Source organism: Tachypleus tridentatus, chromosome 2, assembly GCF_004210375.1.
Source record: "Tachypleus tridentatus isolate NWPU-2018 chromosome 2, ASM421037v1, whole genome shotgun sequence".
NCBI classification, from domain to species: domain Eukaryota; kingdom Metazoa; phylum Arthropoda; class Merostomata; order Xiphosura; family Limulidae; genus Tachypleus; species Tachypleus tridentatus.
Genome location: NC_134826.1, coordinates 111,655,344 through 111,899,333, shown reverse-complemented (window position 1 = coordinate 111,899,333; position 243,990 = coordinate 111,655,344). Strand labels below are relative to the sequence as shown.

Sequence of the window (243,990 nt, the reverse complement as noted above, 5' to 3'; positions counted from 1 at the left end):
CTATTCTTTTCTGGCCGAATAGTGAGATTTGACTGTCACTGTGGGGAACCATTTTTATGTCAGCAGTACGTAAGCATGGGATACCAAGTCTGGACATAATAATCATTAAGCCACGCCTATCCCAGTTTATAAACAACACTGTTTTTTATGCTAATATGCTAGAGTTATAACAAAAAGTGCATTCGTCTAAACGAAAAAAACAACGTTTTTCTCATTAATATTTTTAAAGAATAAATATATATATATATATGTTTATAAAATAATGACAAATGTTTGTAGTCAAGTTCAAATCTACACAATCGGCTAGCTCTGCTGTGCCAACCACGGTCGTAGAAACCCAATTTTGAGCGTTATAAGTCCACAAAACTATTGCTAAGCTACTTGGATGACGATATATATATAAAAGATATAGAAAAATCATTATATATTGAGTGAGCGAAGATTTGACTGGCGAGTAAGAATTGGGAGTTTAATAGAACAAGAGGAACAAGTCATAATTGTTTGTTTGTTCTTTGAATTTCGCGCAAAGCTACTCAAGGGCTATCTGCGCTACCCGTCCCTAATTTAGCCGTGTAAGACTAAAGGGAAAGCAGCTAGTCACCACCACCCATCACCAATTCGTGTGCTACTTTTTTACCAAAGAATACTGGGATTGATAATCACATTATAACGCCCACACGGCTAAAAGGGTAAGCATGTTTGGTGCGACCGAGATTGGAATCCGCGACCCTCAGATCACGAGTCGAACACCTTAACACCCTTGGCCATGCGGGGCCCAAACAAGTTATAAACCAAGACTGACTGTTAAAAACTAAAATTAATACTGATATACAAAATGATTTAGAAAATTTTCATCCAAGCACAGAGGAAATATATATTACGAATTTTATTTCCAAATAACGTCAAAATCAAACTATTTAAAACTTTTCTGTTTAATAAACAATAACTGAGAACCACTTTTCAGTTCAGGAAAAGAAATGTTAAGTAATACTGATTTTCGGTGTTTCTGTTCTACTGCATGCGGTTAATGTAAAATAAAATATCATTTTAAGCTGTTTAAGAAACTGAAAACACTTAAATTATTTTTTTACTTAATTTTATTTTTGAAAATCTTCGGTCCTTATCCAGGGCCTAAACTGTCTTTTTCACTCACTCAATGTCTTATATTTTCAAAGTATATTTTCTAAGTAGCTTTCAGATTTAATAACATTTCCAAAAATTGAACCGGACATGGTATAATACAGGGGTGGGCAACTTATTTTTCATCGTGGCCACAACTGTGGCTAATGAAAACAACGTTGGTCACACTATTAAAAAAAATCGAAAAATATTAGTTTACTCAAAATAATTACATTTCAACTAACCTTCAGTGTAAAAATTATGGGGGTTTTCATCAACAAGTTTTGTGAAATTTGGCTTGATATCGATGCTCAACGATTATCTTAGTTCTGCCTCTAAATGTATGTCAGTAAGCCGAGATCTGTATTTAGACTTGAGAAAATCTGGCGTAGAAAATGTTGACTCACACACCCATGTGGATTCAAACATGGAAAATAATTTTGAAATTGTTATCTTTAAATTTGGAAAACTCTCATTTATTAGAATAGTGAGCCACATCTCTCTTATAGAACATTTTTGTTTACCTTTTATGTGTCTCGTCTTCAAATCCACACTTATCCAAAGGCAAAAAAGATGTACTTTCCTTACTGATTGTTCGCCTTATTATTTTACCTTTTTCCTGAAGCTTCATATTCAAATTATTCAAGTGAGCCATCATGTCACACAAAAAGTGCAAATCACACTGCCATGACAAAGTTTAAATTTTATGGAAATTTTCAATCTTACCTTTTTCAACAAGATGCTCTTTTATTGGCCCCCCATGGCCAAGCGTGTTAAGGCGTTAATCCGAGGGTCGCCGGTTCGAATCCCAGTTGCACCAGATATGCTTGCCTTTTCAGCCGTGGGGGTGTTATAATGTGCGATCAATCCCCTTATTCGTTGGTAAAAAAGTAACCCCAGAGTTAGCGGTGGGTGGTGATGTCTAGCTTCCTTCTCTCTTGTCTTACACTGCTAAATTTGGGACGGCTAGCCAGAGAGTCCACGAGTAGCTTTGCGCGAAATTTAAAAACAACAACAAAATACTCTTTTATTTGAGGAAATAAGGAAGTAAATCGTTCTAAGACTTTTCCTCTACTTAACCATCTCACATTTGCATGTATATTTTGTTATTCCTAAAAACTATGTTACATAAAAAAAACACATTCGCTTATTATTAGCTTTAATCACTGCAAATTTCAACTCCCAACTTATACTAAATTCTCGTTTCACGTTTTTCCAGCCACGCGCTATTCTTTTTTTCGGCAGTAATGCCAGAATCAATTAAATTGTTTATTTTCTGAGTGTTTACAATCATCTGGATTCTTTCATTTTCGAATTATTCACTTATCCATATTATGAGATTAAAAACAAAATATATTTAAACAAATGAAAGTTGAACAATAAAAATATGTTTGCAAGCGCATGCAAAATAACTCACACTGGATAACAAACATCTAAACCAGAGTGACGTTACAAAATGGGCGGAGTCTGTGGCGGTGATGAAGCGCGCGACATTAACGATGGCAGGAGACAGTGCAATTCCTGATTACCAAATTTGCGATAAAAAATAAATGATGAAAAAGTTGATTCCTAAACTCGAGCTGCCCACAATTGTGCTATCCACTGGCCATATGTAGCCAGTGGTCATGGAGTTGCCCATCTCTGATCTAATTTTAGTGTGCCGGACTGCAGATGTCCCTAAACATTCTCCAAACTTTTATATAAGAGTGACAGTCATTTTTTGTTATTTACTTCAAAGAGCCTGACAAAGTAGCAAGATTCGTACCTCTCTGGTCATTAGCTCAAAATTAAGAACTGCTACACCCTAACTCTGATATATCGAACATGGCATTGTTCAGACTAAAATTTCCACTTCCTTATCAGAAACATTTATAAACAAATTTTGTAACGTTGTTGATATCACAGTAATATGTTGATAAGATATATAACTGTAAAAAATGACTTTTCCTCAAGTTTGATGACATTATACTTTGTTGATGCTATATAAGTTTAGTGACTGATATTTTGACACAACAAAACTTTAATTGTAAATTATGTCATAAGTTATAAGAAATATATTGAATAAATAAACAGACACATACACAAAGATTTGAATTTAAAATTAAGCTTTAATATGTGTTCTTTTATTCCCTTTAATTGTGTTGCTTTGCACTAAAACAATCAAACAAACCGGCAACGCCAAAAGCCTATATCGTTTAAGACTTACTGCTCACCCACAAGCGATTTATCGTTCAGCAAAGTGTTAACACATAAAAGGACACTGATTAGAAAGTTTAAATTTTGTATGTTACATGTCTATCTGAACTCGTTTACCCTAAAAAGGGTAGGCATCATTTTTAGTTAAAACAGCATGGTTGTTTTTTGGAACGGATTGTCTTCCGATGTAGTGAAAAGCCCTGGATTAACCATTAAGGAAAATACGAGAGCTGTTCAAAAAATACGCGGACTGACGTCATAAAACAAAATGTACTTTATTTAGAAGTTACAGGTCTGGGACCCCTTCAAAGTTTTCTCCTCCCCAACGCACACACTTATCCCAACGGTGTTTCCACTTGTTGAAACAGTCCTGGTACGCTTCTTTTGTAATGTCCTCCAGCTCCTTAGTCGCATTTGCCTTAATCTCGGGAATCGTCTCAAATTTTCTTCCTTTCAAGGGTCTTTTTGAGTTTGGGGAACAAGAAAAAATAGCAAGGAGCAAGGTCAGGTGAGTAGGGGGTGGGGAAGAACAGTGATCGAGTGTTTGGCCACAAACTCACGAGTTCTGAGGCACAAATTTCGCAGCAACGCGGTGCATCTTCAATCTTTCGGTCAAAATCTCGTAACAAGATCCAACTGATATCCCACACTCTTCAGCAAGCTCCCTGACAGTCAGACGTCGATTTGCCGCACCAGGGTGTTGATTTTGTCGACGTGTGGGTCGTCAGTTGACGTGGAAGGACGTCCAGGACGCTCATTATCTTCAATGGACTGTCGACCATCCTTAAAACGTTCATGCCATTTGAAACATGCCGTACGCTTCATAGCAAAATCACCGTAAGCCGTGTTAAGCATAGCAAAAGTTTCAGTCGCAGATTTTCCAAGTTTAACACAAAATTTCACAGCAAGTCATTGCTCCTTCAGGTCATTCATTCTGAAATCCGCCAAACGAAAAAATCGCACTTCACTCAAAAGCGCGTAGCTAATACATACATGAAAATATCTGCAATCGATAAATGGCGTCGTAATCAGCTGATCTGTGCGAACCTAGCGACACCAAGCGGATTCCCCTGGAACCAACTGTAGCCGCGCAATTCAAACAGTCCGCGTATTTTTTGAACAGACCTCGTAAGCACGTGGGGGCACTACAGAATTTTTACTCTAACTATCAAGCCCTTAACTCTTTCACTGCCACCTTTAACTTTAGTCGATTGTTTTGTAACTGTCCTTTTCTGCCGTGTTCGACTTTACTCTGCATTGTTAAAAAAACGTTTTCTTTGGCTCGATGAGTAACTAAAGTTTCGAGAAACTACTAAACTATGTATCTGAAAAAAGAAGTCATTGATTTGCGAAAGATTATTGTAAAGAGCAGTACAAAATGTCGATAAAACTTCAAGTAAAAGACGATCTATGTTATGATGTCTGACCTTGAAGATGAAATATTTTTCTCAATCATTCCTTCTGTTGTGGCTATTTATAAGAAATTATAGGGAATAAAACTGTTTTGTTTTACCTTTTACTGCTTTATTCAGTCACATCTATAGAAAAATAAGAGCATAATACAACGTAAACATAAGTCAAACGAAATGATGGCAGATGTGTGAAGAAACGTGGCTAGTTTTATGTATTTTCGCCTTCTGGTTTCGTACGTTATATTTGGGTTATTGTCTCATTTGTTTTAGTTTCATTTGCGTTAGTACTGTATTATTCCTGTGTGTTTTATAATATTTTTATAAGTACGTTTCTCACTGAAGCTTTTCTGAGCTGTAATTTTTTTGGCTTCAAACAACTTGTTGTAAAATAACCAAAAATTTCCTTTGTGTGTGAGTACATGTTTTGAAATTTATTATACCAAGAAAAAATTTAGAAAGGAATGCTACTGTAGAAATGCCACAATTCATAAATTACATGTAACCTATAAGAGTAGTTGGGCATATATGTATTCCCTTGTGATTATGCAATAATATACACAGATCTGAAGCTGTGATTTACTTAGGGGATAAATAGTCAAGAAAATTTTGTCAAATATGCCATTTTTAGACTCAAAAATGGAGATCACAATTATATTCTACTTACTTGTTCCTTGACCCTATCCTGACGTCATAATGCCCCGACCTGGCCCGGCCCTCTGGTGATATTTTTTATGAGACGAACGAACAATCCGAGAGAGAAACACTGAGACAACGACGGCAAACTTTTAGGAGTATATCAACTATTTTGTGATTATAAATTCAGATCAGTATGTATTCTATTACATTTCTGAAAAGCTGGGAAGACAAACTGCGTAAGACTTCGACATGTACAACAACGTGCGTCTTAACGTTGTTATGCATACACAATACTACTAGTAGTAGTACAGTACTGAGGCACTGTGGTCATACAAAGATACTGTAAAGAACCGACAAAATAACAAAATTAATTTAGGGTTATCTGAAAACATGCATGAGTTGAACGAGTTCATATGAGCAAGGTTACCAATTACTACTAGGCTTAACGTTAGTGGCCTCAGTTGCAATGTATTAGCATTACGCTTAACGTTGGTGTTATCTGAGAACTGAGTGACAATAACGTTAAGCTTAAATACTGGAACTAGTTTATTGCAAGCCCTCTGTAAACGCTACAGTAGCTTGAAATAATAAAGTGGACTATTCCCAATTTAAGGCTGTCGTTTTGAATTTACCTTCACATGCAGGTAAAAGTTTCAGACATATGCCTATTTTGTTGATCTATGAGGTGTTGGCTCATTTAAAGTCCCCAGGTAAAAACTGGGCTCAAAGTTAAGGTTACAACTCATTCTTCAAATATTTGATTAGGATTAAGGTACTCTAGCCTAGGCTTAACCCAATATTTAGTAGTTTAATATGCAGTACAGTTTACAATTGATTATATGTATGTGTGCCAGTACAGAATGGTCACTGTATGTATAGACTACTATAGTATGTGTTGTTGCCCACAAATTGTTTTGTAATAATCTCTGGCTCACAATGGATTTGCATATTACCATTGATTGACATTGCTTCTTGTATACAGCTACGGTAACAACAACCTTAATGAAACTTTTGCAATGACTGAAAACTAATTCTCCTAAAATGGATTGAAGAAGTGTCAATGGTAACATGCAAATCCATTGTGGGACAAAAAGTATTCCAAAACAATTTGTGATCAACAAGACATACTGTAGTGGCCTAAACACACATTGATCATTCTATACTGGTACACATACGTATAATCAATTGTAAATTGTACTGCACATTGAACTGGGTTAGGCCTAGGCTAGAATACCTTAATCCTAATCAGTCGCATCGATTTGAGACTGGTCTCGAATGGTTTTCAACCAGTCAGAATGCAGCAATTCAATAAAGGTATTTATGATTTCATGTTTATGTGCTGATGGCCCTAGGATAACTTTCTGACAATCTTTGTCTAAATGTAGATCTAGAATTTGGTATGTTTGACTGTCTTACCAACGTTTTTCTTTATGAATTTCAGTGTTTTTCTAATCATTATAACTATATATGATCCATATTCTTTTGTGTGTTTTTTGTATTTTTCAGACCAAAAGATGAAACGTGTTCAGTTAAGTGGTGCACAAAAGAGAAAAGTGACAAAAAAGAACCAACAAAAGGCTTTGGATTTAGTGACCAAGACTGGAAAGTTAACTAATTTTTTCACTCAACTTACACAACATGTTCTTCCAAATCAAAATCCATCTCCCGTCATCAGAAGTCACTTGAACCAAGCTCCACACCTACAAGTACCACTTTGTCCACTTCAAAATCAGAACATCATGATGACGTTGAAGTGTTACAGGCTGGCTCAACTGGCACAAGTGTCACAACTGATCTCACTTTGCCTGTAAATTCTCCTGATATCTCATGTGTTAATGCTAATGCAAGTCGCTCTACAAGACAGTCTGAAGTTGAAATAATTGCTGAAAATGAAAATCTACTGGACTATGGTAAAATGCTTCAGTCCACAAAAGATGAAGAAACTACAGAAACGATCCAGGGTTGTGGCTCGATTTCTCTGCTGATGATGTGGCTTATTGGATTGCTTGTGGGCCCACTGACTGACAACACCTCAATGAACCATTTGGCAAATCTTACCGCACTTTCAATAGTTGCAAACCAACGAGATACTGTTCGCAAAAACTTTTATTTGGGGTAAAAACCAATGATAAGCAATACAAGGGAGAGTGGGTATTGTATTCACCATCAACAGGGTCAGTTTACTGCTTTGTTTGTAAACTTTTTGCCCCTAAAGTTTCCTCGGGTTTTGTTGAAAAAAAAGGGTTCAATGACTGGTGAAGTACTATTGTAATTGATCATCGTGAAAGAAACACTACTCACCGATACTGTATGCTAACATACTTAACTCGCAGACAAGGTTTATGCTTGCGACAAGAGTTGGAAAAACAAATTAAAGAAGACTGCAATTACTGAGAACATGTCTTGGAGCGTGTAATAGTTATTATTTGTACGTTAGCTGAACGTGATCTGGCTTTACGAGGAACAGTTGAAAATTTTGATTCACTGCAGAATGGAAATTTTTTAAAGCTGCTTGAGCTCATGAGTCACTTTGATCCATTTTTAGCAGGGCACATCTTGAAATATGAAAATTCTGGAAAAGTAAGTCCTTCTTACTTGTCCCAAAACCACCTGTGAAGAACCCATTAAACCAATGGCTCAGAAGATCTACGCGTTCATTGTTGATGAAGTAAATTCTTCTGATTATTTCAGCTTGTCAGTTGACTCAACGCCAGATCTATCACATATAGATCAGTTTAGTGTTGTACTTTGATACTTAAAAGATGGGCAACCTATTGAATGCTTTTTAACCTTCCTGAAAGTGAAAAGCTATACCAGTGAGGAATTGGCAAACCAGGTATTCCATTACTTACATGAAGTTTGCAAACTTAATTTTTCGAAATGTAGGGTCAGTCTTACGACAATGCTGTTAACATGTCTGGGCGTTATAAGGGAATGCAGCAAAAGATTTTAGAAGAAAATAAGTTTGTCATATATATGACCTCTGCAGCCCATTCACTAAATGTGGTAAGCCGAAGTGCTATTGACTGCTGTCATGTGGCAGATAATTTTTTCTCTACAATGCATTTGCTTTATACATTTTTTCAGCCTCAACTAGCCGGTGGAAAATTATTAAACTTGTCTTGGAAATGAAAGTGTGTTAAAATATCTCTCTGATACTAGATGGAAGGCACATGCTATGGCAACAACAGCAATTTTGAAGTGTTTTTTTAAGGTATTGGAAGTTTTAGAATGTCTAGTTGAAGACCAGTCATAAAAGGGAGACACTATAAGAAAAGCAGACAAGATAAGTAATTAGCTGTTCAGTGTTCCAACAATTCACCCTACAAACGATTTCGAACTAAGCCTAATATGCCTTACACAATACCTTTCGATCATAGCTTACTGGTTTTTCAATTGGGCTAAATTCTGTAATCTGATTTGGTAGTGTCGTGGCTGGAATAGTCCAGAAAGGCCCTGCATTCGCAGATAGTACAGTGATAGTAGTAACAGGTGTTGATTAAATAAATACTCTTTTCTCTACAGTTAATGGTAAATGGTATGTTAGGTTGTAGTTCTTGGATGTATGAAGAAAGATTTGATAGGCTTGATATTTTCATTTATAGAGTAATTTTTCATTTGTTTTATTTTCTCATTCATTTCTTTTTGTGTTTCTTCAGGTTTGTTATTACAGCTTTTCTCTACTTCTTTAATATATTTTTGTTTGTCTTAAACTTTGTCATAACAGATTTTCCGTATTTCTTCTTTTTTGTTAGTGTAATCCATTTACACATCTGCAGTAGCTTGATCTCTTTCTGTTTCTTCTTCTTCTTCTTTTAGTATTCTGTGTCTTCTTCTTGCTCTTCTTTTAATTGTTTCTTCAATTCTAACAAAGGTTCGACTTCGCTGGTTCTCAGTGTTGTAATTATTCAGAAATTGACGTTCACTCAATGATCTACTTTATTTTTACTAAGTGATAGCATATCTGGCAGTAATGTTGTTACGTGTTCTATCGTTGTGTGGGTTCTTTTAACAATGCAAAGTCAACCATACGATAACATATGAACGAATATTTTTTCTTAACGTTTCCTATAGAATATGCTAACTTACAGGACTAACTTCACAAACAGTGTTTGAATAGAAATTCCGAGATTAATGGTATACTTAACTTTTGACATTATTTGTAGAATAATTTCAATTAAAGCTAAACCTTCTTGTGGAACAATTACAAAAGAATGATTTGACACATTTTATAAAGTTGAATAGTTTTCTAGAAAAGAAGAAGGACTGTAATTTCTCTGATGCTAAAGATGATCTCTATGTAAACTGGATCAAAAATATATCTCAAAAATTTAAATCACGTTTCTCCGAATTAAAAAAAAATGAAATTGATATTTGAATTTTTCATGATCATTTCAGTTTGACTTACGAAATTTCAGTAAGGAAATTACATTTTTTTTGTCTTTGGATAAGTGTGGATTTGAAGATGAGATGCTTACTCTGCAAAGTGTAGAACACATAAAAGGTAAACAAAATTGTTCCATCAGAGATATGTGGCTCACTATTCTGATAAATGAGAGTCTTCCAAATTTAAAGACAGCAATTTCGAAATTATTTTCCATGTTTGGATCCACATGGGTGTGTGAGGCAACATTTTTTACGCTAGATTTTCTCAAGTCTAGATACAGATGTCGGGTTACTGACATAAATTTAGAAGCAGAGCTAAAATGTTCATTGAGCATAGATATTAAGCCAAATTTCACAAAACTTGTTGATGAAAACCTCCATAATTTTCACACTGAAGGTTAGTTGAAATGCAATTATTTTGATTAAACTAATATTTTTCGATTTTTTTTAATAGTGTGGCCAACGTTATTTTCATTAGCCACAGTTGTAGCCACTATGAAAAATAAGTTTGCCCACCCCTCATGTATAGTGTTATTAAATTGGGTTAATACAGAGTTAAGATATGTAAAATAGTTTTTAGCATAGTTAAATTTAGATATTGATCGTACGTGGAAGTACTGTCACAGGATATTTATGAAAATCCTATGGTCAGTTGTTAAAATAATAGTAATTGAATATATACATATGTGAAATTCCACCTTTGTAAAACATGAGATAAAGGTAACATGTAAATTATTTTATTGAATAAACTTTAATTAGTAAAAGTGTTATTGCATAATAAACGTTTTGTTCATGATGTAAATTCTTGTATGAAGTCAAATTAGTAAAAGTATAAGTTTTAATTAATACATGATATTACCCTTTCAAAGTGATTTAAATCTATTGTTTTCAGTTGCATGCATCGAAATGAGAAAGATATAGTCCATTTAGAATAGAAAAAGTATAATTTAGAACTGAAAATTTTTAATCATTTGATTGAGTAAACTTTAATTAATACATTGTTCTTTTAAGGATTATTTAAATGTTAAGGATATGTGATTAAATTAATGATAAGCATTCTTTTATGACAAATTAATTATAAATGTATTAATGTATTAGTGTTAAGAGTTCTTTTCAAGATAAATTAATTATAAATTATTTAATTAATTAACCTTAAATGTCCCTTTTGAGGATGAATCATTTATAAAATATTTACTAAATTAATTATAAAGGATTTAATTAGGTATCAGTAAATGACCTATTATAGAACAAATTAGTTATAAAATAATTAGTGTTAAGTGTCCTTTATATTACAACTTAATTAGCTAATGAATTAAGAATAAGCGTCTTTTTTAGGATCATTTATTTAATAAGTTTTTCTAATGACATGTATTCCTTCATTATGGTCGTCTGTTTGGTATCAAGCAATAAATTCAACTCTGACATTATGGCTGCCTTTTATGGTGGCCAAGTAACGCGTACCAAATGACTCTTCTCTGGTGTCAAAAATTAGTACTATGACCTTGTCATCTTCTGTGATGACATCGCTCCCTTTCCTTTAACTCCCCCCAAATGTGGTAACATCTTTTGACGCTATAGTGCAAGGTTTACTGCTCATAGAATTTACAAGACCCAGAATAAAACTTCTGAAGAATACACCATATACAAATGTAAGAGCCATACCACTGATATCACTGGATTCTAAGAAAACTCTTTCCAACTTCATAAACAATTTAGTAGAATCTTCACCGAAAACAAAACACATAGCAACTTTTAGAGTCAACAAAAATATCGTAGCCACAAAACAGAGTAACATAACCAATTTATCTTCACCTTACAATATGAAAAGTTCAACATAGATAAAGTATCTTAAACACACAACATGCTGATAACCTATTCTAATCCCAGCATACTTCAATAGGTTATTGCATATAACATAGTTAGAATACTTGAATTAAATAAAGCATTAAGAAAGATAATTGAAATGAGAATTATAAACTAAGTTGTCACTAAATATAAAACATGACATAAAAAGGCAGACTTGATGATATAGCAAAATAACGTGTTGCTTTTCTAAAAAATATCATTAATTAAAAGTGTTCAATCATATCAAATTCAAAAATTAAAATAAATGTTTGGATAACAAAAAGACCATAGTTATCTATTCGGATCCTTTCATGAAAATCAAGTAGACAATTATTAATATAAATTTGAAATAATTATAACTTCGTCATTAAATTTAAAAAAAAATTATTTTACGAAGCTATTCTTGTTTAATAAATAAAAATTATCAAATCCTAGACACAAAACCTTCACGTAAGGGTAAATGAATGTCAGCTACAACTATCTAACAAAATTTTTAATATAACATTTTAGAATGATTACACTGTGTAACAAAATTTTACTTTTTCTTGTTCCTGGGCAGAAAATGTTATTTCCCAATTGCTTATGCCTAAAGTAAATGGAAAAGACCAATTTTTATCTTCAAACTTTGCTTTTGTGACCTGGGTAATGAAAGTTTCAAATCTACCCATTTTCCATAACATTCCAGGTAGATTCAGTACTGAGTAGCTGATATAGAATTTTCTCGAACTTACAACAATTTTCAAGAATGTTGTAGAACTTACAACAATTTTCAAGAATGTTGTAGAACTTACAACAATTTTCAAGAATGTTGTAGAACTTACAACAATTTTCAAGAACCTTTCATAATTTTCTAGAACTTTTCATATTAATATATATATATAGGCTCTCACCACTTCAGTTTAGTTTTAGCTGCCTAAGTGAAAACATAGACCTATCAGATTTTATCAGAGATTGCATCAAGAAGCTGCAAGCATTATCCAGACGCATTTTATATATATATATATATATATGTGGCCAGTTTATCGAGACAAGACCGAAAAAGTACTCTGTGATAACATCTGCTAAAATGTGTGAAGCCTACAAGGCATATTTCGGTATGCCTATCGGGGATCAAGACAAACCCTGGGCACATAATTTTACCTGCGAGCAATGCAAAAAACTCTAGAAAGTAAGACGGACAATTTTTGTTTCCTTGAATGGTAAGATTTTATATTATACAAATTTTAGACCTTTTAAAATTTAAATATATTTTTATTTTTTAATTTCCAATAATACAGAAAAAATAACAAATTATTTGGCATCTACCTCTTACACATTAGTTGTGGATGAACTAAATTTATTCGTCATAGTAACAATTTTGTTTTGCTCTTTTGCAGGATGGTACAGAGAGGAAAAGAGAGCCAAGAAGTTCAATATTCCAAGAATTTGGCGTGAAACCCACTGACCACTCAAGCAATTGCTACTTTTGCATTGTGAACCCTTCTAAATATCGGGCTGGCAAGAATGCATCTACTATCATGTATCCGAGCCTTTTATCATCCATCTCCCCAGTACCACACTGCCTTGAGCTCCCTGTACCCACTACGCGAGAAAGAAAGCAGCCATCTCGAAAAACTACTCACTTCTAAACATTTTTATCACTTTTGTATAACTTTAGTATCAATAGATGATAGATGTAAATCTTGATTTATGTTGTTTTATTCAGACATTATGTTAATTGAAAAGGTACAAATTTGCCCGTTTTTACATAGAAAATAGGTTAATATCTATATTTCATTATTCAGGTCACAAAAGCAAAGTTTGAAAAGAATAATAGACATTTTCTGTACTTTTATAACCCAAGCAATCAAGAAATAACACATACTATCCAAGAACAAAATTTGTGTTACATGGTGTAAACAAAAAAGCCGTAAAATATTACTACAACATTCGAATTGTTTATCTCCTTTGACTTTGTTATATCAATTCACATCACTGCAAACTGACGAAATGCTTATTTTGTCATCTCATATTGTTGCATATTGATGAAGTGCTTGTTTCTTCATGAGCTACAGTTGATAAACAGGCTATAATTAGTAATATACAAAACCGTGGCTTACACATAAAAACAACAACGAAAAAAGACCGGTCAAAATGAATCTGATATATAGTATTACATTTCAGGTCCAGGTAAATTTGTGCGTTACAATAAAACAGAGTGGGAACACCTAACAGCCTTAACTTTAATTACAGTTTTACATCTAAATGTATATTAGTTTATCAGATGTTCTATGAACGTTTAGTTTTGATTGCGAAAACTGAAGTTACTTTTACTTGCTACTATCACTTTTTATTGACAAAAAATGCAAATTCTCTGTTATAGAAAATCTTAAATATTTCTCTAAAAAACAATAAAAAATTGGATCTTCGAAAAGTACGGATTAATATTGAAAATACGGTTTTAAGTATTAATTATACTGAGCTTTTGATAATGATTTGTATAAATACAATATGAATTTAACTTATTTTTCCTTTTGTAACTTTTTTAAAACTTTTCATTAACGAGTATCTTTATTTGAGCGTGTTATTTATTTAGGAGACAAAACTGCCAGGGCAGTTTGTCAAATGACAAATCTACTTTACGTTTATTATATTTATTTCTTTAGTAAACCTTTTTCAAAGGAGGTTTATATTCTCTTTTTAGAATTGTCTCACACTACAGTATGAAAATGTATTCTCCATGCAACAGCATTTTACACTTCTCAGCTGATACAATGGTTCAGTACATTATACTAAAATTATTTTAGAGACTCACCATCAATTCGTTACATGTCAAAAAGATCCCCTCTCTTCTGTGAGTTTCTATAACCCATCTACTTTCATAGGTTTTAACACACCAATTGACTAGAAGTATACAGGCCGTTTTATATTCCAGCTCCTTGAGTATGCGACGGCTGAAGGGAAACAGTTTGTTTACAAGTAAGTTGTATCGCTTTTTCATACGAAAATTATGGTTGATTATATTGCGTAATGTTATCTGGAGCAAGTGGACAACTTTGCCAATAACCTTTCCTGGATAGTCTTGTCTCAAAAAGTTGATTCATATTCCTATGTTTTCCAGTCATTAGGCAAAAATGAATACCTCCGTATTAGAAATAATCAATTTCTAATTTTAACCAATTTTTATTACCTGAGTGTAAGAATATTTTCTTTAGCATCATACTGTCCATACAATTTCAAAAAATGTCAAAATCTATTTCTAATACGTATTATACCATCGTCGTTTCATATCAGTAGTGACTGTTATGTAACTTTCATATTTGTATACTCAAACTGATTTTAAAATAACATACTCAACGTATATATATAGACAGAGACTTTATAGAGCTTCAAAAATTAAACTGTATATTTAATATAATTTATTGTACATACAAAAACCTCCAGTGAATCAGCAAAAATAATTATTACAAATATGTCAACCGATTTTTCAGTGTAGTGTTACATTGAATACGAAACCTTGCATTTCTTGTTTTTATACTATACATCTTCACCTACATCCTTCTACATAAAACAAAAAGAGTTTTCAAATACATTAACGGACTAACTTGGAATAAGAGACGTACGTAACATAAATAACTAGAAAAACATACAACTTAAATAGAAACATAATTTAGACTTTTTAATTATGTCAACAAACAATGAGCTGTAGAAGTTACACGAATGTTTCTAGTTTCTCTTACATTACTTCACGAATGTTTTTCACATAACTACAGAAGCATCTAATTACGTTTTCTTACCCTGAATCTAAAATTAATATAATCAAATTTGTATGTGAATTTTGATCTGAGCAACTACTTATGTCAATAAACGTATGATTAAAAGTAATGCATAGTAAACTACTAAATTTCAAAATTGCAGTTTCTCCTAGAATTGTGTAAAAGTTATCTTATTCAAAAGATAATATCCAAATTAAAAAACAACAACAAAGGAACTGGATCATCGGCATTTCAATTGCCAGGTTCGCTGATTTATTGTTCATTCATCTGTCATTTACTTCGTAATAGAAGTTTGTGAATATTTATGTTCTAAAAGATTTAAAACTTTGGTTTAATGACCTGGTGTGACCTAGTTGAAATTAGCTTTTGTCACATGTTTTGTCTTTCCTTTATCTTTGTGGGCGGAAATGCTGAAATGTTTTACTCAATACACTCGTCTGAAAGTGACTTTAAGTTGGTAAAGTTAATCTGTACTATTTGATGTATCTGGCATTAAAATCTTGACAAGATAGTTCTTTTGTATCATCTTACTAGATTTCTTAGACTCATTTGAAAGGTCCGTTCTTCATTGACTTACTTCTTATTGTTTTGTTTTTTTAAGGTGTACATCAAATGCTTTTATATATGAAAAAAATCGTGCTCCTAACTGAATCTAAAAGAGTTTAACTAGCCTTACATATATAAAATATGTATATATTGTTAGTATTAATTAAGTCATGTCATGAATCAATAAAAATAAAGTTTTCTAGTGATAAATAAATCTATTCATTGCCTGAGCACAATAGCACAACATACTATGAAGTTCTTACTCATAGTTAAAATATTTTATAGGTGAAAGGAATCTGACGTCTCGTACTGTTGGATATCTCAGCTAGTAGAACATTAGTTCTGTTAGCCAAAGATCCTGGGTGAAAACTCAGCCCTGCAGTTTCTTTTTCCACCTACCATTTTTTTCAGGAAGTTTACTTTCGTTGATTCATGACATGACTTAACATCACATAACACAAAGACGAATAAACACAAAGAATTATCATATAAATACAAAATGAAACCAGAAGTGGTTGTCTAAATTAAGTATTGGAAACTGAGGTAGATGAATGTAATGTTGTCATTTAAAAGAACAAACTATCACAACATATAAAATGATCTCACTTGTTACAAGAGCGGAAAAAAAAGAAATTTAGGAAAAGTCCTAAATTCAAGGCTCGGAATACTGTAAAAGCGAAAACAAATGCTAAGGCTACTCCAACAAAAATCTGAAGTTTTAAAAAAATGCTCTTCACCTTTACTGAAATATGTTGATAACGAAAGTAGATCTTTGTGGTAATTATTGGAAAGCAATATTTGCGTAATGACACTGTACAGGGTTGTAACTATTCATACGGAAATGGTAATCATTAAAATAATCTCCTCTGTTAGTACACCTTCTAGTAATCTTGACACGTCAATCTGTAAAGACACTTACACATATATTTTAAGATTTATAAAAGAGCTTTGGATTTAGCATGAAATTGTTATTTTTTATTTTCTCTTTACGGTATCAGATACTTTCTTTTTTACTATCACTTATTAATTTCTTAGTTATTATCACCTTGTGATATCAGGTAAAGTAATTCCTTTTTATTATCACTTCGTGATACTAAATAATCTCTTTTATTAAACAAGGACGTATAAATAAATAACATTTAATAAACTGAACGTTTCATTTTTTTATTTTAGTGAAGAATAAAAGACAAGTTTGACTCAATCCTTCGAATCAGAACCAGTATTTATTGTTGCTATATTCCTTCACTGATATATGTTACATGACACCCACCAAAGAAGACATCTCACTAGTGCAAGAAAGTAAAAGAAATACTCTCTGATAAAACTGAAGAACTCAGCAACAAACCAGAGAGAAACACTGTATAACGCCTTGGACTGAACTAGACATAAAATAACATACACCAAATATTCTAGTCAGTTCTAAAAACCACGGGTAAAGAAAATCTTAAACATTGTGATATTTTGGTGGTATTTTCTCGTTGATTTTAAAGTACAAGGTAGTTAATAATAATATTCTTATACTGTCTGTGAGCTGACGAATGATAACGATGTTCATAACGCATTTGCACATAATTCAAACTTCACATCACTTGCTGAAAACAGTTACTTTTGTATGCTGTCTTTTATTAGATATAAAAGATGTTCTAAATAAATTTAGCTGGTGAAAACATGAATCAATAGTTACACAGTGTGCTCGCTTTAAATAAACGCTTTTGATATAAAAATGTAAAAACTTTACTGTGAGAAGTTTGTGTAATAAAAAGAGTCTCAGTTTGAAGTGAAGTGATATCAGTCGCGTCCGATGTGTCAATGACAGACAAATGCATATATTTGTTTGTTTGTTTTGGAATTTCGCACAAAGCTACTCGAGGGCTATCTGTGCTAGCCGTCCCTAATTTAGCAGTGTAAGACTAGAGGGAAGGCAGCTAGTCATCACCACCCACCGCCAACTCTTGGGCTCCTCTTTTATCAACGAATAGTGGGATTGACCGTAAAATTATAACGCCCCCACGCCTGGGAGGGCGAGCATGATTGGCGCGATGCGGGCGCGAACCCGCGACCCTCGGATTGCGAGTCGCACGCCTTACGCTCTAGGCCATGCCAGGCCCCAAATACATATAAAAGTGAAGCTCATAAAAACTTAACTGTGTTGCAAATTCAAAATCTTACCGCTCTTCCACCGGGAAACGTATAATTATAGTGAACATTATATTCATTAATTATTTGTGCTAAAGTATAGAAAGACACACAAATAGAGTTTTTGTATTGAAAATTAGATAGATTGAAAGTAAATAAAATTAAAAAGCAGTTAAGTAGCTAAGAAAAGTAAAATTATATGGAAAGGTTTTACATATACGTACATAGCTCAGAATGGTGATCTATTGTATATTATATATCTTTGAAGCTATAGTACATTATAACTTGTAAATAATATTAAGATAAAGACACTAATAACAATCATGTGTATGTGTGTGTGTGTGTGTGTGTGTGTATATATATACACACACACACATACACATGATAAAACTTCCATGAAATTGAAGGTGAAAAATGCAGAAAAAAAAAGAAACATTTTCGTCCAAGATTTGAAGAGATTAGCAACTTTTGAACCAGTTCTGTTATATATATTACTTGGATCCCTGAGTAGGCTATTTTTACATATATGCAGGTGGGGAAAAATGGATTGTTTTTTTTACTATTTTTTTTAGTTGAAGAACATAAAAGAAATAAACCTCTTGAAAAGTACATAGAAATAAAAACTCTTTAAGTTTCGAGTTGAATAAAAATGAATAAAGAGGAATAGAAAGTTAAGCAAATTTTCGTGTTTGTTGTTTAAAAAAAGTTTTCGGATAATGTGCCAAGCCTTTGAAATTAATGAACGTCTAGTCAGATTTGAAGAGACTAAAATACTACACAGCATGCATAATGGAAACCGAAAATTTCTCATATGTCCCGAAGATGAATTACACGGGCGTGAAAGAGGGTTATTTTAGTAACAAAATACTAATTTGCTTTCGGTATCAGTTTTTTTAATCAAGTAGTTGGGAAGTCCTGCTTTTATTGTTAGCGAGATGATAAGAATTAATATTATGTTTGCAAAGAAACACAGATCCTGAAAATTGGTTTGGTTTTTATATTCTTCAGAGAAATATCTCGTATCAGAGTTTGTCTCTAGTCTTCTTGAGGTTATTCGATGCAATGCTCCTAAGAAATGAAGCATTAGAGGGTTCTCAAGTGACGAAATGCACTATGAAAGTCACAATTGTGTATTTTCCTCATCAATCTTCCGAAAACAGTACGTTACAGTGAAAAGTAAACCTGTGCCCGCATAAGCTTCTAGCTGTCAGGACAGCAGGATGGGATACTGACACTCTATACATTTTCAATTTTGTTTTGTGACAAATTTCAGTTTCTTAAACACTTAACGGTATGTTAGCTCTAGCTCTGAGTCAATAAATTGTTGTGTGTGTACGGCATGTGGCGGATCTCTAACTCTGAAAGATGCCTTGTTTCAGGCAGTGTAATTTGTTGCATTCACAGCCACACGTGGGGCGTCACTATCAGCATACTTGCCATATTTCGTCTCTTACTACGTGGCATTACTTGCTCTAACGCAATCCACACATGTTTAGTTTTTAAAAGCGACCATTCTATGCGCTAGGGTGCAGATGCAATTAATAACTTGCCCGTGAAATTCAGGAAAGACACTAAACAAGATAAGAAGCTCACTATAGAATATTTCGGTTTAGCGTGTCAGCTCATTAGGCAGCTAAGCGGAAAGCCACAAATAGTGTTAGTTGTATGATTTTTATCAGAGCCTGGTTGTGCATGGTTGCGGTGTTTGTGATTTCATCACTGATTATGAATTAGTCAGTGATAATCTTGAGAGAGAAAGAGGTAAGACGCGTGTTATTTAGACCTAGTTGAAGTAAGAATTTTGACACTTTTCTCCAAAGGGCTTTCGTTGCTCGTAGCTCTACAAATTTGAACTCAGGTTTAGTCAAGATCTCGCTTGTTTATAACAATGTGATTTCTAGCAGATATCTTGCTTCTCCAAGAATTAGAGAAACAAAGCCTCTTAATATGAAGTCTGTGTTTTCATTTCTTGGAACCAATAGTAAATACTCAATTGTAATCTAAGTTAACTCCTGTATGGGTCAACTCATTATACCAAACAGAAAGCTTATAAAAAAGTCAACAGCAAAGCTATAAAGATATAATTGTAAAGTTTCAGTAAATATTATGATGTGAACGACTGTCGCTGGCGAATTGTCATCGTAATCAATAACATAAGTAGTTTGATGAGCTATGATACTAAAAGAATATCATGCTTCTTTATTATACAATATCATGCTTCTTTATTATACAATATCATGCTTCTTTATTATACAATATCATGCTTCTTTATTATACAATATCATGCTTCTTTATTATACAATATCATGCTTCTTTATTATACAATATCATGCTTCTTTATTATACAATATCATGCTTCTTTATTATACAATATCATGCTTCTTTATTATACAATATCATGCTTCTTTATTATTAAATAGGTTTCATTCTATTCCTTATAAAAATATAATTTTCAATAAATTGTATGTTATATATGTGCATCCAAGAAATGAAGTACAGGTCTAGCTTAAATACATCATATTAATTATGTTTCTAATCCTCAGATCTTGCAAATCAAGTATTTCTAAATTAAGATTAGTCATAGCTTGCTAACAGCCAATGTAAAAACAACTTTAATCACCAGACAACCTCAAGTTATATGTCAACCTTTTAATCTAGATCGCTAAGGCAATCCTAAATGATCTAACGTCAACATTTTAACTTATAACCTCAAGTTAACAGATATGAATTTGCTATCTTTGATTGCCAGACAAACACAAATCCAAACATGCCAAGGTGCTAGTCTTCCTTCCTGAACAACAAAACATTCATGCATGCTAGCTCTTGTTTACAAGATAATCTCAGGTCAATGCATACCGAATGTTTATTATTGTATATTAAGTAATCAAAAGCTAAACGTCAGCTTGCATAACCTTGTCTACCAGCCAATCTAAAAGTAACAAATAGTTAACCTTCTAACTCTTTATTCCATGTAGTTATAAGGTAAAATTAATTCCTCCCATCTCAACCTGCTATCCTTTTTTACTTCATCCAAATTAATATGGTTGGGTCTACTAATCTCCTCTGACAATAATATCCAAAGTTAAGATTTATCAAAATACTAAAGTTGTTTTCTAGATTCTTCAATAATCACAAAAAACAAAAATTGCTGTCACTTCTTAACAGACAATCTCGAAGGTTTCCAGAGAAATTGCCTCTACAGGAGGCTTTTTCATTTCATTTTTTGTAGTATAAGTGTAACTGAAAAACACTTCTTATTCGATGATTCACCGTTAAACTTATACAAGATCATTAACGGACTCTTGGCTAAAAATTGCATTGTTAAGAGATTATCTTACTAATGTAATACTTCTCGTAATTATTCAGTATTAAACATCACTCAAACTACTTTACTCCTCTTACAAATAACATTAGGATAGTGTTGATAGAGCAGAGTGTACGGGGGAAACAGGAGCGGAATCACAACCACGTGTACGTTTCTCAGCACATCAGTTGTATGCTGACCCCACTAGACAGCGTGGCTACAGCGAGGAATGAAAGACAAGAGGACATCTGGCCGATCATTTCTACTGAAGCGAGAGGAGAGACTGGTCAACACGAGGTTGGTATATCTAGTTGATGGGTGGTCGTCATGTGATCAACGTTATTAAAAGGATCGTTGTTTCTGTAAATTGAAGCAATTGTTTAATATTTTTATATTTACTTTTGATATTATAGTCAGCTTTTATTTCATTCCTCCTTTTTTTTCGCGGTTTTAATTATTTTTGATCATAAAGTGAGATAAGTAACGTTCCACGATAGTTTAGGAAATATTTTTTAATTATTCTGTCTATTTCGTGCCATAAGTCATAGAAATTGTATCATTGAAAATATTATAACTTATGATAATAATGAAATATGAAAATGCAATATATAAACGATAATAATATAAAGCTAAATGTGTTTTATACAGGAAAATGTATAACAGAACTCGTGTATTAAATTTAACAATATTAAACATAGATGAAATATGAAAAAGGTAAGAAACATTTTATATTGTGTATAAAACAGTAAAAATTGACATTTTTAACGCCAGATCATAGTTTTAAAAATAAAACAGAGGTATTAATTATTAAAATGTGTCATGAACACATTGAAGCAAAGAAAACAAATATCTTGCTCATAACGTCTACGTAGCTTGAAAATGTTAGAAATGTTTATTGTAATATGTTTTCACCATTTTCAAAACAAATAAATAAAGTTTAAGAAATATAACACTAATACTATACAGCAACAAGTATCTATCCTTTTCTTTATAGCAAAAATTACTTTCAAGAATACTACAGTCGTGAGAGAAACTGCATTTGGTAATATCTAGAATTTTACAAAAGCATTCAAAAATGTCTCTAGATTCTTTACAGTTACTGAAACTGAAATATAACTCAACACTTGCAGCGTGAATCCTCGAAAATACGAATGCGAAAACATTGGGTGTAAATAAACAGTATATGATTTTCTGATATTGCATTATCGTCATTAATGGATACGTTTTCCCACACACACTTTTCCATAGTCAGCTCTATAAAATCTGGTAACTGATAAACCTAAATTGAAATATGTTAAAGCATTCTGCATATTTACAAAAAAACAAAACTTGTCTTACATTCAAATTTTGTTAGAATTAAGAATGTGTCCTGGGTGGCCAGATTTGTTATAGCTTCCTGCAAATTAAGGATAAGATGAAAATATTAAATCAATTTCACCTTATTATTTATTTTTATGGTAAATTTTGGTAATATAAATACAAATGAATGTAGAGAAATAATGTAAAATTCGCTAAAACTTAAGTTTTAAGATTTTTTATTTTTGTACAGCTTTGAATACTTTCAAAATTTCTTTCTTTCATCTTAAACATTAAAATACTAATTTCACATCTTTTTGAAAATCTAACTTCTTTTACGTAGCACATGAAACCTATTCACCCACAAACATACGGCAATCATTAATCAACAACGTTCAATAAACAACTAATTAATTATTTTTTTTAATACAAATGGACTAATTAAAAACGTTCCATCTTTTAATCCCTTACATATTTTTGCCAAGTCAATATTTAACAATAGTCACCCTTAAAATATATTTGGAACTTGTCGATGTTTTTAAAAATGAACGTGCTTTAGCCATCAGACACACCCCTTCAGTCATATTGCCCGCCCTTGCCCAACCTAATTTAGCTTTGTTATAATTTACTTAGCTTAGACAAAAGTAGGCAGGATTTTTTTAGATTGTAATCTCAGCTTCCTATGAGGCGCTGGTATCGTTTTGAAATTTAATATTGTTGCACGACGGGGCTAGTTTGTTTGTCACAGAAGTACAGCTCTGTGAAGGAACTTGTTCTTCACCCTGTGAACACGTTTTCGAGGCCAAGACACTTAGAACTATTTCAGACTATCATTTTTCATGACATTTTCGCCAAACTGTCCGGGTTCACTGAAATTCAGGTCAGACCTTGTTTGCTTTCACAGCTGCAGAAAGCATAAGCGGCTAGCTTTGAAATGAATTTGATTTCCCGATGTTTAGTTGGTTCTTTGGACCACCTCCTGTTGAAGTTTGGTATAACTTTGACTAATAACTGTAGGTCCAAGTCGAAGAACCCACAGTCAAAGCACAGTACTGCATTTACTGTGAAATGAATGTAGAATAAATGTTTTACTTTCCCAGTTCTTCATTAACATATTAATGTAACAGGCAAAATTATCTTAATATTATTTTCAAACCATGAAACGTTTTCCTCCTGTTTTTTTTTTATTAAATACATAACGCATGGTACAAATCTGAAATGTAATAATAACATAAGTGATCAAAATATTATTCTTTGAAGTGACGTTTTCCCAATAAGTGTTTGAGGTTTTACACAAAACAAATAAAATAAACAAAGTCTCCCTAATTGAAGATATTGTTTATTTAGCACAAAATTACACAATAACCGTTTTGCGCTCTATCCACCGCATTGAATCAAACACTGGATTTTTAACTTTAACATAGTAATCTTAGAACTCAAAGCTGACCCACATTAGAGAATGCCTGATTCAATAAAAATGTTACTTATTCGTTTAATAAAACACAACTGAAAAACTTAATAAGTAAGAGTACTCAACTTTGTGACTTGAAATAACTCTATATCTGCGAAACTTTTAGAGCTTTGAAATTTTATACAATAGCTTTTAATCATTTTAATGAGAAAGTTTTATGCGAAATGTATATTTTACAACTCATGGAAGCTAGACAAATTGTTAATTTTAGCTATAAATAATACTAGTGTTTCTCTGATGTCTATGTTATGTTCAACTATTTTAAAACATGTTTTGTTAAACTTTAAGCAACAATATATTTAAAATTTTCAGTTGTGTAATTTAATCGTAAAAGAATAAACAAAGATTTATGTATATACGCCATCAAATCATAAAATTTTGACCTTTTTGAAATTTATGTGTGTATGTTATAATTGTCTTCAGCCGTTTTGTTTATTGGTTTAAGAATTTCACGCGAAGCTGCAAAAAGCTATCGTCACTCAGCTATCCCTAGTTTTGAACTGGCATACAAGAGAGAAGACAGATAATTTTTAACACTCACTTCCAACTTTTAGGCCACTCTCACGAATTGTGGAATTTGACCTTTACTCTTACATAGGCATCAGAGCTTTGGGTGCTGTAGCGTATCAACTTTTACATATTTCATTAATGTAGCAATGTAAATTATATGTTTATATTAATTTTCTGGGATGGCATGCCTCCAGACCCCCTAAATTAAGTTCCTTTTAAGAACTCCTTATACTTTCAATCTATCATTGTAAAATTTTTATGTCTTGCGAAGTACTCCACTTTGCATCTCTTTCCTTTACCACTGCTGCTATTCAGTTCTCATGATCCAACAGAATAAGGCGCATTTTTTTTTTGTGGGAAAGGGTTGTGTGCAATGAATCTTCAGTTTCATAAATCGGCAATTCTAATCTCTTCTTTAGCTACACAATATTGCAAAAAACTTATTGTGGATCATGAAACAAATAAACGTATTTAATAATTAGTCAGAGAAACGTTTATTTACTTTTCTGAAGCTGGAAAGCTAAAACCAGTGACAAGATTTAGGAAATCCAAAGATAATGAGTCTTCGCTAAAAGCCGACAAGCAGTTAGTTTCATGAGTTACATATGCATAGCTAAAATTCCATCATAGACAGACGATCCAGTGACCCAGCATGCCCAGGTGGGTTAAGGCGTTCGACTCGTAATCTAAGGATCGCGGATTCGAATCCCCGTCGCACCAAACATGCTGGCTCTTTCAGCTGTGGGGGCATTATAATGTGAGGGTCAATCCCACTATTCGCTGGCAAAAGAGTAGTCCAAGAGTTGGCGGTGATGACTAGCTGCCTTCCCTCTAGCCTTACACTGCTAGATTAGGAACGGCTAGCGCAGATAGCCCTCGAATAGCTTTGCGCGAAATTCAAAAACAAACAAACAGACGAGCCATGTTTCTCACTCACGACTTTGCGTAACTTTACCAAACAGCTTTTATATTGTTTTGTTAGCAACTGTATCTGTTTTCTACTCTCGCTCGTATAAGTAGACATAAAGTGGCACATAGCGTTAAGACTGGTTTGAAAACGTAAGAAAATAGCGTTTTGGAGGTCTTGCGTCATTCTCACAAAAAAAAAGAAAACGTCTGTCTTCATATCTTTGCACATTAAGGTTATTTGTTTGTTTGTTTATTTATTGAATTTATTGAATTATTGAAAACTACACAAGGGCTATATGCGCTAGCCGTCCGTAATTTAGCAGTGTATGATTAAAAGGAAAGCAGCTAGCCATCACCATCCATCGCCAATTCTTGGGCTACTCTTTTACTAAAGAACGGTGGGATTCACTTTCATATTATAATGTCTCCATGGCTGAAAGGGCGAACATGTTCGGTGTGACGGGAATTCGAACGCACGACCCTCAGATTGCAAGTCGAGTGCCTTAAACCACCTGGCCATGCCGGGCCATGGGATATTATGATTATACGCAAGGCCTTATTAATTATTGTCGCTTAATTATTGTCGCGAAACTTTAAATAACTTATTCTCAAGATTAAGCATAATTCACTTTCTTGTTCGCTTTACCACAACTACTTGAAGGAAATAGTTCTGGCAACTATAAAACACGATTTTGATCTTTGTTTTATAATTATATCCTTTGATTTATTACATTTTTAAAGCAGTTGAGAAATAAGTCATCGTTTAAAAATGAGTTATTCAACTTCATGTCTATAAAAATAACAGTATTGTTTTAAAACGTCCCATCCAAAATATTCTATAAATCTGACATATAGACCGGCAAATTTCGTTAATCAAGTATACTAGTAATATATGAAGCTAAATTCTCCGATTGCTCGAGCATATTTTGTACATGTCACGAAGAATTCTGTTTTTTTTTCGGAAACAGAGGAGGAAGCTTTACTATTGTAAAATTAAAATATGTAAAAGAAACAATCTAAAATAGCAATGATAATCTTGAATATAACTTAAAGAATCACCTAAAACATGAAAATTGGCGAATTAGTGGACCTATGGCTGATATTTACATGACTGATGCAATGTATATTTAATACTTTAACTAATATTTGGCATTTTTCAGTTTAATTGTCGTTGCCACTATAAGTTTTATTTCTTTAACTAAGTTATGAACAGTAATTAGTAGGCTTATTTATTTGTGTGCTCTCATATACATGTGAATCAATGCCAAAGTTAGGGTCCGCTTTCGGAGAATCCCCGTAAAAATATTTTTGCAAATTACACTGATTACCTACGGGATTTGGTCAAAAGTTCTATCTTTGTGTAAAACATGGGGCTGAGAAAATTCCTTTGGCTCCATTTTGAAATTAATAAATCCAACAGTTTATAAGAACCGGTTTTCGGGAATTCACAGAGTTCGCCAAGGGGTGAGGTACAAAATATAACCTTTATGCAAACGAGTCAATTTGTTTGGCACCATTTAGAAGTCGGTGCGACCAGAGGTTGAAGTTACACACGGAGACACTGAATCTTACCATATAGATTATGATGCCAATCTTTCAAATTAACTTGCATGCTACTTTAAGAACGTTTAAACATGGTTTATGAAAACATAAAGCTGTGGTGTATGTAAATGGTCAAGCACATATTGGTATTATTTCATTCGTGAAAGCTGGCATTTTTCTTTTTATGAAGGTTTGTATTAATAACTAATTGAAATAAATGTGAAGAAACATCAAATGAAGATAACGACCAACATTTAATAGCAGCTAAAGTAAAGTGATCTTAGTTCAATAATTATAGTTTTGAACAAATTATTGTGTATTTAAACAAAGAAAACTTTACACTGTTCGAAAACAAAATATTAGTAAAACAGTTCTTACATTTAACACTCTAAGGAGCAGGTTAAAGTTTAATATTGGTAAACAGAAGTTGATTAATGCCTGACATCAGATATATATATATATATTATAGGTAGTTATATCGTAGGTAGGTATAATGACACATTTTAAATTCATCGAACACTTAACATTTGTTTACTATTTGTGCCAATTACCATGTCAACTAATTCCGGATGGTGGTGACATTGAACAAAACATTCGACACTTGGTTATTTATCGAAAATGAATTTGTCTTCACCAAAAAAATCATGATATAAATTTTGGAAAATCCTATATCAATACACTGTATACCTGCACGGCGAGTATGCGAATACACATGCCACTTACCATGAGTTTTGAAAATGGTTTATAATTTAATATCATAGTAATTATTGTAAAAATCAAACATTATTTAATGTTTATCGTTTGGAGTGTAACCTTTATTCTCTAACATAATTTGCCACTAGTAAGTACCATCTGAAATTCGCCCCTGAGATAGTATTAAGCTAATTATAAAATGTACCTACACGCTCAAACGACTCTTCCGATGGCAGGAAAAATAAACAAACAGTCGAAATGTATTGCTTACACTTATAGCATTAAACTACACCACTATATTAATAAATTAACTTTGAAACAAAAACTACTATTACACGTTGTTTGATTTGTTACTATTTAATAATTACGAATACGGCTTGAGTGGTACGTTGTCTTACAGCTTTATAACTGCAAATCATAATTTTAATTTTACTGTCTTGCACAATAAAGAAATGTCTTCCAAAAGACTGACATTACATACATATCTACATTAGAAGGGTAGTCCAACCATATTAATTAAACACTTTTAGTTAGTGTTGGTACAAATATTTTATTTATTTTAACAAAAGGTATAAATACGTAAGATTCGTAAAGCATCATTGAAAGTAAGTGAGTGAGTGAGTGAGTGAGTGAGTGTGTGTGTGTGTGTGTGTGTGTGTGTGTGTGTAATTAAAGGATCTAAACAGTTTTTTTAAGGTAAGGTGGTATTATCGATATGTTGAATGTGTTCTACTCACTGTTTGATCTTGAAACTGCAAAAATATCATATTCCATGTTGAATTTGATAAACAACTAAAATTCCAAAAATAAAATCTAAAATCCAAGAAAAAAGAAATAGAATTTTATAAAATACACTCAATATACATACATAATCATTTGCCGCTTCATTCTTGTTAAGCCTGTATAAAGTAAACAACCAAGAATTAATAGAAGTTTTGTTTGTTATAAAGCGCAAAGTTATACAATTGGTTATCTGTGCTCTGCCCTCCACGGGTATTCTAGTGTTATGAACACTCATATTTACTGCTAAGCCACTGGGAGGTTAATGAAAAAAATAACTTGTTCGTTCGCAGGATGAGCAGAAGAAAGTTAGCGTGACAAATGAAATTTAATTACTCGAATGCTTTCAGAAGATTAACTTTCCTTCATCAGAAGTAAATGGTGATCAACCATTTAAGTTTATTGGTCATTTATATCATTGTTGTACCGGAAATACGGGGTCACACGTTTCTAAAGAACTTTAGAAAATACACAGTATTTTTAAAACTGTTGAAGGCACCAGGCCTCAGTGCAAATAGTAACTTGTCTTGAATCTGTTTGTTTTGTTATTGTTTGTTTTAATTTCGCACAAAAGTACACGAGAGCTATCTTCGCTAGCCGTCCGTAATTTAGCAGAGTAAAACTAGAGGGAAGGCAGACAGTCATCATCACCCACCGCCAACTCTTGGGCTACTCTTTTACCAACGAATAGTGGGATTGGACTTATAATGTTTGGTGTGATGAGGATTCAAACCCGCGAGCCGCAGATTACGAGTCGAATGCCCTAACCACTTGGCCATGCCAGGCCTACAAGTCTTGAGATTTTTTAGAGAAAAAAATTAAACCTCATGCCATAAAAAAAAAGAAAGTCATTAAAACAGACCAAAAAACAATAACATCTGAATCTCAGTTCTATCACAAATAAAGAAACAGCCCGTATTTCGAATTCATCATCATTCAAAATAACACACATGTTTTTTACTCTGAAATTAATAGTACAAATTATAATCCCTTTAGTACTATCTTGCTAATAAAACTAATGAATTCGAGATTATAATCAGTACCCCAAAGGGCACCCCTAAATATTCCAATATTGTTAATCTCTCAAGCAAGACTTTCCCTGATGTCAACATCAGCCTTCTCAATATATGGCTAAATGTTTGTCAAACCAATAGCTTTGTTAATAAAGCCGAAATATGTTTTGACCTACATGAATTCTCTCGAAAACTGAGAAAAGAATGCACAGTTTTAAAGATAAGTCCACCTAGATATCTTTAATCAATAGAAAATCATATTTAGAAACCCACATTAAAGCTATTAGGAAAATCTAATTCATTTATTGTAATATTCTAATCAGATTTATAATAATTTCAATCTTAAAGTGAGGTAATTGTTTCTAAGGCCTTGATAAGTAATAATAACATTATTAGAACATCTTAAGTCTACCTTAGAGGTATTTCATAATCTTAAATTAAATAAAGTACTTGATTGTTTGGACTCAAGTCCAAAACTACACAATGGGCTATTTATGCTCCGCCCACCCAGGGTATCAAAACCAGACTTAGCGTTGTAAGTCTGTGGATATTAAGCTGTGCCATTGGTGGGCAAAGTATTTAATAGCCACATTTGTTCTAACTTTAAACAATGTGGGATTCAACAGTTAATATTACATTCAAATTAATGGTACTGCTATGACTACTAAAATGGTCGTTAACTTTGCAAATGTTTTACGGGTGCAATGTCAAACTCATTTTGGAAAATGGTGTATTGATGGTATTTTTCATCTGGAAAGCTGAAATGTAATCTCTCAAATATTTTGTTTCATAATCGAACTCTCTACATCAATCAATGAAATTCAATTTTAGTTCTCTGATACAAATACATTTTCTGATATCAATATATACCTAAAAAAATTATTTTACGTATATACTGACTTATACAAACAAAACTCTCAGACAAGCCACAATATCTCCTCAACCAAAGCTGCTATTCCTCTCACAACACATTACTTACGGTCAAGCCCTTCGCATGAAAAAGATCTCTACGAATGTTACTAATTACAAAAAACGTTGAAGTGCTAAAAATATCCGCAGAAAAAGAGGTTACAAAGTCTCTGAAATAAAAAATAAAATTTTAAAAAACTGGCAAAATTTCGCTTTCTATTGCCTTAAATCAGTCGAAATCCAAGCAATGTAAGAGAATTTTTCCAGTTATCACACATGCTCCAAAACTTAGTAATGTTTCACAAGTGCTTTAAAACCATTGTAATTAAAGTAAATCTTCCCCGATATTCTTGTTTTTCTCTCTAAAAAAATCAAAACCTTAGATATAGCTTTGTTTACTTAAAAGTCAATTGTTTTGAGCTGTTCCTTTTGTGTTAAAGTTCGATATCAGATTTTTAAGCTTATAAAAACTGCTACTACTTTTCTAAAACATTTAAAACAACAAAAACTTCAGTAGAGCAAAAGCAATACCTTGTTAATCTGAAAACACAATATATCTTATTCAATGCAGAAAATAAAAATGCACCCATTAGAATGCTGTACATACTGAGACAACTTTTAGAGAAAGGTTTACAAACTATAAGTCTTCTTTAACCAGTTTGACAACCCCATCTATGACATGTTTTTATTGGTTTTGGTACCAGCTGTTAGAGAAGTAGAGATGGTTTGATTTGGTATGAATATTTCTCAAACTACACGAGGACTATCTGCTCTGGCCGTTCCTAATTTAGTAGTGAAAGGCTAGAGGGGAGGCAACTGATCATCACCATCTACAGCTAATTATTGGGCTACACAAATTATATGCAAAAATGAAAGCGGAGAAACTAATGATGGTGTACTAGATGACCCCTTAATCAACTGTGAGACAAACAATAAGGGGTCATCTAATACATCATCATTAGTTTCTCCGCTGTTACTTAGTGGTTAAAGGTATGTTTTCATCTTTATCCCAATGTTATGATAATGATCATTATCATTAATGACTCATTAGAGAAATCATTACTTTCCTTATATAACTGTACATGTTCGTTGTGGTTAAACCAACCCCACGTTTTCTACTTCTGTTTGTTTATTGTTAAGTGCAAAGCTACACAAGGGGCTATCTATGTATTGCCCACCGAGGGTATCAAAGTCCAATTTTTAGTATTATAAGCCCCCAGACTTATCGCGGAGCCAAAGAGGGTTTGTTCTATAGTGCTGAAGAAACGCAAAAATACCTATAAAGCAAGGAACCAACTGATTTTATTTGTTTGTAATTGAGTACAAAGCTACACCATGGACTAGCTGTGCTGTGCCCATTACAAGTATCAAGACGCAGTGTTTTAGCGGTGTGAGACTTCAAATTCGCCGCTAAGATATTGGCAGGCGGATCTCACTCACCAAGTTTATGAAGACTAATAAACAACAGTGGTAACATATCTTAATATCCAATTTATTAACGACGTTTTGACCAGTAAGAGTATATTTTCAACAGATTGTACTCCTTATAGTTGTTTAATTTTTACATGTTTCAAATTACAACAATACACTACAATACAAGAAAATACACAAGCAGTTCTAAATGATGACATTTGATTGATTTTTTATGGTTACATAATAAAGAAAATTATGATGAAATTGCCTTTTAATGGTAGTTAAATTAGTAAAAGTAAAGAGGATTACCCGCCATTCCACCAACTTGTATTAGACAGCCAAAACAGAGTCAAATACCTCCACGTGATATTCTCCCTTGTTTTAGGTTTCTAGAAGAACAAGAAATGGTAAAATCCAAGCTATAGGTGTGTTTTCTTATAGCAAAGCCACAACGGGCTATCTGCTGAGCCATCCGAGGGAAATCGAACCCCTGATTTTAGCGTTGTAAATCCGGCGGACATACTGCTGTACCAGCGGAGGGCCCAACCTATAAGACAAACAATTTTATATCACTAATAACTAATTGTCTACATATTGTTCCCCCCCCCCATGTGCCCAGGGTTACCTTATTTGTATTGTAGATAAGCAACTTTCGGCATATTTGTTTACTGAAATATTACAGCCTTTTCATGTGTTCGTTTTGCGACATAGTTAGAAATATTTGATTGTTGACTCCTTTTGTGAAGAATTGGTCACTTTGGGCACTGCCTTTTGTTTTTTACAAATATACTTAATGGTTTTCACAATCGGTCAGTAACCAACAATTTGTAAAAACATCTGTATTTAAAATGGGTTAAACAGTTACCTATTACATCTCTCACGACCAGTCTACACTGTAAATAATTATATTTTACTTAATAAAAAAATATATTCCATTAAGCAGAGAGTTTGTGTATAACTTTGTAGTAGAGCGAGTTTTTGAAGATAAACTTATCTGAAAGGATGTCTGTCTGATAACTATCACACACTAAAAACTTAGAGACATAAATGTTAAACAAGAACGCATCACTCGGAGTCAATTACTAAATTTTCAAAGTAAAAGTTAAAACGACAACTTCAGCGCCTTTTCCCCCTTCGAACATTATAAGACGACGTGTGAACATCCGCTCTGCTTTGTAGCATCTCTATTATGTTTCTGATAAATTTACTTGACGAGATATATTTAATTTTCTGTGCAAGTTATTTACACGTACAATTGTAATCCAAAAATAGTTTGATTCCTCTCTTCTTCTAAATACTTTATACTTATTTACCTTAAAGTAAAAAAAAAAGACAAAAAAAAGATGAGATTAGATTCAAATTGTACTGTAACTTATGCAGGTTAACGTAGACTCAGAATTTACTGTTATGGTATAATTGGAGATATCAAACCTGACCAACGTTTGAAGTAATTGGTCAGGTTAGGAACTACCTGACTGTTTTACACTTTCAAAACATAATTATTAATATTTACCATTGACATCTGCCTATACATTAGTGAAAATATTCAAAGATTTTCTAATGGTAGACTTTTTCTTTCGGATGCCACTGTTGATAGACTTTAAGCACAGATATCTTTGAATGGCCAGTCAAAAAAATCATATTTGACAAAAATTCTGTTGTCAGACACTATTAATTCCTTTGAGATTCAGAGAACTGACATTAGATACAAACTGCACTGGTACTTATAATGAGCAATATCAGAAAAAATAACCAGTTATAACTTAATACGCATAATTTTAGAATTTTCTACTGTTATTTAAAACAGATAACGTGAAATAAAGAATATACTCTTATTAAAGATAATTAAGATAACTACACTATACTATTCTAGCTGTAGGGTGTAGTTAGTACAAAAATCGAGAACAACGATGGTGATACGTAAATAGGAATTACACGACATACAACATTTGAACAAAAAAGCATTTTTAGCACTAAAATTCAGTTTAAATAACACTTCAAAACCTTTACTATTGACAGCTAAAACTGAGTAGATATAAAAATGTATAAAAGCACGCACGTTAGATTACAAGGAAAATAAAATCCACTGAAAATGGTTTATTTATAATTTGTCTTCTAATTATTATTATTCTCTTGCTAACCTACAATAACAACGGTTTGCCATATTGCGCTTAAACCTCTTATAAGATACTAAATAGGTATTGCGATGGTCGCAGAGTTATTGATAAGTCGATATGATTTTTCTATAATTTATATACAGTCATGTGAAAACGTTAGGACACCCTATAAAAACCTGTTTATTTTTATAACATTTTTGGATATATAGATATTTACTCTCAATTTCAACAATACCGAGAGATTATAGGAATAAAACGAAACAATTAAAACTGAAGAAAAGACTTTAAGATCTTCTGTACATGTAATTCTACAAAAATGCATATTCTAACTGAGGAAAAGTTAAGACACCCTACCCCTAATAGCTAGTGTTACCTCCTTTGGCTAAAATAACTGCAGTGAGACGCTTTTTGTAGCTATCTACCAGTTTCTGACATCGGTCTGAAGAAAGTTTGCCCTCACTCCTCAATGCAGAATTCTTTCAGCTGTGAAATGTTTGAGGAGTTTCTTGCACGTACAGCCCGTTTCAAGTCACCCAACAGCATCTCAATGGAATTAAGATCTGGGCTTTGACTCGGCCATTCCAGGACTCTCCATTTCTTAGTTTACAGCCAGTCTTTGGTGGATTTACTGGTATGTTTTGGGTCATTGTCGTGTTGCAGGGTCCAGGTCCGCTTCAGCTTTACTTTTCTTACAGATGTCTCGCATGATCCTCAAGCACCCTTTGATACACAGTAGAATTCATGGCGGATTCTATGATTTTGAGCTGTCCAGATCCTGCTGCAGCAAAGCAGCTTCAAACCATCATACTTCCACTCCATGTTTTACAGTTGTTATAAGGTTCTTTTCCTGGAATGCTGTATTTGGTTTACGTCAAACATGTCCTCTGTTCTGGTGTCCAAAGAACATTATTCCATAAGTCCTGGTCTTTGTCTACATTCTCTCTGGCAAACTTCAGTCTGGCCTTGATATTTCTCTTAGAGAGCAAAGGTTTCCTCCTTGCACACCTCCAATGCAAGTTAAACTTGTGCAGTCTCTTTCTGATTGCAGAGGCATGCACTTTCACATCAACAGTAGCCAGAGCCTGCTGTAGGTCCAGTGATGACATGTTAGGGTGTTTGGAGACCTCCTTTAGTATCTTGCAATCTTCTCTATGGGTTAACTTGCTTGGACGACCAGACCTGGGCATGTTGGCAGTTGTTTTGAAAGCCCTTTACTTGTTAACTATTTTCCAGAGAGTGAAATGGCTGATTTCAAAATATTTTGGGACCTTTTTACATCCCTTACCAGATTCATAAGCTGCTACAATTTTCTTTCCGAAGATCTCAAACAGCTCTTTTGCTCTCATCATGGTGTTCACTCTCACTTCAACAGTCAGGAGCACACCAAACTAAATGTCTGAGGTTTAAATAGGGCAAGCCTCATTCAAAATGCTGAGTAACAATCTTCTAATCATGTGCACCTGGTGTGTGAGTTGAACCATTTTAAGTGGGAATAAATGTGAGGGGTGTCCTAACTTTTTTCCTATTTTCCTTTTAAATATTGAGATTAAATATTTATATATCCAAAAATGTTACAAAAATACACAGGCTTTCACAGGGTGTCTTAATTTTTTCACACAACTGTAGCTAAAAAAACGTCGTAATTCTAGTGTAAACAATGTTGTCATTACCCCTAGAATTTAAGTACTTTACAAACTTACAAACTTATTCATTTTTATTTCTTACATTCATTTTATTTTGTAAGTACCGAAGAAAATAAATATTAGAATAGAAAATATCTTCTTATTTATTTATTTTGCTGCTACTAAAACCTGGAATATCGGATTTTTAATAAAATAACCATTTCATTTAGTTTGTCATTAACTTCTGTAGTATGTAATTCACGATATTTTCATACTTTCATATTTTTGTGCTTTATATTACTTTTGGCACAGTTAGGTCTTAAGTGGCATCATTAGCTCTAGTATTACAAATACGTAATTTCACATTTGATAATTTTAGCTTTAGTTAGGAAATAAAACAAATGGTATTTTTTTAAAATCTTTAATGATTACTATAGTATGTTAATATATACTATATTAAGGCAGGAAAAGGCAGGAATCTCGGTTTCACAAATTTCTATCGTGTTTAATTCCGAATAAACAAAATAGTCAGCAGCACCCGTTGGTCACAGTTGCAATTGGAAAGAAATGTCATGGTATAGTTAATAATAACTGTTAAGGTCGGTCATGTACACAAACTAAAACAATTAAAACATAATAAATAAAACAATTATTAGAGGGTGAAATATAGATGAGTCACTTTTACTATTAGAAACAAATATTAGTGTTGAAAGTATAATTATGATTCCATTATAACAACTTTCATATTTGGTCACAAGCCGTAAATTGTACAGTTTCATTTAAACAAATAGTGAATTTATAAATAATTTTAAAACTCAAAAACTGATTTGCTAGAATTACGTGTCACCGCCTATTATATGCACAACAGTTACGTCAAACAAATCAAAAGCGTTATTGAAGTTCAAGATGTCCTTCAGATTTTCAACAAAAAATACCCAAATGAATTGAACGAATAACATTTATGTGTGCTAGAAATTTAAATTATCAGACCATATATGGTTAAGTTATTTTGGATTTTTATATCCTCAACTATTGCATTTCTTCGTTTTTTGTTACTTACAGTATTTGAAATTCGGTGAAAAGATTTGAACCCACGACCTGCAGGTTGAAGGTTCTAATCACCATACCAAGTCCTAAAATTTTACTTAAACTACTTACTCTGAAATATTTTAACTTTGGATAAGAACTGGTGTCTACAGAACCTATCTTGAATCATATTTAGGGTATCAACCCATGGCAAACATAGGCTTTACGCTAATATAATTAAGTGATACTAAACTATTTAATACACCTTTATATACACTAGTGTTTCATTGCATACTTATTGCATCAGTTTTTATTTTCCTGATGTGCTCTAACATGCCACTTAATACAAGGTAAAATATTTTCTGTTTATGCCTCCTTTTTCTTATTTGTGAACATGTTTGGTGATGAGGATTCTAACTCACAACCTGCATATTATGAGTAGATCGCCCTACCTTGCACTAAATAAAGTATATACATTCGTTTCAAAAAGATATTCCTTATAAATAACTCATTCTCCATGTTATTCACAAAGTGTGTTCAAAGACACGCTATCAATTTGAACTCTGAACTGAACCAGTGATAAACTATCATGCATTTGCCTTAGAACTGAAGTAGTGATAATTGTAAAATCTCTTTTGTGTTAGCCGAATAAGTGTAACGTAAACATACACTGATGAAATGGCGAGATAATTGAAAGTTAAAAACCTATCGAAGCACTATTAACATTTTATGGTTGTACAATTGTATTGAAGATTTTACTTGATATACAGAGAAGTGAAACAATTAATCGTATTTTGATATGAAAGAATTTCATGCACTAATGCAGCAGTGTGTCGCCGCTAACATTAGCCGTGACATTACAGGCGAAGTGTTTAGTACCTATATATTTGATTCATGTGGAATTCCTGATCATGAAACAAGTTCAATGCCGCAACAAGTAAGCTTATGGCTGGAAGTACGTTGCAGTCTTGCAGGGGAAAGGTATTTGTAAGCCAAAATCTTTAAACGATGTAGAGGAAAAGATAAATCATTTCTAAGAGATACTCCAAAGTTTTCCACGCAAGTGGAAAAACTCGCACAACACAGTATTTAGGACAACAACTGGCCTCAAGATCATAACCGAAGCAAGGTTGGAACAATGGTTCCATCTGTAAAGTGAGGTTATGTTTACGAAGTAAAATCTTTCAAACCGAAACGTCATTATGATAAAACTATGAGAATACTTAGTAAGGTTAATACAAGGGTCTAAAGCTCTCATCCAATACTTTCAATTTTCCAGCAACACATCGAAACTAACAGCTGCTCGTGTGAAAAGTGTCCGACAAAGCTAGAATCCTATTAATTCACCCCGACAGGCCAGTTGTCATGCAAATACTCGATACAGCTCCTTTGGTATCTTTGGTCTGCTTAAATATGGTCTTAGTAACAAACGTTACATACAGTGAATGGTTTGTGGAAAGCTTGTCAATAGAGTGATCTGAGGTTTGATTCCGCTGTCCTTCGCAAAAGCTTGTGTTGATGAAACTTTCAGTACTGAGCAATAATGCGTAGTCACGGTTATCAGAGTGAAAGCGATCAAAGGTACCTATAACATCGTTCTTAGATACTACTATTGACTTCATAATGAGATCTTACTGAAACATAATGTTTTTTTAATTTTATAGCTCATGTAATGCATAACTTTAAAAAAAAGAACTTTGTTCTTTTTTGTCTTAGACTACTATTCAATTACAAAAACAAATGTGTAGGATTCATTATAATAAGTGCTACTTATGTTTTCGTAAAGCAACTACAATAATATAATAGATGTGTTTAGATAAAATAACAATAATTTATTGTATTTGTGTAAAATATTACTTTTAAGATCTTGGAATAAATATAATCGAGATGCGGAACCTTGAAGATATGAGGAGATATAAGTTTAGACTATCCTACACGTATGTTAATGGTCGATAGGTAACTTCACGTTAAATGGTTTTTCAAAGACTTTGTTCATCTGGTGCCCTTATACACAAAGTTTCAAGCTTCTGCTCTACATATTCACTGAACTTATAAGGCACTTAATAAGCTATTCATATTACTTAGGTAACGACAAACGTTTAGGAGGTGATGCAAGTAGTCGACACAGACACAAAAGTGTTGACATAACTGCCATGTAACTTTATGTATGTTAATGCAATCTAAACTTTTATTCATGTGTAGTTCCACTAGTTGACATAAGTGCCATGTAGCTTTACGTATGTTAATATAATCTAAACCTCGCTTCATATGTAGTTCCACTAGTTGACATATTACAAAGTGCCATGTAGCTCTAAATGTATTAATGTAATCAAAAAGTCAATTCACGTGCAGTTCCCCTAGTGTTGACGTATTACTGAGAGTCATGTAACTCTTTATACATTAATGTCATCAAGAAGTTGATTTTTAACGAAAGGCAAGTGCTAGAGATGTTTTTAGTCTCAGCTTATAAAAATATGAAAAAAAAATTAAGTCTTTCGATTGTTTGAGTTTCAATGTCGTGTGTTAGAGATGATAACCAAATGTGTCGTAAAAATGACGAAATTATTAACGTTCGTTTAGCTGCAAATGCTCACGTATATAATGAGCAAAAACATTTCTTTTTATAGTTCGCAATAATTGTAATGAACCATATTTGCAATGCTCACAGTGGCTCAGTAGTAAATCTGAAGTCTTATAACGCTAAAACCCTGGTTTATATACCTGTACACAGTAAAAATAACCCATTGTGTAGTTTTGCGGTTGACAACAAACAAACAATCTGTAAAGCATGAAACTTCGGATCACGAACCTACTGTGTTTAAACAGCTTAATATTTACGTATTATAAGTTTTGTTACTCAGCCTGTTAAGTTGATCTGAGCTTCTAAAATCAAATATCGATCATGATCGATGTTTGATAACGCTGACGTATTGAAATAAACGTAACACTTCATAATGAAATGTATTACTCTCAGAGAATGGGTAACTTTATTACAGCACATATCGTTAACATCATTTTAATTAACTCTGACGGAAAGATTAAGAGCTTAGCATCATCTCTATTGTAGTGGAAATGTTTAAGACGCTAAATTCTACATAGGCATAAAAGAGATATTAAGTTGTTAAGATATACTTGATTATATAAGATTTATTGTGGTAGCGAGATTCTAGATAGTTCAGATGCATCTGCTTCGGGTTAAAAATTAAATTATTAGGGTATACCTTATTCCGTTAATAAGGTTATAGAGTGTTGATATATATACGTATATTTGATAACAGAGACGTATTAAGCAGTTAAGATATAGTTGGTTCTTTTTGACAGATTAAATGATTGTGGTTAAAGGATAAGTTAGACGTATTTGCTGTTAATAAAATTATAAATGTTTGAGTTACTCTATCCTATCTTTCCTTTTGTCAGAAGGATGAAAGAAAACTAGAATGATGATTATACATAAATACTACACCAAATCATAGTTGTGAATAAGATCAAATCGACGTGATTTTTTTCCCGAACCACCTTGTATAGATAACCCTGATTTTTGTTTATTTGTTGAATTCTGTGCTAAGCTACCAGGCGACTATCAGTCCTACCCATCCCTAATTTTAAAGTGATAAAACAGAAAGATGACAGCTAATTAACATCACCCACAGCCAACTTTGGTCTACTCTTTACTGATGAATAGTGAAACTGGCCGTCACATTATAACGCATCCTCCACTGACAGGGTGAGCAATGTTTAGTAACGAGATTCGAACTCACGACCACAAATTATGATACAAGTGTCTCAACAACCAGGCCATGCCAGACCCGATCCCAACAAACTTCTTAAAATCTCTAATGGCCCTACATGGCCAGGTGGTTAAGGCACTCGACTCGTAATCCAACGGTCGCGGGTTTGAATCCTCATCACACCAAACATGCTCGCTCTTTCAGCCGTGGGGGCGTTATAATGTCACGGCCAATCCCACTATTCATTGATAAAAGAGTAGCCCAAGAGCTGGCGGTGGAAGGTGATGACTAGTTGTTTTCCCTCTACTTTTACATTGCTAAATTAGGGACGGCTAGCGCAGATAGCCCTCGTGTAGCTTTACGCGAAATTCAAAACGAACCAAACCAAACATTTCTAATATTATTACCAGTTTTGTTATTTTTACTCACTTTTATTTCGGTTTTCCTGGTCTTGATCTAGACGTGTTAATTACATTGCTTTACTTAACAAAATAAATGGAAAATGCATGTTATATACCATATTGAAACTGAAGCATCTTAATGAAAATATACTGTTTACACTTGTATTCAATTTGCATTACTGTTTGCTGATATAAACGAGTGAGAAAATTAAAGTATCACTTTCTGCGAGCTAGAACGGTGATTTAAATAATTGTTAATAAGTAAAATTCCTAATGAAAGTTTATATGTCAGAAAGGAAAAAGATAACCGAGAGTAGATATCAACAACTACTACATTAAAATCTTTCTACGTCAAAGTAAAGCAGCACTAAAGCAATTTAATGTGTCAAAGCTAAAATAAATAGTAAACTGAGATCGATTTTTTGGCCCACCAAAAACAAGAGTCTCAATCAGAAAGGATATAACAAATAAAGATATATTTAATTTGAAGTACATTCTGAACTGCATAAATATACTAGTCATCAAGAAGACGCTTAATATTTATCTCAGGACTTGAAAAATGAACCCATTCGAAAAACGAAAAGAATAAGAAAATAAATAACCTCAAAAATGAATTTGAAATCTGAAAAAGAATACATGGATAAGGAAAGTCATTTTCCAATAACAAACATTACTTCAAAATACAGTTAAAAAATAAATAAACTAGTGGATAAACGGTGCAACAACATTGTGACTATGGTAATGCATTCTAGAAATTGGACAAAATTATTAATAAGGATACATCATCAGATTTAGTCGGAAAACCATCTACTTATAAGCAGATGTCAGTTGTTCAGCCGACAATGTCCTACAACCAATTTACCCTCTGCCATCAGTTAGGAAAACACAGGTTTACCTAATAAAACGGAATAAAAGAAATTACTCAGTCAGAATAAGGTTTGAAAGAATATTTAAAAAGTCATTAAATGCAGATTGATAAGATTTATAAGAAAAGATTACATCCTGGAGTTGATATTTCAGTCTACTGAATATATAAGTTATACAATTAACAAAGAAACAACAACTGAATCATAATTCGTAAGCAGGATAGATTAAGCCAAGAGTACTAATTACAAACACTGGATAAGTGTAACTGGGTAAAACATAACTATACATAAACATGGGAGAAAATACAATGCGCTGCAGATATAGAGGACACTTGGAAGAACTTTAAATGTTATAATTGATGTTACTAAACCAAATTTTGCTCATAAAGTGGACAAACCTTATAGGCGTAGGAATAAGTAAATTGTAGTTACGTTATTGGACATACTTATATAGAAATTAGGAAATAATCCAAAAATCTTCAGAATTTATAACAAAATATTAGTTATTATTTAAGAACAGTGTCTGTGGAAATGAAACTTGAAATAACTTTAAATGTTATAATTGATGTTACTAAACCGAATTTTGATTATATAATAAATTGATCTTATATACAATTTCCATTACGAACTCTTCATTAAATCTAATAAATCAATAGATAGATAAAAACTTTTCACTTGCCATTACAGTTAATATAATTACTATTTTGGCTCCGTTTTACTGCAGAATAAAGTTTAAGAACTTTAAATAATTACTTACCTGTAATGGAGACTTTGTTTGTGACTGGGATTATATAGAAATCAAAACAACATCAGTTCTGTTGTGGCGAAGTTGGAACCATAGGATATGTAAGTAGGCGGGGCTAATAAAAGAGCTTCAATGCTCTCCCAGCCCCTCGCTTTCACGTGACACTTTGGTAGCCTTATTGGTTGATGAAATAATATATCCTGTTCAGTTGACTTTAATGTGAACAGGACAGTTCCTAATTGGTGACTGTGTCCAGTGCTAAACAGGGAACATCTTTTGTAAACAGGTTTACTCTAAAAACAGGCGTACGAGGTTTTGCTTCTGTTTAAATTTCTAGTTTAGCTCTTGTCAGTGTTTAATTCTATAATATATATTAGGCTATTACCCAGCTAGTTATGTGACGAAGGGTGGGTCTCAGTGTTTGGCCTGTGATATGCAACAACACAACATAATGGATACTTTGCACCGCACTACTACTTTCATGACGCAAACAACTGGCCACTTATTGACTGACAAAGACAACGGTGAAGGTACCGATTACGAAGATGACCTGTCGGTTCACGTCGATTCGGACGATCCTGAATTGGTCGTCAGCACAAACTACCACATGAGTCGTCAACTACAAGAAAATTGCATGGATATGATAAATTCCAATGACAAAGTAAAAAGTCCTAAATCGTACAGTAGTGAGGAAATGACTCTAAAACAAGAGACGAGCAACCAGGAAAGGTCGAAATCCTGCTTGGTTAAGCCACCATATTCATACATCGCACTCATCACGATGGCTATCCTACAATCGCCCGAAAAGAAACTGACTCTCAGCGGAATCTGTGAGTTTATCAAAAACAAGTTTCCGTTTTATCGCGAAAAGTACCCACTGTGGCAGAACAGTATTCGCCACAATTTATCTTTAAATGACTGTTTTATAAAAATTCCTCGAGAACCGGGTAATCCAGGAAAGGGAAATTACTGGACACTGGATCCTGCCAGTAAAGACATGTTCGATAATGGAAGCTTCCTCCGTCGACGGAAAAGGTACAAGCGCTACCAGCCCGATTTTCTCAAGGACCCGTGTGCATTTATGTCCTCAGTGGAACCGTTTCGGCATCATCCGAACATCATCCATCCTACCATAACTCCGGCGACCCTCACTAGTCAGTATCCATATCTTTCGCCTCTGCAGCAGGCTGTGCCTCTCCTAACGGCACGGGATTACTCTCTGGAGTCCCTAAATCCGATTAGCTTGAGTTTACTGCCCAACCTGAGAGCCCCTACTGTGATTTCAGCCTCCTTCCCTCTAAAAGTTCCAACAACTTCATCTAGTGCCATCATTGCAAATGATGTAACTGGCTGCTTCTCTAACAACGGAAAGATCAACAACTTCACCATAGAAAGCATTATTGGACCCAAACAAAATATCCTAAAATGGAATGAACCGCCAATAAGGTCAATAGATAATTTATTTATTCCACGATTGAGTAGTTCTTGCCATTGCCCCTCAGCCAGGCTGGATTTAACTAAAATTCGTCATATGCCTTCTTGTGTAAACTCGCACGTTTTTTCAACACTGTCGTTATGGCCTCGGTGACTCGAGTTGATTTTCTTTATTTTCTAATTTCATATATATAAATTTTGTTATCATGCAGATATATTTGTAGGTAACAGTTATTACATATACTAAAAGTGATTTCTGGTTTATCCCCTCGTTCGTCTCAAACTACGTACTAAGGATATATATGCAAGTTCATATATTAAAGCCATGATTGTTATTCTATCAATAATCTACGACTACAGAATTTCATCAAACTGTTGTTGTTGTATTAATCACCGTGACTACACCTGGTCATCTCCCAAGACGTCATTTACTGAGAACATACTTTTATGTAGACGGGTCGTAGACGTCGTGAATACAAACTAACACTACTACATACGTACCATTGAGATGTGCCTCTTTTACATTATTTTATCAGAATATTCAAGTTCCTATTCCTAAAAATTGGCTATAAGACAGGCAAGTGATCTTGGTTTTATAGGGCAGTTTATATTATGTTTTGAAAGTTAGTTATACATGAACTATAGTCTGCTAGCTAGTTGTAAAAGTAATGTATAATATATACGTACGTTATGTGTAGTTTAAAGAAACGTTATTTGTGAATGTTGTCTCTTACCGGTTGTGTCAGTCTGTGTAAGAAATGAATATGATAGCGTAAAATGTAAAGTACAAAGTATTCGCCTATAACACAATTATGTAAGTATCTCGGTCTGAAATTTGTTTTTTTCTTTTAATTATGTGTTGTCTAGCCAATCTAAATTAAACGTTCGACTGTTAACTGAAAATTGTTGTGGTAAGAGCCTCGCAGCAAAAATATACTTGGTATATCTTGAATCTGTAATGTACTTTATACATCTTGGACCTGTAACACACTTTAAATATCTTGTACCTGTAATACACTTTCTTTATCTTAGACCTGTAATATGCTTTATTTATCTTGGACCAGTGATATATTTTATTTATCTTGGACCTGTAACACATCTTATACACCTTGGACCTGCAAAACAATTCATGTATCTCTGACTTGTAAACACACTTTATGTATCTTAGACGTGATACATTCTGTATACCTTAGATTTGCAATATGCTTTATATATCATAGACCTGTAATATACTTTATATATCTTATACCTGTGACACACTTTGAGTATCTTGGACCTGTAATATACTTTATGTATCTCAGATATGTAATTTACTTTATATTTTTAGACTTCTAATACAAATTACATATCTTGGACCTATATACATACATTGGATCTGTTTATAATTCATAAATGAAATCACCAACACGTCCGAAATGTTCTGTTGAATCAAATAAGTACATATTCACGCAACTTCCCTTATTATTTTCTTACAACATATCTATATTGTAAATAATATTTTATTAGAAATAAGTTCAACGACTTTTGTAATTATTTTGACAATCTACTTTTAAGTATCATTGCTTACGACTAAACGTATAGAAATCGCTAGGTGTAGTTTTTCCGATGTAAACAGTATGATTTAGTAAAAATCAAGACACACAGTGTGAGATAACAACATCAAACGTATAATATTCATCATGAAATTAATAATTTTGGAACACCCTTTAGTTCAATAAGATAAATGGTAAATCGTTCACGTAACTTGGAACATAAAATAGGTTGAGTCTTTAAAACATGTGTAAAGTTTATTGACTAATTACATTAAAAAGGAAAGTGGAAAGACGGTATCAAGTTTAGCACAGAAAAAGAAATAGCCCTGCGAAGTGTGTTTCAATATAAATTATGCAAGGATTTTCAAAGGTAATACATAACTCAACAAACGCTTAGTCTCTTGTTTGAACGTAAACGTAGCAAAAAATGTATTTAACAAGCAAGAGACAAGGACTTTATTTCACTTTTTAGTTTAAAAAGAAACGAGCAAAAACGCTTGCTTGGATTTCAACATAATCAAGAAAATGTCTTACATGTGTAAACATAAACTATGAATCATCTTATTGCATTTATAACTTCCCAGACAAAGGTGTTTCATTACAAACTCTACTAATATTCAAACAAACGTGTTAGTTTCGAAAGAAAATCCAGATAAAAACTTCAGGTATAAAATGTGTGTGGTATTGAAACAAATGCTAGAAACACTCAATCAACTTTGCCGCTTTCAACAACACTAAGTACAAACTATTTTATTTATAGATTTTAATATTATAAACGTAATAGACTTTCACTTGTACCTAAGTACAAACATAAACTGGATAGAAACCCTACCTGAAATGTACATTTTACTAGAAACTGCATAGACACTGTCTCAGGTACAATTTTAATATACTTTATCATATGAGAAAATTGTGAAACAAATAGCGAAGTAATTTGAATCTAATGTGTAAAATTTCAGTACACATTGCACAAAGAATCGATTGGAAAATATGATTTTAATACACATGTGGAAGTTTCGAAATAATCAAGTGAGGTTGCGAGTGAAACATGTCAAGCTCGCTGCTTTTGGTCTTTATAGATGCCAAAGAGCTGGACAAAAATACCAGTTATAATAATTATTTTTCAATTATTAAAAAAATGTAAAACTAACTCAAAATATTAGTTTTAAAGGTTTAGAGTTTGTTTCAATACAAAACAACTTATATACTTGTAAAACAACCTAATGATCGAAAACAGTTATAAATAGTTGATTTATAGGGATGGTCATAACATAAATACGTTTTTGACCATAGTTTTCCAGTATTTGTAGTAATTAAAATCGAATTAGGTATTCAATGCTGTTACAGGAAGTTTGTGTTTAATTGCAGCGTAATTTGAGTTGACAAATAATATAAAATCAGAATTGAAATAACCAGGTGAAGATTTTTTACTTATACATGAATATATCCTATTTATCGAAGTAATTGTTCACTGCTAGTGAAATTGAGAGCAATAAAAATTATGGTTTTAAATATCTGATATAACGCTTATAAATTCCTTTTATCAACGAAGATATTATTGTGGGTATTACGACGTCACTTAAATATCGTGACTGTATATATCGCTTTCTTGACAGATCAGCTTCGGAAACTCTTTCGGTGATTTTATTTCACAGATAAAGTATACACACACATACATATATATATATAAACAAATCAATTTCTTTATCCGTTATTTGGAGGGTTTCCATTCATACTAAGTGCTATTTGATAAGTAAAACGTTACACATTACATTTGTAAACAAAAAAAAAACTTCTTTTGATCTCCCGTTTTTCCATTTGTGCGGGAGTAAAAAGCAGCAATCAATTTATGTGTAACAATAATTACGTAGCCCTAAGAAAATCAGCAACCTTTAGCAACATAAAATATACCTATAAAAAGACAAAGCTTTTATTTTCTTCTAGACTTGTTTATTCATGTAAATATTACTTATATGATATGTGTTAATACAGATTTTATTCCTTCAGGCAACAGTGTTACAATTCTACAATTCCTATATATAATACATTTTATTCTCAATGAAGTTTTATTCTGAATTTCTGGTAAAGCTACTAAGGCTGTGTACCACCGTCCTTTAATTCTGAGCTACTGAACAGAAGGAATGTAATCAATCAACAACACCATATCACCCCAATCTATGCTAAGTGATTGACTGTCACTTTCATAACGCTAGTATTTCTTAAAGTGCAGGCAATATTTTGTGCTGGCTCTGCATGGCCAGATTGTTGATGCGCTCGACTTGTAAGTTGAAGGTCGCGGGTTCGAAACACGGTCGCACCAAACATGCTCGCCCTTTCAGCCGTGGTGGCTTTATAATGTGATGGTCAATCTCACTATTCTTTGGTAAAATAGTAGCCCATATACTCTAGTTGGCGGTGGGTGGTGATGACTAGCTGCCTTCCTTCAAGTCTTACACTGCTAAATTATGGACGGCTAGCGGAGATAGCCCTCGTGTAGCTTTGCGCGAAATTCAAAAATAAGCAAAATATTTTATGCCAAAGCATGAATTCGAATCCAGCCAGATTTACAATCCTTTTGAAGAATGGTTTCTATATACCCTTGGGTGTGTCTTGTTTTGCAAAATTATTTCAGCTATAATTATCGACATTTGGTGTTTCACCAAAGATTATACGTTTTATAATAATTTCAAGTTCGTTTAGGACTACAAATGTGTAGAAACATTTCTTGTTGTTATTTTTTAAAATCCTTTAAGTTAACCCATTTTGGCGTATCATAGCCCTGCAGCGTAGATTTCATTGCAAAAAAGATTTCTCATAAGGTTCTCATTACATGTTTCAATAGTCTAATCACAAACAGCTTAATAAGTGCTGCGTATGTTGAACCGCCGTCTGTGACTTCGTATGGAACAGTATTAATACCTATTTCATTTTCTAGCTACTTGTGGTGCACGACGGTTGATTGAAAATTTGTTGTGGAAGAAACCTTTATATACATGAATTTTGTTGCTTTTGCAGACTTAAATCCTTCTTGATTGTGTTACATACTGTTAACTGAAGCAGGTAGACGATTACTTTTGTGTTTGTGAATCTTTACCTGTTACTAAGGTTGGAGTACAACTTACCGGATAATCGTGATGCTACAATTTGATTAACAGCTATTTGTTTTCCAAAGTCATTGGTTAAGTCTCTATTTAAAATTCTAAATCCTCAATCTGAACACAGCTTTATGATCTAAAATTCCAGATGTATTAATATTTTCTGTCGGAAAGGGTTGTTACGTACCCTTCTCAAACGCAATAAATTTTCCATGAAATCATACTATCTACGAAACATTAAACAACGTCAAAATGTAGTTCTGATAGATTCAATCTCAATGCGACTTTATAACACATGTATTTAGCCCGTAGCTTGCTAATTTGTTTATTAAAATAATTTTAATATAACGCACTGTAAGATAGAAGGGTTCTACATTTAGAACAAAAAGAAAGACGTTCATTGAAATCGTACTCCAATCACACTCTTTCTTCTCACAGTAATATATACATTCACTGAACGTGTGGCTATGCCTTTTTAATTAGGCCTTAAAACTGTACAGGTTTGGCTCTGTGACTCCAGGATATCATCCTCAAATTTCAGCTATTCTCAAGAAAAATATACAGTGATTGTGATATACAATAAACGTTAACTCTGACATACATTTAACACCTTAATGTTTAACAAAGCATTTGTTGATAACACCATGACACACCAAACGAGTTAATTCTCAATAGAACAAGATAAAAGTTGGAGCTAGAAATAAGATACCGAATAAGAGTTAATCGTGGTACGTTTCGTTAATTAATGAGATGGTATTTTTCGCCTCCACTAACCATATATATATATATATATGTTATAAAGATATAGTATTAGTTTACTTAACTGTTTTCGGAAACCAATATCCGGAAAATATTATATTAAAAGGCCACAGCTAAACATTTGAGTCAGTAACAAGAAATTAAACATCTCGTTAATTATATGCTCATGTCCATCAAACAGTAAGAATTTGTTAAAACGCAATAAGATGAAAAAGAGCTAAGAAAAAACTGTTATCACATATCGTTCTATATACTGTACAAGACAATTAAAAACTATTAGCTTAAAAAGAGAACAGGGATCGTCAAAAAAGTAAAGAAACAAAGTTGAACCAAAACTACAACAAGAATTGTAAAATAAAAGCAAGCAAACTAGGTTGGAAATAACGTGCATATTATTTTTTTAAGCTACAAGTCTCTATTTTGACTCTAAACCTAGAGTACTTATGAACTGTGGTGGGATCAAAATAAGGAATTGTAACTTGAGAATATAATGGAGACACTTTTTACAGCCTAGTTTGTTTACATTTTTGTTTATTTATTCTTGTTTCTAAGCTAAGAATAAAAAAACAGCAGAATAGTTTTAAATTAATCAATAAAAACTGACAGTTGTGGAAGTGGCAGCAAAAGGCTGATAAACAGAAACGAAAATTTAAAACTGTTGTTTCAGTGTTCAACAGTTTTAATTAGATATAGCGTCGTCTCTGAGTTAACAAACAAATATTGATGCTTATTATACATTTACAGTTCAACTCACAGAAATGTACTTTACAAGCAAGCAAAACAGGTAGCTAGCTATAAGATTAAGGTTTCAAAATTAACCAAAAGAGAAATCATCACTTAACGCATTTGCGATTCCAAGCTTAACATAAAAACAACAGAAACCAGTAATTATGACAGCCTGGCATTTCAATTGACCAAAAGAAACCAGCAATTACAAAAGTAGTATTCAAACTTACTTATTATAAATGGTCACAACATACTGTTCATAGTACCCTGCCCGTCGATAAAGGACGTTTTAGGGTTTTGTAAAAATCACCAGACGAATGTATTCGTCTAATTACGTCAAATGACCAAATATTTGACTTTAAACGCCGAGAGGAGATGAAGCACTCGAAACCAAAAAGCTTAAGGACTTTGATAAAAAAATTCTATCCCAAAGTTTAAACCTAAAAATAATTTCAAGTATCATCACTGTTTAAGACTAATGGCATTATGTTTGAGAGAAAGAAATAAAAAGTTAAAAGATATTTCGTCCAAAAAAGCAACAATAAAACTGAAAATTTCACAAAAACCTAATATAACATAAGAATTATAATCAATAACTTTAATTTAGATATTTTTGAAATTTGATAAAAACTTCGAAATGTCTATGTTAAACTAGGTATATGCACAAAATAAAAGTTAAAGTGATTTAGGAAATGGAATTCAAGCTGGCAGTCGTGAACACGCAAAGTATCATACGACAACAATATCGGATCACTTACAGACGACGGGACCATTACCTAAAGACAACTGTTTTTTTTTAATCTATATTAGATATATAGTTTAACCAAGATAAATGAACAGTTAATTGGCTTTTGTGTATATTATATTTACAGATTAACTTACATCAATCAACAGTTATAACAACGCTTATATTTTACTTTAGTGGTTCTAAAAGTGCTATTTCTAGACTTTACTTATACACTAAAGTATATATGATAGTGTCGTTATCAGGCTAAGCTGCAGGACGCAACAACTTTGTTTCTAATCTCATCTGGAGAAGCCTCTCCGACGATCAGAACTGAACTTGGCTTATAACACTGAAACCCAGGGCTCAAACTTATAGTGGACACAGATACTCCTATGTGCAGCTTTGTTCAAAAAACAAAAGAACAAAACATTAATCTAAAGGAAACAAAGCTTATAAAAAAGCTTCAAAAAAAAATAGCAACAGCTGTCTTATATTTATTAACATATCAAAAAAGTGGGAATATTCTTTTAAGTTAATTATTCTACAAAATACTACTTGTTTATCTGTACACATCTGAGAAGAAGTAAAAGGTATTTCTAACAAACTAATTCTAGGGGGAGATTATATTGTTTCCGCTAATGCTTCAAAGAGCTAAAAAATGCTTTAAGTAATTCTACAGACATTGTTTTTTGTCCGTTAATATTTTTAACAATCATTTTTGGAAAAAAAACGTATTAGACAAGTACAATTTGCTTTAAACAAACTTGGCGCAGACGTTATTCCTACATTTCTAGCACTTCAAGTCAAAAAGTGTTTGAGGCTACCTAGCTCTGGAATTACAGTATTTAACATTCTGATTTAGTTCATTTTGGAATCACTCTAATATGAAACACTGAAGACGATATGGTATATATTATTCATTATAGGTCAATTTGTTTTATCTTGTAGTCTGTGATTCTAGTCCAATTATTCTTGGTACAGTTAAAAAGCACGCAACTTTAATCAAAGTAATACTAGTTAATTCTGATTCACGCTCGAACAGACTGACATTACTTAATGTGACTATCTATGACGCACACAACGTATTATCATTCACGATAGTAAAAAACAAACAAACTATAATACTTTTATATTACAGCATTATCGTACAGGTTTGTAATATGCCGTTCGTAGTGATTGTCATTTAATATATACAGATTAATTTTAGTTAAAAGATGAAAACATCGTGTATAATTGTTTCAGGGGCTACGAAACATCTATATTATAGCAATATCTCAGAGGTATATAAATATTAGACCATAGTTTCCTTTAGGATGTAAGTTATGTACAGATAAGCTTTACCCATTAAGGTATAAAACATCTAAAGAGAGGATTTATACCTGGAGGTTTGTTTGTTTTGGAATTTCGCACAAAGCTACTCGAGGGCTATCTGTGCTAGCCGTCCCTAATTTAGCAGTGTAAGACTAGAGGGAAAGCAGCTAGTCATCACCACCCACCGCCAACTCTTGGGCTTCTCTTTTACCAACGAATAGTGGGATTGACCGTCACATTATAACGCCCCCACGGCTGAAAGGGCGAGCGTGTTTGGTGCGACGGGGATGCGAACTCGCGACCCTCAGATTACGAGTCGCACGCCTTAACAAGCTTGGCCATGCCGGGCCAACCTGGAGGTATATGGCAATTAGATCGTATTCTTTTGTAAGAGGCGTATAACGTTTAGATCATAGACTTCTCCTGGATGTAAAAACAAACTCTAGATCCAACTCTTATCCAAGAGGAGAACCTATAATATTTTTTTTTGTTTGTTTAATATGGCTCATATCATAACAGTCTTTTCTGTTCATTAAAAGTGATGGTGTGTGTATATACATATATAGAAACAGAGATAGAGCATGTAGACCACTTTATGTCTGTTGTATTCCAGCCCTCGTACTGGCCGAAAAAATTCATAGATCCTGTATATGGCAGACGTAGTGTGAGTAACGTTATAACGTATTCTTCTTTATTTTCGCTTATAGGATTTAGAATGTGTAACTTATAGATCATACTTTTTCCTGGAACTATGAGATATCTACATTATAACCTTGCTTCCAGATATTATATAGCGTTTCTAGCATAGTCTTGACCAAGGACCTTAAAATTATTACATCAGCTCTTGTCCCTAAAGTATAAAATGTCCACATTATGGTATTACTCCGGAGGTATATGTAACCATTATATTATAGTCTTACTTAATCTTATCTTGGAGGTACATAACGTATAAACCGGGTTTCTTTGCAGTCTTTTTTTTTAATTTGAAAGTTCCAATGAAATCTCAAATTTTACACAAGCTATTTCAAAACTAAAGACCAACTTGTCTGAAAAAGTAACTTAAATAGAAAGTTTAAAGAATTAAGCGTTCTAATAGCTACCGTTGCCTCCTCTTTGTTTGTTTTTAATTTCGAGCAAAGCTACATGATGGCTATCTGCGCTACTCCTCCCTAATTTAGCAGTGTAAGACTAGGGGGAAGGCAGCTAGTCATGACCACTCACCGTCAACTCTTGAGCAATTCTTTTACTAAAGAATAGTGGGTTTGACCGTCACGCTTAACGGTCGCCCCACGGCTGAAAGAGGCAAACATATTTAGTGTTACTTGGATTCTAGCCCACGACCCTCAGATTACGAGTCGATCGCCCTAACTACCTGGCCACGCTGAGCCATCCGTTGCCTCCTAAAGAGAGTAAGAGTGATGATACCTGTAAAACTTGTTACTAGTTGTTATATTTCAAAACATAAGAGTAGAATAAAGGAGGACAATTATTTTGTATGAATGTGAACACTAGGTTCAAGATTCGCTGTTTTTCGAGGCAAGAGTTTCACAATAAATACGTTTGTGTGTGTTTCCTTAGAGCAAAGCCACATCAGGGTATCTGCTGAGCCCACCGAGGGGAATCGAACCCCTGATTTTAGCGTTTTAAATCCGGAGACATACCGCTGTACTAGCGGGGGGCACCACAATAAATGCAAGACAAAATTTATTTTCGTGTTTAAAAACAGTACATTGTTTCTCCAGTCAGATATGTGAATTTGAGTTATTAATTGGAACAATGTGTGTGTGTATGTTTTTTTATAGCAAAGCTAAGTCAGGCTATCTGCTGAACTTAACGAGGGGAATCGAACCCTTGATTTTAGCGTTGTAATTTGAACAATATGCAGATGTTTTGTAAAAATTGTCAGTTAGATCATAGTTAATACCACTTATATGTTTATAGATGTGAAAATCTATATGGATTTCAACACGAAACACCTTTATTGAAATTGGATAATAATAAATGTATCTTTCAGGCTACTACCAAACCTAGGAAATTTGAACACTGTTGTATCTTTTAAGTAACTACCCAATACAAGAAGTTTTTAACATTGTTGTATCTTTCAGGTTACTACCCAATCCAAGAAGTTTTTAAAACTGTTGTATCTTTCAGGTTATTATTCAGTCCAAGAAATGTGTTGGGCATTTCATGTAACAGCGATTTACAATGCCTAGACCTGAATCAATTCTTTGAAATTTAAACATTTAGCTCACAGCTAATTTTTAGAGGTATAACGCTTACATTATACTCATATGCTCTTGTAAATCATAACCATTTTATAAAAATATGTAACACCTACACGATAGATATATAGCTTAATTATAATCCAGTTTAAGAAGATTAAACATTTATATCACATTATTTATTGTACTGGTGGTTAATCGAAGAGTTCTAGGTTCGTGCTGCTAAGACGATGAACACGTTCTGGACTTTCACGTTCGAGTGCCATACAAAAGTGACAGACAACTACTTTATTTGGTTCAAAGCCAGACAAAGTCCTGTGGTGGTAGATAGTGCTGCCTAACTGTATTTACAGTGGTGATTAGCTTAAAATTATGGGGGTTCATTTGCGTATGATGCTGAAAATCCCGATACCAATACCTAGAAAAGCATAATGTTTTATCTAAAGATGAGTCATTCATATTTTTAATTTTCAGTTACTTGAGTTCACAATAACTCTTAAGTACTTAAGTGCCATTGAAGAAAATATATAAACCAAGCAGAACCAAAGTAGCATAAATCTTGTCCCTCTGTCTAGCAAATGAAACGTTTTTACACAATTTGTCTTTGAATGAGGAATTCAGAATTGATATAATTAAAGCTATGGCATCATCTTTAGGTAACTTCATAAATTCGCATATTGCTGTTGTTGTGATCTAAAATATCTGTGATCTATTTAAATATAGCTACAACAGTTGTTTTAAAAAAAACCATTGTTCTTTGTCTTCAGACCATAATACTAAAACTAGCATTATCATCAGCATTAGGTGAGCAGTCTGTATTAGCTAAGTGCTCTGTATTAATTAATACTAGACAGAGTATTAAATTTGTTTCTAAAGGAAAGCTCAGCAATGTAAAAAATAAGCTGCCGTTACTAGTGCGACCTAATGTATATGGTCAACTAACATTTGCCTTCAAACCAAGTTGACAGTATGTTAAGAAGTGTCATTAAATAGTTATCGACTGAAATATGAAACAATTGCAACAACAGGTAAAAGGGTAGTGAAAAAAGTTACATCGATAAATCATCCTTATAATTATTTAAGATTTTCCTAATCCTCCTTTATCTTATTTATTTCTTTATTCAGAGCATCTTTTACCAGCTACAATCATTAGTTCATTTCATTATTGAAGTTAATATACTATTTGTCATGAGATTATGATAAAAATCCTGCTATATTATAACTATGAGCAACCACTCATCAATCTTTTGTTTATATATTAAAGATCATGACAAACCTTATCCTATTAGCTCATATTTAAGATCAAGTCAAACCTCAATAATTCAGGATTATTGTTGTTGTTGTTGGTTTTCAGGATTTTAGCACAGAGCTAAACAGAGGATAACACACCTTGCTGAGGAAAGTTTAGATATCATGTACAGTGCTTCAAAATCGTCGTCACAGAAAGTTTTCAAGATGTTTTCCGTCATTCTAAAACAGCACATCAAGCTAACCATTGAATAAGCTCTAGAAGTAATTACTGATGAGGAGAAACCCACTTGAAATAAAAATGTATCTCAGAACGGTTGGTATGGGTATTAACGCTTTTATTGATAAACTTTAGAAGTACCATCTATTCTAGACAGTTTTTATTAATCCTCGCAATAATAAAAAGACACATGTATTTTAATCAAATCACCTGTTTTCTTTTGTTGAAATAGAAACAAAACAATTTACATTGGTGTTATACTGCGAGAAGAATTACTTGCACATTTAACCCTATCGCCACGGGTATCCTTAATAACACATGACCCGATGTTTTAATGTCTTACAATCAATATTTTATTAAACTTCTTTTCGTTTACGTTACACCAATTAGTATAGCATAAAATCTTAGCTAATAATCTATATTTTAATAATATATAAGTTTTGATTTGATAAGGCAATATTTAAAGAATTTCGGGTCACATCACATTTCGCCATAGAAAACTTTTATAGCTCGCAAATATATTACACTGTTTTCTTATTCAAACAGTGGCATTTAGTAATATTTCTAATAACTTTCATCTTATTTGCATAAGGTAAAAATTTTAATTTTACATTGTTCATAAAAGCCAAACATTGGGTAATTTTTAAAAAAACTTCTACTTAAAAAAGTTATATTTTAAAATTATTTTTCCTCAGTTTCATTGAGAATCATTGAGTTCATTCAAGAAAGACTGGATGTGGTACAGAATGTTTAGAATAAAATCATATTAAATACTTATTTGATAAACTGTACTAGTTTGGCTTAAATGCTATTTATCTTGAAGTGTTGAGTACAATAAGAGTGGTGTACACGTCACCAATAATTCGATTCAAGTTTAAGGAAAATTTGGATAGTGGTTATACTTTAATTGTTCGGCTTCTTGGTAACAGAGAAGTACATATTTAAGTAGCGAGCAGTTAGACTGTATGGATTGAAAGATAGCCGGCGTAAAGTTTAGAAAATAATACAGTTGTCTGTGTGTGAGCAGAACAGTTATAGAAAAATCATCTCGTTGATAGCAAATAAAGATAACTAAATATACAAATAAAAAATTGTACTACAATTTGCAGATTTGTCGCTATTATAGACAAAAGTTTCAAAAATACGTTGATAAATTATACGATAACTGAATAATGATAAAACTTTAACTCATTGCAGGTAAAATTAAACAACGAATAGTTGAGAGACAAGCATATGATTAAAACGAAACGAGAAATTAAATGAAAACACCACGAACAGAGGGGGAAAAAAGGTCTCGCATACATCCAACAGAGTTTAATTTAAATAATGAATACGTGGTAATAGTATAAATATTGCTAAAAAAAGCGAGTTTGTTCAAATTTCACGCAAAGCTACTCGAAGATTATCTGCGCTAGCTGTCACTAATTTAGCACTAAAGGGAGGCAGCTAGTCATCATCACTGACCGCCAACTCTGGGATTACTCTTTTACCAACTAATAGTGAGATTGACCTTCATTTTATAACCCGATACACACACATACACAAATGAAAGAGCGAGCATGTTCGGTGGCGGACATTCGAGCCTGTGGCCCGTATATAACGACTCGAGCGCCCTTACCATCAAGCCATGCTGGGCTCCAGATAAAGTCAGAAAACAGTCACAATGCTCTCCTGTCCGGTTTTCTGCGCAACGCCAAATAACTTCTCGCCTGCTTATTTAGTACTTCAGACCACATACGTATGTAACTTATTTAGGACAAGTTTGTTCATTCAAACTAAATCAAAAATAACTCTAACAAGAATTGGAATTTTACTTGATTTTATCCAATGATTTATGAAATAATAAAATAATAATGCAGGCGAATTTAATCTTGCAACAGTGATCAAATAAGAAAGATAATTTTGAATGAAGATATGATGCAATGTTATTTTTTAATAGTTTTTAAGATGCTGTGTTAAAACCTCTCAAGTCGCAGTCTTACTCACCAAAAGTCTGACCAGAATAATGTCATTTAAAAGAGACCAAACTTTTCAAATATATCGTACAAGTAAACAATTGTAATTTATAATACAGGGTGCATAGGCTTCTGTCCAAATAGGAACAAAGTGATACACAGACTAAGCTAGGTTTTCACAAAAATAATGTGAGAAAATTCTCAACATCCCGATATTTTACGAGCGCCAGTCATTTAGTACCGCACAAACGCAACGAAATGTGGGAGTTGCTAACCCTAAAAGCGCCGTGTTTGAATGAAACTAAGAAATTATTTAGATGTTTCAACTTCTTTTCTCTCAACGTGTATATTGTATACTAAGATATACCTCTGCTTAAAGCTTTCTTGTGTCCAAAAACCAAAATGAAAATAAAATAAAGTGAACATGTGTAAAACAATTTAATTTCAAGTAAGAAACAATGTGAAGTATCCACGTAAAAACCATTAAACAACTTTATTTACTTGAAACTGGCAACGTAAAAAATGTCACTAATTATGCAGCTCCGAAATTATTTGATTGTACTGGTGATTTTCGCGAACGGTTTATCAATGCATAGTGCATCATACACTGAAATATAGTTATTATTTCAGTAGCGCGTGTACGACACCTTTATAAAATTGTAATAGAAATATTTAAGTTTATTGTGTATTTTAGGTGGCAAACTCAATATACTGTTTTTCTTTAATGAAGAAAATTCCAAAAATGCTTTAAAAGTGGTGGTAGAAAGAGTGATTTCATAATGTCGTTTATAATATGGTTAAAATTGGAGGAATATCTAAAGAAAAGACACCTAAAGTATAGAAATACACTTAAATGCTTGAATAATATAAAATTGAAGGTACTTAAGGTTCGATATGGTGTTCAAAATATCATGCACGTAACTAAAAGGTTCGGTCTGTATTCGGCTAATTCACGTACGTCGGAATTTATGACAAAACCTCCTTAGAAATATGAACACTGACTGACCATTGTATTAGGATCCCTTATTACTGTTGATTTGCGAATTATTTGACCTTTAGCTGCAATAACAGAATTTCTTCTACATTGCATAAATGTCACAAAATACTTCAAGATACCCTATTTTGTTGTAGCCTATTTGTCAAAGATTGTGGTCAGCAATTAGTTCACAAATATTAGAAGATACAATGTTCAAGTTTAAGCTTAATTTACTCAAACACATTAAGGTGTGGTGAGTTTACTGGATAAAGAAGATGATGAAATTTAATGATGTACTCATTAAATCATTTTTAGTCGCATAAAAACATTTAAACAGCAAAGAAAAGAAAGTAAAGTATAACATAGTTCAAGACACGGGAATCATGTGTTGTTCGAAAAACAATAAAAATATTTCTGAATAAAAAAGCAACAAAAACAAATGAATATAGACAGACAGGTAGAATATGTAAAAATATTTAAAGGAAAGAAATTTCACGAAGATCAATACAATTTTTCGTCGAAAGAAATTAAATAAAAGTTTTTATTTTATCGGAAAATACGGCAAAGTCGATACGGATTCAAAACTGAAAATAAGAGAAATGATAAATAAAACATAAATTGAATACTTTCACAATTAGTCCCCTGCTAGTATAGCAATAAACCTACGAACTTACAACGCTAAAATCAGGGATTCAGTTCCCCTCGGTGGACTCAGCAGATAGCCCGATGTGGCTTTATTATAAGAAAACACACATACACATTCACGATTAAATTAAGAGAAATGATTCGAAAATCTCAATAAAAAACATAAGTAAATGAAAAAGGCTGAACACGAATCTCAGTACAAGATCAACAAAAACTCGAAATACAAACGCGGATCGCAACTGAAGAGAAGTTGCTGTAAAAAAAATAACGGTGGTTTTGAGGTAACAAATGGCTGTTATCGTTTTCATTAGACCTTGTAGATGAGTATATGGTTTGATATTCATCGTGCACTAAAGAAAACGTTATAACCTTAAACACATTCTTTCTCGAGTGGTAAACATCAGTGCTATTGACAGAAAAAAGATACATTGCGTAAATATAAGTGGAATAATGAAGCAAACAATGTTAACCTAATTTGTTTGCCAAAGTAACTTCAATATTTCGAAGTATATCGACTTACAAAACTGTGTTCCGTTTGATACTAGATAACCAAGAGAAGCGTCAATACGTGTATGGTCATCATTTACCAAAATCATAAATTTAATCTCGCTGTTCTACCATTTATCAAATGTCATTGAAAGAGTTACACCCTGTACCGAAATTTACTACTGTTATCCTACTTTAATTCAGTTTATAAGTTTTATGGACGTATTTATATTCTGTTATTTTATTCTCTCTCATACTTCTGGACCAAACTCTAAAGGCAGACTCTTAGTGGTCCGGAGGAGGTGTCTTTATCTATATGACGTACCCTTCTTTCTAATGAGAGAATTATTTTCAAACGTTCCCGAAAAAGAAATCGGGCATGGTAGTGTCTAAGAGTAAGGTTTTAGGATCGCGAATCTAATTATAGTATTGGAGTTTGAGTTTATGATTTCCTTTGCGATCCCGCGGACGTCATGTTTTGTTTTTACACCCATTCACAAACTAACGGGCCCGGCATGGCCAGGTGGATTAAGGCGTTCGACTCGTAATCTGAAGGTCGCGGGTTCGATTCCCCGTCGCACCAAACATGCTCGCCCTTTCAGTTGTGGCGTTATAATGTGACAGTCAATCCCACTAGAAAGAGTAGCCCAAGAGTTGGCGGTAAGTGGTGATGACAAGCTACCTTCCCTCTAGTCTTACACAGCTAAATTAGGGACGGCTAGCGCCGAAAGCCCTTGAGTAGCTTTGCGTGAAATTCAAAACAAAACAAAAAACAAACTAACAAGATGGTACTTGACACATGGTCTCAGACACTACACAGGAGTGCCCTAACAGGTTTTGGGGGATTTTTATTTTTATTAATATTTTTGATTAGGAACACCTTTAAAGTAATTATGGAAATAACTGGGCATAATGGAGAAGTTTGATCGATACATTGGAAGTTCTATGAATTATAAAGGGACCTTTGAACCCCACAGCGGAGCGTGAATGTCAGAAGCCCTGTAACTCCAAGACCCGCCATAAATATAAATAAATTGATTGTTGTTCCGTTAATATAACTTTGCACTCCATCCTTTGTTGCCGTGAATGTGTTGTAAGAGAAACTTCAAATCTCACTTTTGATTGTAATATCCCAAATGTTAGCGATGGTTGCTATTGACTGATTACCTTTCCTCTAATTTACCAATTCAAAATTTGAGATGACAAACAATAACACATATAGACCTCCTGTAGCTTAGCGAGAACATTCGAAACAAACAATCGCAAGAATATTGTTTTGTGAATAAAATATGTCGAATAGCTTACTGCGTTTGTTCTCTTTGAATATTCGTGCCAAACTACACTAAACAAGTATAAAATAAGATCACCTAATGTTAGACTTCTAACTCATTAGTTTTAGTTATTTCGATGACATTAAAATGAGCATTTATGTAAAATGCTTTCCAGGGAATTTAAATACACTAAAAATATAGACATTGCATCTTGAACTGTTCACGACGTGTAGATCCTTGCACTACCGAATGAATATACAATGTATTCAACACGTTAATATTGCTATAATTACCTACACGGACATGGCCATAAAAGGGGCCTGAGTAAGTGCACAGACTAAAGTCTGATTCCTTTGTAGTAAATAAATCAGTGTTATTCTGAAATCATCTACTATGCAACAAAAGGGAGGAAGAAGTCAAATGTATCTGATCGTCCCAGGCCAACAAAAACCTAAATCCCTACGCTGCTCAAAGAAAAAGAAAGATTCCACATAATCTGTGATGATGAGAAAACCCACTTGTAGAGAAAAATATATATGTAAAAACGGCTGGTATGGGTTGAGAAATTTTTTTTATGTAGAGAAGCGAACAACGTTTAGACCTTTTTCGGTCATTGTCAGGTTCACAAAGAAAGAAAGAGGTAATTTACCGATAGCTGACTACATGTTTGAAGGGAGTTGTGTAACTGAGTGCAGGAATGTAAACGTTTGTGAATAAAGTTATTGTACTGTTTATGCTATATCTATTAGAATAAGAACAAATATAGACATTCAATATAAGTACACAAAATCTTAATCAAATTTATTTGAAGAAAGTGTGTGTTTTTTTTAACGAGCATTCTGCAGTTAAAAGAGAACACCAATTCCACGGCCTCTTCATAAAGTTCATATTCCTCCTTCATTTTTGCATACAATTTGATAGCGTTAATATAGCTTAACACTTGCGATGAAGTAGGAATTTTTATTTCCTCACTATCTTTTCCATTTTGTTCATCTTCTGAATCTCTCACACTGTTACCACTTTGCGATTCTATTATAGATTTTAAATAAACTTCATCAGTCTCTGTTAAAACATTTTTGTCAACGTTCGCAACACTTTCCGCGTTCACAGAATCATCTGCATCAATCTCTCAATCAGAGTTTGGATTTCGCTAGAATCGTCGTAACAAACAACTTCTCTACAATATCCACCATTTTCAAGAACAAATCCACAGTTTCGAAAGCACTTTATTATGCATTCGTCTTTTACGCATTTGATTGAATGACTTAAAATTCAATTGTATCTAACACGTCAATTTTCATGATCATTTCAGATGCTCTTTTACAGTCGTCTGTGTTTGCAATAATATTCTGAAGCATCAATTTTCTGTATTTCAGTTTTATACACTGGTATAATTCCATCATCTAGTAGCTGTAGAACTGATGTACATGGAGGTGGAAAGACTAAACGAACATTTAAAAATTGGACTTTTGGGTGACAAATTACATTATCCAGGAAAAGTAGAATATTCCTATTTTCCTGTTCCATTCTTTTGTTTAATTCAACTGCAAAAATATTGACGACAGAAAAAAGAACAGAATATATTTAACCAATGCTTACTGTAACAAAATGTCCGATAATTTATTAATATTTAAAGAAATGATTAATTAAGTAAGAAATTAATATTTCATCAAAAACATTTTAACGCCTTAATCAGGTTCTAATCTTACTTGTTGATAGAAGAGTTAGATTTGTTTGTTTTTTGAATTTCGCGCTAAGCTACACGAGGGCTAGCTGTGCTAGCCGTCCATAACTTAGCAGTGTAAGACTAGAGGGAAGGCAGCTAGTCGTCACCATTCACTCTTGAGCCAAACTTTTTCCAACAAATAGTAGGATTGATCGCCCTTTATAACGCCCCCACAGCTGGAAGGGGCAAGGATGTTTGGTGTGACGGGGATTTGAACCCGCGACATTCGGATTGCGAGTCGAGTGCTTTAACTACCTGGCCGGGGTACATTTTATAAGAGAAATCTTAAGATAATGCTGCAAAATTTTGATATTTCCGGTTTTAGAGGTTTTCGCCCTTTGCAGTTTCCGGCTTAGACAACTTTTATTGAATATAGATAAACGTAGAATACAATTTTGAATGTCTTAAAAGAAGAAAGTGTTCTGGTGGTTAACGTGCATATACTATGAATTTGATGATTCGTGGTTCACCACTTGGTGCTACAATTACATGAGGCCGTAGGTGCGCTGTAAGAATTGTAATCAATGCTACTATTCAATTTAAGTAACCCGAGAGTTGGCATTGAGTACTGTTGACTGACTGATCAGTAGTTAAAAATTATGTACTGTGACAGCTTGCTTCAGTAGCTTTGCCATAAATACATATAAAATACAATAAAATAAGATTAAAATTAAGGACGGCTATTTGTAGAGAGCCCTTGTGTACCTTTATGTGAAACCATCAAACATATGAAGAAAACACACGTGAAAGAAAATGTTTGGCGGTAAGTCTTTAAATTGTCTTAATTTTTTCCCAAAATGTAAAAATAATTATAGTGTATGTGTGTGTATCTATATGTATTTATATTACTTAAAAAGCAGACAGTACTTAATTACCATAGTTGTGTTTTGTCACAATCCAAACATTTCGACACACCCTAATGGATTTTAAACATATGTGTTTCGGCTTTTATTAATTCACACTCTGCTCAAGTTTAGTTAAAAATGGCTGAGTTTAAGTAAACTAAACATTTGACTCTATGTCTATCATAACCAGTAGAATCAATGATTGCAATTTTCTTATCACTTATGTTCCACACAATAAAATCAGAGATAAGGTTCACTCTCGCAACTCTTAGAAGCTTCCGATTCCACTAATATACTTTCGTCTCCGCCTTCATAAATTCTTCTTTTACAACATAATTATATCTGTGGTCTTGCCGCTAGGGTAAATATTATGAGATTATTGTTTGCAAGTGTAAGGTACACAGTATGTGTGATTATGAACGTTTTAAAATTATAGGTGGCGCTAGTGATTTGTCGCACCAAAGTTTGAAATCGGTGTGGATACAACAAACAGTACTTTAGCATTATACTATTTGTCGGAACTTTTAATACTTTGTGATAATATTTTGTTTGGATAAAAGTAAAATAACAACTAACTAACTATACAAATATATAACTTCTAAGACTAAATGTTTTGAGAGGAGTTGGAGATGAATGCACCATGTCGTATACTGTCTTCTAACTTTAAATTTACTGGTATCCCTTAAAGTGTAAAAACACCGTTCAGTATAATGTTACCAACTTACTCATAGCTTTGCTGGTGTACTATAAATTCACTTTCAATTTTGATGGTACCAGTGCTTAACTGTTTGTTTGTTTTTGAATTTAGCACAAAGCTACTCGAGGGCTATCTGTGCTAGCCGTCCCTAATTTAGCAGTGTAAGGCTAGAGGGAAGGCAGCTAGTCATCACCACCCACCGCCAACTCTTAGGCTACTCTTTTATCAACGAATAGTGGGATTGACCGTCACATTATAACGCCCCCACGGCTGAAAGGGCGAGCATGTTTGGCGCGACGGGGATGCGAACCCGCGACCTTCAGATTACGAGTCGCACGCCTTAACACGTTTGGCCATGCCGGGCCTGTGCTTAACTGTGACAAGTTTGGTAATCCAATAACTGATTACTTCTGACAATTTTTAAAATTGTTATCTAATTCGACTACTGCCAGTTTTAATGGCACTATTGAAAATTTTGATGATATATTACCTGAATTTTCACAATTTCTTCGGTGTGTTCTTAGCATTTTTCTATTAATTTTGGTGAAACTTTATCCGATTGTTAATTCTCTAAATGCTGCTATAAGGTAATTGCTGACAGTTTTGTTGGTGCTATCAGCAGATGACTAGCAGCTGCAGTGGTGATATTAAATGATTATTTACAGCTTCTTTCAAGTTACTGTTTGGTCTCTGATAGTTCTGATGTCTGTACTTCACCAATACTAACAACGTAATTTGTGCTGTTACTTAACTACTGGCAGTTTTGATTATGTTACTACAGACTTTTAACTTCTATGCTACTACCTAGCTATTAGCAATTTAGAATACGTTATCACATAGTTTTAATGCTGCTGTTTGCTGATTAAGGTTAAATTTAACGGTTTGCGAATGGCGAATACATATAACAGTTCTTCAACTGTTCTTGGTGAAAGTTTGTTTGTTTGTTTGTTGAATTTCACGCAAAGCTACTCGAAAGCTATCTGCGCTAATTTAGCAGTGTAAAACTAGAGGGAAGGCAGCTAGTCATCACCACCCACCGCCAACTCTTGGGCTACTCTTTTATCAACGAATAGTGAGGATTGAACGTCACATTATAACGCCCCTATGCTTGAATTGGCGAGCACGTTTGGTGCGACGGGGATGCGAACCCGCGACTCTCAGATTACAAGTCGCACGCCATAACCAACCTGGCCATTCCGAGCCACTTGGTGAAAGCAAAGCTTGATTGTATTATATATCATATTTTATGCTTTTGTTTAACACTACACCTAGTAATATGTTGTTAAATCTTTAAAATACTTCTTTTGCTGGTATAAAAAGAGTAATAACAATAATTATGATTAAAGTCATGTGAGTCTGAAAATAAAATAGCTGGACTATTTATTGAACTTACTTAAAGAAGTAGCTTTAGTATAACTAAAATATCCTAAATGTTTGAATAGAGCAGAGTCGTCGCTAGGTACTTAAAAGATCCGAGGCTCCAGCCCATAGACACAAGAACTTTCGGCAATTCAGTTTCATATCGATCTTGGTTTACTATTCCAAATTTTCAGTATATCAACTAGAGATTCAGGACATTGTCAAATAAAATCAGGACATGGGCTGTCTGTGTTCAACGTTAACCACCGTAAACTTTTGAACTACTCTTTTGCCAGCTAATAGTAGGATTGAGCATCACATGATAAAACCCCTGCACGACTACCTTTAGGTTGAGAGTTGAGCGCCCTAACTACTAGGCCATGTCAATAAATAGAACAATAACAAACACGATACATATTGTCATGATTAATAGCCTACATGATCATTTAAGTCTTATTATTAACTAGTAACGAATTCCTTTTCAGTGATCGGGCTAAAAACATATAGTCAGAACAGCAATCAGAAACCACAAAACAATTCGATTGCAATTATCAGTGGATTCAAAGATTCAGTGGAGTAACAAAAACTCCATTTATAGCATCCCCTATAACATGGATTCTATTAGATTATAGAAACAAAACAAGATCTAGAAAATTTATAATTCATAAGCTTGATAGAAACAGAAGATTCAGTAATACAACTTTACCTACCAGAAACAAATACCATGCGATAAATTAGAATAATACTAAAATAACAGGATATGAACCACACAAGAGAAAAAGAAAGATAAAAGAAGCCTTTTTTATCCACCTAACCGATAATTACACTTAGTTAAACTAACACAGAAATATAAAAACCTGGACACTCCTTTCAAAAGTATTCAAAACGTTAGATGCCTAACTATCTAATGGGGAGACCCAGTCGAGTGGATAACGCATCAGATTTCCACCATAGAGACACAGAATTTAATTCCTGCTACTACTAGCACAGGAAAAGTCTTCCTCAGAACTTTCCTTGAGGACAGCTGAAGACTGATAACCGAGAGAAGTTAGTAATTAGCAATTACTAATTAAAAAATTAGTTACTAATCAAAAAGTACGGCCCGGCATGGCCAAGTGTGTTAAGGCGTGCGACTCGTAATCTGAGGGTCGCGAGTTCGCATCCCCGTCGCACCTAACATGCTCGCCCTTTCAGCCGTGGAAGCGTTATAATGTGACGGTCAATCCCACTATTCGTTGGTAAAAGAGTAGCCCAAGAGTTGTCGGTGGGTGATGATGACTAGCTGCCTTCCCTCTAGTCTTACACTGCTAAATTAGGGACGGCTAGCACAGATAGCCCTCGAGTAGCTTTGTGCGAAATTCAAAAAACAAGCTAAAGGAAGCAAAGGAGACATAAATAGAATGTTTTTTTCTTTGAATACCCGCACAAAACTACACAAGGATTATTGCACTAAACGTCCCTAATTTTTAATTTGTAGTTTACAAGGTAGTTAATTGCACTCATGGCTAACTCTTTAGCAACTAGTTTTATTTAAATAGCTGAATTTCACGATCACTCTTATAACGCTCCTTCTATTACAAAATACTTAGTGTAATATTTTATTTTTAAATAACGGAACACGAATGCCCAACCAAGCACTTCAACCACTAACCGCTAAAGAATGTGAAAAATATATATTTACATAGTGTTGCACATAATAAATTTTGGGACTTTTTATTTGTTTTTTTAATCAAGCACAAAGCTACACATTGGGCTATCTGTGCTCTGCCAACCACAGGTATCTAAACCCGGATTCTAGCATTGAAAGTCCGCAGACATACCGCTATGCCATTGGGAACCACTTTGGGTGTAATTCATTGGGGCTAGCCACATAGTATATTTTGTTAAGTATTAGGTTTAGAGTAGTTTAACTTATTTGAATAATCTTAAAACATATACGCATATATAAAGATAATCAGCTTCAGGCATAACAACATTACGAAAATCGGGTTCACAAAATCAAAAAACAAAACAATGCATCAATGGCATTAAGCAACAACAACAATAAAATTAACCAGAAGTATTATTGACTGTCTGAAAGTAATATCAAAAGAGGAGAGGACATAAAAGTAAAAGCATTTCATTTTTTAACCCTTCAACTGCAGTTAGTGTCATATGATACAAGCATTTTGCGTACAACATTTTCAATGACCCGCTGCAAAAATTTGCAAATCTTTGCACGCGGGGTGGTAGGCAGATTTACACACGCCACAAACAGAGAGTTAGATAGACATTACATTTATATAATTGTCAAATAGAGGATTATTTTATCAAAACTTTTGCTTTAAAAACACGTGTATCAGATTATTGTGTTATATTTAAAATAGGGGAGATTTACTTTATGGATTAACTTCTTTTCATCGACAGTTCAAGACAGAATCAACATTAGAATGAATGTTGAATCCTGAATGGGTTGTTGGTAGTCAATTTTCATACTTTTGGTTCATTGAATTGGATGGGCTTATAAAGATGTTACCTGACCTAATGATATCTTAATGTGTTCGTTGGTTCCACAAAAAATGCAGTCTAGTTTCCCCGATTTATGTAGCCTTCCAGTCACCACGCTTATATTTACAAACAGTACAAGATTGACGAAGGATAGGTTGTTTGTTTTAATTTCGCGCAAAACTGCACGAGGATTATCTGCGCTAGTCATCCCAAGAATAGCAGTGTAAGATTAGAGGAAAAGCAGATAGTCATCACTACCCACCGCCAACTTTTGGACTACTCTTTTAACAACGAATAATGGGATTGACGCACCCACTGCTGAAAGAGCGAACATATTTGGTGTGCTAGAGATTCGAACCCGATACCCGCATATAGCGAATCGAGTGCCATAACCACTTGGACGAGAGATAGGTAGACAATACTTTCTTTCTAAGAAATATTTTAATCTAAAGAAAGGTATGAAATTTTGATAATTTTGAGCTGGAGATAGAACTTTCTTATTATTAAGTTGTATAGAAACTATCATACTTTGTTATCCGAAGTAGAGGATGGTTAATGAAACTGGTCATTTACCAGTTGTGAACATTTTAAAGTAAGTTTTAAATATGTTTAAATATGGTTAAGCTTTCAATCACGCTATTAGGGATCCTCAATATTTCAATGCAGTTATCTAATATAATATTTCAACTGTAATAAGAAACACTTCCACAGTTGATATCTCATCCTCTAGAGGGTTCAATGAACAAAACGACAAATCATAAAAACGATCTCACCTCATATGTTGAAACCCGGCATGGCCAGGTGATAAAGCCGCTCGACTCGTAAGTCCTCGCGGATTCGAATCCCCGTCAAACTAAACATGTTCGCCCTTTCAGCCGTGGAGGCGTTATAATGTGACGGTTAATCCCACAGTTCGTAGGTATAAGAGTAGCCCAAGAGTCGGCGGTGGGTAGTGATGACTAGCTGCATTTCCTCTAGTCTTACACTGCTAAATTAAGGACGGCTAGCGCAGATAGTCCTCAAGTAGCTTTGCGCGAAACTCAAAGCAAACTCATATGTTGAAATTAATTTTTTTTACACAGCAAAATATATGAATGAAACTTTAATGTCAAAATTTAATCTTTGTAACTGAAATATATAATTTGAACATTTTATATCAAATTGAATGTTGAAAATTATATAGAAACGCTACAAAACCAATGGTTGAAAGCATGGTATTTCAAAATAACATATCCAGATTTTTCTCCACTATAGTGGCATCTGTATATATTCGTCAATGAAGGCCATAAAAATACAGGACAAAAATATCAAGACTAAACCTAATAATAAACATTCAAATTTATAAAGAAGTAAATATCAGTTAAGAAGTTACTATTTCGGAGTTTAAACAGTTTGGTGATATTTATAGTTTCACATAACATTTTAAACTATATTGAATCCATTCGTATTTCAGGTTTTCATATCGGTCTTAAAAGCAATGTAAAGAACATCTGTCCTTATTAGGCTTAACATAGTGTAGACTATTGAAACGTATCATTACTGGATACATTTACTGATGGGCTATGGACTGTTGGAATTTAACTCTCAAATTCCCGACTTTTTACATACCGTTCATTGCGACTGAGGTCCACATATTGCGTCATATTCAATTACTTTATGCTTCTGCCAGTCATAGTACTCAGTGGGAAGCACTTCCAAAAACGAAGTACGTAATCATCAATTTTACATGTGAAATATGTTAGAAACCCTAGTAGAAAATAATATAATTAATGCCAGTGTTGATGGCATTTTGTGTGTTTTTTTAACTTACATATTATGAGTGATTCTGACGGTGACCAACAAATTCGTGGACCCACAAACAAGTTGGTACATAAAAAGTTTAGAAGTTTTTTAAATATTCTGAGGTTAAACATCAAAGTTTTATAAACTATTTGTAATGTATTATTGGTGAATCTGAAGGATATGTTCTCTATCAAAATAACGTTTGATAACTCGTAAGAAACCGATAGGAATTTCAAAAATAACAACTAAACTGGTATGTAACTAATTAGTTTAGAGTATTATAATAACATACTTTACATTCCGCTATTTGCAAAATCACGAAAAGGTATGAATCATTTAATAAAGAGTAATAAATTGGTTTGAATCTCGCACAATGTTACTCGAGGGCTGTCTGCGCTAGACGTTCCTAATTTAGCAGTGTAAGACTAGAAAAAAGGCAGCTAGTCATTACTATTCATAGCCAACCCTTGGGCTACCTTTTACCAACAAATAGTGGTATGGAACGTCACATTATAGCGCCCCCACGGCTGAAAGGGCGAGCATATATAGTGCGATAGGGATTTAAACCCGCTACCCTCGGATTACAAGTCGAACGCTTTAACCCACCTGGCCATGCCGAGCCTTCGGCATACTGCTTTTGTTACTAATGAATTTCATTTTATTTCGTGAAGAATATTTATACTCAACTCATTAGTTTGTACTTCTATTGTTACCTAAATTTGTTTTGGCCATGTACTTAAACTCATCACAGATACTGTAGCTTTACCCACATGCTAGATATATTTTTGTTTATGAAATTAGATGTGATCGTGCACTACTTTAGTCTTCTAGCTCAGTTAAGTTAGTTACTTTTTAAGGTATTTTTAATATGTGTATTGTTATATTCGTCTTTTTTTCATATCTTGATTTTCGGTCATTTACAGGACCTGATTATTATAGCACTCAACTTGCAGTCTGCAGGTCGTGCGTTCTAATTCCATCAGTGAACATGCTGATCATTTCAGCTGTAAGAATGTTATAATGTTACAGTCAATTCCACTATTTACTGGTAAAGAATAGTTCAAGAGTTGACACCGGGAGGTTTGAATGATTGCTTTCCCTCTGATTTATCATTTATAAATTAGGGACAGATGGCACAGGCAGCTGTTGAGTAGCTTTACTCAAAATTCAGCTGAATAAATAATTTATTATAATTTATAATAACTATTGTAAATTTTACAAAAGTGAAGATAAAACATCTGTATTACATAAAATAATTAAATTCGGAACTTCACCGTTCAGAAAATAATACTACCTTGTGATATATGGCAAAATATGTAGTATAAGCGTTGGCGGTGAGCGTCATTGGCTAACTACCTTCCCTTTAGTCTATCACTTGGAACTTAAAGACTGCCAGAACAGATATCATTTGAGTAGTTTTGAGCAAAATTAAAAAAAAAAGATACTTACAGCAAAATCGTTCAGTGTGGAAAAGGAGAAACATGTCATACATGAACATTATAGATTCATCCAGTATCTGCGGTATTTAAGATACGTTGATCTATTACTATTATTGTTCTTTACTATTTAAAATTTATTTAGAAGCGCATTATTGTTCGTTGGTAATTTATCAAATTATTTAGTAACTCATGTGTTTTCATTTGTGAAAAAAAATACATGAATAAATTTTGATATGTTTTTGAAAGAATTTATACTTAATATAAGTGATTAATTTGACATATCTGTACGTTATTATAATCAAAAAGAGTTACTTTGAGCAAAATTATTTCGCGAGCAATCATTTCAAAATTTCGTGTTTTCAAGATGTGAATCGGCATAAAGTAATTTTAGTATCCCATTGTTTAGTGTTACATTAACAATGAAAGTCTGTAAGTTCGGAAACTTTGGGGTTATACTTTGTGAATGGCAGTGTATTAAATATGGTTATCAAATTATTTTCATTTTTTCGTAGGTTACTAAATTTATTAATGAAGAAAATGAAAGAGTATTGGAACATAGAAGCGTTGTTCGTCACAAACTGGCTGGTTTCTTGCTTTTGATTTCTATCTTATTAAAATATAACTCGATTTAAAAAGTTGCAACATGATAACATTACATGAATATGGGTCTTTGATTATTATCTTATTGCAACAATTTCTGTTTGTATATGGCATAGATCCTTTAACAATTCATCCTGGATGATATCAATGTATCATTTTTACATGGTAGCATATCATAAGTGTGCTTATTTCATTATTATTATTTTATAATAATCACAAATGCATGTATGACATAGGTCATTTAGTTGTTGAACATAGCTAATTAATTTATCGCTTTAAATTAAAAATAAAACACACAAGTTAGTTTTAAGATATTTTTTTATATTAACAATCCAAACCTTCAATGAAAAAAATCGAATGCACTAGTTTCAACCGCTTAATGCAATTAAAATAATAAAATTTATAGATAATTTCTATGCTTTTAAAATCGCATTACCATACAATGTGCATTTGAATGAATATTTTAGATTAATTACTCACTAAGATTAAACATTTAAAGTGTATGGTTAAAGTTTATTTGTTTGTTTTGGAATTTCGCACAAAGCTACTCGAGGGCTATCTGTGCTAGCCGTCCCTAATTTAGCAGTGTAAGGCTAGAGGGAAGGCAGCTAGTCATCATCACCTACCGCCAACTCTTAGGCTACTCTTTTATCAACGAATAGTGGGATTGACCGTCACATTATAACGCTCCCACGGCTGAGAGGGCGAGCATATTTAGCGCGACGCGGGCGCGAACCCGCGACCCTCAGATTACGAGTCGCACGCCTTACGCGCTTGGCCATGCCAGGCCATTTTTAAAGTTTATAAAACTGTGATCGAGCATACAGTGAGAAGGACGTTGATCACTCTGTCCAAGAGCTGAGAATTTCTTTATTCTGGGTAACCTTGTAGCCAAGAGATTTCTGTTAAAAACCACGACATAAAGTTAAGGTATAGGAACTTTCTGGGACAGTATGCACTCTTTTGGTGACGGAAGTAACTAGTTACATAGTACCTCTAAATTATAATCGTAAATTGTGGACAGCTTTCTGTTTGTAGAACAGAGAGACTTATTATTATATGTTTGATAAACAAACATAAAATTCCTATCGGCTTTTATTATAACCCCTTTTAGCAAACAATAGTTTTGTAACTTATATTTTATTAGTTTCATCTTTAGAAAGGAGCAATGCACACAGCTGTTTAACTATAGATAACATTCTAAGATTAATTAATAAAATAGTTTTTAAATAGCGAGGGTTCCATCAAAAACAGAAAACACCTTGTCCGTCGGTCGATTCCTAATTTTGAAATATTTTGTTTTTAAATTGAGAAATCATTTATTTATTTCACTGTTAAGCACAAAGCTACATAATGTGTTGTCTGTGTTGTGTCTTCAGTGGGTATCGAAACCAAATTGCTCCCCGTGGCACAACCTTGTGTCTGCGGACTCACACCGCAAGAAACCTGGTTTCGCTATCCATGGTGGACAAAATTCTAGTAGCCTATTGTGTACCTTTGTGCTTAATTTCAAACAACCCAAATTGAAACAAAATTTTTAGAAAAGTTATAGTTATCCTATCTAAATTCGAACATCTTTTCTCGTTATGGACACTCACTCATAATTCACGTGAAAACATGAGTTATTGTGCGATTGCAAGCGTTAGACAACCATATTCACGATGTCATGCGTCTCTTAATTAGATTACTGAAATTTATTCAAAAATTCAACTGGTATATTTAAATGCGACACATAAAACATCATTAAAATGTCACCAGTTAACTTCATATCGCTATGAAGAATATTAGCGCTAAATATTCCTTAATACAGAAATCATTGTAGCTTTCAGCTAGTATATCGGAATCTTTCAAAATTACATACAATTATAAATATTCCAACCATACTGTGTTTATTGTTACTGTGACGATTGCGACGCCGATTATGAATGTGACGAACAGTGTGATTAAAATACTATTATTATACACTTCTAATTCTTGAAATCTCTTTAAGGGATTAGATCAATGTTTCTTAAACTGAGGATCGCAAAGCTAATGTAGGGGATTGCAAGATCATAAAAAACTTTGCAATAATGGATACTTTAGAGCATGTACAGTAATTTACTATCATTTTGTGTGTGGTGGAGGGTGGTCGTCACAGTCTGAAATATATACAAGGGGAGGCACAAAAAAAAACTTTTGAGAATCCCAAGAACAAATAAAGAGCGAAGTTTTAAAAGATATAATAAACTATACAAATAATACGTAATTTGATGACATTTTTTCAGTAAACATTGTACTGACATTAAAATAATAATAAGCTAAAGTTCAATAAAATTAATCATTGAACATTAACAAGCAAACTAAGAGTTGAAAAATAAAGTTCCCTTCTAAAACCTTACTTCCAATTAATTCTAAACAACCAAGTTTTAAAATTACGATGATAAGGAAATAATGATAACGAAAGCACTAACTAGCTGAGGACATGAAACCTTCAACAACGAGAAAACTACTAAACATCATCGTTTCCCAACTTATTATTATATTAACACAATGTACTTCCTTACACATGTATTACTACCTCAATAAGAAGAAAAACACTAATAGCTGAGAAAAATAACAAACCTATTAACCAATTAAATTTCCTGGTCAAGATAAATTACTTTTTTGATGACTGACACTGGGTACCAAGCAACATGAAATACTTCATTTGTTATTCGAGCAACCTTTCTACAGTTCTAGTGCAGCCGTTTTCAGATTTAAAGTGAACATACATACGATACATTTAAATAAGAAATCGCATCCTAAAAGTAGGTAAATACACAAAGCAGTGTAAAGTCAATAAAATTAATTTTTAAGCCACAACAACGGAACAATGCCAAATGTATACGGATACAGCCTTTGACATTTTACCGTATCAACTTCGAACAGAAACGGACACGCAAAAGTGTCAAACGTTATGTTCTCATAAGTTTTTTATTGTTAGTTATGTAGTTCTGAGCTTTACTTAAGGAATTGCATATTCCGTGATTGAATTTATATCTGTATTCACAATACTATATTACGTATATACATATGCAGCATAGTGTCTATTACGATATTATGATTGGCTCACAGTATAATTTGAAGAGTTATATTAAATATTAAAAAGAGTATGCCCAGACTGCAATATAAAATATTTCAACAGGACCTGGTTTTTGACTCTCTTTCGAAATCTTCTTCAGGCTAAAGAACAATGGTATACATAGTCTTCGCCAAAATAGTTTAATATTTTGTAACAAATAAGATAATTATTATTAAGATTAAATACAAATATACTTAGGGTTGTTAAACTGAGAAATGCCTGATATGTTAAAAACCTACATATGTAATTTGTAAAATGAGACAGGTTCTGTGAACAGTTTATTAAAACAGCAAACCTTTTTATTAGAAATCCGTAGAAGAATTTCACTTATCACAATAAAACATGTATGATGACAAAATATAGTATTATAATTATTATAAATAACGCCTGTAACCCTATATTAATTCATATTAAACATATTAAACCAGCTCTTCGCTGGTCCTACTCACACTAATAATCTCTGCAAGGTTACGTGGCATGCCGTCGATAAAATTATTGATGTAATCCACTCTTATTTCAACCCAACCTGTCACTAGAAGGTACTGCAGCTCAGTTATAACAGATGGCTTAAGGGTCATGATTAGCAATTTTCTAACTCACGTCTGCTCAATGTTTCTCAATGGGATCACAATCTGGAGACTTTGTTAGCCATGGAAATCTTGTAACATCCTTCTGGTTGAGATAATCCTGTACAATATGTTCACTTTGGGCAGTGGCATTGCTATCCCGGAACGTGAAAACATTGCCAAACATTGCCTTAACATATGCCAAAAATATCATCTCCATGTGATGCCTGTAACAGGCACCATTAACGTTTCGATGGAGGATATGAAGAGCAGTATTTTCATCATGATGAGTAGTTGCCCAAACATGTGTACTGCATCACCTCTTGTGTGTTTTATCTGGGAAGGATAGTCTTCCCTCATCTGTTTTCTAGGCAAACAACGAACACGAATCCTACCATCAACTTTAACAAGTCAGTTACTGGACTCATCTGAAAAGACGACATGCCATCGCTGTCTTAACTGTATATTGGCATACTGTCTTACCCAAGTAACACGGTAAAACAGTGAATTCTGATTAATATTAACTTGCAGGTAGCTCTTCTTGCGAAATTATCTTGTTTGGTCAGTCTTTTTTTTTTCCACTGTTCTTCTGGATACTCTTGGATTAATATGTTCATGCCATTCCTGTCATAAGGTGTTGTTACACTGTTCGACCTGGGCGTATTAACCTGATTAAAAGATGGCCATCTTGGGCAAAAGTTTCTCGGCGTCTACCAGTATACTTTTCTGGAATAAAGTTTCCTGTTGTCCGATGATGTTTTAGGATTTTGTATACACTACTTTTCTGATAACTTTCGGTCGCTTGATACCATTTCTGAGCAGTCGAACAATTTGATCCCTAATAACTTTTGGCACATAACGAGGCATGACTTTACACCAAGTAATTGTCTGAACAAAGGATCGACCTACTTCGAAAATGATTATACCAAATATACATTCTCTTGTACAAAACGGTTGTGTATGCGTGTTTTGATGAACAAATGCTCAAACAGCTTATACAGACCATAATAACAATTTGTATGTGTTTTTCTGATCGTAAGCTTCCTTTTATGTTATTTCTCGGGCATTTACTCAATTAAGTATTCCATCGATGTAGACAATAACATCAACATAGAATAGTATGCAAACACTTTGGCCCTGACCGAATAAATTCCAAATTACAAGGTGAAACCAATAATATTCAAACATGTCTAGAATCTGCGTATCTATAACATCTTAGATATTGTTGTTGAGACAAAGTCAGAGGAATGGAAACACGATAAAATAATAAACAGAAAAAAATTAAAATGGTAAAAGTAACTTAAATTAAATTATAATAATAAAAGTGAATTTTAATGGTATAAAACTGGAAACTTTAATAAGATTTTATTTAAGTGATGATAATAATCTGTGTTATAATATCACTTTATAATAGCAATGAAATAAAAAGAACGTATTTCTGAAATAATTTTAAAGTGTTATTCTACACACTATTTATATCCATCCTGTATGTTGGAATTTTTTTATATATAACGTTTGAAAGCAGTGTCTATTCCCTTTTTTATTTTATGTATCAATATTCATGTTAAACAGGGTGATATTTCAAAATTACAATATTCGTCTTAAAGGACGAGCAACTTTCACATCCTAATAGGCAAACTGTGGAACATTATAGAAAAAAAACACCAAAAAACCATTATGTGTTTCTCTGTGAATGTTGCGAAAATAATGTATTTCCCAATAAACTAAAAGCGAAAACTATAATTTACACCAACTACTTCAAAAGATTACTCGCACAACAAAAAAGGTATTGCTTTTGCTATCACGGATATATGTGTGTAGAAATAGTTAAAAATCTAAGAAATTCCTCAAAATAAAATTGAAACAATAAAGTTGAATATCTGTGTAAATTAGTCTCTACCATGCAAACAAAAAATAAGATTCTTGAACTTTTGAATAGCCATACTACTCAACATGAACACACTACAACCAAAAGCAATAACTGTTTAACAACGATAATTATCCTTGCCGATATTTAATATTTCATTGTCAAAATCTTAAGCTAATGTTCTCTCAAATGATTAAATTTGTTTCCAACCCTTCAAATGGTCCCTAATATATACTTCTTATATTCTGGTCAGAACATTACACGTCATATGACTTTTCAAAAAGCTGCCCAACATATACGATTTACTTTAAACAAGATATTCTTCAGAAAACGAAAGTTCTTGCTTTGAACATAACCACAGTTAAAAATCAGGCAACCAAAAACTTAAGGAAGAATTCCACTATCATAATTCTGCCAACCGATAAAAATTACGCAAAACTTATAATGAATAAATATTATTCTATTGTAAAGGTGAAACCAGTATTAAATGGTGACTTTGCAGAGTTTCTAACAAGGATTTTACTAGCACTCTAGATAGAAAGATAAATCATAAACTTCTCCAAGTAAATACAGAGAGTCAAATAACATCTTAAATATATTTTAATCTGAAGCTCACATCTTTAGAGTCTTATAATGTAAAGACTACCAAAAATACATAAACAAGAAGTGCTATTAAGATCTAACGCATCTTTCATTAACTGACCACTTAGAAGTTTTAAAAAACACTTAAGTAAAATATTGAAGCTGATTAGTGGAGAAAAAAAGCCTTATAGTATCATATTACATAACAATCAAGAGTGTCTTTATGTGTCAAAAATAGCTAAATTAATAGATGGCGCCAAAATGCACAATTACACTAAACAATTTTTTTTTCAAACGTTTTGCTTCTTGAAAAGTTTTTGCTGATTGTGACAGATACCTGGTGGGTATGAACAAATATACTTTTGGTTTTGCTTCATCACATTGCAGACAGTTAACTGTTTACCGGCAATAACGTACTTAATTACATTTATGTTTCTAATACGCTATTAAGTTCAACGGGCCTGGAATGGCCAAGTGTGTTAAGGTGTTCGACTCGCAATCCGAGGGTCGCGGGTTCAAATCCTAGTCGCACCAAACATGCTCGCCGTTTTGGCTGTGGGGGGCGTTATAATGTTACGGTCAATCCCACAATTCATTAGTAAAAGAGTAGCCCAAGAGTTGATGATGGGTGATGAAGATTAGCTGCCTTCCCTCTAGTCTTACACTGCTAAATTAGGGACGGCGAGCGCAGATATCCCTGGAGTAGCTTTGCGCGAAATACAAAAAACAAAATGAAAACAATTAAGTTCAACATAATTAAAAATGTTTTGCTCCTGATTTTCGTTTGTATTCAATGTCCGGTGCATCACTTTGCAATATCCAACAATAGTCAGCAAGCATTGACGGATTTCAGTTGCCCTGATATCGTTTTTCCATTGTAGCAATGTCCTGGTGAAACCTTTCACCGTGTTCGTCGCTGACAGCACCGAGATTTGCAAGGAAGAAGTCCAAGTGTGAGTGGAGGAAATTAATATTGAGTGACATGTTGCACTTCATTGTTTTGTATGCTTTCAGAAGTTTGTCTACCAGCTAAATGTAATTTGGGGCTTTGTAATTGCCAAGAAAATTGTCAACAACGTCTTTGAAGGCTTTCCAGGCAATCTTTTCCGGTCCAACTAACAGATCTTCAAACCATTTGTCACTCATAACATGTCTGATCTGAGGGCCAACAAAAATGCTCTCTTTGATCTTGGGTTCAGTTATTCTTGGGAATATCTGTCTTAAATAACGAAAACCTTCGCCTTCTTCCCCTTCTTTGTTCATTGCTTTAACGAAATTCTTCATAAGTCCCAATTTTATGTGAAGAGGAAGCAAAAAAATCTTTGCCGGGTCGACAAGCAGTTCATGCGCCACATTTTTCTGTGCTGGAACTAACTTTTTACGGAGTGGCCAGTTCTGTTAGAATAATGTGACTTTTTGGCTCGAATGTCCCATTCACAGATGAAACAACAGTACTTTGTATAGCCGAGCTGCAGTCTCAGTAACAGAGCAACGACTTTAACATCTCCATAGATATTCCAGTTGTACTTCCTATACTGGATGTGCTTCAGCAACATTTCCACGTTCTTGTAGGTTTCTTACATGTGTGCTGTATAGCCAACAGGTATTGAAGGGTGAACGTTGTCATTGTGTAACAAAACAGCCATGAAGCTTAACACTGATGAATCAATAAAGAGACGCCACTCTTGCGGGTCATGGTCACAACGGAAAGCAGAGAACAATCCTTCATTGTCAACACAGAAACAGAGACTGTCAACTTGTGCAAAGAATTTGGTTATATCATCTTGGCGACTTCGGTAAACAGAAATTTTCGTACCTGGTGAGAGCAAACACCATTCCTGCAGTCTCGAACCCAGCAATTCGGCTTTTGCTCTTGACAGACAAAAATTTCTGACTAGATCGTTTAATTCTGACTGTGTTATGAGATGTGGATCGCCTGAGAAGCACGGTTCATAATCCGGATCAATGTCACTGCCAGTTCCCTGTATTACAGTTTCTTCATTTGGTTCGTCTAAAGTCCATTCCTCTGGTGGTTTCGGAATTGGAAGACTGTCGTCATGTGGCACGGGTCTCATTGCTGAAGGCAGATTAGGGTATTCAATTGACTTCTTGTTTTTGGCAGAGAAACCAGACACATTAATCAAACAGAAGTAACAGTCCGTCACACGGTCTTTCTGTTCTCGTCATATTAATGGGGCAGCAAAACGGCATTGTCTTTCGAGTGCCTCTGAGCCAAGTTCTCAGACAGACAGCACATGTCGCACAACAAATATGACTGGTTTTGATCACCAATTTTACAGCCGAAGTACAGATGAGATGCTTTCTTCACAAGAGCAGTCGTTGAGCGTCTCTGATGAACAAGCGTATACTCGCCACAAATATAGCAGAATGTATCGCGGCTGTTATGACATTGACGAGACATAATGACCGACACAAATCGTCCTGTAAAACGTCTACAATCTCTAACTTGTTACAGTGCTACTGAGGTCAATGCAAGCCACTTTTATAGCCTGCTGAGACAGTGTCAAGCTGGCTCCGGCCTGTCCAGGCATGCCAGGGCTGCATACTTCCACAAAACAGCTTCCAACCTGGCCTGATTTCGTGCCTGAACATGTCCAGATTGTACAAAACATTTTTCATAGTTCTCTTACAGAAACGAAAATTTTTGGATACAAGTATAAGAAGAAAAAACATGACAAAACTGAAGATTTCGATGAAACGATACGTTATGGGCAAATTTGGATGTGATTTTCGTGATCAGCAGCCACAAGGTGACACCAAACAGTGTTCAAGAAGCAAAAACTTTGTTGTGCAGTGTTATTGATGTTTTCCATCTTAGGGGATTTTTAATAAAATAATTCTGTTATTTTTTATTAAGCACAAAGCTGCACAAAGGGCTATATGTTCTCTACCCACCATAAGTATCGAAACCTGGTTTCTAGCAGTATAGGAGTGACATTAATATGTTGGCCTCAAGCAGTGGGGAGACGATAACGTCATAGTTTCACAAAGTAGCACTAGAGAGCGCTGTCACAAAACGATGATGTCATCAGAGGCGATGACGCCAAGGGTGTGTTGCTGGACCAACATGACAGGCGAACACGCGGCCGGAACCAAGGACATCCTGGAAGTGGGCGCGACAATCGTAGTGAAGTCACTACAGATGTCTCAACATATAATTCAGTTTCTTTGTTTTGTTATAAAGCAGAAAGCCACACAAACGGCTGTCTGTGTTCTGCCCATTACGGGTATCAAAACTAGTTTTTAGCAGTACAAGTCCACTGTGACACTGGGAGGACAACATATAATCAATGGCTATATTTAATTAAGTCATAAAACTAATACAGTTGTTTTATGTATAAAATATTTCACTAATCCGGTAACGTTATCATCAACATCATACTTTTTTACAATTTTCGTCCTCAAAAAGATGCTTATTTCTCCCTAGTTTGTCTTTATGCTGTCCATATAACTATATTACTGAGAAAACATTTAAATTTACTATTTCTTATGGTAAAGGACAGGAAAATGCACAGCCAGTTTTAATTTATCATACTGATTACAGCTTTAGTTTCTATATTTAAGCATACTTTTCAGTTATTATCCTGAAAAGGACTCAAAATATTTTATTTCAATTAAACAACTATTACAACATACGTGTTATACATTATTAAATGAGACAATTATTATACCCGATAATTTACTTTACATACTTTTATTATCCTGAAAAATGCTTATTTTGCTTCAGCTAAATATAGTAAATGAATAACTTACCGCTTATCTTTACCTTTTTGTATAGAACATTCATTTGAAGATAAATATTCTTTCTTCAATAGACTTGAAATAATAGGATATCAAGATCGCTGTTTGTTAGGAGATCGTCACATGGTCACTCATATAAATGGGTTGGACCCCGCCTTTGAGCCAGCTGTTTGTTGGGATCTACAAAGGTCGTCACGTATTACAAGATTGACCTTCTGTTTGTCTAAACTAACAAGCCAGAAATTCTATTTCAGTATCTTTCATTCAGATTTATTAGTTTTCAAACGCACATAGGGATTTAAATTATAAATCAAGCAATTATTTGAAAGATGTTCAGTAAAATTAATTATATACTTCAGTGCTCTTATATAAAACTAATGTTTCATCATGGACTAGTATACTCTCATTTACACTTATCAAAACTTTATGTACTAGTAGCACAAAACTATATAATTTTATTTGATTGATTTTCATACAAATTATGCTTATTCCAACTCAGCATATACGATTTTATGTAGTTTATAAACAATATCGAGCAACAAAGTTTAATTAGCTCATCTTATATACTTCATAGCCTCAGAAAGTGTAATTAACGGTTACAAAACAGTGTTATGGTAACAACTAGAACCAGTGCTGCTATATATCACATGATACGCGGCATAGCGATAACATGAGTCAATGACATGCACACTATTGCCCAGCCCTGAATCGGGTCGTTTTACGTTGATATCTGCTTGTCGGGCTCTGGCCTGGCTCACTTCTCTGGTGCCACCTTTGTTTCGCTCCCCGCTTTCTTACCCGTCAATTTTATAATGCCCCACCGTACTTTATCACCTTAAACAAGTAAAAATTAAATGCAGGCAAAATTCCAAGCACAGTAAAATAATCTTTCACGTGAGAGGACGATGGAGAACCACAACGTTCCTGATCACCCCTGTTGGGGAGAGAATTCTTCAGACTTCTCTCTCTCTCTAAACTAATCCCCTGCCAAGTTCGTTTGCGTTTGCATAACAAAGGTTAAGTCTGAGCTGACCAATAGTGGGTCGCTCGAGGATATATGTAAGGCAGTCAAATCAGTGTACATTGAGTCTGAATTCCATATTCATATAATTACTGTATCTTATAGTTCTACTAGTGATAATCACGGACAACTCATCGGATGCAAATATGATTTTTGAATATATTTCTGAAATAAATGAAACCAATAATGTTACAGATCTATTTCAATATTGATAACTTGCACTTCTATTTATGCAGAATATAGTCCCATTACCCATCAACTGTGATATGATAAATAATTTAAAGAAAAATGCGTGTCTGCAATTAGGCGGAATTTACTTCCTTCAATGACCTCTAACTGTTAAAAAGACAGAAAACTAGATGTCATCAAAGGCGATGACACCCAGGGCGTGTTGCTAGGTCACCAAGACATGAGATAAGAACCGATAACATCCACGAAGTAGGAACCACAATCGTAATGAGATCGCTAGAGATGTCTCAATTTATCTCAACATATAATTTAGTTTCTTTGTTTTGTTATTATGTACAAATGCTTGCTGACTACTGTTGGATACTGCAACGTGATGCACCGGACATTGAATACAAACGAAAATCAGGAGCAAAACACTTTTAATTATGTTGAACTTAATAGCGTATTACAGACATAAACGCTATTAAATACGTTATTGCCGTTAAACAGTTAACTGTTTATTTCTCAGAGTTCCTACGTAATGAAGCAAAACCAAAACTCAGTTATGTCGAGAAAACCCACTTGTAGAGAAATATATATGCAAAAACTGCTCGTTTGGGTTGAGAAAATTGTATGTAAAATATTTTCTCAACCCAAACGAGTCGTTTTTGCATATATAAAACCAAAACTATATTTGTGCATACCCACAAGGTACCTGTCACAATCACCAAAAACTTTTCAGGAAGCAAAAAAATTGTTGTGCAGTGTAATCATTCGTTGTGTAGTTCAATAGTTATAAATTGGTGATTGTTTTTTATATTATACGTCATGTTAGTATAACCTTCTGAGGTTTTCTCGTTGTTTTTATTGAGTATTATTGCACGATAACATCTTGCGGTGTGTGGAGCATTCTAGACTTTTGTCGGGATATAACTACGCAGGGTATAAATTTCAACAGTAAGATACATCTAGACTACATGATTGTAAGTTTAGCTATAAGATCCTACAGTAACGATTTTTAAAGTACAACGTAGGGTACAACGGAATTCAATGTTGGATGCATTCATTCGTATAGAGAGTATAATAATGAAGACAGTTGGTTCAGTCAGTAATGTGAGTGTGATGAGCTGGCTATCGTTTTTTTCAATTTTTCAGATACAAATTTCATAAAAAAAACAACAAACCATCATAATGTGACCTGTAACACGCGCACTAAATTTACTTCAAAGTGCTCATGATTTCAACAGATTTGGATTAGCTCGAACGTTAGGAAAGTAACTGAAGAAAGAGACGATGAGAAATGGCTGTGATTAATGTTCAGCAAATGTTAATTTAAATAATTTTTCGTCTTTTTCTAACACCAGGGAAGATGACAAAGAAGGCTTATTCACATGCTTTAAACAACAAATAAAATATGCTAGTAATGCGTCCCAAAGTAGCTACAATCAAATAACATTGTTCCTGAGAAGAAAAAAACATATACTTGAAATATATAAAGTCAAGTTTGTTCCCTTCACCAGCTTTTAACTCTTTCTTCATTCACTTCAATACGTACATTCCATCGAGAGCAGCTGTAGTGTGTATTTTCTCAACAGGTAGATATTTTGAAGCCACACAGAGCAGGATTGACAGATAACAGTTTCAATAAGTTGATGCTGCTGAAATTAAATAAGAGTAAAACGGTAATAAAACTGAATAAGGGATGTAAAATATCTTCAAATATTAGGGACATATTATTTTGTATTAGCTTATTTATTGTTATTACTGTCATGATATTCATATATGTTTGACTTTGTGTTCTCTGAGTATGATCACCGAATGTGAAAAAGCTATATGGAATGATTGTTAGCTGCTTTCCTTTCATCATTCACAAATTTAGACAGGCTGTTTTGAGAAGTCTGTATTATGTGATTGTAGAAATAAAGCATTATCATTTGCGATTTTCGTTCTTATTCTCCATTGACAAAAAAAAAACTTTTCATGAAAAATATCAGTTTTTTTTAAAGTAGCAGTAGCAATAACGCCGTTATATTTATAAATATCTAACGACAAGAGTAGCGCCACTGTATTTTCTTGCTGAAGCGACAGTGGTACTTTATTGAAGAGTTTGCGCCCACAGTTATGTTAAAAATCCTTTACCTAGAAAACATATTTTTCATTTGAGTTTTGTGTTTTCATATATAGGATTTCTTCACCAGATTCTGGTGAAACTGTTCTAAAACCACTTACCGATAAAAATTAGACTTAGTTAACCAAAATCCAGCCATTTCATCGTCCAGTAGTTTTACAAGAAACTTCTATCGCTTTCTCTGCACTTGTAAAAGCGAGCGAAAATCGAATAAATTTAAAGTAACTGAATATTTCAATATTCTTTTATAAATACATTACAGAAAATAAACACGCGGCGTTAAATTGTACAGTAGTAGAATAGAAAGGTTCTACAAGTGTTTCATTTCCTATATTACACCCTCTATTCACTCACATTGCTCATTATTCACATTACACTTAGATAAATTTCAATATTTGACCGATGAAACGGCTGATTTTGATTAATAAAAGCTAAGCTTTAGCGTATGTGTAATCACATGTTCACATTCAAATGCATAAAACTCAGACACTCACACACACATAAACGTTGCAGCCGAAACTTGTAAAATCTTTTATTCAAAGCTTAATTTTACAAGATGGTTTAAAATCAGTTATTGATTCTGAATATTGATATCATCTTCTTATCTTAAAGTAACTATTAAATAAAAATACAACTCAATAGTACAGGAAGCGATACAACTAAATAAATGAATCATGTATGATACACCAAAGTTAAATATTCATGTCTTCTTTATTTCATAAATAAATATCACACGACAGTAAACATGCTCCAAACAAACATGCTCGCTGTTTCAGCGTTGGGGGTGTTATAAGGCGATGGCCAATGAAACCAATAATTGGTAAGTTATGTCTGAAAATTTAATACAGAAAGTGCATCATCTTTTCTGTCTTTGTAGAAGGCCTTAATGACTAAAATATGTAGTAGGACGTGTATAAAAATGTTCAGACAGATAAAAGAAACTAACCCAACTCCACTTTTTCAGATCACTAATCAAATAAACTCTTATGAATATGGATGTGTCTGAGAAGTACATTAGGCATATAATGCTTTATGAGTTAAAAAAGGCAATAGTGCAGCAGAAACTACACGAAACATTCAAGGTGTTTATGGTGTGGAGTCTCCCAATGAAAGAAAATGTCGAAGGTGGTTTCAGAAGTTCAGCTCAGGTGACTATAACAGCTTAAGTAATGCGCCACCTTCAGGTCGTCTTGTTGAGTTTAATAATGATTTGCTAATGGCTGCACTTGATAAAGATTGTGTTGTAACAGTTGAAGAACTAATACAGAATCTTAATCCAACCCATTCAACAGTTCACCGTCATCTGCAACAGCTTGGAAAGGTATCAAGACATGGAAAATGGGTCCCCCATGACTTGACAGAAGCCAACCTTAGAGCAAGAGTGGACATTTGCACTTCTCTGCACTCTCTTGGGCAGGTGTGTGACTGGAGATGAAAAATGGATATATTATAAAAATAGTTTAGTGTAGATAAGCTGGCTAAAGCACAGCCCAAAATGGACGTCCATCCTAGGAAAGTCTTGTTAAACGTTTGGTGGGATATTTTTGGTGTGATCCACTTTGAGTTGCTGCCGTTCAATGTAACGATTACATCAGACTTCTACTGTCAACAGTTAGAGTGTTTGAATGTTGCACTGAAAGAAAAGAGGCCTGCTTTGATCAGTCGTAAAAGTATTGTGTTACACCAAAATAATGCACGGCACCATGCAGCAAGGACCACAACTGCGAAGGTTGAAAAGCTAGAATGGGAAAAACCTACACATCCTCCTTGTTCTTCAAACCATGCTCCATCTGATTATCATTTATTCCGTAGTTTGCAGAACTATTTTGATGGAAAAGAGTTTAGAACACATGAAGATGTTAAAACTACCCTCTATACATTCTTTACCTCCAAACCCGATAAATTTTATAGAAGTGGCATTCAGAAGCTTGTAAATCGTTGCAAAAAATAATTAATGATAAATGATCATACGTTATTGATTAAATAATATTAAAAGCGTTTGAAATTCTTTCTCTTTTTAATGAACCTGAAATCGGACATTACTTAAAGGATGATCTGATAGCAGCCCAAGAGTTGATGATGGAAAGTTATGAGTAACTGCCTTCACTCTAGTTTTTCACTGTTAAATAAAGGACGGCTAGTACACATAGCCTTTGTATAACTTTGCGCAACATTCAAACAATTTCATCAGTGATAACATATTTTACTTTAACCCCTCTGTTAGTGCTTTCTCTACCTATACCAGCCGTTTTTAAATATATAATTTTCTCTATAAGTAGGTCTTCTTGTCATCACGAATTATTATCATTAATCGATTGATTTTTATTAACCACTGTATTAAGTGAATCCCCTGTTTCATGTTTTAAAAATATGCAAATTGACAATTTAAAAAGTTTGTATTGAATCTAAATTTTTATTCTTTTTTAAACTGATAATAGAGCAGTTCGTCTCTAATAATTTAAATTATGTTTATTTCCTTGTTTTAATTTGGTATAATTGTAACTTTTTTAAAGCCAGCTCACTTTTACTTCTTATTACTTTTCCATTTTTCTGATTGTCTGACTAGAATTTTTCCTTCTTTAATTCAAATATACTTATAATTTTTATTTTTGGCAGCTTTTTTGATATTGGAAACGTATTTTTAATTCAAGTATCAATGTTCATTTATAAACACGAGACCTATCTTATGAGTTAAAGTGTTCATTTATATCATTCGTTTTTGATATCTTTTTCACTCCTTGTAGAAAATGTTTATTTCTAAGCTGTCTATTTAAAAATTGTACGATAATAGTCCTAGTTTCTTTTTCATGTTTCCTAATGTTACTCAATGGACTATTTGGTTATCTTCATCTTTTACAATTATATTAGTTACATTTGTAACTACTTGAACAATTTCGCCAATATTCTCTTCCTGTATTTCTGGTATTTCTTGAACTTCGATATTCATATTTCATAAATACTGTTGAAACATTCATTTCCTGTTTTTGTTGTTTAATTTATTTTATACTAACTATTATTTCTCACCTGGTTGTTATAAATTTATTAATTTTGTTCAAACAAAAATCTACTTATATTTTAAAATTGTTCATTTCAACTTATCCCAATGGCACACCTGTATGTCTGCGGCCTTACAATACTAGAAACAAGATTTCCATACCCGTGGTGAGCAGAGCACAGACCGCCCATGGTGTAGATTTGTGCTTAACTTCAAACAAACAAAGCATTTTAACTTTACACATGGAAATTTCCTGTCTAAATTCATACGCATTCTGTATATTTATTTCAAATATCTCAGTTTTTATTTTACGAAAGAATTCAAACATTTTACCTTCACAAGTATCATGAATTTGTCCTACATTTTTATCTGCTTATTGGTTAACTTGACTGGCTTCAGCACATTCGAATCACGTAACATTGTTATTTCCACCTGCTTAGAACTGTTGTGTTTAATTTGAATTATATTAGTTTGTTTCATATGAAATAACCGATTGTATAGGTAAAAATTAATACGCCATATTTTAACAAACGCCAATTTTATTAATCAAAATATACTCTACTTGCTGAAATAGTTTATTTCCAACAGGATACTAATGAAAATATCACGTTTCTATAAAACTCAGTTGTTTTGGAGACAATAAACTCTTCAAAGGCTTTAATAATAGTATCCTGATTCCTAGACATTTTGTTCAGGAAAAACAGCTCCAAGTGTTGGGAAAAATGATAATTGGTTGGAGATAGGTCAGGTGAGTATAGTGCATGCTTCAAAATTTTATATTTCAATTCTCTCAATGTTGTAATGGTGATTTGTGAGGTTTGTGGTCTGGCGTTATCTTGGAGCAAAATTGGTCCTTGTCTGTTCACTAATGATGGTTTTTGGTGGTTAATTTTGGATGTATTTTACCAATTTGTTGGCAGTAAGATCATGTTGTAATCGTTTCACCTTGTTGCAGAAAGGAGTAATGGATAATTCCATATGCAGACAACAATACTATCACTATAATCTTTTGTTGTTGTTGTTGCAAAGGCGGTTGCACATGTCTTGGAGATTCACCTGCATCTAACCATTGTCTTGATCTCTTCCGGTAGTCGTTTAGGATCCAATTCTCGTCGCAGATGACGATTTACTTCAAAAATGACTCTCTCTTATTCCTAAACAATTTCTGCATTCCGTCAATTCGTGCAGTACTCATTTGTCCAATTCTTAACCTTTCCGACTGTAGCCAGGTGACGAGAAACAGTTGCACTGGAAACCTCTAAGTCTGCTACAAGTGCTCGAACTCTTGTTTGTAAGTTAGCTTCTACGATAGTTCTTAATCTTTCTTCATTCACAACAGGTTAAGGCCTTTGTCTGGGTTAATTTTCGAGGTTCATATCACCAGAACAAAATTTCTGGAACCAATGCCGAATAGTCGATTGAAAAGTAGTCCCTTATCCAATCGCTGAATTGATGTTTTTAGCGGCCTCAGCTGCGTTTTTTCCTCAGTTTGAACACATATAAAAAACGATAATCTCAATTCGGTTGAAGACATGATCTTGAATAGGGTTCCAAAAAAACACAAAAACAATTATTATACAACTTGGCATAACAGACAAATGAAAAGCACAGCACTCTTGTCAATATTGAATAGCATATAGTGAAATTATTGTATCTAACTTATCCTAATCACAGTTGCTTTTTAACTAAGTGAATGTCGGTCATTTCATATGAAACAACCTAATGAAATCCTGTAAAGACGGCTGGTATGGGTATTAAAACTTTTATTAAAATAAAGTTAAGAACAACGTTTCGACCTTCTTAGGTCATTTTCAGGTTAACAAAGAGAGAACTTTCAACTACTCGTTGCCAGATACATGTATAAGGAACGAGAGTGTAAACGTGTACAGGACTGTAGATGGCATTGCAATTAAATGTCAGTTAATTAATTAGTATAGGTATAAGGGTGTTCCTTTATATTGATTTAATTTTGGTTTTAGTTGTTGTATAAGTAGGGCTTCTTTGATTTTGCGTTTGCTTGTATTTGTTTTTTTACATAGTATCTGTGTGTTTTCTATAGTTATGTTCTGTTTATTTCATCTCTAATGTTCAAAAATGTGTGAAGGTGTTGTTTGTGCTCTTTGAATCTATTTTCCATTTTTTTGCTTGTTTCTCGAACATAGAAGTCGAGGCAGTGTTTTATAAATAATGTTGGTGTTGTGTTTGTCTGTGTAGTTTTTAGTTTGTACCTGGTTTTTCAATAAATTTGGTTTTAACTGAAATGTTTTGTTTTATTATAAGTTTCTTCAACTGTTGGTTATATTTTTTGCTGATGTCAGGAATATATGGTATACAGTAGTGTAAAGTTTTGTAGTTTGTTGTATCTTGGGATTTATTGTTGTTTGTTTGTTGTTGATGTAGGTGTGTGTATAATTTTTGTTCAAAGGTTTTTGGAGGAAATTTGTTGATGTTGATGAAGTGTTAGTTTATTTTGTTGATTTCATCGTTAATTTTATTGGGTGAGCGTAGTTTTGTGGCCTGGTATATTTGGTTCATTAATATGTTGAGTTTTTGTTTTGTTTCCCAGAGAATGTACAGTTCAGTATGGGTGATTTTTCTGTAGATTTCTATTTTAAGTTGTGTATCAGTTCTAATGATCTTGAGATTAAGAAGTGCTATTTGGTTAGTTTATTCCTGTTCACAGATGAATTTAATTTTGGGATGTATAGAGTTAAATTAATTGAAAAAAACTGTATTCTGTAGATGTGAAATCAGCAATTGTATCGTCAACATATTTGTATCAATATAGTGGAAAGTGTAAGGCTGAATGGTTCGCTTGAAATTAAATCTTTGTCATAAAAATGTTAGCTACAACTGATAACTCTGGATCACCAATTCTTAGGCCATTTATTTGTAAGTACTTTTGGTCATTGAACTTAATGTCAGTTTCTGACGTAGTGAATTATATAAGGGTTGATAATTGGTTGCTGGGGATGTGTATCAATGGGTTGGGCTATTAAATAAAAAATTCTATAGCTATCTTGCAGACTTCAGGGTTGGGACTTCTGTAAAGAGAGAGATTACATCAAAACTAGCCATTAAGGCTTTATGATTTATAATACAATTTTACTACAAGTGAGTTTCTCGTCATTACTAATGGAATCCTGTTATTATTTTTTTTATATATAATTTGGACTTTTGTAATTCTTTTTCTTTTCTTTACTTAATTTTTATAAGTTGCTTCTTTCACTTGTACACAATAATAATGATGATATATTTTAAAATCACTCAAACATTGTATGCAATCGTTTGAATCACTTATCTCTTCTTCACACGTACTGCAGTGCATGTCAGTGACAAATTAACAAAACACTTGTTAATCATGATGATTTAATAACGTTATATCTTTATATTAAATATTGCTGGTGAGAGTAGCTTGGTACACTAATGAGAGTATGATGCAAGGTTAGATATCATATATATAAATTTATATCTATGTTTGATACAATGAAATTTTTTTTTTTTCTACAGTTAAACCTGACGCACATTCTTTATTTGGATTTTGTCTAAAACTCTAAAATGTATAAAGTATTGTAAGACTGTTGTGTAATAAATAATATGCTTTATAGTTTACATTTATGTTACTGGTTTTGTATGTTTTTTTTCATATTTTTCGTGGCTTACAGTGTATTCAGCTTTGTAAATGTTTTTTAGGTAATTTTAATAAGAAACTTGCGTTAGAACAATATTTTAAAAATAACTACCGCGGATTCAGTCACTAGAGGGCAACAATGAATTTGAAATGTGGTTGTTTGATTGGTTAGTTCTTAAATCGGCTATTCTATTGGTTAAAAGTTTAAAAAACCATATTTAATTTTGCCCTGACCCTCCTGGGTATTTAACAACATCAATACCCAAATACCGACACAGTGAAACTGGCATGTGGATGTTGTTATTAATTCTGTGTTATCTATTGGTGTGGTTAGTTTTTCAGTTTTATTATTATAATTATTTTATTTAAGGTTTGTTGAAGTTTAACGATTTTGTTTCTAAATTTGATGATAACGAACCCGCTTTTCAGAAAATATAAGTTTGGAGAGAGCTTCAATACGTAATAAAGAAAATTTTATTATTCATAAAGATTATGCCATCGAAATGTTGTACATTGAAAAAATAGTTTTCTTCTTAACCATTCAAGCCATCTCTTAAACTATTTGATGAGTACTAGTTTTGTACTCATTTTAAAGTCCTTTTGTTTCTTATTTACATATTATTAATTTTTTGTAATAAACTAAACTCGTTTGTGTTGTCTGAATTAGTTTATTGCTATTTATTTTTCTTTTAATTCTGTTTATAGTTGATATTAATTAAATCAGTATTAATATATGAGAAAAATTTCGTTGCTAATAATAATAAAACTAATGGTTGTAAATATTTAGTACTAGTACTTGCAGTTGTGCTAGATTTTAAAGTGAGACTTTGAGCTATTTTAAGGTTTGTTTAATTTTACGTTAGACTTGGATAATGTTAATGAATTGTATGTCGTGGCCTATGTGTAATTGGCAGGCATCTATACCATTTTAACTTGAAGATTGAATAAAGTTAGGTCATTTTCATTTCCAGTTTCATATACATAACATGTGTAGGAAGACAGTTTTGGATTTAAACAATACTAGTAAAAAAAAAAGCAGCAACACTTTTAATTTAAGTCACAAGTTTAAAATGTGCATTAGAAATTTAAAAAAACACAATTGAACGTCCAACAGCATTTGCATCGACGTTAGGTTGCAATTGAGTATAAAATAATTTAAATGAATTTCAATATTTGGTGGTAGTTGATGTAAGTTTTATTACAATATGATATGCAGTGTGGAAGGTAACTTTCAAATCAATCATATATTTTAGCTGTCTATACTTTTATTATTGAACATAGTGCACTGGTTAAACCTACTATTTATATGCTTGTATACATTTTCTTGTGTTTTGGTATTGAACCTTCTGTTGACATGTCAGTATTATAATATGTGTAGCTTTAGTTGACCAAGTTCTAGTTAAATTTGATCTGTTTCAAATGTTTTATTTGGATTTTTGTATTAACCTATTTAAGTTGATTTTCTGTATTCATCCAGTATTTATTGAGAGATTAAACTATGCAAATTTCATGTCTAGTAATTTTTTAAATACTTATTTAAAATTGTAAATATCTTTTTCTACATTAAAAATGCTAAAATGTTATGACAACATTATTGCCAGTTTTAATACTGTTGCAAATTATATGAACATGTATCAGTTTGCTGTGTTTAGATATACATGCTCTTAATAATTAAATGTTAGTTGCATAAGATTTTAGCATTCAAAGATAACAAAGAATTTTTTGGCCCATCCACTGAGCTAAACTAGTAAAAAATAAAAGCCAATTATTATCATTCAAATATCTATCAAAACTTACTTTAAACTCCCTTGAAGTTACTGTTTTTACCACATCTTATGCTGTTGGTACTTCATTCTTGAAGATAACTATTCTGTTAAAAAAAAAATTGTCCTAGCTGAAGATAATTGCTACCCTGCCAAAATTTAAATTTGTCTCCTAGTCTTATCCTTCTCACTAAGTAAAGGAAATGATATATCAACATTATCAATTCCCTTATTCTAAATACTCAAATCTCTCTTCTTTTTTTTTTTAAGAAAAAAAGTTTCAAAAATTGTAACCTGTCTTTTTATTGCAACCTTTTCACCCCAGGTATTATCTTAGCAGTCCTCTTCTGAACTTTTTCCAAAAAATTCAATGCCCTTCTTAAGGAAAGGAAATGAAGACTTAAAATAACACTCCAAATTCAGTCTAGCCAATGGCCTATACCGTAGAATTGTGATCTCACTAGACTTTTGTTCAACATTTCAATAGATACAACTTAAAATATTTTATTTTCTGTACCATTAACAAGAGCATGCTGCTTGAGTGTTGTAAGAGACTGAACACAAATATCCTTTGTTTTTTTCCATGACACTTAAGTTTATTCCCATTCAAATTATGATAATCTACATGCAGTACCATGAATTTATTATAATTAAAATTATTTTTCATTTTTCCAATTTATCAAGTGATCTAAATTATTTTATATAGCAGCAGCATGCTGTTGCTTTATTTAGATAAATTTCAGTGGTAGGTGATTGTTGCTCTTAGTCTGAGAAATTGAACTGCATGAATATTTGGAATGCAATTTGCATACAAGTCATGCCTTGTCTATAATTTGGATTATCCATCATAATTCATTGATCAAAACCTTCCTTGACATGTCAGTCTGTTATATATATGCATTAAGTTTCTAAAACAGACATTTTTAATTTATTATGCTCTTTTTTATAGCTATGATTTTTGTTTTATTTTTCATTAGCATTAGTTGTTTTCAGTTTAGTGAAGAACTTCAGAATGGTATTTTCTGTAGTGAATTCTGAGAGTCCAGAATTGACTTGTACAGTTGTGATCGAAGTCATTGGTCAGACAGGATCAACAGGAAAGCGAAATGTTTATCAAAATGCTTTCCTTTCACTTTATAGAAATGAATTCAGGGATATTCTGATTAAGATTGACATTGGAAACTCAGTTTTCAAGTATATCGTGGATGACATGACCATACATAAACGTTTTGTGAAGGATGGGAAAGCAACTATATATCTGAAAAACTACCAGGTGCAGTTGATGTTATCCAACTGCCCACCTAGTAAACTTTCATATTTTCTCAAAATCCTTTCAGCTAAACTGAAGTGTTTAAACAATGAAGTTAAAGTGAAAGTTCAGCAGAGACTGCTTTCTGATAAACCAAAATGTTTGGAACAGATTAGTCCACTGACTTCTAAAGATGTCAATATTCTACAGAATATTTCAAAGCTGAAAGAGAACATTCCACTTGGTCTTGAAACTCCAAAAGGAACTAGAAAAAGAAAAAGAGAACAAATCACCTATGAAGAAGAATATCCAAAAGTATGTATTTGTAATTAAATGTTATCTTTCATTGAAAAAGGTAGAGATATGCTAAAATACTTTTAAGCTTACAAGGTACATAAACTTACTATTTAAAAAAAAAAAGTTCATTATTTCAATAAATGAAAAAAGGTAACCTGGGAAAGTTTTTCTTGTCTGTATGTACTGTCCTTCCTGTAAAAATAAACACAAATTTTATAAATATTTGAAAGTAATACAAGTCTTAAGTATTTGTAAGAATAGTATATTATGTAACACTTGATGTAATACATTTTTTTCTTAAAAGGTAAAAGAAAATATTTAGGCATCTTTTAAAAATGTTTTTGTATTCCAGTAGTTAAAAAACAATTATGCTTAATTTTGAAACGTGTATTAAGTTTGTAAAGAATATCTTTATACAATATAATTCAAATATTTCATGAAATATCTTAATGTTGTATATTTCAATATATTTAGAAGATTGAATATTCATTTGATTTCAAACTGTAAAAAAACTTCAAGAGTTATGAATTATCAGAAAATCTGAGCTGCTTAACTAATACCATTCTAAATAAATGCTGCTCATAAGTATCACGTGAAATAATTAAAATTATGATTATATCAATTAATCCAAATTGATTATTTTGGCAATCATTCAAAGTTATGATTTAATTTAGTGTCATGAAAATAGTCATTTAATAAATATTAGTTTCCAATTTTTACTGTTTTAAATTATTGCAACTATTCAAGTTGCCAAATTTACTTCACCCTGTTTTTGTCATGGCTTTCTCACTAAAGTTTAACTGCCAACAACGTTTTTGCTTGAACATAAAATAGTTAAAACACTACCAATTTGTAATTGACAAATGAGGCCATCAGTTAGCAAATACTACAAATTGCCAACCACTAATCATCAGTTTAATATAATTTTGTTTAAATACTGTGTTATCTTTATTTTTTTATTTTGTCTATAGGTAACTTTAATAGCATAGATTTTACTAACTTGTAGATAAATTTACAATAGTATAAAACTAAACTTCTAAAATAATAGACTTAAAATATTGTATTGTTAAGTAGGAGAGAAAAATGTACATCTGTATGTAGCTGAGATAGCTTTGCCTTCCATTACTTGTACGAGCAGTTGTACTGAGGAATAGGCTGAACATTGCTTAGTTTGTGCTACATACCAAGGCCCCAACAAAAGCCAAAGCTTATAAAGCAATATTCTGAATAAGTTACTAGAATATACAGTAAATGTAGTTGTGTCAGTACACTTTTATAATACCTTCTATGAAGTATTTGTAGTCTTAAGTTTTACTAATTAGGTTTGAACTAGGGCAAGTATGAGTGACAGTAACTGGGTTCCCATAGCTATTTGCATTAGTCTACATAAGTAATTATCCAACCCATTTTAACAGTTTTATGTAATAAATGTTAATGCTTGAGTTTAAGGTAATTAAATAGTTAAACTTTATTAATATCTGAAAGATTTCCCTCTTTCTTCTTTAGAAACATGTCATTGTACAAAAGTACTTGAATGTAGTTCAGCTAACAACTGAACAGAAGCATGTACTGAATGCTGTGGTGAGTGGAAAAAATCTGTTTTTCACAGGCAGTGCAGGTACAGGTAAATCCTACCTGCTAAAACAAATCATTAATGCTCTTCCCCCCAACCATACAGTTGCTACAGCCAGCACTGGGATAGCAGCTTGTCAGATTGGAGGAATAACTTTACATTCTTTTGCTGGTAAGTGACTTACATTTCATTAACAGAAGTTTCTTATAATGGCAGTAAATACCCAAGATAGAAGTAATAAATAGCTAAGTTGCTTGATCAACATTCAGGAACAGCAGTTGTAAAATATGCAAATCAGCAAATCACATGACATCCACAGTTGGTATAGTCACAGTGGGGCTAGATGCATCAGAACTGCATTGTAACATTTCTTTGTGTTGTAGATATGCCACCAAAAATTAATTGTTTTAGGACAGGTATGTAAAAATTGGCACAATGTATTCACATAGTTAGGTCATAAACATAGTTTTAGACTGAGGATTTTATATTTTCAAGATTGAAACATCCTTTGTACTTAATTGCATTGGGGAAAAAAAAAATATATGGATAACTACAAAATACTAAAACCACCCAAAAAAAAAAGATTTGCTACAGATGATACTCTAACTGTGGCATTAAGAAAAGTATGACATCTTGTAATAAGCAAGAATTCATGAACACTAAAAGGTCAATGGCAGGGACTATCCACTTGCACCAGGCAACAATATACAACATACTGGAAGAAGGATCTGTCTGAAAAACTGGCACAAATCACAGGTAACAAGTTGCTCTCATGATATACCTCTTTGATCATTGTATACCTTAAGTAGTGTGAGAGTGAAATGAGGCATACCAGTCAATTTGCCAAAAAAACCTTGTATTTCTGTGTAATCATATTATTGAAACTGGTCTTGAGAAACTGCTATCTTACCACAATTTCTGCAATTCTGGAAATCAATTGAAATGTTTACATTTAAATTCTATTTATGGGGATGAAAATATTATGGAAACTTCTTAAAGGTTTTGAAAAGAGAGATTTAGATGAGTTGATCAAAAATTTGAAGTTTAAAGGTAAGTAAATAGTTTGAAAACATTAGTTGTTAACTGAATGGGCTGATTTGACCTGTTCATGTTATTGTATGATATCCGTCCAAGAATGAGTGCCATATTTTATGATCAGTTGATACTATGTTTTAACTGAGTAAGTAGCTGTTTTTTAATATTTTGTTAACATTTTAAATTTGACTAAGGTAATAATGACACTAATTTCTGTTAAGAGGTTATAGATTTTATAGTACTTCTTAGGAATGTATACTTAGGCTAGTCCTCAAATCCTTCCTATGAATCAGACACTAATGTGACTAACAGAGACTCTAACAATGCTAATATAAGTATACTTAAACTTTATCACAGCTTTCATATGCATATCAATGTTTGTGAGGCTTAAGTTTAATTTGTACTAATACTGTCTCATTTTACATCTCATAATTTTTCTATATCATTATGCCAGTTAAGGAAAAGAAATAATAAAATCTGCATCCAATGTGTTTTTGTGAACAAGTGCATGTCTGGAACAAACAGCTTTATAGACAGAAATGTATACAAATGTCTCTGTTTGCATTGCTACATTAAGAACTGCTATTAATGAAAAATTTTCAAAATAATGCAATGTCTAACTATATATTGAACATCCAGCTCTACCAAACCAAACATGAGCCATCATTTACGGCATCAGTCTAAAGGAAGTTTTATTTGTGGGCTATTTGATTGTAGCAAAGAATTTTCTAACATTCTAGGAACCTTGTTAAAATAGGCTTCACATATGGAAATAATAACTGTGTATACTAATGTGCATATATTGTAATAAAGTAATTATTAACTAATAAATAATACCTAAAACAAATCTCAGTAGAAATCTCATGATAAATATGTGATAAATTGTATAAAACTTTAAAAATTAACAGTATTATGTAATAACGTAATACATTTATTTATTTAGGTTTAAAATGTAATGTTTAAAGAATAATATAATAAAATTAACATTGCATTGTGAATTTAATTGCTATTTCACTAGGAAATTCTAGTAGGTAAACTCTTTAGATAAGTGTTTAGGGTACATGCTCTAAGTGCAGCTGGTTTTGGATTAGTCTCACAAGGTAAAGATGCAAAATTTTTTATGATTTAAATAATTTTGTCGCTTTGTTAATGCACTTCTGTATTGTCTGTTTAAGTTTAATTTTGAATTCCCTATTAGTACTTCAATTCATATCAGACAAAATGTTTTTTTCAGGAATTGGATCTGGAAGTTGTTCTTTAGAACAATGCATTAAACAAGCTCAACGTAAAGAAGTTGCCCAGCAGTGGCGAAGATGTCGGCATCTTGTTGTTGATGAAATTTCTATGGTGGATGGAAGATACTTTCAAAAACTTGAGAAAGTTGCTAGAGTAGTTCGTAATAATGACAAACCGTTTGGAGGGATTCAACTAATCTTTTGTGGAGATTTCTTGCAACTTCCACCAGTCTCCAAAAGCAATGAGAATCGATTGTTTTGTTTTCAGGTACATAACCAAGCAAAGTTTTAAATTTTTTTATTGTTATTCAAATCCACTCTTTTAAACTTGGATTAAATTAATGTACACTTGATGCAACTGCATGCAAACAGGAACCAAAAGGCATGATTAATATTAAGAATCAACTAGTTAATGCATTTAATATTTACTGTTTGATATTTTTTTATTTTGAAATTATACAAAATATAATGAGCACCCAATTTTAAAAGATTAAATTGGAGGGATCTTATTTTACACATCAGTTATACACATTTATTGAGTATACTTTCCAAATACAGCAGATAACTATCATTGTATTAAATAGTTTTGGATATGTTTCATATAAATATTCTTGTGTGAACTTCATAAGATGTATTAAAGTTTATACATGATAATAAAAAGAAATCTTTGTCATCTCAAGAATTGTAGCTACCATTGGATTTGCTTCATCCTCTTCTGATTCTGACTGCAATTTCCCCTTATATTGCACTGGATATGCAACATTTTTTGAAACCTTTAATGATGCATTCTTCTGAGATTGACTTCCAATCTTCCATGACCCAGGTGCACAACAATAGTCCAGGGTTTGTTTATATTTCCAGAATGAGCAAGTGCAAGACAAACAACAGCCACTCATTGTATCTTTCTTAAATGATCCTTACAAAGCTTTATCACATTTTTTGTACACCTTTGTCAAATGACTTCTATATGCATAAAGAACAAGCATGCTTGGTTTATTGAAAAGAGCTTTTTCCTTTTTCCCCCAAACACTTAAGCCAGTTTTGAACTAAATTTGCATCTAGCTATTTCTTAACTTGTGCACAACTGATTACATCTGAAGGAAAATTTTTTCTTTGAAAGATTTTTCCTCTTTAAAACAATATACAGAGAAATGTGTGAATTTGCTAAAATAGTGAGCATAAATGTGACCTTTGTCTTTTTTTCTGGTTGATCTGATAAGGAAGGATTTGCTTCCTTTTGTGTTAACTGTTGTATTAGAAGGCATGTTGAAGTATTTAGGTGTCTGGTTCATGTTACCAATGTGCATCATAGAATGGGTTTTTCAAAGTATGATAATATGATGCTGAAAAGCTAACAGTTCCTTCAAATTCTTTGGGAAGACAGTATGACAAAGTAGTACATCTTAAGACCAAACCATTTAGACACATCATTCTTCTATCTTAGCTTATGCTGCAACTTTGTTTCTTCAAAATATTCTTTTGATCCAAAAATCCTTTCCTAGTGGAGGATTAATTTTGCAGCTCCATTTGTTAGACTTGTCAACATTGTAGTTTTTCACTGCATCAGAGTTACTGATTGTTTCAGCTACATTTATTACTATAACTTTAGTTAAGGTGTAGCTTTGCCATATCCTTTTATTTGTTTAAGAAGTTGTTTTTTTTGCACTATCTCTTCTATGATTTGATATTTCCATATTTCAATTTCAACATCAATGAAGCTATTGTACAATGGTAGAAAATTTCGTCATTGTTGAGTAAATATTGTTAAGTTAAAGGATAAGTTTCATTCAGACTTTCTAATTGCAGTTAGATATTTCATTGTTGTCTCAACATAAAGTGAATAAACTACTTTCAATAAATAATACTTTTGGTGGTAGCTTCTAGTAACATACCTAACAAAACTCAGTGTGTGCAAATATAATGCGCAGTCAATATTTCAGGAGGTAACTGAAGGGAAAAAATGTGCACAATTTTTTGGTCAAATACAGTAATGACATTTTTTATATAGGAAGGTTTCTTCAAAATTCGACTTAAGATTTGTTGTAGATGATCCTATTCTTTAATTCCTTATAAATCTCCAACCTTCTCCAGAAAAAAGAAATTTGTCCCATGTAGAGCCCCTCAGTGTGGATTCCTGTACATGATGAGGGGACCCTCCAAGGAAGGTTCTGTTCTTTTAGTTTACCTCCTCTGGGATCTAAACATCCACCAGGATCCTCTCTTCCCCTTCACAGGTCACCATGCATGGCAAACACATGGGTGGATGTTTGCCCAAGTGGGCCAGGGTCAACCAAGTACCAGTGTTAGATGTTCTCAACAGGTGTTGTGGACATTGTACCTAATGCTGGTGTTTGGGTATAGTGCTCATAAAAACCTGGCATTGCTGCAGTGTACTTATTTGGCATTGTAGTGAGTCCCCTCGTAGGACTCCATGGTGGGTGGGGTCAGTGGGCACCGAAATATTTTTTCATTATGGATCCTCCAAATAAAAACTTTAAAATAGTAAAAACAGTCCACAGGTAAACAACCATATCTTGAACATTCTGAGCAGCAATCTTCAACATCTGTAACACCTGTACTTCGTTTTCTTATACTACATTCTATTTCAGACAAACCTTTAGAGCAGATGTCTTCCTTTTTCATTCAGAAGGGACTAGAGGATCTAGTTGGCTCTCCAAAGTCAGTGAAGAAGCTATGCTCTGGTGACATATTGATGGAAACATCCACATCTCAACACAGTGAACTCTTCTTGCATTCAAAGGTGATTGGGGATATACCTATTGAGATTACACTTCGTACTACTTTGAATTCATCACAAGAAGTTATTGTTGAGAGGGATTTGAAGAACATCCCCAAGTCAGAGATTCTTGCTGGTTTCTCCGTCCGACCTGCAGTAAGGCATATTTCCACTTGCAAAGATGGAATTATGATGCCGACCAATGTCCTCATTCTGACATTCATATCACCACACCCACCTGCCACCAGGCAAGTTATCTTAATTGTAGGGTATGGCCATACATTCCAAACCCTCTCAGATGTTTCCAGTGTCAGTGGTTAGGTCACTTAAAGATGTCAGGTTGTGGTTCCTTGACTTGTGATCGTTGAGGTGGCAAAGACCACGATGCCTATAAATGTGAAATGGACCCTCAATGCATCAACTGCAATTGCTCTCGCCCATCCTACTTTCGTTTTTGCTCTAAATGGTTAGAAGAAATAGTTGCAGCATTTGCAAATGATTGAAAACATTACTTACCCTGAGGTTTGGAAATTTCTGTCCACCACTTCATCTCAGACATATGCTGCTGCACTACCTTTTATTACTACAGTGGGAGTGTAGATGGATCTCTCTGTGCCTCCAAAAGAATCATTCTCAAACCAAATGGAAAGTCTTGACCTCCATGGTTAAAAAAGTTGATGAATCAACTTCAACACCCATCTCTGTCCCTAACATACATTCCAGCAAATCCCAAGATCCACTTTCTTTGGTTCAGGGTATGGACATTTTCTTGGGGACATCTTATTCTCCCACCCCAAGAAGGAAAACGATCATTCATTCACGTACTCGGTCACTGAAATCCTCTTCCTATAGCAAAGACCTGCCCAATTGACTCAGGGTAGGATCCATGAAAGCTGATAGACCTCCCTTGAATAAAGACAGTAAAGATAAAAGGTGTGGTCTTAAGCAGAGAAGGGTTCTCCACCCAATTTGCATGCATGTAAATAAAAATGGCCACCTTGATACAATGGAACTGTAGAGGTTTATGTTCTAATCTGAATGACATCAAAACATTGATTTGCTTCCTTCCATCCTGTATGTCTTTCCTTACAGGAAACATTTCTTAAACCTGCAAATTCTGTATTCACTGGTCAGCCCATCCCACCATGGCTTCTTACAGTCTCCAAATGTGACTTATCTTGAAGTAGTCTGAGAAAAGCAGACACTCCCAATTGGAAATACTGTCTGTTTGCTGAACATCTTTCGAACCATCCTTCCATTCCTATTTATACAGATGGTTCGAAATTAGGTGACTGTGTGAGCTCTGCCATAGTTTGTTGTGGTTTGGTGGTTGCTTACAGAATCCCCTCTACAGGTTCTGTGTTCACTGCTGAACTGCATGCCATTTTTCTTGCTCTGGATCACATAGAAGCTAAGCAGTACTCATATTCCACTATTTATACTGACTTGCTTAGTTCTCTACTGGCCCTGGAATTGCTTCACATTAGTTCACTCCCTGTTCTTGCCGATATTCAAAACTGACTGGCCCATGTCTCTTTAACATCTAATTCTCTCTAGTTTTTCTGGGTACCGGCCCACATTAGTATTCATGGGAACAAGCCTGCCAAGACCACAGCTAAACCTATCTGCTCTAGCACTATCACTGCTTTGCCTGTTCCATACATGGACTATGGTCCTATATTCAAGGCTCAGTAGATTTTTTCTTACTGCTGTAGACTAGATGTAAAAATTGGTTTTAATGCTAGTTGTTATTTTTTTAATTACAAATTAAACATTGTTTTGTTTTACCTTAATTTCCTTTCATGAATTTTACTAAATTTACTTTAATTTTTAACCAGATGTTTGGCACCAATAGCCTAGCCCTAGATGCTTTGTGCCATAAAACACCAAACCAACCAGCCAACCCATGTAGCATATATGTGTTTGATCAAAGCACATACCACATTTATTATACATTGATCTTTAACAAATAAAGTTGAGTCCTCAGACAGTAATATGTTTGTAAATTTTGTATAAATATTTGTCTATTGTCTTTGTATAGACTTCAGCATGGAAGAAATGTATCCAAATTAATATGGAATTGACAGAAGTGAAAAGACAAAAGGATCTGAGGTTTATTAACATTCTAAACAATATTCGACTGGGAAGGTTAGTTGCAAATTTGATGTAAAAGTGAAATTATGCTGAAAGGTTAGTTTAACTGTAAGTGATAAGATTAACAGATCAGGCTGAAAATGTGTATATAAGTAACATTTTCATGTAGAATAACTCTGCCCATTAATATTGTTTTAAGAAAATAAGTCTAATGTGGTTACTGAAATTCTATTCTTGATCTACTTTACAAATGTATGTTAGTTATTTTGAGTTTAATGGTATTAAAAATCTTACAATGTACCTGTAAAATGATGTTAGTAACCTAGAGGCTGATTTTGTTAGCTCAGTAGATAACACTAATAAACATTCTAGCAATCATACAGAAGTTGTGCTGCTAGACAGTAAACCAAACCTTATATTGTTGTATCACATTTTAATTTTATCAATTTACCCTAACCAACATTTATGAATATTTGTACAAAAATTTCCCTTTTATTCATTACAAATATTCCAACCATGTTTGTCAAAATAAAACTGAATTTGAGTCTGAAGATTGTAGTATATCAAAGGTTTTGAATTTATCAGTTATCTCTTCTCTTTTTTGAAATATCAGGTATACCATTTATGCCACTGAACCTTTTTGTATTTTCTTATTTATTGTCAGCAATAAACACTATGCTTTAAAATAATAAGCATTGTAGGCCTAAAATTTTCTTCATTTGTTGGAAATCTTTTGTCACATTTTTATTTCAAATTTGTCAATGAATGTAAAATAAAGGGTGTTTTCTTTAAGAATTTAATTTTTTCAAATCTAAAAAAGAGCTCCTTTGTCTGTCATGATGCCCAAGTTTTAAGTGTTAAATATAAAGTAAAACATAGAAGAATAATCACAGATGCTGTGGGATAGATCCTCTTATTTAAAGAATATAATCAGTAGTGATGATGAATGGAAATAATAAGTTAAATATCATTTATTAAATACTTAATTGGCTACTCAAAGCAGTGATATTTTTTCAACTGCAAGTTCAAGTTTTACTTTATTTTAGAGCACATATCTATATTTTTAATTAAAAACTTAATTTGTTTTAAATCACTTCCCATTATTTATTATTAAAAAGTTAGAAAATAATGTTGTAACTGTCTTGCATATTACTGCTGACAAAAATTAGAGTACTCTCAAGTAGGTTAGTTGTGCATACTTGATATCCTTGTTATCTATTTACTTTAACAAGAATAAGGTTGTAATTGTTTATGTATGTATGTATAGTTATACGTATAATCATTATCTATTGAGATAGTTGTATATGTAATTAATGTAGTAACAGAATAATGTTTTGTAAAATTAATATATATTTCTGCTACCTTTTCATGTAGTTGTCCTGATACCATTGCCAACATTTTAGCATCTTCCTCTGACCACCAAATTGAAAAAAATGGTATTAAAGCAACAAGACTCTGTACTCATAAAGAAGATGTAGATTATATTAATAGATCTCAGCTTCAGGAACTTCCAGGTAAAAAACATTGTAAATTTAAAGTTCTAAATTTTATAAATATAGAACTGCTGCATTAATTCATTAAATTAAGGCTTACCTCATGTCTGTTTTAATCTTACAGCTACTTGAAGGGTAATGAACTCCCACATCTTTTTGAGATATATTTTATGAACTATTTGTGCACTAAACTGCTTATGGATTTATGACTTTGGATAATATAGGTTATCTAGTGATAAATAACATGCAAGTTATGTGAAAAATGTCAAATATCATCAGCATAGCTATTATTGTTGGGGTTTCCTATGTATTTTGCACAGAAAATGAATGATTTTGCCTATTTCTTTTATCAGTTCTTTATATTAAGCCTTGTGAGAGACCAAAACATAAAATTGCTACATGTGAACCCTACCAATAACAAAGAATATAAAAACAGTTTAAAATTTGAAGGCATCAAGTGTTAAATTTCAAAACTTAAGTGAAAATAATAATTCTAATTATTTTAATAATTTTACAAAATATTTCAAAAACTGGTTTATTTTCTAATATTCATAGTGTAATTCACAAATAAAAATGTTCAAACTTGCATGTGTGTACAACATTAAAAAAATTCTTGCCTGTAAATAATGCAATTGTTTGCTTTTTAGAATTTTCCCTCCATTCTAAGCTGTTTTTAGTCACAAAGAAACTACCATCGCTTATATCAATTGAGCAATTCTTGTTTTTATTTTATTTTTCTATTTCTGTGAAAATATATTACAGGCAATCTGTTCTATTTTATGCTGTTATGAAGACATAAACATAGTGAAAATTACTACTTTAGCTCTGAAGATATTAACTAGTGAAGTTTAAGTTATTTTTGATAGAGCATAATAAATTAAGATTTATATAAACATGAATAAAATGGTATCAGCAGTAATTTAAGATTTATTTGGGAAATTTATTAGGCGTAGCTCCTGTATAGAAGAATTAGCAGTTAGTGTTTAGTTAAAGAGCTTAGGAACAATATTTATCTGGATTTTAAAGTGGAAAATCTGTAAGTGAAAGAAAGCTATAGGTATTATGATGGTGCAAATTAGCAGTCCCAGGAAGTTGCTAATGAAGAATTAATGTTTGCTCAAGAAATGTTAATTACTGTCACCGTTATTTGTTGTATGTCTGAATATATATTGTATGAATATGTATATATATACATAGACACAGAAAAGACCCTTGGTGTTGCGAGAGAAATGTTAATTACACTTTGTTTTTGAGTGTACTGTCACCTTTATTTGTTATCTATTTCTGAACACGAAAACACACACACCTTTGGTATTGTGACAGAAAATGAAAAACTTGCAAAATATTGTGTACAGAGGAATAAACGTTAAGTGAAAACAAAACTTCAAGTTATGAATACTTGTAGAACGAGAAAATTTTGAGATATTTATTGAAAAGCCAAGACTGAAACAGGTGGCAGTGTTCAAGTATCTGAGAGTCAATTTTAATGAAGAAAATGTACAATTAACAGAAACAAATAAATGAATAAATATTAATGTAGGGCTTTTGTGTCCTTTGTTTAAGGATAAGAGTGCCAACAAACAGCAAAATCATTATATAACTATTCTAGCATGTGGTTCAGGTTCTAAAAAAAAGCTTAATTTCAAGTGTAACAAATAAATGTACTTAGTATGAGAATTACAAAATTTAGAGAATAATTAAATATAACATTAATACTAGAAATTGTTGAAAGAAATTAGTTTATGTTCATATGAAACAAAGAATTTCACAGATACCCAAAGAAGTTTATGATTTGGGAACCACAAGACCTTGACTGAGATTGATAAAAAGATTAAAATACGCTCTTGAAAAGAGGAATGTCTATGAAAGGAGTTGAAGAGCATGCTACATTTGAAAATAGAATAGTGGAAAAGGTTGATAGGCACAGTGACATTACTTAGTCCTATATGTTGGTGGTGATGAACAAACTGATCTGAAGATTTTTCTGTAATTTCTTTATTCACTCTTCTATACTTTTGAAATTGTTTTTGCATTAAATTAATTAACTTTTGTATGAAAGACAAAACATCAATGGCAAAATATTCTAGTGACTCAAATATGACTAAAAGCCTTATTCATTGAATATTTCAAAATTTATTGTTTTCAAGCAATGTATATGTATATATAAAATAACTTGAATATACTTTTACAATATATTATATATTGATTTTGATTAACAAAACAAATTTGCTTGTTCTCTCACTTAAAAGTGAAATTTACCAAAGTTGTGTACTTTCATTGAGTATTATGCAAAGTTAAAGTTAAATAGTATTGAATGTTATAAATTGTTTAATATGCTTTTTTCTATTAAGGGTAACTTATAGTTGTTAAATCTTAACTGATAATTGGGTAATATTTTGATCTATAACAGTTTTTATGGATTGTTACTGATAGTCAGCCACTGAAATGCATATATAGTTTGTTTTACTCAGTATGCCTGTATATTGTATTTGGTATTTACTCTTCTTTACTGTAAACTGTAACTAAATTAGCAGTATATGGTAAAATGAATAGTTTAACTTTTGGTATGAAATGTATAATACCATGTTGAATGGCACTCTGTAAAAGGTCATGGCATGTGCAATATGACCCCCACCTGTGCTCATTTGAAAAGAAAAGACTGTACTTTTATTTTGCAAAATATTTAATAAGAATATTTTACAATTATCCAAAATATACATTATTGCCAAGTGTCCAAGTGCCAAAATCTACTGCAATGTTAGTAATTAATCTGTGCATCTAACCAACGTTTTTTGAACCTAGTGTAACATCCCAATATCCATAGTATACATTCAAGCCCTTAAATGACAGAGTAGAAGCACCTGTGAATTAAATATTTATTTTGTTAAATGCAACTTTAAATTTTTTTTTTTCTGAAGGAAAGCCCAAGGTCTTCAAAGCTGCAGATAGTGATCCCTCTCTTTCACAGTTAATGGACAAACACTGTCCAGTGTCAATCTCAATAGAACTGAAACAAGACACCCAAATAATGCTTACAAAAAATGTGGATGTTCAACATGGGCTTGTGAATGGAGCAAGAGGAGTCGTTGTTGGATTTGAAAACAATATAGAAGGTAATTAGGCTAAAGCATTGCTTTCCAAAAGAATTTTGAAGGAAGTTACAGTAAAATTATCTTGATTTTAAAAGCAATAAGAAATTAAGATAAAATTTTTTTTAAAGCAATGCTAAAGGTATTTAAGCAAAAATATTTTGATGTAAGTTTATAATCCAAGTGATGCATGGATGTGTTAGGATCTGAAAAACAAGCTCTTCCTTTCCACATTGTTTTTTTTTTCTAATTTATTCATATACTTTTGTATTAGCAACTATTTCTAGTTATTTCTATATTTTGGAATTAAATATGAAACACATTTTTTCTGTTACTACTTAACATACAATGCATTTGAAAGCTGTTCAGAAAGTAATTAAGCTAGAATATTGAATACTAAGAGTAATTTGATTTCAATTTGGGAATAGTTCAGAATGTAATAAAGTTAAAATATAAGCTTTTGAAGCAGTGAAAGGTGTGTTTAGTAATGAAACAAACCATGAACTTTATATACATGCTTGGTTGAATCACTTTTTTTAAACAATTTGCATTTTTTTGCTTTTTAAATAATAATTTTACTATCATTGGCTCATACTTTTTATTAAATGATTATACCATAATTAAAATAGATACATTGTACACAAAATTTGATACCTGTTTTTTATGGTCCATAATGCATACTGGGGGATAACAGATAATACAATAAATGATAACTGATCACCTAAAACATACTTTATCCCCAGTGTTTCACACTATCATCTGTATTAAAAAGTAATTATTCTAAGATAAGCATTAAGTTTAAGATTTTGTGGTTTAGTCATATTTATTCTACAGTCATGTGAAAACGTTAAGACACCCTATGAAAGCTAGTGTATTTTTGTAACATATTTGAATACATAGATATTTATTCTCAATTTTAACAATACTGAGAGATTATAGGAATATAACTAAACAATTAAAAATGAAAAAAAGACTTTTCAAGATCTTCTGTAAATGTAATTCTACAAAAATGCATATTCTAATTGAGGAAAAAGTTTACATTTATTACATTTATTTATTAATAAATTACATTTATTCCTTCTTAAATTGGCTCAACTCACACATAGGTGTATCACACCAGGTGCACATGATCAGAAGATCGTTACTCAGCATTTTGAATGAGGCTTGCCCTATATAAACCTCGGACATTTAGTTTGGTGTACTCCTGACTGTTGAAGTGAGAGTGAGCACCATGGTGAGAGCAAAAGAGCTGTCTGAGACCTTCAGAAAGAAATTGTAGCAGCTTATGAGTCTGGTAAGGGATTTAAAAATCCCAAAAGATTTTGAAATCAGCCATTCTACTGTCCAGAAAATAGTCAACAAGTAGAGGGCTTTCAAAACAACTGCCAACATGCCCCGGTCTGGTCGTCCAAGCAAGTTCACTCCAAGAGCAGACCTCAAGATGCTAAAAGAGGTCTCCAAACACCCTAACATGTCATCACAGGACCTACAGTAGGCTCTGGCTACTGTTAATGTGAAAGTGCATGCCTCTACAATCAGAAAGAGACTGCACAAGTTTAACTTGCATGGGAGATGTGCAAGGAGGAAACCTTTGCTCTCTAAGGGAAGTATCAAGGCCAGACTGAAGTTTGCCAGAGGTTTGGGGCTGCTTTGCTGCAGTAGGATCTGGACAGCTCACAATCATAGAATCCACCATGAATTCTACTGTATATCAGAGGGTGCTTGAGGATCATGTGAGACCATCTGTATGGAAATTAAAGCTGAAGTGGAACTGGACCCTGCAACACAGCAATGACCCAAAACATACCAGTAAATCCACCAAGGACTGGCTAAAAACTAAGAAATGGAGAGTCCTGGAATGGCCAAGGCAAAGCCCAGATCTTAATCCCATTGAGATGCTGTGGGGTGACTTGAAATGGGCTGTACATGCAAGAAACCCCTCAAACACCTCACAGCTGAAAGAATTCTGCATTGAGGAGCAGGGTAAACTTTCTTCAGACTGATGTCAGAGACTGGTAGATGGCTACAAGAAGCATCTCACTGCAGTTATTTCAGCCAAAGGTGGTAACAATAGCTATTAGGGGGTAGGGTGTCCTAACTTTTTCCTCAGTTAGAATATGCATTTTTGTAGAATTACATTTACAGAAGATCTTAGTCTTTTTTTCAGTTGTAATTGTTTAGTTATATTCCTATAATCTCTCAGTACTGTTGAAATTGAGATTAAATATCTATATATCCAAAAATGTTACAAAAATACACAGGCTTTCATAGGGCATTCTAACTTTTTCACATGACTATATATCTCGTTTCCTTTTAATTGATTGCATGAACTATTTTTTTCTGGGGCTTATGATATCTATATATGATGACGTATTACTTTAAGAGCAACAACTTGTTGCTTTGAAATTATATTGGTTAAACTGTGTATTATATGTAATATAGGCCTTCCAATTGTTAAATTTATGAGTGGAGCAAAGGAAACTATCCATTATGAAAAATGGACTATTAAGGCTGGAAGTGGAATCTCTATATCCCGTCGACAGTTGCCAATAAAACTTGCTTGGGCTATGTCCATTCACAAATCTCAGGTAACTGTTGTTTTAAAATACTTTTGCTTTTAATTTTTTCTCAACTGTTCTTTTTTGATTAATAACAACATACTATTACTTTTATAATTGCAAAACCAGTTAATTGCCATCAAGCAAGCTTAAATGGAGAAATAAATTCTTAACTTTTCAAAAAAAAGTCTTCCAACTGAATATTCATCTCTACAAAACCATTAATAAAACTAAAACTAAAGCATTTCTACATTTTAGACATAAGTGTTTAAAAAAACTGTTGATATTTTACATCAATGTGTATTTTTTTTACTATGGGTGTATTAACTATGTAGCATATAAAATCTTTACATTTTGATAAAAATTGACTGTCTTAAAAAATTTAGACTAAATTGAGATACCAAACAAGTCTCAACTAACTAGACTATTTTATCTTTTTATTGGAAAGGACATTAACATGTTTTACTGTCATAAAAGTCATTTTATGTATATACATATTTCTTTAATTTCAGGGTATGACATTGGACTGTGTAGAGATATCTCTGTCTCGTGTTTTTGAATGTGGACAAGCATATGTAGCTCTTTCTCGTGCTCAAAGGTTAGATGGACTTCGAATTATTGACTTTGATTCTAAATGTGTGCGTGCAGATCCTGATGTCTTGAAATTTTATTCCCAATTACAAAAAAATTACATGTTAGTACAGTCACATTTAGATAATCACTTAAGACTTTGAAAATACATACACATAATGAGCTTTGAACCAAGTTTGTGTCTGAAAAATAATTTAGTTAACTAATTGTGTTTGAACCACTTACTAAAAATTCATTAACATTTTAGCAAATTTAACTTAATTTATAATATTGAATTAAATTTGGCTTTTAATATCTGAACAAATTGTACTTAAACATTTTTAGTAGGGTTGTTTTGATATGAAATAAGTTATCTGCAAAGTATTGTGCAATCTAGTTTAATGCTATAATGGTACTGTAAGTTGTTTTTTTTATTTTACCTATATGTTCAATGTATGCTGTCATTGACCATACATTTTGTAAACTTTCTAAAATTATACAGTTAGTGAAACACAGCATAAAGTAAGATATTTTATACAGCTTATAATGTTTTTGTAGGCTGTAAAATATACTCTTCAAAAAAAGAAATGCAAAAGGCAAAATATGAGACAAATTGTTAACAAGTTTATTCCGGATAGTTCTGTATGACGTGTGTGAAACTTTGCACATTCACTGCTGAACATCCAAAGTTTGCAAAGGCAAAGTCCACGCTCACTAGGTGAAGTTTAACGTCACTCAACATCAATAACGAGTATGCCCCCGTGAGCATCAATAACTGCTTGGTATCTCCTGCCCATGAAAGCGATCAGATGACGAATCGCATCCTGTGGAATGGTTGTCCACTCAGCCTGCAAAGCTGCTGCAAGCTGAGGTAGAGTCTGCGGTTGAGGTTGTCGCCGACGCAGACGTTGGTCCAACTCGTCCAAAGATGTTCGATGGGGTTTAAATCTGGTGATCTGGAGGGCCAGGGAAGAACGTTGATGTTGTGGTGTCTCAAGAAGAGAGTGGTGAGTCGGGCTGTGTGAGGACGGGCGTTGTCATGTTGAAAAACGTTGTTGACGTTCACCATGATGGGTTACACATGGGGCCTAAGAATCTCGTCGACGGTTGCGTACGGTCTGATCGGAAATCCTACGTAGCCCTGGTATGGTTGAGGCAGTAGACGTCGCAGTGGTGGTCCTATCTCGAAGGTGACATAACCGGATGTTGCGATCTTGTGCGGGTGTGGTCACACGAGGTCTGCCAGATCGTGGATGGTCACGAGTTGATCCATGTTGTTGGTGACGATTCCATAGCCTTGTGATGGTGCTTGGGTGGACATTCACAGCTCTGGCAACATCTGATCGAGATTTGCCTGCTTCCAAGCGACCAATGGCGTTGTTGCGTTGTGCTTCAGTTAGTCTTGGCGTAACTGTATTGCGTGTCGGTGGCTTAACACTGAGCTATGGAAACCGAGAACCCGTCACTTTTATAGGAATTTTGCACATGTTGCACTTGCAGAACATGCAGATCTCTCAAACAAATGTATTGGCCACGCATGCATTTTGGTGAAAAATCTGTTTTCCTCCGTTTTCAAAGTGCACAACTTTTATTGTCATTTTGGTTTGACAATCAGTGCCTTAACACGTGTAACATCACATACTCTGAGCTTGTAACGTTATTACATATATTTCTCTTTAAAATAACAAAAATATCCCTTTTGCGTTTCTTGTTTTGAAGAGTATATGTCTTATAACAAGCAGTTTGTATAACTCAGGTTTATCACTCAATGGATTTTATTATGTAATATATATACAATTAAAGTAACATTTTTATAGATATCATATCACTGTTCATTTGTTTTATACCCTACAATGAATCATATTGATTATAAGTAATAATTTATTTATATTAGTTAAATCAGTCAAATCGTTTTTGGTAATAATTTGTTGAACATTTTTGTTCATATTTCTCAAGTCATTTTTTCAGTGTGAGGTTTGACATTTTACTAGTTAGATTGTTTGCATTTGTTTTTTTTAATTATTGGTTCATTTAACAATAGCATTTTGTTTAAATATTTTTACAACATTGTAGAAAAAAGTACAAAGCATTGTAATAAATACTAACACAATATTGTCTTCCTCTATTTTGAACATTTATTTCTTACTACACATTGAAATTTAGAAAGTGTCTCTGGACAAAGTTTTTAGAAATTTGTATTTGAACCATTTAGTAATAGCTTACATAATTAGTCATATAAATATTTGATACAGTAAACCAGAAATTACAAAATAGGTAGAACTATTTATTTTGCACTTAACTCACACTGCAATGAACTTCAGGAGTTTAGAATCTTGTATCACCATTAACAAATGGTATTCTCCTCAAAGTTCTGAAATTTGTCTTGCCTGTTTCTATTGTACATCTCTAAACAAAACTGACACTGGGAGAGTTTCTCTCTATAAATGAGTAAGTGAAAGAGTTAATGTGATGACTGTGTGCAAAATTTAGTTGTTTTTTGGCAAAATGTTTTTCCTCTGAAGCAAACTTGATAGACTTCTGATGTTTATAATATAAATTTATTTCATACAGAACTTGTTAACTACAGAATGTCAATGGAGCTTTGTTTTCAATGAAAAAAAAAACCTATGTAACTAAGTATGATCAGTTGCACATACTTTTGATCTAAACTAGCATATGTAATGAGAAAATATAGAAATCTAGTGGTTTTGCACTTTTATATGTGAATTTAAGAACCTTTTGTAACCATAATAAACAGTCTGCAAAATTTACATGTTCTATATTTTCAGATACAAGTTGACAAAAAAAATGTGCATAATGTATTTTAGTTGTATGCAATCCATTTCCTGTATAATGTCTTAAACAGATACACATCTTGTTGATTGTATAGGTTACATAGTGAATATCTCATTATATAGACAATAAGAGAATATTTTTTATTCAAGGCTGTCCTGTTCATAAATTTGTTGGCTCCCTATTCACCTTTTAAACTGTTGTAAAATGCTAACATCCACTAATGCCAATGACTATTCATTTCATAAATCAGTTGCTCTATTAGAAATATGAAACTGTTTTAAATGGAGACTAACATGTTCTCTCCAGGTCCTAAAGTTGTGTCCTATTATCTTCAGAGTACAACAAAAGGTAAATATGTTTGTATCCAAATGATCCTTCAGATAATACACTCCAGTATAGTAATCTCTGAAAAGAAAAACTTAAAATATTGTAATCTATCACTAAGATAACTCCTGAAATCTCAGTAGCCTTTCTCTGAACCTTTGCTAGATAAGAAGAGTAAAACTGTACACAGTATTCCAATTGAAGCCTTACTAGAGGTTTCTGACATATAATTAGTATACCTCTAAATACACCCACAAAATTCTGTTAGCTAACAACACAACACTGCTTTGCAAGCTTGAGTGATCTAATCACCATTTTACTAAGACATACATTATTCAAATTGTGGTAACCCATATGTATTGCACTTATTATAATTAAAGGGCATTTCTCAAATGTATGAGCAGTTTACCAATTGATACATGGTTATTTTCTTATACTTCAGTGTACTCAATACAGCTAGAAATAACCATCAAAACTTTGCCACTGTCAGTATCATTATGTAAATAAGTAAAAACAAAGGCTGATAAACTGACCCTTGATCCATAGGGTCCAGTTTGACTGAGCCTTATTAACAACTTTTCCTCTTTCTCCTATTCAGTCACCCTACAGTCTAATTAACTACTCTTTCCCAAACACTTGGTGTGTTATTTATAGTTCATCTTTTTAGTTGTGACACCTTACAAAATGTTTTTGAAAATTTAATGCAACAAAGCTGCAATCTTTTCATCATCCAAATAACAAGTAATAGATAAGTTACTAAGGCAAAACTTCCCTTTGGTGAACCCATGGTGGCTTTCTTATCTTATTTCATGAAATTGATTTTTGATAAAAGCTTTACAAAATCGAGATTTTCAAACTTAACATTAACTGATTTATGATTTTCAGAGTAAGTGTTGTCATTATTTAATAACAGAAGTAACATTAGCATCATTCCATTACCGAACTGTAGCTTTATAATAAATTTTTATTATGCATTGCCTGAAATGTTAGTTTTCAATTGGTTTATAAAAATATTTCCATATTAAAGTTTATCACGATAATAAGTTTAATCATCTGGTGTGGAATTCTCATGTCTTAATACTCAAAATTAATTTAGGTCTTTGAAAGTGTCACAAAAGGAGAATGTAAATTACAACGAAAATCAAAGTTTATTTCATAACTTTGGCTGATGTTACAATGAATCTGTATTACATAATTGTTTTCATGTGAAAAAATGTTCCAAGTACAGAATTTTTAGAAAGCTGCATTCACAGTTAAGGTAATGCTGTTTTAGGAAATATAATTACAAAAGAGTATATTAATAAAAACTGATAATAAAGGTAAATAAATATTGTGCAATTCAAAATTTCTGTGAATTTCATTCCTAACTGTGAAGTAAAAGATATATTACATTACAAACAAGAACGTATAAGAACTAGATAATTATTTCGCGTCCATCAGTTACCACTTTGATAAAACACAGAAGAAAGCATACTCGATACTATTTAAATATGTAATTAATAAATAAATGTTAATAATAAAATATATTGTCACTAACAAAAAGTGGGATATTCAAGGCAGTTACGAAGTTAATATACCATTAAGATTAGTAACAAAACAAATTCATTATGCTGGAGCATAATTTTAACGAAAAATTAAAACATAAGACGAAAGTAATGTGTCATAGGTAAATAACTTAAATATTATGTTTGTTGAAACCTATCAAAAGCTAGGATGTGATACAGATAAAAATTAAATACTGCCCCTACTAAGTTTAAATTATATGAATATAAAACTTTAATATACATCAGTCAACTCAGTGACTGATGTGTATAGGTTAATACAATGTACGTTCAATAAAATATAAGCCATTCGCATAAAAGCACCAATAACTTTATTTTTGCAACAACAACCGATAACACCACCAGTAAAATTGAGTTGTATGAACAGCACGTGATTAAACAAATATTTTAATCCGTAGAAAATTAGGACTGCATTCGTTCTCATGGATACGGCTTATAATAAACATACTAATATGAGTTGTCGTTTAATAAAATACACGGGACAAATATAACAGATCAATTAAGTGGCTAACATGAAAGTAAAGCTAGTAACACATTTCAGAAAAGGAACAAAAATGATAAAAGAATAGCTCAATAACTGACTTAAAACGAACGAAAATGTAGGGAATCATACATATTCATTAGTCTATATAAGTTATACTAACTAAAAAAAAAAATGTTGATTAATTGTAACTGCTATATCGTTCGCATATCAGTAAAAATGGATCACTAAAACATAGAAACAATACGAATGCAAGTTAAACAAGTATACAAAAACGCAAACAAGATGTTAAAATCAATGCCAAAATACACAAGATGAAAGGGCAAGGGTGGGCAACTTATTTTTCATAGTGGCCACAACTGGTTAATAAAAACAACGTTGGCCAAACTGTTCAAAACGCAAATTGAAAGATGTTAGTTTAATCAAAATAATTGCATTTCAACTAACCTTCAATATGAAAATTGATGGAGGTTTTCATCAACAAGTTTCGTGAAATTTGGCTCAATATCGAACCTTAACGAGCATTTTAGCTCTGCCTCTAAATTTATGCCAGTAAGCCAAGATCTGTATCTAGACTTGAGAAAATCTAGCGTAGAAAATGTTGACTCGCACACACACATGTGGATCCAAATATGGAAAATAATTTTGAAATTGCTATTTTTAAATCTGAAATACTCTCATTTATGAGAATAGTGGGCCATATTTCTCTGATAGAACATTTTTTTATTCGTAAAAGTGTTATACACTTTGCAAGATAAGCATATCATCTTCAGATCCACACTTATCCAATGACAAAACAAGATGCAGTTTCCTTACTGAAATTTCCTACGCTAAACTGAAATGGGTCATGCAAAAATTCAAATTTTTAAATTCAGAGAAATGTAATTCAAATTTTTGAGAGATTTTTCAACCAGTTTAAAAAGAGATCATCTTTAGCATCAGAGAAATCATAGTCCTTATTGTCTCCCGCTAGTACAGCGATATGTCTATGGATTTACAACGCTAAAATCAGGGGTGCGATTCCCCTCGGTGGGCTCAGCAGACAGCCCGATGTGGCTTTGCTATAAGAAAAAAAAAAGTCATTATTTTCGAGAAAACTTCAACTTTGCAAAATGTTTTAAATCATTCTTTTATAATTGTTCCGCCAGGAGGTTTAGCTTTAATCAAAATTCATGAATAGACTGTGATCGCTCGCTTATTATTTTACTTCTTCCCTGAAGCTTCCTGTTCAAATTATTCTAGTGAGCCATCATGTCGCATAGACAGTGCAAATCACATTGCCACGACAAAGTTTAAATTTCAAAAAAATTTTCAATCTTAAGTTTTTAAACAATATACTCTTTTATTTGAGGAACTAAGGAAGTAAATCGTCCCAAGACGTTCCCTCTACTTAGCCATCTTACATATGCAAAATCAGTAAGATCATCAAAAGTACAGTCACTGCTTTTCTTCAAAGACTCAACAAACCGCCGATGGATGAGAGAGCTTCCACTTCCAATATACTTCACAATTTTTACAACAATGAACATCAAATATTTCAATTCATCATTTTTAGACATCTGAGTACATAACTTTTCCCGATGCAAAATGCAATGGAAAGATGGCAGCGTGGACAATTTCACATTATTTTCAAATAAATGCTGCTTCAAAAGAGAAACAAATCCTACTTTAGCCTTAGTCATGGCGGGAGCACCGTCTGTTGTAAAGAAACCAGTTTTTTTTTAAATCCAGAATGAATTTTTTGACATTTCAAGAAATTTTTCAAAGATGTTTATTCACATGTTTGATCTCGTAATTCACAAAAGCTAAACATTTCTTACCTCATTTGAAGATCTGAAGTTACATATCGAACCTGAAATATCAACCGTACAGTATCACTATGGGCCCGGCATGGTCAAGTGTATTAAGGCGTTCGACTCGTAATCCGAGAATTGCGGGTTCGAATCCCAGTCGCACCAAACATGCTCACCCTCCCAGCTGTGGGGGCGTTAAAATGTGACGGTCAATTTCACTATTCGTTGGTAAAAGAGTTGGCAGTGGATGGTGATGACTAGCTGCCTTCCCTCTAGTCTTACACTGCTAAATTAGGGACGGCTAGCGCAGATAAACCTCGAGTAGCTTTGCGTGAAATTCAAAAACAGATAGTATCACTAACATTTTTTGACTCATCTAATGCTAAAGAAAAATACAAACAGTCTTTTAGTTGTTCAAGAAACTGATTTTCTATGCCTTTCGCTAACTCTAGCTTTCTGCAACAAATTGTTCTTCGACTTAATTGCAAATTATTTATTAAAAAATATCTTTTACTTTTGAATCATACTTCTCCATCAGAGTTTCAATGACCCCCAATCAATATCTCTTTTCCTAATTTAGCATCAGAAAACAACTTCTTTTTGAGCTAGAATCCAGGCTACTTTATAGCTATCTGACGTAAGTAGTACTATCGATCATAAAAAAAAAAAAAAAAATTAGCCTCATTTTTTTTTATGAAGTTGTGCTTTCAGACAGCTAATTTCATTTATAAGATTTTTGCTATCAACTGGAAATTTTGCATCAAATTCATTGTGAAAATTCTTAAAGTGTTGCTTTAAGTTGTATATTTTATTATTCCTAAAATATTTGTTACACAAAAGACCCACTGTCTTATTATTTGCTTCAAACACTGCAAATTTGAACTCCCAACTTTCAGTAAATTCTCGTTTCAAGTTTTTCATTCACGCGCCATTTTCTTTTCTATAGTAATGCCGGAATCACTTAAATTGTCTTTATTTTCTGGGTGTTCAGTATCATCTGGATTCTTTCGTTTTCACATTATCCACTTATCTATATTATGAAATTAAAAACAAAATATAGTTAAACACTTGAAAGTTGCACAATAAAATTATGTTTGCAAACGCATGCAAAACAACGCACACTCGATAACAAAAATCTAAACCAGTCTGGCGTTACTAAATAGGCGGAGTCTGTAGCAGTGATGAAGCGCGCGACATTAGCAATGACTTGAGGCATTGCAGTTGCTTATTACCAAATTTGCGATAAAAATAAATGATGGAAAAAGTTGATTCCTAAACTCGAGCTGGCCCCAATTGTTGCCTACCCCTGTGATAGGGTATTACATATAGTACGATAATAAACATAGTAGGGTCTACTTGTGCTATAAACTAATGACTTGAATTAGCTTCATATCTAAATTCCCTCCTGGTGGTTCGGCGACAAGTGTAAAGATTTATAACGCTAAAACTCTGGCTTTAATACCTGCACTAAGCTGAGCATAAATTACCTATTATAAAACTGTGCTTAACAACATATTAATCTAAATTATTGTAGAACTTTCTGGAAAACAGAAATATAAATATTTTTAATGCAAGGTGGAAGAGAAGTTGAAAGTAAATAAGCATTCTTAAAAGTAGTTAGTTAATAAGTTTGATATTTTGTGAGATATAATAAACTAATTATGTCTTATTATAAGGGATACTAACTTTTTGAAACAACATATTTTTTGCAAATATGAGCTATCTGTCTTTGTGAAATTGGTGCTGTTATTTCTATGCATGCATATGAACGATAAATTATTTACTTGTTATTTGAAAACAGTTTTATTTTTATAAAACCCAATGGATCAGTCTTAATAATAAACACTATTTAGTTAAGTTTTTACTATAAAGGCAGGCGTGCGTTTGTTTTCTGATGGCAAAGCCATATCGGGCTCTCTGATGAGCCTACCGAGGTGAATCGAACCTCTGATTTTAGCATTGTAAATTTGTAGACACACCGCTGTACTAGCGGTGGACTGTTTCAAAGGCATTACTTGGGTAACTTATTAGAAGTGATCTATTGATAAATTAATCTAAGTAGTATTAATACATATTGTATTAGTTCACAAAACATATTGAACATTTTAAGCCCAAGTATTTGATTGTATTAAAAAGGAGAGAGAATAGGAACTTGATCGAGTGCCCTAATTGTCATTTGATATCCTTTTAAAGAAAAGCAAAAATAAAAAATATTCCATAATCATGAGATAATAGTGGGTAACGGTTTTCTGGCACTTCGCGAATGGATTTTGTGTTATGTTAAGAACAATTGTTTCCTAAAACAAATTTTTGACAGGAGTGGATGCCTCCCCTCCTCAACCTCGCAATGAGTCTCAAATGTGTATATTTTTTTTTCTAGCAAAGCTACACGAGAGCTGTCTATGCTAGTCGCTCCTAATTCATCTACAGGACTAAGACTACAGGAAAGGCAACTAGTCCTTGTCACCGACCGCTGACTCTTGACTACTTTTTTACCAACGAATATTGGGACTGACCGTCACTTTATAAAGCCCCATGGTTGAACATATATGCAAATTGCTCCATATCGTAGGGCACGCAAATTAATTTGGGAAGAGTTTGTGAAATTACCCTTTTGATTTCCGCAATGAATAGGTTACGAACTTAGAATTCATTATGCAATAAAGCAATAAAGTTCTGCAGTGAAAACATGTTTACAGAGTGTTTTTGTTTTTTGTTTTTTCCATTTGGTTGAGACATTAGTTATTCAAATGTTTTATATTAATCATAATCACAATATTTTAACTATCTCGTATTTACACTTATACGAATTAAAGTAAAAGAATGGCATTTATTGAATAAATAAATATAATACGAAAAATGTAAAGAGGGAATATTTGTGTGTCATCATTAACACGATCATAAAAATAGTTTGCTTTCAATATTTACTACGGAAAGTGAATCAAAATAATTTATACCAGGTTTGACACTCGATATAAATGAAATGAAAGACGTTGTATGTGATATAACTAAGAAAATATTATACGCAAACACATGCTTATGTATTAGAAAAGTATTTTCCCATATTTCATTTTGGTTATTAGTAATAAATTCTACCATCTGATGGCGCTATTTAATGATGTGTTACAAAGTTTAGAAGAGTGAGTGGTACATAAGTAGTGGTTCATGAGAGTTGATACGTGCGAAGGATAAGATGGGTTTCGGTTACGTATTGGCAACGTAAGTATTTAAGCTAAGTTAGTAATATTTATAGGAAAGAAATAATTCTTGATTATATTGTTAGTAGTTTTAGATAGTGTCATTGAGCCTTTTTTTGAAAGTTGTTAAAGCACAAGGTAGAGAAGTATTGCGAAATCTTTACAGTGCTAGAGCATGCTATTTACGAAACGATGTCCACTCTAGTTACTGTTAGTATTGTAAGCACACACATTAAATAGGAACCGTTTATTAACACGCGCTTAAGTAGTTTATGAACTTACGTTAACGTTTAACACGATTAAGTAGGTTGGAATTGTACCTAATTTTTAATTATGTAAAGTATTTTTATATTTATCCAATGGAACATTAAAGTTCACAAAAATCAATCTCTTAAGTATTTAAAACTTTCTGTTTTCACAAATAATTAATAAAAGTATTTATATTTTTAATATATTCCAGCTAAATCTTTTGAATTCATAGTAGATTATGGCAATACTACTTAATTAAAGTTCACAAAAATCAATCCCTTAAGTATTTAAAACTTTCTGTTTTCACAAACAATTAATAAAAGTATTTATATTTTTAATATATTCCAGCTAAATCTTTTGAATTCATAGTAGATTATGGCAAAACTACTTAATTAAGTAAACTGCCTGAATATTTTATAATGATAAGCATGAAAGCTTTTAAAGAGGTTTTTGTTTAACTATTGACAAGCTCATCCTCGTCTTAGATTTAAATCTAGAATTAAAGTATGCACTTATTTGCAATATATCGCTACTAATATCCGAGTACTGCCTGTCTATGAACTGCTAAAACATTTCTAATGAGCAAAAAGAAAGGTTTCTTTGGTGTTATTCTTGATTTCAGTACAATAGTATAGGATTATATATATATATATACACATACGTATACATATTGTAATATCTTCCACTGTTGGACGGCTTCATTTGCATTATTCGATAAAAAGCAGTCCAAAGTCTAATCCACTCGATATCAAAATTGTTTCATCGCTTTTAATACAAATTATACGCTTACATGGTTTCACAAACTAATAGCAATAGTGATCTCAAATAAATTACATCTCAATAAGAATCAAAACTACCGGTTAAATATTTCTTATCTCTATTTCTTTGTTGTTGTTTTTTTTAATTTCTCGCAAAGCTACACCAGGGCTAGATTTGCGCGAAATTAAAAAAAAAGAAAAGAAATTATCTGCGCTAGCCGTTCCTAATTCACCAGTATAAGACTACAGGGAAGGCAGGTAGTCATGACCACCCGCTACCAGCTCATGGGCTGCTCTTTTACCAACAAATATTGGGATTGATTGTTACATTATAACGACCCCACAACTTAAAAGTGGGAGGTGGCAGGGTTGATGTGACTTGGAGTTGAATCAGCGATCCTCAGATGAGGAGAAGATGAGCATCTTATCCACTTGGTCATGCCAGGCCGTTTGTGTGTTGAAATACAAACTTAATATTCACAAACACGAATGAACTAACAAACCCTCTGATTCAATAATCAATAAAAAACTAACGACTCTACACTAGTTTAACGGGCGTTTGATATCACTTAAGTCGTCTTCTATTCTTTCATAAAAATTGTAATCGTTAAGATACTTTCTAATCACGTGAAGTTAAAAATTCTATTTAGACAAACAATAATAGAAACGTCTAAATTAAATACATAGCGTATAATAATACATATGCATAGTATTTTATTATATTGAATAAAATAAATGATAATGTGTGGAAATGCTTAAATATGTATCGTGTCTTGACTATAAATTTGAGGATTCTTGGTTCCCGATTCCTTGTTGCAGAAATAGGGTTGGGTCCCCTATAAGAGTGAAAGTCAAATTGCAATAGCTTTTTCCCTTCTAGCCTGTTAGATCATAATTAAAACGACTATGCGCAGATAATTTTTATATAGTTTGGTAAGAAATTTTGGAATATATAAATTTGGAGTCTTTGCTGGGTTTAGTTTTGTAGGTCAAATAGAATGGTACTTGTGAGTTGCAGATAAAAATTTGGAATTATGTTTTAGTTTATCTTGATATGTCGACCAGCTTTTTGTGAGAAGCCAAACGTTTGAATATGTTTATTAACTGTGGGCTTCATTTTGTAAATTTTAAGTAAATTTCGCATTACGTTTTGTCTGAATTATTTTCTGTGACGGATAAACCTATAGACTATCTAACTATATAACTATTATTAGCAGTTCTTTCCTATATTTACTTTCAGAGTTTGTACGTGTATTTTTTTATGAACAGTGACAACTAGTTAAGGAAGGTGAAACTATTAAACAAGTACGTCGAACCCAATATGGGAAGATCCAATAAACAGAAGAATGAAACAAAACGATCGCTTCTCAGTAAGGATCTGAATGAAACCACGGTGTCATTAAACACTGTTGGGAAGATTCATCTATCATTATTAAACAGCGGTTTACTTCCAGTTACAGATGAGGCAAAGTTCATTTCACTTATTCCTAAAACTCCTATCGAACTATCCAAATTTTCAAAGCATTTGGAATTATTGAGGAAGTATGATATGCTCTTACGCGCTGAATTTCAAGTAAGAATAATTTCCTAACCGTATTTTGTTTTCTACTTAAACTTAATATATATACTAGGTTTCTTCAAGTACTGGTAATAACAGTTGTGTAACTAAATTTAGTGTACACATCGTCTATGTTATCCTTATTCAACACTGTTTGACCATATATATATAAAATAAAGTAGATCTATTCGTCTTATTAATTTGTTAACTAACCCGTTTATAACTTTCTCTCATTTCATTATTTACACTATTTTCATTTTTAGTAGTAAAAAGTAAATATATTCCAATACATTCACTCACTAAGATAATAGTTAATTCTTACTGTTTAAACTATTAGCTTTTACAGTATTAGTTATTTTAAGTCACTAAAACTGCTCCTGTAAAGTAAATTTTGTGTCATTTCAATTTTACTTGGTTTATGCTGGTGTATCATTTTAAATTACTCTTTTAGGTCATACTGGTATAGTACCTTTACGATCTTAGAGTCGAATGTGGGTCATTTGATACATTTCAAAAGCTTACTTTATTCATTCAGGTAGGTTAACGTTTGAAAAACAACTTTTGATGGAGTATTTGCAAGAAAATTAAAATATCGGTGATTTTATTTTTAAGAAATTCCATGCGAAATAAGTCTTCTTGTATCTGCCTTATATGCACAGTTAAATTTGAGACCTGTTAATATAGAACTGTTTAGAATAAATAGTAGAAATGTGTGTTTGTGAGCCAAGTTATCCAAGTTTGATGATCCGTATCGGAATTACATGTTAGTTTTACTTTAAGAAAAAAAGAGCACATTGACATTCATACGTGAAACTAGTTTTACAAGTATAAGATTACTGCTTTTCTAATGAAACCATTGACGAATGAATGTTAATAGAATAACTAAAGATTTATTGATAATGTTTCCATTGGTGAGTTGTACAGCTGAACTAAAATGTGGCAAAGTTTCACTTTGCTTTAGTAAAGATAAGAATAGATGAATGATGATATAATAGTAACAGCAATAAACATCAGTGCCTATTTGAACTAGTAATCATCAATGGTTCGAGTAAGTAATAGCTAGTTATCAGTAATCTATTTACCACTATTTTACTAATATATTCATTAAAAACTCAAATATATAACAATAAAAAAGCCATACAATTGTACTAAAAAGTATACTATTTTGAAAAAGCCTCAAACGTCGCTGTTAGAAATCAAATAGTAAATATAATCTTAGTTAAGGCGTACGTTTTTGTTTTCTCATTCCTTGTTTGTTTTGAATTTCACGCAAAGTTACACGACGTCTATCTGCGCTATCCTTCCCTAATTTAACAGTGAAATATTAGCTAATAATGGTTACAATAATGATATAAATTAGAACATATATATAACTAGCTGTTAATAGTTACAATGATAGCATTGGAACAAAGATGACTAGCTGTTATTTTTTACAATGATAATATTAATTAGAATATAAATTACTAGTTGTTAATGCTCACAATGATGATATTATAATTATTTTATATGATTATATTAACGGTATAATATAGTGCTAATCAGAATAGAATTGGCTGATTTTTAATGGTTACAATGATGATATAATAGTAACAGCAATAAACATCAGTGCCTATTTGAACTAGTAATCATCAATGGTTCGAGTAAGTAATAGCTAGTTATCAGTAATCTATTTACCACTATTTTACTAATATATTCATTAATAATTAGTCATATCTAGTCTAATTAGCATACCGTGCTCTTATTATAACTTTTAACCCTTAACTATTTCTGTTCCAATTAAAATATGTTAATTGAACATTAGATCAGTACATGCAAAATTCACGAAATATATGGCATAATATATCGTATTAATCTCAGTAAAGGTTCAATATCCCACATTAAAGTTTTCATACAGTAAATTTGAGCTATCCATTTTAACATGTGTCACTCTTAAGTTATCCATTCAAAACATGTCTCACACAAAACGTTCCTCATCCAGTAACTGTTTTGTTTTCCTGAGTGCTTGAAACGCTCGTACTACTAATGTATATTTCACGACGAAAATACTTATGAGGTCTTCGTAAATGTTGCTGCAAAGGTTTTTGTTTGTTTGTAATTAAGCACAAAGCTACATAAACGGCTATTTAGCATTGTAAGTCTGCAAACATAGAGCTGTTCCACTTACCACTAGGTGTGTGTAAAGAAACGACTTTCAATTTTTTATATATTAAACATTTTCGCTAAGTTTGTCCTCGCATCATCAATTTTTCATGTGACTACAACTCGGGGCGTCAATTTTATGCGGATTTCAACTCTTCCTGTTTGAGATGACCGATATATATAAAATAATTCAAACTTTTACTATTCAATGATGTTCACATCTCTGAAAGCTAAAAAAAAACATCTTCAATGAGCCTAAAACGCCAAGATAAAAGCTAAATAATACGGCTTTAATTAACAATTATAATATTAAAGAATGAATGTTTCAAGTTACTAAAATAAACGTAGAACTCAAACAAAGTGACTAAAGGGTTGTTGTTCGAGTGTGTAATTCTGCACGAAAACGTTTTGAGTTTCTTTTACGAGTTCAGTGTTTTTAAATTCAACATAATTTAGAATGTACTAGATTAGTAGAGTAGACGAAAGATCTATCCACCTATAATAATTCTGACGAAAAACTAAAGTTACTACAACTGCTAATAAGGTATTGTTAGAAAAAACATTCCCATATATTTGACAAAGTGAATATTTTTTGGTTTAATTCTAAAATAGCGGTTTCATGTTGTACGATTTTCTAGTGTATCAAAAAGACAACCTGCTTATGGTGGTAAAAACGGTAAAACATTTGTAAGTAGTTCTATAGTGTAACTATGGGTTTTATTCAACTTTTTTCCATGCATTTATTTTAACAACTAATCACGTCTAAAGTTGCCATATTGAAAGTAATTCTCCTAAGGACGTCATACAATTACTTTTACGTTAATCGTCATAAGTGAATTTTCAAAACATTGAATATAATAGGTTAATAAACTCCCCATTTTAAAGATATATTTTCTGTGTTTACTTTGAGTAAATTCTTGTTTATTTGAAATCGAGTAGTTATTAGCTACTTGTTAATTCCGCATAGAAGTTTAATTAGCATCGTTTAGGAGAACGTATAAATCGAATCCATTTAGAATTTTCGCGTAAAGCTACACATGGGGCTATCTGCGCTTAATAGTTTTAAATTTCTAACTAATAAACTAGAGTAAAGACTGCTGCCAACAGTAACACCGCCAACTCATTCCTCACAGAATGGTGACCTTTGACCAGCAGTTATATGACGCATTTACAGCCTCAAAATGTGGAGCGTGTTTTTTGTGACAACGGCATGCAAACCATGAACACTAATTCAAAGTCGGAGCATAACAATCGCTAGTCCACGCTTGTTCTATTAATTTTTTAAAAAACAAACCACTTCCATAGAGAAGAGCTCAAACGTATCACGGGCGATTTTTCAAAAGTGTATCTGTCTCTTAACCAGAAATATTTGGAGAGATAATTTTTTTCTGTTTCCGTACTATAAAAAAAAACTTGTTGAAAAAGTATTCACTTTCTTATTGACTAGTTTCACAGAACCGAACGAAACAGAAATTCGGCCAAATCATTCATTGTATATATATATATATATATAAAATACATAGGAGACACTACCAGTAAGTAATGGCATTAATTGTAATATTAGAGGCAATTTTGCTGACACCTTTTTTGAGAAACTTCTATGTTATTCACGATCATTTTATGATGCTAATACATCACGTTGGTTAAAAAAACAACAACAATGAAAGATGAAATCAGAAATCTTACATTTCAAGAGTTTACAAAAAGTAGATATTTATTCATCACGGGAAACTACTTTTGAAGTTGCTCCTAAAGAAAAATGGTAATCATTAAAGTCACCGCCCCACCAATGGTACAGCGTTATGTCTACGGACTTATACTTGTAGAAACCGGGTTTGGATAGCCATAGTGGACAGACTATAGATAATCCTTTGTGTAGCTTTATGTTTGATAAAAAAAAAACAATAAAAAATTAAAGTCACTGATCCACAAGTATTTTAGTGCATAAATAGTTTAGAAAAAATATGTTGAAAAGATGACAGACTACGTTCTCCATCGATAAACGTAAAGCAAGAGAATCACTTATGTTCTGTGTGTGGGTGTTTTTGTTTTAGTTACACAATGTTACACAATGGGCTATATGTGGTGGAATCGAACGCAAGATTTAACGTCATAACCTCGTAAACTTACCGTTGTTACACTTGAGGACCCTACGTTTTTGTTGTTCTTTTAAATAGGTTCCCTTATTTATTAACAAAACAAAAGAGGATTTTGAATTTAGCATTTGGAGAAGAAATGTGCATTTTCCCATGTACTAATAACCCTTACACTTGAATATATCAAAGTTTTATTTCCAGTGATTATTTTTAACAACAAAAAATGACGAAATAAATACATATTGAGTTATTTGATGATTATGAAAAGAATCGATTATGTTGAAAAGAACCTGCTTATTAAGTCTTTCTCTAAGTCTAGTTATATATTAAATATATTGTCTACAAATACGCATGACAAATATTCTTCTTAATTTGATGGCACCAGTTATATTGTCGGGAATCCTCGTGATAAATCTTCTCCTAAGTCTCATCATATAGTGGTAAGTGGTACATTTAGGGACATACATCGCTAAAATTCTGGGTACAATTCTCCGCTGTGGAAATATTAAATAGTTCAATATGGCTTTGTTTTAAACTAAACAAACAATACAAACATTTCTAGAAATAACATTGGGGATAATTCTTTTTTTTTTTTCAGAGTCAACTTTAATCTATTATGGTGTCAACAATCACTGATAAATTTGTTTCCAATTTACTTACATCGTCTTTGCCATCAACAACCCACGTGATAAGTCTCCTTTCCTTTTAATGATTTTGGTTACATTGTCAACAGCCTGTGAAATAAATCAACCTTCCATATAATGTTTAATTCAATTCATCATCAAAGATTATACGTGTCAACAAACATATAAGTTTATCAGAAAATGATATTAAGATGGCTATCTTTCTATTTGTTGCTTTAGCTGATGTAAAATAATATTCCACTTAGATAACATAACTTTATATGTAGGAAGCAAAATATGTTTTATATCTACGTAATTTAAAATCCATAATGATATGATTAAAAATAGTAGTAAGATTTTTATCACTGTCTTTATTATGGTCCATGTGTTCTATTAATTCTTCGGCTTTTAGCGTTTAAAATCTTTGCATTAAAGTTTTTGTTCTTCTGATGTGAAATTCTCAGCTACATTGATTTCCCTTAGGGTGATCTAGTAGCATTTGCAGAATATCTAGAGGTTCGATCACGAAGCAAATGTGAATTCTTTGACTTTTCACTGAGTTTTACAAATGAAGAGACTGAACGTTCAAATGATCAAAAACGTGTATTTATGGCGCATTTACTGGAGGTTTGATAGTTCCCTGAAAGATTCGTCGGAAATAAGTAAATATTTTAAATCTTCTGTTCGAGAATGAGAAAACGCAGTTTTATGTGCAAAAAAAAATCACTTTATTATTCTCAAGTAACGTGCTCTATCTATGTCACTGTCAGTCAGTTCCATTGAAAAAGTAAGAGAGGGTATATATCCTTGAGGTATAACCTGTCTTGGACATAGACGTGTTACAGATAAAAAATGGTAATGGGTAATTTATAAAGGGCTAATTAAAAGGAACTTTGAAAAAGCATCTGCACTCTAATGTGACTTTTTTTTTTACATTTATAGTTGTATCGTTTCTGTGCTTCTTCAGTGGTTGGTGTTTAAAACCATAACAACTTCTCGATTGTATTAAACTTTTCCTGTAAGTAGCACAGCCTTACAATTTACAATATCTTTAGGTATTCTACATAAGAATCACAGAATCAATCTTTTTTTATTGTTTATGAACAGTACAACCTGATAGTATTTCCACGTATTCTTTATGAGTGGTATAACGTTATTATTATTTCATACATTTTCCACAAATACCACAGTTGTATGATACTAAATACTCTTTATGATAAGCGCAATATTTCTAGGCGTTCTTCTTAAGGAGGCATAAATTTACCCTAATTCTACGTAAGTTTCAGAAGCAGTTCAAACTTGCAATGCTTTTGTTAGATTGATAAACAATACAGCCTTACAGTGTTGTAATCAACGCAGATATTTTTTTCTTTTTATAAAAATCGATGTATTGTTGGAACGTGCCTGTTTTTGAGTGGCTAACTCGAAAATACCGATCACGCATGAGTACTCAAAACTTACGTAAATCGATTTAGGAGCGACTGTCAGGCGGCAGTTCTTCCAAAGGATTCTGATTAGTGTTAATAAAGAGTCATGTCACTATTTTAATCGAACTAATCCGTAATCACCAATAAACTCGATACAGACTTTACGTGTGAAACACATTTTTAGTGGATTTTACGTGATGACACAAAGAAACCTAAAATAAGGAACTATTTATTTACTTCTTACAAATATAAATTATATTTTAATAGCAATATAAATCATCTGAAACCGCTTTTAACATAAGCCTGAGTCATATAGGACATGGAAGTTATGTCTGCCTTCCTTATTCAAGGACAAATCAATCGAATATCGTTGTCATTTCTCTGGTATACCTATCCTAGAAGACAGTAAATGATCGGTTGTAAATTAATTTATCAAATTGGACAATCTGTTATATGTTGACTTCTTCAGAACGTTGTCTGTGACTGGCAACCCTATTGTTTTCGTTTTTATATATGGCTTTTTTATCCATTTAAACTGTGGTTTCAGAGAACTACAGTTTTATTGAAATCGTTAACAAACAATGTCAAAGTTGCCATAAATTATAAGAAATATCAAAACTGTATCTTAAATATTGTCATACTAGCTTAAATCTGCTGAGGTTAAGTTGTATCTTGAAAGATATTATGCCTTAATTATAAAAAATAAATATTCAAAAACTTGGCAGTAAGTATTGTTTCTGTCTATGTTATTAATATTTTCAGCAGTTATATATTTTTATTTCTGAAATACATAACAGTAGAACAAGTGACATACTTAACAAAGTAACAGATTTAAAAAAAGTCACAAAAATAGTTAAGTGAGTATTCACGGGTATCTTTTCAGTTTGTCATTATTTTTTGAAAGGAGATTTTATTTTAATGTGCCTCGATTCCCCTTTCCTACACAATTTGTTTCCAATAATTAAGGTAAATGTGATTGGCATGGTAGGTAGAGAATACTTATAACAAATCTCATTATTCTTATTATTATTTATTATAGTAACTATCATTTGTTACAGGAACTATCTTTGTTAACAGAATAACAACTTTCAGTATTTGACGTCTCTTTTCAGCTTGCAACGAAAGGAGAGTCTCATAGTACAAGACATGGTTCAAAACCAGCCAATGAGGGAAAAAACAGTTTCAAAAAACTTGTTCCTTGTAAGTTAGTTTCGTAATTATCTCTCATAGTTATAAATAAGTTTTAATTAATTCCTTTAATGTTATCCATTAGTTAATAAATCCCATTCTTTCATAGTTCATTTTGTTCTTGTGTCGGAAAATTCATAGATGTTGGTTTAATCTAAATCAGTATTACACAATCAAATAGTACGAAAATCCCTTTCGACTAAGGTAATATTGGCATTATATATAAAATTAAAGAATCAATTTATGTTAATCTTGAAACTGTGCCTAATATAAGTGCATGAGCTTATTTCTTCGAAGTTCCAGATTTTTCTAGAAGCTATAAAACAAAATATAAAATGTAGCTTTAAAGAGTGTCGGTACATTTTATTACAGTCAGAAAATTAATATTTTTACCTCATCCTTAGAGGCTTCTCCATGGAAATGTTCTATATAATAAAATATTGAAATGTGGATGCCACGAGCAGGAAGTGTTGTAGACGAATCACAACTTGTTGAAAACAACTGTTTTTAGTGTTGTTAATTATTTTATAATGATCTACATCAAGAGCAATTCATTTGATCTTCATACAGTCATATAAAGAGTTCAAATTGTTTGCTCTCAGCTAGACCTAAAACTGTAAATTTTTAAAGGTGTCGTATATTATTACTTAAGTACAAATGTTTCACCTTCAGTAAATATAAGAACTGCTGAGTGAAAATAAAAATAATATAATAACATGTTAACCACACCACATTTGCTATATCCAGTGCTTACGGTGCATTTTGCTCAATATAAGAGTACTTCAGAGATACGACAGAACTTAATGGTTGAGACACTTTTTATATCTTAATTTCTAGAACCACAACTGTTTTGATATGAAGTAATTTAATTTGGTGAACTCTTAATTTTTATCAATTTTTAAATCAAAGTTATGGTAAAAATTATTTAACACTACATTTTTTATTTATTTTATTTGAATTAAACTACTCGCAATTTAGAGTTGTAATTTGCTCAGTGAAATTTGAAACCTGTTATAGAAAATTCGAAGTGTATATAAGTGCAACTATCTTTGTAAAAGCCTTTATATACGTGTATTTTTAAATAATTTGCTAACTCTTATATCTCTGTTTCAGAATTTCGCGCAAAGCTATATTAGAAGTATTTACGCATAGTTGTCACTAATTTTGAGCTCACAGACTAGATTGTCTGTCGACAAATAATCAACAACTTTCACGGCCAACTCTCTGGTTACTCTTGTCTGATCGAATAGTGGGATTTCACACTCACTCTTATAACACACCTTCAGCTCTGAAATGCTTCACATGTTGTGGCTGCACAAAATCGCGAACTATCAATATTCTGATTTACAACCTGGGTACGTGAACCACTAGACCATATCCGGCTGAGTTTTTAATAATAATTTGGATGAATATCCTATGAAACAAATATAAACTATAGATAGCTAAATGCTTGAACATATAAATTGTTACAATAATTCCAAACCAGTCTAAGGTTTAATAATTTTCACAGATATATTTTTAATGTCTTTTGCCAAATCAGAATTTCTGTATGTGACTGAGATTTCAATTTAGATGTTATAATTCTATAATCGTACGAAACGTAGAGAAAAAATTAGGCAATAGACAACAAGAACTTGTTAGTCTAAGACTGCCTATGTTTAAGTAATGCCCCTAGTGGCCCATCGGAAAGCCCATCTGTTGGCTTATAACTCTAAAAACCGGGTTTCGTTAATGGTGGTAGGCACAGTACAGACAGTGCAGACAGCACTTGTGTTGCTTTGTGCTTTAACAATAAACAAAATAAAACTTTTAAGTACCTGACGGTTTTTATCACAATTTTCCTACGCCGATAAGCTTTTCATATAATTTCATTCAATGTGGGTTTACCATTATAACATTATATATGTGTCTATATATAAAATATGTATTATTAGTGTCTCTAGTGAAGTTTGTCTCGTGTATGAATTAAATAGTATGATAATGATAACATGTTATTTTGTTCACCCGTTAACAATTTCTTATTGTTCCTTGATTATATTATATACAAATGTTACACGTTACTGTGCAGTGTTTTATGAGTAATAAATGAGATTTATTGTAAAGTGTCCCACCGGCGGGTTAGCGGTAAGTTTATGGACTTAAAGGCTAAAATTCGGAGTTTTGTTTTGCTGCAGTAGATAGAGCGCCAAAGAATCCATTGTTTAGCCTTGCATTAAATGCAAATTGTAGAAACGTGGTATTTATAAAAAGTCGTATACTTTTACTGTGTGATAAAATTAAACGTTACTAGCGAAAGTCACCCGTTTGATGTGAACTAAAGTAGGAGATCACATAATATAAATTATGCTGAAATAGTTGTCATTTCGAAAGTGTTAACATTTAGAAAGTTATAAGAATATAACGCTTACAATGAATAATCTGATAATACATAACTAATAAATATTAGCAAAACTTCATAACTTGTTATTATGTTGACTTTAAGAAAACAGCGTTTACTGTATCTAACAATCCGTGTGATAATTTTAATAACTTTTTGGATTTCTAGCTTTTGCACAGATTTTCATTATCTACAATAGCTATACTTCTGCTTTTAGGCAATAATTCGTTAATTGTTGTAAAATTAATTACTAAACATTTTTATAGGGAAACATGAAAAATTTAAAAGGCACAGCGTGACCATGTGGGTAGGCTGTTTGACTCTTAATCTGAAGGTTGTGGATTCGAATCCCCGTCTTACCAACATTAATTGCTCTTTCAGCCGTGGGAGCGTTAAAACGCTACGCTCAATCATACTATTCGTTAGTAAAAGAGTAGCCCAAGAGTTGACAATGGGTGGTAATGACTAACTGCCTTCTCTTCTTTCACTGCTAAATTAGGGACGACTAGCGCAGATAGCCCTCGTATTGCTTTGCGCGAAATTAAAAAAACAATGACAATTAAAACAAAGTTTTAGACACATTTTAGGAAATGGGTTCAAATTCTAATAACTTGTTTGCTTCGGTTAGTTAGAATAACTTCTTAACATAACTTTCCTATGATTTCCGAACACAGATGATTATAACAGGGTTGTTTTGAAATCTCTTCCTGACATCCCTAACTCAGATTATATCAACGCTTCATATATTGACGTAAGTAGCATCAGAGATACCTTTTTGTTTTAATTTTTTATAGTTGTTAAATATTACAATTTCAAGTAGCCTAAACCGAGTTAAATTGTAATTTAAATTTAGAAGTTAATTAAATGTAGAGATGTATCCAGTTTGATACTTTCCAACAATATTGATACATATACTTTTCTTTTTTCTAATAAAAATACACTTTAATATACAAACAATACCACAATTTTTTACAATAATGGCATTTATAAATAGCGAACTATGTACAAAGGTTTGCAAATTTACAAACATTATTGAATCTTCTGTTTGAACTGGAGCAAATTAATTTTGAGTTGACAAAGATACAATTCACTTAACAGGGAACTAGCCAGCTCCGTATTCTTCGTTCTATTTCATCCACACGCCGAGTTATCCACCGCTGAAGTTCTTTAGTGTTTTTGTAAAAATATTAATGTCTGTTGTGAATCCAGTGAAGTTAAATGGTTTATAATGTTCGAGATCTATAAACGATCCTTTTCAAATACGTTAAGTTTCCGATTAATAAGCGTTAATCACAGAGATTTATAGTACACCAGCTGTAGTTAACCAATAATATATACTGTCTCTTGGCACGTCGTGTTGGTTATATTTGTAGGCGTGAGGAGAGTTGCTAGAAACTTCTGCTTAGGCATCAATATAGTCGATACACTAGTTTTTATGTACACATATATATTGTTGATTCTTACATTCGAGAAACTTTTACAATTTAATGAATAGGCAGGAGTTTCGCAATACAGATTTAACAGTATAAGTTATGTACATTTCTACATATAAATGTAACATAAAGAAACATGAATATTAAAATAAATATATGATAGCAAATCCGTCACATAGTATAGACTATCTACGTACTTTCATATTATGGTTTGTGAAATATCACTTTCCTTCTCTGTCTGTGGCTAATATTTACCATGTGAACAAACTATATTATGTGTAATTAGGTTAAATCTGTGATTACATTTATTTAACTTTAAGTATTAAGTGGACGCCAAGTATTTTATTTGTGTGTTCAATATTTTCCTATGTTTTGATGAAGGGTATGTGAAATTGAGGCAATAGAGTGAACACTGATAAACAGTCGCCACGGTGAAATATTAGAAATTTATATAAAACATCCAAAGTTTGTGGTTTTGGAAGGCTTATTCTCTAAAATATTTTACATGTTAGTTGAGAATGATAACTTTGAACAAGGAATTGATGTGATTAGGAAGAAGAAAGAATAATGTCAAAATAACGCATTGTTTTTGCTGTGAATAATCGTGAAAGTTGGCACCAATGTGACCCGACACTCTTTAAGTTTTGTTATTATTACGACCAGTGTATTATGCAATTTGTTATAATTGGGGAGAGTATCACGGTACTCTAATAAATTTTTCTTTTACTCCTAGTTTAGTTTGTCATGGCTACAGAATTTCTCAGTCGGAAACATGGCTGAAATAATAAAGTTTACTTCATTAAAATAACCACAATAATAAACAATTTCTCTTTAAAATATTATTAAAACACATCTGAGGAAATCCTTAAGAAACATATCTTACAAATCCTTAAGCGGTAATTAATACGAATTTCACATTGTAGCGCTTTAAAAACATATAGAATAACAAATATACTAAAGAGAAATGCGAATATAAGATAAATTGATTGTAACACTGGATAACATAATCCTGGATGAACAGCAGAGAAGCTGTAAAGTTTGCCAAGATTGAACAGAATTCTTATAACAAAACAGTTGGGTGGGCAGAGAAACTATACACAAAGCGTCAAGATGTGGCAAAGAAAGTATAATCAAAATATAAAGGTATGTCAGTAAAACTGTAAGCAAAATGACTAGCGAAAAAAAAAGAAAACTGTAAATAGATCATGATTGTGAGACAAATAAATTCTAATTTAACGTAAATGTGAAGGAGTGAGAGAGATTGTAACCCTAAATGTTTTATGAAGCAGGAAAATTGTCAAGAAAAACAAAAAAAGCAGTAGATGCAATAATCAAAATATTATGATGGAGTTAGAAAAAACTATAAAGAAGATATCATGGTAGTGAAAAAATAAGTTATAACAAACATAACATGATGGAAATTAGCTTAGAGAAGCTGCTAATTAAAATACCGTGTTAAAGGTATAGAAATTATACACAAAACATTATTACGCAAAATAAAATGAGCACAACCACTTGTGAAAGGGTAAAGAGTTTATAGATAAATAATCGTAGTACAAATAGAAATGTTGTAGATAGTAATTTGGAGACAATGAAGCGTTCATTATGTTATGATTGGATGACTGAGAAACTATAAACAATCTGTTATGGTTAAGCAACCAAGAAGCTATTAGAAATACTTTGAATGAAATGATAGTTTGAAAACAAAGAAGCTTTTGTTATTTTGTGATAAGATGGCCAAGAAACTATAAACAAACTGTCATGATGGTGTGTCTGAGATGCTGTTATTTAAAATTGTCATTAAAAGGTTAATAATATAAAAACTAAACATACCATAATGAAGAAAAAATCTGTTAATGACAGTAGAAAAAATCTGTTTAATAAACTCAAACAAGAGCAACTTGTTTGATTACATAAAAGTATTAGGATATACGATATTCCCAAAATGAAAATGTAATAAGTTAAACCTTCTATTTAATGATATATTTGGAAAAATATATCCTACAATGTTTTTTTTATTTTTTTTGTAAACTTGCTAATTTACAAGGAAGTTTCAACTTACTACTATATGATGAGATGTTTTCTAGACAAATTAGTTTATGTATAAATTTTACATAAATAAGTAATACGCGTATACATGTGTATATATATATAATCATTTCTTTTATAATTCATGTTTATGCATTGTTACTTAGTTACATGTTTTTATATAACAAATAGCAAGTTATTTGTTTTTGTTGTTTAACTTTCTAAATGATATGCGAAACTTCTAATGATACAAAATTCCCTTTAACACTCAATCGAATCTAACATGTGCATTTCCTCAAAAAATAATTGGACCAAATATTTTAATCTAATGTTATAAAATGTTTATTACATGCGAAGTTTCAGACTGAAATATATTCTAATAAAAATTTTTCAGAGTATGTTAAAACCGAACGCTTATATTGCAACTCAAGGTAAGACATCTTTCATCTAGTTTTTGTTTTTGATGATGTTCGCTAAAGTGTGAATTTGTTACATTTATCTTTGGTAGCATTTACTACTATTGTAAATTTCTTAAAGGAATAAAATTTTTGATATAATTTGGTATAGTGCTAATTGTTGAAATGCACATATATCACAAATTAATGTAACTGTTATTTAAGCCTAACAAATTAAGTTGTCATCGTGTGTTATATATTAACAAATTAGGTAGAAAAAGTTTTCTTGCATTAATATACACATTAACTTTATTTGTGTGTTGTTTTTCGGAGCGGGCTATGAGTGTTGGGTTGTCTCATGGTTTTGTAACAACATCTTACGTAGCAGAATCACACAAATGTTTAACTTTTATCTTAACTGTATAACAGTATGCTGAAAAGAGACAACAGTAACTGACTTTTCAATTTGGTTTTGTAACAGTATTTTACATATCAGAATAATTTCAACTTTAACCATAGTTTTGTAACAATATGTTACATATTAAAATAAGACAACAATTCTTTTATTCATAGTTTCGTTTTGAATTTACTTGCTGATTACGTATGCTTTATTAAAAGTTACAGCTTTTACAATAAGTAAGATTTGTTTCAGAACAGTTACAATGTTTCGATCACTTGTGCGATCACTCTTATAGTCGCTCCAGAGTATGAAACGTCGAATTTGTTCTAAAAACGAATCTTTCTTACTATAAAAGCTTTAACTTGTAATAAGGTTCTTAAATTTATATCTTAGCTTTAAAGCAACATTTAGAGTGTGAACGCCTTTAATAAGCTGGTGAAACATGATAACGATTGTACTTGTTATAAAACATTACTACTAGACTAATTATATTTTTAAACACTGCATTCTTTATATAGTCCCTTAGAGATTTTCAAAAAATTAGAAAAATGTATAATAATAGTATTCCAACCACGTTACATTCGCCATATCCATTGTCGATGACACGTTTCTCTTAATCGAGAGAGAGTTCTTCAGGCTGGCTGGGATACAATAGACACAATAGTGATCGGAATATTATTTATATGAGCCATTACTTAATAGGTTAAATATTTTGTTACAATTGTAATTATAATCACGCTTCATCGACTTGAAAAGGGTTATACACACAATAACAATTTTTGTTGTATAAAATGGCTTAGCATGTTCCAACCAAAACTGGCATGAAGAAGTCTCGTTTGAGTAAAGCACGTCGTTGCAGTGGATATGGTGAATATAGTGGCTGAAAAGCTATTAATATTTATACTCTTCTAATTCTTGAAAATTCCGAAGGGACTACATATAGCATGTGGTGTTAATAATATAATAGGCCTAGCATTTATGTCTTATAACGAATATAATTTAAAACAATATGTCCGAAATGCCTACCACGTAGTCGACATTTTTAAAACTCTACTTCACATATCTGCATAAGGTAATAACTGTCGGATTTTCAACTGATATGGTAAAATAAAAAGATAATTTTCATTCTTGAATAAGACAACAAATGTAGAATATAATTTTGGTCTGTTTTTTACTTCTTTTCAGGTCCGAATGAGACAACAGTTGCTGACTTTTGGCGAATGGTTTGGGAACAAAACACTTACGTTATAGTGATGTTGACAAAAGTGTTTGATTTTATAAGAGTAAGTTGTTATGATATTTAACCAGTCGTGAGATATTAATACGTTTTAGTCACTTAGACATATCGTAATAGGAAGCTGAAGAGTTTAGTTAGGGAATCGTACTTTGACTTTTGTAATTCTTCGTCCATCCCTGGATTAAACGTGTAATGTTTGTTTTATTTTGTTATATGATAATATTTTGTGTTTGAAATTTTACCTCATATATGCATACATGTTAAGTGGCACAGCGGAATGTCTTCAGCCTTACAATACAAGAAACCGGATTTCGATACCCGTAGTGGGGAAAGCACAAATAACCAATTGTGTAGTTTTGTGCTTCACTTTAAACAAAATAACGAATAAATTATTTTATAATAATCGAATTAATATTCTGGATATTTTCTCTAAAAAATTATAACATGTAAGGTTTCAATCAAAAGGCAATCATTACAATTCAGATATATATTATTCAGCCGAAATATGTACGTGTTATTCTTTTTGTAACATTTAAATTATTTTTATTATGTGCTTATATCAACATTGTAGTCAAAATTGGTTGTTGCAAATAAAAGCAGATCAAACGTAATGTTTTACCCATCAAACTAAAAGATACTTGAATATCTTAATGCTCATAACACGATTAACCGTCAATACAAGATTTTTTTAAAGTTAAACACAAAGCTACACAATGGGCTATCTGTGCTCTGCCCACTACGAGTATTGAAACCCGGTTTCTAGCGTTGTAAATCTGCAGACACAACACTGGTGGTTTATAGACACAACACATATCGTTTACATCTTTCTTTTTAAATGACTAAAATATCGGCTTGCCAATAATTACATTGCTGCAGTGTGGTATTCAATTTGTAGTGACAGTGATGACTACTGGACTTTTTTTTCAGGTTATGTGTGTTCAGTACTGGCCTTCCGAACTTGACCATCCTGAATCTTATGGAGATATAGAACTGACACTTTTGTCCGAGGAAAATCTATCTAACTTCGTTATTCGCACTGTTCGTATTAAAAAGGTTCGTCATACCCATGTTACCTCGATTTAAAATTAAATGTCATATTTGGATAGAAAGTGCTATATATATCTTATATACACAATATTGACGTTTCTTAATTATTTAATATTTCCAGTTTTTGCCAACACATTTTTTATATAAAATACTGTATACTTTTTCAAGATTACTGTATATAATTGGGTATGGAATTTTTCATCTTGGACAGCACCTTAAGTTCTGATAAGAGACCGCTTGTGTTCAGGTGTAGATGTCATTAATTTTTAACTCCTGACTAGAGAAGGGAGAAAAAGTCACTGGTACCTGCCGCCACAAAGGTTTTCTCCGGCTATTTGCATCGAACAAGAGGACTTACTGTCACTTTTATAACGTACCGACATCTGAAAGTATGAATCGTGTTCGTCAGCATCATATCTTGTACCCTAAACCCTTCGATCTCCATAGTTCGACGTGCTAACCTACTGGGCGTACCCGAAACAATAGCGTTTATCAAACTTCTTTTAGTAAGTGTAATATATAAATTATAGCTTTATCGGTAGAAAAAACATATACTTGACCATATAAAAGTTTATGAATTATCACTATTAACATTTACCCACTTCTGAACGTATGTGGTTCATAAAGATTGATGTCTTTAATAAAGTCCAAAGATAGTGTATTCAATCAACAGTTACGGTATATCCCACCACAAAACGCTTTTATATGCAATTTACTTTTTTAAATAGAAGACTTGTTGAGAAGGTTTAGTAAATGCTTTTTTACGCATAATAATATCCTTACAAAATGCATAAGACAAAGCCCGGCATAGCCTGGTGGTTAAGGCACACGACTCCTAATTTGAAGGCCGCGCGTTCGAATCCCTGTCATACTAAACATGCACGCCATTTCAACCGTGCGTTATAATGTTACGGTCAATCCCACTATTCGTTGGTAAAAGAGTAGTCCAAGAGTTGGCGGTGATGACTAGCTGCCTTCCCTCTAGTCTTAAACTGCCAAATTAGGGACGGCTAGCGCAGATAGCCCTCATGTAGCTTTGGGTGAAATATAAAACAAACTAGCGTAGGACAAATGTGGGTCATGAAACATTTTAATGAAGAAAGGCTTTCACACTCAAAACATATGAGCTCTGTATTCTTTGTTTGTTTATTTATGCAAGTACTTTGGTATTTTACCGTTATTTTACATTTCTTAATAGAAATAAAATTTTTAAATAATATTCTAGTTATTTATCTATAGACTGCTAGATCTTGACTTTTTTTTAATTACGAGTAGAACGGAAACGAACGAGAAGTTACACAACTCCATTTTACCAATTGGCCTTCCCACACTGTTCCATTTCCCAGTGCTTTACTGGAATTTCGACGAAGAGTTCGGGTTTACATGGATGAACATCCGGATGTTGGGCCTCCTATCGTTCATTGCAGGTGTTGTTTGAGTGAACAATTTCATTATAAAATAAACTTAAGAGTCCACTCTAAGCAAAGAGCAAATAGGATTCATTACTAAGAAATTTAAGTATAAAATAATATAACAAGACAAGTGGTTGAATCTGTATCCATTTGCTTTAAAGTTTTTCGAGTACGTGTTTTAGAGCTATAAACCTTACCTTCAAACTTACTGTTAAAACACTGAAGGTATATATATATATATGTATGTGTGTGTGTGTGTGTGTGTGTGTGTGTGTGACTGAAATGCATATATCTGTGTGGTGTATGTGTATACTACAGGTCATGTAATGCCATATTTATGTTAGATGCCGGAATGTTGTTTGTATACAAGGTAAAACTGTACTTATATACTACATGTTAGGTAACATTGTGTGTATGTGTTAAAGGTCAAGTGACATTGTATGCCCTCAGTGTGTGATGAATATACGAATGTCAGAATGTGAATGAGATTCGGAGAAAGTGACCTTGTATTTCATCCAGTTTTAGATTTACTTGTTTGCTTCATATCGAGATTAAGAAATTCATAAACAAACTGACATGCATCATATGTAGGTCTTAGAATTTGTAACTATTAGTGTTTTGACACCTGGAAGTTTTCTTACCCATTGCTTTCTCTAAAAAAAAAAAAAAGAGAGAAAGAGTGGAATACGTTACATTTATGTTTTAAGACATTGTTCACCTTGTACAATGATATTTCGAAGGTGAGATAGGCTTAAGGCCCAAACCCGTTACGATATAAAGGTTGATATTTTGAAGGATAAAGTATATATATATATTAGTGATTTTTTCGTTTAATGTTTTCAGAGTCATAACTTCAAGAATATGCTCACTTTCTCCTTTTAGTTGTTAATTTTAACAATTATTTATTTGTTGTTAAGCACGAACTTACACAATGGGCTATATCTGTGCAGGGTCCACCACGAGTATCAAAAGCCTTTTTCTTTTGCGTGTGAGCCTACAAACGTACCGCTGAGCCACTTGTGGAAAACAACTTTTAATAGTTAATTCAAGGTTAAATATTTTGTAATATTCTGTCAGTATTGATATTTTAAAACTGAACGACACCTTATGCTCAAATTTAGTTGGTCAAATAGGTCAGAAATTTGGAACTATTGACCAGCCAGTTATAAGCACCAGACGTCACAGTAACTTTGACTAGCTTTGGAATGAACAATAGAATTGACTACCACTTATATAACTCACCCACAACTAAAGCGCATAAAATGTTCAATGACTTCGTGGCCCTAGCTTTAGACCTGACTATTCACCAAGCACCAGGCTGACCATTAAGCTACATCCGGCCCCAGTATTATGTCAGGAACAGATCAACAAGGATTATATTATCATTTCTGCAAATGTAATGTTGCAGCTTTCACAATAATAATGGTACTTTTTATGAAATCATAGAAATGCATGGAATGTTCATGAAGAATATGAAAACTATTTGATTTTTTTAGAAATGATTATAAATATTTTCGCGTTAACGATGTTTTGAAAATATTTAAGTGATGTAAATTATAACAATTCACCGATTAAAACCCATAAATATATAACAATAACTAATTTTTTGTTATTTATGTGCATTATAACCGGTTTGACAATGTATAGCTTTAGTTTCTAAAGAACTATCTTAAAATAATTTTCCGCCAGTAAGAGCATAAATATGAAATAGTGAATCAACGCGAATAAATTAGATAAGTCTTTCTAGAAGTGTTGATGTTACATGCTTTTTGTTATTATTATTGTAAACAGATATTCTATGAGTTATTCCGCTTATTTTTATTCTTCATAGTGATGGCTGTGGTCGGACAGGAACGTATCTCGTTATTGACACAAGTATGGAGCTAATGAAGGAAGACGGAGTTGTTGATGTTTTTAACTGCACTAAACAAATACGATGTGCTAGAAAAGGCGTAGTAGAAACATTGGTGAGAAAATTTACTGTTACCCTTAAAACAAAGTTACGTTTACACGTTAATCTATTGTACTTAATAAGCATATACAAAATATTAAGTGATTCTCTATAGCTGACCTATAGCAAAAAAGACAAGCAACTAATAAATATTGTGAAAAATATTTGTTATTATATAGTTTCACAATTACTTATATATATACAAAGTATTTGTTTACACATCAAACATACACACACTGACCATTATAAGTTGATTGTTTGGAATTAAGTACAAAGCTACACAACGGGCTATCTGTGCTTTGCCCACCACAGGTATCGAAACTCGGTTTCGAGCTGTGTGAGTCCGCATACATACCGCTGTATTACTGGAGGGGGCATCATTATAAGACTTTTCTTTCCATCATGTAGAATATTTATAACAACGTCTGGTATATGTTGTTTAGAATATAAAGAGCAAAAATGTCAGCTTTGTTTCATTGCACTCAAAATAATGACGTCAAGAATCCTTTTCTGCACACAGAAAATAATGATAGAGACTAACACCTTGTTTCAGTAACAACAAGGCGACTCCTATAGCTTTTTGTTTTAGCACGTAAAAACCGACAGTGTTAATACGTTGCTTTGGTGAATATAAATCAGTTTAAATGTCTAGTTTCTTGTTTTAGCACATGGAAACTGACAATATTTAACATCTTTTTCAGGACGTAGACATCGACAATATATAGTACCTTGTTTCAATACTAGAAGACAACAATGTATGTTATCTTGTTTCGGTACGTAGACATCGACAACGTCTAATACCTTGTTTCAGTATACGTAGAAAACGTCAACTATAGTTCATGGCTATAGCACGTATGGAAGATAATAAACGTTCGTGCTTTATTTCGTTATGTACTCTTTGCTCATTCTAGTAGTTAGAATATTAGCCAAAATTTTATTAAAGTAACAGTGAAAAATACCCAGCTTTGCATGGGTTATTAGGTTGGTTTATTTTAAATGACTATGTCGATATGTTTTTATTCTGAACCTATTTTGGAATAAAAGTATAACACGTGTACGTATCAGAAAATTAGTTGTTATATAGAAAAACCATTCTTTTTCTGCATGGTTTTTCGCCAGCTTGCTTCATTAAAAAAATAAGTAATAATACACAGGTGAACACCCTCAGGGTTCACTTAGTATTTGTGCAAAATTTCAGATTTATAGGTTCTTTCCTCTTGATGTTATAGCGGTCACACAGGCACATGAACACTCCATTTTATTATGATAGATGTAATAAAAGCATACACTCTCTCTTATAACATGCTCTAAAATAGCAATCCAGTTTTTACTTCTAGAAGACCAGGCTGCAATGGATGGAAAAATTGGGAGAGCTGTAACTTGCAACTTTCACAACTTGCTGAAATGGAACATTTCATTAATAATTTAATATTAAATTCGTGCACAAATACACAAGCTTTAAACCCATCCCAAAAAAAACTTGTAGATTGCTCGTTTCAATGCTTTGATAAAAATGTATATAAGAATAAGTAATTAACTGAAATTGAAAGCTATATCATACAAGATGATAATATTTCTAAGTATTGTTTTCCACTAAATTTCTATTATAAGAAAAAGTTTACCTTTACTAGACCTTAAACTTATCGCTTAGATCAGGGGTGAGCAACTTATTTTTCATAGTGGCCACAACTGTAGCTAATGAAAACAACGTTGGCCACACTCTTCAAAAAAAAAAAAATTGAAAGAGGTTAGTTCAATCAAAATAATTGCATTTCAACTAATCTTCAGTGTGAAAATTATGGGGGTGCTCATCAACAAGTTTTGTGAAATTTGGCTTAATATCTATGCTCAATGAGCATTTTAGCTCTACCTCTAAATTTATGTCAGTAAGCCGAGATATGTATCTAGACTTCAGAAAATCTAGCGTAAAAAATGTTGACTCACACACCCATGTGGATCCAAACATGGAAAATAATTTTGAAATTGCTATCTTCAAATCTGAAATACTCTCATTTATCAGAATAGTGAGCCATATCTCTCTGATAAAACATTTTTGTTTACCATATAAGTGTTCCACACTTTGCAGGGTGAGCATCTCGTCTTCAAATCCACACTTATCCAAAGACAAAAAAAGATGTAATTTCCTTACTGAAATTTCCTAAGTCAAACTGAAATAATCACGCAAAAATTCAAATATCAATTTCAAATTTTTAAATTCAGAGAAACGTGATTCAAATTTTTGAGATAGATTTTTGATCCAGTTTACACAGAGATCATCTTTAGCATCAGAAAAATCATAATCCTTATTATTTTCTAGAAAATTATTCAACTTTGCAAAATGTGTAAAATCATTCTTTTGTAATTGTTCCGCCAGGAGGTTTAGCTTTAAATGAAATTCATGAATAGACTGAGATTGCTCGCTTATTATTTTATCTCTTTCCTGAAGCTTCGTATTTAAATTATTCAAGTGAGCCATCATGCCACACAGAAAGTGCAAATCACATTGCCATGACAAAGTTTCAATTTTCGGGAAATTTTCAATCTTACCTTTTACAACAATATACTCTTTTATTTGAGGAACTAAGGAAGTAAATCGTCCCAAGACTTTTCCTCTACTAAGTCATCTTACATTTGCAAAATCAGTAAGATCATCAAAAGTACAGTCACTGCTTTTCCTCAAAGACTCAACAAACTGCCGATGGATGAGAGAGCTTCCACTTCCAATATACTTCACAATTTTTACAACAATGAACATCAAATAATTCAGTTCATCACGTTCTGACATCTGAGCACATAAATTTTCCTGATGTAAAATGTAATGGAAAGATGGCAACGTGGACTACTTCACATTATTTTCAAATAAATGCTGCTTGAAAAGAAAAACAAATATTACTTTCGCCTTAGTTATGGCGGGAGCACCATTTGTTGTAACAGAAACCAGGTTTTCAAAATCCAGATTGAATTTTTTTGACATTTCAAGAAATTTTTCCAAGATGTTTTTTCCACATGTTCTATCTCGTAATCCACAAAGGCTAAATACTTCTTCCCTCACTTGAAGATCTGAAGTTACATATCGAACCCAAGATATCAATCTAGTGCTAAAAAAAATACAGACAGTCTTTTAGTTGTTCAAGAAACTGATTTTCTATGTCTTTCGCTAACTCTAGCATTCTGCGGGAAGATTTTTTTCGACTTAATTGCAAATTATTTATTGAAGAATATCTATTACTTTTGAATCATACTTATCCATCAGAGTTTCAATGACCATAATCAATATTTCGTTTACTAGTTCAGCATCAGAAAATAATTTCTTTCTTTGAGCTGGAATCCAAGCCACTTTATAGCTATCTAACGTAACTAGTTCTATTGATCATAAAAATCTTTTTTGGCCTCCCTTTTGTTCATGAAGTTGTGCTTTCAGACAGCTAATTTTATTCATACGATTTTTGCTATAAACTGGAAATTTTACATCAAATTCGTTGTAAACATTCTTAAAATGTTGCTTAAGGTTGCATACTTTATTATTTTTAAAAACTATGTTACACAAAAGACACACTGGCTTATTATTTGCTTTAATCACTGCAAATTTCAACTCCCAACTTTCAGTAAATTCTCGTTTCACGTTTTTCCAGTCACGCGCTATTTTCTTTTCGGCAGTAATACCAGAAGAAATTAAATTGTCTTTATTTTCTGAGTGTTCACGATCATCTGGATTCTTTCGTTTTTGAATTATCTACTTATCTATATTATGGAATTAAAAACAAAATATAGTTAAACACTTGAAAGTTGCACAATAAAAATATGCTTGCAAGCGCATGTGGCGTGGCATGGCCAAGCGTGTTAAGGCGTGCGACTCGTAATCCGAGGGTCGCGGGTTCGCATCCCCGTCGCGCCAAACATGCTCGCCCTCCCAGCCGTTGGGGCGTTATAATGTGACGGTCAATCCCACTATTCGTTGGTAAAAGAGTAGCCCAAGAGTTGGCGGTGGGTGGTGATGACTAGCTGCCTTCCCTCTAGTCTTACACTGCTAAATTAGGGACGGCTAGCACAGATAGCCCTCGAGTAGCTTTGTGCGAAATTCCAAAACAAACAAATAAAGCAAGCGCATGCAAAACAACACACACTCGGTAAAAAACATTTCAACCAGATTGACGTTACTTAATGGGCGGAGTCTGTGGCAGTTATATAGCGCGCGATATTAGCGATGACGTGAGGCAGCACATTTGCTGATTACCAAATTTGCGATAAAAAATACACGATGGAAAATGTTGATTCCTTCCCCTGGCTTAGATTTAGATATTTCTTATGTATTTAATGGGGAATTTTATTACGCCTCTGGTAAGTATTTCGAGTGAAAAAAGTGACATTTTACTATGGAACTTTTTGTGTGTATGTATACAACAAAGCATTAGTATGAAATTGTTTCTGAATATATGGGATCAAATGAAAAGAAATAGTAAAATAGCACAGAATGCAATAAGAATTTTATACATTGACATACTGCTGAAGAAGGAAGTATAATCAATGTTTACTCCTGTATCACGTTAATGTTTCAAGCTTTGATTTCGTGAATGACTATATGCCATTTGCCATCTTATTACACACAATAAAGGAAGAAGGAACTGAACCTGACCCTCCTAGGTCAAGCACAGGCGTTTCATGCGGCCTGCTGTCCATTAATTAGACCGTACAGTTTTAGATTGGTTTGTTTTGAATTTCGAGCAAAGCTATACCAGGGCTATCTGCGTTAGCCGCTCGTAATTTAGCGGTGTAAGACTAAGAGGGAAGGCAGCTAGTCATAACCACCCACCGCCACCTCTTGGGCTACTCTTCTACCAACAAATGGTGGGAATGACCGTAACTTTATAACGCCCCCACGGCTGAGAGGGCAAGCATGTTTGGTATGACTGGGACTCGAACCCGCGATCCTCAAATTACGAGTCAAGTGCCTTAACCACCTGACCATGCCGGCCATACAGTTTTAGAATACATAGAATAAAAACTCTATTCCTATCATGTTATTGTGCCTAGAAATAAAAAATAGCAACATCCAGCAAGATATTCTAACAACTAGAAATTGATATTTTTTACATTTTGTTTTTGTAAAAATAAGATAAGCTTCGTCTTTGTAAAATGATCTAACACATAGAAGCTAAGCCTAATACCCTATAACATAATATAATAAATTCAAAAAGGAACACAGTCTCTAACTATTTGGAAAATGCTGAACAGTATCCCATGAACTACTCTCGACACTGGCGTATTATATATTCCTTCTGAAACTAGTCATACAACGTTTCATCATAATAAATTCTCTTGTGTGCTTGTTGTTGATTGTTTTCCTAAGTCTATAAACCATTCATTTTATTTACAAAAGTAAAAGTTTGTGAAACTTGTGGAAACTTCTAAGTTTAATTACATGGAAATTGTTTGTTTGTTTTTTCAATCTTAACAACACTCAACAAGAGTTTTGCTCACATCTTGTTTTTGTCTTTCCGGCTATCAGCTTATCAGGGAACCAGTCAACTTAAAATAGAATTTGGAATGGAACTGGGAGGTTGCATAAATAAACACGTAAAAAAAAACTCTCTCAACTATTTAATGTTAAATAAATACTCTATCTTTCTGCTGCAAGACTTGACACGTGGTTAGCTGAGTTCCCGTTTCTTATTACATCCAAAGAAAATGTTATAGCTGTTACTGTTCAGCATCTTGAAAAACCACTCGCTCAGAATTTTGGTACTATTTTACAAATATCCACTGTGACAGCTGATACGTCCACGAAAACAAAACTTAAGAATAAAAACTAATTAAACTTATATCAGTGAATCTAACTAACGGTTATAATAAATGTAACGTAAAACCTTACAACGTTACATAATACAAACTGGCGACGTCTACAAGAACTTTGATATAAGTGAAGAATTTATTATCTGCCGTAACTGGAATTTTGATGTTCAAACTACTTGTTTTATACAGAGTGTATATGGAAAATGAATGATATGTGTCATAAATTTATTTTGGCTATTTTAAGCTATACTAGATTTATTCATTTCGAATCATACTAGTCGATGAATTTATTAGTTTAAGAGAATGTTAGATGTTGACATATTACAAGTAGAATTGTAAGTTTAAATAATAAATATAACATTTTAGAATAATTACACTGTGTGACAAAATTTTTACTTTTTCTTGTTCCTGGGCAGAAAGTGTTATTTCCCAATTGCTTATGCCTAAAGTAAATGGAAAAAAAACTATTTTTTCACTTCAAACTTTGCTTTTGTTACCTGGGTCATGAAATTTTCAAATTTACCCATTTTTCAAAATATTCCAGGTAGATTCAATGCTGAGTAGCTGATAGAGAATTTTCTCGAACTTACAAGAATTTTCAAGAAATTTCTAGAATGTTGTAAAAGCCTCAAAGCTGTGCTGCTGAATAATGGGAATAAGTATCGTCTCTTCCCCTGGCCCATTCGGTGCACCTCAAAAGGAATAGAATAGCGTCAAGATCTTGCTAGAAGCCCCTTGAAGTATAATGAGTATGGCTGGGATACTTCAAAATGATGGCATTCCTGATGGATCTCCAAGAAGGCTTCACCAAGATTTCCTGTTATCTTTGCATCTGAGACAGCAGGGATACTGCAGCGCACTACAACAGGAAGGACTGGCCAAAACGGACCTAGTTCTTTGGGGAAGGCACAATGTCAAGTGTGAGTTACTGGTGGACCTCTAGAAGGTGTTGCTCCCACCATTGCACATAAAATTGGGTCTTATGAAACAATTTGTCACCACTCTTGATAAGTGCCTTGAAGACTTCTTCCCTAAGCTATCTGAGGCAAAGGTCAAAGCTAATGTCTTCGTTGGACCATAAATAAAGAAGATTCTGTAGTGCACGGAATTCCCCAAGAAGCTCAGTAGGAAGGAAGAAAAAGCTTGGGGCAGCTATGTAGCAGTGGTTCGGGGCTTCTTGGGCAATCACAAGGCAGAAAATTATGTGGAACTGGTTGAGGCTCTGAAGAACTACGGGAAAATGGGCTGCAGGGTGTCCCTGAAAGTCCATGTCCTTAACTGTCATCTTGATAAATTCAAGGAGAACATGTGAGCATACTCAGAAAAGCAAGGCGAGCGCTTCCACCAAAATATACTGGACTTTGAACGCCGCTACCAAGGAGCGTATAACAAAAACATGATGGCAGGCTATATTTGGGGGCTGATACGTCAAAGTGATTTACATTACAGTCGCAAATCTCGAAGAACTACTCACTTCTGAACATTTTTGTTCATTTTTGTATAACTTTAGTACAAATACATGTAAATCTTGATTCATATGCTGTTTTATTCAGACCTTATGTAAATGAAAATGTGCAAATTTGACCGTTTTTACATAGAAAATAGGTTAATTTCTAAATTTTATTATCCAGGTCACAGAAGCAAAGTTTGAAGGGAATAATGGCCATTTTTGTACTTTTACAACATAAGCAATTAAGAAATAACACATACTATCCAGGAACAAAATTTGTGTTACATTAGTGTTATTAGGTACTGGAAATCTTTAATAATATGAGTTCAGTACAGTTAGTTGGTAATTAACACTAGATATTGGGTCAGTATTTTGGTTATATTACTAGACTTTGAATATATTTTGCTGGAATCTGTAACAGTTGTTAAAAGTAATTGCTGGATGGTACAAAAACGTTTTTGCAAGTAATAGGAAGATGTCGATAAAGATTTTGTAATTAAGACTTAATGTTAGAGAAATTTTTATAATTATTATAAAAGAGAGTATACAGTTATACAAAATTCTTTATTTAATGTCTGTATGTATAGATATATATAATTATTTTTTACTGTTTTGTTTTAGGAACAGTACAAATTTATCTACGAGGCTTTAGAGGATACTTATCTGTCTGGCGTCACCTGGTTTTCCATCAATGAGCTATCCCATAAACTAAAGCATAAATCTCGAAAACACAGCACTACCCAGCAGAATGAATACCAGAAAGAATATCAGGTTTGGAGACAGTATATTAATTAAATATATAATATAATTGTTTACATGGTCAAAGTAGAATTTAGCTACTATTTATTAAACAAGATTGAAACGTTTGCTTGAATAAAAATGACAGCTGTCGATATAGTAAAGTTTAGGTTTTGAATAATACTTTTAATGTATAACAGTTTGAATGAGAAATGGAAATTAAAACTGGTGTTTCTTTAATGTAAGTTCCTCATTTTCCTCTTCCTACTTATTATGAGTTGTTTTTTTTTTTGTTTTTTTGCACTTACGATTTTCTTAAATACTTACTAAGCCCAAACAAGAGTATGGTTCCAAAACGCTTGTTGAAAAAGGCAATATTTTAATTATGTTGTAATTTTACCGTGTTCATTGATACCAGGACTGAGCTTGGACTAGTGATTAGCGTGCAGGGACGCCAAATTTGGAGTCAGGAGAAGCAATTGTCCACTCCAAGATGACAAAAACATTAAAGTAAAATACTAGTTTTTACCCCATTATTGTGTGTACTGTAAAGCTACAGTATAATCCAACGTAAAGCTCTACATATATTATTACATTTCCACTTTAGAGAAATGTATGAGTTTCCAGGAGGTACTCTTGGATATACATAAGTTATTACATCCCACCTTTCAATTAAGTCTTAGATGTCTTTGTTGTTAACGTACCTTGTTCCAGGATTCGAGCGGATAACAGAAATGGCAGTCAACTCCCTACTCTTTTAAGATTAGCCATGAATGCGACAGGTGCTACTGATTGATTGCCTTCTCTCTCTCTGATAAGCAGCTCTAAATTAGGGATATGTGAATCAGAATTTTGAGGTCTCTTACTTGACTGTAAATGTCCATGTTCATATTATAAATACCAAATACTAAGTCTTTGAAAGCCGGACATGACTTAATGGGCTGCATGCCCTCACTATGAATCAAACAACTTATAGTTCGCGCCCCTTGCCGCATAAAATTGCTTCACACTTTGTGGACGGAGGGGGAGTGCACTATGAGAGTGACTGTTAAATCTAACTGTTTGTTTAGACAAATAGTAAATGTGAAATCCCTGTAATACAGGAGTAATTCAATTGTTGGCAGTGAGTGCTGTTCAGTTATTGCCTTACCTTCCGCCAGTCAGTTCAAAATTACGGAAGATTATGTGCAGATAGCTCTGGTGTGACTTTCTGCGGAAATTCTAACAACAAATATTTCTAACTATTTATAAGCAAATCCTTAACCACTCTCGTCCATAAGACATGTGTCCGGCAACTGTCAGCTGCAAACTCTCTTTGTTAACCTGAATAGGACCTAAAAATGTCGAAACTTTGTTCTGTACTTTATTTTAATTAAAGTTTCAATACCCGTACCAGCCGTCGTGATAATACATTTTTACTTCAAGTGGGTTTCTTGTCCTCTTGAAATATTTAACCAGTAAATTGATGTACGTTTTGGTGTTAATCCATCATGATAATAAATACAATAGTTTAGAATTAATATTATGTATTGAAAATCTGCAATAATACAGATTAGTACAATTAGTACAGAATAATACAATTAGCTGATAATTAAGTTTAATTATTGGATCAAGATTTTCGAATGATTACTAGTTTGAGTTGTGCTCTTTGGTCTTAATCCATTAAGATAATAACCATTGTTAGTCTTAATTATTTTCTTTATTTTTTACTAATATTGCTTTGCTAGTACTACTCGAACTTTAAATATCAGTGAAGTTTTCTGGCAGTTTGTTTAAATTACTTTGTTTTTCAGAAAATATGCAAAATGGTATCCAAAATGTCGATAGGTGACTGCGCTGGTGGTCATAGACCTGAAAACAGAGATAAAAATAGGGACGTTGCCATCGTTCCACGTAAGTGAACTTAAATGAAATTATTAAACTTGCTTTTATTCATTCTATTAAACAGAATATATTAAAACAACACACAATACGCGTGTTCCAATCAATCCATGAAATTACGTTTTTCTTTTTCTTTGGCAGCTGACGACTTTCGGCCTTATCTAACGTCATTCCAAAGCAACGACAGCACTGACTACATCAACGCAGTATTTGTTGACGTAAGTTTTTACTGTAAAACATATAGTCGTTAATAAGAGTTTACGTGAAGAGTTATTTTTAAAAACCTCAAAGTATATAAAATTACAACATTTATTAGCAAAATTATCTAAAAATTACGAGTTTAACAGTGTGTATATAATTAATTTAAAGCAAACACTTGGTCAATAATCGCACACCTTCTCTCCCAGTAATGTTCATTTTGTTGTCATGCGTAAAGATACACAACGTCTGCCGCGAGTAACAAAACCCTATGCTTAGCGTTATAAGCCCTCAATCTTACCGTTGAGCCACAGTGGGAAGGGGGAATGTACTGATAATATTATATAAGTTTCACCTTATTTGGATTTTGCTTGCTACATTGGGACTTGCTTTTCGAATAAAAAGGTAATTATTATGAATTTCTCACTTAAGGTAATCAAAGGGAAAATGTAAATTCAAGAATACAAAATTTTATAATAACTTGACTAGAAATACTTAAAGTCATGTGTTTAAATGATAAAAAAACGTGAAAATTGGTGCACATGCTCTTTGCTAACATCCTCATGGCTTGAATTTAAAACTTTAGTAGTGGTAATTAGACTCGTAACAATTTTTTTGAATTGAGAAAATATTAAAGAAGAGTGTAATGTTAACAAGTGCACTAATTTTCCTGCCGATATTGGCTGTAATAATGAAGATATGCTAAAAAATTGGTGACTGTCAATGAAAACTGCGTTTTGAAAAAGTAACTGTTGAGGCGAAATGTAGAAAAGGGTTAAAACTTTCGATTTAGGCTAAATTTGAAAAATTACGGTTTTTGAACTATTCGGGTCAATCTTTAAATGGTCATTGCTACCTTAAAAATTCATGGTTACCTTAGATTCTTTCATACAGCAAAATGCGAAATAATAATCATGATTGTAATGAAAACAATATTTAAAAATTTATCTAAAAGGAACGACCTTTAAAATCTAATGGTAATGATAATTATAAATATCAGAATACCATTACTTTTAAAGCACTTACCTACACCAGTAGTGTGCTATTTAGAGTCTTGCAACTTAACGATATACGAAACATTTATATTAGTGACATCGAATACCACAAACTGATAGACTTTTTAAAATTGAACAAATTTCTTATGTACACGTGTAATTATACTGATGTTCTGGGCCCGGCATGGCCAAGTAGTTAAGATATTCCACTTGTTATTCGAGGGTCGCAGGTTCGATTCCCTGTCACAGCAAACATGCTCGCCCTTTCAGCCGGGGGGGCGTTATAATGTTACGATCAGTCCCACTAGTCGTTGGTAAAAGAGCAGCTCAAGAGCTGCTTTGCGCGAAGTTCAAAACAAGCAAACTGATGTTCTGTCACAAGTCTCTTTCACAAGTGTTACTGATTAGATACATGTAATTAGTTATTGAAAATAAACAGATACAGTCTCATAAACAGAAGGCACAATTTGTGATATCAATGGCTACTAACTCATGATAATAATTCTGAACAGGGCTACACTAGGTCGAAGGAATACATCGTTGCAGAGTGGCCATTACAAAAAACAGTCGCAGATTTATGGTCACTGGTGTATGACCATGACTGTAATTCGGTCGTCGTCCTCTGTAATCCTACGCCATCAAATGTGAGTAAACTCAGCTATAGATGTTACAGTGCAAAATATACGAATGGCTCTAATTTTCTGCTTTATCACGAAATTTGTTTAAATTTATTTCTTTTACTGCTAATAATTGTGTTTTAACATTATATCTTTAATTAAAGCCAGTTATTAAAATAAAAATAAGCGGTTCTGAAGTCACTCTAATAACAATAATTTGCATAATTTTATTTTCTACTGGTTGATATTTTTTCGGACAAATTTTGCTATGCAATTGGTGAGCAGATGACAGTCCAATAAAAACGTTACATAGAAAAGTGAGTGCTTGTGTGTACTCAAACCAAAGATTATTTGAATTCTCGTGAATGATATATAACGAACAAAGGAATTCCAACTTTTTAACTTTTCCTTTTTTATTGTTTTAGTTATTTCCATTTTCCTTTCAACGAGAGTGGTGCCGGTTTTATTATTATACTTGATTAAGAAACAAGATAAAAGTATTCCAAAATATAATTAAAATAACGAAACTGTAAACAAATAACAAACTTGTATAAGAAATTCTTCCAATAGAATATCAGAATTTAGAAACGGAATACTGTGTTTTTTTTCATAGCAAAAATAAATCGAACTATCTGCTGAGGCCACCGTGGGGAACTGAAAATAAAATACTGAAACTGAAAATCTGAAATTAATAAAATATAATACGTTCTTACGTGTATACTTTAAAAATGAGTTATTTAAATTTTCGTCCAACCATACTAATATTTTCCCATGATTTGTTAAACTTTTAAGAAGTTGTAATAAAAATGAAGAGTACAATAACTGTTATAACATTTAGTAACTGACTAGAACATTTTTTGTTATAACGGTAATTCAAATTTAGGGTTTAAAATATTGTCAACGTATATTTAAATTTTCTGATGTTTTATTTTGTAAAATAATGCTGCAACTTTATTGTTACAAAAAATGTAAATTCGAGGAAATTAATTAAATGTTATTTTCAGATTTGAAAACTAAATTGTGAGTATGATTTTTGGCAACTAGTGGTTTAATTCGAAGTTTTCACATGCTGTGTTAGTGAAACATATACGTCCTTGAAAGTTACGGTGTAGACGCCGAATGCTAGCGAAGCATTGAAACCAACAGGCATAAACATTGTTAAGAAAAGTTGTTCCTTCTAACATCGCCTAATAAGCACAAATGAAATACAGCATGGTGTGCCCTGTTAATGTCACATAATACGTATAAATGAAATACAGCATGGTGTGCTCTGCTCTGATAACGTCACCTAGTAGCCTAGTGTGTCTGCGGTCTTACACTGCATGAAACCGGGTTTCAATATCCGTAGTAGGCAAAACACACATAGCCCATTGTGTAGCTTTGTGCTTAATTTCAAACAAACAAACCACATCTAGTAAACACAAATAAAATATATCGCACAATACCCTACTGACACACACAAATAAATATAGCTTGTTATGTTCTTCCTACTAGCTTGACCAGTATTCGTGATACACAAAGTTTTAAACCTTATTATATTTTTCTCACGTAGTAAGTTATTATTTGACACTATGTTATAACCCAGTAACCCTACCTTTGTTCGTTTACTGTTTGCATGATTTTAATATTTTTTCTACTTATGTTTAGGAAATATAATTGGAAAATGTTCTTTATCTTGTTTTAGGCTTGTTTAAGGCTTCATTTGATTATATTGAATCATTTATTCTTTTTACGCTAGACGATTGTTAGGTGAAGATTTCTCTTAAATTCCCGTAATTTTTACATAAGAAGAATATGTAATTTGATTGGAAGATTAATAAATATAATATTACACTATGTAACACAAACTTTGTTCCTGGATATTATGTGTTATTTCTTAATTGCTTATGTTGTAAAAGTACAAAAATGGCCATTATTCCCTTCAAACTTTGCTTCTGTGACCTGGATTATGAAATTTAGAAATTAACTTATTTTCTATGTAAAAACGGGCAAAATTGCACATCTTCATTCATTTAATGTCTGAATAAAACAACATATGAATCAAGATTTACATGTATTGATACTGAAGTTATACAAAATTGATCAAAAATGTTTAGAAGTGAATAGTTTTTCGAGATGGCTGCTTTCTCTGGTGGAGTGACTACAGGAAGCTCAGGGCAATATGGCACTGGGGCAATGAATGATGGAAGGTCCGGATACATAATAGCAGATGCATTATTGCCAGCCCGAAGTTTGGAAGGGTTCACCATGCAGAAGTAGTAATTGCTTGAGTTGTCAGTGGGTTCACACCAAATTCTTGGAATAGCAAACTTCATGGCTCCCTTTTCCCCTCTGTACCATCCTGCAAAAGAGCAAAATAAAATTCTTATTATGACGAATAAATTTATTTCATCCACAACTAATGTACCAGAGATTCATGCAAAATGTTTTATATGTGATATTTTTTCTATACTATTGGAAATTTAAAAAAAAATGAAAGATATTTAAGTTTTAAAAGGTCTAAAATTTGTATAATATAAAATCTTACTATTCAAGCAAGCAAAAATCTCCGTCTTACCTTCTAGAGTTTTTTTTTTTGCAGTGCCCAGGGTTTGTTTTGATCCCCGACAGGCATGCCGAAATATGCCTTGTAGGCTTCACACACTTTAGTAGATGCTGTCACAGAGTACTTTTTCGCTCTTGTCTTGATAAATTGGCCACCTACATAGCAGAATGCATCTGGAGAATGCTTGCAACTTTTTGATGCCATCTCTGATAAAATCAGATAGGTCCATGTTTTCACTTAGGCAGCCAGAACTAAACTGAAGTGGTGCGTGGTGAGACCCTATATATATATTAATATGGAAAGTTCTAGAAAATTCTAAAAGGTTCCTGAAAATTCTCGTAAGTTCTACAACATTCTCAAAAATTCTTGTAAGTTATTATAGAAAGTTCTTGAAAAGTCTTGTAAGTTCGAGAAAATTTTCTATCAGCTACTCAGCACTGAATCTACGTGGAAAATGGGTAAATTTGAAAATTTCATTACCCAGGTCACAGAAGCAAAGTTTGAAGAGAAAAATAGGTTTTCTTTTCCATTTAAAGCAATTGGGAAATAACACTTTCTGCCCAGGAACAAGAAGAAGTAAAAATTTTGTTATATAGTGTTATACAAAATTGACTCTGTAATGTTTTATTTTAACTTCAGAAAAAAAGGCCTACTTTTTTGTACTGTTATTTCGAAGCTTTAGATATTTAAAATATTATAACATATCACTTATTTTAATAAACTTATATTTATTTGGTAAATTTACTCTTAGAATTACCCTCCATTTTGGCCAGTAGAAAAAGAGAAACGTCGAAAATATGGTCCTGTTTTCACTGTTGATATGATTTCACATAGTCACTATTCCAACATCAAAACGTGGATTTTTCGTGTTCATAAGAAGGTAAATACTAACAGTTTTTCGTGTTATATTCTAAAACATAAAATAAAGCAGTCACACAATGATTCACTGGTAAGCCAGAGTGCTTATATTTCGAAAATTTGAGGTTCGACCCTTGTGCTTGGCATAACACAAACACCCATTGTGCAATTTTGTACTTAAGTAAAAATAAACAAAGTAAAATCGTTGTAGGTAATAGCACAGTATTTCAGTGCATATTATGGAAAAGCACATTTGTGATTGTAACAGAGATAAATGTGTAAATTCACGGTTTGAAAATAAAAATAGCAAATAATAACGTAACTGATAGTCAGCTAAGAACAAAGACGAAAGAAATTTCAATGCCAAAATTAGTTGACCGAAAGTAATGTAGGTTTTAAAATTCGTTAAGTTTTGGAAGTGGAGACCTGCTACTGTATATTATATATTTGTCTGACAACTTTTCCTTATGCTTTCCTTAAAAATGGATTAGAGTATTGAAGATCCTTATGCTCTTCGTGATATAAAAATACAGTTTCTTTTACCATTACAAACTTAGAATATTCATTTCCCCAATACCTTCCAATCTTCACGCTTACATGTTGTGCCATAAAAATTCAAATCTACTTTTATATTCTTGCGTAAGTCAAAATGTTCATGTTTTTAAGAAATTGAGAATATTCATAATTGTTTATTTTTAGTTATAAGAACTAATTTTATATAATTTTCAAAAAACTTTGCATCTCACAAAACGATTTTTTGTAGTTTAAAATACGCTTTCAAATCTGATGCATACCATAAGCTCATTTTGTGTGTATTATTAAACGTAAATAATATATTTTGATTAACTTCAATTTGAATAATCTTGTTTATTTTAAAAAGTTGTTTAATCAAACGGTCTTTGTCAAGTGATACTCATTTAAACTGAGAGCAGAGAGCCCAAGTCAATTGAGTTGATTTTGCAGAACGTTGCTTATTTAAACTGAATTTAAAGAATGCTACTTAGCTGAACAAATTTTGAAGCTTACTACTTAACTAAATTGATTTTGAACAGTGATGCTTAACTAAACTGATAGTAAAGAATGCTACTCTTACAAACTGATTTTGTAGTGCTACTCAACTAGATTAACTTTGAAGAATGTTGCTCACATAAGCTGACCTTGAAAAATGCTACTCACGTAAACTGATTTTGTATAGTGCTACTCAACTAGACTGACAGCGAAGAGTGTTTGCTACTTGGATAAGCTACTTTTGACAACTACTGCTCACTAAAAACTGTTTAAAAGACTGTCTAACAACATAGATTTGGACTACTATTGATAAATTAAAGTAAACAATGTCGACTGTGTATATTCAGTTGTATTCGTAATTGTCTAAAATGTTTGAAAGTGATCACTTTCTTTATTATAAACGTGCAATTATAACGTTTATATTATTATCCAGTCTTTATAGATATTGTTTCAAGCATTATAATAGATTATACATATATTAATTAACCTTATTTAAAATAGGTATTCTTTACAAAATCGAGCCCTCACTGGCTTAGCGGTATGTCTGCGGACTTACGACGCGAAAATCCGGGTTTCAATACATGTGGTGGACAGAACACAGATATCCCATTGTATAGTTTTGTGCGTAATTACAAGACAAATTACAAAATCAAGTTTTTGCCCAATCAGTCTTATGGACATGCTAGTTACCCTAGCATGATCTAGGTTTCTTGGGGTTTGGGGATGCGATTCGCAAGCTGAAGCTTGCCTATGAGAATTCCATCACCAAAAATGCTTGCTTTTTCAACTGTAGGGGCTTTATAATGTTATGGTCAATTCCACGTTTTGTTGGTAAAGAAGTAACTCCAAAACTGATGATGTTGGCTAGCTGCCATCCATTTCGTTTGTTACGTAAAAAGTAAAGACAGTTGTAATCCGTGATGACGAGAAAACCCACTTATAGAGAAAAATATATCTGTAAAAATGGCTGGTATCGATTGAGAAAATTCTGTGTAGAGAAGCGAACAACCTTCTTCGGTCATCGTCAGGTTCACAAAGAATGAAAGAGGTAACTGACCGATAGCTGACCACGTGTTTGAAGGTGGTTTTGTAATTGAGTGTAGGAATGTAGAGGGCGTGTTTAGATGTTGGATATACTTATTAATATAAGTATAAAGGCGTTCCTTTGTATTGGTTTATTCGATATATCCTTGAACTTTATAGAAGAATATAACTTCCTTCAGTACTTGATATAAATCTGTGAAAAGCAACATGTTTTGGTGACACACCGTGAACAGTGTATTAGGTGATATTAAATTACAATACAACTTTTTGGTTAATAACTAGTTTACTAATATTATTCACATAGAATAGCGTGTAAAGTGTCATGATATATTTAATTCTAATGTTTCTTTTCTCTCTCTGCGGTAATTTTGATTTTTAGGTACATATTACACACACCTGTTTCTCTTACTTGATATTTTATTTTTCATTTATCCTTCTCGTTCAAAAGTTACGACTTGTCAAATGTTTTCAAATTATCCATTCTTAATAGTCTGATATAACGACTTTGGCCACGTAATCGTATGTATGCGGGGACATGCATCTCTCTCAGTCTTAAAGGATTTCAGGAGTTGTAAAAAGGTTTTATTTTCTAGCAACAATAGTAAGTTAGTTATACCCTATCTTTTCTTTAAGGTTACGTTCGTTAACAATATTGGTTATTAATAACTAATTTTTATTAGTATTAGTTATGATTATAAAGATTGTTTCATATTGTTAGCTTAGCTTACGAATTTAGAACTAACCGAAATCTACTAAGCTGGCCAAGTCATGGCGTGGTAGTTATTATTTAGGCATGGGCATAAACAAATGAAACTTTTATTACAGTACGCCAAAATGAATTGTTTACAACATGTTATATATATACATTTATATTTATTGTTTCTAATTTAAATTTGTGTTTGTTATTTTTATTACAATAATTATCCTGCGCTATTAGCTTATTATGTTAATTTAGTACTAACATAAGCCCATTGGGATATTCTAACCTCATGAGTTAATAGGAAAGGTACCAAACTGGTGAAACAATACATTATAATAATGAAAAGTAATATATGTTATATTTATTGAGTTACTCTCATATCTATGTATATATTTTTAGTTCTGATCTAGTTGGTAGTTTACTTTGATCAGAAGTTATTGCTTCCCAGTGGCACAACGCGTTTCGATACCCGTGGTGGGCAAAGCACAGGTAGCCCTCTGTGTGGTTTTGTGCTTGCTTACAAAGAACAAACAAATCAGACGTTATTATTAATCCAGTAACATGATAATAGTCTTGGTGCATATCCCTACCGCTAGTCCAGCGGTAGGTCTACGGATTTACAACGCTAAAATCAGGGATTCGATTACCCTCGGTGGGCTCAGAAGATAGCCCGATGTGGCTTTGCTGTAAGAAAAAACACAGAAACACGCACTTAGTGCATACAGAACACAAATCACCACGCTGGATACAAAAATCACCAGTTAAATGACGTATCACTTTAAGAATTTGTAAATTAATGTATTCATTCTCTCTGTAGTCGCGGGTTTGAATCCTCGTCGCACCAAATATGCTCGCCCTTTCAGCCGTGGGGGCGTTATAATGTGACGTTAAATCCCACTATTCGTTGATAAGAGTAGCCAAAGAGTTGGCGGTGGTCGGTGATGACTAGCTGTCTTTCCTCCAGTCTTACACTACTAAATTAGGGACGGCTAGCGCAGATAGCCCCCGTGTAGCTTTGCGTTAAATTCAAACCAAACCAAACCATTCGTTCTCTGTGTGATACGTAAACACGAAATGGCTTTCGTAAATTACTTATTACATGTGTATAGCGGGCATATGTCATATTATATTGAGATTTTACATAAAAAGTGAGTTTTTTTTCTAGCTTGAATGTTGCCTTATGCGAAACATAGGCTAAACTGAAAGACTAAAGACCCTATTGACAATTAATCAGTAACACTCACCACCTATACGGCTACTATTAAGCACATGGTGGAACTATCTGTTACTTGTATGAGCGTCTCATAAATAAAAGTGCGGGCCCGTCTTCTATTGCGCATCGCAGACTCACGTCTTGAATTTTCTGATACGCAGACATGCACGGTTTTCTTTGTTTTTGGAAATTGAATACAAAGCTACGCAATGGACTATCTTTGTTCTGCCCACCACGGCTATCGAAACCCGTATTCTAGCGTTTTAAGTCCACAGACATACAGCTGTACCACTGGGAGGCGAACGGTATGGTAACCATTATACAATAAAAAGAAAAAACAATTAGAATTACTTATACAACAACAGATCGCGATTTTGTTTTTAAAATATAATAAATATGCCTATTTTATCTTACTACAGCCTCTAGAATTTGTTTTACGTATTGTCTTTCTCAGTCAGCAGTATTCCATTTATTGTATGTTCTAATAACGTTCAAATGTGGTTATTAATCTCAAATTTTCTATTATATTTTAATTATCTTTAGAAAAGGTCGTTTAATTATTACTGATTGTCAATACCTACCTTTCTTTACGTAATTAAGATAGTTTCCTTGACCGAGCTTATGGCTGGTGTGAGAACAGAACCCAAGACAACACAACTATTTCAGATCACGTGCTGGCCAAACGGATACAAAGTTCCTACTTCCACTAACGCTTTGGTCGAGCTTATGAATATGGTTGAAAGATGGCGTCAAAGAAGCAGTTATGGACCTGTCGTTGTAATTTCAGCGTAAGTCTATAATTTGAATTTTGGAATTAAGATTTATACATTCGGTGTACAGTGTCCAAAATATTTGAATATAATCATAATTTGTAACACAGCTATGACAAAGCAAAATCGTCGTTATGATATAATCCTAATAACCTCTTCCCCATTAAAGTGAATCAAAGATTTCTCTAAGTTCTTCACGAATAATTAGTAAACATTAAATATGATGTTTGGATGTTTCACTCACATAGGCACCCATAGCACGAAAGAAAGATGGCTAATCACATCATACTGTTTACGAAGAATCACAATAAAAATGTTGTTAGCAGAAAGTAGAACGTTTTAAATAACTATGGCGAAGTTGTTCTGAAAACTAGGCAAGTTAGACATATTTCCACCAGTAAACAGCTGCATCTTATTCTGAGTCTGTATTGTATGTTCGTAACTGCATCCAGATGATATTTCAGTATACAAACGATTCAACGTCAATGATGTGCACTTTGCTCAAAGCAAGGTACAATACACCTCGCTTGCAAAGGTGCTAATAACACGTTCATTAGTCAAATAATTCTTTGGTGGATGAATATCCTTTCACTCGCTGCTAGATAACAGGGGCATATTCGTATGGAGATAAATATTCTGGAAACAAATCCAGTTGGCACAAGGATTGGTGTGAGTTCCGTCTTTTATATTCTGCAAAGAAATATTACTAATGACACACATTATAAGAACTACATCATATGACCCTTTCTACTGTCACATGTTGGCGCATTTAACCCCTGTTTTCAACACAGCGATAACACATACCCACTTTGCTAAGCTTGTCAACTCATTCCTCGGTGAAATATGTTCTGCTTATTTACCACACTTTAGCCCTTTGATCGTTTGGGGAAAACCTATGAAACGCGTTTCATCGTCTTATTTGTGACTCCAAATGTAAAGATACCTTAGAAAAGGTATTTCAAACCGAGAGTCGAGGTTATCTCAGAGCTTTATTAATAGATGACTTTAAATATATAACATCGATACCAGGCTTCTATAAGTTGTGAATACATCCAATATTACAGCGAAGCGTCATAAACAGTAAAGGTGTAAAGCCACCTTTCCCTAATGTTCATTTACAAGCGTCGACTAAATGGCAAATTATGTTAACTTTAGATGCCTGCTTAAATATGAAATAAGGACTATAATTGCTATTATTTTATAGCAGTGACTTTTGCCTTCTTATAGCGAATTTAATACGATAAATTGTGGTTATCTTTCAGCTCTTTCGAGCAATGTAAGTCAATTTGAATTATATCGTTATGCTGTCGACGATTGGTAGTAATGTCTGGTTTATGGTTTGCTTAGCCTTCGTATCTTTAATAGATCAAAACCACAAAGATTATTGTGGTAATTCTGTAACTTGTATAAAATAGAATGTTTTCGGTACTGATTCTGTTCTTGTTTTGTTTCTTGTATGGTATTTTGTGCTGTTTCTAACTTGGTATCGACTCTTTGAAATTTGAAACAAGGTTACTCGAAATAGTAAACCATAAAAAGAAATAATATTTCAAACATAAATAACAAACTCTTACGTAAAATATAAAGGTAACTATATAAGCAATAACTTGAAGTTAATTGTACCAGTCAGTGTAAAAATATTGAACCTATTTTGGCCCCGCATGGTCAAGCGTGTTAAGGCGTTCGACTCGTAATCAGAGGGTCGCGGGTTCGAATCTCGGTCCCGCCAAACATGCTGGCCCTTTTAGCTGTGGGGGCGTTATAATGTGACGGACAATCCCACTATTCGTTGGTAAAAGAGTATTTCAAGAGTTGGCGGTGGGTGGTGATGACTAGCTGCCTTCTCTCTAGTCTTACACTGCTAAATTAGGGACGGCTAGCGCAGATAGCTCTCGAGTAGCTTTGCGCGAAATTCAAAACAAACTTGAACCTATTATTATTATTTTGAGATTTGTAAGTAGTCGAAACTCCTCAGTAGGTGTATATGAGATCAAGTAATTAATGGTGACGTAAAATCTAATCGTTAAACTTTGATCTTCCAGAAACGGTCGTAACCGAAGCGGCGTGTACTGTGCGGCTAACGTTGTAATAGAGCAAGTGGTTCAACATGGAGAAATAGACGTTTTTCAGGCTGTTAAGACTGTTCGCAGACATCGGCCTCAACTGGTAGAAAATATGGCAAGTATTTCAGATATATGCTACTTTAAATGTTGTGTTTTTAAATGAAGAAATTCACATTCAGTCCACTTATACGTGGACAAATATTCCTCTAAACAACGGTAACATATAATGTAAAACACAAGATAGATAACATGATAAAATAAAAGCTAGTACCTTAGCTTAGTTTAACAGTATACATCCAAAGGAAACTGTTAAATCTGGCACAAGCTATAACACGGCCTTAAGTAGGCCTATGGTTGAAAAGTCGCGAAAAACAATAAAATATTTATAACATATAAGAACAAATAAGAGTGGTGTATGTATATATATATATTTATGCATATATTTACTGTAAATATTGTGTTAATCCATGTAATTTATATTTGTTTTTGTACTTTTCACTGTCGATAAAGTCCATATATTTAGTATTTTTATGTTTTTGTCTGATGCAGCATTCATTGTAACGCACTGGTAAAAACTTGAGCACATCACTCATTTTGCTACCAGTAACTGGTGGGATTTAGAATTGTAAATAAAGAGTTTCACCAATTAAACAATAACAGCTATATTATGACTCATTGTAAGCGGGATCTCAAACATATCCTTTCTGCATAGCACGACGTTATTTGCCTTACACGTGAATTCATTTTATTTTATAATTTATTACTTTAGTTAGATAAATTTAATTCAGTTGATGAAGGTTTCTCGTCAGAGGCAAAGTACTTGTGAAAATAATAATTAATTATCATTCATTGCCAATTACTGAAGACAGCTTGTCTTGTACTTGACAAATTTATTGTTTGGAATTAAGCACAAAGCTACGCAATGGGTTATCTGTGCTCTGCCCACCACGGGTATCGAAACCCGGTTTTTAGTGGTGTGAGTCCACATACATACCGCTGTGCCACTGGATGGCTGTCATTGACAACACAATAAAAAGTAGTTATTTTATGCTCAGATTTCGGGTATAGCTTTCTTCTGTTAGAAAATAACTCTCCGATCTCATAACTTTAATTGAACAAACAATACATAATACAAAAATCGGTCGTTTGAATATACGTTAGAATTTATCAATTTTTTGTTTGTTCAACTCAAATAGACCTTCTCCATGATTAATATAATAATATCGATAATTTAATTAAATAACTTATTGTAAACGAGTTTATTTAATCCAGTTTAAAGTTGTAATTTAATTAATATCACAAGTAAATTGACTCATTCGATTTTCTTCAATCTATCTCTGAGGGACAGTCAAAATCAGAGCATTAAGAAATTGTACCATCTTTACAGGATACTAACTTTACGTTATAGAAACAAATCATACAAATGTAATAATAAGTATATCTAAATTTTTGTATTTACCCATATGTTGTTTACATAAAAACTGACAAATCTCTTTCTTTCTATAGTTTTAGGAATAGTTAGAGGGTTGTATAAAAAGCTGACATACTGCAAGTTTACAAAATTATAGTCATATTCCATGTCAACCATGAAGGGTATTTTAAATATAAAAGTAGTTCAAGAATAACATGACAATATTTACATCTAATATATAATAACAAAAATGAATATTACATGAACATATGTAGAGGGATATTTTGACAAGCAGACTTCGTTTTATGAGATGGAAAGTTTTGAAACATGCCGGAATAATTGATTAGTACAACATCTATAGTTTACTTAAGTTTCTGCACACTAGTCTACACAGCCACTTGCTCCTAACTTCCACACCTGATCTTCATCCCTTGAGTTTACTTTTGCCAAAATTCTACTGTTTTTTCACGTAGATATGAAACGTCATAGAGAATAACTTAAGATTTCATTCTTTATAGTCTGTACTATGAAAACAGTGTAAATTTATATGCTGGGTAAGCATCTCTAATGCTTGACAAGTCTTCCCACTAACTAGTGTTTTCTGAACTTCTCTAAAGAGGTGCCCCGCGTGACTGAAGATTTTCGTACATTCTTAAGAACAGTGAATAACATCAATATCCACACCCTGTTTCTATCTGCAGACATACCGCTATGCCACTGAGGGCATGTGCATAACATTGAGAAATGTAATTGTTCTGCGTAGTTTTCTAACGTACATATATCCATATTATTTAGCGATAAGTATTATTTCTTTGTTTTTATTAAGTTAGTTTCGGTCTGGTGTGTTTTAGTAAAGATGGTCCGTGACATCTTAGTGTACTTACAAATGTTTTGTATATTGATAATTTTGTTTTCATTTGAATTGTGTTTTTAAGTTCTTATGATATTTGATCATGATATTACCTTAGCTGTTACGTTTCTTAGTTGTATGTTTCATGTGCATTTTAAGGCATACGTGATGCTGAGGAATTTTGCAATTTCTATGACTTGTTATATTGTTTTATATGTTTATGTAAATCTGTTTAGTTTTTTTTACGTTTTTTCTTAGGTTTTTGCAGAAGATTATAAATTAGGTTTTGAGAGGGTTTAGTATCATTCACTCTTCACTCAGAACACCAAGTCTGTATATGGTTTGGCTGTTGTTGTAATTGTTTTGCTGATTCCATTGGACTTTTTGATGAATACCATACTGTTGTGTCATCCGCAAACTGAGAGACGTGTGTGTGTGTGTATGAATATATTTCGTTTTCTAGATTTTGATCATTGACATATAATTTTTTCATGTAGTTTGCCTCCTGTATTTGTCAAGCTTATTGGCCACTATTTATCTGGGTTTTGTGGTGTCTTAACTGGTTTATATACCTTTGCTTACTGATGCTTTTTTTCCAGTTTGATGGTATTCGGGAATGGTATGAAGATGTTTGCGTTTAAATGAAATGACTGGTCCATGTTTCAGACAATCTCTGGAATGTTGTTTTCTTCTGGTGATTTATTTTTAACGTTTTAGTGATGTTTTTTAGATCGAAAATGGTTGAGTAGTCTCGTTCATATGATAGGTTATCAGGTACTCCTTTTGTGTTGTTTGTTTTAAATTTCGTGTAAAACTACACCTGGACTAGCTGCACTAACTGTCCCTAATTTAGCAGTGTAAGACTAGAGAGAAGACAGCTAGTCATCACCACACACCACCAACGCTTGAGCTACTCTTTTACTAACGAATACTGAAATAGAAGTTAACATTATAACGCACCTCCGGCTGAAAGGGCGAGCATGTTTGGTATGACGAGAATTCGAACCTGCAAGCCGCAGATTACTAGTCAAGTGTTCTAACCACCTGGCCATGCCAGGCCCAAACAGTTATCCCAGCTACTTTGTTTATTAATTTGCCGAGAATGAATGACAAGACAGACATGTAAACCTTCCATCAACTGACAATATTTCCGATTAGTTAATGAAAGCACAAATTGTAAGATCAAAAAATAAAGCACTGGCACCAACGTATTAATAATTCAAGTTTCGTTGTTTATTTTCAACAGTATTTCACAGAAATATGTTACCAGTAGAAAGAAACTCGCCGTGAGAGGAAGATAGATTTGTCCTAAGTGCATGCAAACTGCTTAAACTTCGATTACTCATGTACCACTGTGATTTGATTCAATTACGTTTTCGAAGAAACACGTAATGTTTTTCTCTTGTTTTTTTTTCTTGTTTTTTAACCAAGTATTTTACAAATGGTAGTCATTTCATTTCTCCGAGGATTGACATGACACTTGGAAGGGTTATACCTTGGTCCAATACGTCGAAAGTTTTAACTTTTTTATTTAAAACTTCTTAACGATTTTAGGAAGCCAGGGATCAAACTACCCAAAAATTCATATTTTTGGGTCCTCTGAAGTCATATTCAGAAGAATCAAAATAAAAATTGTCACAATGTACACTTACAGTTAAATTTGCCCATTTTGAGTCTTTTTATAGGGTAAGAGCTCACAAAAAATATAATCGTAGAATTTTTGGTCAGTTACTCAATCATATTTTGACCAACATACATTTCTACAGGCCCCATACACTTTCAAAGAAAATTAGGTGACTTTCCAATTTTAAGTAATTGTAAGGGGTCAATATGTCACAAAAAGCATAACGTTACGGTTTTTGTTTTGTTGTTTTACAATTACTTCATCGCATTTTGGCCAATTTACATGATATTTGGTACAGAGATACTTTCTATAGAACCCATACATATACTTACAAAAATTTGGGAAAAGTCCATTTATGAACTTTCTTCTTGTGGGGGGTGAGTCACAAGGTTAAATTAACCCATTTCAAAAATAAAGTATTTAAAATTTAATTTTGTCGTGGTTTCCCTTTTTTTCCCCATTATTTAAAATATGATAAAATAGATATTCATACATTTTATAAGCTATAACGAGAGCTTTTATTTTTCACCTGTTTCTGATTTCCACTGATAATTTACCATTTTTTCAACAAATTTTCATACCAGCTTTTACAAAGCCCTCCCGTTTTTTATCTCTGTGACAGTCCTCTTAGTATAAAAACTAGTTTTATTAAGTAGCTTTGTTAAGTGTAATGTTTGTTTTTTTATGTTACATCACCTTTTTGCTTTGTACTGTTTTTGCAAATTCAGCAAAATGGTAAAAATCAAATGAGCAATGGGTCACAAACGAAAAATGGCTAAAGATTGTCTTTGAATGCAAAAAAATCTTTGAACCTTTCAATGGGAAAAAGAATATTACCGTGTATTAATTTTGAAATGAGTTTTTATGTTAAGATTTTTGGAAATGTAGTTATATACTGCGCATTTACTGAAGCTAATTTAATTACCTATTTTTTCAAAGATAACAGTCTTCTGTTGTTTACTTACTGCTTTGTTTCTGTCTTGCAAATTGAAAGCTAAACACCGAAAAAAACTCCAGAATATGTAAACAAAAAGAAACATTCTACGAATAATGTACGACAGGATTTACGAATTTCTGAATACCCTGACGCCTTGAAATGTGTTATTGCTACTATAAAACGATTACGAGTATATACATTTTATTGTATGTATATGAGGTGAGGATAACTACAAGAAATTCACAGGATTCTAGAGTTGTGTTTCACACGCCAATGTGTCACTGTGTTGTATTCACAATGTATTTCTTACAAATGTTGTTACAAAGTGCTATCAGTAAGTTGTTTGTGATGACAAAACTAGGGTAAACTAGCGCATCAATACACTGGCAAATTAAAGGAAAATGAAAACTACATGATAAAATCAACGAAGGTAGAGTCCAGGGGTCTCAAGTAAATAAATTGCAAGATAAATACAGTAACGAAAATATTTAACAAGAAGTGATGAAAATCGTTTGTTTGTTTGTTTGGAATTAAGCGCAAAGCTACACAATAGACAATCTGTGCTGTACCCATCACGAGTATCGAAACCTGGTTTCCAGCGGTGTGAGTCCGCAGACGTTCCGCTAAAGTGCTGATGAAAATAGTTTAGAAAATAAAAGTAGCTAACACATATTCGAAAACTATAGGTCCTGCTATGTCAAATGCTTATTTAATTGAATACGTAACTAATAATTTTCTATACATTTTATATTGCTATTTATAGTACCACACGCAACAGCTCACGCACAGTTTCAGTACATAACTTATTCAACGTTGTGTTTTAGCACACTGGACAGCGTGTAACCCAGCTGTTCTTTCGAATTACCCGAAATGTTACACACTGGACGGTGGAATAGATTCATTAAATCATATACTCGCGTCTCTACAGTCCATCCAAATCTAAGCCTTTTGTGATTGTCAGGGTGGTTCGTGTTCATCAAAAACATTTTTACTTATAAAATAATGAAACTTTCTACATAATGATTATATTTTTTTGTGAAAATTTAAGCCATAAAGAAAGAGTAATAGCTTTATTATTTTTTAGATTGATCGAAATTGTCTTTAAAACTTATTTTAATGATGGTTCGTGATAAGTAATAATTTATTGTGTAATTATTTTTATGTTGTATTCCTTTTAACTGTATATATTTAAATTTTATTTTGTTCTGGCTATTTCTTATTCCCAGGTCATCAAAGTCTTTTAACTTGGTCCGGCAACATTTGGTGAACTCTGAAAGTGTGAAACATTATTTCACTATATTTTTATGTTGTATACGAGGGCTGTTCAAAAAAAATACGCGGACTGACGTCATGAAACAAAATGTACTTTATTTAGAAGTTACAGGTCTGGGACCCCTTCAAAGTACTCTCCTCCCCAACGCACACACTTATCCCAACGGTGTTTCCACTTGTTGAAACAGTCCTGGTACGCTTCTTTTGTAATGTCCTCCAGCTCCTTCGTCGCATTTGCCTTAATCTCGGGAATCGTCTCAAATCTTCTTCCTTTCAAGGGTCTTTTGAGTTTGGGGAACAAGAAAAAATCGCAAGGAGCAAGGTCAGGTGAGTAGGGGGGTGGGGGAGAACAGTGATCGAGTGTTTGGCCAAAAACTCACGAGTTCTGAGGGCTGAATTTCGCAGCAACGCGGTGCATCTTCAATTTTTTCGGCCAAAATCTCGTAACAAGATCCAACTGATATCCCATACTCTTCAGCAAGCTCCCTGACAGTCAGACGTCGATTTTGCCGCACAAGGGTGTTGATTTTGTCGACGTGTGGGTCGTCAGTTGACGTGGAAGGACGTCCAGGACGCTCATCATCTTCAATGGACTGTCGACCATCCTTAAAACGTTCATGCTACTTGAAACATGCCGTACGCTTCATAGCAACATCACCGTAAGCCGTGTTACGCATAGCAAAAGTTTCAGTCGCAGATTTTCCAAGTTTAACACAAAATTTCACAGCAAGTCGTTGCTCCTTCAGGTAATTCATTCTGAAATCCGCCAAACGAAAAAATCGCACTTCACTTAAAACCGCGTAGCTAATACACAAATGAAGATATCTGCATTCGGGAAATGGCGTCATAATCAGCTGATCTGTGCGGATTCCCCTGTCACCAACTGGAGCCGCGCAATTCAAACAGTCCGCGTATTTTTTGAACAGACCTCGTATATGGACAGAAGTACAACAAAATATTTAGTGTGGTGTTTACGGCGATCACAGTTAACTAAATGCTCTATCCGGAAACGTTCGTGTTGACTCAACAAACATTTTACGAATGAATAAAATATAAAATATCATATTACAATAGTTTTATATTTAGTATGTGGATAGAAGTACAGTAACGCATTTGTTATTGTTTTCAAGAATCTCAGAATTAACCAAATGTCTTGTTCGGACACTATTGTGTTATCAGACAACATTTTAGTAATTACCAAAGTATGGAATAGTATTTCACGGCACCCCGCTAGTACAGTGGTATGTCTCCGGATTTACAACGCTAAAATCAGGGGTTTGATTCCTCTCGGTGGGCTGAGCAGATAGCCCTATGTGGCTTTGCTATAAGAAAAACACACAAACACACAGTATTTCACGATAATTCGATGTTTTTTCATGCAGAAGAAAAAACATTTAGTGTGGTTTGTAAGGTGACAAAAATTAAATAAATAGCCCGTCAAGAGACTTTTGTGTTGGTCCGGTAAAATCTTTATCAATTGCACTATGCAACACAAATTTTATTCTTTGATAGTATGTGTTATTTTTTAATTGCTTATGTTGATAAACTACAAACTTTGCTTTTATGACTTGGATAATGAAATTTAGAAATTAACCTATTTTATATGTAAAAACCGGCAAATTTGTACATTTTACTTTTAAATAAGGTTTGAATAAAACAAAATATGAATCAAGATTTACATGTATTTATACTAACGTCACACAAAAATGTTTAAAAGTGAGTAGTTTTTCGAGATTTGCGACTCGAAGGTAAATCACTTTGACGTATTATCCCCCAAATATAGCCTCATATCATGTTTTCGTTATACGCTCTTAGGTAGCGGCGTTCAAAGTCCAGTATATCTTGGTGGAAGCGCTCGCCTTGCTCCTCTGAGTGTGCTCCCACGTTCTCCTTGAATTTATCAAGATGACCGTTAAAAATATGGACTTTCGGGGACATCCTGCAGCCCATTTTACTCTAGTTCTTCAGAGTCTCAACCAGTTCCACATAATTTTCTGCCTTGTGATTGCCCAAGAAGCCCCGAACCACTGCGACAACGCTGACCCAAGCTTTTTCTTCCTTCCTACTGAGCTTCTTGGGGAATTCCGTGCACTACAGAATCTTCTTTATTTATGGTCCAACGAAGACATTAGCTTTGACCTTTGCCTCAGACAGCTTAGGGAAGAAGTCTTTAAGGTACTTATCAAGAGTGGTGACAAATTGTTTCATAAGACCCAATTTTATGTGCAATGGTGGGAGCAACACCTTCTAGAGGTCTACCAGTAACTCACACTTGACATTGTGCCTCCCCCAAAGAACTAGGTCCGTTTTGGCCAGTCCTTCCTGTTGTAGTGCGCTGCAGTATCCCTGCTGTCCCAGAGGCAAAGATAACAGGAAATCTTGGTGAAGCCTTCTTGGAGATCCATCAGGAATGCCATCATTTTGAAGTCTCCCAGCCATACTCATCATACTTCAAGGCTTCTAGCAAGGCCTTGAAGCTGTTCTATTCCTCTTTGAGGTGCACCGAATGAGCCAGGGGAAGAGACGGATACTTATTCCCGTTATTGAGCAGCACACCTGTGAGGCTTCTACAACATTCTAGAAAGTTCTTGAAAATTCTTCTAAGATCGAGAAAATTCTCTATCAGCTACTCAGCACTAAATCTACTTAGAATGTTTTGGAAAATGGGGGCCCGGCATGGCCAAGCGTGTTAAGGCGTGCGACTCGTAATCTGAGGGTCGAGGGTTCGCATACCCATCGCGCCAAACATGCTCGCCCTTTCAGCCGTGGGGGCGTTATAATGTGACGGTCAATCCTACTATTCGTTGGTAAAAGAGTAGCCCAAGAGTTGGCGGTGGGTGGTGATGACTAGCTGCCTTCCCTCTAGTCTTACACTGCAAAATTAGAGACGGCTAGCACAGATAGCCCTCGAGTAGCTTTGTGCGAAATTCAAAAAGAAACAACAAACAAACAAAGAAAATGGGTAAATATGAAAATTTCATTATCCAGGTCACAAAAGCAAAGTTTGAAGAGAAAAATAAGTCTTTTCCATTTAATTTAGGCATAAGCATATGCCCAGGATCAAGAAAAAGTAAAAATTTTCTTACATAGTGTTATTAAAATATGAAATATTATGTCATGATAATTTTATGTTGTGTATATGTAAGTAATAACATTTGGTGTTGTTTTTTTAGGCAACTGAAGTTCATTAAATGTTCGTCCAAGCACTTTTGTGTCAGTTCGACAATATGTTTATAAACTATAAAAATATAAAATATGAATTTATGTCATCTATAGTTTACATATACGGACAGAACTATAAGAAAGCATTACATTTCATATGTATTGTGGTTGAAACTCAGCAAACGTCCTTTTTCCAGAACTTCTGTATTGGTACGAAAGCATTTTTACGAATTGTCAAATATATAACACCATTTGATAAAAATTTTGTGTTGTGTACGCAGACAGAAGTAAGTCTAGAATTCCTTCAATAGAGATAGCCCTATCTAGCTTTGCTATAAAAAGACATACGCACACTTGTGTACAGAAGTAATAAAAAGCATTTTCTGTGGTTTAAAGGCGTTTGTTGTTGTTGTTAATTAAATGGGCTGTACTGACACTTTCGTGTTGGTTCGAAAACACAAATATTTTTATGAATCATTAAAATATGAAATCTTACTTCATAATACTTTTCTGTTGTGTTCGCGAACAGAAGTACGAGAAAACTTCTTGTGTGTGTTTTTTTAAGGAGAACAAAATGGTATAATTAGCCTGTCCCGATTATTTTGTGTCGGTACGACAGTATTTTTAGTAATTATGAATATATGAAATATTAGTTCACAATATTACTATGTATTGTATGGGAACAGATGTGCGAGAAAGCATTTGTGGTGTTCATTAAAGTGATTGGAGTTGATAAAATGGCCCATCCTGGAACTCTTGTCTTTGTCCAGTTACGTGTTTTATGAATTACGAAAATATTAAATGTTATTTTTTAACAGTTTTATGCTATAGTTAATATAGTTTCTCAAGCGGACAAAGCTGATTAAATGTTTCGTTTAGAGTATTTTGTATTTTTACAATTATGAAAATATGAAGTATTATTTCGTAATTTTTAGTTGTGTATGTGGAAAGAGGCATAACAAAAAATTTAGTAAGGTTTTAAGAGTGATCAGAGTTAATGAACTGGTTCATTCGGGAACTTTTTCTGTTAGTCCAGCAATATTTTTATGAATTTTGAAAAGTATTATTTTATGTGGTTTTTAAAGCGTTCTCAAATGATTAAATAGTTCATCCAGACATATTTCGGTTCAGAGAAAGATTTATGGATAATCAAAGTATGATATATGATTTCATAATAATTTTATACTATGTGTGCGGAAAAAGTATTTTGTGGCGTTTTAAGGTGAATAGAGTTCATTAAATGACTCGTTTCGGATATTAGTTGGTTTGGCTACATTTGTATGAATGATGAACCTATTTTTTCACATTAATTTTATATTGTGTATTGGAACACTTTTACGAAAAAAGCATTTAGTGTGGGTTTTAAGGTGATCAAAGTTGATTAAATGGCTCTTATAGGCCCTGGTGTGTTTCGGGAAATTTGTATTGTCAAATAAGAAAATATGAAGTGTGATTTCATAACGGCTTTATGTTTTTTATATGGACGCATTTACGAGAAATCATTTGTTGTGTTTTTAACTGATAGGAGTTGAGGGAATGGTCCGTCTTGGCACTGGTGTTATTTTTATGAATAATGAAAATATTAGTTATGATTTCACAATAATTCAATGTCTTTTTTTAAGGCCATAAAGTAAAACTGATCCTTACGAGTATTTTTGTATTCTCTTGGAAATATTTTTTATGAATGACGAAAAACAAAAAAAATATATCATTTCACAACACTATTATATTGTGTATGCGGACTGACTTAAAATATTTAATGTGGTTTATAAAGCCATCGGAGCTGATTAAATTGCACGCCCAGGCACTTTTGTGCTGACCCAGTATATTTATATAATGAATTATGAAAATATGGGATATAACTTCACAATACTTTTATGAGTTCTATAAGGAAATATGTACAAGTTGATCAAATATTTCTTCCCGGCACTTTTGTCATAGTTGGGCAACATTTATTGTCTATTATGAAAATTATCAAATATTATTTCACAATAAGTTTATATTGTGTAAGAGAGCAGACGTGCGAGAAAATATTTCGTGTTGTATTTAAGGTGATCACAGTGGATTAAATGGCACTTTTGTGATGATCAGGGAATGTTTTATAATTATAAGATATGATTTCATAATACCTTTAAATTGTGTACAAGGACTGATGTACAAGAAAGCATTCGGTTTTGTATTTCAGACAATCAGACTTGCTTAAATATCCTGACTAGGCACTTTTGTGTGGTAAAATGTTTATGAATTATCAAAATTAGAAACACAATTTCTTAATAAATTTATGTTGTGTAGGCAGACAAAGTCCCCCCGGTAGAAAAGCGCCAAGTCTGCGGATTTACAATGCTACAATCAGAACTTCGATGTGCACAGGAGATAGACCAAAATAACTTTTGATTTAAACAAACCCATGCAAACTGACCGACAAAAGTTCGAAACTGGACTATGTTTGTTACTTAAGGCGGTTAGAGTTCAATAAATGGTCTATCTCGACAATTTCCTGTTGCTTGTGTATGTTGATCGGGGAACTCCCTTACGAATTACGAAAATATAAAATTATTGTGAAATATATATTCTTGAAATATTGAAACATAGTGTTGTTTTTAAAATGGTCGAGTTGATGAACAACCTTTCCAAGCATCTTTTTGTTTGTCTGGAAGCATTTTTATGAATAATGAAATGGTGCAATATTATTTCATAATAATTTTGCGTCATGTATGCAGACAGAAACACGAGAAAACATTTGATGTTCAATTTAAGGCTTTCAAAGTTGAATAAATGGCCTGTATGGACACTTTGATTTTGCTCTGATAACATTTTAATGAATTATGTAAACATGAAATATTATTTAACAATAGTTTTATTTTGTACATGTGAACAAAATGACAAGAAAGCATTTGCTGTGGTGTTTTAATCGTTCAAAATCGATTTAATCACTCGTTTAAGCACTTTTGTTTGGTCTCGAAACACTTGTGAATTATGAAAATATAAAATATTTTATAATAATTTTATTTTGTATATTCGGACAAGGATGTAGGAAAGCGTTTAATTTAATTTTATAGGGAGCTGGAGTGGATTAAATGACTTCTCCTGGAAAATTTTGTTTTTTTACGGCAAGTCACCCGCTGGAAATTATGAATTATGAAAAGATGAATATCATATCATAGTAATTTTATGTATATATCGAAACAAAATTTACGGAAGAGTGTTCATGGTGCTTTTTGTACGCCATTGAAAGTTGATTAATTGGTTCGTCTGAGCATTGTCGAGTTGGTCCGTCAACAATTTTTATGGATTATAAGACAGTAAGACTGAATTATCAACATGTTTTTTTTTATTTTTGTTTGTTGGAATTTGAATTCAACGCAAAGCTACACGAAGCGAAATTGATTAGATTGCTCGTTTGGGACAATTTTATGTTAGTCCGAATTTGCCTTGTCCCTACTTTTTATATTTTAATGTGTGTGTGTCTGTGTTTATAGAAAAGCCACATCGAACTCTGGGGTGTGTTCACTGAAGGGAATCGAACTCCAAATTGTAGGATTGCAAATCCTTAGAATTATTGATGTCACATCGGTGAAACAAGTACTTCAGTCCTGGAAATACATTGCCAGTATTTGGATTGGAGTTATTGTTTGTGTGTTTTAGGCATTATCCTGCTGCAACACTTTCTAATTGGTTGAATGCATAATTAAATACTCACCGTGTGACTGTAATATTTTAGTTCAGTTCTTTTCACACGATAGAGTGACTTTCCCGTAGTATACACCTTATATAAGTTTACCGTTTGCGTATTTACTTCTAGTTACGTCCAATTAAGTAATTACTTCCAATTAAAAAAAAAAAACATGCTTAAAAATTATGGTGTGTTAGTTCCCGTATGTAATTCTAGGGTTAAGAGTGTATTAAAATTATCAGTGTTGAATTAACTGGTTGTACAGAGTAAGCATTAATCTCTTAAATCTTGTTCTTAATTGGCCAAGACAGTTATTTGAAGAAAACTTGATCTCAACCGCCCAGTCAACAAAGCTGTAAAGTAATGAAGTAGTTTTTATGGTGTTGTGGATAAAACGTTTAATTTCAATTTTTTTACATATCTTGCTGACAAAAACTGGTATTTTTATTAAAAGTTGTTAAATAATTTTATTTATTTGAGATATTTCTTATTATGTAGCTTTAGTTTGACCTTATTCTCTATTATCGGCAATAAGTTTTTAGAAATTGAATTTTGTTTTCCTGCACAACTTCTGTATATTATTATGAAATATAGATTTAAAACATCATCACAACATTTACTTTTTTATTTCGTTCATTTTTACACATTTAACAGTGTTTAAGTTAGTGTTACTGCTGTGTTTTGTTTATTCGTATGTAGCTTTGGTACAATGTCGTATCCTTATATCAATTAGCTTCAAAAACTGAATACTTTCTTTTGTTATTTCTACTCACGTAATTTTTTTATCTCAATAGACAGAATACAAGTACTGCTACGACTTAGTTTGGCACTATATTCTACATTATCTGCACAAGGAATGAGGTGATCTAAGTATGTGATGTGTTCAAGAGTTTAGGATATTTCCAGTTGTTACCCAGATTAGCCATTTTATCTGGTAGCATGCCATTTCTTTATGATCTACAGGCCGATAAAAGAAATGAGAAGAAAAGGCGCTCCATCTCTATTCTAAAGTCAACGAGGAAAGAAAGAACGTATTTCTAAATCTGTTTCTTCAACAGGTCTAAATAGTGATAGAAACTGTGATGATATTCAACAACCAGATGTAATGCGAAGACTCTTATATACAGACTTATGACAAGTCTTTTTTAACAAGGCACATTATAATTAAATTTAGCTTAGACAGTTGTACTATGTATATATCATAATAACTGTAATAAACTGTATGTTCTATTAACTCATATATATATTTAAAAAATAATCATCCATTTTATGAGAAACAGAAAATTACATAGTGATGTAATGATTAATTTACGCTGTTTGGATCAGTTTCGTTTCTCTTTTGTCTTTATCAACCACTTTAGTGTTCACAATAACCAGTTTTCGTTGGTTTGATCAAGTGATTGATTGACTGAAATTACCAACTATTTTACCAACGAATAGTGGGATTGACTGCCACAATATAACGCCCCCATGGCTGATAGGGCGAGCATGTTTGGTGTGACGGGAATTCGAGCCCATGACTCTCGGATTACGAGTCGAGTGTCTTAACCACCTGGTCATACAAAGCATAACTTTCAGACAGACTATGTTTTACAAATTGGTCAACATTGAGAAATTTCAACATTTTTTTAAAAGTAGACAAGGAGCTGAATATGTAATAAGAAACCTCATTATTTCGGCTACTAATGGTTGCTGCATTCCGAGGAAAACAATTACGCAGAATTATTAATTGTAAAAAAATCACTGGAACCAATATTAAATTAAAACAGAATGCATATTTTATCTTTTGCCAGTTGAAAGAACTACAATGTTAACCAAAGTAGATCAGTAAGAGCTTCGGCTACGAGAGGAAGGAGCGATTGGAAAGACGTTAATTAGGAAAATGATAGGTGTAAAAAGATATTAGACAATATATGGAACTAACGACGTCAAAGACGTCTCGCATGTAACTTCTTGACAGAGACGAGATGGAAAGTGACAAAAAAGGTAATGTGACACCGAACTGACGTTGACTTCGTTGACGTAAGGTACTTGGACTTGGAGATTTGAAAATTGCCGACTTGTTTATTTTTGCCTGAGATCGAAATTTATAATCCGATAAAGTTTTCTCGGGCCTATGGCGACTTTTCATAGCTGTCACACCTTTTGCATGGCCCTTGAACATTCAGTCACTATGAAAGCTTCAAAAGTTCCAACAATTCTTTTTATCCCCATACGACACGTGTGGAAATCTTATGTTGTAACACAGACAACTTCTTTCCTTACATAAAACAGACAATGAACAAAATATTCTATACATGACTGCACATTTACTACACTCTGAGCCTTTATACTAAAAGTAAGGTTACACTACAAGGTGTAAGAAGCGTAATAATGACGTGCAACGTTCCACACAACGGTGAGGAAGCAGACTCTCTTGTAGTTGGAGGCATAAAATCAATAAGAATGGCTAACAATGACAACGTTTACTCATTGTACACACGCCAAATTTATGTCACTTATGGAATTTGATTATACAGACATGACAGACAAGCTATTGGAATATTTGAGTCATATATATTCAAACACGCATAAGTATAAAAATACAGAAGTCCCAGCAACATTTTATCGACTTTTCATAATATTTTGCAAGATCTTTGGAAATAGATAATTTGTCATAAATAACTGGAAACATGCAAGAACTGAATAATAAGAAATCCATATCGTAGTTTCAAAATCTGCAGCTAAAGCCACATATTACGTGATGTGTCAACATATTTTCGTCAGCATTACTCAGGGTGGACTAGCTTTAATATGTCATAAGTATGTGCAACGTTTGGCACATTCTACTCTTGTCCCAACACGGTGGTTTGCTATGTTATTACTCAAACAAGGAAGAAACTATATTTGGAAATTATTTTGTTTATTTGATGAGAGGTATTGAGTTTAATAAACGTTCATATAATTTGATACTCAATTTATTAAAGTGAAGACTAGCAACGTTAGTACTTCTAACAAAATATTAAACATTAAATAGACAATTTAACTTTCATTCATTCAGACTTAAGTGTTGTAAGATATAGATGTTAGCATAAAATAATTTGTTTTCAAAAGAGTAGAATAAAAGAAATGAAGGAATATTTTATTGAATATGTATCGCTTTTAACAGTAACGTAGAGTTGTCTCTCAATTATCCGTGGGTGAATTGTCTAGTTTGCGGTATAACCGTGTTGCTAGCCGGAGATTTCTACAATATGTTGAATTTCAGAATAGTTTTGAAATGCTTTCGTTTCAGTTCATATTCATTTTGTTCGCCGTTCTTTACTTTCTTCTATTAATTCGTTTGATTATTTTATTTGTTTATTTGAATTTCGTTAGGAATGTTATTTGATTTTGAAATTTGATATTTGAATACGCACTCATCACCTGAAAAATTGCTCACTGATTAGCATTCCAGTTTTAGCTTATTTGAAGAGCGATGTTCCATTCATCTTGGATACGAATTCCAGCAACAATGGACGCGTAACGGCGATATCATAACTATAGAAATTTTTTACTGAAGATTTTGTCTACATGCATGGATTAGTTATTGAATAAATGTTCGAGTGGAAGCAGATAAGGTAATATATGGTCAGTTGTTATTCTGATTTGAATAAGTTTTGAGTATTTGTTCGTCACAATGCACATGCACATTTTATTTCTATAGACTGTTTGTTTGTTTGTTTGTTTTTGAATTTCGCACAAATCTACTCGAGGGCTATCTATGCTAGCCGTCCCTAATTTAGTAGTGTAAGACTAGAGGGAAGGCAGCTAGTCATCACCACCCACCGACAACTCTTGGGCTACTCTTTTACCAACGAATAATGGGATTGACCGTCACTTTTAACCCCCCCGGCTGAAAGGGCAAGCATGTTTGGTGAGACAGGGTTTCGAACCCGCGACCCTCCGATTACGAGTCGAACGCCTTAACACGCTAGATCATGCCGGGCCAGGTTATTTTATTTATTGTGTAGTTTATTTTTTTGTTGCGTGCTATATCGAAAACATAAAACGTTAACAAATTTTATTGATAATGCAACAAAACTCGAGATTGTTGAAGATTTAATAAGGTTTAACAGTGAAATATATTGCAGCTTGGTTTTACAATTAAAAAAGCTTTTCAAACAAATACAGAAGACTAAAGATTATTTTAAATTGTATATTATTTATAAGATAATATATACTATGTTTATAATAAATAATAATATACCTGTAATAAATTCATACATATATGCAAGCGTTTTTCATATATTTCGTATTGTAATGTTTTTGCGTTATTCGTTCCTCTTCCCCTCCATTATCCCGGATGATCGAAAGTCAAGCGTATAACACATCCGGAAATCTGACACGTGCATACTATTACAATATATCATGAATGGAATAGACAATTATCATGTTCAACCTCAAACTAAAACGTTTGTAAATACAAGCAATGCTTCTTTGAAATTATAGCACAAATTGTCTAATAATGTTGGAAACATTTTTCAAAAGTCATACCAGGAAAATATTCAGAGTAATAATACACACGGTTTATTACACACGCGATAATAATATATAAAGCTTTTACACCACGTGAACATTTTAGAAACAGTCCGAAAGAGAGCGTCTGGACACCAATCATCCATAACATACTCATTGGTGCGTACTTTTTTTTTACAATGACAACTGCTATGGGAAACGCACGCTTTGACGTGCTGCAGAATTTTATTTCACCACAACTGGAAACAAAAAAAAACTGTGTTTTTCTAGCAGATGTCCCTTCACACTGTTAAGGTTGAGACTAAATTGCGTCATGGTAACCAAAAAGCCTTCACCAACGTCATTCATTTAATGGTGCAAAACATTTGACAAGAGGTCGGGTACAAATTGGACATTTTGCATGAAAATCGTAATGTACATATTTATCTGCAGCGACTGGTAACGGTTTTCCTGGTTTGATTTTTCAAAATTGTTTCCAAATTTGTTTTTAACATTCTGTAAGTCTCTTTCTCTGGGAGGCCTGGCATGGCCAAGCGCGTAAGGCGTGCGACTCGTAATCCGAGGGTCGCGGGTTTGCGCCCGCGTCGCGCTAAACATGCTCGCCCTCCCAGCCGTGGGGGCGTATAATGTGACGGTCAATCCCACTATTCGTTGGTAAAAGAGTAGCCCAAGAGTTGGCGGTGGGTGGTGATGACTAGCTGCCTTCCCTCTAGTCTTACACTGCTAAATTAGGGACGGCTAGCACAGATAGCCCTCGAGTTACTTTGTGCGAAATTCCAAAACAAACAAACTCTTTCTATGATGTTACAGATTATAATTTATCTCAGACGATTCTCCGTTAAGTACGTTACGTACTACGATTTCAAATAACCAGAAATTTTAATTTAGAAATTAATTAACTACTAATATGCACTAAATTTATAATATTTGCCAACAAGATTGATGTATAGAATTTTCTTTATAACACAAATATATTTTACTATACAAACAACAAGCATTATTCACAATTATAGCTTTCGAGGCTTATGGTACACTGACTAGCAAGCAAACAATATTCAATTACTGCATCTTAGCGTCTTTTGATAGATTGCTTTTATAAGCTCATTAGGCGAGATTCTCGAAAATTCAACAATGTTCGAATATACGCTAGTATTTTCTAAAACACATATTGTTGAATCTTACAATTGCGTAATACACATCCAAGAATATTTGTCACAAGCATGAAACTGAAACAAACGTATATATTAAAATAAACGTATAACACAACAAGATTGATGCACACATTTTTCTTTCTTAACATAAATATATTTTATTGTACAAACAACTATAAAATTTATAATAACGGTTATTACAAATAGTTATTACGAATAATGGCTTTAAGTACCAAGGTTTTACAAACTTACAAACAATACCTGATCTTCTGTCTTTTGCCTGGCGTGAATAAGTATTTAGGGTGCTTGATTTGTAATCTGAGGGTCGCGGGTTCGAATCCCCGTCACACCAAACATGCTCTCCCTTTCAACCGTGGGAACATTATGATGTGACGGTCAATCCCACTATTCATTTGTAAAAGAATAACTTAAGGATTAACGGTAGATAGAGATGATTAGTTGTTTTCCCCTACTCTTACACTGCTAAATTACGACGCCTAGCATAGATAACCCTCTTGTAGCTTTGCACGAAATTCAAAACAAACTAAGCCCAAACTTCTATCTTGTCCTGAACTGAATATTTTGTCGACGGTTCACTTCGAGCGAATTAATTTTTTGTTGATATCGGTACAGTTCACTTAACAGGTAAGCTATCTCTTGCTGCTCACACGCAATTTTCTCACAATCGATGATACGTAATGTCTACGTAGAAATATTGACATCTGAAGTTAATTCACTCAAGCAGTATGTAATGTTAGAAATTTCTAAACGTTACTGATCAAGTATCTGCACATTCCCGATTAATAAGCGTTAATCACAATTATAGCTTCCGAGGTTTACAGTGTACCAACTGTAGCAAACCAACAATATTAAACTGCCTCTCCGGTTTGTGTTTGTGTTATAAGCTTGAAGACGAGGTTCTTAAAAATTCAGTTGGCAACGAAACTCACATTTTTTTACATATACATATTGTATATTGTTGATTCTTACGCTCGAGAATCTTCTATAAATTTAGAGAACAGGCGGAACTTTTGTAATACATATTTAACAATGTAGGTTACATGCATTTCTATATATACATTTAATTAAAACAAATATCGATATTAAAATAAATATGGATTAGTAAACCTATTACAGTACTTATAACTAATTTTCTGAAATATGATAAAAATATTCAAGTCACAACTAATATTAACTTTCTTTTAAGTTACTTGAAATCACTGATGAAACATATTGGCTATGGTATTCAAAGTTATTTATTTGTACATATGTTATCTGACCAACTTTTTGTCCTTTCAACCAATGAGAACCTTATAAGCTGAGAATATGAAAACTATATACATTTAAACCCAAAATCATTGAATATTATAAATATGTTAATGCTATAGCTGTTTATTTATAAAAATATCAAAGTTGCCCATAGCGTCCCAAAGTCTAAAATGGGCGAATAGCCAAAACCTAGATTTTATGTATTCGTTTATCATCATTTTTCTGTAACAGGTCAAGTGTCTACCTAGTTCGAAAAGAAACTATAATCTTATTATATTTTGATAGAGTAAAACAATCTTCACGGTCTCTTACTACTTACTTTATTATTACTGTGTGTAGGATTTAAAAACTACAAGTAAAATCATAATTCTTGTGTGAATGGTGTTATTACCTTTTAAAGTTAGCTTTCTTACAGAAAGGTGGTATTGCTGAAAAAGCTTAAGTACAGGGTGAAACAGAAATTACCAGCCAAAAATAGATGAAAATTATATTACTGTAACAATAGAATAATCAATGTTTTGTACACTATACAACTGGTGTATGTAGAGAGCCAACCCTTAAATTACATATTAAGTGAAAGAGCAATAAAAATCAGTACACATACAGGTCATGAAAAGATAGATAGATATATATAAAAGAGAAACTATCTCGTATAGTCGGTTTATCTTCAGTGTATATGCTTGCTTCAGCTACTCAGAACGTCCCAAAGTCGAAAACCAGCGAATAGCCAAAACTGAGATTTCTCATTTGCGTTCATCATCATATTTCTACAATAAACCTAGTGCCTACTTAGTTTTAGTTATAACTATAATGTTATTATTACTTGACAAAACAAAATAGTCTTCACAGCCGTTGAGTACCTATTTTATTATTATTCTATGAAGCTTTAGACTACACTCTGTGTCTACCAATCCACATACTCCATCTTATAAAGGCCTATTTAGGACTGGCTACTTTATTTGCGAAGAGGAACCAAACAAGATGGGGATGGAATCGGGCATGTCGTTTGATTGGCTATTATCATATAGAAGACTAATCTGTCATGACTTTACACGGAGAATAAAATCCCTATATCGCTGGTTTTCTCACTAACGAAAGAAATAGAACCAGAATTTTCAATCATAAAATGTTATTTTATTGTTATAAAAGTAGTATTATAATATTAACTAAAGTATAGTAGTGTACATATTATGATAGTTTAAAGTAGGAAAAATGCTTCAAATTCTAATTGGTTCTTTTGGGCTGATTAGATTATTTTTTGTTAATCTAGTATATACTTTCTGGTTGAATGTAAATATAAAATGTGCCAAGGCAAATCTCTTTAATTCCATATACAAATCATCTTTCAGCTCTAGTATGTGTGTAATAGTATAAACGAACGTCCTATCTAACGTCACTATCTGCAGTACTTTAAACATCAATTTTCACACTTTCAACCAAAGTGATTACATGTTCAGTAGAAGCTTTAATAACTGCATTTTTTCGTTTACTTCATTCTTAATAAAAATTTATCCCAAACTCGTATACTTTATGTTACTGAAAATGGTTATGATGCAATTTGAATTTTAAAAAAGAACACCAAGAAGACGAGTAACAAACAACGTGAACAGTATATAACTCATTTATTTATGTATTTGGTAAACTTATAAGTTTTCTTCTACCCAAAGAAATCCATAACAAAATCTAGAGCTTCACTCAAAAAATCTTGGAGACGTGACTGGTTTGAACGATTCCTGTCATTGTATTGCTGACCATTGACATTCTTTTTGTTAATGTTATTGTTATCGGAGTTCGTTGTTTGGTCGACCTTTGGAACACATTTTCCCTCCCGACACCACTATGAGAAAAACAGTAAGTGTATAATTTAATTTGCACATTGAAGGTAAACTGATATGGCTTTTAATTCTGCTTTTATATTAGCAACGTTAACATAGTAATTTAAAATAGAGAAATGCACTTGCACTCCAGTTTTTTCAGTTTTTTGTTGTTGTCAGTACAGCAACAGAAATGTTGGCAGATATAATATTAGTCTCTTGGTTCAACTATGTTCACTGGCATAATAACGATACTGCAAACCCTTTTTCACACAAATTCTCGTTGTACATATATCTTCTAGCATTGCAAAATTATTTTAAATATTTTCATGTTTGATACTCAAATATTCAGTATACGATATCTTTATTTAAGTAATCACTAGAAATGAGATACCTGAGATTAAAACTGACGTAGATATTTCAATAACAGTGAATGAAAAATTTGGAACACTTTTTAATTCTAGTAAATTTTATCGTCCATTGTACCACAATTAAAAGTACCGGATATATTTTTCAAACCTTCAGATATTATAAAAAAGTAACAATGTTCCATCCTCCAAATTCATGAAGGTCACATGTGTGGAATATTGCAACAGAAAGTAAATACAGTCCAAGTAATTACTTCTCAAGCATCTCAATACACACTAAATCAGCTGCGTTAACAGCGGTAACTTCTCAAAATAAGCCGCTAAATATCTTAACAGAAAGTAAACAGAAAACAACCAGTGGTATAATTATGCATTGAGCTGTTCATTAAAACACTTCAATGCACACAAACCCAGCGGAGTTAACAAAAATAATTCCATAAATATATCAGTTATATGTTTTTTAAGCCGAATTTAAACATTTCAATAAAGTGATAATTCTGAGCAGTTGCTTTTCAAATATTTCAATATACATTAATAATGTAGCCCAGTAATTGTGTTCACCATATGAACTAGCCCGCTAAACACTCATCATTTCATAAATATTCTTTAATCTCAAACTGTCGGCTATTAAAACACTCAATCATTAATGCTTAATAATACAGGTAGCCCAATTGATAATACCACAATATTAATAATACAGGTAATAATAAAACTAGAAATTTTCTCTAGATTGCGAAGTATTTCTATTTTATTACTTTCGATCTACTAGATTGATTGGTTAGTTGTTTGGCGTTTTATGGCGCAAAGCAATTAGGCTGTCTGCGCCAAACAGTCGGTAAAAAAATTAAAGTAAAATTATTAAAATTCGTAAAAAGGAATCATGTTAAAACAAATAAAGTGTATTTTTTAAATTAAAAACTTAAAGAGCGATAGAAAGGCCAATGGTCCTCAACAATTAAAAACATATGTAAGGTGGACAGTGTCACCATTGCCAATGACACTGTTCATTGTAAGGGATAAACTTTGGGACAAAACATGTCTAAAATGGTGCTGTCGTTGAGAGTCGTAACGACGGCATGACAGTAGAATCTGAACTATTGTGACCTGAATGTCACACAGACAACACATTGGTGCACCACTCCCAGATAAAAGAAAACAATGAGTTAAAGAACTGTGACTAATGCATAGTCTAGTTAGGAAAACTTCTTTTCAATCCTTACGGAAACAAGACGGCCAAAGTCGATTCGAGGGTTTTATCTAGAAAAGCTTGTTTTCACGTAGTTCATTCCAAGTCCACTGCCAACTGGCACGGATCCAAGCCTTGAATATAGAACCATACTCCATGTATGGACAGGCACAGCAATGACAGGGCCAGAGCAGACAGACTTAGCTGCAGTGTCAGCGAGCTCGTTCCCGCAAATACCAATGTGGCCTGATGTCCAGAAGAACTGCATAGAAGTGGGTGTTAAAGCGAAATATACCAGTTGAATTTGAATATCAACGAAAACAGGGTAAGAACTAACGTGAAGCGATTCTAGAGCTGTTCGATATAAATAGTGCAATTCGAGTACTGCTTAGCTTCTATGTGATCTAGGGCAAGAGAAATGGCGTGCAGTTCGACAATGAACACAAAAAACTGTAGAGGCGACTCTGTGCACAACCACCGAACCACAACAAACCATGGCAAAGCCCAGAGAGTCACCTGATTTCGAACATTTGTGTAAATGAGAATGAAATGATGGTTCCAAAGATGTTCAGCAAATAAATGACGGTACTTCCAATCGGGAGTATCGGTTTTTTTCAGATGATTTAAAGAAAGGTCACATTTGGAAATCGTAATAAGCCATGATGGGATGGGCTGACCAGTGGATACAGCAATGTCATCTAAGGACAAACCCAATTCATCCCACTGCACCTGGATACGAAGGCCAAAAGAAACAATGACAGATCGCCTGTTCTGAAAAAGCATGACTCACTGAGGAAGGAAAACTCAACCCCAAGTGAGATGTTGTGGTGAGGATCGAAGCTTTGAAGCATACATTAAAGACAGTTGCAAACGGCGGAGGTGAAGAAGAGGTTCATGAGACTCTATGTACAAACTCTGGACTGAAGAAGTGCAGAAAGCCCCGATGAAGAGCTAAAACTCCTGATGATGAACGAGGTCCAGCATCTTCATGGCCGAGGTCCTTGCAGAGCCATAGACCAGAGACCCATAGTTCAGTTTCGATCGAATAAGAGCACGATATATCTTTAGCATACAACGTCGATCTGCTTCCCAAGAAGTGGAAAAGAGGACATGGAGGATGTTCAGTGATTTTGTACATTTGACTTGTAACAATCTGATGTGTGGTATAAAGGTCATCTTACAGTCAAATATAAGCTCCAAGAACTTTGCCTCAGGGACCACAGAAACACAACTTCACCGACAAGGGTTCAGGATCGGAGTGAATACCCCATTGGCGGCAAAAGTGCATGCAAAAGATGATAGAGAAAGAGAGAAGTTGAAACTGTTTCCTGTGGTCCAATTCAGTAAAGGATTGAGGGTAGTTTGTAACTGTCACTCAATAAACCTCATGTTCGACGACTGACACGAGACGTGAAAGTCGGCGACATGGAGTCTGTTTGCAACAGTAAGAGGGAATTGTTCAGTGATGGCATTAATCATTATACCGAAACGTGTGACACTCAAGAAGCGGCCCTGAGGGACTCCAAATTCCTGTGATAAAAAATGGGAAGCTTTGAACCCACACGAGTTTGGAATTACCTACCCATAAAACAATATAAGTGGATGTCTCGCAAAATGCCATACCTTCACGTAAGATCATAAGCCTTCTCAAGGTCAAAGAATACTTGCACAAGATTTTGTTGCTTGAGAAGGGCTTCTCTGATCAATCTCTATGGATTTTGCCTTGGATCGATTGGGCAGGTCTCTGTCGTTGGAAGAAGATTCCAGTAGCTGAGGGCGTGAACAAATTATTGTTCTGCATCTTGGAGCCAGAGAAGATGGACCCGGAATCGGTACCAAAGTAAGTGGATCTAGGGATCTGATGAAATGAATGGTAGGGACAGAGATGGGTGTTGACGTTGCCTCATCAACTTACTTCACCATGTAAGTCCACATGGTTAAAAAACGATTATTTCAGAGGCACAGAGAGACCCGTCTGCACTCCCACTGTAGCAATAGAATGAAATGCATTACCATACATCCAGTAACTTTCAACCCTTGGGGTAAGAAATGTTGTGAATCGTTTACAAATGCTGTACCTCTTTTTCTTCCACCCTTCTAGAGCATGAACGAAAGTAAAATGGGTGAGAACCACTAAAATTAAAGCAATGAGTATCTATTTCACATTCATAGGCATCTTGGTCCTTGCCATGAGCAAACGTCTGAGAGAGTTTGGAATATATGGCCGTACCTTGCAATTAAGATAACATGCCTTCATGGTCGATGACAGAAGGACGTAGTGATGTAAACATCAAAATTAGGACTTCGGTCGGCATCACAATTCAATCTTTGTGAATAAAGATACACCTCACTGCAGAAACTCCTTCAGTGGAGAAACCAGCGAAGATCTCTAACTCAAGGATATTTTTCAAGTCCATCTCAACAATAACTCCTCGTGACGAATTCAAAGTAGCATGGAGAGTAACTTCAATGGATATATCCCCAATGGTCTACGAATGCAAAAGGAGTGAATGTTTCCACCAATATGTCACCAGATCGAAGCTTTATGACTGACTTAGGAGAGCCAGCAAGTCCCTCTAGTCCTTTCTGAATAAAGAAGGAGACATTTGCCCTAAAGATTTGTCTGACAGAGAGTGTAACATTAGAAATTGAGGTACAGGTGTTCAAGATTGCTGTTCAGAATCTTCAAGATGTGGTCGTTTACCAATGGTCCGTTTTTCAATATTTTTATTATTTGATTAAGGGAATCTATACTGAAGGAAGAATGTTTCCCTGTTCGCTGACCCCACCCACCATGGAGCCCTACGAGGAGACGCACTACAGTGCCAAACAAGAACATTGCAGCAATGCCACGATTTCATGAGCGCTACACCTAATCGCCAGCATCAGATACAATGTTCACAACACCTGCTGAGAACATCCAACACTGTTATGTGGTTGACCCTAACCAAAATCAACCACCCAATTCCTCCTCGGGGGTCCGCCCCAAGGCCGCCCATCTACAGGAATTCAAGGCCAAAGTGGTATGTTAGGGTTGGACCCTCAACCATCCTCTCCTCCCCTTCACAGGTCACCACACACAGCAAACACGTGGATGGATGTTTAGATTCCAGAAGAGAAAGAACAGAACCTCCTCTAGAAGGTCTTCCCACCACGTACAGGAATCCACACCGAGGAGGCTCTACTAGGATAGCGAGAACCAATTCAACTAACTTTGTTAAACTGTCGTATGAAAAGTTAACAAACTTACCTTTCCATTGTCACACGAACTACCGTCTAATGCTGGATGAGATGCTCGTGCCCATTCTAACTCTCTACACCACAGTTCTTTGCATACATTCTGCACAAAATAAGAAATTTTGATTTTTTACGCTTTCTTCTAGTTTTCACATTCACTTATTTCAAGGTTTACAATAATAGTTTAAAATGCAAGGATATTAAGAAAATTCATCTCAGATTAATAATGAAACTTCATTACATTTATAATTGTGGTTATTTAGAGCAGAGGGTAAATTTATGTGAATTGTTTTTGTTGATAAACATAAAAAGTAGTTATTTAAACATCTGTGCAAACTTTGTCTTTGTTAATTAACAGAAAGTAATAATTAGGGACAACATTAACGTTTATTAATAACATTATACATGATTTGAGATGACTAGCTCTTAGTTCTTTGCGTGAATTTTAAAGTTGGCTTTTAACGAAACTGTTTGTGCAAACTTTGATTATTAGCAATTAAAATAAAATAAAAGCAGTTTCTCTTGGGTTTTTTCTTGTTTTGCCTTTAGATATAGAGTGCTTATCAAACAAACTGTAGTTTTATAGCCAAAATAAAAAAAAGAACCTAAAACTGCTGTAGTACTTTATGTTTATATATTTTTTTGATATAAATAAAACATGTATTTTTGTATCTCTTCTTCAGAATTAAAAATAACAAATAATACGTAAAACATGTTATTTACTCTTTATCAGGCCCGGCATGGCCAGGAGGGTTAAGACGTGCGACTCGTAATCTGAGATAGTGACCATTCGCAATTTTACGGTCATGGGTTCGGATCACCATCACACGAAACATGTGTCCTTTCAGCCGTAAGAACGTTATATGTGACGGTCAATCCCACTATTCGTTCGTAAAAGAGTAGCCCAAGAATTGGCGAGTGGTGGTCATGAGAAGCTGCCTCCCCTCTAGTTTTACACTGCTAAAGAGGGACAGCTAATGCAGATGGCCCTCGTGTAGCTTTGTGCGAAATTCTAAACAAACAAACAATCTAAAAGTAATTCAGCTCGCCAGTGGTTCAGTAGTAAATCTAAATGCATATAACATTAAAAACCAAGTTTTTAATACATGTTGCGGATAAATCACACATTATCTATTGTATAGTTTTGTGGTCAGTAACCAAACAAACAAGATAGTTCAGTAAAATAAAAATATTTACATTAAATGGATCTTCTGAAGTCTGGTAAGCTGTATGTTCAGGTCCAATGGCTAGCTGACATTGTTCCGTTAAAGAATATTGCTCACCTGGAAGTAATCCACTGGCGGCATGGACAAGATCAACAGATGGTGGCGAAGAGTTGTCTGACAAACAGTTTCCCATGCCTTCTCTACAGTAAACAATGGAATAAAGATATTCACAAGATATTATTTCATATAAAAAAATGAATGATTGTTACGTATTAAAATTTATCACGGACGAGTCTCTTATTTGTTATGGATGTTATGTTTTACTATTTCAAATAACCAGAAATTTTAACTTTATTTTAGAAGTTAATTAAATGTTAGTACATAACAAATTTATGATATTTGACAATAAGATTGATGCAATAACTATCTTTCTTAACGCAAGTATATTTTAATATACAAACAACAATACAATTTAAAATATCGATTATTACAAATATTTGTTAATGTACAAGAGTTTCACAAACTTACATGCAATACTGAGTTTTCTAACTGGTCTGGAACTGAATATTTTATCGGCGATCCATGTCCAAACCGAGCAAATTAATTCTTAGTTGATATTTTTACACCTCGCTTTAGCTAACGCTGTCTTTTCATGGCTGGTCTCACTTTGGTTACAAGCTAACTTTCTCTGGCGAATATATTTAATGTTTTCATGGAAATAATAACTTCAAGGTTAACTTCATAAAGTTGAACAGCTTATAATGTTCGAAATATATAAACGTTCGAGATCAAATTCTGTAGTTTACTGATTAATAAGCGTTAACCACAATTTTAGCCTCCAAGGCTTATAGTATACTGACTGTAGCTGACAAATAATAATTATCTCTCGACAATGTTCAAAAACGCGCTAGCGTTTTCGTAAGGCAAATATTGTTGATTCTTGTTCTCGAGAATTTTATTGTGTTACAGTACACAATACAAATAATCAAATGTAACCAAATATTCATTAATACCACCATTTTATTTGTAATGTTTTCTTCTTAAGAACCAAGGTGTTTCTAAGACCGTTTACTCTAGCCTCCCTCGATGCAAATATTATTGCTTTTTAGATGTATTTCATAACAAATGTTTATAAAAGATCATCATAAAAGCATTTACAATGATATTTGGTGAAATGTAAAGGTCTCGCCGGTATATATTGTAAATACAGTGTGGTTGACATTGTTTTACTTTCACTCATAAGCACTTGAATTTGAATAATTCAACTGAGTGAAATTCAAAACAAATAAACTGTTTATTTTGTCAAACGATATTTAAAGTGTTTAACTAAATATATGTATTTATAAACAATATTATCCAAACTATCGTAACAATACTCCCCTAACTATTAAAAACTATTTCATTTAGCAGAAACCCTATTCTAACTATATTTTCATATGGATCCCATGACATAAGGTTATTAAAATGTCATCAGATTCCACAGACAAGTTTGAATAAAGAAACGTACAATGAAGCTCATGGATTTGCAACGACAAATGCTATTAGATACAGCATTGATTGTATGATGTGCAAGAAAATTCTACTCATTTACTTATACTCTGATCTAAATTTTTCAATGTAGAAAGCTGGACTGGCCACCCAAAACTTATTAAATTTTAGTTTATATAAGTTTGAAAGACAATGCGAAACGAAACTTTACATGCGACATAAAGAAACTCACTTAATATTTTAGCAAGGACGCAGGTTTGTACAGCCATTGTGTGCAAGGAGATTTACTTTACTGGATTTCACAGTTACGTTGGTAATTGTTCGTTACAGTTGTGAATGTTAAGAATCAGCTCCAATAACACATTTAACTTTAAACTATCTTATAAACTATTAATTATTGTTTTTAAAAAAGGGATTTAGGTTTGATGGTTGTTTAAAGACTACTTTGGATATGAACGTTTCTTTCTAGCAAACCATATTGGTGGAGTAATATTACAATATAGACAAGTTTTATCTAATTAGGAATTGGTACACGGACTTATAAAGAAAGCCACTGGACACCCGCAGTAAGCAACTTTTCGCCTTAGAATGTATCAGCATGTATCACCTATCTTAAGCAGCACTACTTTGACATATTTTACACAATCTGAATATAATACTGAAAGAACAAAATCCAAAATTTCTCCAATGGTGTGCTGCCACAAAATATAATAAATTTAATATATTACTCTAAAAAACGAAGTTTTTATTACTAAATATAAAAAATTTTGCACAAATGTACAAGCTGATCTTCAACTTTAAGACTAATGTTATGTATTGGATGTTTTAGTTCTTCTTTTTGTCATAAACGTCACTGTAACGTCTATCTGTAAATATAACGAGAATTTTGAGTGACAAAGTTTAACCTGTTCATCATTATTTACTATGTCATAACATTTCAGACGTGAACGTAGAAATACTAGTCGTAATTTAATACCAATACTGCCGACAAGAGTCACGTTATCTGATAAAATAGCCAAATGACTGGATGGTAAAACAAATAGACCGTTAAATAAAAATAATTTTATCCATTAAATTACACTATGTAATAAAATTTTTACTTTATCTTGTTCCTGGGCAGAAAGTGTTATTTCCATGTTGCTTATGCCTAAAGTAAATGGAAAAGACCTATTTTTTTCTTCAAACTTTGCTTTTATGACCTGAGAGCGGAAAATGAACGCATGATGGGAGACTATATTTGGGGCTGATATGTCAAAGTAATTAACATTACAGTCGCAAGTTTCAAAAAACTACTCACTTTTAAACATTTTTGTACAACTTTAGTATAAATACATGTAAATCTTGATTCATATGTTGTTTTATTCGGATTTTATGCAAATTAAAATGTGCAAATTTGCCCGTTTTTACATAGAAAATAGGTTAATTTCTAAATTTCATTATCCAGGTCACAAAACCAAAGTTTGAAGGGAATAATGGCCATTTTCTGTACTTTTACAACATAAGCAATTAAGAAATAACACATACTATCCAGAAACAAAATTTGTGTTACATAGTGTTATTTACCAAAGTCGCTGTACGATAACACTTTTCTTTTCGTACAGAAGAAATATGTTTGTTTTTTTTCAAGGCACAAAATGACGAAAATAAATCAAAAACTTAACTAACAAGTTCTAAATGGAAAATATTTAACTGTTGTATACTGGCGAGACGCAAACTCGACGACTACGAGTTTTTGTTGTTGGTTTTCCAAGATTTGTTTCTTTGCTTGGTTGGTTAGTTGGTTGCTGTTTCGAATTAATCATAAAGCTACGCAATGGACTATCTGCGCTCTTCCCATTGCGTGTATTGAAACCCAATTTCTAATGCTACTGGGATATTTTCAGAAAGCGCACAGAATACAAATATTCTTACGAACTTTTACTTAAATTCATAAAAGTGTATAAAAGGTTGCAATTATAATAAAGGTAACTTAAACGTGGTTAAACATTATGTTTAAGATAATCAGAGAAAATAGAAAGTTTAGCATTTTTTGTGCAAAGTATTTGAAAAGGAAAGACGAATGAGAACCAGATTTAGAAAAACAAAATAGGTCTTCACGTTTTTACAATGAAACATATTACAGTTGTTAATTATTTGATCATGTTTGATCCTGTAAAGAAAGAACACCATAGAAAGCGTTATGATGAAAGAAATCCACAAGGATGTCAGAAAAAAAAAGACATCTTCAATAAGTTGATTCAAGTACTGACTAAACAAGATCCAGAAAAATGTAATGATTGCTGTTATAAAAGCTGATTATTAGTTGGCTATATTCCAGACATAAGCCACACAAAACAAATAACAATTACTGTTGGTTTGTCACGCAGCTACTGAAACTTCTGTGACCGAAGATTGTGGGGTCAAAATCGACGAGTATTTCTTCCGATTTGCCTTTGAAAAACACAAACACTGTGAATATGACAACAGTTATTTAAATGTTTTACCCCTGGAAAACTTGCAAAACTAAGAGAATGGCCAAGAACCATCATGAACAGCATGAGAAATTATTAGATACTTAGATCCAAAGGTTCGGTGTGCTCAATGAATCTTTGCTGAACGATGCAAACAGCTGTTGAACTAAAACAGTATTTTTTTCTGCTTCATCTCATCTTTGGACAATTTTACTACTACATGTTGTTCACTAACTGTAAAGCAATTAACTGATACGCGACCAAAAAGTAGAAGTCATATACATTGAAAAAAACTACGACACTTCGACCGCAATTCCAAACGAAAAAAAAAAACACTTACAGTAAACAGTTGAACAACGCCGTATCCTGAAACTAAAGCATTTATTGTTAATACTATAGGTTTCACTTTTTGTGGCTATAGCTTTGCTGTATATCCCAACTTGCTAAATTATATCAGTCTTATCATTAAATAGCTACAATATAATGATTTTCAGATGTCTCGAGTTATTCCGCAACGACAGAATACAAGATATTTTATTCATCAGGATGGAATAGATGAAGACTTTGCAAAAACATGCTTGACACAAAATAGTTTTCAGAAAAAATATAGATCATTGAATTTTTTCTAAAGAACAGTAAATTACCAATAAAAAAAGGGCACCGTTTTCATGCAAACGTTGTGATGAACCTATTTTTGATACACAGCGAAATTTTAAAACCGATTTCTATATCAAAACTATCATCATAGTCACTACATTCGTGAAAAAGAGGTTTCAACAACCAAATAAACCAACTCATTGTTCAGTTTCCAGAAGTGCATTGTTGACTTGTCGAAAACGAGTTCGACAGACTTGTTGGAAAAGTAACAATGCAATAGAACTGCATAACGAACGAAATGCCACCCCTTTCATTTCAGGCTGGCCGTCTTTATGACTATAATCGCACCTTTACACTGGTGGAACTCAAACTGTCTCTTCGTCGGTCTGGCAGTACATCGATCGGACCTGATTATATACACAACGAGATGATGTGCCATCTCTCTCCTGTTTCTTTTGCTATTCTTCTGGTTGTTTTTAACTGGATCTCGCAGAATAATGTTTTTTCTGATGCGTGGCGCCAAGCTATTGTCCTACCTGTTTGATAAGCTTGAGAAGGATCCCAAGATTCCTTCAAACTACTGCCTAACTATTTTGACGAGCTGTCTCTGTAAGTTCTTAGAGAAGATGGTTAAGGTTCTTCTTGTTTGGTTCGTCGAATCAAACAACCTCTCTCACCCATCCAGTGTGGGTTCCGACGACAGCGTTCTTCCGTGGGCTACCTGATTTATGATACTGCATGTAGGTATGGAATTTTAAGAGACCTCAACTCATATAGGTTGCGTGGCCATTTGCCCATTTTTATTGATTTTTTTAAGGGGCAGGCAATTCCAAGTTGGTGTAGGTTTGACCCCTCCCTACAGGAACTTGGAGTTCCTCTTAGGTGTATCTTGAGTGTCAGACTTTTCAGTATGAAAAGTAATGCCATCACTGAACAACTCCCTCTTACTATTGCAAACACATCTCGTGTCAGTCGTCGAGCACGGACTGCCCTCAATAATTTATTGAAGTTGACCACAGAAAACGGTTTTCTCTCTAAAACCGTTTCATGTACTTTTCCGCCAACGGGGTATTCACTCCGATCCTGAAGCCCACGTCGATGAAATTGTGCTTCCCGTGGTCTCTGAAGCAAAATTCTTAGGAGTTATATTTGACTGTAAGCTGAAATTTATATCACACATCAAGCAATTACGAGTCAAATGTACAAGATCACAGAGCATCCTCCGTGTCTTCTCTTCCACCTCTTGAGAAATGGATCAATGTTATATGCTAAAGATATATCGTGCTCTTATTCGATCGAAACTGAATTATGGGTCTCTGGTCTATGGCTCTGCAAGAATCTCAGCCATGAAGATGCTGGATCCTGTTCATCATCAGAAATTTCAGCTCTTCATCGGGGCTTTCTGCACTTCCTCAGTCCAGAGTTTGTACATAGAGTCTCATGAACCTCTTCTACACCTTCGCCGTTTGCAACTGTCTTTAATGTATGCTTCAAAGCTTCGATCCTCATCACAGCATCCCACTTGGGGTTGAGTTTTCCTTCCTCAGTGAGTCATGCTTTTTCAGAACAGACGACTTGTCATTGTTCCTTTTAGCCTTCGTATCCAGGTGCAGTTGGATGAATTGGGTTTGTCCTTGGATGAGATTGCTGTATCCACTGATCAGCCCATCCCACCATTTTTTATTACAATCCCCAAATGTGACCTTTCTTTAAATCATCTGAGAAAAGTGGATACTCTCGATTGGAAGTACCGTCATTTATTTACTGAACATCTTTGGAACCATCATTCCATTCCCATTTATTCGGAATGTTCGAAATCAGGTGATTCTCTGGGCTTTATCATGGTTTGTTGTGGTTCGGTAGTTGCGCACAGAATGTCCTCTACAGTTTCTGTATTCACTGCCGAACTGTACGCCATTTCTCTTGCCCTGGATCACATAAAAGCCAAGCAGTACTCTAATTGTACTATCTATACCGACTGGCCCTGGAATCGTTTCACGTTAGTTCACACCCTGTTCTCACCGATATTCAAAACCCACTGGCCCATTTCTCTTTAATATCTACTTCTATCCAGTTATTCTGGATACCAGGCCACTTTAGTATTCGCGACAACGAGCTCGCTGACGTCGCAGCTAAGTCTGTCTGCTCTGGCACTATCACTGCTGTGCCTGTTCCAAATAAAACTCTCTATTGGACTTTGGTCATCTTGTTTCCGTGAAGATTGGAAAAAAGACGTTGTCCTAACTAGACTACGCATTGGTCACAGTTCTTTAACTCATAGTTTTCTTTTACCGAGGACTGATGCACCAATGTGTTGTCTGTGTGACACTCAGATCGCAATAAGCCACGTTTACTGTCATTCCGTCGTTAAGACTCTCAACGACAGCACCATTTTAGACATGTTTTGTCTCAAGATTTACGCTAGACAGTGTCATTGACGATGGTGACACTGTCCACCTTACAAATGTTTTTAGTTTTTAAGAGTTATTGGCCTTTTTAACGCAATTTAAGTTTTAATTCAAAAATTAGATTTTTGTGTTGTTTTAACATGATATCTTTTTACGAATGTTAATAAGTTTACTTTAATTTTATTTACCGGTTGTTTGGCGCAGATAGTCTAATTACTTTGCGCCATAAAACGCCAACCAACAAATTACATTTTTGTTTCCCAACGTCTTTGCACATTCTGAACATTTTGCTAGCTTTGTCCACTTCTCACTCGCAAGACTAACGTACTATAACACCAGCCCAAAGTTTTTGTTGTTGTATTTTGTTTGGAGTTTTAATAAATTTTTAAATGATAGAGTTGCGATTGATACCTGAAAAACTTTTGGATGTAAGAATTGCTACAGGATGACCATGACACTTTACCAGCTCCGGTTTTTGCTGACATTAGAAAGGCGTCCTTATCACAAGAGTTTCCGTAACCATCATGTTGAGCACCCAAACTGAAAAGTATGAAGTAATATAAATAAAAATAACTATCTTAAGTACACAGAAAATAAACTCAACCTGAATGTTAACTTTATCCGTTTAAATTACTTACGTCATGTTTGTTCTTCTTGAAAAATATTGGAATGGAATGTTAGTGATGAGATTGGTTAACTTCAAACACTCAAAAAATAATAAATATTTAAACCATAATAATACCAAGCAAAACTTTAATCGGACGTTTCGGAATTTCTTCAAACAATATAATGGAACGTACAATAAAACGTATGGTAAACACATGCTTGATACATAACATTATCAATATAAAATATCATAAAAATGTTTAAATATTAGTATAAACACCGCATCTCTAAAATAATAATCAAGTATAAACACTGATAATCCGGAATTGATTACATTAATGACAACAGGAAGAGTTGGTATCATTTGGTGTTGAGTGAGCATTGAAAAATTCTCTTTAATAAAGAGTTTGTAATTTTTGGTTTGGAATCGAGAATTTTAAAGCTTTTTTTAGAATTATGGGGTGATTGTTATTCTCACTGTATAATTAGATACAAGGCTGGGGTGAGCTAATTAGCTTATATCCTCTTCTTGCTAAAACTCCCAAGTGTTCATGTGCATGTATTTGCAGATGACGTGTAGTTTTACAGCTACCACGAGTGCATAGAAATTGGTAAGGCGCATTTTAAATGCACACTGAAGGAGTTTACATATTTTGATAAAAGGTTAGAGAAACGTTGGTTAAACTAAAAAAGTTATTTTATAATTATTTGAAGTTTAAATGTCTTTGGTTTTAAACATATTTTGAATAAGCTGGAGCACCTATCTTTTAAATTCACGGATAATGAAAGATTTTCTTAAGACATGAAAATTTGGTCCTCTTATACATAATTGTAAAAAAAATAAAAACGTTCTTAAAAACTACAAAACACAAAATGTGAAACTGCAATATTATTTGTATCTCCTCATGAACAGAATAAAGTTCCACACCAAATTTGATGAAGGGAACTAAGTAGTGGTAAGAAACGCAAAAACACCAACAAAAACCGAAAAACGCAAAACAGAAAATTCGTATGTACTTATTCGATGAATCCAATGAACCTCTGTACCAAATTTAGCGAAAATCTAACCACAGGAGGTGAGGTAGTGGTTAAAAACGTAAAAAAGGCCCATAAAATCCGTTAAATGCAAATGAAAAATGTGTATGTACTTCCACAAGGACTTATTGAATCTTCCTGCTAATCTTGGTGAAGATCCATCCAAACACTGCGAAGTAGTTACATGAGCATACAACAGACAGTACTGTTGTATTTATATATATTCTAAAAGTTGACGTAAATATTAAATGTAGTTTGATAATATAAAATTATTTAATAAAATAATTATTATTTTTTTCATTGTTAAGTGAAGATTTAAGCTTAAACCCCAAATTTAAACACATAATCAAAACATATTCCCCACATATTAAGCTACGTTTATTATTTACTTCAACATTTCGAGTTCAAATTATGTTTAAAACCAACACCACTCACCATAGTTAAACGCTCGTGAGTCATATATACACTTGTGGTAGCCGTAAAACTATCGTTATTAGTAAAACTACACGTCATTTACAAATACATGCACACAAACACATGGAAGTTTCAGCAAGAAATGGATATAAGCTGATTAATCCACCCGATCCTTGAATCAGATTGCACAGAAAAAAAATAACTTCTTCATGCTTCTAAAAAAACTTTAAAATTCTCGACTCCGTAACTATAAATTATGAACTCTATTAATGAATTATTTTCAACGTTGTCATTAATTTAGTCAATTCTAGATTTTCAGTGTTTTTATTTGATAATTATTATTATTTTAAAGCTGCAGTGTTTATACTTGTATTTAACCCTTTCTATATAATGTTTTCTCTTTAAAATGCTTCCTATTAAAAAAAAGTGTACGCCGCACGTTTTATCATACGTTTCATAATATTGTTACTTTCTTTATTTGTTCTTTCTAAACTTATATTTAATATGAAAATTCGCTCAACAACTATGTTGTTTTTTTATAGTTAGAAAATTGTCAATTGACCTTTCCAAGTTTTAACGCTGACGATGAAATTTGAAGAAATTCAAAAACGGCTATAATTAAAATGTTTCTTTAGTACAACCATGTTTTTAAAGTTACTATAAAACTCCGTTTTCCATCTAATAAATCAGTTGAAAAAGCATAGTATTGATATCAGTACATTCTTGATCCACTTGAAATAAAAATGTATCTCAGAACGGCCGGTATGGGTATTAACACTTTTATTGATAAGGAGAGAACAACGTTTCGACCTTCATAGGTCATCTTCAGGTTAAGAATGAGAGAGTGTTTGAATGTGACCGTCTTAGGGACGAGAGTATAAACGAGTACCGGATTGCAGGGGCGTTCCAGGTGGTTTGTCTGTTTGTTTGTTTTTGGAATTTCGCACAAAGCTACTCAAGGGCTATCTGTGATAGCCGTCCCTAATATAGCAGTGTAAGACTAGAGTGTAGACAGCTAGTTATCACCATCCACCGCCAACTCTTGGGCTACTCTTTTACCAACGAATAGTGGGATTGACCGTCACATTATGACTTCTCCACGGCTGAAAGGGCGAGCATGTTTGGCGCGACGGGGATGCGAACCCGCAACCCTCAGATTACGAGTCGCACGCCTTAACACGCTTGGCCATGCCGGGCCACCGTTCTAGGTGGATGTTAGGTTATTAATTAGTATAGTGTTAGTATAGTAAAGGTGTTCCTTTATATTGGTTTAATTTTGGTTTTAGTTGTTGTATAAGTAGGGCTTTCCTCAAAAAGCTGTGGAAAACATTATACGCACACACCTAGACCAACAACAAAAAATCCCAAGATAGAATAAACTACAAAAACCTTGTAGTGCTGCATACCATATGTTCTCGACATCAGCGAAAAAATAACCAAAATTTGGAAAATACATGTAACAAAACACAACATTCCAGTAAACGCATAATTTATTCAAAAACTAGGTACAAAACTAAAGTCCATACTATGTAAAAACTACACTGACAAACACAACACCAACATAATTTATAAAATACAATGCAACAACTGCCACGACTTCTTTATTTGGGGAAACAAGCAAAAAATGGAAATTAGATTCAAAGAACACAAAAAACACCTTCACACCTTTTTGAACACTGCAAATCAAATAAACACAACATAATCATAGAAAACACTCACATATTATGTAGAGAAACAAATATAAACAAACGCAAAATCAAAGAAGCCCTACTTATACAACAAATGAAACCAAAATTAAACCAATATAAAGAAACACCTTTATATCTATACTAATTAATAACCTAACATCCACCTGCAACGCCCCCTACAACCCGGTACCCGTTTATACTCTCGTCCCTAAGACATGTGTCCGTTAACGGTCAGATTCAAAATCTTTCTTAACTTGAAGATGACCTAGGAAGGTCGAAACGTTGTTCTCTTCTTGTCAATAAAAGTGTTAATACCCGTACCAGCCGTTCTGAGATACACTGATATCAGTACAATTGAAATTCATTTTCAAGAATCATACCTACCCAAGAAGCTCCATAGAATGTTCGTAAATTGTTTTCTTATATAAATATCGTTTTGATTTGTTCAATGTGTGTTGCCGTATTATTTAATTAACTGTAGCATTTTCGTGTCTCATCTATATGAAAGAATTTCTCGCTCTTGCACATACATTAACCTACCTGTGTCCCATCTCATGAGCAATTACAAAACCAGCTTCAAATGTATTGCCTTCACTGATGGAACAAGAATAGTTTTCGCGACACATGCCGTTGACCCAGGCTAAACCTATAGAAACAATAAAATGAAAAATTGAGCTTACTGTTGTAAAGACGAAAGCAAAGGAGTTACAGGTTGACTAATCATGTATAAAATTAAAATAGGAAAGTTTACGTACACGATGGCTCCCAGTGACACATTGGTATGTCTGCGGACTCAGACCCCTACAAATCTGAGTTTCGATGCCAGTGACGGACAAAGCATAGATAGCCTATCGTGTAGCTTTGTGCTTAATTCCAAACAAACATAGGTACATTATGAGGTTTTTTATCTACAAAAATGATTGAACAAAGAAAGAACAGGTTACCATCAGATACATACAGTATATATATATGTGTGTGTGTGTGTGATGTGAAGATTTACAAGAACACCACAGTTAACCACTCGATCTTTCATTATAAATAAACTTTTTAAGTGATTTGCAACGCCAATCTCAGTTCTTCAAATTTAAAAACTTACTGTCTTACATGGGACACGTTATGCACAAAAACGACACAGAACACAAAAAAATATTTCCATAGTTCTTTGGGTTCTTCCAAAAAGTCTTGATGAAACTTAAAGGAACCAGTGAACTTGCACGTCATAAAACCATTCGTCAGCCCTCTCTATTTCAAACATGTGGCGACTAGTTCAAAACAGTGGTGGTATATATATATATTCCATTGATTAAGCTAAAGATAGAGCCAACTGTACCAATATATGCAGCACAAAGGGCTATGAGATATGATTATTTTAATTATATGATTTTGTAAGATGTAGGGATCGCTATACACACCTTGCTTATTTTTACCCACACCACCGTTCTTACATCATCATTTACGACACATTCCTGTATGAAAATTAAGTTGAATCTGGTTCCATATTCTCTCCATATTAGTTTACACTTCTTATGTAACATTACTTATTGGTAATGAGATAAACTGGGAAATATTGTTCCAGATTCCACGTGACTACTATCTATTTCACATTAACTATATACGCTAAACAATATGAAAATGTAAGTATTACATTCTGTTTCACCATGACATTATATCATACTCAACTCTCTATATTTTCATAATTAAAAACATCAAGATATTTAGCAAAAAATACAAACAAATTAAATAGGAATACCGTTGTAAACATTATATACAATTACAGTGTGTAAATTCACTTACAAATGTGTATCTTAGTAAGTTCACGGCTGTGACAGCGGTAAGTCTATGGATTTACAACTCTAAAATCAGGGATTCAATTCCCCTCGCTGGACACATCAGATAGCCCGATGTGGCTTTGCTATAAGAAAACACATATAATCATCTAAGTAAATCTCAATTCTATAGAAGTAACAATTTTCCTCCTTTGAACTGTTTCCACACTGAAAGGTAAAGTATTTGGTTGGTGGACTAATCACTATTTTCATTCTACTTTTTTTCGATCAGCGAGATTAAACATGCAGTTTAGTCATACGCAACCCATTGCATCAAAATGATTTACTGTATAGAGCTCAAAATGTTCATAATATTATTGATATTGTAGAAGATTTACTGTCATATATATATATATAGTTTTAATACCGATGTTTCTATAAGCTAAATCTATATTTATAAACGTACACAACTTAAACTGATAAATCTATATTGCGAAATTCCCGTCTATTCTTCGCAAAAGTTGTAGAAGTGCGAAAACACTAGTGTATTGACTATACTATTGTGCAAGCTGATCTTTCTAGAAACTCTCCTTACGCCTATAAATCTAATTAACACAAAGCGCCGATAAACAGTATATTATTGATTTGCTATAGTTGGTGTATTATAAACCTCGAAAACTATAATTGTGATCAATGCTTATTAATATAATATAATATAATAAATCGGGAACTTTAGATATTTGACCAGAAACGTTTATAAATTTCAAATATTACAAAACATTTAACTTCAGTGGATTCATATCGCACATTAATATTTTTACGAAAACGCTACATAACTTCATCAGAGGAAGAACTTGACGTGTGACCAACGAAGAAAGAAGCTAGCTAGTTCCCTGTTAAGTGAATTGCATCTATATCAACTCTAAATTAAGTTTCTTCTCGTAAACCCTCGATAAGATATCAAGGAAGTTCCGAATCAGATAGTGTGTGCGCAACATCAGGCTATTTGTTGAGTCCACCGAGGGGAATCGAACCACTGATATTTGCTTTGTAAATCCGTAGACTTATCGTTGTACCAACGTGGGACCAAAATCAGATAGAAGCCCCAATACTATTTGTAAGTTTGTAAAACTTTTGTATATAGATCATTATTTGTAATGATCGTTATTTTAAATTTGTTATTGTTTGTATATTAAAATGTATTTGTATTAAGAAAGAAAGAAACTGTGTGTATCAGTCTTGTATGCATCATAAACTGGATACATATCAAAATTTGTTTAACTTCTAACTCTAAGTTACAATTTAACTCAGTTTTAGGCTATTTGAAATTTTAATACGTAGCAATATGAACTGTGATAGTTTAATATATTAAAAGTGTTACACTTTACTTCATTTAAAAATTACATCAATAAAGATATAATTATACCCTCATGTACAGTTGTAGGAAAAGTCGTGTTATTATTGCAAGAAAAACACCTTTATTTCAAATTGTGTTCTATTATAAAGAACCATTGTTGCGCATACCGTAGTTACTTAACTCATTGTATGAATCTTGAAATACCTAAAGTGTGAATTTTTATGGATTTTTGTTTGTGATGTCATTTAATAAATGATGCAATATTCTATAATGCTTGAATCACCATTTCTAGCATTAAAATATTGTATTTCAACACAACAAATGGTACCATTGTATTTATTATTTTGCTCACCTAGACAGATACACAGCCACGCTATTGCTCCATTATAGTTTGTGCAAATGCGATAAAGAGCTCTAATGTGTTGAAGCACGTTGTTGACATAAATTTCGAGGACTATGGCCATTAATTGGTTGGCATAAAAGTAAAAACGATTTGATTTGTCTGTATTACAACTGTAGTTAATGATGTGTTAGTACAGCTTGTGTTAAAACAAAGTAGTTAGTTTTAATTAGTCTGATAAAGCCTAAGAATTATTTTTACTGCTTTAATAGTAGAGGCGTGTAGTTTCATTCTTCATAGATGAAGGGCTCGTTAATAAATTATTTTCGTGATTTTTCTATCACAGATGTCACGTATGTAGTGTTGAATATTGAACATAGTGACGAATGAAACAAGAACAAATGTATGTGCATGTTGTTGCTTTTTCTATTGCAAACCCACACCAGACTATCTGCTATGTCCACCGAGGGAAATCATACGTCTGGTTTTAGTGGTGTAAATTCCGTAGACTTACCAGGTTCTTAAGTGGAGACCAAGAACAAATGTAAAATATTAACAGTAAAAGGAATCATCAAGTATATCTGATTCATTTTTAATGAGATATAAAAGCAAAAATAAGCAGGGCAATTTTAATCTCGCTTTGAAACAAATTCTAGTATATATATGTGTGTGTGTGACTTACCAGGTTCTTAAGTGGAGACCAAGAACAAATGTAAAATATTAACAGTAAAGGAATCATCAAGTATATCTGATTCATTTTTAATGAGATATAAAAGCAAAAATAAGCAGGGCAATTTTAATCTCGCTTTGAAACAAATTCTAGTATATATATATGTGTGTGTGTGTGTGTGTGTGTATAAACCTTAACATCGTTATTTCGTAAGATGTACGGAAAGCTAACTACTTACCTATCACTTTAGTGTTAGCTTCTTTGTACACATCTAAACTGAAAGAATATAATAGTAATGTACAGATGACCTAAAAGTTGCTCAAAATTCCAGAAAAATCTACAATTTACAATGTCACTGATTTAATATTAAATTTTAAAACATTACTTTAAAAGTATATTCCTAATAGAGAAAGAACAAAATAAAAGTGAATTAATGATAATACTGTTTAAAATGTGCACTTTACCTCAAGAGAAATAAGCAGTTTAATAAAAAGAATGTTCTACAATTACTACCTTTGCGACAGTATTGCGTCGCACGAAGTGACGTCTTGTATTGATGTTATGTGCTAATTTATGTACTACTTATCTTAGATGCATTAAAAACAAAGAACACAACGTGTCGGTAATTTTATCAAATGAATTTTTCACGTAAACCGTTTACATTTTCCCTGCAGGTATATAAACTTATTTGAGTCTTAAAATGTTAAACTTTTGTTAAAATAAATGTATACATTATATTAGCTTTTAACATACTTCTGATAATAGCTATACGTAATTGCAGCAAAGATTGCCTATTGAGTAACTTTGCACTCAACAAAACAATCTAAAATCATTATGACTGGTAGTTTAACATTTTGGTTTATATTTGATTTTTACCTCTAAGATTTTAAACCTCTAAGCCGAATTGTTTCCAGTATAATTAAATACGTGAACAGTGAAAAAAATGTTCTATTTGCTGGTTATCTACTTTTGACATCATATTGGTATCAAACTAACATATGAAGCACTTTGGTATTCATTTCCTTTTTCCTAAAATGTGTACTAACCAACTTCACGTTATTAACAATTTTGTCAATTTTTTCTTCTGATAAACCAAAATTCAATAATGGAATTCACATTTAACGTGTATTTCTAAAGAAAAAGTATAAAAGTACACATTATACACAAAAAGACAATTACACACCCAGTCAATAAAATAGCATAATCCCAATGTCCTTCAGCCGAATCTGAGGGATTGTTTCGTTCTTGCCAAATACAGAAGTTATCTAAATACTTATCGATATCTCCACCAGCAGTATTTGGACCTGCCTAAAAAAATAACCTGAAGGGTTAGTTCGTTTTTTTAAAAACAAATTTTAAATTAGAGCAAAATTACATTAAACTTTATTTATCGAAAAATGGCATGATTTACGAACATTTTTTTCTAAAAAGTAATTATATTTTAGTAATAGTATATGCATGAAAAATGTTTAATCATTTACAAGCTTTTTGTGTATATTTTATCATAATTTTAGCTTATTAATATTTTTGTTTTATATTCAAATGTTTTTATTGTTAAAGCCATACGAAAATCTAGTTCTCGGATAAATGTTTCTCTATTGTCAAACGTCTGACTCTGCGAGTTATTAATTGTGATGGTAAAATCAATTATTTTGGTTGTAAAGCGTAAATTCACGAAGGTATAATTAGCTTTAGAAATGCACATGTATTTTTGAATAAGGTTTTAAAACTATATTACTGAAGGTAAAAAACCAATAATATTGTAGCACTATCTACTGCTTTAAAAAAAATACTTAAATTATCTTTGACACATATAGTCACTTATTATTTTTATGTAGTAATATGATATTATCCCATACTAAATATATAACTTACATTGTATACTTCTGAATAATCAAAGAGCTTGCTGTAAATACGATAATAAATATGAAAAATTAATATGAAATCCCGTCTCGACTAGAATTTCAGTTTGAGATTTTCACATGATTGCCGAGCGCTGTAACCACCGTAACATACCTTTGTAATCGAATATTAACAAATAATTCAAGTCCTTAATATAAAGTTAGGTAGTATCATGTTTTGTTTTGTTTTGCAAATGTTATAACACCCTTTTTCTTAAACGTGATAAGGTGGTAATTCAAAGAGTTATAAAGACATCTCCATTCAATTTAGGTTTGAAGTGAAGTTTTGTGTTTGAGGCAAATTACTGAGTTCATTTGAACATCACCAACATATAGCCAAGCGTTGCTGACAAAAGGCGTTTTACGAACAGAAAATTACTTTCATTATGTGTATGTGTGTCTATATATATATGATATTAATACTGAACAAGTGAAATAAAACAAAATCAAAAGGAAGAACTGCGTTTAAAACAGCAAATATAAACATCTGACAAATGATAATTTCTTATAAACAAAAATCAAAAATGCTGCACCAATCGAAAGGATTCTCAGGGTACAAGTTATAATGTGGGATATATAATGGACCCTAGGTTTTGGAGTGACTACAGAAGTAGAACTCACATTACGGCGGGAATACGCCGTCTATCAGACTTCCATTCTGCAGTCTCGAATAAACAGTAATTAAAAAATAAAAGAATCAAAGGAATATAAACAGAAATTAAGAGTGCGAGATGTGGGTGCTCAAGCCCCAAATGTCCCACATCTATGTAACCCTGCAAACAGTAAAGAAAAAATAAAATAACAAAGAAATTAATAAAATAATAAAAATAAGGTATTAACACTTAGGGGTAAGTAAATGAAATAAACTTACCTTCTGAAGTTGGCATTCCAGCCCCCATTATGGTGGTAAGGCACTAATTAGTAGCCCATTAGACAAATTATTATAATATAAAACGTACCAAATAGTTATCTAAACTAACTACTAAAGTTTCCAATCTCCAGCCATTAAGCCAAGTGTAACTACTAGTTTTCAGACTCTGAACAAGCCTTTGTTTGTGATAAAGTGTTCATCTGCATAAAGTAGTGCTAAGTTGTTAAAATGACCTTATCAAGAACTAAAAATAGTTATAAAAAACTTTCAGTAAAGTGTTCTTAATTTTTATTTCTTTATACGTATCTAATATATTCTTATATTTATCACAGAATATTTTAATAATTGTATTTATAATTTCTTTATTGAATCCATTGAATATTCATTTTTGTATTAATATTTCAGCATTAGTAATGAAATGTTATAATTTATTGCAAATTTTACAAAATCTGAATAACTGTGAAGTTATAATGCTTATAACAGAAGAGCATAGTACATTACTATTAAAAGATAGTAAACCATATAATGTAAAAGAAAATAAAACTATTTTCTTTTATCAAAAATATTTGGATTGTTATCAATAGAAATTATTTAAATTTCTAAATCTAAATACTGTATCTCTATATTAGATATTAAAGTATCTTAAATTTCTAATTCTACCAGATAAATAGTATTCATAATATTATTCATTTCAGGATTATTTATACTAATTAAATCATCTATATATCTGTAAGTTAAAAATATTTAGATTTATGTAATTTTCAAGAAATTTATTCTCATAAAAATAAAGATACAATTTACAAATAGAATAATTAGCTCCCATTGGAACTCCTGTTACTTGTTTAAAAACCTGATTATTGAAAAGTATATAATTATTATAAATGGAAAACTTTAATATATATTTTATGTTTATGGAACTAACTCTTCTTTCTTCTTTTTTTCTTTTATTTTGAAAGAATAACACACTGTTCTATTAATGAATTTATAATAAAAATAAAATATTTTAATGGAATTGAGGTATACAGCATGGTGAAATAAAATGTTTAACTATTCTTTATTTGTTCACAATTTCTTAGGTATTCTAAAATGGGTTGATTATTTTTATATTATTCAAAAGTATCTTTCTCATTATTAACATTTATATATTTAATTTCATCGAATAAAATATTAAGTAATCGATTTAATAAAATGGTCGGTTCTTTAATGATTCTTCTTGTTGAACTAGAAATCAATTTAAATTTAATCGAATATTTCTGGAGCTAAGAAATAACATATAGAAAGGGTAAATGTACATAAGAAATTTGTCTAAAATAAAGTTTTTCATAAGCTTTAATGAAATTATTAATTACGATAACTTAAGGTTGGTTAATAAGTTCAAATCTGTGTACACTATTGATTATTTTTATCATATTTATTGCGTGTGTTTTCTTACAGCAAAGTTACATGGGGCTATCTGCTGAGCCTACCGAGGGGAATCGAGCCGCTGATTTTAGCATTTTAAACTTGTAGACTTGCCACTGTACTAGCGGGGGCCTATACTTATTGCATTAAACTTTATGAAAATGAGACCAAAATTACATAAAATGTTTCTTGTAATTCTTGAATCTAATTTTTAACTGATGAAACGATAAATCTACATGGTATTTCTTTAATTTTATACGGAATAATTTAAATTTTACTTTTTTAGGTATAAAAATTTCCATTCCGAAAACCATCTACGTAGATAAGATGTAATATAGTTAAGAGTCAAAATATATTCAACAATATTGTTTTTAATAGATTTTAGAAAATTTTTCCTATTACATTTTGTGACTATTCTGTATATTGATCCTTTTTAAGTATTTTATATAACAATTATCTTTTATAATTTCCAAGTTACCAGCAACAATGTTAACGAAAATATCAATAAATATACTATTTTCACACTCATAAGATAAATTATAAATTTTATTTGCATTTAAATTAGTCAAAAACTTTTATGATTATATAACAGTGGACCAATTGGAACTTCATATTTATAACTAACAATGTTTATACAAGGAAAAATATTATTTGTTTACAGATAGATGAATAATTTTAGAAATCTGCAAGCCACTAAATACTTTATGTTTAAAATTAATTAGCAAAATATTAAGGTTTAAATTTGCAGTTTCTCGTTTTCAAAACTTGATAAATTATTGACTTTTAATATATATTTTATAATATCTACAAATAAGTGCTTTGCATGATCGTTTCGAAAATTATTTTTATTATATTCATTAATGCTCTTATTTTAGAAAGATTAAGTTAATAAATCTTTTTCTTTAAATAATTTAGATGTGCTAATATTAGTAAAATACCTAAATTACTACAAAATTCTGAAAAATCAAACCGTCTAATTTATTTTTTTACCTCTTAATTTTTACTTTTATAAAAAAAAATTATCTACAAAGAAACATTACCAATATAGCAATCACTATTCAAGTTCAAAGTAGTAGAGTCATTAAAATCTTGGTTTAATCGGTAATGGCATAACGTTCTTAGTTTCAAAATATAGAAGTTCTCTCGTTGAAGTCTATTGGTATTTTCATTAACAATTTCTAATATAATTATCTTAACATAGGTAAAAGGGTGAATTCTAAGAAGCCTTAGCTCTATGGAAGTCATTAAATTGTTGTTAACTTGAGATCTATGTATATTTTATGCGTATATAATGGATTTGAAGTTTGACCCACAAATTCCATATTACATTTAGTACAACTTAATAAATAAATTACATTTTTTATTTTACAGAATAAATCTATATACAGTTACGACAGAAAGTGTTCGTACTCCTGCGCCTTGAGTAGTTTTTTCCTCATAACTTAAAAAGTATCACGATTAGGATAATGAAAGTATGGTATGTTATAAATATTATAGTAATACACATCTATATAAATTTTATGTAAATTGAACGACAAATAAACTGTTTATAAACAAATAACCAAACATAGGAAAGGCAAAAAGTGTTCGTGCGTCTACTTTAATGGTCAGTTGTGTAGCCTTTCAGGTGAATTACTTGGCACAATCTCTCCTCATAGCCCTCAACTGGTATTTTCTTCCATTCTTCTTTACAGAAGGCTTCCAACTCTTGCAATGTTTTCGGATGACACTGATGAACCCTGGTTTTCAACTCATGCCAAACGTTTTCAATTGAGTTGAGATCGGGTGACTGCGATGGCCACTCCAGAACGCTTATATGGTTCCTCTGCAATCAGGATTGCACATATTTCGATGTGTGCTTATGGTCATTGTCAACGACGCCAAAGCCCAAGTTCCGAGCATCATTCTTGATATAAGTGCCTAATATATCAACGTACTCTTCTTTTTGCATGATGCCGTTGATACGGTGAAGGCTGCCTACACCAGAAGAGCTGAAGGAACCCCATAGCATGATCGAGCCACCTCCGTGTTTAACTGTAGGGACGGTGTTCTGTAGAAGATTTCGTTCCCCCTTCTTATGGAAAATATTGCGAACATCATTATGGCCGAAAAGCTCGATTTTAGTCTCCTCTGACCAAATAATACTCTTCCAATAGGTAAAGGGTTTATCTACATGCTTTCTTTCATATCTCAATCGTGCTTCTAAATGAACAGGCTTTAAATATGGAGTTCTACGAGGACGGCATGCTTTGAACCCAGAAGAGCGTAACATGTTCATAACTGTGGAGGTGCTTACTTCAACCCCAGTTTCCCTTACCGGTTTCTGTATGTCATTACGTGTTAAACGAGGGTTCTTACTAACTTTTCTGAGAACCATCCTCTTGGTTCTCTAGGGAATTTTGATGGGGCGTCCGGAACGAGGGAGGTTAGCAGTTGATCCTGTAGGCTTAAATTTGGCAATTATGCTTTGAACAGTAGGTTTCGGCACATTAAGTTGTGTAACAATACCGGAAAGAGACACACGGGACTTGTATTTTACAATAATTCGGTTTTTAAATCACTGGACAGTTGTTTCCTGTTGGCCATGATGACCAAGTAGATAATAACGGAGACGGCGCTAAATTTCCGGAAGTAAATTTTTTGCTGACTCAATTACAATAATTATGAACCCAGTGTCTAGTTCTGGAAAGGTATAATGTAGTACATTCACCAAACTAAATAAAATTTCTACGAGAATATCAGTTTTTTCACACGTTCTGAAATGTACAAACACTTTCTGCTCCTCCTATTTTTAGTTATTTGTTTATAAACAGTTTATTTGTCGTTTAATTTACATACAATTTTATATAGATGTGTGTTAGTATAATATTTATAATATACTGTACGTCTATTAGCCTAATCGTAATACTTTTTAAGTTATGAGCAAAAAACTACTCGGGATGCAGGGGTATGAACACTTTCTGTCGTAACTGTAAGTTATAGGATGAAAAATGCTTAGAACAGGAAATGTGAAATATCATTTGCTATTACATTTTATAACATTAGCAGTAATGTAATTACTATAATCAGCTCGCTAGACTAAATCATAGTTTACATAATATTTCTAATAGTTAAGACAATGACGCTTACTGCATAAAGAGTGAAAAGTGCAACATAGCCAGCAACAAATCACATTCATTGAATATGTACATTTATATGTATAAAGAGAATATAAAGAATATGCTAATACTGAACAGTCAAGTAAAATAAAACAAAATCAAAAGAAAGCACTACGTTAGAAACAGCAAATCCAAACCTCTGACCAATGATAATCTGTTATAAACAAAATCAAAGCTGCTACACTTATCAAAGGAGTATAAATATAAATTAGGAGAGCGACATTTGGGTGCTCAAGCCCACAACATTCCACATATATATCACTCATCACATTTTGCAGACAATTGTGGGAAGGTAACTGCCTTCAAAAGAAGAAGAAATAATAATAAGGAACTACCACTTCATATTTACTACATATTTTGACACTTTAAATAGCCAAGATAACGTGATTTACAAACATTTTATTATATTATATATATATATATATATACATCATTTTATTATGTTATATATATATATATACTATTTTTATCGAAAATAAAGTGTGTAAATTATATGACGATTGGAAAGTAAAATCTTTTAATAACCCAATAGTTAGATGATTGAATAATTTCATTTTTGATCATTATACGATATTGTATATTTATTTAATATTAGAGTTTCAAAACAGATGTTTACCCCAGAAAGAATCTCCAGCTTTGCGATGACAATTTTGAGCTTTTCTTTCAAAGAATCGTAGTTATACACCAGTTCGACCTAGGTTGCAATAAAAATGAAACCAATGTCGGTTAAATATAGCAAGTACAACGTATGCATACGAAAGTTGTTTGTTAATATAATTGCATACAAATAAAAGATAAATTTAAAACGACTGACTGCTAAAATTGACTTTTATTTACATTCAATTTGTAAGATTTTTCCATAGAAATTATCAGTTAAATAGTATTAAAAATCATTGGCTATTTTGCATAGTATTTCGACTTAATTTGTGTAGAAACTGAAAAGTTATTTTTTAAAGAAATGTTATTTAGCTTGCACTGCTTCGTAGTCCGTTTACTCAGGAATTAACATAAAGTTTGCCATCATTAACAATTTAAAATCAAAGTGAATAAAACAGTATCCATGAAATGGATGTTGTAAGCAAAGAAAATTTTAGCAGTCAACTTACAAGCTAATCTTTACTGAAATTTCCAATCAATACATGCAGAAACTATTACGTAACTTGAGCTAAAATTACTTCTTTATTTCTGTAAAACTTATTAGTTATTCTATGCAGAAATAGCTAATCAACTTTGGTTGAAAGTACTGATTGTGTGTAATTAAGCACAGAGCTACACAATAAGCTATCTGAGCTCTGCCCACCACGGATATCGAAACCCAATCTCTAGCGTTGTAAGTCCGCAAACGTACCTTTGTGCCACTGGGGGTTGAAAATTCTGAATGATTTTACAGGAATAGCAAGCACGTTGTACGAAATATTGAGAGTCCACTTCCTTACAAAGTACCACTTAGGTCCGGCATGACCAGGTGGATTAAGGCGTTCGATTCGTAATCTGAGGATCGCGAATTCGAATCCTCGTCGCACAAACGTGGAAGCGTTATAATGTGATGGCCAATCCCACTATTCGTTCATAAAAGAGTAGCCCAAGAGTTGTCCGTGGGTGGTTTGGCTAGCTGCCTTCCCTCTTGTCTTTACTAAATTAGGGACGACTAGCGCAGGTAGCCTTCGTGTAGCTTTTTGCATATTTCAAAAACAAACAAAGAAACAAATAAGTACCATTTAATTTCAATTTCTAAAGAAAATACCGATACCCTTTTATATGAAATACAAGTTAGCTTAGCTTCAAGTGAAAAATATTGTCAACACGTATTGACGATAAATTAAACTGTAGAGAAAAATATTAAAATTATTATTCTTTGTACATTTAAAGTCAGACAGATATTAAAATATCACTTGCACAATAGTTGTTTCACTCTTCTAGGGACGGTATGAATCGACGTCGAAATATGTGAAGTCTCTTTTACGGTGTTAAGGCGTGTGACTCGTAATCTGAGGGTCGCGGGTTCGCATCCCCGTCGCGCCAAACATGCTCGTCCTTTCAGCTGTGGGGGCGTTATATGTTACGGTTAATCCTACTATTCTTTGGTAAAAAAGTAGCCCAAGAGTTGGCGGTGGGTGGTGATGACTAGCTGCCTTCCCTCTAGTCTTACACAGCTAAATTAGGGATGACTAGCACAGATAGTCCTCGAGTAGCTTTGTGCGAAATTCAAAAAACAAACAAACAAACAAACAAAATCGTTTGAGTATTTCAAAATATCTTAAGTATTTACACAATTTCCTTGAAGTTCAATCTTTCAAAGAAGTATCCACTTGTACAGAAATTACAAGTCAACGTTTATATAAATTACTAAACGGCTTGTTACCTCAATACCAGTCATTTTATGCAAGACCAATAGCTTTCAATTTTTACCAGAAATACTGGTTAAGCCATACAGAAATTACAAGTCATGGTGTTAAAAACTACCAACCAATAAGTGTAGAGAATATCAATTTAGAATTACGATAGTCAGTCGTACATACTAACGCTATTCGTGTATGTAAATATATGTAAGATCCCCAGTGGCACAGCAGCATTTCTGTGGAATTACCACGCTAGATACGGAGTCTCAATACCTGTGGTAGGCAGAGCACAGATAGAAAATTGATTTCAACAAACAAACAAGCATGTATAATACAATAACAATATCATTTTATGGATTACAAGTAATTGTTTATGTAGTTTATTTGGATCTTTCCTCTCCAGTTAAAATTGTAACTCAAGAATTTGTCTTAGTCCACTTCAAACAATCGAACACTATTTAAAAAACAATATAATCTGTAACTGCCGTAATACGTAATTTGTAGAAATTGGAGGAAGAAGAGATTAAAGTAAGTTATAAGTAAAGTTTCATCAAATTTAACATAATTAAAAAGGATATCTTCCTCTTTCAGAATTACATGTTCTTCATACGCTCATATTTTTACGTTTAGTGTTTCCAAGTGGACTTTTCAAAAGATAAATTTGAATTGAACTAAATATTAATAGTTAAACCAAAAATAAACATTTAAAATCATTATACTACGCATATACCTCATTTATGATCGCAAGTACAGCTTGCATTAGTTTGTTTTTCGCTCTTGTAGGATATTTTTTTAAATATGTATTATAAAGTTCCTTGTCTACAAAGACTCCAAGTTCCACTATTTTCCGTTCTACTGCTTCTCTCGGTACCCGATTTTCCATATCAATCATTTCTTCTTCATTCAGAAATTTCAAGTCAGCTTCTATAATAAATAATTTTAATGCTTATTGAAACCAATCATTGCAGAATTTAAACAACTTGTGTAATCATGTGAGCATATCCATTCAATCCATACAATACTGATGTGTAATTTCTCGACACCCTAAATAACCGGATGTTCCATTACAGGAAAAGGAATTATTTACCGATGAATAACTACAGTTTTTTTTAATAAACTCTATTAAAACTCTATCCATTCAATCCATACAATACTGATGTGCAATTTCTTGACACCCTAAAGAACCGGATGTTCCATTACAGGAAAAGGAATTATTTACCGATGAATAACTACAGTTTTTTTTAATAAACTCTATTAAAACTCTATCCATTCAATCCATACAATACTGATGTGTAATTTTTCGACACCCTAAAGAACCGGATGTTCCATTACAGAAAAAGGAATTATTTACCGATGAATAACTACAGTTTTTTTTAATAAACTCTATTAAAACTAGTTTTGTTTTGCAAGACTTTGTGTACTTTTCTATCTCATGAGTTTTGGTGAACTTTAACCTCATAAAGCTGTTATAATAGTTAAATGAAGGAGTTTTGAAATCGATACGCATTTAATATATATTTACAGAATAGCTTTTGATATTCTTTATCGTATTTTAACCTCTTTTTTTCTTTGCCGAATCCTTTATGCATTCGTAAGTAATCTAATAAAGTTAAAATAGTATTAATACTTGTACTTCGAATGAGTGCATTGCCCAGTTATCAGAGTTAATTGCTCTTCTCACTTTAGGATCATGGATGTGTTGTGATTCAAATTCCACATTTTAGTTAGTGTAGATCGAGAATTGATGGTGGGCTGCTGACTAGCTGCCTTATAAATTCAAAATTAGAGATTATTTGTGCTGATAGCCTTTGTGTAGCTTTGTGTGAACACCAGAAGCAAAGAAAACTAGGAAATTATACTTTAACTATACAATGCTTGCAGTTATCATCATTCTGCAAAAGCTGTCAAATTTTAATTATGTTATTAGCAGCAGCTCCTCTCAACTGTTAACTTGAAATCCTTTTAAAATTATCAAATAGAATACTTACAACAATGAAAAAACACAAAACAAACATTCAGCCTGATAACCAGTGATGCATCGAACTTCCGTATGACCGAATATTCGGTTGGGATACTGAAAAAAAGCTGTGGTTCCGGTTCCGTTCAGCTAACTGAAATTTCATTATATTATATTTTGGTTTGGTATGATAAGCTTAAAAACTAAAATGTTTAGGTTCATTCGATTAATTGGATTTCTATGCATCCAGTTCATGTTTCTTTGCGAAATGTCAAAAATTCCAGCATACATTTTCACGACAATGTTTATTTTGTTTGGTAACAAGAAGAAGAGTGGATTTAAAAGCTGAATTTCTGATGTTCAGGACAATGTAGAATTTTATATTTTGTTTACATTCACACATTTGTCCTCTATGCTGTTGTGATAAGGGGAATGACTCTTTAAGTACTTACCACTGTACATGGTAAACGTGCTTGTTTGGAATCTGAGGTTTTATTGTTCGTTCCCTGTTATCATCAAAATCAAAAATCGAGCTCGGCATTTTGTAACTAAGGATAATATAAGAGTGACAGTAAAATCTCACTCATTGACTAGACTTGTCCAAGAATTGGCTGTGGGTGGTCTTAACTAACTGCTTTACTTTTAGTCTGTTATTATAAAAGGAGAAACACATAGCGTAGAAAACCTACCAACGAATAACTTTGCTCGAAATTCAACAACAAAAACCAAAAACAGCTCTTTTCTTCTTAACAGACTTTATAAATAGGGAGTAGTATTTATTTTTATAGGAACATTAATAAATTTGTTGTACAATGTTCTTATTTTAAGATTACTTTAATTAACAGTATTGGTTATAATATTTGTTATAACTAATCGGTTTTCTTTATTGCTATAAAGTTGTTTTTTTTTCACATTGTGAATTTACTTTATCAATTAAAATTAACCTAAGGCTACTAAACTAGCCGAGCCAAGTACAACTTTTACAACGATGTAGAATTTCTTACTTGGACATTGGCCTAAACAAGTGAAATATTTACCACAGTATGGTATACATTATTCGTTAGATTACATATATATATAACAGTTTGTTACAACTCATAAAACAAGCCGGAACGAAAATAAATTAAAGAAAAAACGCTGACCTAATTAAAAAGATTCCAGGGTACAAGCTATATTGTGGGATTATAAAATGTATCCTAGATTTTGAAAGCGACTTTGGAAGTAGGAACCACATTGCGGTGGGGATACAGCGTCTATCAGCCTCCATTCGTCAGTCTCACATAAGAAATAAAAGAGTAGCAATAGGTACAGAAATAAAAATTAGGAGAGTAAGATGTGGTTGCTGACGCCCACAACGTCCCATATCTATATCACCCTTAACTATCCGCAGACAGTTGTGGGAAGGTGACTGCTCTCGAAAGTAAAGAAGAAAAAATAATTGAAATAAAATAAGAATAAGAAATGTATTAATTTTCACTAAAATATATATATAATGTATTTTTATCACTTGTAACTTAATTTTATATTTCTAATTTTTATTATAATTATTATTCAACATATTATTTATTTGAATTGTATTATATTGATTATTTTGCATTGTTAGATAACTATATGGATATAGGACTAACATAAACCTCTTTGGTGGTCGAACCTCATTAGGTATTATTTGGTTCATGGTCGAAATTATTATTTATAATGAGGAGAGCCAACTGATATAACAATGCATTTTAATAACTGTAAGTAGTATAACTTGAACATTGTATCTAATTAACTACGCTCATTGCTATGTAAGCTACCTACATAGTTTTGAGGTAGCCTACTTTGAAGAGAAGTTAATATTCAATAGTGAGATCATTATGTTTATTTTTGAAGTTATATTTTATCTAAACCGTTACAAATATCAGAAACATCAAGAAGTCTTAAATACTGTATATTAGAATATGTCCTAACCCCAAAATGAGGAGTCGATAGAATAAATATTAATGGCTCTTTTGATAATCCCAATATCTGACAAGTGATATAAAATACTAATACTACCAGGTCCGGCATGGCCAAGTGTGTTAACTCCGAGGGTCGCGGGTTCGAATCCCAGTCGCACCTAATATGCTCGCCCTTTCAGCCGTGGGGGCGTTATAATGTAATGGTCAATCCCACTATTCGTTGGTAAAAGAGTAGCTCAAGAGTTGGTGGTGAGTGGTGATGACTAGCTGCCTTCCCTCTAGTCTTACACTGCTAAATCAGGGACGGCTAGCGCAGATAGTCCTCGAGTAGCTTTGCGCGAAATTCAAAACAAACTAATATTACCTTTCCGCGATATCACTGTTATTAGAGCTTTTAAATAACACAAATTTTGTACTCGTCTTTTCATCTCTTCTAGGCAATCTTTACTTGAAAGTAAGTTATTTCCCTATTTGTTTCAATATTTTGGTGAAATTCATTGTCTTTTGCAAAGTACGTGCCCTACAACTTTTGATTTGGTAAAGTGCCACTTTGAAAGAGGAATAGAAACTTGTGCATAGTTATCAAGAGTTGATGTCACAGTGTAAACTATAAATCTAATGATCAGGGTTAACATAGTTAATTAGGTGACCTTATTAGTTGGTGTTCTCCCCACAAGTTCAAGTCCTGTTTTTAGGGTTAAACAAGACAAGATACGCTGCAAGATGATCAAAAAATTATGTTTACGCTTGTCGTAGTTGCAAATATTGAAAAGTATTAACGTAGCAAAAGACAAGCATGTCCGAGCACGTTCCAGGCAATATATCGGAAAGCGATGATAGATTCTCCACTTGTAGGAAAACTGAAGTAAAATAATTAGTTTGTCGTTGTAGGGCTGGTGACAAGTTATAAATGGAAGATAAACAATCAATGATCTGATGGAATACCTTATTGTATATATCATTTATTTAAATGCTTCGCGTACATAGAACAGGTAACCCAGCTAGTTATTGAGAATATATAAAATGCAATTTTAGAACATTACAAATTTATTTGGCCACACACAATACAAAGCCGTCTACAACGAGAGGATGCCCTAGTTGTGCTTAGGAAACTTTGAACGTGTATGAAAATTCAAGTTTTGTAGATACAGTCCCAATGGGGTTGATGTTGAAGTTAAAGAAATCAAAAGAAAGGTCCTCTAAAAACGTCTAACCGAAAGAAAAGACAAAAACTGCGAGACAGGAGGTAAGGCAGTTATAAGACACCTAATTCTTGTAATTGTAACCAGGTTCGTTATCGTTTAGTGATTGATTTGATCTCAACCTCAAATGTCGCAAAAAATAGTTGGCAAATATTTATTGTTCTTTCCAATAAGTGCTCATATTGTCGTACATTTAACAAAGGTGTTGAAATTCAACAATTCTTACAGTGCACATCGAGGTCAAAATGAAATTACCCTTGGCATCAGCTATGGACATCTAAATATTTTAAGAGTTGCACTGCATTTTTCGAAGCAAAAGATCGAATCCCAGACGTATGCAGCGCTTTACATGAAACATGTTTAAAATATTTTTCTCTTGTTCAAAACATGACAGTTTCTGTAAATTTGATTCACGATTTTAGGATTAATAAAGGAAGAAATATAATAATTATACTTTTTATGAATAAAAGTTCCACTAGTTAGATAATTTTAATACATTACTTTTTATATGAGAAAGTCCATATTATAATAGACATAATTAAAATATTACTTTAAAATTAAAGTTTTGATTCTGGCTTAGGCTTTACTAAGTTTTTTCTATATACATATATTCTTAGAATTGTACCAAGCATAGTGAAAACGTCTAAACTAAATAACTCTAGATTCTTCATCACATGTTCCTCACTGTGACAGCGGTAAGTCTTCGGATTTAATCAAGTAATGAGTTTTAATGTCGTTTTTATAATACACAGTTGAAAGATGCAAAGTATATTAAGTTGTATCCCGTCGGAAGTTATCCATCAAACTACATTGAACACATTAATTAGCATAGAAAATGACAGTCAATGTGAATAAGCAACTAACGTTTTAAATTTTTCTATCAATATTTAATATTTCTTCAATCTCATTTTTCACACTTGTTAAAAATTATTTTTTCTCATAATAATTCTTCTTTTTACAAAAAGAAAATTATCTTGGCCAAATGGTCGCTTTTTGTGTTAACAAAGGTGTAAAATCATCTCGTTAGGCCTCGTTCTTTTCAAAGTAGCGCTTTGAGGACGTAAGAATAACTACAGTTCTTCTGCTCAGCAAGGCTATGGAGTTTAGTACATTTTAAATAGTTAAAACTATTTTGGGGGGAACAATAATCATTTATAAATAAATATTATGAAAATTTCAATGACATTAATGTTGTTTTTCTTATAAATAAGTGACATTTGATGTAATAAATGTTTTTAATAACAAGAGTTGAAGTTCACCAAGTTATATCTAAAAGTGAAATAAAGGAAATTTGTCTGTTGTTAAAAGAAATTGATTTGATATTTGCTAGAAATCTGTAAACAAAAAATGATATTATCAGTTTCCATAGCTAATACCTAAGATAAATAAAATAATTTTAGCTTAAAATATTTTAATAAGCATGATAAAATACTAACCACGTTTTATGATTTCATAATATCTCTCAAACTAAGTATCATGGAAAAAAGAAATTTGTCCAGAATGTAAATACAGTCTTTCACTGATTTTAGCCATGGCCCTTTATAAACTAAGTGTATAAAAATATCATACCATTGGAGCAAAGTCCACAAAAACTAATGTCATCGATGTGCCTAATGAGAACATGTGGAGATATGATGTTATTGCTATCTGAGTCGTGTGAGCCTGGTACATATTCAGATACTGGTCCAAGGGAAAAAACGCCATCAGGAGTATATATTGTTCCATACTACAATAAAAATGAAAGTTCAAATAAGAATAGGGTGTCTTTAAAATGCATATGTAGTTAAAACATAAACAATCTGTTTTCACCAATACGTATTTCATGTACTATAACTGCGAATGTTTTTTACAGACAAAAGGAATCAGATGAAACTTATAATGAGGACATTAAAGGAATGAATAAAATATATTTTAGATATAGCGATTATTACTCTACCACCTTGAATTATTATACATCAAAAGATATGTTTAATATTTATTATTATAAAACGTAAAAAAATATTAGTGATCAAACTACTAAGTATTTAAATTAAGACAATATGCCTGTACTCAAATATACTAAAAAAAAACTGTTACGCATTCTTTCGAGATAATAAAACCTCTATTTATCTAATCAAGTTAAGTTTGAATGACTGTTAATGAAATTATATGAAAATAATTGAGAAATTGTTTTCTTGTGAATTTTTTGTATTTCTAAAGTTTTGGTCATTAATCATTTTTCGACGTTCAAAATTCTTTCGAAATCTTAAATATTTACAACATATAGAAATAAAATTTAAAATTGTGTCATAAGAAGATCATTAGGTTATTTAAGGTATTTTCAGTTAGCTATTCCAATTACTAACTTTGCAAGCTAACAAACCTGATAATGTAAGTGTTATGAAAGATTTAAGTTTTATTTGATATATTTACATTAGGTCCGGCATGGCCAAATGGTTAAGGCACTTGACTCGTAATCTGAGGGTCGCGGGTTTGGATTTCCATCACATCAAACATGCTTGCCCTTTCACCCGGGAAAGGGAGGCGGTATAATGTGGTAGTCAATCACAATATTCGACGGTAATAGAGTAGCCCAAGAATTGGCGGTGGGTGGTGATGACTAGCTGCCTTCCCTCTAGTCTTACACTGCTAAATTAGGGACGGCTAGCACAGATAGCCCTCGAGTAGCTTTGTGCGAAATTTAAAATATATATATATATATATTTACAATCCTGATTTTAAAAACTACACTTTAGTTAAAATCCGTCATACCACGAAAAGAGAGTATAATAAAGTGGTTTTCAAGTAGATCATGGCATGTTAACAAAAAAAAATCTGTACATAAATGTGTTATTCTTTTGCTGTTTCTTGCATTATTTGCGATTTTTTGAGCTTTTAATTTATCAAAGATTTTATGATAGTCTTTTGGTGCAGGTTTCCACTAATAAGGGAAACTAGACAAACAGCTTCAATAAGATGTCCACCTCTGTATATATCATCAGTTACGACGTTCTGCCATCAAGAGTAAATCATATATAAATATTGTTCACGTCATCACACTGGCGGTTGGTTACTGGTGGGAATAATCTAAGCGTCACTTCAGCTTTTTTTTTTCTTTTTTTTTGTGATACACAAGACTGTTCAGTTTAAAATTTATTATTCAGTTTAGTAAATGATTTAATACTTAATGCTTACTTAGATTTTATGACAAGTTTCGTTACGTAATTCTGTACAAGTCATACATTGTGTATTCATAGTAATTGTTATACTAGGGTTTTGTAATGGGCCTGGCATGGCCTAGCGCGTTAAGGCGTGCGCTTCGTAATCTGAGTCGCGGGTTCGCGAGTCGCGCCAAACATGCGCGCCCTCCCAGCCGTGGGGGCGTTATAATGTTACGGTCAATCCCACTATTCGTTGGTAAAAGAGTAGCCTAAGAGTTGGCTGTGGGTGGTGATGACTAGCTGCCTTCCCTCTAGTCTTACACTTCTAAATTAGGGACGGCTAGCACAGATAGCCCTCGAGTAGCTTTGTGCGAAATTGAAAAACAAACAAACAAAGCTTTTGTAATATTGCTCATGACATCTTACTCGAAGCTTCTAAGTATTTTCTTTACGAGTGATATTAGTTACTAGAGGACTAGATATTTCTAAATTCATCTTGTCAAAGAGTGTTCTAAAGTAAATGAACCCGCCTGTATGGACTTTGACAAAAAAAGAGACAATTAGTTAAAACTGTAGATACAAGTCTGATAACCAATAGTTTCACAAATTCTTATACATACGTTCGTCTTATTTTTGAATATATTAAACGGTCTGCTTATTATTGAAATTTATCACCAACAAGTCACAGACACCTGCTTTAAAAAAATAAGGTCCTATAAAAATCTGACATTGTTGTTGTTATTTTTGAGCAATTTTCTTTCTAAGGTAAGCACTTTAAATATTTGTAGTTAAAAGTATGTCTTTCAGTAAATTTCATTTGTTTATTTAAAAAATGATGAGAAATTATAGGTAGGCAAATACGTTGTAAAGAATAATCACGATTTAAGTTAACAGACTGATTTTATGACGATGTGTGGCTTAGGGTAAATCATTCCCGTATGTGGGACTTTATTACCACAGAAGATTACACCAGTACTCAGAAGATTATCTATTTTTGTTTAATACTTATGTTCTTTTCAGCCATTAACATAGATAAATAAGCATGACGCACTACCTTTCCGATCCCCGCCAAGGGCCTTTAAATCATAATTTAAATCTTGTTGCTAAATGCAATTGTTATCTAAACTTGACAGTTTTTATACAAATGTATATTTCGCTACTTATTTATTTTTAATGCTTGCTAAACTTCGTGTTTTAAATATCACTCAGATTTTCTTTACTTGTACTGAAATATGTTGATATACGTGATTTTTCAAGCTCACTTAACAGCTTTCGACAGTGGTATGTCTACAGACTTACAACGCTAAAAACCGGGCTTTGATATGCATAGTGGGCAGACAACAGATGGTCCTTTGTATAGCTTTGTGCTTAATTAAAAAACAACAAGTCACTTAATGATGAAATAAATAAATATATATATATGTATATATATATATGAAAAAATATTCCACATACGTAAGTAAAATATTTTTCATCCTAACCTACATACTTAACTTCATTACTAAAGCTATGTTGGTCTAAAGTAAAAATTTAAAACCACTGTTGTAGCAGATTATCATGTCAAAATTCCTCAGAAAAGTAGCTTGATAATCAGTATTTAATAATTCACAACAGTTAGGTTATAATTCTCGTCATAAAAAAGAAAATAAGTAATACTATTAGTCACTTCATTACATGCCAATTATTTTTGAATTTCCTAAAGCTTGGTTTACACGTGATTAAATATTTGATCCACGTACTCATCCAGAAAATACTTTTTACTACTTTTAATCAAATCAACACGATATAATGGAATTGTAACTTAAAAGAACTTCACATGCGATTTTTCATTTAAAATTACTAATAACGTAATTAGCATTAATTCAAGAGAATGTTTCTTATCTTCTAATAATGTAAACTAGATAAAGTTTATTTATTCATCTAAACACATTATGCACACATTGGTTTAAAGAGACAGGTAAATGACCCATAAATTACAGACAAAGTAGTCCCTAATTTTGAACTGCGTAACAGAAAAAAGCCAACCGACCAGCAGCTAATTCTAATCAAATCAAAGGATTGGCTGTCACTATTATAACGTACCTATAGCTTAAACCACGAAACGCTAACCATTAAGTGACATTTGTGTCAACTTGATAAAGAAAAAATAACTATCGATTTATGAAGCATCCATTTGTTCAGAAGTAACTTGGATATTCGAAAATGATCAAGTTACTCTAAAAAACTCGCGTTCTGTTTAAATAGCATTAGTGTTGATGTAATTGATTTTTATCCTTCAGAGCGGCACAGGAGCTACAAAAATGAGCTTAGCTGGCTTTTTAAAGAGTTTTAAAAATAAATACATAAAGGTTTGGCTTCTTACCTTCCTAACAGTTGGCAGCGATATAAAATATTCCCTTGAGCCTTAGGGTTACAGATTATTATACTAAGGTGTGTTTACAGCTTTTAGAAATAAATCACAACAATAATTTCTAAGCAGACAAACAAATATATTGTTTACATATCGCTGTTTGTTAATATTCTACTATAACTGAATAATATGTTTCCTACATAAATGTCAGGCATGGCATGGTCTGGTGATTAGGGTATTTGACTTCCAATCTGAGGGTCGCTGGCTTGAAGTTAATCCATGAACATGTTCACTCTGTCAGCCACAAGGGCGTTAAAAAGTGATACCCAGTTCCATTGTTCTTTCGTAAAGAGTATCCTAGGAGACAGCAGTGAATGATATTGACTAGCTTGCCTTATCTTTGGTCTATCACTTCAAGATTAGGACCAGTTAGCACAATTAGTCCTCCAGTAATCTTGTTTGAAATTGTAAATAAACTAACAACACAGAAAGTTTTAAAACTTTTAACCTATGACAAATCCAAATTCATCTAAGAATATAGTTTGTGTTCTCTTTTTTATATAATCGTAGTAACTTACCATTTCACCTTGACTTTCACAGGTTGATAGTGCTACTTGTCCTCCTTTATCATTGATAATGTAGCCTTTAAACAAACATGGCTCTTCATACGAAAATGCTAGAGGGTGAAATGATTCTGTTGTTCCATTATCGTGTTTAATAGACGCTATAATATCAGGATTAAGGATACTGGTAGATGGATAGAGCTGAATGTAAAGGAGAGTTCCATTAGTCTGAAGTGTCATTACAGTGTCTGAATAAGGTGTGTTCAGGCTTCGTCGACCACGGTTTAAATGGTGCAATTTGGGGTACACAATCTCACTATCTATCTCTAGAAAACCAGATAATTGTTTAATATAAATCAAAAACAAAGAAACGTGAGAGAAATATATAGTCAATAATTCAGTTAAACGATTATTTCAGAGACTGCTCTTCTTTTTTTCGTTTAATGTTTTATTGTCTCTAGAGAATGAAAATTGTTACAGTGTTAAGTGGAAAGTGTCTGTCTTTAACAGTAAAAACCACGAGGCTAATAAATCACAATAAAGAAAGATATAATGTTTTATTATTTTCGATTGATAGAAGGGTTCAGAAGGAGACAGACGCAGCTGATGAATTCGCTATGATTTTACTTTATTATTATGTAGCGGGTAAATGCAGTAGCTTTACACACTTGTAGTTTGCTTATAAACACGTAAGTAAATTTGCTATAATGATGCGTTCTCTACATTTTCAAAGCATATGAACAGATATATGTATCATAGTACGTCTTATAACACATTATATGTAATTATTAACGTTTAGTAGTTACATACGTTGCAACGCACATATACAAACATTTGCGAAGAGAGGTGTTCATATTTAGAGCATTTACAGTATTTTAGAAAGATCTATAAAAAACAAAAACCATGTGGGTGTCATTTAAAAGCACATCAATTCATAGGTATTTAGCGAGAACTGAGGCAAAGAATTAGATAAATTAAACTTGTTGTTTTAAACCCGCTATTTGTTAGCCTTTGTGTAAAAGCTAATATTACCTGTTGGGGCTAGATAAATAAGCTTATTAACAGTTATTTACGATCTTTATGTAAGAAGAATATTTTTGAAAAACATCTAAAGTGACAAAAATTTATAATATTAACAACATCAAAAATTTTATAACTTTTAATATCTATTCCAAAAATATTTTCTTAAAATAATTAAAATCAAACAAACTTTAAAAACATATTTTAAAATGCACTGAGCAGTCTTGTCAATTGAAACTCTAGACACTAAAATATGTGGAATCAAGCATCAAATTAAGATACATTATTTGAAAATTACCTACGTTAATAAAGGGCTGATGTATAAAATGCACTACTGCCAAGCCGAAACATTATATCCTTAATTAGACAGAGTAACATGGAATAGATTAAAATTAAGTGCACAGTTATATCCACAGAGCTTAAAAGAAAAACTCTGCATACCATAAAGATCGAATACTTGCTGGCTTTTGCTATTTTTTCCGAAGTAATTAACAAAAAACTACCTCAGAATCGAAATATTAAATTTGTAATTCATGGTAAGTGCTAATCAATCTGATTAACAAATATGCAACTCCTCAATATTTCAAAAATATTGCATACTATACATTTGAGAATATGTATTTCCAATTATAGCTGCGATTTATATTTTCTATCTGAACACTTTAAGAAAGTGAAAAAAATAAGTCGTACCCGAAGTATCTCTTGCGAGCCAATCCATCCTTGAAGGGAAGGCATCAACCATAATACATCGTTCTATCAAGATCTAAAACATACAAATTAAAATAAGATCTAAAACATACAAATTAAAATAATGATTAGAGTTAGACAGTGTTTCAAATATAATTCTAGTCAGACTCTCCGTAAAGAAAATAAATGTGCAGTCACACAATATTTCAGACAATAATTCAAATCATATATTCTTAAATAAATTCATAAGCAAACGCTACAGAGCATTAGCCCGTTAACGAGAACCAAACTCTAAAGTAGTGATTTCTAAACTCTTTCAGTCTGAAGCCCCCTTGACGTAAATTTAAAAAAATATATTGTGGCCCTTTAAACCTAAAAAATGCATTAAAATGTGTTTTATCAGTCTCGAAAAATAATTACTTATGAATTTTAATGACACCTGTGAAGTACTTTTTCTATTAAATTGTATGTTTTTAGTTTAATGTGGCCTTTACTTACCAATTTATATGTATTATAATTAAACCATTAACAATTTATTATTCTTAAGTTAAGCAATTAGCTACACACTTATTTTTATGTAAGATTATTTTATTTTTGTTTTAAAATATGAAGCACTACTACAATTTGATTAATTCAGCATAAATTTTATCGGCATGTTGTTTATTCAGAACTAAAATTAATTCAGCATTTTTGTTTTGGTGGCCTGACGGTTCGACTTCCATTTTGAAAAATACCGTTCTAAAGAGCTCTGGTACAATAACTAAAATTAATCTCTAAGCTCTGCAGGACATAGCAGTATAGCACGTTAAACGTAACAAAATTCTAAAGGATCAAAGTCTGTGGAAAATTAGTAGAGCAATCAGTATCTACAACCAAGTCCTACATTAAATTAGTTCAACAATACGATGACCAAAATCAAGCTCTGTAGGAAACTGGTACAACGATATAGTTGTCACAAATAAGTTCTACAAGAAACTAATACAGCAATACAATGATTATAGCGAAGTTTTGCAGGATACTAACACATTAACTAAAATTAAACTCAATAACCAAGACCAAGTTATCAAGGGAATTGGTAAAATACTCGATAACAGGCTTTCAAGGATATTTGTGCAGTAATTAGATTCAAGCTCTACAAGAAACTATTACAATAATACCTTGATCAGAACCAAACTCTATAGGAAACTAGTACACCAACAACAGCAAAGCTACACAGGAAGCAAGTACAGCAATATAATAATCACGATTAAACTTTGCATGAAATTAGTATAATAATACAATGACGAAAATCAAACTGTACAAAAACTGCAGTGATCAGAATCAATCTCTGTGAGAAATTAGTGCAATACTATGAAATAATGATCAGAGTCAAACTTCATGAGAAATTAGTACAATAATTAAATGACCAGAATCAATCTATTTAAGAAACTAGATCAATAACCAGAATCAGGCTCAGCAGGAAATTAGTAAAATAACTAGTTCAAATATTTTTGATATAATAAACTAACTTTCACTTAAGAACGCAGAGTTAATTATTTCCCAATTTAAAATAATTTGTTTTACAGTAATATAAAAAAATGTACTAGTTTCATATAAATGTGAGTAAACAAATCGAAATGTTCGCTAAAAGAGTATATTTACGATGTTTTCAGCAATCTTTAGAAAACGGGTCCAAGAGATTATATCATATTTATTTGAACTATATGATAATTCAAATTTTTATTTCCATAACACTAACAAATTAACCATTCATTTATAAGGTACATGCTTAACTCATGACATGTTAACGTGGTTCCTAAGAAATGCGTGAAAACACTAGATGAACAAGTTCCCGAAACATTTTCAATGAGAAACGACAGCAATACAAATACATCAACTCCAAAGAAAAAAACGTTGACAACATTTCGACTGAACTTCGAAACTGATAAGGACTGGAACCTAAAATATTTTTAAATCAATAAATAAAAAACGCCTCTCATAGTGCAGATAATATTTGAATAACTTATATAACAGATATAAAAAAGCATTGAATATAACTGCTCCTCCACTGGCACAGCGGTATGTCTGCGGACTTGCAACGCTAGAAAAAGGAGTTTCGATACCCGTGGTGGGCAGAGCACAGATAGCCCTTTGTTTCGCTTTGTGTCTAATTCCAACCAAACAATCGAATATAATTATCTCTAAAGGAGTTACCAAAAAAGGAAGTAAATTGAAAAACCTGCAATAAATAATAAGTATATAAAGTGAATAACTTGAAAAAACACAATACTTATTTACTGAAACATTTGATTTTTAGTTGGCAATGCAGTTGCGAATTACTTGTTTATTTTGTTTGTTGTTGAGCGAGAAACTACACAATGGAATATCCCTGTTCTCCCCATCGCGAGTATCGGCACCCAACTAAGATTAAAATCGTAGATTTATTTTCTAACAAATCATGTTGTGAAATAAAACTAAAAATCAGAAACGTAAGCAATGTGTTCCCCCTGAGTGGCTTGGCGATACCATGGCTTATAATGCTAAAAGTTGGGTTTCGATACTTTTGGTGACCATAACATATAAAACCCATTGTGTAGCTCTGTACTTAGCAATAAGTAAACAACAATGAATGTAACTAAAAACTTCTATTAATAGAGAACACCTCTCGAAAGCACAGAAATTAAACCCACCTATATAAAAACACTTGACAAATATCCAAATATTAAATTTTCAGAATGCAAATAATTAAATGTCACACATTCGTACATAAAACATCAGAACCTAAAGAGTGAAAACACGAAATATTTCGCAATAACCTTAATAAATATCACACTTACTTCCAACGTTAAATTAAACTCTATGCTGGGAAGAGTTAACTACATCACTCGTCAAGATATAAGTTGTGATGAGCATTTAAACTATTGATATTTCTCTTATTTGGAAGGGCTGAAAACATATAGTGATATGTTATTAATTATAACACTGAAGTTGTAGATTTAATTCCTGTTGTTTATGTATTTCATAGAATCTAAATAAACGATCATTTTATTTTCTAACTAAACTATCCTGTGGACCCAGCAGATAGCCCGATGTAGCTTTGCTATAAGAACACACACACACGCGCAAACTAAACTATCATTATTTCGAGACATATAAGTTATTCAAATAACACTTGAATGCAAGTTTTTTTAAAAACATTTTAGTAAAATCATTACGGATTGAGATCTAGAGCATCTGAATAAATTAAAGGATACAATAAGAGTATTCTAAAATAAATTTCATCACTGTCTTTGGTCAGAAATTTTTTAATGCTTCGCCAGCTCTGGCATTTAACATCGTTGTAACATATGTTGAATAAGCATCCTGATGACTAGAGAGTGTTTGTCGCACATATTTCATAGATTTACAAAACAAGAATACGTGTGGTTCATCTATATCCTTGATCAATAAAGTCATCAAGGGCCTATATTTGTTTTTTAAATAATAAAAACAATCTAACACAATTAATTAAGTCGTGTATTTCACCTATATTGTTGTAAACGTTTACACGTATGTAAAACAGTTTATTTGACTTAATACCTGAAAATAATACCATAGTTACATATTTGAAAAACAATTTTAATTTTTGGTTTCCTTGTTTACTTATCGAATTGAACTTCGTCTCTATGCTACATTGATGGCTGAATGAATATTAGATCACTCGACAAGTAATTATAAAGTTGTGTTATTTACCTCAGGCAGTCTACGTTTACTGTTTGTTTGCTTGTTTTTGAATTTTGCACAAAGCTGCTCGAGGGCTATCTGTGCTAGCCGTCCCTAATTTAGCAGTGTAAGACTATAGGGAGGGCAGCTAGTCATCACCACCCACCGCCAACTCTTGGGCTACTCTTTTACCAACGAATAGTGGGATTAACCGTCACATTATAACAACCCCACGGCTGAAAGGGCGAGCATGTTTGGAGCGACGGGGATGCGAACCCGCGACCCTCAGATTACCTACGTTTACTAATATTAAAGAAAGATTCTCGTATTTCACAATATTTTTCTTCACTAGTCCAAAATGACTGGTACTGCTTTTATGACATGAGTATCACATTACACCTTCATTGATAAACTAGATAGATAAATTAGGTAATTAATGAAATATGTTCTTACCCGGAGGTATAAAAAGTTACCTTGAATTAATCGATAGGTAAATAAATTAAGTAATAAACATGTTCTTTCTTGGAGATATAAAATGCAGTTACCTTAACCTAATCAATAGGTACATAATTTAAATAATTAACGAAATATACTTTTAATCAAAAGTATAAAAAGTAAGTACCTTGAACTAATCTTCATTTATAGAATTATACTTTCAATGTGATAACAACCATGTTGGTCCTCTATTGAAATCTACATTTTCCACGGTTTAGAATGGCAAGAAAAATATTTCCTGAAGTAATTATCATTAATCAATCGCACTCCCTGTATTATATTTTGTAAAATAATTGCCAACTATAGTCCTTGTAGATGTATTATTTCTTATAGCAAAACCACGTCGGGCTTTCTGCTGTGTTCATCGAGAAGAATCGAACCCTCGTTTATAGCTTTGTAAATCCGAAAACTTACCAATGTCCCAGCGGGGGCCGCTCCTCGTATTTAATGAACTATAATAAATGTGACTATATTTTTCACTAACGCTTCCACGTTATGCGAGTGGAGAAGATAGATAACCTTAGCTCCATATGTTGACTAGACCTCGAGAACATGTAAGCTATACATCAAACTTCTTATATTTTTATGAGTACGTGCGATGTGCCCCTAATATATATAATTAATGGCAATGTTGACAATTGAAACAACTGAATAATAATCTTTCTTAAGTCATTATTGAAAATAAACTACTAATCAGTACTCTTAAGTTGTGGACAACAAGCTGCATCGTACCCTTGATTCTTAACTCCCATAAAATTGCTATTATATTTATTACAGTCAGCTATCATTATAAATATAATGAATGAATTATTCCTGACTATGACTGTTTATGGCCTGGCATGGCCAAGCGCGTAAGGCGTACGAGTCGTAATCGTCGCGCCAAACATGCTCGCTCTCCCAGCCGTGGGGGCGTTATAATATGACTATCAATCCCACTATTCGTTGGTAAAAGAGTAGCCCAAGAGTTGGCGGTGGGTGGTGATGACTAGCTGCCTTCCCTCTGGTCTTACACTGCTAAATTAGGGACGGCTCGGTGCAGTGGGCTAACAACCTACTCACTTAAATACTTGTTGAAAAATCCGCAAGCGATTGCGGCCCTATGTTCCTAGATGGAATCTAATGGTGATAACTAACTAACTAACTATGACTGTTTATAGATGTATAAATAAACATTGAGCAAAACGATAATCTTTTAATTTAACTTAATAAGACTGAAATGTGATCCTCTGAAACGAGCGTGTGAAAACGTAGTGTGAAAAATAAGTTGTATTTATAAACTAACCTTTAAATTAAGAACTTTGTAGGGACAGATAATAATCGATGAATTATGTTGCTCATAAAAAGAAGATATAAGACGAATTTTTTTTGTATGTACTCGTGGTTTTTAAGTAATATTCTAGAGCACTTTGCTTAATGTATTTAGGCAAGAATGTGTTGATGTAAAACTACAACTTTTAATAATTGTAATATAGCTCGTGGGGAGTTAATATAGAATAATTAATATATTTTCTTCTATCAGATGACACTTTTACAGTCTTACGTTTCTAGATGTATCCTGCACTGTGTATATCCTTCATACTGGAATACTTTTTCAGAACACATAGCCCTCTAATACAACATTCTCAGCTCTGCCTTTTTACGGATTCAATCATGATTCAGCCCGTAATATTCCGTCATGCTACATTTTTATTTACTCTGTACTTTTCCTTCTAATATCCAGTGTATCTACAACGTTATACCCACGTATCACTGTTGTTCTCCCCCCTTCCCCTCTGTGACTATACGTTTGCTGTTCAAATACAAATTTCTGTCTGTTCTGTCCTTTTACGTCCTTACATCAGAACACACCTGTACTACACAAATAAACACAGGTGGGTTGTTGTTAAAATATACGTGAGTGTATGTTCTCTACGTATGTATGTTATTCAAATAGTACGTTTCACTCTTTAACAGTATATATTTCTTACCTCCAGAATTTCTTTTTTTTTTCTTAAAGCTCTAATTCAGAAATTATTAAACTCGGTCGAGGTCGTGTACCAATTTAATTCTACGTGTTACCTTCCGTGGCAGGATCCATTCGTGGAGACTATTTATTGCTTCCTCCATTTTATCCTATTTTAATCTATGTAAGTAGAACTACTCTGAATCTATCACATTAAAGAAAGATGTTTCCGGGTTCGTTTAATCGAGTTTTCTCATTAGTCAGCTACATATTTGGCGTTTTTGTGTAAATTTGTTGTTGACATGAAATGGTCAGAACTTACTGTTTCTCATCTTTGTTCCCAGGATTGTGTACTTAGCTACCTTCCAGTAACTCATTACCGATAGCAATAAATTTATTTATAACCTCATTTTAATCTCTCTTTTGTCAAATACGATCTCATTTACTCCTTATATGTTCATTCCTCTTCTAACATCAACCATTACAATTCAGTACTCCTACATTTAAACGATCAACAGCTTGTATTTCATTCTACAGTTTTTCATGTCAAAAAAGTGATTGTTAATTTCTCCGACTTCACCCATAGTCCTTTCTTTTCTCTTTCAAATCATTGCACCTGTTTCTCTGTACACTACGTCCTTGAATCTTCACATATTGCCAAGGTCAGGTAACTGTGTGCTAGGTTAGTCTTTGGAATATCACACAAGTACAATAAAGTTGCACGTAAGCACATGAGACAGCATATTATTTCATTTAGCAAATACAGCAGTCCATTCACATCTGACTAATTCAGCACTTCTTTTAAAGTTTCATTCAGTATATAAAAAGTAAAATTAACGTATGTGCTAATATTACACTTACTGAACCGCAGTTACCATGAATTAACATGCTGTACAAGTTAATAATTGTGATATTTTCTGCATTCTAGTCACTAGTGCAAGTTGTTCCTCGAAATATATTAAACTGACAATTCTTTAAGAATTCTGAACTTTAAATTATATCTTAGTTTTATGTCGAAATCCTTAAACTGTGAGAAAAAGTCATCCAGTTACATATCCAATCATTTTCCAAACAATTAATTGTGATTTCCAAAGGCATAGTATTATTTTTCTACCAATAATTTTACCTGGTTGAGCTACCTAATCTGATGAATTACAAGTTCAGCAAGACAGCTAACATAAAATTATCTAAAAGACTTTAATTTCTGAACAAACCCCTTGAAACACAGCAGTATGTCTGCCGATTTATAACTCTAGAAACTTGGTTTCAATATCCATGGTGAACAGCAAACATAACAGATAGCCTATTGTGTAGCTTTGTGCTTAACGATAAACAAACAGTTTCTGAAAAATTGCTGTTTGTGTGTTTGTTCACGTTATTTTGTTACGAAAATTATGATGATTAACAAACAAACTAAAAGTCATGGAAAAATACCAAGAAATGGTGTGCCTTTTTTTTCTTAAAAATGTGACTTAAGCCTAACAGTCTGTGACAAATAGAATAGCATTGATCTTCGAAGTCGAATTTTTATGCTGGCTTACGCTTCACTGAAACAATAATGAAATAGCTGATATTTGTGAACGATGACTTTTCATTTTATCGTATAGGTTAATATCTTTTTACACAAAAAAACCAAAACAACCAGGATACTGGAATTCCTATCATTAAATAAAAATTCTAATTTGTTTTACTTTACTGGCCTTTCAGTTGACATACTTTCTTAACAGCAGCAAATGTTCTTGTTTATTATACTTGAATAACTACGAAGTGAGCAACAAACATTCAGATCCGCTTTTGATAGACAGACAAGTATACAGGCAAAAGGATAAATAGATAGATAATGAATATATGTAAATGTATGAATTTCTTTGAAAACAGAGGATATACTATAAATCTAAAAGGAAGTGATAACTGTAGTTTAATCACCTAGAAAATTGTTCAGCATTTTTGTTTTTTTCCTAATGTAGTAAATACACATATACTATTTCAATAACAAACCGCTGTGTTACTGGGGGAATTAAGCAATATAGTGCTGTTTAAAACAAGTTATAATTAATCCTGAATATAAATGTGGTGTCACTTCACTTATTTAGTCTGTTTAAAAGAGAACAACTTATTTATAACAGTGCATTTATTAAAAGATGCCCTCTAAATTGTACATCATCTTGGTTTTTAATGAATTGTAACTTTAATATAAAGTGCTGTTTAACAAGTTTAACTTGAATATAATAACACTTTTTTATTATTATAGTTGTAACCTAAGTTGTTCATAACATCATGTATAATAATATTTTCATGAATTACAACTTAATTAGCGTAAATATAAAGATGATTTAATGAGTTCTAAATCAACTTGTGTACAGTAATGCTGGAAAACTACGCTTTTGCGTAATTTGTCCGCGATATTGATTTTTAAATCATTTTTCTAACTTTTGTTCTTAATGAATAGTAACTTCTCTGTAATCGTGTCGTTTTAAGTTTCAGTTAACTTGTGTATTGTAGTGCTCGTTCGTCTTAAAAATGTTATTTTAAACTTTTCTAATTAAATTACGTATTATAGTGCTAGTTAAATGAATTACTTAACCTATCTAAATGTGTGATCTTTTTTAGTTGTCACTTATACATAGTAGCTCCAATTTTGAGAATGATTACATGGTTTCTGGAAAATAGCGTTTATCATCAGATTATAATTTAACTTGTAAATAGTAATGCTATTTAAATTAGATCCTTATATATTATGGTGTTAGTTCAGCAAATTCTAATTTAACTTGTGTGTATTAGTACCTCGCTAAGTGTTGAAGAGTTGCAACTTATTAGTACTGACTTAATAAATCATATCTTAATTTTTATGATAATGTGCTTCCTTGGATTAATAGCTTGTTTATAACATTCTGCAATATGCATGATATTGTCATTTTTTATTAACTATAACTTTATTTACGTTTACGAGTGCTGGTTTAAAACGTTGTATGCTAACTTGTGTAACAGTGCTGGCACACTGCATTATAGCATAATCTTTTCACAACTGTGCTTAGATGAGTTTTTTAACTTATGTATACAGTGATTTTGACTGAGTTGTAACTTTTCTTGTTTTCAATGGTGTTGCCAAACGAGTTAAGGTACGTTTAACAGTGCTCTTCCAGTGAGTTGTAGTTTATCTAAAATTATGAGTTGCAACTTTCTAAAAAAAGTGCTAATTTAAATACTAATAACACCCTTTGTAAAACAGTGCTTTGTTATCGAATTTTATCTTCATCTGTACGTAATAATGTTGCTTAAACAAAAAGCTTTTACATGACAACGCTGATTTATGAAGTTATAAATGTTAAATTTTTATGTTGTATCTTATGTATATGTTAGTGCTCATTTAATGAGTTGTAACTTAATATGTGTAATATAATTCTTTCTTAGACGTGCAAGATGAATTGAATATAATATGAAACTACGAAGTATAACGTAATTCATGAGTGATAGTTCTAATTTATCGAGTTGTAAATTAACTTGTTTATGTATACATTTTGTTTTGTTTTATTTTACATAACTCTTCACTATTATTACTATATATATATATATATACACACACACATACATACATATATATATATGTACTGAGTTATAGTAAATATTGTCTAAAATTCTGCTTTCTTTTTTACTTTTTAACGAGTTGTAAGTAAGCTAGGTAAGACTTGTAATTTAATTTGTTTATAACCTGTATTTCATTTATGGTTTCTAATTTAAATTACAAATAGTAATATATATATAGAGAGAATATTAATAGTGAAGAGTTATGTAAAATAAAACAAAACAAAATGTATATATAAACAAGTTAACCTAATCTGTGTGTAATTGTACTTTTTTATCAATTGTAATAAGCTTTTTATAAGAGTGCTTTCTAAGGGGTCGAAATATATGTTGTACATAATAGGACTGTTCAATGAAACATAAATCAGAGTATAACAGAATTGGTTTAGCGAGTTGCAATTTAATATGTGTATAACTGTACGTTTTTCAGATTTGTGATTCAGAGAGGATATGATAATAATAACATAGTGTTTTAAGCTAAAGTTATCTTAAACCAGTCGTTTCGTGTTGTTTTGATATTCCATTAATTTTAACTACAACTTTTACTGAAGATGTTAAACCATTAATTTGAGGAAATCTTTAATGGATAACTAATTACTGGAAGTTGTGAAAAAATTAAACGATACAAAGAGAAGACGTAGTTGTAAACTTACCTGTCCAAACAGTAGTAGAGATAACCAAAATCCTATTAGGTTATCTAGAACACCCATGATTATAACACTGACAAACATCAAACTAGCTCTAAAGCAAGCGTCCCGATACGTCAGTATGCGGAGGCTGATTTTGAAATCACTGGTTCACTGACTACGTACAAGTGCACCTGTCCAGTTCTGGCCGATACAATAAAAAGACTGAAAAAGAATAAAATAATGACTAACGAATAGGAAATACATCTACGGGGATATAATTTTACTTGTATGGGTGAAATATAAATTCAGGGGAGAGAACAGACTGGTAAAAAGCATTATTACATCGAATATTAGTCAACCATGCATCCTTTGACCTTCACCGGAAGAAATAAAATATTCCATTGTACCAGATACTATCTATATATGACCAAATTCAGAATCAAAGACAAAGGGAAATTAGAGAATGTCTACTTCCGTTTTTCGCTGAGTTTTATGGTATTATATTAAAATTATTAAAACGCCAAAATTTATCGTACGTTTTAAAAGGTAAATTGTCAATTACATATAGTTAAATTAATCTTTCTATGAAGAGGTTATTTAGTAGCTAACAAAAGATACATTTCCTGATGATATGTTTATCCAGTGTTGTTTTTTTTTTCCAAGAAATCTCTGAAATGGATTCACTTCATACTTAACATACTGATAATTAGTCAAAATTAATAAAAAAAAAGATAGAAGTCAGTTTACATAGTGAATGTAGCAGATGATGCAGTAAACGTAGTAAATAATTCAGTGTGTGCTACAACTCATTTAACGAGTGTAAGATGTGAAGGAATAAACTAAAAATACTTGAATTTAACAGATGTTTTTGTAAATATGGTAAGTATCTAATGTCGTATAATTCATAAATGATATTAGATGATTTAGTGGATGCTGCATATGTATCATTTTGTTTCAATCAGACTATAGAGCAACAAACAGTGTAAAGAATTTTCCAGTAAATGTCAATATATTGTGTTCTACCTAAAAATGAAAGACGATTTCTCTACTTTATAAGTGAAAGTGTTAATACCCATACTAGCCGTTCTGAGATACATTTCAAGCGGGTTTCTCATCATCGAAGAAAACGAGTTTACACACACACACACACACACACACACACACACACACACACACACACATATATATATATATAGAGAGAGAGAGAGAAATCTTATTTAGGAAAATTCGGCTTAAGTAATCAAAACTGATGCATAAATAAATGTACAATTTTCGAAAAACCCAAATGTGTTGTAGCTTATATAAGTTCATTAGAGCAGCCACTCAGTGGCACAACGGTGTGTCTGCGGACTCACACCGCTAGAAAATTCGTTTCGATACCCGTGGTAAGCAGAGCACAGATAACTCATTGTGTAACTTTGTGCTTACGTTTAAACAAAACAAAACAGTTAGATAAAACTTATGTTGTGTTCTTGATCAAAATACCTGAAAAAGATTTTTCTAAAATGGAAGTGTAAGTTTCTTAGGTACTAACTCCGTTTGGATCGAAATCAGGCTTTTTTTGAAAACTATGTTAAAAAATTGTAATATTATGGCAAAGTAATGTTATCATATAATGTCAATTATCTCTTTCAGCTTGTTATTATGTAAATCATACGTCTCAAATGACCTGAAATGTAAATAATAGGTTTTTCATCCTTTCCTATTTATATATGAAGGTATCGCATAGTCTTATAACAGTTTTTACTTTAAATAACAGATTTTACGGTATGTCCGACTGTTTATAAACCATAGCTAGAATTCATAACAGAAAAGACAGTTGAGTGTTTTAATCATGTGGGTATCAATCGAATAAATGGGAACCAGTCAATCTCAGTAGATTCTTGAGAAGCGTATGAATGCGTTGTCAGAAGAATTTGGAATTACTCCTAAACCAATAATATATTTATTCGGACAACTGAACAGGATAGACTGTCATTTACAGCACAAGATGCCGACCATTAACTATCGATCGAAACGCGACAAAACCAGAGTATCAGCAACTAAATCAGGTGTTAGTAGCTTAACCAGTGTAGAGAAGGTCAGAAATGGATTCCACGAGTCCGACCTGTATACCAGTAGTATTCCTATTCCAAACACGTCATATTATAGAATCTTACCAATCTTAGAATCTTGTTATGAAACATCAGTGCAAGGTTACCCTTATTGTTCACGGTGGTCATACTCAATAAAGATATCAAACGTTACGAGCGTGTAAACCAAATTAAATTATGGGAGTAGGCTGAATGGCTAATCATTTCCAGTTAGTATCACATGACCAATCACAAGATACGTGTTTTGCACAGAATATAACTGAGGGTTTCTTTTGTTTTCACAATACGAGGTCTGTTAAAAAAATACGCGGACTGACGTCATAAAACAAAATGTACATTATTTAGAAGTTACAGGTCTGGGACCCCTTCAAAGTACTCTCCTCCCCAACGCACACACTTATCCCAACGGTGTTTCCACTTGTTAAAACAGTCCTGGTACGCTTCTTTTGTAATGTCCTCCAGCTCCTTCGTCGCATTTGCCTTAATCTCGGGAATCGTCTCAAATCTTCTTCCTTTAAAGGGTCTTTTGAGTTTGGGAAACAAGAAAAAATCGCAAGGAGCAAGGTCAGGTGAGTAGGGGGGTGGGGAAGAACAGTGATCGAGTGTTTGGCCAAAAACTCACGAGTTCTGAGGGCTGAATTTCGCAGCAACGCGGTGCATCTTCAATTTTTCGGCCAAAATCTCGTAACAAGATCCAACTGATATCCCATACTCTTCAGCAAGCTCCCTGACAGTCAGACGTCGATTTTGCCGCACAAGGGTGTTGATTTTGTCGACGTGTGGGTCGTCAGTTGACGTGGAAGGACGTCCAGGACGCTCATCATCTTCAAT

General features: G+C 32.8%; 4 protein-coding genes and 1 long non-coding RNA gene across 13 annotated transcripts; 4 read left to right on the top strand and 1 right to left on the bottom strand.

The window, feature by feature from the left end:
* The first annotated feature begins 19,589 nt into the window (after positions 1-19,589).
* Positions 19,590-55,938, top strand: LOC143244852 (uncharacterized). 2 transcript variants are annotated; one of them, XR_013025348.1, is made up of 3 exons: positions 19,590-19,792; positions 21,446-21,632; positions 55,537-55,938. It is a non-coding gene; the product is annotated as an uncharacterized LOC143244852 (long non-coding RNA). The 2 variants fall into 2 exon arrangements; XR_013025347.1 differs by lacking the exon at positions 55,537-55,938 and having other exon boundaries at positions 21,446-24,478.
* On the top strand, positions 42,585-44,841 carry LOC143244851 (forkhead box protein D3-A-like). The gene has a single exon (XM_076490263.1). The coding sequence runs from the start codon at positions 42,810-42,812 to the stop codon at positions 43,962-43,964; it is 1,155 nt and encodes a 384-aa protein (XP_076346378.1). The 5' UTR covers positions 42,585-42,809; the 3' UTR covers positions 43,965-44,841.
* A 36,002-nt stretch (positions 55,939-91,940) lies between the features above and the next one.
* On the top strand, positions 91,941-121,004 carry Pif1 (Pif1 DNA helicase). 5 transcript variants are annotated; one of them, XM_076490259.1, is made up of 10 exons: positions 91,949-92,067; positions 94,495-95,065; positions 96,554-96,791; positions 98,890-99,158; positions 103,669-103,775; positions 105,096-105,235; positions 108,133-108,327; positions 110,746-110,891; positions 111,374-111,459; positions 120,768-121,004. In XM_076490259.1, exons 1-10 carry the CDS (start codon positions 92,027-92,029, stop codon positions 120,862-120,864), a joined length of 1,890 nt encoding a protein of 629 aa, XP_076346374.1. In that variant the 5' UTR covers positions 91,949-92,026; the 3' UTR covers positions 120,865-121,004. The 5 variants fall into 5 exon arrangements, with proteins under 5 accessions (XP_076346375.1, XP_076346376.1, XP_076346374.1 ...); XM_076490260.1 differs by lacking the exon at positions 120,768-121,004 and having other exon boundaries at positions 91,941-92,067; positions 94,479-95,065; positions 111,374-115,896; XM_076490261.1 differs by lacking the exon at positions 120,768-121,004 and having other exon boundaries at positions 91,945-92,067; positions 94,530-95,065; positions 111,374-115,896.
* Positions 121,005-121,514: 510 nt separating this feature from the next.
* On the top strand, positions 121,515-181,815 carry LOC143244848 (receptor-type tyrosine-protein phosphatase U-like). 4 transcript variants are annotated; one of them, XM_076490254.1, is made up of 17 exons: positions 121,515-121,606; positions 123,861-124,164; positions 131,547-131,634; positions 134,674-134,750; positions 137,855-137,891; positions 139,441-139,538; positions 140,420-140,545; positions 141,815-141,966; positions 143,783-143,918; positions 151,764-151,913; positions 153,674-153,773; positions 153,903-153,979; positions 155,467-155,598; positions 158,868-158,996; positions 163,540-163,727; positions 165,752-165,887; positions 179,496-181,815. In XM_076490254.1, the coding sequence occupies exons 2-17, from the start codon at positions 123,913-123,915 to the stop codon at positions 179,559-179,561; spliced, it is 1,944 nt and encodes a 647-aa protein (XP_076346369.1). In that variant the 5' UTR covers positions 121,515-121,606; positions 123,861-123,912; the 3' UTR covers positions 179,562-181,815. The 4 variants fall into 4 exon arrangements, with proteins under 4 accessions (XP_076346369.1, XP_076346371.1, XP_076346370.1 ...); XM_076490255.1 differs by having other exon boundaries at positions 121,518-121,606; positions 123,832-124,164; XM_076490256.1 differs by lacking the exon at positions 158,868-158,996.
* Positions 181,816-187,223: 5,408 nt separating this feature from the next.
* On the bottom strand, positions 187,224-241,266 carry LOC143244847 (A disintegrin and metalloproteinase with thrombospondin motifs adt-1-like). Its single transcript, XM_076490253.1, has 13 exons — positions 241,091-241,266; positions 230,741-230,813; positions 229,046-229,356; positions 224,547-224,703; positions 218,609-218,802; positions 216,156-216,233; positions 209,392-209,516; positions 208,447-208,484; positions 204,616-204,721; positions 200,744-200,872; positions 193,421-193,589; positions 192,237-192,326; positions 187,224-187,455 (listed from the first exon to the last, which is right to left on the bottom strand). Exons 1-13 carry the CDS (start codon positions 241,166-241,168, stop codon positions 187,276-187,278), a joined length of 1,728 nt encoding a protein of 575 aa, XP_076346368.1. The 5' UTR covers positions 241,169-241,266; the 3' UTR covers positions 187,224-187,275.
* Positions 241,267-243,990: the final 2,724 nt, after the last annotated feature.

Bases quoted from the DNA above. Each gene is read 5' to 3' on its own strand.
- LOC143244851 (XM_076490263.1), top strand. From the start codon at position 42,810: ATGCAACAACACAACATAATGGATACTTTGCACCGCACTACTACTTTC.
- Pif1 (XM_076490258.1), top strand. From the start codon at position 92,027: ATGTGGATGTTGTTATTAATTCTGTGTTATCTATTGGTGTG. The intron at 92,068-94,494 runs GTTAGTTTTTCA...AGTTGTTTTCAG, and splicing joins CTGTGTTATCTATTGGTGTG to TTTAGTGAAGAACTTCAGAA. The intron at 103,776-105,095 runs GTTAGTTGCAAA...CTTTTCATGTAG, and splicing joins AACAATATTCGACTGGGAAG to TTGTCCTGATACCATTGCCA.
- LOC143244848 (XM_076490254.1), top strand. From the start codon at position 123,913: ATGGGAAGATCCAATAAACAGAAGAATGAAACAAAACGATCGCTTCTC. The intron at 134,751-137,854 runs GTAAGTAGCATC...AAAATTTTTCAG, and splicing joins TCAACGCTTCATATATTGAC to AGTATGTTAAAACCGAACGC. The intron at 143,919-151,763 runs GTGAGAAAATTT...GTTTTGTTTTAG, and splicing joins AAGGCGTAGTAGAAACATTG to GAACAGTACAAATTTATCTA.
- LOC143244847 (XM_076490253.1), bottom strand. From the start codon at position 241,168: ATGTTTGTCAGTGTTATAATCATGGGTGTTCTAGATAACCTAATAGGA. The intron at 230,814-241,090 runs GTAAGTTTACAA...TGTATGTTTTAG, and splicing joins CTCTACTACTGTTTGGACAG to ATCTTGATAGAACGATGTAT. The intron at 187,456-192,236 runs GTAAGTTTGTTA...TTTTTCTCATAG, and splicing joins GTTCGTGTGACAATGGAAAG to TGGTGTCGGGAGGGAAAATG.